The 288,358-nt window shown below is 31.0% G+C and overlaps 13 protein-coding genes across 17 annotated transcripts; 8 read left to right on the forward strand and 5 right to left on the reverse strand.

Annotated features, from left to right (window-relative positions):
• Positions 1-3,645: 3,645 nt before the first annotated feature.
• Positions 3,646-29,762, reverse strand: LOC125076240 (peptide transporter family 1). Of its 2 annotated transcripts, none has more exons than XM_047688311.1 (13): positions 29,518-29,762; positions 12,607-12,685; positions 10,564-10,705; positions 9,953-10,039; positions 9,600-9,874; positions 8,860-8,942; positions 8,514-8,678; positions 7,631-7,756; positions 7,356-7,478; positions 6,947-7,281; positions 4,793-5,012; positions 4,015-4,251; positions 3,646-3,893 (listed from the first exon to the last, which is right to left on the reverse strand). In XM_047688311.1, the coding sequence occupies exons 1-13, from the start codon at positions 29,581-29,583 to the stop codon at positions 3,735-3,737; spliced, it is 2,097 nt and encodes a 698-aa protein (XP_047544267.1). In that variant the 5' UTR covers positions 29,584-29,762; the 3' UTR covers positions 3,646-3,734. The 2 variants fall into 2 exon arrangements, with proteins under 2 accessions (XP_047544267.1, XP_047544268.1); XM_047688312.1 differs by lacking the exon at positions 29,518-29,762 and adding an exon at positions 25,413-25,559.
• Positions 29,763-33,388: 3,626 nt separating this feature from the next.
• On the forward strand, positions 33,389-39,657 carry LOC125076322. The gene is made up of 8 exons (XM_047688439.1): positions 33,389-33,450; positions 36,434-36,689; positions 36,770-36,877; positions 37,389-37,858; positions 38,323-38,425; positions 38,499-38,594; positions 39,155-39,310; positions 39,524-39,657. The coding sequence occupies exons 1-8, from the start codon at positions 33,389-33,391 to the stop codon at positions 39,587-39,589; spliced, it is 1,317 nt and encodes a 438-aa protein (XP_047544395.1). The 3' UTR covers positions 39,590-39,657.
• A 74-nt stretch (positions 39,658-39,731) lies between these two features.
• On the reverse strand, positions 39,732-43,495 carry LOC125076323 (inter-alpha-trypsin inhibitor-like). Its single transcript, XM_047688440.1, has 4 exons — positions 43,489-43,495; positions 42,714-42,905; positions 42,524-42,611; positions 39,732-39,913 (listed from the first exon to the last, which is right to left on the reverse strand). The coding sequence occupies exons 1-4, from the start codon at positions 43,493-43,495 to the stop codon at positions 39,751-39,753; spliced, it is 450 nt and encodes a 149-aa protein (XP_047544396.1). The 3' UTR covers positions 39,732-39,750.
• A 258-nt stretch (positions 43,496-43,753) lies between these two features.
• LOC125076248 (SPARC-related modular calcium-binding protein 1) lies at positions 43,754-69,194 on the forward strand. The gene is made up of 12 exons (XM_047688336.1): positions 43,754-44,124; positions 46,294-46,471; positions 46,734-46,952; positions 62,269-62,322; positions 63,176-63,378; positions 65,287-65,413; positions 65,672-65,740; positions 66,400-66,506; positions 67,081-67,273; positions 68,354-68,447; positions 68,698-68,954; positions 69,066-69,194. The coding sequence occupies exons 1-12, from the start codon at positions 44,044-44,046 to the stop codon at positions 69,143-69,145; spliced, it is 1,662 nt and encodes a 553-aa protein (XP_047544292.1). The 5' UTR covers positions 43,754-44,043; the 3' UTR covers positions 69,146-69,194.
• A 664-nt stretch (positions 69,195-69,858) lies between these two features.
• Positions 69,859-78,786, reverse strand: LOC125076233 (uncharacterized protein PF3D7_1120600-like). 2 transcript variants are annotated; one of them, XM_047688297.1, is made up of 9 exons: positions 78,506-78,786; positions 76,218-76,415; positions 76,033-76,149; positions 75,776-75,919; positions 74,047-75,281; positions 72,628-73,846; positions 72,414-72,526; positions 71,078-71,465; positions 69,859-70,077 (listed from the first exon to the last, which is right to left on the reverse strand). In XM_047688297.1, exons 1-9 carry the CDS (start codon positions 78,663-78,665, stop codon positions 69,875-69,877), a joined length of 3,777 nt encoding a protein of 1,258 aa, XP_047544253.1. In that variant the 5' UTR covers positions 78,666-78,786; the 3' UTR covers positions 69,859-69,874. The 2 variants fall into 2 exon arrangements, with proteins under 2 accessions (XP_047544253.1, XP_047544252.1); XM_047688296.1 differs by having other exon boundaries at positions 76,012-76,149.
• A 1,198-nt stretch (positions 78,787-79,984) lies between these two features.
• On the forward strand, positions 79,985-114,905 carry LOC125076239 (ubiquitin carboxyl-terminal hydrolase 35). 2 transcript variants are annotated; one of them, XM_047688309.1, is made up of 12 exons: positions 79,985-80,431; positions 82,222-82,385; positions 83,545-83,697; positions 91,177-91,400; positions 91,925-92,083; positions 93,382-93,552; positions 95,894-96,081; positions 101,992-102,171; positions 110,046-110,183; positions 111,699-111,766; positions 111,887-112,286; positions 112,375-114,904. In XM_047688309.1, exons 2-12 carry the CDS (start codon positions 82,229-82,231, stop codon positions 112,784-112,786), a joined length of 2,250 nt encoding a protein of 749 aa, XP_047544265.1. In that variant the 5' UTR covers positions 79,985-80,431; positions 82,222-82,228; the 3' UTR covers positions 112,787-114,904. The 2 variants fall into 2 exon arrangements, with proteins under 2 accessions (XP_047544265.1, XP_047544264.1); XM_047688308.1 differs by lacking the exon at positions 79,985-80,431 and adding an exon at positions 80,595-80,778 and having other exon boundaries at positions 112,375-114,905.
• A 1,344-nt stretch (positions 114,906-116,249) lies between these two features.
• Positions 116,250-119,932, reverse strand: LOC125076064. Its single transcript, XM_047688004.1, has 5 exons — positions 119,852-119,932; positions 117,575-117,830; positions 117,129-117,269; positions 116,913-117,044; positions 116,250-116,781 (listed from the first exon to the last, which is right to left on the reverse strand). Exons 2-5 carry the CDS (start codon positions 117,827-117,829, stop codon positions 116,698-116,700), a joined length of 612 nt encoding a protein of 203 aa, XP_047543960.1. The 5' UTR covers position 117,830; positions 119,852-119,932; the 3' UTR covers positions 116,250-116,697.
• LOC125076065 lies at positions 118,233-118,906 on the forward strand. Its single transcript, XM_047688005.1, has one exon. It carries the CDS (start codon positions 118,272-118,274, stop codon positions 118,773-118,775), a length of 504 nt encoding a protein of 167 aa, XP_047543961.1. The 5' UTR covers positions 118,233-118,271; the 3' UTR covers positions 118,776-118,906.
• A 1,153-nt stretch (positions 119,933-121,085) lies between the features above and the next one.
• On the forward strand, positions 121,086-122,016 carry LOC125076041 (ubiquinol-cytochrome c reductase iron-sulfur subunit-like). Its single transcript, XM_047687979.1, has one exon. It carries the CDS (start codon positions 121,090-121,092, stop codon positions 121,909-121,911), a length of 822 nt encoding a protein of 273 aa, XP_047543935.1. The 5' UTR covers positions 121,086-121,089; the 3' UTR covers positions 121,912-122,016.
• Positions 122,017-123,557: 1,541 nt separating this feature from the next.
• Positions 123,558-132,008, forward strand: LOC125076182 (polypeptide N-acetylgalactosaminyltransferase 35A). 2 transcript variants are annotated; one of them, XM_047688193.1, is made up of 11 exons: positions 123,558-123,847; positions 124,100-124,378; positions 125,131-125,266; positions 125,381-125,813; positions 126,150-126,390; positions 127,574-127,719; positions 128,420-128,572; positions 128,924-129,141; positions 129,752-129,881; positions 130,116-130,250; positions 131,159-132,008. In XM_047688193.1, exons 1-11 carry the CDS (start codon positions 123,751-123,753, stop codon positions 131,288-131,290), a joined length of 2,100 nt encoding a protein of 699 aa, XP_047544149.1. In that variant the 5' UTR covers positions 123,558-123,750; the 3' UTR covers positions 131,291-132,008. The 2 variants fall into 2 exon arrangements, with proteins under 2 accessions (XP_047544149.1, XP_047544150.1); XM_047688194.1 differs by having other exon boundaries at positions 124,199-124,378.
• A 9,508-nt stretch (positions 132,009-141,516) lies between these two features.
• On the reverse strand, positions 141,517-203,357 carry LOC125076324 (discoidin domain-containing receptor 2-like). The gene is made up of 17 exons (XM_047688441.1): positions 203,063-203,357; positions 188,067-188,178; positions 186,195-186,426; positions 185,254-185,401; positions 184,879-185,067; positions 184,675-184,808; positions 184,386-184,593; positions 180,456-180,768; positions 180,185-180,288; positions 175,980-176,074; positions 150,213-150,380; positions 143,073-143,191; positions 142,643-142,801; positions 142,399-142,491; positions 142,152-142,293; positions 141,951-142,055; positions 141,517-141,720 (listed from the first exon to the last, which is right to left on the reverse strand). Exons 1-17 carry the CDS (start codon positions 203,355-203,357, stop codon positions 141,517-141,519), a joined length of 2,820 nt encoding a protein of 939 aa, XP_047544397.1.
• LOC125075937 lies at positions 149,283-149,717 on the forward strand. The gene is made up of 2 exons (XM_047687805.1): positions 149,283-149,354; positions 149,447-149,717. Exons 1-2 carry the CDS (start codon positions 149,285-149,287, stop codon positions 149,698-149,700), a joined length of 324 nt encoding a protein of 107 aa, XP_047543761.1. The 5' UTR covers positions 149,283-149,284; the 3' UTR covers positions 149,701-149,717.
• Positions 203,358-208,004: 4,647 nt separating the features above from the next.
• On the forward strand, positions 208,005-208,995 carry LOC125076325 (succinate dehydrogenase [ubiquinone] iron-sulfur subunit-like). Its single transcript, XM_047688443.1, has one exon. It carries the CDS (start codon positions 208,005-208,007, stop codon positions 208,878-208,880), a length of 876 nt encoding a protein of 291 aa, XP_047544399.1. The 3' UTR covers positions 208,881-208,995.
• Positions 208,996-288,358: the final 79,363 nt, after the last annotated feature.

A 288,358-nucleotide genomic window follows, 5' to 3' on the forward strand; every position in this document is an offset into this window, starting at 1 on the left:
TTTTCCGAGACCGTGAAAATATGAGGATGCTGCTGGCAAACGTTGAATATTAACTCGTATTATCTCTAGTCATTAAAGTAATTTTCTCTAATTTTGATAATATTGAATTTCACAATTATTGTGCCATGTTTTAAGCTATTTTTGTTGTTTTGCTAATAAAAAAAGACCTTTTATTATTAAATTTTCTTATTATTCGTTTTATCGTGCAAGTAGATATATTTGATAAACATTTGAAATATATACGGAACATAATTAATTTATACTAATAAACATTACTTATATTAAGAACTTAAATAAACTATTTGTTAAACAAAATAAAAAAAATATAAACATCCATAAAATATATATTCTTGAAAGAGTTCCCATGGCGAGCGTTAACATTCGAATATATAAATTAGCATCCCTCGAGTACAAACAAGTAATTTTTACAACGACTATAATTTGGTGCTAATTCCCGTTCGGAAGTTGTGCCCTAGTCGACCCTGTAATTGATTTGTCGCGGCGAGGGTAGATGCTTTAGATCTGCTAGTGGCGCGACACGCGACCGCCATGCGACCCGACCACGCCCAGCGCAATCCGTTTCGTGAAACGTCGTGACCCTCCAGATTCTAGCTTCCATAACTTTTGTTATTAAGCTAACCGAAACATTAATTTTAACGGGATCATAAAATATACCGTCTACTTCGAGTTGATATTGTTTTCGCTATTAAGTTTAAATCAAATAATTTTAAACTAGAAGTAGGTACAAAATTTTTATTGTGCAGGCAGGCATACATACTTTATTAAATGTTCAATATCAGTGTTAATAAAATAGTGGCTATTTTACAAAGAAGAATGAAAGAATGTACCTGTGACATAATAAAAATCAAGTGTCATATTCTTGAGTGATTTGTTCTTATTACTTTTATTATGAGACATTGTGTTTAAATGTTAAGTGCTAAAAATGTACCTAATTTGTATGTAATAACTGTCTATATTCATATAGCAAAAGAAAAAATATGAATCAAAACAAAAAATATAAGGTGAGACTTTTTTACATAAGAGTTTTGTACTGCTTGTAGCGATTGTTTCCTTAATTGAACTGTACTGCAATAGCGGGTCAGTCAGTTTATTGTTCTGTTAGTAGGCTATTCTGTATTATGACGTAGGTTGGGTATACAAGTCGTATACCCAACCTACGTCATAATTATACAACTGCCTTGTGAGTGGGAGCTACCTCCACAGCTATATCCGGAGCTTAACCAAAATCTAATTTTCTCATGACTATTAATTTTAATCCAACGATTAAAAAGAAATGCGTCATGCGTCTTTGGATATCGGCTCCAGTTAATTTATTTATTTGGCTGCATATGCTTCGTGGAGATCATCCGGGGAGTGCGTGCACGTGGGTTAGCTGCGCTTTGTGCCTCGCCAAGCGCACGGGCGCGCGGGTCGTCGGCTCGTCAGGACACGCGACCTCACACGTGTCGCTCCAAGTGCTCGGAACATGTACTGACGCCTTCTTCCACAATGTTCCAAGCTCCACTTAATTAATCCGTGTCGAGTATTTCCACAACATGTTTGTGAATGTCATATTCAGCAATGTCGATAAATAGATGTATGTCGTGTGTTTGTGGTTATATATGTATATGTGTGCTTGGCGTGTAAGTTGCAACTGCAATTTATGGATTTTAGTTTTTAACTGCCATGATAAGAAAATACCGAGATTAAAACCGATTACAACTTTTATTAGATTGCTTGACGAAAATACCTACACACAATTTAATTTGGTAAATCGTTAGGCAATATTTTAAATCATTTCTGTAATCTTATCCTATTTCAAGAGTATGTCGATTTAAACACGAATAAAGTTATGGGCAATAGCTATTTAGATTAAAAATATATATTTCAGTAAAAGGTAAAAAGCATATAATAGTCGATCTGCATCGTTACATTTCCCTACGCAGGAGGGAGGGAATACTCCTTGAAAATTAAAAATATAAATTGGTAAATATATATAAATCTTTTTTATAAGCAATCACTGTAATGAAGAAGGATTCCACTTTTTGATGTTTTTGTCAGATTGCGGATCCCGATATGTTTAGTTCTTTAAAACCATTATTGTCAATAGCCCATAAACCAAATAGTCCCCTTTATTTAAACACCCCAACCCGTATTTGTCTGTCTGTTTGTTGTATTTAAGCATTTATTATACGCAATTATTAACAAGTCGTCTGCAGACTCGTGCTACGATGGCACTGGCCACTGCATCCCAAACTTTTCTTATTTTTTAAACACGCGCAAATACACATTATGTCTTATCAATTTAAATATACACTAGATCATGAAATTATGACCATAAAACAAATAAATAGTAAAATTAATTTTGTTTCATAATAAAACTGTTTACAAAAATATATGTAGATATACGTTTATTAATGAACAGAAACGATGTAAAAAATAATAATAATTTTAAATTTAAGAAAAACTTAATAAAACTAAAACAAAATTTAAAAAATATTTTGTAACGTTTGGCAAGCACTCGCGTCCAATTGAAAATAAAGCGGAACATGGAGGGTTAACCGACGTCACACGGCTCATCCCCACAGAGTTCCTACTACGCGATCCTATGGGAATAACACACAAATTATCCAAAACTAATTGTGTAATATGTTCACGCCATTTAACTAAACAGATTGGACATTATGGGTAATGACAGATTGTTTATTTAGTATCGTTTTAAGAGTTTATAATAATTGCATTTAACTTGATGAGTTTTAAAATAGATAAATTTGACCACGTTTTAAAGATACGATGCCTACTGAAACAACGAGCGCGTAACTTCCGGGAACGTCAATTCAAAATGTCAACTCTGCGATCCTAATAGCAAACTCATTACAATAGGTATATATAATGAGTAAATAGATATTAAGGAAACACGAAATTTCTTTTGACATTACGACTTTTGTATTATGTAATTTCAATTCATTTTCATTAAACTTAACTTTAAAATTCGAATTCTGATTAATCACATTATAAGTGAGATCTCTTTTAGATATAACATTGGCAGAAAATTTTGCTGTCAACTTGCGTAGATACGATATCAGATATACAATAAATATATATATTAAAGTATATTCCGTTAATACCCTCTGATTTATGAGTAACAGAAACCATACGAGCCATACTAAGATTATTACGATTGTTATTCTAATAAAACATAAAATGGATCAACTCTATGGTATTCGGCAAGTGCAATCTAAAGGTATTCGGCAAGTGAACAGACAAACCCAATCTAGCCCACTAAATATAAGCAAATGTAAAATTAAAACATTTATTAATTTAAGCAATAGTTTAAAGCTCTTCCGTGCTTATAAATTACATAATATTAAAGTCCGAAAATCCAATTTGTGTAAATTGAATGTATTTTTAATTAGAGTTCTGTTTATTCTTCCGTCGTTTTAATTATGTCTTAAGTGCCGCTCATATCAGTCTGACGAGTTTCCAGTAATTTATTTTTTCATTCTTGGAATTAATAAGCTACGCGTTTTATAATTTATAGCTAGGTAAATGTCGGTACGTAGTTAATAAATATAAAAAAAACATATTTAAATAAACAAAATTTTTTTCTACGTTTAAATAATTTAATCTAAATGTAAAAAGTAAATTTATCTATTTAAAAACATGGTTTGTTCATTTTATTATATTAATAAGTTACATAATTAAAAAAATGATCATTTAACAATATATTATATCTAGTTTTCTTTGATCATTTTGTCGGGTAGTTTTATTTCTTCGACGGCTAAATCCTCAGTACTTGACTTCAGTTCCACGTATTTGTATTTTAACGCCATTGTCATAAATATTAACATATCAAGCAACATGAGACCCGCAAATAAGAAAAATTCCTTCCACTGAAAAATAAACGTGATTAATTAAAACAATAGTTGTGTATGGAAATAATATCAATAAATGCAATTTACTTTTGTTCACAAACACATTAAAGTACCAAAGATTTATAAAATCGATGTATACCTGAGCGTTTAAAAAGTTTCCTTCCACGATGAGGACTACAATAAGATTACCGAAGGCAACCGTAAGTAGCCAGACAGATTGCAGCACAGACTTCATACTAGCTGGAGCTTGAGTGAAAGAGAACTGGAGCCCAGTTACTGAGAACATCACCTCGCCCATCGTCATAACCACGTATTGTGGAACTAGCCACAGAATGTGTACGCTATTCGGAGGAGTGATCGTTACCGCTTCGGCCATCTGTAAATAAGAATTAATTTAAATTACTTTTGTTTATTTATGTTTTAGCATATAAGTGGACATTAAAGCTATACATAGAATATATATTTTTTGTGTATACCTAAAGCCAAACTCAAAGACTAGCCAAAGATATTAGTTATACACTCTATTAATTATATAAATATAGAATTAGTGTACAAGTAAGTAGCGTAGTGGTTTAATGGCTCAACTCAATTTAAACTTTGGGAATGTTCACGTTAGTTGTTATTCGGTCATGAGGACTCTATGATTTATTTTTTATACAACTCATATTCTCCATTATATCCTATTTAATTTTTAGATATGTTATGGTTTCAAACTGCAATATTAACACAAAAACAATTGCTTGTAATTTTATAATATTCAAGCGGTCATTAAATTACTTTACACGTTTTTGAAGCTTCTAATAATGCCGTAGTAAAATTTAAGAGAGATAAAAAGATTCATAGCGTTTGTAAACATCGCAATATTTTATACTCAATAAAATTTAATCGAATCTTTATTCTATAATTTTAATACTTACATAAGAGCCATTTTTTGTTTGGTGAACAATAATCGTGAATACAGCTCCTGCTTTAAATTGGAAGTCTGGTAACACCGCAACTCCGTCTACTGTAATGTCGTAAGTTCCCTTCTCTATAGATTTTTGTGTTCTGTCTTCACTATTTATAAGTAATGATGTTCTATTCTTCTTATTATTTTGAACGTTAATAGTAACGGGCGTATTGACGTGAGACAAAAATCTGTAGAAAATAATTTGTGTTCCAATTAATCTTGTAGCGATAAATTCCCTGCTTGAACGAGGCATTTCATAAACAAAAAATGTACAGATTGCTTTTTATTATACTTAGTATACGATAAGATTTTTAATTAAAATTATTATTAAATAAAATGTTGACGGGATTCTTTTTTTTACTTTTATTATTAGAAATAAGAACTTTAAATGTAAAAGTAAATGTTAAACAAGGTACTTTAATAGGAAATAGAGAAATAACAGTTTTTGGTGAAAAGTTTTATTATGCGTTTTATGGTGTGCCTTACGCTCAAGCTCCAGTTGGAAAATTAAGATTTGTAGATCCAAAACCAGTTAAGAAATGGACAAAACCATTAGATGCGTCAACGGAATATCGCGGAGCTTGTGCACAAGCTCACATTGTACATAAACAAGGACAGTACGGATTTGAGAATTGCTTACATCTGAATATTTACACACCAAATCTGCCTAAATATAAAAAGGAACCTTTAAAGGCTGTAATCGTTTGGATTCATGGTTACGCGTTTACGTCTAGTTTCAGTCACCTACACGGACCAGATTTCTTGATTGATAATGACGTATTGTTCATTACTTTAACGCACAGAATAGGTGTATTTGGATTTTTAAAAATTAATGAAACAGATTCTAGTGCGAACATGGGGCTTAAAGATATTGTTATAGGACTTAAATGGATCAAGAGAAATGTTGAGCAATTTGGTGGCGATAATAAGAATATAACGGTAATGGGAAGTGGATCTGCGAGTACATTTCTGTCGTTATTGCTGACAACGAAACACAGGAACATATTTTCAAAAATGATTTTACAAAGTGGTTCAATATTCTCTCCTTCTTTATATCAAATTGATCATGTATTAGAGAGAAATAAATTAGAAAAAGAAATAAAGAAAGGTGGGTTTAAGAATTTAAAATCTGTTCCAACGAATAATATTATTCAAGCTTATAGAAAAATATATAGCAGTAATGATTTAATAAATTTTCAAAGACCTCTTATTCCCTTTTTGCCCACAATAGAAAAAGAATCAAATAGAGCATTACTAATTAAGAATGCTAATCAACTATACAAGACTATTGAAAATATAGACATAAAAATCCCAATTCTTATTGGATTTACGAGTCAGGAAAGTATAACAGAATTAATACCGTTCATTCATAACCCATATTATTTGAAATCATTCAAGTCGTTTTTTAAGTACATGGTCCCATTTTCAACTGGTTGCAAGTACGAATACTCAACAAAGACGTACCGAGCAATTTCTAACGAAATAAAAAATCAATACTTCAGGCGTGGCATTTCAGAACACTCTATCAAAGACTTTTTAAAGTTTTCCTCCGATCTCCACAAATATCCGATATATAAATTTATAAAATCAAGATTAAACTTCGGAAGTAAAATGTACGTATATAAATTCAACTATGTTGGAAAATTTAATCTCGCTAAGGCAACTGCGTTATCAGGTGCGAACATTAAAATAAAAGGTTCAGCGCAAGGAGATGAAATTTGTTACATCCTAAAGTGTGATCCACAATGGGAATCTTACGTGAAATTGAAGAATGACAGTTATGATAAAGATAGAGAATTTATAAAACAGATTTCTGAAATGTGGGCAAATTTTGCAAAAACAGGCGATCCAACGCCTTTAAAAATTTTTTCTAATTACACGTGGCTACCAATGTCCTTAAAAGACGATAATGTTTTTCTGTTTGACAAAGTGAGCAGATTAACAGATTCCAAGCCGGAACATAAAATGTATACATTTTGGAATGAACTTTTTGATAAATATTATGCGTCAGATAAATGTAAATCATTTGAAGATGAACTCTAATATTAATCTATTGCTTTATTGTAACTAAAATCGATTATAGTTATCTAAAATTATTTAATAATAATTTATTTTGTCTTACCTTACACTCACACCATCTATTGCTTTATTATTGTTATCAGTGAAATTGTATAAATCATCTGTTATAAAGAAGGAATTTGCTGTTTTCTCCTTCAAAGAAAATATTTGACTGTATGTTATATTTTCACATTCACTGTAGGGCATTCCTCGGAGGGTGTAGGGAAGTTGAATAATTTTATTGGCTTCAATGTCTAATTTTTCATATAATCCTAAAGGTCCAATTGTAGTATTGTACGATGTATTGTCATTAGTTATGTTTAATGCGAAGTCACAATTATATCCATTATAAATTCTTAGTTGTGCGAAACCTTCCGATACCGGCGTACCATAAGTAGGCTAAAAAAATTTTGCATGGAAATTTAATTGGGCACATTAATTGAACTTCATAAACAAATTATATGTGTACTCACCAGCAGGTTGAGCTCGACAACACCAGATATAATGAAAGCACAAGCAGCCAGAATTCCTCCCCAAATCATTTTGTGCAATGGTTTTCTCACTAATTTACACCACGTTAAAAAGGGATATATTGCCTAAAAATTTACACATACATACATTTATTAATTTTCTCGATTTGTATTATTAATAAATGATAAACATTTATTATAAAAATACAATAAATTATTGAGTGTTAAGATCTAATTATTACATGATATGTAGTTAAACAATAAAAGTGTATACTTACTACTTCGAAAAGCGGGATGAAGATTAAGATTAGCAGAGGATTAAGTACTTGCATTTGATCAGCCTTTAAAGTCCACCCGGCGATATCCTGTTCCATTCTGTCAGCCTGGAATGTCCATCTCGAACCCTAAGTTACACAAAATGTTGTTAAAAATTCTAAAGTCAAAAATATATTTTTGTGTGCCGTTCTTTTGTTAGCAGCTTGTGGGTGTCTACACCAAATGTTTTTTCAATGTGGCGTTAACAATTTCATTACAATTAAGAATTCTTCATCATCATATTTTTTTTTAATAATAAAAGAAATATATATTCTTTTTTATCATATGCATTATCCCCGCACCCCGTGTACTGTACGTGACTGTACTTTACAGTAATTTAGAGAGTGTCAAATGCAGTGTTTGTTATATTCGCAGATCTAAGCACGCGGTAATATAAAGTTCGGTGCTTTATTTCGACTACTTACATTGCACACACTATAGCATACAGTTCCAATCTGTACAGCATTCGTTGAATATAATTAAAACAAAGATAATTATTCAAACGTATTCGGTGAAAGCTAATTAAATCAATAACATGTCATTGATTTGATAGTCAAAACGTTTTATACGGTATAAAACGTAGACATATGTCTAATAAAGCGCTTAATTGTTTTCGATGCTTTTTGTAAAATGAATATACACGTCAAGCGCGGTTTATGGTAGCAACAACAGAAGCATGTTCCTGACAGCGCCACTTATTAACCCTGACATTGGGATAACCAATGAGACTGAAAAATAAAAAACTACATATTGCTTTAAATATACTTACGTACATATTTTGTATCACATACATTTATTTTATTTTATAGAACTTGTGTTTAGTTAGTTTAAAATTTTGAAGCTTACTTGTTGATCAAATAGCGCCCAAAATACTGGTAATGGTATAAATAACACGAGTACTCGGAGAAGAGATTTGATATCATCGATGAGGCTTGAATCATATTTGTCGTCGGCGTGGTCCAGCCAGTGTTCCCTCTTCTCTTTGCTCTTGTAGGACTTTACCACGGCATGCTATAGCAACAATATTATACTGATACACAAATGATCAAGCAAAACGAACATTAATTAATATTTAATTATATTGAGATGTTCAGATAATAAACAAATAATATGAAGACATTAGTCACTGAATATAACGCGACTAAGAGGTTTTAAATATAAATTATAGAAATGAAATTATCTAAATGATTACCCCGATGCAGGATGAAACCTTCGTGAACACGTTTCCGGTGGGAGTTTTCATGATGTACAATCTTTTACCAGCCACGAAAAATACTGAAAAAAATTATGAATATATCTATAGGTAAAAAAATATTGAAGTTTCATTGTTACCTACTTTAAAGTAGGTAACAATGAAACGTAAATTTTTTATATTAAATTTAAATTTAATAAAGAATTAATTGAATTACAGAAATCGATTATCGCTTTTGATTGAATCGTCATCTTCTAATCTAAATAATAGGGACTGCATCATATAATAACAGACAACAGAATATTAACAAATATAAGAAAATATATATTTTCTTTGTAAATTAGTTTATAAAATCAATTTATATATTATTAAATACAACTAATACTCTTGATTTATAATCACAAATGAGTTTTATTTGGCATTTTACCAATAAATAATATTTTTGCATAGGCTGCCAAAGGAATTTTTTCCTTATTATGTATCCGTTGCGATTCAAAGTGTATAAACGATAAACAGACGTCTTTCAGAATAAAACTTTGAATTAGCCGTTATCATTATATTTATAGTACTTCTTAACTGCTTCATTCTCTAATCTCTAGTCGTAATTTACTCTGTGATATACTTGCTCTTTATTCAAACTCCTACTCTTTTTACAATTAATATTATGTGAAGTAAGCTCCATTCTATTGCAATACTTATAATGACATGATTATTATTATTCTTAAAATATATACACTTACTTATAGATATGATCATGAGAATACCGGGAACACCAAACGCCAATGAATAACAATCGTTATCACCGAAGCAGTGTACATCTGCTCTTAGTATCGGTGTGAGGAAGGTGGATATCAAACTTCCCGCATTGATAGAAAAGTAGAATAACGAGAAGAAATATCCCAAGTATCTCTCTTGTTCCGGCAGTTTGAATTGGTCTCCGCCGAAGGCCGATACACAAGGCTTGATACCACCGGTGCCAAAGGCTATTAGTAAAAGAGCTACAATTGTAAATTCCCTAAAATTATTAAATTATTGTATTATAATTATTTTTTCTCATTTAGGATAGATCGAAAGTCAGTGTTGGAAAACTCACAATTGCGGCAAATTTACTGGTGGCATGGCTGCTACTGATATAAGGACGCTCCCCGTCGCGTATACCAGAGACAGATAAAGTATTGTCCTAAAATAAAATAATACTTATATTAAAGGTGTTATTTAATTTCTGTAAATGAATTCACAGTTAATCGAATCTGATATTAACCAATTAGTATTTTTAGAATGTCAAACATCAACCTAGTTAGGACAAGTTGGTTGGCAATTTAATAGGGCCTTGTAACAACACTATAACTGGCTATTAACATATTCAAGATAAACAAACTTTATACATATATATAAATATTTAAGACTGATAATAACAATAATAATGACGATTAACGAACCGAGTTTCTTTCTTAATAGCATCGTAATAAGTTTTCAATTTAAGGTTTCACTTATAAGGAAGTATGATTTTATTAAATATTATGCTGAAGATAAACATAAAAACTGTCATCTATTTTTGTCCACTAAAGGAGTGGAAGTTGTTTGATATTTGCTATCTTGTTTATTTAAGACTCCATTTGCCGTGATCATGATTTGTACAGTTGCTATTCTTGATAGCGTCAATAGGTACTTATTGAAACCCTCAAAGTATAATTAATGTCTTACCTGAATCTTCCTAACCAGCCATCAGCAATCATGGCGCCGATAAGAGGAAAAAAGTACGCAAACATCGTAAATACGTGGTATATGACCGTAGCACTGTCATCTCCATACCCCAGTTTGTCACGTAGGTATAAGGACAATATTGCTGCAAAAATAATATAGTATTATTGTGGGTTTCGTAAGAAATAAAAATCATAGTAATTTAAACGGATTTAAAAGATATATTCTAAACGTCGCAATGAGGTTGTTGCAGGTGTAAGGACAAAAAACTGAAAGCAAGCTGCTTTGTATTCTATTTCGAATTTGAGAATACAAATAAATGGCAAGACAGTTATCAGGTAACATATACGTGTAGGTATATTGTTACTCCACGTGTAGAACAAACGTATACACACATACGCATGAACCAATTTCACGTGGTATTTTAATAAGAATCAGTAGACCTATGCTGTAAGAATACACTCGATGTCGATACTCACCGCAGAACACGAGCATTATAAAATAAATATTAATAAAATGTATACGATACACGTATCAAAATGGGTTATCAAAGTGTGTAATGGGCTGTCAAAATTGCTCGAGTGAGCAGTGACTGTAGCTATTTTATTTTACTTCAAAAACATTTAGATATAAAATTAAATTATAGGTAATCAATTAAAAATGACATATTTTACCATCATTACTGTAATTTTGGTACGTACATTTGTATGTGGGTGTGTGGTTATATTATCTCAACGATTACCGAGTACCTACGTTATTTGACAAAAAAATGTGTTTATGTATGCTTCATATAGTTATCTTAAAAACCCGGAAAGTGTCAATTATTCACTACCTTAAAATTGCATTCATGGTTTGAATCGTCTTATGAACCTTGGAACATAAGTTTTTAAAACAGACTGAAATCAATAACAATCTGTTATTCAAATTTATTAATAAATAATTATAGATCATTAATTTTAGAACGCCGTATAGATAAAACAACTATTTTAACACTTAAAACTCTCAGATAGTGAGTTAACGTCATCGTTTTAATTTTCTTTGATGGTTGACGAAGTGTATAAGACGTAGTTAACCATGTGTCTTATTGAATGATTAGGTATTTCATTGTATTATTAAATATACTTGTACATTTATGTAAATATCACCTTTGTAATTATTACATTTCGTTAGAAAAACATATGTGTGTTCTGATTAAAATTAACAATTTTCAAAGCAAAGAATTTTAATTCTCTTATTAAAATCATTTTTACCATTGTTTTTCGTCTTTCGAATGTGCGATCATTACATTAGCGTCTACGTATATCTCTAAACAAACATTACGTGTCTTATAGATACACTTATGTATTGTTATTAATACTTTTTTTTTCTAACAAAATATTTTTCAATATTTTTTATTTAACGTAATAAAGGCTAACTTCTTGCGGTGTTTGTGCACGCATTGTGTAATATATTCAATTTGTCTAGCTTTATTTTTGTTAAATAATATATTGCTTTTATTGTCTGTGATTTGTTATATGTGCCATATATCATAATTAATTTAATTGAGATATTAATTATACTTTATATACCGCGTATTGAAAAGGGGATTTTCAAGTTATTTTTTTATTTCAATGTAAATTGAAATGAAAATAAATATATCTTTTTATACAGTCTACAATATAGATGGTAGCTGAATAGGTTAGCAAACATTGTTAAAGCTTTTGTGGAGACGATAACAATATAATTGTCTACTTACAAGTACTACCTTTGTATGAAAGTTATTTATACCGATAACAAACAAGTGTTATAAGACTTCTTACTTTTAAATTCGCAAAACATTCTCCATTAACTTGATCGTATTTATGAACAAACCTAATTCTTAGGAACACATCTTAAGTGGGAATAAAATTAATCTTTTCATATAAATTATAATGACAATTCGAAAGTATTTATAATTCTTTTATCAATCAAGAAATTAACTAGACTAAGAATTCTCTGTTTATAAGAAATATTTTCATTTCGCATAAATTGATACTTTTTTTTAAATAATATGTCAAAGTTTCATACTTCGCATTCCATAGTAAGAAAATCGCTCGCAAAACTCATTTGTGACGATGAACCCCACTGCCTTCGGATAGGGAAGTTTCTGAAAAAAAAAATACGTATATCACACAATGCAAAAAATTAGTAATGTATTTTACAGTGTTTTTAATTTACCTACTAAAATAAATATTATATTAACTAGGAATATTTGTATTCTTATAATAAGAATATGAAACAAAACGTATAATTTTTGCATGAATAAAATTCAAACATCTCTCTTCACTTCCTATCACTCTTTCGCGTCGCGACAAATAGCCGACAGATAGTTTTCCATTGCGTTTTGCCCATTACCGCATGTTTGACGATTAATCAATTCATCCATAGAATTTAAATGATAAATTATCACGTCGAGGAGAAATTAATCCTGGTCGTCTGGCATCGGCCATATCTTTGTCGATGTCGAAACTCTGAATACGATGCTTCTGATCAATTTAGTCGTATTAAGCAATCTATGGGCCCATAATTGATAAACTAAGCAAAGTCATTAAACGTATCGAGGAAAGTATAAACAATTATTTATCTAATTATATATTTATATATATTATAATTTTTAATTACATACTTTCAATAGATTTAAGGCAGAATTTCTTTATGCGAGTAACGTAATTCTATACAGCTTGTTGGTTCCACATCACGACAAAAATATTAAGCTGTTTGTATTAAACTAGACGTAGACGTAAACTGGATATGGGCACAGGTATATAAATTATGTAATTTTAAGAAAAAAGCTTTACTAGCGTTTTTGAACAATTTTGTTGACTTAAACGGAGATTCCGTCTCTTCGATGCAAGTATGTATGTGATAAAATAAACTTCTTATTCATGTAATGTTACCTATTCTGGCTCAGTTGTAGAAAATGGTTATTATAAATCCATTGTAAACATTAATTTGTAAATAATTTTAAATTCCATGTAACTCTTTAATTTGATTTTTTTAACGCTTATTAACAATTAAAAAAAGAGTTAATTAAAAAAAAAAATTGCATCTGCACTTAAAATAAAAACTGCACAATACTATTTAAAATAGGTATTAAGGGAATGGTCAATTTAGCAATGCTGAGTTTTCGTCTTTTGAATGTAATTTATGGCAGAAAGAGATAAATAAATGTTTAACTAAAAACCTGCTAAAAATTTTATTAGTAAGACCGGTATGGTATGGTCGATATCAAAGAAAAACAAAACTAATCTATTTATAAAAAAATAACGAATACAAATTTAATTGATTAGGTATTTTAAATGTGTTTATATTATGTGCCATAAAATACAACGATGATTTCAGTTTAAAATATAACAATGGAGTAATTTTATTTGTTTTTTATTTAAGCCGGACCTTTGCTTACTAATGTTTATTAGAAATACACTGTGTATGAACACTGTACAAAACATAAATCATACAAATATATATATGTATGTACCTACCAAATTATATTTAAGTGACAACTACGTTATTAAAATACTATTACGTTCAGACATAAAAATAATATAAATAGCATTTTACTGCTTACAATACGTAATGCGTCGCCTTATAAGTTATCATTGTATTTAACGAGAGTAGTATCTTTTAATCTAACAAGTCAAGAAAACAATCAAGGATATCTATGATAAGTCATTATGACAATGAAGATGAAGTCACCAGTAAAACAATTATTTAAATCGAGATTTAAGCTAACGTGCTAATTTTTTCTATAAATTTGAGTCATATAAAATTATTGAACGATAAAAACTTATTTTTAGAGATAAAATGGTATTTTTAAAAACACAATAAAAGCAATCAGTTAGTCGTATGGGGTATTCAACCTATTCGGGCATTTTTTATTTGGTGTTCGATCAAATAGCAATAATTTTCGGTCAAGTCACAAATACATGTATATCATCCTCATGTAAAATCCTATACTCTAAATTAATTGTTTTGTATTGTTTTCAGATTATTACAAAAAACTTGATAATTAAAATCGTAATATACTTAACAAAAAAATCTTTGATTACCTGGAGTAAAACAAAACTAACAAAATTAAAGTTACACTAAACGCACCGACAACGCATCTGTTGAGACTACAAAGACATTTTTAAAATTCACATGGCGTTAGGGCTGTGTCAGCCCAGCACGTCTGGGGAAATACCACCCACTCGTCATATATTGTACCGCCAAGTACCAATACTTAGTATTATTATGTTCTGGTTCGAAGGATGATTGAGCCAGTGTAACCAGCGGCACAGGGGTCATCACATGTCATAAGTTCCGAGGTTAGTTTGGTTTCAGCATTGTAAGGAATCAACAAGGAACAAAGGCACCTGTATTTATAGGAAGTGGTAACCACTTAACATCCGTCTACATATGCAATAAAATAAATTAATTAATAAAATAAAAATGAGTGAGATTTACATTAGTCGCATATGATGTGTATCAAATGACATCTTACGTTGGTAATCAGCAACAATAAGGGTCTCTTAGGAAATAGTTAGAATGCTTGAAATGTTATAAAGATTTTGAAAATAGCTTGAAAATAAATAACGTATCTAGTGTGTAATACGAATTAAACAAATAATGTATAAAATATTGAAATAAATATAAAAGTTCCATTGCTATGTTGTTATCAACAACAACGATTAACTAGTTCGGCCATCGTCAACAAGTCTTCGTAATCGATGAAAATTCAGATTAAAGCCAAATTATTCAATTTAACTTATCTTGAGAAAGGCTTGTCTATAAATTTCACTCAGAACTTTCTTTTATCGGGTACATTTTTCCAATGTCAATGTTCCAATCGTCCAAGATATGTTTATTTTTTAAATAAACGGCAAATATGTTACATGTTGACTTTTACCAATAAATTAATGCGCAAAAGGTTTTTTTAATATAAAATAATGTGTGACAGACGGATAACATGAAAACTGTAAGAGTTCCGTAATCGGCTAAGGAACCCTTAAAATTGTAGAGCCACAGTTAACGACAAAATAATAACGTTCAATTTAAAGTAAGTACTTCAATGATTGAGTTATATATAGGCCAAGTCTCAAATTCCTTAACTAATGCAAGCGACGTCTTTAACCGCTTCGAACTGGATCATAGTATATGTGCCATGTGCCATGTGCCATGTATTCAATATAAGTTATTTTTATCTCACTGTGATTAATCACCTCGATTTAGACCATATCAATTTTGTTCATTGCAAAATAAATTGATCATTACCTACCTACTTCTTTTGTATTTAATGACAAGTTATTAATAAAAAGTAAAAAAAAATAATAATATAAAAATTAAAAAATATGCTAGTAATGATGATGACCCACTGACTGATTTCGGCCATGACTGTCTATTTAATGAGACACGAGCACACATCTGTGCGCACACACAAATGCACTTTCATAACCCGATGGGACTCAAAATCAGAATTTGTCAATTATGTATACGACTAATTTGTTAATTCTGTCTACGACTATGGTTGAATAAAAATAAGAAAATAAACAATTTAACGAACTGAAAATAAACGAAACATTTCTTTATATAAATATAAGCAAAAGAAAATCACAAAATTCATCATCATTGGCATTAGTTTATGTAATGTCATGTCCCGGTATCTAGTAAATAACTTGTCCTACGTGACTTTAGAAAAAGACAAAGTAAATCTAAGTAAAATATACTTCAAATATGTTTATGCAAAAACCTTATCTCCTTAGTGTTGTAACCATATGAAATTTGAGATATTACCAAAAACATTATATAACATCAACAACAACAACTCGAATGAGGTACTCATACATTATTCATGTTCAAGTTGAACGATTCGATAATATTTATATATACAACGCGTTAAAACATTTAAAAGATCTTCAACTGAATTAGTACAGCTTAAAGTAATATCACTTATCGTTAGTAATTACGCAGAAAATTGAATGCATAATATTTATCTATATACAATAAGACATTCTGTTAACGTCAACCCTACATAATTTAATAGCGTTCGAATATAATTTAAGCATTATTGTGTATTGTGACGTTTTAAATGCAGTCATGCATGGTATTTGTGTGAAACTAAAAAAAATAAAACTAAATACTTAACTCATCGGAAAAAAGTGATAGCTATTGATACGATATCTACTTTTTTATAGTTAGTGTGGCAATACGTTGTTTTTGTATGTTCGACCCAGATACCTCGACTATTGCACAACTTATCCTTAAATGTTTTTACCAAAATATTACAAATTTTTAGTAATTGAATGACAGTTTCGTCATATTATCCTCTTGAATGTTGTCCATATTTGGCGCTGATACGTTTGTAAATTTCCATTTTTATTTCTATGTCGAAATATTTACCTTTTAACATCGTAATAAAACTAATGAGGCAAAAGTTATTCTGCAGTGATATTTCTAATTTTAACGATGTGTTCCTTTTTTATAAAAGATTATTTATTAACCATTATTTTAATTATGAATATTTTATTAAATCTTTATTCGGCAAATAATACGCGAGTAGTTTTTATTATATCTAATTTTAAGAAGAATAAATTATATCATTTTTTTAAAAAAAGTATATCATTAATTTTTAAATAAACTGAGATTCATCCCAACACCTAATAATTATTTGAGGATAAATATGATTTCTTAATTTATCCTTCATTAAAAATATTTATTTATTTATTAATCCTAGTGCTATTTTACATTATTTTATTAAAATAAACAGTACCCGCTTAATCGTTAATTTAATTTATTATTAATAATATTGCTATATTTTTAAATACCATCTCGTTTTACACTACTCGATATAGCGTCTATATAGTTTTTTTAAAAATAAATCTATCTTTTAACCTCGGCAAGTGTACATGAAGATCTGCTTTGCCTGTTAGAAGGAAAACAGTCATGACGTTCCATTCGATCAAGTCGTTTTCACTGTATCGACCGAGTAGGTATGTCAAGGCGAACTGTTTCGTACAAAATGAGATTCTATGAAGGTAATCACAGCAATGAGCGATCACTGTTAGACATACCGTTTACTATGCATGACAATCACTGTGTTAGTGTTGCATTATTTTAATGTTGCTGTATAAAATATTATCTATAAATTCAACACTTAATACAACACAAGTTGCGTTTTCAAACGTAAAAATGTATATATGTATATTATATATAATATATATACATTATGATAGAATTTTAATCTTATTCTTAGATAAAAATCACTGCAGTACAAAGCATCTTTGATAAAATTGTTGTTGTTTTTTTTTTTTATTCAATTCACAGTCACTTTAACATAACTCATAGCAATATTATATTTTGTACGATATTTTTGAATACTATGTTATAGAGTAAGTTTACTATTTTGGCGCTTTTCCGATGAGGGAATAAACATGTTAGTTATTATGAATAGTATTTTGTTAAATATGTATTGAAAACGTCTTAATAAATATTCGTCGAATATATTATCCACATGTTGAATGATCATATTGCAAAAATAATAATAACGATTTTCAAAATAAATATTACCTTTATCTATATTATAGACTTATTAGTTAAAAGTATTGTTAAAATTTAAAAGCTATACCTGTCCTTCAAAAAAACTTTTTTGGCGTTATCTATGTAGGTACATTTATAATTTGTAATGTGCTTACCTATATTAATTCAATAAATTATACAATATCATAGCTATGAACGTGTTTTAGTTTAGATTATACATTTAAAAAAATACCTCTTGTGTTTTTTTTTTTAATAAAATCCATTGTCTGAATTCCAATTTTTAGCGAACAATATTTTTTTTTTAAAACAAAAAGAAAGTTATACGTTTGATGCGTTTATATTGTTTGTACCTACGTCGATTAGTCATAAACGACCCCTCAAGTGATCCCATAGCGTTTTTTATTTTAAATATAGCGTTATAGTAAGGATAAATCATGTTTATTAGACTGTGATCAATGTAAGCTGTTCATTGATTTAGTTTTATTACTCGATATCGTGACAACCGATTTTAATGTGACGAGTTTTAGAGATTTGGGTCACGTTTTTATGGTAAAGTCGGTTCAGTAGTTTCTCAGTTATATGGAAATACAGCTTTCATTAACGCACACCTTTCGCCTGCTTAATTTTTTTACTATAATTAAAAATTTTAGAAACACAAAAAAAATAGCTTGGTAAGTGCTTCCTTTTAGCTTAGTATTTAAGCCGTAGGAATTTGAATCCTAGTGCTAAGAACAATAATATTACATTCAAAAAATAAGATTTAGTAGTGTGAAACGATATACCTTAAAATTTTACAAACACAAACAGTACTACTTCAAATCCAAATGGTACATCTGGATATGTCGTATGCGATATCGTACAATCTTATAAACTATAATAAAAGAAAGATAAGGAATAGAGTTCATTTATGCATCAAAAATACTATTTATTTAAAAAAAGGAATAATATTATATTTCCAAGTAAAATATTTTAAAATACATATCCATTTACTTTTATTGATATATTGTGAATGTTGAACACTCTCGAGATAATCATAGCAACTCGATTATTATCACCATCTTTCAAGAGCTGTCATTGTACCTTCGGCCTCGAGCCGAAGGATTTTTCGGGAACCTCTTGTAAAGTGATTGCCTTGAATTTCTATATTTTGTATAAATTAATTAAATTTTACAATCAATCAATTTAGAGCAATTACACGTAATTTAATTGTATTTACTTTAATAGGGTAAAACGATCATTGCTATTAATTATTATTCTCTTAGTATCGTATACTAAACAAGTAGAATGATGATATTATAAAAACCTATTTAAAGGCTTTTTTTAATTAAAATAAACTGATATTTTTGGGTTACATCAGGCAATCAAGAAATTTTAGAATGTCCCAAGATAAATTTAAATTTACAGCTACCAACAAAAGCTGTCAAGAAACTTAGTAATAAAAAACAAATTGTATGAAAATAGTTTCAATGATATTTAAAATTTTACTATATTTACTTTGTATTATATAACAAAACACCTAGCCTATATTATTTTAGCCGAAGAGATAATGTTGTACAGTGTTGTATAACACCACACACCGTAGATCACATTTACAGCTTTATAAACCTCTTCGAAAGATTATTAATATCTAAAAGCATTACAAATTCTCCGTATACTATAATAATAATAATTCAATGGCGGAATATCTTTAAATGTGCAAAATATATACTGGGCAAAGGAACAACAATAGGATTATCAATATACAAGATTTTTGTTTATCCAATCCAGGTAATTTGTATGGGCCGGCAACACATCTCCTTTATAGGTAGGTAGGTATATCCTGTTTGAAAATCAACGACTACTAACTCGAAGCTATTTTATAATTTTGAACGGAATAATACCTATAATTTATTTAATTATAGCATTAATTGGTATTCAGATACATTAAATACAGTAGTAAAGTCAGGTAACTATGTAATCGTACTGATTATGTATATATATATATATATATAAAAGGTCTCTAAAGTAATTTATTTTGTAATTATTTTTAATTAATTAGGTACGTCATATTGTATAAATGATTACACCCTACATTTTATTATTTTCCTCGCTTTGCCTTAAGGTTGCCTGGAGTCTTAGCGACAAGGCTGACTATTGTAAAATTTCCTTATTTGTATTTAATATTTAACTAGCTACCCGGCTTCGTATCAATAGAATAATAATGTATATATCATAATATACAACAATAACAATTACCATCATATTTCAGCCAATTTACACAAAATTTTAATAAATTATACACCTAAATAAACCTTATTCATGAATCACTCCGTCCATGAGTAAAAACCGTATAACAATACGTTTGATAGTTGTGTTATATGATTATTATAATCGTTTAGTACTTAGTATTTATTATATATGTATTGTACCGTAGAAAACAATAACAGTCAGTCAATGTTACTGGGTAAATGTCTTCCTCTTAATGTGCGTCTTGAGTGACGGTAAAGCGTCACGCGGAAATGTTTGGATCTGTCCGGACTGCGAGTAGCCGTGCACGCGACCAATTGGATCATGCTGGCGGTGGCGGATCCGCGTGCGCGGTGCGCCGTCACTAAGGACGCACACTTAGGGCGGACACACTTAAATGAATGATGGTAAATTTTTACGAACGTACTGTGGGGAGACTATTGCTATACGACCGTGAAGCTTGTAGGACGCACTGTCTTGTCTACTATGGAACGTAATAAAAAATATATATTGCTTTTATTTTTACTATAAAATAGCATATAATCACACAAGCATTGTCCATGTTTCTTGCTCAAAAATCACCCAAGTCACCAAGCGCCAGTCGTAATCATATCGGCTAACATATGCAGGATATTACTTCACGATACATGATGTTAAATTTTATATTGCTTATTATTCATTATTCATAATTTAAGAACTCCACTATTACCTACAATATTAATTCAATTAATAAGTACAATTCATTCACTTATAATATCTTTACAGAATATTGTGAGGATAACATGAGTATTCAATAGATTTATCATTTGCGGCGTTTAAAAGAGTCTATAATGTCATAAATATGATCAAATGCTTCTTTATTAATTCTTTAAATAATTTTACCTTAAACTCGAATGCAATCTGTGGCTAATTAATGGTACTATTCCAGAAACCTTAACTTAAGTTTCAAGTCAATCGGATGAACGACGCGTACCAGCACAGACTATGAACGCAGGCATTCATTTTTATATATAAGATCAACATGTCTATAACAACTATTCACAACAACGTCTTAGGAAATTACGTAGTTCGCAGTTTGTTATCAACTTCACTACAAAGACGGTTCTTGTACGAAGTTATAATCTAAGTTGTAGTATAATATATAGTCATATAACCATTAAGCATCGTCTACATTAATGACAATTAGTGAATACCATAATTTATTTCAGGGCTCTTGATAAGTACATCCTATTGTAATAAATCATTTCTGTCAAACCTGTATTTTTAAAGCGTTAGATACACTCAACTTTATTCTGATATGGAATGAAGTTTTGTTAACTTTATTATTATAATACATGACACATGACAGAGTATTTGACTGCTTGTGATTGTCATTATCTCAGATAAAGATATAAGAGTATTTTGTAATGCTTAGGAGTGAAAGATGTAGATATATGTAAGATAATATCTCTTATCATAGAATTTTTGACACGGTATCTTATTTTTTGGGATTTATGTATTTATATCTTCGTATCGTTTACTGAAATATACGTATTACTTAAAAAAGTTCTTAAATTTTAAGTAAAATTGCGTTATTTTAAATAATTTTTAATCGATAATTTAATACATATAAAACAAACACGAGTTCCAGAGTTATAGAGGACATTGTCTATGGTCAAATTTAAGTAACAATGCATTATTTAAATAGATATAGTACAGGCCAGTCAATTTTTGATTTTCGAGGGTTCGGTCGGGCAACGCTTGTTGTCTATGCCAATTTTGTATAGCAATTCGCTCATGATCGATACATATTTTTTGTTACATTAAACAATCCGATCGATTTGCCTCAACAACCACATCGAACATGACGATCGAGGTTGACCGACTAGGTGGAGAAACTTAATACAAAAAACTACAACTACAGTAAGCTAATACAACGACGACAATTCCAATGGCAGCTAGTAATTTGTTGCCCGGAGCCAAATGTTGATTCCCTTTTAAATTTTAAATTTAAGGCAAATTTAATTTTGGAAACGTCACGGTTATTTTCAACTACGGTTGGTACATATTTAAAAAATATATTATTTTATGTTATTTTTTCTTTTATCCTTCGAATCTTTAAAATATTAAATGTTGTAAGTGTTTTTCCTGGATAGCTCATTAAAGCTTTATGTAAAACAATCTGCCCGTTCCGACTTCGTATCTGTAAAATATATAATTTATCCCGCACTATTTTATATTTTATTTCAAAAGACTGTAACGTGGTCACATTTCATAAAACCTACACTATACAACAAATCCTAAATAATATGATCGCCCTAAAACTATAAACAAACAATAAAGAATATTAGGTATATATTTAAAAGAATATTATTATTTACTTTAAAAATGAATATACTTTTTTTTAAAATATCGAATGATTTATTTGTTATATATAACAAACATAATATATGCCTTCGCTAACTTTTCTGTCATTTTGGAGACACACAAATCTATCATATGAGATTTTTGTGTATATGTTATAGTTTACCGTTCGCTTCGAAAGTGCTTGGATCTTTTCGAGTTTCGAGGATGTCAGTCAGTCATTTTAAGTTATATCTCAAAAAATATGCAATGTATACATATTATATGGCCTAAATATTATATAATATGAAACTACACAATAAATTAATATAAAATTTAAATATCAATAAGGATTTGTAGTTTCAACGTAAATCAGAAAAAATAAATGAAGTATTTAACAAATGTATCAAATACATTTTACATTTTTAGATAAATAAATATATATATTTAGCATAAAGAGATGTGCATATTTTTATTCGAAATTATTTTATGAATATAATGAAGAAATGCAAACTTTTTATAAAAGGAAACTTGATTTTTGATGTTACCGTTACTTGCATCGCTGCTTTAAGTGCATCGCATTATTGCATATTCAGTCAGTTAATAAATTTCCTTAAATTTAACAGTTTTTATTTTGTTATTTCGATAACGAGTAATGTTTTTTGACAAAAGAGCTATTTATTAAAACGCTTCAAACTTAAGAGTGTTATGTATGCGTAATGTGTATATTGTAGATACTTAACTATGAAATGTTTTGGACTGTTTTTTTTTGTGTCTAACGATTTTTTTTTCGCTTCAAATGTTAAAATGTATATACAAAATAGTATATTGTTTTTCCAACCTATAACTTTTCGTTATCAGTTGGTCTTGTAACTTTTGTGTGATTTGCTAAGATTATCTACTATCATTTACGTCTTATGATCTCTGTCTGAAATATGATAAAATGTAAAGAAGAAAAAATAGATTGTGGTCAGATACGATTCTTACACTGTTATGTGTGTTTATACTGGGTATACTTTGAGATGTTTCGTTATGCCTGCATTAGTTTCATAGATATTTTGTGTTGCAATATCGCAAAATTTTTGTTGATTAATCGTTTATTTATAAATAATCAAAAAAGAAGATACATTTTCACGAAGTTAAGGTTGTGTGTTTTGTTGAGCATTATCTAAGAAATGTACTTTTGATATTTCTGAATGCTGAAGTGACGGTGAGAGAGAGCGCACTGATTGTGACATTCTCTTCAAATCTAGATCATGTTACGCAAGGAACACATAATATTATTTTTATATAAAGCTTAGCCGTAAAATATTATGTCAAATTATCTAATAAGTAAATTATATATGAAGTATATATTATAGGGATGACATGAAAAATGAACTCTACGATGGCTTTCTTGGCAAAATTCGAGTAATATTAATTACTTACAAACTATTTTATATTTTATTTATAGGGAGTCTGTAAATTTAAAAGTATTATTGAACGTTTTGTCTTAAAATAAATCAAAACTTAAGTTTAGAAATCGAAAAAAATTTACGAGAGCTATAAGCTTTTATAGAAGACAATAATAATCCTTAAAAAAATAAATAATTAAGGTATTTGATCTAAATGATTATAATTTTAGCCGTACAAACTTAAAAAAAAAACGATAATTAATACGTATCATTTGTATGTTTTGATCAAATGGTAGTTAATGAATGTATATTAGAAATATAGGTAAATTAATATTTATTAACTAGCTGTGCCCGCGACTTCGTGCGCGTTTGAATTTAATAAAAAAAGCGTGACTTTATTATTATTTTATTTTAAATATAATTCTAAAGTCCCGTCAAAATCGGTCCAGCCGTTCCAGAGATTAGCCGGAACACACAGACAGACAGACAGACAAAAATTGTAAAAAATGTTATTTAGATATATGTACCGTGTATACATACATATGCATTTAGTAAAACGCGATTATTTTAATATTACAAACAGACACTCCAATTTTATTATATGTATAGATTAGTATTATTCAATACGTGTGACAGTATTCGATTCTTATCGTCAATTGAAGCTTACGTATTTCGCAAATTGCTTAAACTTTTCGCAAAGCAATGAATTCTAAAGTAATTGACCTAGAAATATTTTCATGCACCAATAAAATCCAAAAAATAAGTAGAACGTACCATAGACAAATTAGTAGATATCAACTATATTTTATAAGAATTGTATGACAAATAATTAGCTTTTTCATTAAATTATATTCAAACACTTGCTATAGTTTTGTTTATTCATACCTAAGAGGTAAATGACATACGCAATATTAAATTCGTACAAGGACGTGATTAAAAAATACTTTCGCCTGAGCTTGGTTTATAAAATATCGTTAAATAAATGTTTAAGTTGTTTAACATTACAACGTGAGTTATATTAAAAATATATTATTATTATTTAACAAAATTATATGTATCTGTATATTTTTTTAAAATAATATATAGTCACACATTTTTATCAAATAAAACTTAAAATTGCCAGTGCATTTAAATAAAAGTACGTAGTAGTTTAAAATGTTGACTACCTTCTTAGTTCTTTTTTTTCCAATTTGACTTTTTCGAATATGAGAAATTGACAAAAATAACGTGACTTTAAGAACTCAACATAAACGAGTTTGCGATGCATAAAAATAATAAGTAAGTATACAAACATTCGAAAATGCATTAATGTTCTACTGCAACCGTAACATTACAATGGAGTATACAAAACGAAAGTTAATAAAATGATATACCAACCCCGGATGTTTTCTCAGCCATTATGTCTTATAATAAATTTCATAGGAATAAAAAACCTTTCACCGTTTAATTTTAATGTCGGTTTGTCAGGCGCGAAATATTATTTAAAGTAACGTCTGCGACTGCGCAGACGAGCGCGCGAATAGTAGTCGCGAACACAACTAACTGACAGGTTACCATAATCATTATCGCGTGTCAATCGCACTCCGCATTGAAGTTGGTCATTTGAAGATGGCTTACGTATTATGAATCATGAAGAATCATTCTTTAATAACGTTGGAAGATATATTTATATTTTGACCTAGGATTTTACATTCGAGCAATCCAAAGCTGGTCTTATTACATCACGATGCTGGGATTTCCCCAATTGGATGTTTAACCGCAATTACGTTTGTGTAAAAAAATAATCTTCATTTTTTACTTAAATATGAATTAATGATCCTATATGTCAGTTCGCTTGACTGATTTTGGCTACGATGGCATTCTCAAAGGAACTAACTGCGCAGAACATTGTGTAAGGAATAAGCATTTGCGCAGTACATAAATGCATTCTATACCTTTAGGCTCATAATTCGAAGAACCGACAATCCTACATTAGCGTAAACAGTTTAGGCACAGATCTAACACCTTCACTTGTTTAGTGAGTGAGTGAAAACACTACGTTACTACCTGTAATATGATGATGCGGATGATGATAATGATTTTATAACTAATTGATCAATCGTCAATTACGCACTCGCAAGCTGGCCTTACATGATCATTTTATTTTCATAATATAATTCACTTAATATATCATAATTATGATGTAATATAATCATGTATTAATGTATTAATTCTATAACGAATTTATTTATTTTCGTTTTATTAAGTACCGTCATATTATTTGGATTAAATTTTAGAGTTTTTTATTTTATTTATTGTAAATGGCACGAAAAGATTTTTTTTTGTAACCTTATTGATGAAAAGTGATAACTATTACCCTAAACTAATACCCAACTGATCATGCCTGTTTTTATTACTTGTAAATCTGACATAAGAACAATAATAATATTAAAGTAGGTTATATATATTTTTTTAAAACCCAGTATGTGAATACATACAGTATTACGATATATTTATAAAGTAAACGTATTATAAGTAAGTAATATTAATCAGCTAATGCGTTTTTCACATTAATTAATTAATTATCGACTGTTTATATGTAACTTATTATTTACATCCATCACCTCGTTTATGAAAATTTATTTTAACTATTTATGGTAACTTCTTAAATATATTTTACACACGGTGTTATAGTATATTTAAAACGTTACAACGCTAATATGCATGTACAGGTTGCAATGCTCTTCATTTTGCGAGAAAAGCTTGCATTGTAGATTGTAACGAAGTCAACACTTCTAAGCTACTGTTGACGCACAGGTGATAATTCATTTACTTCAACATCATTAACAAAATCAGCTCAATCAGTAATTACCAAACCCATTAACACATACGAAACATACATTACGTTATCTGTTTCGAGCGACTTGACTCTTAATTGGCAGCTTAGTAAGCAACTAAATCATCTAAAAAATCACGCTCATATTTTTTTCGTAACGCGCCTAAAGATGTACTTATTATTACAATAAAATGGTCGTGAAGATATAAATTATATGTATATAAATACAGAGAGTAATTTGGTTAATTGATATAAGAGTCATTATTGACATTTTAGCAAATGACGAAAAAATAATCGAATTTTCGTCAATTTCGTTTCGTTATATAACGTGAAAATTCGAAAACAAAAAAGAACGATTTGAAGACAACGTTATAATGTTATAATTATTGTATTGAGATCGTTAATTTTAACGTACATAAATGAAACGTAGGCTTACCATATCTATGGAATAGAATAAAATAGAATATATTGTGTAATAGGTACATTATATTGTTCAACAAAGGTGTAAAAGAAACGTATAGTTAGAAACATAAAAAAAATACCGTACGTGCAAAAGGCGCTATCGCTGAGAGTGGGAAAATCGCTTTCAGACAATCTTTAATATTAAGGGTGAGGTACCCTTAATACTGGTCTCTGTCCTGTCCATCTTGTTTATCTTATGATTTAATTAACTAAATCTGAAAATGGTTTTTTGATATAATGAATATTTATATTTGTAAATTAGTACTTTTAAAATATATTCAAAAAAGACATTTATAAATCGGCGTTCAGACTTCCTTTTCTAAATAATGATTAATCTAAAAGGTTTGTACAGAGGTTGATAGTTTATATATGTGTGCGTGCTAGACTCCCTCTTTATATACTTGCTCCATACTCCATTCTTTATAATAATGTACAAGGGAACTTTTCCTCTGTTATATAATAAATTGTAATTTTTAATAGACGGCAAAAAGAGGATAAGAGCAGAGAGTCTTACAAAAAAACTGTAGAATTAGTTTGTTTTAAATAATATAAATATTTTTAAGCCATTTGAATATAAATTAAGTGTTAACTAGTGACACCCCCTTCGCACGAGTGCAATTTATTAATACAGAAAATAAGTAAAGCGCTTATCAAGAAAACATTAAGTTAGCATATTTTTTTTATTATGTTTTTTTATTAGCCTTTTTTGTATGTCATAAATGAAAAATATGAATACCTAATATAAAAATTGTTTTGAGTCGTAATTTTAGTGTGAAATATACGTCAAAATTTGTCCACGGCTTATGGATTTCAATAAAATAAAAAATCAACGATAGTCTTTTTTTTCGTTGTATATAAGTAGGTAACGAATATATCTTCTAAAATATTAATTCGAATGTTATGTGTGAGTAAAAATATTTTTATCTGTATTAATTGCTCAAGTTAAGTAACATAATAAGAATAAGGATTAATAAGGAATTGATGAAAAAAATTCTCCCTAACAACTTCTAACTAAGTAATTTGTAATGCATTAAAATAGTCTTGACCATGTTGACTATGTTTTATCTACGTTACGATTTTTAGTACATTGTATTAATATATCTTCAAAGATTTAGCCTCCGTTAGCGATGTGAGCATACGAAAATATTTTTATGGTTACAACCGTGCTGTACAAACTAGTTACAAATGATATATTTAAACACCCTCGCTTATTGCTCTTTTTGTTTTTTTGTTTTATCAAAATTTATCGAGTGGCTTAGAAGAAGCAAACGGACGGAGACAGTAACAAAGACGACTATGTTTTAAGCCAATTATTGAAATAAATAAAGATACCTATATCTATAACGACTATAAATCTAAACATCTTCGTATACCTACTTAGATGTTTATATTTGGATTAAAGTTATTAAAACTATTTAAAGAGTTATGACAGGTTAATTTAATGTAAACAATTTTACAATGTTGATTAATAAATTTACTATTGATAAAATTACGATTAGGTGTTCAACTTGTAAGTAAATAGTTGACCTAATAGCGTACATGTGAATGAAAGTTTTGTTCGTTTGTATGTTCCAGTAGCACACAAACCGCTAATCAAATACACAAAGAACTTTCACAACACAAAATAGGGTTTCCGGAAGATAATACGCTCTTTACAGTTTGCATCGTGCTAAAGAGTTGCGATCTGCACCCGCGGCCCCGACCATGCTACTGGGAGAACTATAGTTATGTTTTAACGAGAAAATGAAAATCCCTACGGTACTTCTGAGATAAGCATGAATATACATACAGATGATGATGCCAAGTTAAAGATGTTTACTCCGAGATATCTATCGAGAAAATGCGATTGATTTAAGTTATTTCACTAAAATTATATTAAAAAAAGCAACTAAATGAAAACGCACAATTTGTGTTAAATATAATATAGCTAGTATATAAAAGTTATCGTTAAGTATAAAAAAAAAATCATTGTATCGTAAAATACCATACTCGTGAATATTTTACATTTATTTTATAAAAAATGGCGTTTAAGCGTTTGAGGTTATTATGACGTACTCGTGTTTATAATGCAAAACTTATCAGATTGATTATTATATCAATATGTATAACAGTTTCCATAAAATTCCTTAGTAAGAAAATAATTATTTCATAAGCACGTGTAAACAATAAAATGCAAATGTATAAAAAACATATTTATATACATACATTTTTTAATTTTCCTTGCTTCAGCAGACTGCACTCTGGTGATTGAAGGATATCATTACACTCCATATTAACTTTTAATGAAAAACACTCTTAAAATCAGGACATAGTAAGTGTTGTAATGAGTTAGCGTAAGGTTAGATAAAGACGTAATTTTAACGATAACTCTATTAGTATATCGCCTCTCGTGTACATAGCCTGGAACGTAATAATTCTTTCACGCAAAATGGCACGTAGGTAGGTATTCAGAGCTGCAACTAATAATAAATTATAAGTACCGTAGAGTGGAGCGTTGTTCACTTAAAGTCATTCAGTTTTCATTGCCACGCGAAGTTTGAATTGCGTCGTCTATCAATAAACTTGACCTGCAGCTATTTTATTAATTTCTAATTTGTGACGCGAACAAATTATTCCTTTGCAATTTCTCTCTAATTCGGACTGAAACGATTTAACGAATTGTACTATCTTCCATGTTCCATTTTGCTTATTAATCTTATCAGGGCGGAATAAAATTTCGAATAGCGTATTATACAATTTCACAGCTTGATGTTTACACTGATATTTAACGATTTATTGATTAGGTAAATCGGTATCTACCTGTGGGTTGAAAATCTAGTGTTATCGAGTCCTTTTACAGTAATATTAAATAATAATAATACTAGTAACAAAGGCTCCTAATTAGTTACTCCTAACTAGTCACAAAGGGTTAGTTTTATAGCAACACTATAACAGCAACAGCCTTTGTAACTAGTTAGGATTTTATCTAAATAAAACCAATATAATATAATTCATTATTTTTTTTATAAAGATAAATTATATAGGCACCTACATATTTTTTAAATGAATAAAACTCAGTACTCTTGGAATTACATGCATTTTATTTACAGCGCAATTATAAAATAAAATTAGCGGATGAGTTTGTAATAATATATTTCTATACACATATAATATGTGATAACAAAAATAAATTTTTGCTATAAAATGTTATTGAGTAAAAAATTTAAATGTTAAATATAATAAATTAAGATTTTTTATTTAAATACATTCTATGTACAAAAACGAATAAAATTTAGTACATTTAGATTGATTTGAGTATCAACAGAACCATATGTGTACAAATTTACAACTCAAAGTACTTAAAGTTGGGTAAAACTGACCTAAAATTCAGTTTCAACATGTTAACAATATACTAATAATAAATATTTGTAAAAAAAAAACTAACGAAATGCGTTCCATGTTTATTCAGTTACAATACTCCGATGTATGATCGAAAGATGTTTTCGAATCCTTATGAAGAATTATAAGAGTTGTTAAGTCCGAAAAGCCATAAGTTAAATATTCCGTTAAATACATAAGAGTTTGTAATAAAAAAATGTACAAATTTGAAGACATCTTGTGGCAAAACATTAATTTTATCGACGATCCTAAAACATTTCCTAAGGATCTGGCAAGCATTGTACTAAGTAAATGTACCAACGGTCTTGTTTTCCTCGATGGAGAATCTTCAGAGCGATTTTGCATGATATATCAAAACTGTTATTAAGAACAATAGTAACAACAGGCTCTTCTGGGTGCGGCCGGTATTAACTTTGTTGGATATGTCTGAGTATAAACAGTTTTCTTCGTAAACGGATTAATGGTCTCTGATATTGCTTGATGTTTTACTTCCATATTAATTCGAGCAAATCTGTCTCCCTTTTCTTCTTCTTTCCTAATAAGAATGTAATAAGGACGAAAGTCGTTTGAATACATGTTTGTGAGGATTATTTATAATTTTTTTAATTTTTTTCATTAATATATATTTGCAATTTTATTACCTGACATAAATGATGATAAATACCATGAGCTTACTTTTTTCTTTTTGAAACATATATTTTGAAAGAAAAGAGGTAGTATGTACCTACATCATAAAAGTCATTGAAACATTTTTAAGATATATTCTAATAGTAATAACTTAATATTGACAATTAAATCAATATTAATTTTACAAAAGATTATTATTTTGTAATAAGTTAGATTGTCTTAAAATGGCTTATAAATTATTTTGTTATTTTATTGAATACTTTATAATTACAAAATAACATATTGGAAGTTAAAGTACTAAACTAGACAAATGCAAAATGCATTCTGGCACATAAATATGAAATTAAATACTTAAGCTTCATTCATATAAAAGCATCATAAATATTCTTTTTAATTATTTAGCTTTTGTATACAAAACGGAACAATAAGAAAGTTATACAAATGAAAACTTTGTCACTAAGAAATTTGAGTGTTTTTTTTTTATAATTCATTGTACTAAGTCGTGTCACTTCTTTCTCCGTCTGATTCCAAAACAATGCCTCATTTTCATGTACTTTATTATATAACAGCATTTTTTTCATAATAATAAAGCGCACGAATGTTCAGTCCACGTGACGGAAGGGAAGCATTTTAGTTTCACTTAATCCGTACGCGTATATTTTTTTAGATACGTATTTTATAATTATCCAATAATATGGTTATCAGTTATAAAGGCAAATTTCTCTCAGTGGAGTGAAACCCACCATATATAACCCATAAGTAAATATATTGAGGTTGCACTCAAAAAGAATTTGATTTTGCCGTCATGGAAATCAGGAAATATCACTGATAATAAATTAAAGATTTTTTTATAGTTAATGTATAATTTACAGTCTCATGAATTAGTATTTATTTTTTCTGCAACGATGACAGCGGGCAGTAGACGAAGTGTGAAAGATCAGCTTCAATTGTTGTAAAATTGTTTCGCGGTAAGTCTCGTTATAAGTTGGACTGTCGTTGATTTGTTGGAAGATTTGTCGTATTTGAGGGGCCAATGACGTCTTTTGTCTATCTAATGTCTTTTGAACTCTTCCAGATAATTTATTTTGAGAAAACTTGCGATAAGCCTGTTGGATAAAAACTCAAAATGTCGCCCAATCAGTTAGAACATTTTATTAAAAAATAAATAATACATGGATTGAAATGTTTTTAATTTGTTAAGTAATATTAATAAGGGGACGTGCTATTCATCAGTCGAACGATATATTTCCTTCGAGGAATGGGAACTTTAACATATTTCGCTGAACCATCTTCTCCGATATCACGTGCATTGCATATATAACACTGTAAACAATTTTTTTATTCATAACATGGAGAATTAAAAGATTCTATATTTTAATGAAATACGCCATCACATAAGTTTCTACGACAGTTTTTGACTAAAGCTTTCCTGTTAAATGAATTTCATTTTCTTTCGTTTTGATTTTTAAAAATGTCAAGTGATTCTTTAAAAAGTTTCCTAAACTCATTCAATTCTTTTAAAATATTATGGTTTGGGTCTATCGTTTTCGAATGTTGACTTTTAAAACTCGAATTTTCCTTGCATGTAGTCTATGAAGAAAGAATGCTTATTATATTTAAAATCGTAAATATCTTTATAAATAGTTGAACACTTATTCATGATTAATACTTACAGCATTGGTGAAACAAAATATCAAAAAGATAAGAACCCAGTAATATATACCAAATATCTGCATTCTGGACTAAAAACTAAAACGAAAATAATTGTAACTTATATTGCACACGAAGTTTTCTACTTTATTTTATTGGTAATAAAATATAAAACAACTTGTTATACATTAGTAATAAAAGTGATTTTACGTCTTTCCACATTTATATAAAAAATACTATTGTTCAATTAGATTGAGCAATTGTTTAACTTTGTGATACGAATATCGTACTGGTTTCTTAATAAGGCTCGTATGAGGAAGAACGAAAAATTCAGATATCCCCTGTTATCAAGCGAACATTTGATGCTTATATCCCAGTATAAATAATGACAAGGATAGACAAGAAATCACTATAATTGAGAATGACTAGAAAGTATGCAAAAGAAGAAGTAGACTTTTTTCTTTTAGAGTATCCCTTCTTAAAGTAAAATCAATAGTCTATCAACGAATAGGATAAAGCTATTAGTAGGTCCTGTACTTAAAACCTGCCTTTTTGAGACCTGTTTCAGAAAGAAGCATTAATTCAAGTATTATGAATGAAACCGTTAATATTATAATGATTTATATTATATTCGTCATTCATATGAAAACAATAACTGTGTAACAATAAACATTACAAATTTTACATTTATACAGATAGATGTCAACGTCATATAGGCAACTATGCTACAAGCAGAGCCGTCTCAAGCTATGCTGAGACCCTTGGGCATCCATAAATTGGGGGCCCTATTGGTAGATATTTACTAGCATGTACAAATAATTTGCTCATAGTCAGGCCTTAAGTATAGTTTCAAATAAACGGTGGGAAAATTCGTAGGATTCGTAGGATTGGTTGTACAATCTTGTGGCTATAGTATATTTATTTGTATCTTCACGGTATGTGCACGTCTATAGGTTTCTACTTTTAATATTGACTATTGTCACTAGCCTTTTGATAAATATATTTGTTATTTCTTACAAATATGGCAATATAGAAAATATACATAACAGTCAATGTGAGCATAAACGTGTGAAAGAAATTGTTGGTTCTTCGGGGCCCTTAAAGGACCTGGGCATGTGACCCGTGTGGCCTATGGTAATGACGGTAATGGCTACAAGGAACGCTTATTTTATTGAGTAATTAAAAGGAGTTGAAAATAAAGCGTTACTACTGCAAGATTTAAATTATAAGTGTAGAATTATTAAAATGCCACAAATCCTTTAATACCGCACCTCTAAATTAAGAATCAAAAGTAGGTACTTATAATCCATGTTTCAAGCATCCGTGTTAAAGCTTAAGCCTTGTGATGATAGTCAGTCATTCAGAAATATATAACCTTTTTATATTAACCTACAGATACTATTGAAGTTTAATGAATAAAAATAATTTAAATAAATTAATTATAGTTACTCTCATGTTCAACCTTTCATCTGCTTATCTGTGTTTTTACAAGAAAAAAAAAATATTTATTTAAAAAAATATTGAACTGTTTCCACCTGTATATTAAAAACAGTTCCCATGATTAACATAGAATATGCAAAAATGTTTATACGTAAGGCATAATTGAATAACGTTTCCCTTTGTACTGCCAGGGCTATCGACAATTCTTAAGTTACGTAATTTATCAACGAAAATTAAATGATGTTATAATTTCATGAAATAATAAGTATATATTAATAAGTGTTTTAATAACAAGAAACATCGGAATTTATTTAAAAAAAATTACAAATGCCTTCAAGGTGCAGAAATTATTTAAAAACCAATATAATAATAAAAAAGATAATGTGAGATTAATTCTAGAGAAAAATAATTTTATTATAATATAGACAACATTTATTTTTGTTAATAAACTAAGAAGGATATATATTTTTTTCCAGTACATACTTATAAATGTTGTAGTAATAAAATTTAGATTGATGAAGTATTTTCCATCGAAGTTTAATATTCTATTTTTAAATTGAATATTAAAAATTATAAATTTAGTTTGCAAACGTATCTCTCAATCCTTAGGAAATACAACATAAAAGCTTAACGATAGTTAAGGGCACATAAAAGCAATTTAGTCGAAGTTAATTCACATGTCATAGAAATAACATACTTTCATCAATTTTCCGTTATAAGTCTATCAAAAGAATATAAACTAATTTCTAATCTAATAGAATAAATAAGTCTCTTATATTATATAATTATGTACCTTTACTGTAACGCTCTACTGACTTTCTTTATAAAATAAAAAAATATATAAGATAAATTATTTTTGTAAGTTTTTAAAGTCTCCATATGCTTAATGTATAGCCGTTCAGTTAAGATATATTTTATATAAAATATTTTTCTTTAACTGTACTATAACATTCTAATGCATTTATGAACAGACTTTTGTTTATAGTTACTTTCCCATATTTATTACGAAGGATTTAAATACAGGGATAAATAACTGTTGGGTCAAAAGCTGTCTAAGACCCGACTAGTGAACATTCTAAATCTAAAGAAGCAAACATCACAAGCGATAGATTTAGCAGTTATAAAATGGGTTTTTTTTTTAGCGATGGGAAAGATCTTATGTAAGTCCATAACTTCTAAAGTAGTTACTATGTAGTTATTATTAGTAAAAAAATAAGATTGTTTTTTTTTGTAATTTTAATATTCTCACTGTTAACTCATCGTAAAACACAGACACACACAGACAATACAATAGTTGTACAAATTGAAATGATTTTAACACATTTTTATTCAATTACGTATCAAGAAATACTTTGAGAGTGTGAGTCTTTTTCATAAAGTTATCAATAGAATAAAAAAGTATAACCGGTGGAATACTTATACGGATGACTAGAGTTCCGATTATTTGATAATTAATTTTAGTATTTCTCTTTTTATTAACAGGTCATTTGTTCATAATAATTGTACTTATTAATTTAAATAAAAGTTAAATAAAGATAGGTAAATCTTAATTTGGTTTAAAATTACCTTTAAGCTCAGAGTAAATTTAGAATTACTTACCTATATTTAATATATTTACAGACTATACAATTAAAATGTTAGTTATTCTTTATATTTATTTTTTATATTATATTTTTTTCCATATATTAATAAAAAAAATATATATAATGGTGCCTTTTCATCAACGTGGGTTATGTGTCTACGAAGGCAATTTTTTAAAATATTTTTGGATTTTCCATTCTCTCCGAAATTTTATTTCTTAGTTTTCTGTTCGAAATATATTCTAACAAATTTTATTTGCGTGCGACGTGTTCTATGTGCCTTAATTTTGATATACTATAGTATATACTGTATGTATATATAACTTACATAAATAAATTTAACAGCCACATTAAAAGTCAGTGGTTTCATTATAATACAGAGTACAAATCTTGAGTTCTATGAATTATAGTATTTATAATAAAAGGTATTAAAATCCATATTTCAGCGGAGTTCGAAATATCCTGGACATAAAGTACATCAAAATATTACGACGTTGTCTAAAAACTCTTAGTGCATGGCCTAGTAAAGAAGTGGGCGAAAAAGAATCTAAGTATGATTTCATTGGAAAAATTTATATATTTTTAATAAACCTAATTTGTTTACCTCCTGGCGTGCTTTATATAAAAAAATATTTTGGAGTAATCGACTTTCTTGAATTGGGCCATACTTACGTAACTGTTTTTATTAACATAACATCTTTGGTAAGTAATCTGCCATATTATTAATATAATAACTGTTGTTTCTTGCTACGTTGTAATTGCACGATATGGTTTTTTTTAAGATACGTCTTTTATTGATATTCATGAAAAGCTACAAAAATCTCGTGGGTGATTTCATAAATAAAATACACTTGTTTAACCACAAACACCATTCCGAGTACGCAATGTCGGTAAGTTTAGATTACGTGTTACAGGAACTATTTTTAAGTTTCATTTGTTTACCACTCAAGTTATCATTTTAAATAATTCATACTAACTGTGCCCGCTGATTTATTCGCCGTTATTTCAGTTATTCTCGTATTTAAGTACCTTAAAAATCCTTTTGCCATAATTACTTTAACTTAAATAATATTGGACTTTCATACAAACTATTATCCCCTGTTTTAATCCCCAATGGGGATAATTTCTATAGATACATTATAAGTACACCCCCACACCGTCTATAGAGCATATATTTTAAATTTCAAGACTCATACTTCAAAAATATAGGACTTTCATACAAAGTACCAACCCCTGTTTTACCCCTTTGTGTTTCGTAAAATCCGTTCTTAGCGGATGTTTATACCCTGAAAGAAACCTGTCAAATTTCAAGTTTGAAGGTGTCATAGCTTCTAAGATTTCGTGATTAATCAGTGAGTGGTATTTCGCTTTTATATTATATTGCTAACTTCTTTTTTTCAGACTTACATCAAAGTTCACAAGGTATCCCATTTTTTTACAATGTACCTTAATACCATGGTATTCATTGGAATTATCTTATTCAACGTTACACCGATTTATAAAAACATATCGTCTGGTGCATTTAGCAATTACAAAACAGAAAATGTGACATTCGAACACTCTGTCTACTTCGAGCTGCCCTTTGATTATAAGCATGATATTAAAGGTTACTTGGTTATTTTCCTTTTTGATTGGTATATGTCATTTGTTTGCTCCTCTTGTTTCTCGAACTTTGATCTTTTAATGTCATTAATGATTTTCCACGTGTGTGGACATTTGATGATACTAATTGACAAACTAAAAAAATTTCGGAGACCTTCGATAAAGTTATTAATTAACAATATAGAATATGAATGGTATTCTGATGCAGAAATGAAGCTCGTTTCCCGTGACCTGCGAAACATTATTTTACATCACAGTTTAATAGCAGAGTGAGTATGTGCCGTTAATGAAACGGTTATATATTTTAAGGTTATAAGCAATACTTTAATGCTATTTGTAAAAAAATAATTATGATGCGTCACTGATCTATTTCAACTTCCAACGAAATAATACTTATGAGATAATTTTTCATTTCCTCTCATAGTCCGATGTGACGGCAATCCGACACGGCCGGGACAGATCAAGCGCAGGACCTTCGTGCTTTTCGAAGGACGGGTCCAGCTTAACTAACTAACTAACTAACACTTCCTAGCTTAGAAGCTAGCTCCCTAGACCCTAGCTAAATTTAGCCTCTGATTTTACAGATATTTTATTGACGGAAAAGCTCAATATCTTTGTACCATCTCAGGATATTTTAGTCATGAACTCATAAAATAACTATTTTAAGCAACCATTGAATTTGTGAAAAATATATCTATAAATATGACTATATTAAAAATTGTTTTTTTTTTAGATTTGTAAAGAAAATGTCGCAAACTTTTGGGCCTATATTATACCTTTATTATATGTTTCATATTATAAATGGATGTGTATTACTATTGGAATGTTCTCAAATGGTAAGTAACGGAGTAGATAACCTACCACGCAACAAATAATAAAATTGTGATACGATACATAAATTATTTTCAGAGTGCGGAAGCGTTAGCTCGTTATGGTACACTAACTTTCGTAGTTTTTCAACAATTAATTCAAATTTCAATCGTATTTGAGCTACTAGGAATATCGGTAAGAATATTTTTCCAATATTTTCTTTACTTGGTAGGTACATTCTCAAAAAAAGTACCGTAATTTAACTAAATATTAAACATGACCATTTAGTCGTATCTTAGAAAATCTTCATACTTAAAATAATATAGGTACTTAACTAGAATATAGGTAGATGTAGTTTGCCAGACTATTTTACAATATTAAAAAATAAAATATAACACAGCAAAAGTTACTGCTTTATAAATACATTTTAAGACTAACAAGTAAATAATTGTTGATGATAATGACCTCTGAATCGATTTTGGTGACGGCGCGTGTAAAATTAATTGCAGCTGCGCAAACAATATACATAATTTTTATCGCAAATACAAGTTTATTCACCATTTTCTCACTGTCCTCATAAATCAGGCGCACGATAATTAGCCGAGAAGAGTAAACTCAGCCGATTTCTGAACTCTGCGCTCCTGCCAAGATTATATTAGCAAATAATCATAATACCTATTTTAGGTCCAAACCGGGATTACTTATCTAGAAACTTATTTTTTGAATATTGAAATCAAGACATTTCTTAATTTTAGAATGATAGGTTAATTGATGCTGTATACTCCGTGCCTTGGGAATGTATGGATAAATCAAATAGACAAAAAGTTTATATAATTCTTATGAGAACTCAAAGATCACTTGCAATTAAAGCGGTAGACATGGTGGACGTTGGAGTACAGACTATGGCGTTGGTGCGTAGTTTTATTAAATATGTATAATATTTATACTTTTCAAAGGATGAATGTTTTGCAAAAGCAATTAAAATTAATTCTTTATTTAGGTATAGCTTTAATATATTAAATAGCTCTTTTTTAGTTTAAATATACAATTCTTAAATGTTAAACTGTTTATGTCAAGTCAATTGTGTTGTTCCTGTATAATATAATTAAAAAGTATTTTCACAGATAATAAGAACATCGCTGTCTTATTTTATAATGTTACGCACATTTTCGGGAGAAGACACACCGTGAAGATCGCAATCTAAGCGTACCCAGTAATATTATCATACATTTTTAAACTCTTAACACACTTAACACTTGTTGCAAAAATATAACACAAATAAATATGATATAAAATAAAATTTTAAATCACTTTTATATTGTTTTATTACTAGAAACGTATATTGTATTGTTTAATGAAGTTCATCAATAACAATGGGAATACAAGTTGTAAAAATATGACTTCTTCCAAAGGTATTGTTAGGAGGATTTAAACATGTAGAAATACATTCAATTCGACTCTGGAAGTTGTTTTGGTTTCCTCCGCAACCTGAATACAGTCGTCTTCTACAGGTTCTGTAAAACAATGCAACGATTTTAATAAAGTCACTAACTCATGTTCTAACTAATATTATAAATGCGAAATAAATTGTTTTTGTTAACGTTTTAACTATTAAACCGATCATCATAAAAAAATACATACACAGTTTTAAGGGTACAGACCAAGGGTGGCATACCTAACATCTACCACAGGCTTTTCAACGGGACAAGTACAGAATAATTATAGATTTTATATAAAGGACGCATGAGAGAGGAGATATTATTGTGCACAAGTGTATGCGCGAAATCTAAGCTAAGTTTCCAATTTTCAGTCTGATAATTCGATGGGATTGCGATCCAACAAAATCGGAGAGTTTAGTCACAGGACCAAATACTACTTGCTTTCCAAATTACAAGAGCGTAAATAACTTAATAATGCCTAAGTAGAGCCAAAGCAGACATGGGACAGGGCTAAGCGTCAAGTTTTAAACACGTAATCAGACCGGTAGATCACATGGCAAACGCTTTCATCAAATATGTGGCTTTATTCCAAGCTACAAAAGCCACTAAATCTTTCAATGTAGCAACATTCTTAAATTTTATACTAACCAGCAAGAAGAGCTGCTAAAAGTAAGAAATGAACAACCAGACGACATCATCTACAATTAGGACACCAAAGAGGTTATAAATGGAAATAGACGATTCACCTTATGGCAGCGATGAGATACGGCGAAAAACGATGAGAAGGATGGATGCTTTCAGTGGTACTAAAGCCACTAGAAGCATCTATTTCAAAAATACTCCATCCTTGCTGACGAAAGACTGTGAAGATCGACTTGAAAAATAAGATCACCAGCAGGGTGGAAGCGGACGCGGCGAAGATGCGTATTATGATCGCTCCTCGCGAATGGCATCACAGTAAATCCATAAACAGTGTAAATGTCATATAGTCAACGAGGCACTCTTGAACAAACATGAACCACTTTGGAGCCATCGTGATAATATTACGTATCAAAGCCCGTGAGTTCTTACTCATGAGAGATGGTAATCAACATATACCATACATAATCAATATATGTACGTCCAAATTTCTTGTCCATCACCTCAGAAGAAAATTATGCCTAATAGATGTACCGTACTGCCTTAGTAAAGTCTACGAAGGAAGGAAGTAAAAAAATCCCAGCATCTAAACTCATGTAGTGCCGCTCTACCTGACATACACATAAGCAGCGAAAGCGTACCTTCAACTACAATGGAACAGCAATGAAGAATAACTCAATACCCTCAGAATACATGAGGTCTGTACCTCTAGACCAGAGTAGAGTAGTCTCTGTAGACTAGGTTACTAGTCCTCATCTTAGTCATCCTCATCAAATTTGCGAACACGAACACACGAAAAGATTCTTATTTTATACCGACGACAGCAAAGACGCGTTGGGAACACTAGTAAAGAATGAACAGACTGGTCGAATCCCACGAAAACAAATAATGCAACTATAAAGACACATTCTTAAATAATGAAGATGTTTGGACTCTACGACTTATAATTTAGAACTATATTGATATTGAAAAACATTTATTTTATTTTGCGTAATAATACCAAATGCTGGCTGGTAATAAAAACATGCAGGCACAATAAAATAAAATAAAAAATACAAATTGAAGATAAGATACACCAAGGCTACAAACAACATGTCCGTGAAGGTCAACTAAAATAATAATAAATATTTAAGAAACACCACTGAAAATGTTCAACCTCTGGTAGGTTGCTGCAAATTTCTTTGACAGAAAAACCCAAAAACTGTTTTGTTTCTATACAGCACTTTAACCCAGGATCTAGGGATACGCATTTTAAAGTTTTGTAAGCCAGCTGCCAAATAATATAATTGCAGATATATAGATAAATAGTATACAATACATAAGAATAACAATTAATTTTAGTATAGCTAATTTTACTAATTTAAAATTGTCTTTTACTGGCTGGCACTGACTTTAATGAGGCTGAGATTTAAATATTTCCAAAAATAAATAACAAGAGGATTGAATGGGATCAGAGGTAAATGATAAGTTAATTTATAAAATATTATAAATAAAAATTATCAGTTTATTTGTTGTCGATGGTTAAATTTTATCTCAAGTAATGGTAAAGCATCATGTTGTCAGAAGCCAAGGATACAGATATATGAAAACATTGTTTACAATTCTAGAAAGATAACAGTGCTAGTGTTTCAAAGCATAATAACAGCAGTCCTGCAAGGCACTGTCTAATATGCTAATTACGAAGTACAATCATTACATGAGAGAATGTAATTATATAGTTGATTCTGCTATGTTATGCAATCAGCATGTAATGTTTCTATGTGTGTAGTTCTCTGTTTATGCATTCTCAGAAATGTCAATCTTTAAAGATTGAAACGGTAATAAATCCAACTATTCGGATAGTCGCAACATATTTTTCAGTTATAACAATTAAATTACTATTAATTATCCACATGTGTGCATTAAATTCTAGTAAATATCTATGATAATATTTAGTTACAATTTAATTTAACCATACCTTCTTCAGATATTTTAGTATTTAGTAATATGAAAATATTAAGATGTAATATGTACTCTATACAATGTTCGGACAACAGCAAAACTTACTTAGTCAAGGGATCCCAAGACCATCGTTTAAAATATCCAAAACAGCTTCCGTAATCAAAGGAAAGTGAACAAAAGTGTGGAATTTCACCTAAAACATTAGAAAATACAAATAAAGTTATGATTTAAAATTTTCAATATATTAAAGGAAATTTATATTAACCTTACTTTACAAGTAAATAGACATACTTACTATGAGAGTTAGTTTTATTCAAATAGCAATAATTTTCACAATCTTGTTTAGAGTCAAATCTGTTACCGTTACCTTGACAGCCTCCCCAGAAGAAACGGTAACATTTTGTTTGACGTACATCATAATACCATTGAAGAATATCAGCTCTACAAGGCCCTGTATCAGGACGGAGAAAACATGTTTTGTGACGAGCTAGAAAACAATATATTTTAAGTTATGCCTTTTTATTTCTGCAGTAAAAATAAGAAATGTTATGACAACCTTTTATAGTTTGATCAATTTTTAAGCAAATTTTTTTTTCATTTGGGTGTTGTGTTGTAAGAAACTTATAACGTTTTGTTTTTTTATGACATTTAATGTATGTGATTAAAATTATATAAATAATTATTAATAAAAAGAATAACTTAAAATTTTCTCTATATTTCATGACTTAATATTATTCAAATTAAAAAAACTTAAGCCTTACAAGTATACCAATGCACTACATATTTTTATTGCAAACTATAAATATTTTATTAATATTAAAAATCTAGGTGGATATTTATATATTTAATATTTAGGTGTTTACGACTTTAAGTATCGAAAACTTTGCAACAGTAAGTTAAGTTAATTCCATTTGTCACTATAACTAACCTCTGTTTGATATTTAAGTAGTAAGTAAAAATCAAAAACATTCTGTACTCCTATGTATTAATTAATATTGAGATGATAGGTTAAGTAGACTAAAATATATATTGTATATAGAATTATAGATACTAGAAATAGATATTAGTACTAGGCATTTCATCAGTTTGACATTGACAGCCTGTCACTTTTTAACGTTTAGAATTATTGTTTTGACGTACATATCTAATTTAAAAGGTGAAATAAAAGTGTACAGTATTTTTGATAGACATTGTAAGATAATAGCAATATTTGATATCTGTAAAAATATTTATGTAAAAATATACTTTAAATATAATGTTAATATTTAAGTCGAAAGGATAATTTGTAAACGAAACTGTTCAGATATACGTTGGGTGGGGTGCGTGTGCGCTTTTTGCTCATGGTTAAGCGACCCGGCACCGGGATTTATCCTTATTGTACTTTATTCCGTTCGTAACTCTCTCTTTCACCTAACGCCTTTGCGATAGTTTTTTTCTTAAGCATTTGGTGCAAGAAATTTATAGTTTTAATAAAATACTATGCCAAAATGAGAATAAAAAGGATTTTAAGAGTTTATTTCATTACTGAAAGTTTAATATTGTTTAGTGAATGAGTGCTGTATATAAACATTAAAGCAAGACCATAACTTAAAACTATTTAATAATTTTATCACTAAATTGGCATTATGATTATCAATGATTTAGTTGTTCATATTATTTGTATTAATTATATTTATTATGTTACCGGCGCTGGCACGGAAGAGAAGGTAATATTTTTTTTATACATCATTTAAATAAAATAAAATTATAACTAGGTATAATCAAATATAATTATAATAAACTTAACACATGCAGTGTTTAACATAAACAATCAACGAACCATTATCTTTATTATTGTTAATTTAAACTTAACTGCTGGATCTTGCTCTACGTGCAATTGATTGATGTGACAGGTTGCTCTACAATTATTGTACCTACTTATTCGTAGGCATACGAATATGTTTAATCATTCATATTATTTTATTTGATAAAATATGAATGAGCTACCCATGTGAATCGTAAGTTCTATCTTTTATAAGAACTGTTACGTAAGAGGGCAAAACTGCCTCGAACTATTTCAAAAATAAAATGCTATGACTTTTTTAAATAAATTAGTACACTTCACATTATTAGACATTTTGTTCCTATTTGAGTTTCGCTGTTATTATGTAAAAGCTATTATAAGGCCCATTTATCGAACGTATTCATTTTCGTTATACAAAAATAATATTGTTATAGTTTTATATTAAATAATTTAAAATATAAATATATGATTAAAAATATAACTGAATTTATTCGTTCTTCAAAAAATTAGGAATTTAATTATTATATAAATCTAAAAGTGGCACTAGTAAAGGTCGGATCAGAAAACACATAGACCACATTAGGCACCACAAGAAAAGTTCTAGAAATTATAATTAAACACATCGCAAATGTTATGTGTAATTCTCTCCTTTATTACTCGAGTTATATTCCCTAGAGTTCGATTTCATAAACGTTTTAAAATGAAAGTAATAAATGTGTTACGAAACAAAATTATTAACAATTTTTTTTTAATATGATCTACTTCTGCTAAGAAACTGTAGAATTACTAAATTATAAGTGATGTATCTGTTACTAATTTTCGAGATATTTCATTGAATGTTCCATCGAAATCAATTTGGCTCAAAATGTTTTTGTGTCGAAAAAAAATGTCTTGCATTAAAACACCTATAAATAATTGAAAATCTGAAATACAAAATGAATACAGGCACTTAGGAAATATCTTACAATAAAACAAATGCTTGCTGAATTCCTAATGAAGAATCGAGGAATAAATACTGTATACTGGTTCAATACTTAATAGATACTTCTTGTTACACACACTTACCATTACAAATAGTGCCATTGCTTCTGCAATAACTTTTTATTTATAATAACGAAAAAATATACGATACGATAAGTGAAATTGAGTAGTGTTTGATAAATTACCTCGTAAGTATATGTATGTTAAACTTATAATATGTTCAATTTCTGAGATTTACTTTTATTTGCTTATTTCACTCATTATCATTAAAGGTTTTTTTTTAATTTAACATTTATTCTTTGTAACGTGGTAAAATATAATAACAAAAAAAAAAAAAATGATTCGAAATTGTGTAGGGAAGAAAATTTAGATATTGAATATTACATTTCCAATAAAAAAATATCCGATTAACGGCCAAAGCAAAATTGGCAGCTAGCAAATACATTCACTCAGGGGCTTTTGTTGCGAACTGAATATAAATGTTCATTTAATTCAACCGCTATTTATTTAAGAGGAAAAATAAATATTAACCTATTCAATAATCCTCCTATTAATAAGCTTCTTTATCGCTTAGACATAGATATTTCTTTTTGACGCAAGTACATATAGTGCTTTTATTTGAAACCGATTGAAGTCGAATTACATTCGTAAAATTGCCAATAAAATAGGCTAAATGCACAATGAATAATAAATAACCTAGCATTTTATAGACGTTTCATCGAAGTTTACGATTTACTTTCACGTTATAAGCCTGACTACCTAAATTTTAAAACCGAAACAAATGTTTCATTGCACAAACGTTCAAAGGCAAAACAAGACATAATTAAATCACTTACATCTTTAGAACGTTAACGTTACTTGTTTATTTTTACACTTATCGAATGTTCTATTTAGAGCAACACTTTCACGAGTATTGTTTTTATCTAACTCCCGCTTACCTGGTAACTGTAAACCACTTTGAACAATACCTGTCCGACGGCCTATTATTATAAAAACTTTTTGTAGCCAATGACTATAGGTTTCTGAATGACAATGATATGTGCTTCGTTTTTAATGTAATATTCGAATATGTACGTTATATAGGTTACGTAACGCAATCTGTATTTTATAGACAATTACCCAGAGCAGCGAAGCTTGTTATCACAGAGTTGCTGCATGTGAAGCGAACACCGGCAATAATCGGCCTGTCTGTGGAACGGACGGTCGAAATTACCCATCTAAATGTCACCTTATGAAAGCTCAATGTACTGGAGACACGGTAACAATAGCACATAGAGGACCTTGTTCAGGTAAGTGATAAATAACACCTTATTACGTATGTTCCAGAAATAAGATATCATTCTATCTACGCGACTTCATTATAAGTATTATGTTGTTTAAGTTTCGAAATCGCTACTGTTGTAGAAGTAAAAATAGTTGGGTATCATATTTAATAAATAAAATGAAATAAGTAAATAAAAAATTTCAATTTCGAAATTGTATGTAGTATATTTATTGTGTTATTCTAATATATAGTATTTATAATAATAATATATAGTATTTTCTTGCCAGAGGGACAATCTTCCTGCTTAACGGTGTTGCGGTACGCGTTAAACGCCCAAGGAGGACGTCGGGCGGCGTTCGTGCCGCGGTGCCGCGCCGACGGCACGTACGCGGCGGTGCAGTGCGCTGCCGCCGGCGCCGCTGCTGGCTGCTGGTGCGTCACTCCTGATGGCAAACCATTACCCGACACCTCCGTCAGAAATGGCAGGCCAGATTGCACCAGGACTGGTAAGTTAATTTCAAAATGTTTACAAAAACAGATAGCGTGAGAACTCCTCGCATTCCAGATAATATAGGAATTGTATTACGTAAATACAGGTATATACCATTGTATAGTCCAAGGAAATAAAGAAACGATATCTTTTTTAAAATTATTTCTTTTCGGCAAGAGCAAAACACCGTAATTTTAATTAAAATCGGAGAAGCGAATACGAATAGCAAATAGACAAAAACTATAAGTCTATAACTCTTTAACTTTCACCCAAACGGAATCGCTTATAAACGTTATATAAAATAGTTTCGGTTAACTGCCGTTCCAGCCATGTTAGAATAGTCTATGCTTATTAATATACACATAAACTTTCATGTTTAATCTCTTTAACAGTAAATCTGCCGACATTTGTAGTCGTTTATTCGTCATATATACCTATGTAACCTCATCCGCTGCAATCGTGATCGAGGGGTGATTGCTACTCGCGTGTACTTTAGAATAGACCCAGCCTGTTTGATACGATTAGGTGACTTAACTGATGACGATTGAATGCGAATAAAGATATCCGAATGATTCAATTGTTCGGTGTTCAGGAATAAGTATTGGAATATATTGATGTTGATTGTATTATGGTGATAAACTCCGACCGTTGCGAGAACCATGAGCTTAAATAAGTCTCCACTATACGTTGACAAATACAATAGATATTTGCATATGAAGTGTTTTTTATGTGCTCGGTTTACATTGATATATATATATATCGAGAAATTTGAGGAAAATGTCTCATGAACACAATAGTTCTCTCGGATAGACGCTCGTGATACTTATATGTTTTATCTTATTGCTAGTGACTTAATAAGCTGAAATTTGTTTTTTTAGGTTAAATCCTTGGTTGTAACCGCCTCTAAAATTAAACGGTACTGTATTGTATTACTTAAATACATGTACTTATATTTATATAACTTTGTATAGTCCAAGGATATAAAGAGACGATATCTTTTTTAAAATAACTTATTTTCGACAAGACCAAAACACCGTAATTTTAATCAAAATCGGAGAAGCGAATACGAATAGCAAATAAACAGAAACTATAAGTCTACATCAATATAATCTAAATCAATGTGGCTTCCTACTGTCTATACGATTTTTTAAACTACGCAACGATTTTAATGCGGTTTTCATCAATAAACAGACAGATTTAAAAAGAAGGTTTAATTGTATATGTGCCCATAACAGTGTAAAACGCTGAAAATTTCAACATTCCTCAGAAAAAAAACTGGATTTCTTTAATATCAAAGTTATATATAAATCCTCACTGTACCCGTGTGTAGCTAGTATGTAATATAGAGTATTATATATATTTCGTTATTTTGTATGTAAGTAAATGAAGGAAGTAGTTGAACGAGTAAGTAAAGGAAGATACAATCACCGGTCCATGCGCTTTTCTGGCTAATCCTTATCGAACTTTCTATAACAGATTGTAAAATAAATAATAGTAGAGGGAAAATTATAATAACGTATAACATATATAACAACCAATAATAATAGCATATAAGTAATAAGCATGAATTAAAGCTATCAAAGCTTTACTTCAATAAAAAAAGTTCCTGAAACTACACTATTTCATAGCAGTCAATATTTTATTGATATGATATACAATAAGGATATACAATAAGGCATCCCATTATATACAGATGATTAAAAAATAATATTCATCGATTATAAAATGTAAATGCCTACAATATGATTAATGAAAAAGATTAATTACTGAGTTTTTACCGATGCTTCTTAGTAGTGTCTACATTATCTTGAATTTACATTCTGTTTAAACAAGTAACATGAATAGTTATATTGATTTCTACGTCTAGCGTCTAGCCAACTGCGCAACGTTGTGCACAAGTGTGTTACACGCTTGTGCATCACACACACTCACCATTACTAACCTAACTTTTATATTGTACAATCAGTACGATATGATTACGTTCTTTTCAAAGCACCGGAATCTTACACCGTGAACTTCTTAACTTGGTTGTATTACTCTAGATCTGCCAAGTTAGAAAGCCTGAGATATAAACATAGTCTAGAAGAACGAGTCACTTTCAAAATCAAAACAATAAAGATAATCAATTACTATTGGTCAAAATAAAGCTTGTTTCCTACAATATAATAATATCCTTACTTGTTTTTGTAAAAATGTGAGAAATCAGTTCTATCCACGCAACTAAAATCTATCATGCCTCCCGAGTTTAAAAACATCTGTTCTTTTCAATACAAATTATAAATAATGTGCTCAAGATTGTTTATAAACATTTTTCCAGATGAAAGCCAATTGTTTATTTTATAAAGAACATTTCCTTTGAACGTCTAAAATCGAAAATGTTCAGTGCGTCTCTTATTAATTGTATGATATATTGAATTTTATACGCAACAATAAAGTTTTATAAAAAAATATTCATTTGTGCATTACATTATGTACGACGTTAACCCAATAAATAATCTATTGATGCGTTCGTTTGCTTCTAGTTTATTATTGAACATTCATAGACGAGAGCGCCAAATTTCTGCTTAGTATCTTTCCACTGAAAAGTATTACCTGTTTATCCTATTTGAAATGAAACAGATCGTATTTCTGATGTACATTATCTAGAAATAGCACGTTAATTCACAAATGCATTAATTCCATTTACTCGCAAAACATATTTGTTCACACATTTGTTAGTATATAATCTTGTTTATTATTGTTAAGTTGGTACAATTATATATTACTAGTGCGCACAAAAGTTAAAAACTAAGCTCATTTTTAAAAAAAAAAGTATATGCCACTATTTCGAAATATTATATTTGAATTACGAATACATTTTTTCTATTATTCTTAGTAAATTGTGCGTGATAATAAACAAAGGAGGAAAATGTAATTAAGTAACTGTTTCATCTTTTTTATCTGTGTTTAATAAATCAATTTATGTAACTCGACATCTCCGCTTCCTCTTTTTTGCCACATTTGAAAAACAACGAAATAAAATAAACAATAAATTATATATCATTAACCTGATTTATGTTAGAATATTACAATAAATATCTTCAGAATAAAGGACTAACATTATAAAAAAGAATATAGCACATGTAGAGCTCAAGAATAATACATATTTATAAACGCATATTTTCAAATTAATTACACCTAAAGCAGATGTGAATATCTAGCTTGATTAAAAATATTTAAAATTATTTATTTTGCTTTTATTATTGTTCTGATTAACATACATATGTACCGATACTTTCTTAAAAGAACGAATATATTCGGCGTGAATTTTATTATTTTCATACTACTTGGTGGTAGGACTTTGTGCAAGCCCGTCTGGGTAGGTACCACCCACTCATCAGGTATTCTACCGCCAAACAGTAGTACTTAGTATTGTTGTGTTCCGGTTTAAAGGGTGAGTGAGCCACTGTAACTACGGGCACAAGGGACATAACATCTTTGTTCCCGAGGTTGGTGGCGCATTCGTGATGTAAGGAATGGTTAATATTTCTTACAGCGCCATTTTCTATGGGCGGTAGTGACCACTTACCATCAGGTGACTTATTTGCTCGTCCGCCTACCGATATCATAAAAAAACGTAAGCAAATCGGCCACATGATGTTGATCCTTCGCTCATAGAGCTTGGCTCTGCAAGAATCACCTTCAACGACACTGGTTCTTCAAGGAATATAAGCCGCTCCTAACACAGTCGATGTGCAACCAACCATGGGATCTAAGATGTTTTACGAAGTGTCGGTAATTAAATGACTCCACTCACCCTTCAAACCGGAACGCAGCAATACAGAGGTCTTGTGTTTGGCGGTAGAATAATTGATGAGTGGGTGGCACCAACACGTGTACATTATGTATTAAAGTCAATTGCTATTATTTTAAACTATCTATCATCATTTATCAGAATTACTATCATACAACAGATAAATCATTGCATAATGGATTCATATGTTTTGATAGGAAACTTTGTGGTTTTAGCCAATATGAAAAAAACTGGGTATGTATTAATATCTGTCATTAAAACCAACTAATTATATTTACGCCCAGCTTGGGTTCGAAATTGTTTTGATATTTTTGCGAGATGTTCTAGAACGATATAACAACTATCGAGTTAGACGACGATGTCGCCTCATATCGAATGAATGCCTATTATTCAATCTTCTAGCTCACTTGTCAATGTTAATAAAATAAGAAAACTCTTGAATTAAGTACTTTGATAGTACCGGTTCCCTTTGAGTTCATAATAAATCTAAATAGAAAAGACTCGTGCATTGTTTTTATTTGTTCTGGGTTCCTATTTAAACAATGATATTCTTATAATTTTATCAATTCCGTCTTGTAATGTGTGTTGCTTCATCAGACGATGTATTGCTTATAAAAGATATATAATTTATAAATAGATAGGCGTAAAATATACAATGTCAATTAATTTATGCGTTATTATTTTTATCAATTTAGGTATCGATTTGGGACAATAAGATATAATTTAACATGGCAGGTAGATAATGTCATCGAGCTGGATTTTTTAGTTTTTTAATAATAAATAATGGGTAAAAAACCTTTAATAAATTAATACGTTAAATAAAAACTTAGGATAAAAAAATATTGTAATATTTTATCGATATTTGTTTAAAGTTTCGATTTGAAGATTCTGCTAACAGCTACGCACTTATTGCCGTATAAAGTTCAAACCACTAAAGGAATGAGTCTACTTCTAAATGGTCAATCTCAAATAATTCAGTAAACGATATTATTTATCGGTACAAAAAAAATAATCCTTAATCAAAATTCTCTGATAGAATTGAGTGCAAATTTAAATCGCCGCAGGTCTCAACTTATTGACCCACGCCAGTTTTTACCTGAGTTTATTTTTATAACAAACAATGTTTTTTTTTTTCATACTCTACGTTAAATAAAATGAGACTCGAATCACTTTATGCGAAGTTCCGACGATTTTTATCTTGAAATACGGAATGTTAGTTTGTGTTAAATAATAATTAAGCTTTTTGGATGTTCCATTAAAAAGATAACCACATATTTATATTGGCTTTTAAGCGGACATTTTAGTGTAGAATATCAAAAAGAATTCAGAGAATTTGCTATCTATTAAGAAGGAAACAATAACTTCGAACTATTTAATTTAAGTTGTGCGAATTGAACGAATCATAATAAAAGGTGCGGGTATAAGGAAGCTGGCGATTAGGACGGTGATCGGAAGACGACGCGACGCCCTGTGTAGGCCGTATCCTTAATATACTTATGTTGTGTAAGTACGTTACGTCCAAATAAGTGATCATTTTACTGCAACCTTTTGATAGGATAGAGTCATAAAAAACAGTGAATTATCTCATAAATTATCCGTCTTCTTGCAAAAACAAGAAACAACTTTTATTGTAAATTTTATATTTACAACTTGTCTTTGTATAAGTAAGCCTACTAGATTAATTCATGCATTTGAATGTTATATTCTTAAAAACAATATCTATAGATAGCTTGTATTACCTTTTTTACATTCCTCTTTTTATGACACAAACTGTAATGCCAAGTTTGGTTATAAAATAATTCTTTCTCTGTCCCCTGCTTATGCACGTAGTTTTTTTTGTATATGGAAAAATTACATTTTTCCTCTGTATGTTATAACGTTAACAACTTTAAAATAAATATACGTCTATATTATACTAACTCGTAATTAATAAAAACGATAAATAAACGCAATATTTGTTTCACTCGCCTTAAATGAGATTATAAGTTGCATAATTATTACCTTACTTAATTGCGACTTGTATTAGAAAACTTCTTATCTTCCCAATATAATGGAAAACTGTCTCCAAATGTAAAATTTTGAGGTTTTAACAATGGAAAAATGGTTCCAAAAAAAACCTCTTCTTTTTATTCATCCATCAAGTGACAAAATATTATTCGCGCAGATACACGCCTCTGAAATAAACATTAACATATAAATCTAATTTGCTTCACAATTAAAAACAAATTAAATGATTATTAATCAAATAATATTACAGTGCTGCACATTTAAAATTTCTTTTATTCCATATTAAATATAACTTACATGTGTAATAATAGTGATATTCCTATCAGTTCAATAAACCACGATATTATTACTCATATTCTTGACAAATTGTTTGAACTCACTCAAGAAATAACTAAATGGCATTATGTTGTTTGGCATTCTCGGCACGAGGGCGATGGTATCGAAGCGCATCCGTAATAAATAGCTTGACAGCGAGGAATATGAAACAACTTGATAAATAAATACTGCAAAGCATCGATAGATATCACGTATTATATATGTTTTCGATTTAGATGCAATTGCCTACAAGTAAACAAATACGTCTCAATAAGAGTAAACGATTATAAACGTAACAAGTAAGACGATTGTTTTTACTTTGTTATCTAAATGAGGTCAGACAGTTTTAAACAAAATTAATTTAATACCAAATGAAAAGTTAAGATGGAGATTATTATCTACATAAAAGCTTTGATAGAATTGATTTCACTGACTGACTATAATGACGCACAGCTGAAACAAAAAGATAGATTAGGAAATTGGAAGGAATCTATTTCTCGTAATGTAGATATCAAGGGTAGAAGCGTTCATACAAAATTGTTATTGCGATATTTTTTATTTTAACAATAATCTTCAACTTCGCCTAAGCCCTTCGATATGAAAATCCTTTAAACTCAACAGGTTTACGTAATATTGTCATTTACGATTTTTCAATAAAAGGGAGTATATGTACAAGTTTTAGATTGAAGAACAAAAAAAAAATTAGACAAAGTCGCTGTCCGCCATCTGTAAGCTTAGAACCATGCAACGGATTTGAAGACAGTTTTCATAAAAAAAATGATTTGGAAGATTTATATGTATGAAGGTTTATATGTGCATATTATTGGAAAGGAAAACCAAGTATTTTTCTTGTTATGTTTGTTCTTCAATCTAAACGCTATATGTAGACTCTTATTGCATCCATGTGAAGCCGGGACGGGTAGTTAGTTTTATATAAAAAAGAAGAGTAATGTATAAAACTTTTTTTTAAACTAAGTATATGCATATTACGAAAGGTGTTTTCGAATAAGGATAACGTTCCATATTGGCTTTTAGGTCAAGTAACCTGTTGTCCATCTGAACTACTTCGAACAGTAAATTGAAACTCGTTATCCCGATAACTCAACTCGTGTAACAAAACTCTATTTACTATGAACTACTACGTGAGATAGAACAATTTATCGTTTTGATAACGCGAGTACAGTCACTACTACTGTATGCTCCTACGCTTCAGGTTCAGGTTTTTATTTAATTAATATCTATTATATGTTTAATTTTCATAGACATTTTTCTAGTTCATGTATTTATTCGTTACTTATTTTATTACATACATATATTATTTATAATAATTCATTGAACACACGGGTTAACGTCCAACTCTGTTGATACTATAAATATTAGATTTATTTTAGTAAAATACAATGTTCCTTACATAAATACTTCATATAACATACATATGTAATAAAATTTAATAAATAAAAATATATTTAATATGATATGCTAACGACACACGTCAAGCTTTCTTCGCATAGAGTGAGGTCCTTAAAGATTTCGGCGCAGACGATCATTTTCAACTAATCCTAGCTAAAGTGAAACAAAGCTATACTTACTATTCGGTCTCGGAATCGTCATATAATTCGATCAAAGCAGTGCTTTCCTTAGAACTCTCTTCTTGTCTCACTCGTATTCTGAAATGTTGATTGTGGTTCCGGCATGACTGGTGAACAATTCAATATTGTTACAGGCGCAATGTAACAACAGTTTTATTTACAATTGATGATGTTGTTTGAATACTTTCTTGGTGGTTGTGCAAGCCCGTCTGCGTAGGTACCACCCACTCATCAGATATTCTACCGCCAAACAACAGTACTCAGTATTGTTGTGTTCTGGTTTGAAGTATGAGAGAGCCTGTGTAACTACAGGCACAAGGGGCATAACGTCTTAGTTCTTAAGGTTCGTGGCGCATTGGCGATGTAAGGAATGGTTAATATTTCTTACAGCGACATTGTCTATCGATGGTGGTGACCACTTACCATCAGATGGCCCATATGGACTTCTGCCAACCTTTATCATAAAAAAAGAATAATATTTTTTGGACGATCCGTCAGAGGAAGTATCCGCACTGTTTTACAATGTCGGACAAATTGTATCATTACAAATTGCGCACCGCAATGCTAAATTTTATGGAAAAAGTACTCGAATCTGAACTGTTGAAATACAGGCGAATGCATCTGATGAGGGACCGTACTTAAACACAAGAAAATAAGTTACAATGATGATTTGAACCCATGAAAATTTGGGACGAATAAATATACTATATTAGTATTTTTATTTCGTGAGATCCATATAAGGATATCTATTAGTAAAATATTCGATTGAAACGTTTAAAATTTATTATAATAAAACTAGTTCTTTTATATTTATGAAGTAATATAATACATCCAATTTGTATACAATTAATTTATACAGGAACTAATAAAATGTGATTAATTTACATAATGCAATGCGTGTAAATATAAACACTTTAGATATTTAACGATGCAAAACCGTTAAACGAAAATCGTACAAAAGAAATGTATTCAAATAAAGAATTTATTAAGACTTAAAAAAAAAACCGGTAGGTGCCAGTTTTGTTTTGATTAAATTAAGATGTTTGGATTTATTCTTATTGGATTGTAAGTACTATTTTTTAAACTCTTTTAACTTTCAATAGCGGGTTCTCCTCGTCTCAAAATTTGTAAAATCACCAAACCTGATTTTTTACAAAGACTTAACTATCCCGACATCACACGGGCTTAATAAACAGACTATCATTTTAATTAACGAATTAATTTCGAAACGATCGGTCGGATATCTACGTGTAGGTTACACTTTATTTTTGTAGGATTTTCCTAAAGATACTCTTTTTTGTCTATATAAGATAGACTTACGACGTATATTTTACTTTAGGAAATCTACAATTCTTACGTACGAAGTTTTCGTATATCTGTTATATATCTATATTGTCTATGACTGGCCTAAAACTATGTATAATCTTCTATGATGTAAAAGTTTTTTTTTTTATTTTATATTATATAGTATAATATATACTTACTGGCGGTCGCTCATTAGTCTAAATTTGACGGTCATTAATTTCTAACATAAATATAATACGAAAAATGAGGTTCAGCTGGACGATACTTTCTCAGTACTACGTTGAAAAACCTAAATGTCAAAAAGCGTTATCGAAATTTTTATTTTGGCATGACTAGTATTGTCATTGGCAGTATGAACGACACTGCGAATGTTTCATATGAAAAATGTAAATGTGTGTGTGTGTGTGTGTCAAACGCATGGTAGTAGTTTTATTTTTATACTAGCTGTGCCCGCGACATTGTGCGCGTTTGAATTTAACAAAAAGTTATCGTTGTAGCCTTAGTTACTCCTTATTACTATCAACTATCTACCAGTGAAAGTTCCTGTCAAAATCGGTTCCGCCGTTCCAGAGATAAGACGGAACAAACAGACAAACAAAAATTGTAAAGAATGCTAATTTGGTATATGTACCGTGTATACATACATATGGCTTTAGTAAAAAGCGGTTTTTTAATATTACAAACAGAGACTCCAATTTAATTATATGTATAGATATTCATTTAATTTTCCATGTAAACTTTAACTGTACATTTTATGCTTCTTAGTTCGCGTTAATTTCGTAAAAAGGTGTAGAAGGTTTTTGCTAGATCACGTAATGGTAGGTAGGCATTACCAATTTACTTGATGTCTGTCCATTTCAACACTCATAAATTTTATTTCTAATAAATAATCATTATATATGAATATAAAGTAGATATAAATTATTAATTTATTTATAATTGTATGTCGTATTTCGATATACAATTATATTTTACTTTTGAACCAGTTATATGTCGGCACGTTTGCCGCCCATTCTAATACCTACCAGTCGCATTAGAGCCAGACGCTTGTTCACATAAGCAATTACACGTTGATTAGCACTTATTCGACCGGAATGTGCAGATTCTGATTTTAGAAGTTTAGCCTTTCTATGAATAAAAGCATAATTCTATACGGCGATAAAGTGAATATTTATATCAGATTGTTATACTGACATTATACTGACATAGCAGTAAATTTTATATTTGCACAGTTACTTCCAGCAATATGAGATATTAAATATTATGTCTTTAAAAATAATATTGATAAATAAGTGTTATAGAAGATTTAAATAACATAGTTATGTGCATTTTTGAATGAAATGGTACATATACTTAAAAGCAGTTTATCGCACTTCTTGAGTAATTGATTAAAATAATGTAATAACTTTTTGAAAATACTAATCATAGATTAAAACTTAGATTTAACAAATTTGACTACCGTAGCCGTATGAAAAATTGTCAAAATACTCTTTGACAATTTTTCATAAAGATTTTTTTTCGAAATTTAAGCTTTTCTACATTATCGTTAAATTATTCTGCTTAAGCACTGCTGTGAAAACTGTCTTTACCGACACGCACATACCTGATTAAGTAATCAATATAACTTGAAGTATGATGTTCAGCTATTCTACCAATGCAAGTTCTAATTAAGCCAATAAGCTATATAGTACCTCCTATATATTCATATGTTCAACTTGTCTTCCGAGTTGTCCCAAATATGCGCTATCGGTTTAAGGTTTGGCGCGCTGGCCACTCCCAAATGTCGATTTCAAAATCTCTATATGCAGCTATTCCTAATCTATCGTTGCTGTTTGGGAGCATTATCGTGCATTTAAGGAAAGTTTTCCACGATTATAAGAAAAAGGCATCAAAATCTTATGCCTTATTTTTTTTTCCTTACGTACCGTTTTGCCTTTATCTAATTTCAACGATATTAAGATAGTTCCGTTATGCAAATGCCTCCCACACCATTACTGATCCTTAACCATGAGGATCCATTGCAATAATCTGGGCATATTTTTTCCGGGTCGTAATAGCATACTCTGACTCATTAGTTGTCAGTCTATTCCTTATCAATGGTTATTAAATTCGCAAACTCAAACTCAAACTCAAATTCCTTTATTCAATATAGACGTATTACACTTACTTATTGATAGTCATATTAAACACTACCATAAGCCTAGCTAGGATAACCAGTAACTGATATATATTTCGTTTGATGACTATGTTATTATACACTGAGATCTATATTGTCCTAGAACAATCATGTAATTGTTTATAAAGATATATTTTTATGGAAAAAATAAATATTATCTAATTCTTAGTATTTAGTAACAATGGGTGCGCACCATATTAGACCGACATTCTCAATGACCATCGGTTAATTACGGTAACCGCTCGTTTAATGTCGTGCTTCGTAAAATCAGTGTATATTACTTGTGATTGCAGTGTTCACAATAAATATTGCATCCTCCTCGTTTATTTTTTAGTGACCTTCTAAAAAATATCCTTCGAGTATCGTATACTATCCAGTCTGGCGGCATCATTTGATATCGAAAAAATTTTGGATTTGGAAGCTAAGAATATGATTGAAAATGTAACCATTTTCGTTATAAGTTTTAGCCCTACAGAGACCATTTGCTTCATTTGACGAGTGATGTTAACGCTACCAATATGTTTTAAAACTAATTTTGAAAAAAAAAACAGCTAAGATCAGCGATTCGTTGGGTTTATAAATAAAAAGCTTTATTTAAATTAATAAGTCGAAAAAAATAAAAATGGTCCAAAATCAACAAACTCTGAAATAAAAAACAATATCCAATCATTGTTTTTTTTATTTTTTAAATCAAATAATAGACGACTATATTATATATAGCCAGTTCGTTCGTTTATTATTCTAATTTGTTTTACTGTTCAGATTGAGTAGAAATTTATCATAATTTAAAAATGGAAGCATAAAATTTTCTAGAGACTTTAGTTAAAAAAAATACGTTTGGGATATGATACGATATTTTTGACAATCGTCCCTTAAATAATATATACCTATATTAAAAACAGATTTACGTACCCGCGGACCAGCCATTCTGAACCTAAGAAAATATTTAATAAATGGATGTATTGAGCAGAAATACAACAAACCTAATGACTTGTTAAGATTCAAACGGGAAAAACTATATCTATAAAATGTTATGAAACTAATGATAACAATACTACAAGGGTATTGACTTAAAAATTGGTATTTCTCTTTTAAATCCTAACAACTGTTATTTGTGGTGTGCCTTGTGTTGGTACTTTTTCTGCAAAATACGGTCCAACTTCTTCACTCAAATCAAGTCTCTATCAAAATAATATTGCCAGTGCATAAAATAATATTAATATTTCTCAAATAATTTAGAAGATCTGAGAATTTTGAATCGTTAGTTTTTTTATGGCTGTTATAAATTGAAATTAAGGTTTATACGATTCAATTAGATATTTTAAATGTACTTCACTGTTTTCCAGGAAAATATACATTATATATTGAAATAAATAAATGACATGTGAATGACAGTAAATGAATATTATATTCAATATAAAGATAGATTTAGTCTTTTTAGTCCTAACGTTGGTCCATACGTATTTTCTTACAGACTACTTCGTACAAAACTCATATTAATAGCATGTCCATTTTAAAATCCACACGAACCAATTAAAATGTAATCTCAAGTCAACGGAGTGAATAAAACTTTGCTTAATATCATAACCAGATAGGGATTCAAATTCTATTTGACACATACATTATACGTCCGTCTGTGTGAGAGCAGGTTTCTTAGAAACGATGGTTCGTGTCAGACAGCTCGACGCCGTATCACAATGGAGTCATGTTTTTTGCTCCCGTAAAGGCAAATTGTCTCTTCCATAAGGTTAAAGAAAAAACCTACCCAGACATGGTTTAATAGGTTTGTTCGGTCATCTTGCGCTTCTTTGATGTTTTATATTTAGCTAAGTCACCTACCTGCCGTTCGTTAACTAATTCAGATAGCGCATAACGTAGCTTGTGATAATAGATGTTTATAACTTTGTAACCACGGTGATAAATATGTTTTTAACACCCGCAAATGTAATACTACAAATAATATATACGATTTAATTGTATGTAATACATTTTATTTTATATTAAATTAATATACACCTGTTACATAGTAACGAACCAAAAGTATATATTTTTATAGTAGGACAACATTTTAGGAACCAAATGAGTATCGTTATTGAACGATATATTAATATATTTACGCAAGTAATCGATAATTATAAAATATTTGTAAAGAATGAATATTTTTTTCAAGCGGTTTTAAGCAAGCTCTCTTTGGTTTGTATTAAGGAATCCCGACGCCGCCGGGTTGTCTGGCCGTTAACTGAATTACACTATTCGGAGTTTTTACCTCACGGCTCACATTCAAACACAATCCCTTTTGTTGATTCAACAGATAAGTTAAAAAATATTTTGAATGATAGTAGAACGTTTAAAAAAAAAGACATAAGTCTATAACTTTTAAGCTGCGATTTGCTTTTAATCTTACTTTCCAATATGAACACATTTTATTATAATAGATAGATATTTTCATAAATACAGATATATTTAAATCATCATTTCGGTTGTTTAGATCGAATAAACATTTTGGGAAGGAGGATCGAAAATCAAACATATAAAATATTAGTTTTGTGTATATTTAAAAAGATAAAAAAATATTTAATGGACTGTATCAGAATGCAAAGAGATCAGATTTTTTTTTTTTCATCATTTTAATATAATAATAATTTGTACAAATAAACTATTGAACGACGAACAAACGAAATGTGTTAACTGTTTACATCTCAGGAAATAACGTACAATTTACAACCATGTTAAAAGTATTATCTAGTTTAACTATGTTAGAATATATGTATTTGTATACATATAAAACTAACGATAAGGATGATTAAACGTAAAAAAGAAAATATATCTCACAAAGAGTAGTTGTGACTTCAAAAATATTAATTATCTTTTATTCATTCAAAAATTACAGCAAGCACACACAAATAAAGCTATTTGGCCATCGTTCAATTAAAAATTTATGGAGACAGCATAGGCATTCGCAGGGAGCTCGTTCGTTACCGGTTTTCGTATTGACTAATGCTGTACATCACTGCCATTTGGACCGGTTGTGTAGACGGTGCTCCCCCGCCGCCCCTTGCAGGACACCGCACACTTGCGTCAAGTATCGGTACAGAGTCTATACCACACGCGAGCCACATGTTGCTAGATGCTGATGCACGCCACTTTCGGTCAGTCACGAAATCAAAGTTCCCACAACGAATGCCTTTTTTACAGCATCATCGATCATACCTATAACAATATCTTTTTAGTTTAAGATACTGATATTTAAAGTTTTTACATTCAAAACATGAAAATAATTACTCATGCCTAAACTTTGATTTTATTTTAATAAAGAATGTCTCCGATAAATTGAGTAACTAAAGTAGCAACTATTCAATTCCTGTTGCTACGACTCGCGCGGTCCAAGTCGGTTCAATTGCACCATAAGGATGGAATAATTTAAAATTTAAAAGGGCCACCCACTAACGAAGATTAATCTTGAGGCAATTTTAAGACAATTTTAGGTCACGTCGTGCGACATCCTTTTTAAAGTTTTGACGCTAATATTCTTACATTAATGAAAAACCTTTCTATGTATTTTTTTTGTTAATTTTTATATATTTACTAGTTCAAAATTCGACTACATGATTTTAATGGCATTAGCATATAAATATAAGTACATAGTTATTATATATAAATATCCTCTTATCTTTACTGGATTTAAAATTTTGGATTGTCAAGTTATTTTACGGCTACGTCGATGTATTGAATTAAATCAACGTAATCGCGAAACAATAGACAGAAGATTACTATAGATAATTCTAACTTTCTATTGGGAATAATGTAGAGTGGCAGAGATAATAGCGACGGCGACCACCTACTCAACAGTTATTCTACCGTTGAAGAGGGAGTAAAATTATAGGCACAAGGGAGATAATAATCACATGGTTGATAGCACATTAGCAATAATATAAAATCTGATTAATATTACAAATACGAAAGCAATTTTGTCCATCTATTTGTTACATCATCACGACTAAGAAACTAAACCGAGCATAATCAAAATAGGTAATTAATTACTATATTTGAACCAAACAGACATTAAAGCCTAATGTAAAGTCTGCGAATGTCGTCGTAAGTAAATGTCATAACCAGTAACTAGATATAAATATGTTTTTTCTTGCAGGAAAATCTCAAACAAAGCGAAGGTCATCAGTTCGGGGGCAACGTAACAAAAGAAGTAAGTTCATACGCGCTACCAACACACTTAGATAAATTTAGGGCGTAACAAGCAACAGTCTATTATAAGCACAATAGAATATGTGGCTTTGTCATTTCATATATATAAGGAAAATGTTTGCTCGCATTTTGTTAATCGTATTTATGTTTTAATAAATAATGTATAATTTAAAAAAGATAGTTTAATGTAACCGTGAATCTCTAAACATCAAAAAATTACGATCAATCTTGAAATGCAGAATTAGCATTTACTTTCATCGCATTTTTAGGAATCCCGCTATAAATGCACATATATTATAAATATCGATGGCACGATCAGCACGCGATGTACTTCTATTTGTCATGCTCCAGCGACGTCAGGACCGTGCTTGGTCTACATCACCTCCCTATTAAGATACTTATATATGTATTAAATAAAGTAACAATTGCACAATAGACATTGTATAGTGAGACGATGTCGTCTGTAGCCAAGAATGCGCAGGTGGTTATTTTATATGAAGATACCGTTAGTTCCGAAAACCTTAATTCACACCCAAAGAATTTTACTCATTTATTAGTTCTTAGTATTATTTTTATTTCCGGTCCTATTTTATCGAAGATAGAGGACTGATTGATAATTAATCTCTCTTTCTATTAAGCGTTTGAAAGATTATATTCACGTCCATTTGAGGTTAGACATCACATAAATTATAAAATTTGTAAGTATAATATTTTGGATTCATTTCTACAAGGTTCAATATTTTATATTTAAGAAAACTAAAATCTATCTAGATATATAATGATTCAACTATCTGATAGATTTTTCAAGTGTTCGTTTTTAATATGGTATTTTTATAAATTAAAACATATTTTAGGTTGCACCAGAATTGATCGTGCTCAGTTCAACGGGAATCTAATAAAAATATTCAGTGGAGAATATGATCGGGCGCGGTCTGATCAAGGGGCCGCCGCGGATCCCCGAACTGTTGCGGACTGGAAATTCAAGGAACTCGACAGGGATAGAGGTGGCACACTACAGAAGTCTGAATATCGGGGATTACGACGACTCATTAAAAAGGTAAATATGAACATAGACATTTATCAAATATGTTATATATCATATTATATAACGAACTTTTTGGCCATTTTTATGTGATTTATTTGAACTCTTAAGATACACATATAGAAAAACAATCATGAAACTTAGGTACCTACTTATAATTTTTAGGAAGGTATTTGTTGTAAAGAAAAATAGTTTTTAATTAGGTTTATTGATTTGCGGTCTACATATTTTGGATAAAACGAATAGAGACAACTTATAAGTCTGAGTGCATTAGCCTTGACATAATAAATATTTACCCAAATAGTCCGACGTCCAAAATCAACACGAAGGAAGTCAGTACGCACGTTCTTTAAATATGAAATAGATTTAAGTAATCTTCTAATTCGACAGTTCGCTTTACTTTTCAAGAATTTGCATATTACGATTATTTGATAACACTAAAATATATATTTTCGACTGTTATTAGGTAAATTTTACATACTACATAGATACCTAAATAATAAAAGCCAATAATGTACCATAAATTTCATCTAAAGAATTCATACTTAATCGCATGAAGGAGCACCAGTCCATTGATGGATGAAGTTAGCCTAAATATATTGAAATAACAGATGCTAATATGCATAATCACAAAGGCGTGTAAGCAATGATGATAACAAGGACCTCTATTGTTGGTTATTTCATAAAGAAAACTGTTTCTGTCTAGTAATTACGTTTTAAGTGCTCTACTGTCTTAACGATGCTTAAATAGAACACGCCACCGTATGAATGATTCGAGATAAAAACTCGTCGACGACAATATTGTATGCGCTGTTTATTTACACCTCTTATAATTAATTAGTTTAATTCTCGAAGATGCGCCCCTCTATTTTCTTAGAGGGGAAAGTGCAGGATGCGGGAAGTTGAGTGAACAGGATAGAGTTGATCTATTTTTTGTTTTATGCAATTATTTGTATTTCTTACTAATATTATTAAAGACTGTCAAACAAGTAGGAATAGAACTCATACTTTAACAAATCACTGCATACTTGCAGCGACAGAAATAGGGTGGGGCGCGTCATCTTGGTTTGAACTATCTATAATTTTTATAATGCAGAAACGAATATTATATCTACATATAACATAAATGATGCCGATTTTTATTAATTTGATAAAATACGTCGTTTTAGTGAAACCGTTTAATTTCAAGCTTTTAGGTATATATCTCAATAATTATTAAATATATTTATCTATATCATATATTTAGTAGAAGTTGAGATACACGATAATTTACTTCTCTATCAACTAGAACTAAAATATTACCATCATGACGAAATCAAATCGAATACTTATTTAAATATTGTAATGAATGTAGCCGCCGAGTGTTAAGTCTAATTAATATACCTACTACATTTAGAAATACCTTGCCAAATCCTTACAACGGTACAACTGAGAAAAATACTTAACCTATAGGTTTTTAAAGAGTCGAATAAGGATTTTTTTATGTTGATCGAGATCGCCTCTATTAAAGGCATCTGAATATTTAGTGATCCGACAACCCGTATAATAACGAAAAACAATGAATGTCAGGCAGATGCATCGAACCCAAACGTAATATGGAAAGCGAATAATAAACTCAGATACGAGATATACATATATATATATATATATATATATATATATATATATATATATAGCTAGGTCGATTTGTTTTGTTATTGTTTGTCCCTTTTGCACCAATTTACAAAATATTTGACACATTTCCTTCCGACGTTTTCTTCTAATAATCAACTATCTGTGTGGGTGTGCACAATAGTGAGTAGGTTTATATGAAATCCTGCTTCATGATTAAGGGTATGTATGTGAATATATTTTGGGAAGTATACAATATCTATTTCATGTCCTGATTTTATCTATTGTAATTAATTTATTTTCGATCTTAAGGTGGTTAAGCCGAAGAGATGCGCTCGTGCATGGACTCGCGGCTGTGACGCGGATGGTGACAGCGAGATAGCCCGCGCGGAATGGACCGCTTGCCTTCTGGCCAACCCCGAGCCACCCGCACCGGACTGTAAGTTCCTTTACACGAAACCATGAGCCGACAATGGACTGTTATAAGTTTATTTCAACCAGGAACAATAACTTCAAAGATAAACTTACTTTATTAATAAATACTAATTAAAAATGCTAGTAAGTAGTATTTTTGCAGGCTTTATCAATGTGCCCATTATTTTGAAAATGCCTTGTTAATATAAATATATGCGAATATGTGCGCAAACATAATAATAATATATAGTCTCTCTCCGTTTCTTCATGTCGTTGAATGCAGACGACGATAGCGGACCAGAGCCGGAGCCAGACTATAATGAAGAGGAGCCGCCGCCGGACCCCAGCTCTGGTAATTGTGACTTTTAACTGATAAAAACTTAAATTAGATTAAAATTAAACCGGCAGTGTAACCACCCATGTCGTAGGGGTCCACAAGGTTTGACGTCAGGCGGTTGGCAGTTCTAATTCGTTTTCGACCCCTACATATACAAATAAAGACCTAACGCAATATTTTTTTCTGAAAATTATTTTTTATATTTATGTAAGTATATTTTAAAACTTTGAGCTAATATATATGCGATAAGGAAATCCAATCAACATTTCATGAATAATTATTGATCTAAAATAAACACTTGAAAAGATGATTCGATGAGGTTGAGAACTGAATTTACAAAGCAATGATTAAAATTCTTAGACATATTACTCATAAATGGATTTCATTGGAATTATGAGTCAGGCCAACTAATAAAGCTTAAAGGATTTGCACAACACATATCTTAGAATAAAAATCGGTCACCGTTTCTTTTGTTTGCCAATTAATAAACTTCATACAATATGCGTTTTAACCACCACACTGCTACAGTGTGGGTTTGGTGATACACGTGCCAGAAAGATAAAAACAGCTCACTAAAATTCTGTACAGCTTGCTTGATCTCGTCTATGATGATGATGTTTAAATGGGCTTATAAGTGGAGCAATGCACGTAAAGATTTTCCGGTATGTCGACAGTGTTACCCGGCATTATGAGGAACTCGTTTGCACCGGACGGCTCCGCTGCCAGAGAGGACGAAGCGAACGACTGTCTCACAGACCGCCAGGCCGTGCTAGATGAGCAGGTAAGCACTCATCATTGGACGCGCTCTTTTATTACTTCAGTTTCAACAGGTCGTAACCTCAATATTGCAGATTCCGAGACACTCCCGCATATTTGCAGAACTATATTAATATTTACAATTTAATGCTAAGCGATAATTTATTGAAGCAATTGCGATTATAATTTTATGAGCCAAAGCGATGTTTAATCTGGCTTGTGCTGCTTATACTTTATGATTTTCTTAATATACATTTATAAGTCGGTCACATGTGTGGCCACGGCTTTTTATTAATATTGACATACGGATAATTGCATCGCCTTATAAATACATGTCATGATTCTATATTTTTTCCTAGCATGTTGTATTTAATTTAGTTCCATGTCATATTTAATTGAAACTGTCTCGAATGTACGTACATCTATTTTGATGATGCTCGGCTGATGTTTTATTATGATGCCAAAGAAAGTTATCTAAAAAATATATGAATGCGAATCTAAATTAAAATATCAAACTTTGGTGATAAATTATAACATATAATCGTGTTTTTTGTAGGTTAACTCTCAGACAGTTCATAGTTGGTGTTTATTTCGTATAGAAAGCGGGTAGTGCGGTGCTCTATGTACCAGAGTGCATGGGCGACGGACGGTATGCCAGGGCGCAATGTTACCGCTCTACCGGGTACTGCTGGTGCGTACATCAGGATACCGGAAAGCCTATACCGGGCTCCTCGGTTAAGGACAAGAAACCCGACTGCGATGCGGCTCCTCAACACGCCAGTCCTATGAGAGGTTGGCCATGATAAATTACTTAATTTTGTAACGACATAATATCGTCCAAACACGAAGGTTTTTTGACAACCTTAATTTCAGGTATGTAAAACCAAAAATAATAAGTGCTGCTGTTTTTTTGTGATAATAATATATATAATTGATGAGGATATTCACCAATATCCTCATCAAAAAACTCGAGTGGTGGTTAGGAACTAACCAGTAAAAATAGTCTTAGTTTGGCGATGTCCCTCAAAGCCTATATCCTATAGCCTAAATCTACCAGTATTTAGTGTAGGGAAAGAGGTGCTGATGAGTGAAATGAAACTAAGACTAAAGAAAAAAAAAAAACAATTTTTTTTATGAATTCCAATCAAAGATTAGCACTAATCTACAATATATTTAAAGCGATAACATTTTTTTTTTCCAAAACAATATCGGCCTTATTAAATGTCGATCAGGGGTGATAATAAAACAATGATGTCTTCTTTCAATTTTAAATCAATGATAAGAGATGAATGAAATCAATGTTTAACTGAAGACCCGCTAATTAACGTTTAAGACCGTCAATCTACGCTTATATAATAATTGATGGAAAAATTCGCGTACATTGAATTACAAAGGATTACATAGCGTGACAACTATTAACGTTTAAAATATTTTATCTAACATCAAAAGCTACTTAAACTATTACAATGAAAGGAATCTAGCTTATTATACTAATGAATAATAAATACTTCTAAATACAAAATGTACGATTTACTAAAGAAACAAATTACACTATAAAAAATGTACTATCTAGTAAATTGTATAAAATCAGACTTTTATTTATTGTATTTTCCTATTGAGAAGTAAAGTACTGAAATATGGCTGTTAAAGCAATGGAAACCTTAGAAAATGATCATCATTAACCTGTTTTAACTATCCCTTTGAAAGATTTGTTCATTCTGCTCGAAAAATACAGAACAATAAAAAGGAATTTCTTAAAACGTAACGATTAAACAAGTTACTAATTGCAATAATTTCTATAGCTACAAATAAACAACTGTTCACATTCAACATACAACAATTGTATATATTTTATTACATATGTCATTTTAGGTTGTCCTGAACCTATGAAAACCAATTTCCTGCGTGACTTGTTGGGTTTCTTCACGTCGAAAATGACGACTTCGATCAACGGCACCGGACCGGGGTGAGTTTCGTTCGAATATCCAATATGCAGTATGCAATACCGTCGCAAATAAAAAAAATACCAGTAATACATTTAACTACCTAGTATCTAAAACATTAAGTAAATATTGCACAACATCCAACATCATTTTCCAATACACAATATGCTATAAATGCTTGTTATATAATATTAATTTTAACAACAAAGTACATCATAATCCTACTGGATATATATTCAATAGTTTCAAATATTCATGCATGATTTTTAATAGAGATATGGTGAAATGGGGAGCTTCGAAAGAGGAACAGGCGGCGACGTGGACGTACGTCATGTTAGATAAGGATAAAAATAAGGCCCTGGAGAGACGAGAGTGGAAGGCGTTCCATCAGCTCATATCGAACGTGGAGCCTCTGAGGAGATGCGGCCGGAAACTACCACGATACTGCGATGTAAACCACGACTCAAAAATCAGTATTACCGAATGGATGGCTTGTTTGGAAGTTAATCAAGTATCGCACGGACATACGAGTAAGCAATTTAGTGATATATTTTACGAGTTTCACAAGTCACATTGAGACCAGAAGCTCTTATAATTATACACATTTAATATAGCACAACTTAGCTAATTTTTTGTTTCAGCCGAAGCCACGAAAGTACCTTCTAATCCGAGGAGAAAAGGACCAAATCCTTTAGAATCGATTCTCAAAGCGGACGACTAGATAGAAGAAATCTTATAAAAGAAATTCTCTTCGTTTCTTTCAGATTACGTTTTTCAGTTCACGAAACTGTTCAATTTAGGGTGTGTCCGTGTTAATCTTGACAAACCCAGTGAAGTGCATATAAAGTTTGTGCAGAAAATTAAGGAACCTGGTCAGTGACTGAACTTTAAAAAGAATATTAAATTAATTTATTATACAACTTTACGTTAGTCTCGTTTAGTCTTGCAACTCGTATTGTTCCAAGAAGTGATTATATTAATGTCGGCTCGAATGCTTTCACTGCAGTGATGTGCTTTTATAAATGTAACTAATTTATCGCACCCAATTTGGTTACACTTTGTTTTATTATTAACGTGTCTATTTTACATTTCGATATTGTGTGTTACGATCTTTCGATATATTTTTAATTCTAAATTTGGAAGATTCAACAACGAATATAATGTGGTCTTATATGTATTTAAATGTATGACTAACTTTAATATTAAATTCCTCGCAATGAGGAGCTGTATTAAGTTTAATATTTATAAAACATTTAGTCAGTATAAATTGTAAGAGCTATGTGATATTTTTTTCATTTCTATTACTATTGCTAAATAAATATTTAGTATTTGATGTGTCGTTTTATCGTCTGCTTAATGACTGCTGTTTCTGATATTTTTTTGTCTTATTATAAAAAGCGCAGCGATCGGTTAACAACCATATTTTACATGAATAAATTTACAATGTTTCTCAATTGGAATCCGCGTTGGCTATAATTATGTTTTTCTTGTATTCATCAATTGTTTCCGTGAGAATTCTCTGAAAGATGCTTTCAAACACCTGATTCTTGACGATCACTTCATCGTTGTGTAGAGACGTCCACTCGGGTTCACACCGTCGCCACTCCGCGAATAGTATATCATCGATATGATCCGAACGCCTTGCTCCTACACCTGTAAATAAAATAAAATAAACTTTACTTATATCATATAAAAGACGGTAATGCAGCTTACCGGTTATTATAGAATTATAAATGAAATACTTGCTGATGTCTGTCTGTACAAATTTAATTTTTATGTATGATACAATGAATAAAAACCCTATTTCTTCATGAAACAGTCTTATTTTATGGTAAATGAGAATGCACGAATCAGACTAATATATTAAAAACCTGAATATATTGAAACCTTTTATAATTAACTTTAAAAGTATTTGTCACAAGTAATTATAAAAAAAATACTAATACTACTGCATACATTTGATTTAATGAATACTATTTATTGTATAATATAAAATATTTCCTTGTAACCAAGCAAGCAGATTGTCGAACATTGGCCTTAGTCAAGCATTACATAGGTATATAAAGTAGTTCTAGTAACATTTAAAAGAAAAAGCTAGTTTTTAAAGGTTCAGACATAGTTTGTAATCTGTATACATAAAAAGGCAAAGACAAAACAGCTTAGCGTCTATTTGTTAAGCAATTTTCTTTAGCTTCATAGCAAAAAAATATCAAAAATTAAAATAAGAGTAAAAACAAAATAATGCTTATATTTATTTTCCTCGAATTTTGAAGAACGATTATGATTTAATTTTGGCCGCTCATTGAATATTTTTAGGTATAAAAAAAGGTATAAAATGATCTAAGATAACACTAGAGCTTTACAGGACAAGGTTTATTATGCCTATCCGGCATTGGCCAGCGTTACATAGCGTTTCATATTTATAATATCATTAAAATATCATAATTGAACACAACGTAAAAGTTTACTAAATTTTACATAACCAAAAATTATACTTTCAATCTCTGTTAAAATATTTCTTTGACATACTTAATTGTACAGAAACATATAAATAGGCATATCAGTTATTAAAGCAGCTGATACGAATTTCGATCGATTTAAGGAGATAGATTTAAGGATGCTATACTTCTACTATAATATACATAGTTATTACCTGATACAACAGTCGGTGCCACACTTGATAATACTTCTTTAAGATCCTGAGCTGTCTTTTGAGCCAATTTCTCCGAATCAGGCTGGGGTTTTGATGACAGGAAATTACTAGTGTCCCAATATTTTTCATTTTTTTCCAGTTTCTGTTGTTGTACAGACTCTTGACAGTAGTCTCTTAAGAATATTTCATATGGATCCGAATCGAACGTTGTGCTTTCAGTATTCGTTACGAGTTCTCTTACTTTTTGCTCAGTCTCTTCATCGAAAACAAACTTTCGTGGATGTTTCGGCGCACGGGGTTCGATAGGTGGCGTGTATGGGGGAGGAGGTTTATCGGGTATCTCGCGGACCGCGAGTAGCTGGCATTGTTGTTGTTCTAACGCCTTTATCTAAAAAAATATAAAAATAAATTTGTTATACAAATTTACAGATATAAAACCCCTTGAAAGTCAAATTGTGTAGTAGGATATGAAACCTTTTGAATGAGCTTAAATTAGATATAAAAGCAACGCCTGTAATTTTCGCACATCTATTCTAAGGCCTTCTGTTAGTTTGAAAGAAAGGAGGAAGCTTCTTTAACTACAATTTGCAATCATTAGGCATGTTCGGGTCACATTTATAAACGTATCAATATATTTCGATACGGCGAATATAAATTTACCATTCCTGTGTATATATTAAGTCTATATGAATATTATCCTTACTTAATATTTCATGTGAATTCACATATTAATAGATCTGTCTCGGTATTGATATCAGTTATATAAAAACTATTGTCAAGTCTCAATTATTAAGAAGTATTTTTAAAATAATTATCTCTTCATGGAAGTATGCGTAAAAAAAAATAGGATGCGGATTTTAAATACTTTAGAGTGCAAATGTATAAGTAAGCACCATACTTGGTGGCAAGACTTTGTGTAAGTTCGTCTGGCTAGGTACCACCCACTCGGCAGATATTCTGCCGCCAAACAAGCAAGTACTCAGTATTGTTGTATTCCGGTTTGAAGGGTGAGTGAACCAATGTAACTACAGATACAAGGAATGTTATATCTTAGTTCCCAAGGATGTAAGGAATGGTTAATATTTGTAACAAAACAACAAAAGTTTCTCTAAAGTTATATATGTGGCGTTACTTTTTACTTTTTAGTTACCTTTTTCGTAATAATGAGACTTTATGAAGGAACACTTCTTGATTTACCAAATAACTAACTTACTTAGATCACTGACAATGGTAAGGTAAAGGTATTATAAACTATGAGTATCCACGATACTTATCCTCGAGAAAATTGAGAGTGTCGCGTGCTATGTATATTATTTAAATAATTAATAAGTTTTACCTCTCTTTCAATAGCCAACTGTTGTCGACGTAATTCTTCGGCTTCATATAGAACGGGAGAATTGAGAGAAGAGATGGTCGGGCTCAAAGAGTGGCTGCTTAAACTGCTTTCATCTTTAAACGTAAAACGTAATATGTAGTATTCAAAAAGTATTTTAAAAAAATCAGACTCTATTTGATTATATACTCTACCGAGCATATCAAATGGTACATACCATTACAAATAGTAGCCGACATCGAGGACTTTTGTGATACCCAATTTGATACTTCAGGGGCTACGTCATCACTAACATCGGCGGCTCCAGCGGGCACGGGCAAGGGTCCTGAGACACTTACATTCGCTTCTTCGTCTCGTTCCTTTGGTGATTGTGTCCCCACAGACACCATAATCGGTTCACACGTGCACGACTCGTCCACCAACGAGATTTTACTCGATAGATCTAATACGACTTCATCACTTTGATAGTTGTTCGGTTTTTCATCAGATTCGCTTTCCTCCGTTTTTGATAAATTCGTCTCAATAACCGCATCTTTGTTCTCCTCAATCGCGCTAATGAAATTGCAATCCAAGCAGTTCTCTAGTGATCTATCGTCCTCTGCAAGATCTTTATATATCTGATCGAATTCCTCTACAAGACTCCGAGCCGTTGAAGGTGTATACGGCCTATCCAAATCGTGGTTTTTAATTTGCTCAATAAGATGACCCATTACGCTGTCGTCGTTTAAATTGAAATGAGGTATACTGTTGGTGTGTATTACATTCTTTAACGCTTCTTTATTAACTTCATACTGTTTGCCACTACTGAAGATTTGTGGGAGCAAATCACGGAAGAGAATGTTAAGATAGCTACCATCGACTATTACAAAATTTTCATCTGCCGCGTCAATCGACTGGTCGACTTGGAGCAGTGATGGTATAATATCTCCTGTTTGGACGCATTTTTCGACGCTCGTGGTGTTTGTTGCCATGTTCGATAATATCACTGGTGTATATGACTTCGTTCGAGAAGTTGTGCTGTCGTCACATCCACTGCTAGATAGTTCGAAACATTTCAATGGAGCTAGGTTACGATCGGCTGAGGTACTTCGTTTTAATTTTCTCTTGCCTAATATAATTTGTTCCACTTCGACACTGTTCCTCAATTTTAGTTTAATATTCTTTTTAGTCTTCATAAGTGCCAATTTGCGTTTCTCTGATAGTGTCAGCAGAGCTTTGCGCATGCGTTGCATTTCACCACACTCATGTTGTAACTTTAGTAGAGCACCACGTTGTTTCTTCTTCAACGTCGATATATCTATGTTATCGTGCTTCTTTTTATTTTCCAACCATATAATTTGAGATTTTGTAAAGTCTTTTAAAGCATCTTCTCGCTTCTTTAAAACAGATAAGAGATTTTTGGCTCGCCTTTGCTCATCCCGAATGAGTAAATTGAGCTGTAATATATAAATATTTTTATCAATTACGACGATGAAATGAAACAATTAGTTAATAGTTATTAAATTACACTACAACAGTTACTAACCAAGAACTAGAAACTGACTTGTCTCGAAAGTAAGACAATATTATTCTCATTAGCTGATAACAAATGATAGTCATTCCATAAATGTTTACAGATAAAAAGAGTAACACTTACCAAACAAAGACTCCTTGATGCCATTGTTTCGGTATCGTCAACGTCATTTTCAAATTCTGTTAGAAATGATCCATACTCTAAGTTTTTTAATTCATGGCTAGTGTTTATCCAATTTTCGACTTCCTTGTCGGTAAGGCATTTATCAGAGAGGGAACAACTCTCTAAATACTGTAAAGACTCAAAAAATGAGTCGATGAAATTGAGCTCCCGTTGGAACTGTTCACAAATAAAGTCACTTTGTAATAAACTGTCATTAACTTTTATTGTACTAATTAAGTCGGACGGTTTCACTAATTTATCGTTGTCAAAGATGTATGAACTATTAATTGAGGTCATATCGTTTGAATATTCTACGTCATCGTGAGATTTATTCTCTGTCCTGCTATGACCATGATTCTCATAATTATCGCTACGATCCTTACTTTTTATTTCATTCTTATATACCGACACGACATTCAGAGGAAATGGACTAGAAGTCAGGTGTGATTGTAATACTGAATTATTCCCAACAACATGAAAATCTATTTTCTGTCTTGTTGTACACGTTAAAGTTGCTCTACTAATAATATAAGAAGTACTTTTGTGAAAGCATGAATCTGTAACTTTTTGTTCACTTTTATGCGAATTCGTATTGATAAAGGATACCTCAGACGCATTTGTATTAATCATGTCGTATATTTCATTTTTGGGTATATCGTTTTTATTATAAGTTAAATTAACATTTGGTATGTCAAGACTATCAAATGTTTTATTTTCATCGAAACATTGGTTTAAATAATCTTCATATGTTTCAGTAACTTGGTCTATCTTTTTTGACACTAGATCAGTTCCGACGCTCATATCTTTGAATGTAGTATTGTTTATTGCTTGAATAGCACAATTTACATGATTCAATGTCTTTTCAGTATTAGTTAATGTATCTTGAGAAATTTCAGAGGCTACATCTCGCCTCATCATTGTTTCATCAAGTGGCACTTGAATTATTGTGACTGGCTTATTTTTTCCTTTTTTATCATTTAAAAGTGTAATCCGATTGTGATATAATTTAGTTGAGGATCTGCTTGATTTTGTTTTTTCTGAAATTGATTTTTTGGGCGGTACTTTGGGTACATTATCATCTCTATATTTGTTTTTCATAACTGAAACTTCTTTTTCGCTTTCGTGTGAGGTTACCATCTTTTTACTTAAACTTAATTTGGGTGATAAAATGGCATTTTTGTTATTTCGTGTTGATTCTGTAAAGATAAATATAATTTATGTGATACCTTATATACAACATGTAGTAAAGGAGCATTGATTCAAATATATATTTAAGATAAAAAAGTAATTGCAACATATTTTATGTAAACTATTTCTTAAAATTACGAAAGCAAGTTAAATAAGATACATAGATATCATGATGTGTACTATACGATATATTTATTTATTTAATTGAAACACCATCGGCATATTCACGAAACAATTCAATCAAAAGTACATGGACCAATGCAGTGTGATACACCACTACAGGTATTTACAGCACTATTGAATTACAATAAAAAGTAATACTCTTAAGTTAATATATATATATATATATATATATATGGCCTATACAATTATTTTAATATAATACTACAATAATCAAAAAATAATAATATGAGAAATAATATTAACATAGCTATCTCAAACGTGAACATATAATTTCAATTTGATATATAATTAATATGCATAAATATAATTCCAACTTTACCATTATAACTTTTATTCTTAACATAATCTTGTATCTCACTATCTCCTTTTGAGTATTTATATTTGTTTCCTAATTTAGAATCCACAGTTCCTTTTTTATTAATTACTATATTGTTTTTCATTGCAGATTTATTATCTTTAGGATCTGGAAGCAAGTTAAAGATGTAAAATACTTTTATTTTATCATTTTATTATTATTAGCTTTGAAAAAATATTGCAAATGCAATTTAGCAGCACCTAAAGTTAGTATTTTCATACTTTTAGTAGTAGGAGTTAATCTTGACACTTTTCTCTGAGACAGCTGTTTCTCTTCCTTAATATCCGTTTCAACGGCTCTATGTATATAGTTTTTAAAAGATTTTCTTATTTCTTGAGCTGCAAAAGTATCAGAATCATGAAATTACAGTTAAACATAAATACCAATTGTATTTTGAAATACATACAAAATTTAGGGTGAAGGCTATTTTCATCATCTTCTGCAATGGTGATTATTTTTCGTTTACACATATCAGATGTCATCGTCCTTGGCACTACTGCAACTTCTGATCTTAAAGATCTCCTTGTACCAACCCTTGGTTCCTCAATTGTAATAATACGTCGAAACCTCGGTTCCGAAGTGTAATGTGTAGGATAACATGATACTACAAATTTTAATAATTTGTTTATACTTTAGTAAACTTAGAAAAAACATTAAATACATAAAAAAACATTAAATATTTTGAGCAGTTGATAAAATACAACAGGTAAGACATACATAGCATTCGCTTTGCAACACGCTATAATCGTACACTAGCATCTCATACATAAAACCATTTAAAGAGTTATACACTCTGTTACACTTTACGTTAATATCTAGACAGTCAGTTTCCCAAAAAAACTATTACAAATGATTGATTTATTTTTGGTTTATTATCTGCAATTCAAGAATTCAACAGACTTATATTGTACACCAAATAAATCAAGTCCTGTTTTAAAAGTTCTCAGGCTATTTTCACTTATTATTCTCAGATAATATCTACATGAAATCTAACCTTATCTTTAACGCTACATAATTTGTATGGTATTATTCATAACAATACCTTGAACTCATTGATCTGACATGTTTGGTTTAGGTGCCTCATCCACTAAACAGATTCTAGACATAATTAATGTAACAAAATTACTAAAAAGATGTTTCTAATAGAAAATATTTTCTTTTAGTAACTTCAATTCTGAATAAAATTATAATACCTGCATGCTTTTAGCAGCAGGATTTTGGGCCAGTTTATTAATGATAACTAGTGTTGTCTCACTAAAAGAATACCAAAATTAGAATCATGTGCTGATCGTTTTGTGGCTAAGTGGCCCCGATATATTATAAATGTTTTTAATGTTATATAGTGGTCTCTTTAAGTGAAGTGGATTTATTGGTACAACATTACTACTGCAATGCTAATTACAGGTAAATGTAATTTTATTTATCCAATTCCTGTACAACAATGGACCTACTCTACTCACCTTGCCATGTTTTGATTCATTTTTGTCCCAAGGAGCATGTTTTAAATTATTGGAACAATAATTACGAAAATTTGTGTCCATCACTAAACTCTCATTAAGAATTTACATTTATTAGAATAAAACCCTTTTCCCTCAAAAACAAATTACCTTTATCTTTAATGTGGAATTGAATACCTATTTGTTGTATATTTTATTAAAATTATAATAAAGATTAAAACATTTGGTTCACGGTCTAAAGCATTTTGCAATAATACATTTATTATTAATATACATTGAACAAGCTATCTTTTAAGCTAGGGTAGGTTAAATAAGATCCAGCACTTTGAACTCTGAGATGTAAAACACAAAAAGAACCAAGCAATTATAGGTAGATTTAATACCAAATTTAAAGTTAAATGATAGTTATCTCTAGACCAAGGTAACTATTATGTAAAGTTGATGGGTTATTTTTGAATAAGCTAATCTCTGATTTTTTATTATAAGAATTGATAACATTAAGTGCTTAAATATATATACAAAAATGAATTAAAAATAGTTACTGTATAAAACTTGACCGTGTGGAATGGTGGCAAGAATGCTAGCAGCATTTCATTTAGTTATAAGCTAATCTCGGATTACATGAGACTGGAAAAAGAATATTTGTGTACGAGAGCCCACTTACCAAGAAAGTTTATAGACTACCTAACATCACACTATGAGTCAACATCACACAGTGGCAGAACAGTAATGTTTATGCACATGAAACCAGACAAAGCAGCCAGTAGCATATAAGTATTTAAAAACACTAAAATAAAGCGAATGATTATCTTGAAATCTTCTTTAAAGTAAACCTCACCAATATGCGGTTTCTTAATCATTTAACACTAATAATGAAGACAAATGAATGCTAGTAACTATACAATAATTAATTGTAATCATTATTTTACTGCAATAAGACATTTAAATTGCTATAAATAAAGCTTAAACAAATTAAAAATATATGTTACTTCCTTTGTTTTGAAATTAAGTCTATTTGTAAAAATTTCACTTCCTCTTATAAACATCAATATTCAATTGTTTTTGTTAGTTTCATTATTATATGTTATTTTGAAGAAAATAGACTTAATTTGTATTTAAAAAAGAATCACATGTTTAACGTCAAACGGGTGTTCCATTTCAATAAGCTGTCTTTAATATAAAACTGACTGGAGCTTTCTAATAGTACATAAACAATATTATTTACAAATAATCTTACCGTTAGTAGTTTTGGCGGCGTCTGGTAGTCGGGCGTACTTAATAACTGATTTTTTCTGATTATTGTGAGTTAAAGGAAATGCGAGACTTTCAATTTTTAAATAAAGATCAAACAATTTATCGACTTCGACATTACTTCTTTTGGATGCAGAATCATCCATTATCTATTAACTTGATATTTTTGAACTTCTTACCATGTTAATTTTTAGTTTAGATGGAATTAATTAACATTGGTAGGGTATTTAAAAAACTTTTAATTTTTTTTTAAATAAATTGTTTCGGTCCATACTACAATTTTTCAATTTTTTGCTGTCAGGTTTTTATTTTCTATTGCACTAATCTATATTGTCTACGTCTGCTGTCTTAATAAACATAGCTTAAAAAACACTATCATAGTGTATTATTTTCTTCTTTTGTTAAGCTATGGCAATATCTACGAAATAAAAGGTGTTTACATTACACATTATACAAAATGATAACTTCAATTCTTCGTTGAATCAGCATTTTGAGATTCGATCCTATAGAGCATTTCTGAGCATAGCCCTTTCCATAGTTTGCTAACAGACTTTAAAGTAATGGATCAAACGCAGTTTCCATTTATCGGCTCCGTAGGTCATAACGGGAGAAAATAATTCAACGAAAGGTCGTTGAATTATTTTGTCGTCAAACTTTATGATATTTGTAACGAAAAGATTTGACCAAGTGTCCTAAACGATGGCCAGCCTTCGTACTATGTGCCTCCTACTCGAAGTTGTTTCGACCTACAACAACTTCGACAGGAACTCCGTTAATAGTTATTAGTTTCGGGTTGACAATTATTTGCTTATTAAAAATTATCTTGCCCTATCAAATCTGCTCAACATTACAAGTCCTTCACGGTTTGTGCCAAGATGATGATATTATCTGCAAATCTTAAGTGTTAAAGGTACTAGCTGTTTATATTAATAGTCATTGTTATTTATATACAGTTTGATATTATCTCTACTTAGTCATTCATTGACTGTCGCAATTTTTATTATATATTTTTTTTAATTTCAAATGTATAATTGCCAAAGATATCCCCCATGCCTAATTTTCAAAATTTATATTAACAGCTACCAAAAACAATTTTAGTTTATCGGACAGGTTTTGGACGCAAATGTAACATTAATTATACAATTTTAAAATATATTTAAAAAAAATGGTGTAAATGGTAATTTATATAAATAATTAGAAAAAATAAAATTAACAATAAACCGCATTATTAACTTTTAATGTAGTCATGTAAAAATCAACGCAGAGTAAAAAATAAACATAAAATCTGAAGAGTTTGTGGTAAATCAACATTTTTAGTTTTATTAAAATTAATTACAGGTTCTGCTTACTTTTTTTCTCCCTTCTCAGAAGATAATGGCCTTTATACTTGACCATAGCCAATAAGGAATAAGTGTCAGAGACAACAAAAGAGTGAAGTGTAATTATGTGCGAAGTCAGACGAAGTTATGACACTTATTTCCAAGAAAGATTTTAAGACTTTCTTTAAACATACTTTTTTTGTTGAAATATATTTTATCTCGTGTGTTACATAGTTCGGAGTTAAAGTTGTTAATATTAACTATCTTATTTTCACATAATAGTCTTGATCTGTCTACTTAATCGCGTATAATATGTAACTAATCTACATTGTTATACATATAGTACAACGAAGTCATTAAGTGGTTAGTAGTCGGATCTTTTGTTGTCGAAATAAAAGGTTTTGTTTTTGTAAAAGTAACTTAATGGTTAATTAATGTCGGTTACTTTAAATCGCTGTAAAATGTTATCCTTGGGACATAGATATAAAAGATAGTGGTGAAAAAAGACAGTGAATTACTTTTTTACTATTTTGACTGGAATGTGATACGTGCGTAGTTGTATTATTTTTTCCTTGTGGAGTGTTCACTAAAATGTAAGTATTTACTAATATTTTGTAACATTTAATAGTTTTTATGATGTGTATGTACTGAGGTAGCCATTTTATGTCCTGTAATGGAATCTGGAATTATATACATAGTTATAAATAGTAACGACCTAGATGGCAAATGCGCATGTTATGAAGACCCGGTGCAGTCGCTACCTGTATGCGATCGCGTACACATTAATTTTCTGTTTCTCTGCAGAAGTGTTTGTATTTTGAATTATTTGTTTACTTATTTTAAATGAAAGTTTTTAAAATGAAGAAGGTATAAAAGTTTTGGTTGTTTAATAACATATATTAACAATAAAGTGCAAGATGGTGTGGGCAAAGCGCTCAAAGTAAGTTTTCAAATTGTTGAAAAGTTTTATTTAGCTCTGTCCATATTTTTAAGGAATTCTGTGTTCTTCAGTATTTTTTATTCAATTTTATTTGATGGAATTTTCACATTTAAAGAAATAAAAAGTACTATTTTCAATAAAAGAATAACTTATATTTTCCCATCTTTTCAGAAAAGAATAAGTACTATGATTTGTACTCTTTATGACAATATTTTTCAATTCTGAAGGTTTGCTTAATAATTTGTAGTAAAAATATTTTTTAAACTTTGCGCTTCTAGTTGCTGGTGAAGAATTTCATATTGATCTCGTAGAACTTAATTAATTGTCTTATGCTATTTATATCAATTCATTAGTAAAATTAGCGATTGAATGCCATTTTCATTTAAGAAAGTCCAGCTTAGTTTTTGTATAACTATTCTCATGAACTTATAAACTGTGATTTTTGTGAATGGAGTCTGATAATTAAATTTTCACTTGTCATATTAAAACGAAGAGTAATTATTTTTTACATTTAATAACATCGTATTATTTAAGCATTTTATATATAACATATATTTTTTTTTATATTAATTATTAGTCTTATTTTAAGTAATTATTTTGTTATTATATTATTACACTTTAAACTTTCACATATGTTCTTAATTTTACATATTTTATTTGTGATTTAGCTTAACATTAATTCTATTAGAAACTTAAAATAGCATTGTATTTATGATACTTGATAAGAAATTGAAGTAAAATATATAATGCTGTATTCATTTCTTGTTTTTTACCCTACAATAACTTAAACTAAAATCTAATTGCGATTATAATGAAGCTTATGTTGTAACTTACTAAAGGTTTTACTTAGTGAAGTTAACAAATGTGTTTTCTACAACACACATTTAATTTGAAATAAATTGAAATAGTTCACTTATTTTTTTCATTAAACAAGTGGAATTAGTATTTTTTTAAATAATATTTACGTAAAAAGTTCCATTATGCTTGTTTCTATGAGATCTGATTATGCATTATTAATAAGTTTTTTTAGGTTGAAATGTAAATATTATATCAACATATCATCAAATTTTTTACTTTAGTTGATTGCATTTTTTATATAAATAATTGTAATTAAAACTCGCATTTTTGAATTAGATTTCTTTTAAATTTATAATTTTTAAGGTCTATTTTTATAAACTTACTTATGACATTGCTTCAACCCAGTTTGGCAGTATTATGCAAAATATTGACTGTTAGAAGAAATATTAGTAATAAGATATATTTGATTTTTTTAAATATGTTCTTTATGGCTGCTTAGAAATGTTTTGTTTTTCATAAAAGTTATGGAATATGTAACATTTCGTAATACTTCATATATCAGAAGTGTAACTGTATATCCATATATTTTTTTTCATGTTTATGTAATAATTGCTTTCATAACATTGCTTAAATATTTCTGTACAGAAGAAAAATGGCAGTCAAAAAACATGAGTTGGTTGCTGACAACCGAAATCAACCAGACTTGGCTGCACTGGCGCAATACTTTCAAATGATGAATGATCAACCTAATTACTTGCCTCCACCACAAGAACTCGTAAAACATTGTCAAGATATTGTAAAATGTCTCTGTAAGTATTTCTCTTTTTATATTATAATAATAGATAATCTGATATGTAACAACAACTGATATGTTGCAACGATATGTATTTTGTTTAATTAATTTATTATTACAATTCTAGGGAACTTATAAAATATTTATTATATGTCAAAGTAATTGAAATTACTGCACATTAAATATGTTTTTTTCATTTAATTATTTTGGGAATATGAATGTAAGGACTTTTAAAACATATTTCTACTTTAATTTAACAGTATCAGAGCAGGGTGCAACTCTTAGGCACCTTATGTTCATTTCTGTAGCTCTAATAATCTACATGAATAATTTAATGATGAGCATTTGAGTAGTTAAACCATTAACGTAACCAGCAGACAAATAAATAAAGTCACATTTTCATTTGTTATAGTTAGAGTGATATAGAACTTTTTATGTTTTTTTTTGCGAATTGGTTAGTTTGAAGCAATTATATTATAGCTTAGAGTCATATCAACTACATTCAATTAGTCTTCTATAAAACAGCTCAGAATGGTCATTTTACAAATCGGACATGTCCGTTCATTGTGAAACCACAATCAAGTTATTATCTTTAATTGGTGTTTATGCTTATTACATTCAGCAATTCATCTGATGGCATATTGATGGTATATTTTAATTATGGTAAAATTTTGTAGTAGTGGTATTCAGTATGTATTTTTATAACTAAACAGTAACCAGATATACTGGGATGGCTGAAAGTCTATTAAAATTGATGATTAGATGCAAATTGTGACTGATTTTCCTTGGCTAAATAGTTTTTAACATAAATAACTGAATGTTTCTAACAATTAAAAATAGTAATAATTGTTAGTATTAGTACTGTAAAGCGAATTTATTTTTAGCACAAATAAAATTATTGATTTTCAATTATTTCGGCTTAAATGACAATGTTTTGTTTTACATTTTATTCAATAATGTACTTGGTCCCTTTTAGCACCAAGCCACAGAAATATAATTACTATTTACATACGAAGCAACCCTTAATTCACCTATGAATAAAACAGTTATGCATGGTATTATAGTTTACATAAGGCTGCATGAATACAGTTATTCTATGTAATAGCTGTTTTACAATTTGATTTGTAACGAGTTAAAACTATTGGTGATTAATGTATTATAATATTTCGAAACAGCGCGCACTACGGGTACTGTGGAACAACTGTGGCAAATGCTTCAGCCAGTAGAACAGTTCTTACTTCGCGTAGTGACGACAGTGCATGGTGATGTTCGTCATGAGATTTTCACCGCAATTCTTGACAAATTTTACTCCTACATTTCTGATCCACGTGAGTACTATTTTTTGTTTCATCCTTGGTAGCATTCTTCTTCTTTGACCACATTGAATCGATCGATGACTGGAGATTATGTACGAAATTTTAAAAAAGGAAGTACAGTGGATTTCTTTTATTACGACCTTGGTTGTAGCGCCCATTCGTCTATAGCGACGTTAAATCTAAGTCCCTTGAATTAAAGCATACTATACTATGTAAAAACATGTGGCTATAGCGACTTTCGATGTAACGTCGAGTTCGGACGTAGCGACTGTTTTTATTGAATAGTTTGTAATAAAATCAGATGTTGCGACCGGAGTCGGCCGCCAAAGACACAAAAGAGCTTTCTTATCTTTTGTTTACATCCACACAGATGATCAGCAATCTTTACTTTTAGTTTATAGATATTAGCTAGGTAATTAGGTAGGTAAGCGTGAACGTTTCCGAGTTAAAATGGTTCAGTGACATTTGAACCATTTTAACTCGGAATTGATATTCAGAGTAGCAACTGTGTATAATAAACTTTTGAATAAGTATGGCTCCTAGACGCACGTTCACTGTTAAAGAAAAGGCGGAAATCGTTTCAAAATTGAAAAATGGTGCAAACAATGCTGATTTGTGCAAATAATACAAAGTTTCGCATTCAACAATATCTACGATGGGGAAAAACCGTGATAAAATATTATATGTAATAGAGTGGTTTGAGTCCAAATACTTAAAAATCTGTTAAAAGTCTGTTTCTTTTTGCCTTTGCCTGTAACGACATCCGGATGTAACGACGAAATAACAGTGGTCCCTTCATCGTCGTTATACCCGAAATCCACTGTACTTATATTTATCTTTATAAATAAAAAAACGCTTATTATTTTTATGAATACGATGTGATTTAAATTACTGTCTACTAACAACCTATATATTGTTTTTATATCTATTTAAAAATATATATGTATAAATAATTTAACGTTTCAGCGCGAAAAATTTAGTAATTATTTGTACATCAAAAATACTTTCAAAAACCTTAATTTAAGTTTTATATATATTTGCTATTTTCCGCGCACACCGAAACTGTTGGTCTGTTGAGAAGTAACGATGTGAAAGAGAATAAACTAATAAACGAACTAACAATACATATTATATAATATTAGTAAATATTTTTTGACCTGTTTAAGTAGTGATGAGGTGATCTTGTTAAATAATTAATACATAATTTACTTTATTTTGAAACAATTTTTTGACAAAATACAATAGTATTTGGACGTATTATGTGTGATGGACAATTATGATTAAATATAACTCTAACGTTAAAATTTGTCTAAGCGAATGAATATTTTAAATTAAAGATACAATGATAAGCTAGCTCAAATCTCACCTCACTTCACACCTTATTCTTTATAAGTTATTTAATCTTTAATTTAGATACCACTTAGGCTGTACAACACTCGTGTCACTCAATATATACAGATTTAATGTATAAGTGTCTATTTTGTTGGTGATCAAAATAAATAAATAAGAATTAAGACCCGTGTCTCGGAAAGTGTACACACTCTAAACGCACGGTCCTGTGCCTGAACTCTTTCCAGTCGTATCGGATTTGCTGTCCCATCGGATTATGAGAGTGATGGAACAGAGAGTGCATCTGGTTTTGCACTGGTCACTCTTATGGGAAGAGTAGCCGCGGTGGTCATAATCGGCTGGACGACATTTTGTAAACAGATAGACTTTGTAAACAATTTGTAAACAGATTTCAATTGTTATTTATTTATCTTGCGTTGGGTTCTGTTTAGCTACAGAACAGTTCGATTTCGATCTCATTAGCATCGTAACACGTATTTCTACACTACTTGGCTATGCGTTTACACTAGGAACCTCGTTAAAATCATATAGAAGACATATATTATATCTGATAGAACTATTGTTTGGAAATTCTAAAACAACTTAAGCACCTATATACGCTTAAAGTAAATGGACTACCAAGGAATATTTATTTTCAAACCTAACCAAGGTTAGAACTACTTTACTTTACTTATACAATTGCTGAGTAAAAGACTAACTAAACTAGTCGGCTGCGTGATATATAATATATTCTGGCGTGGCAACAAGTAAAACTTGTTACTTTGATTTTTGGATTTGTGCAAGCCCGTCTGAGCAAACAGAAATAGTTCGTATTGTTGTGTTCCGTCTGAAGGGATTGAGCAAGTATAACTACAGGCACAAGGGATATAACATCTTAGTTCTCAAGGTAACCACCAACCTTGAGAACACAAACATTGATAACATGAGGAATGAATAATATTTACCAATGTCTATGGGTTTTGGTGACCACTTATCATCAGTTGGCCCATTTGCTAGTCAGCCAACAAAATGACATCAATCATACAAATTTCCATTCCAATTATTAATTACGAAATTTAAGAATATAAAATATAGCCTTGGACAATCTGGAAAAGTGATATTGATTCTAAAATAAATATTAACGATTAATTTATTTTTCACACACTATAATCCGTGCCTAAATAAGTTTGGTTTTCTGCAAATAGATATTGGTGTTTACACTTTGCAATTTTAAATTTTCATTTAGTGTTTTATTTTGTGAGCGAAACTAAATGACTCGCGAGATATCGTCATATATAAAAAAAAAATAGAATTGTCAATCAAGCCGTTTGCCTGTTTAATCTATTCCCAAACTATCACTCAGTTGACAGATAAGCAATATATCTTTTTCTGAAAGAATTAGGAACATGTTCTATATTCAATTATACTTTTATCCGTATCTTCTATTTTTGTTTTTAAATCAATTTATATAAGGAAGTAAATATGTTTATTGCTTCCTCGCCTGCGTCTTTCATTTGTAGTTAACAAAACGAGGAAGGATGCTCTAACACCTTAATGATGCATAATTTGTGGTAGGTCCAGCTCTACGAGCGGAAGCTTTGTCATGATCAAAACCAGACAATTGACGTTTTCTCATTAGATAATATGTATTGACGTGTAGATATATAAATATAAGCATATGTATGTGTGTATCACAAATTGTGACCGTTTTCTCTTAAACGCGTTCTTTACCCCGTCCCTACATTGGCGTCATACTTTGACTTTAGTATTTGGTAACATGGATGTTTTATACATATCTGGTTGAAGAATATCTCACATCATTAACAGCCTTTAAATTTCCCACTGCTGGGCTAAGTTCCCCTCTCCCTTTGAGGAGAAGGTTTTTTTGGAGAATATTACACCACGCTGCTCCAATGCTGGTGGTCGGTGGATACACACATGCAGGTTTGCTCACGATGTTTTCGTCCACCGCCGAGCACGAGATGAATAATAAACACAAATTAAGCATGAAAATTCAGTCCTGCTTGCCTGGGTTTGATGCAATCATCGGTTAAGATGCAAGCGTTCTGACTATTGGGCCATTTCGGCTCAAGTTGAAAAATATATTGATTTTGTTTTTTTAAATAAATTAATCATGTTTAGAATTGTGTGCCAAAAAAATGTGGATTCTCGAAACCAACTTTTATATTACATTTGTTTGATGTTATAAAATTATGGGTTTAATGAACTTCGAACTTATTTTCTCCTATTTAGAATATTTTCAAATAAAAGCTTATTTGAAAAATGTTATAATACAATAACAATAATTTGCCGTAATTACGTAGTGTGTTACCCAGTGTACAACTTTGTGTCATACATTCGTTATAATTTTGTTCAATGTACAGTCGGGGTAAGAAAAGGTTCGTCACCTTTAGATCTATTTTCGTGTGCATAGTTTGAGCGATAATCTGCTTTACCGATTGAGTATGACATATTGGGTTAGAAAAGGTTCGTCACCTTAAGATCTTTTTTCGTGTGCTCAGTATGAGCGATAATCTGCTTTACCGATTGAGTATGACATATTGCGTCGCAATGTCATAATAAGTCGCATCTAGCAAAGAGTAAAATAGCGTTTAAAAGCTATAACAATAAGATAGAGTAAAATAATATATACTCGCATCTAGTAAGCCTCTAATTGTTCCAGTTGGCTGTCGGTCGCCGTCAATTGGGATGATAATTACAAACCACTTTTCACGAAACCTCATAGCCCTTCGTGAATGCTCGTGTAACATTGGAGATTAGGACATTGTCTTGTCTCTTATAAAAGCGAGTGCATAGTAGTAATCCTACTTCCTACTGATATTATAAACGCGAAAGCGAAAGTTTGTGTGTATGGATCTGGCTGATTTTTCTAGGATGTATGTTTGTTACTCTTTCACGTAAAAAATACTGAACGGATTTGGATAAAATTTAGCACACAGATAGAATATGTACTGGAATAACATATAGGACAATTTTTATCCCAGGAAAACATAAAATCTCTCGGGAACCCGGGTGAAACCACAGGACGGAAGTAGTAAATATAATAGTAAAAATAAATAGTAATTATGGTAAAATTTATCCATTTAAACAAATCTTATTTATTTTATTAAAAACGAGGGTATCCGCCATTCGTAACAATCACAGCTTGTAGTCGCTGTCGCATTGATCCAACAAGGCGGGAGTATATTTCGATTCCTCTGAAGCCCTTCCAGACACTTCAGGAATGTTCTCCGACAGCTGCTTTGGTTCTATCGTTATTATTTATCCACCGCACCATTAAACCCCATTGATTTTCGATAGGGTATATCTGCCGCTTTTGCAGGCCAAGGAATCACCACCACTTCCCGGTGCCGATGGAACCACTCATCACAGGTCACGTCATTACATTAACCGTCACTTAAAATAACGACCGAATAATATTACAAGAGTTTTTATTCTAAGATTGCAAGATATTGCAAGAAAATATATGACAATGACAGACTTTGACAATTCAGTAGAAGATATTATATTTAATTTAAATCTTGTAATGACAAATTAGGCCACAAAAAAGTTTTTATGTTAATATGACACTAGACGTAGTCCAAAGATGTTACACTATTTTGAACCTAGTTATCATACTATGTCAATTTAATTTTATATGCAGTTGTCTGTTTAGTGCTTTAGATTCAAACGGTACTAAGAGTTTACGATTTGATAAAGGAATTAATTTGAAAACTGACGAAGGTTTTCTTACTCTGACTGCACCTAGAGGAATTACTCTTATTATAAGAATCTCGTTCTTATTTCACACGACCTACGTTTCCAGACAGTAAATTTCAGTATGACATTACTACGCTCGTATTCAAAGGAGAAAGCTGGGGATCTGTAGTTCACGAACGGATTGGTGCTTGGGGATCAAATTAATGTAGATAACGTTTATTTCAAGCATTTGCACCTTATTTGAACTTATAGTGGCGAAAGGTGAACTTCAAATAGTATCACATAAAATCGGTATTTCAATTAATACCGACTGCTGTAATTTAAAAAACTAGTTATCGGTTATAATTTCACAAATGGGAAAATAAACAATGAATAAATAAATTTAAACTACATTTTATGATTAATTATATATCGAGCAAAGCTATCTATCTACCTTTAGTACACAAAAAATATTATCGTATGTATAACATTCTCCTTTATTCAACAATGAAACTACCCCTAAGAGTGGAATAAGGTTATAAATATAATAGATGTGTTATTCGTCTTTAGTTTATTAAACATGTTTTGCATTTGGCTCCATATATGTAAATTCATTTTTGTCATTTTTTTTTATGTATATAACACAATATCAGGGCTGATTGTATATTTATTTGGATGTTCTATTTATTAAATATCTTATGAAGGTCGATCCATATAATTAAAAAGAAAAACTGCATCTACTAAGATTCATAACTGGTTCCTCTAACCATCGTTGTCTCATTGAAAAGGCGCGCTTAGAATATTTTAATATAATAACTATACCTACACTTGGTTTAATAATGCAAGAAAGAGTAAATGTAATTTTATAAAAAAAAACTGAATTCAATACATTATTGTATAATAAGTTATCTGCATCTAATGGTTTTAAGCGAGATGTTATTTTCGTAGGTATTATACATTAAAAAAAAAAAAAACAATTAAATTTGCAAATTTTAATTCGGATATAATAACATCCCAAAATTCGATCTCTATGTCGATATATCTACATTAGATAATTCATACGCCACGATATCTTTAAAACAAATTACCTTATTAGCCGTTACCTAGTTATTTTGTCGTCTAAGGAAAAGTTTAATAAATTTAGTAGAATAAATAAATAATTGACAGTTCATGTTTTTCTCTCGTTAGTTATTAGAGTCGACTCAGTAAATCTGTACGTTAAATTAGATTACTTAAAATAAGGTAAACAACCGAACACTCTACTTAATTTTCATTTATAAGTTTACATTAAAGTCGTCGCATATAATACTATTAAATACATATTTATTACTATTACATATATTTATAAGAGTATGCACAGTCGTCTGAAATAACTAAAAAATCTCTCGATGGCGCTCGGTACTCGCAAGCTGTAATGCATTGCTGAAATTCCACACAGGATAGTTCAACAATACGTTCCATAGCGAGAACCTTCTTCATCTTTTAGATATTTAAAAACTACTATATATTTTTGTACTAATATTAAAGAGTCACCATGGATAGCATATCCTCTTACGAATAATGTACTTGATATTTTAAAATTTTGTATAGTGAATATGTAAAAACTTTTAATCCAGTGCTCTGCGAAATAAAATGCGTGAATTTTATAATATTCCGAAAATAATTCTATTTCATGTTCTATGGAACCTATTCCTTGTTTATTTTGATAAAAAAAAATATTATTCAAATAAAAGATATTGTCTTTTTTTAAGTTAGCATTACTAATACTTGTAACAGTGATCATATAAATTTATTACAATTTTAATCTTTGTTAATATTTTATAAAAAATAATTATTAATATTATGATTAGGTTATTAATTTGTTTTCCCAATTTTATCGGTAGGTAGGTTTAATCGATAGTATTCTCAGTCAACTTAAATCTTTAAATGAATTTAATATTGTCTGCGTGTAAACTTAAACTAAAACTGTTTATCTATAACTCATGACTAATACCTGCTCGGCTAACTTAGATCGCGCATAACGTAAAAAAGTATCTTTGTTTGCGTTCTAACCTAAAATTCAAATGTATTACAATATTTCAAACTTTACAATAGAAACGAATGTGAAATGGTGTAGGTTTGTTGAATATTTAATCGCTTACCATCACATGGAATATTCTGTTATCCGTAAAAGGCTTAGTTCTTATAAAAATCGAAAATTTGTACAAACCGAAAACAATTTTTACACAAAAATATTTTAAAAGCAATTTTCCATTTTATAACGACACAACAAATCGGATTTCAAAATGTATATATTTTCAAACTGATTTATCGTGCATGCATGTATAAAAATGTATTATTGTTATTAATCCTATTAAAGTATTAAAAAAATACTTTAATAGGATACAAAATACAGCCTAGTGGTTTATTGTTAAGTATGTGTCCTGCTGCAACATTATAATATCTACGATGTTTTTCTCCTAGAATCGGACGCTTGCCCAGCCACTGCAGCTGTTCTGATTGTTATTGATGAGTCTGATGAAGAATCAGCTCTGTCTGCCGCTCGTTGGTTGGTTCAGCAACGTGAGAATGGTCCAGCCGGAGCAGGTCTCCGGGCCGCATTATCTTGCCTATATCGTTGGCTGTATGAATGGCATGGAACCCCCGCTCTGGGAAACTGGTTGATCGCTTACATCAAGGCGTTAGAGGTATGTGTTTATATAATCGATTCACAATAAAAATTTAAATTTATAATTATAATTTAATATACAGTACAGGGAGAGGAATGAATATCCATATGTTATTGAATTAGCCTAGCTAGGAAAGTAATTGATCTATATTTCGTTTGATGGGTGTTTTGTACTGATACAGAGTCTAAAATTTTATTAAAGTCTATAATATTGTACTAAATATATTTTTTCCTTTACAAAATGATAAATATGTAGTAGGTATTAGTTTGCTACGCTATAACGATGTGTTTTTTCTCCTTGTTTCTTTCGCTCCCTCTCCTAGAAAGTGCTTCAACTATTCCATGACATTGAAATTGTTCAATTATTATTTTTCCTTTGTACATCACTCGAGATTCTTATACCGAGTATTTTAATAATGTAAACTTCAAAAATTAATTAAAAAAGCCATTGTTAATTATTTTAGATGCTGTTGAGTTTAAGATGTGCACTTCATTGATATTTCAAACGGAACTAATGTTATCATATTTTTCCTTCCTATTTAGGAGAATGAACGATTCGACGTTCTCATAGAGACGAGCGTAGATAATGTCGCTAAACTGTTTTCATCTATGGCAAACCCTGCACCACTACAGCAGAAGGCGGCAGACGCTATTTTTCACGTCCTCGCTTCATTACGCGAATCAACGGAGGCTTTTGATAGAGTAAGTCTTAATTAAGTCGCATCACTACACGTTACATAAATAACAAGCAGACATTTTACATTTAAGGTCATTGAAACTCACAGGATGGATTCCTTTGTATAATATGTATAGTATTAAAGAAATTATTGAAGCAAACGCACATAGAGATCATTTTACTTTGGTTTGCAGCTTTTAGTTTTTTCAATGTATTCGACGATAGATCTCAGTATTTTATAAGAACCCTATAAGTCGTGTAACTGTTTGATTTTAATAAATATGTTGACTGTCTGTTTGTCCCTTTTTTGAATTATTTAAAGAGCCGTAAATGTGCAGAAAATTAAAGAGGATTCTTGACGGCATTGTATATTGTATCGGTTCTAATCATAATAAATTATTTAATAGCTATTCAAAGCTATTGCATACTGCGTACTACCAAAGCTTGAGATTGGGTTGAGGGTGTGACATATCTCAGAATTTCTACCAATATGTTTATTTGCTCATGTGTTCCTCTTGGACAAGAGTAAAGGAAGGTGTCTTGTATAGCCATATAAGAAAGGCTATCTTAGATCTGTCGAGTAGTGTATAGAATAGTAAATCTTAAACAAAGTTCGGTCAAATCCGAGCGATAGCTCTGAGCTTGTCATGTGATACATTCGTGCCTACCTTACCTTATACCTTCGACATGATGGATGATGAGTGAACTATTTTAAATTCATTATATATGAAAAAAAAAATCTTTTCATTTCGTGAACATGAATCTATGCTATTTAAAAGAATACATTTACCTTTGAAATTCGAATTTAAAATAAATATGAACTGAAATTCTGAAACTCTTGTATTTATTGAAATACAAGAATAATTAATGTCAAAGCTGTTATGGGCAGCTGTTTGGTAACACGCATTGAAAGGAAAAAGATTTAAACGATTACGGCATAATACTGCGGTTCCGTTCTCAATCTGTGTAAACTACAGGCACGGAGAGCTTTAGAAAAGATATCTGTCTGCGATATAAATACATTTCATATGTCTTAGGTCTTAAACGGAACAACCGATAAAGGGAACTCGAAGAGTAAAAGAGGACAGGGAAATGGCCGACCTTATGCTAAGCGACGACCTCCTATAGACATTGCCATTGTAACATATGAACTATTCCTCACAGCGCTATTAAAACGATCGTCAATACAAAGTATTGATGCTTGGATTTGGAATAACAGATGAGTGGGCGTTTAACCACCCAGTGTCTTGCTTGTAGACCGACCCACCTATTGCGTATAGATTATTTTTATCATTAATATTTTTTATAACATTTTACTCAATAGATTTCATCACATGTCGGTGATGTTCTTGTTAACCTCGCTGCGGACAGTGGTCAATGGAGTCGACAGCTCCTTCAAAACTTGGTCGACATTCTAACTGCTATGGTCGACGGTATTTTGGAATCTCTCAAGGGTGACGCACAAGATTTGTTTCGCGACAAGTACGCCGATGTGGTAAGTTTGTTTGTGTTGTATTTTGTTCCAAATTTATAATATTTAAGTTACCCGTACCGACACTGTAAGCGCAAAAAAAAAACAAATATTTTCCCGTGCTATATCATAACCAAATAGATATATTGGTACGTCAAACGCAGTGCGATTCAGTTAAAATTCACTTCATATCTCACTCATGTCGACGTACGTGAACTTAGAAAGAGTAGAGTAGTTTTTTCTTACAGAATACCTGTACCGGTCTATTCGCCTGTACGATGCTAATACACCGTACAACATGCTCCGAGTTTACTTAATTATATTGTAATATTTTTTAAACTAATGGTTCGAAATTCAAAATTGAAACGATCAATATTATAATACAAAGCAAGATATTAATTATTCATATAAAACTGTTTTGTAAATTATTTATATTGTATAAAGTGTTTGTTGGTTTTTCACTATTTTGAACATAAAAATGATAACTGACATCGTCTTACAGTTTTCATAATTAGGTCATAGTATGAGCAGTATTCGCTTCGAAAGCTGAACGATAAGACCGACAATTTTCTCTCCGACTACGACGCCATAATGAAATGACTCAAAAGTTAACGACACATACACTGCAAAGTCCATGACAGTTTTCTAACCTTAAAAAAGCTCTGTATTCGTATGTATCTAAAAGAAATTAATAGTACCTACACGATCAAAAGACTTTTACTCCTTGTCTTGCGAGATGAAAAATATGTTTTGTCAAATATTATCTTTAAAAAAAAAACTATTAATCTGACTGACTGTATTGTGACTGTATTCCCTATTAAAATAGGTTGATGGCTATATTTAATTTAAAAAATCCTAAAATTTAAAAACTCTCGTTTACCTTGAATTTAATAGAAATCATAATTATATAGGAACATGCAATGGTTGTATTGCCTATTTTTGTGTTCCCTATTGTCGGCCTAGTAGGTATATACACTATGAATCTATTCATTCACGAATACGCCCCATCTATGTTAATTTACCATCGTAGTGCAAAGTGACGTAGATTTTCGAAGTAATTGCATCGATCGACTTTCGAATTGAATTATGAAAAAAAAATATATAAGTCTTTATTATGTTACACTTTTTTTTTCATTTTTATTTCAACGTAGGAAAGAAAATCTTCAGTGAACGCGCTTTGTATGAGAAAGACAATAAAACTTTTTGGAGACCATGAAGTAAATTGCTATTCAAATTTTTTAATGAAAAGTTTTTTTTCAATAGGAATAAAATAAGCAAATGTTTTTTTTAAAAATGGCGTGTCCGGTAATGTTTATTTAGCACTCGGTAGGATGGCTGGGCATGGGTCAAGTGATCATCATCAGTGACCTTTATATCTGTTACTTGTCAAATGAAATATTTGATTAAAATAATACCTTGAGTTAAACCTGAATACCCGAGCGCTATCGACACGGGCAACTAGTGAATTAATAATAATATGTACTTAGTATGGTTAAGTCGTATTATAAAAATATTATTTTCAAGCTGGAGGTTTGGAAATTAGGTCAATCCTAAGAGGATTTTCGTCATGAATAGCTTCGTTATTATCCTCATAAAAATTGATTCACGATGAAAATATAATTTAATAAAATTTTGTATGTTACATATATTATAAAAATAATGTGTGTTGTCTTTTAGAAATTTCCAATACGGTAATAATAAAATACTTTTGGAAATATCGCGAACTACCTGCCCGTTGCAATCCCGTAAGCCCGTTGAAATCGTTAATGAACTCGTTGCGTTGTTGTAAATGTTATTGACAGATATTCCTCCGTTACGCATCATTCGGGTGCAATACACACAACATTGAAACGACTAATATAATTAAATGATGCCATTGTCACTGTTAGTTATCTACGATTCGGTCCGGTTCGGTTCGTTTTGTACATGAGAGTAGACGGAGAGTTTATTAAACGGGGAGTAATTACTCTCACAGCGGATGACATTTTAGTGCTTCTATTGTCACTCATGCTGAATATTACCTGTTCCCAATGTCTACATTTATTGCGCTTTCCAATGAAATTTTACATCGAACTATATATTTAGAAGATAAAATTAATTTAATCTGCCATGAACGTTAATCGTTCTTTTGGATATGAAGATGATTATCTAATTATCAAGTGAGAATAAACCGCCACAGTGACAATCTTCATTAAAATCCCATTGAGTGATTTCCGTGCTGTATCCGTGGCATCTGGACGAATTGATAATTCTGTACTTTGTTTTGTGTCGACGATGCCGATCGGATCTACGCTATCAGTCTACGGTGGAATAATTTTATTTATTAAAACTGGTTCCGCCGTATTAACAGGTTGGTTTTCCGTAGATTCTATGCTTGGAACGTCATATGGCGTCTCGAGCGAGCAGCTTTTTGCAACTACCGCCTTGGCGCACTCGTAACGTGTGTCTCCCGGCTGTAAATCCTCATGTACCGATGAGGAAGGTGGGTCTCCTCAACCTTGGCAACACATGCTACATGAACAGCGTGATGCAAGCTCTACTTGTTGCTAGGCAGTAAGTAATATATTTTAAATTATTTTTCTGCTTTTTTGTTACCTTAAAATGTTATTTATAGTGTTGTTCAAGCTTCCGTGCAGTGTCTGCGTTTTTAGTTGCGTGGATGGCCTAACATGAAATAGCCTTATATATGTATTATAATATTGAATATAATGGTAACAATTGATGCAAATTTAATATAATAATTATGTAAATTCCATGATAATTTTATAACGAGATTTATTTGTGCTCTTTTAATCATAATATCATTTGTTTAAATATGTTAATTATGTCACAATGTGTTACTTCGGAAATTACAGAAGTACTACACACCGATCTATTTCTTTTTGTTTTCAAAATATTCTATGAAATCTATACTAATATTACAAATGCGATAGTAACTCTGTCTTTTACCTCGTCACGCTTAAACGGCTGAACCGATTTAGATTCAACTTGCTGTGGAGATAGTTTGAGTCCCGCGGTAGGTCATAGGCTGCTTTTTTAGTTCACGTCTGCATGGATTTAAATTGGGATTCTATAGGTAAAGTTTTATACATTTCCCACTGGCAACGCCATTTTGTCGATTAAGTTGCCAAATAACAATAATTAATACTTAAATTAATTGATATATGGTGTATTTATATAGAATTAAGTTTAAGTTATAATAGAAATTCAAATTCAAACTTATTCATGATCGTGAACCTAGAGTGCATCGGAGATGCGAATTCTTTGCGAGTAAGATTGCATGCGAGCGGCTGCCTTAGATAAAATCTTTGCTCTATAAACACAGGTTCAGGTAGGTGTTCTTAACATAGTCATTAACATTTTGTTCTTCATAGAAATCATTCGACTAATTTAAATATCTTTGCGTAATTTGTGTATGGGTATGATATTCTTTAAATAGCCGTTTTTACCTTTAAAAACGTAAGTGTATTTGTATTGTTGAAAATAAATATTAATACATAAAATTTCACAACAAAATAATTTTCCATAATATTTGTTAACTGTAAGCCACGTCTGATTTTCCTCCACTCCTTCGTTAGTAATATTTTTTATTATATAAAAATATCTTGGAATTGCCGGATACATTAAATTGATGACAATTTAAATCTACGCCGGGTTAAAGCCGTTTAAAAATAACGCAACATAATTTTATATTGTTACATTATAAAATAATGTTCGCTTAAAACTACGGTAATTATTATCTAAGTTATTAAAAGCCCGTCAGAAACTTAACCGCAGCCACGATTCAGTAGGTATTGAACTTTTTTTTTTACATTCTTATTTTCTTTCTCTCTCTGATATTTGTTAAAGGGGGATAATGTTATTTGATTTTATGGTTGCGTCTTTGTCAAAACGAAAGTATTAAGCGATTTTAATAACTTGACGTGCTAGGGGTGCAGGCGGATTTAGCGAATACATAATTTTAATCGCTTTAGTGATCAATTTAATCAATGCTTCGAATGTTTTCGACGTAAATGCCTGAGGCTCGGCTGTGTTCATTTGTTAATTCGCGTATAAAATAAATGTTTCGTTTATACGAATGAAATTGCAATTGCCCTTTGTGATATATCAATACAGCGTGTTTCTACTAACAACTCATACTTAGAGTATGAAAATTGGTTCCATTATATTAAGGATTATCCTCAATAACTGCCTCGGGTGAATGTATTCCATATATTGTCATATTCGTATCATGTGATTTAATTGATTGGATTGATACTTGCAGTCTTCGGACAAAATAGAAGCAAATAGTATGCATACGAGCTTTTGTTCATCGATAGATACTTATAAAATAACATGTCCTGACTGACTGATTCATCATCGCCGAGCGTAGACTATTAAACTTAGGGCCATGACATTTGGTGAGTAGGATCGTTTTATTGAGTAGACACACACTAAGGAAATAATTTTGGAGATTCTACCCCTAAGGGGGTGAAATAGTTTAGGTTTATAGGTTTGAAAGTTTGTATGGAAGTCCGTCGATGTTAAGTAAGAAACATGTAAATTTTTCGGGATACTGATTAAAACTGAATTGATACGTATTTAAGCGTTTCTGGATATTTAACCCTAAGGGGTGAAATTCACAGCAACATGCTATACAAAGAGGTCTTAAATTAACGTAAAATTTTAAGTTAATCAGTAAATATGTTCAACTTCCACACGAGCAGAGCCGCGGGCAACAGCTAGTTATCTATATATTAATACGTGAAGCGAAAACGTTGTTACATCTATTTTTACGTCAATTACGGAGATGATGAAATTTTACACATTTTAAGTTTATATAGAGAAGTGTTGCATGTATTTTTTTTATTTTATCATAAGAAATACATATATGTATTAAATTAATGAAAGCAAAATATTACACACACTACTATGCGTTTCACACATACACTCATATAATTGTATAATTTTATACAAATGTTCAATGTGAACGTTCATTCTATCAATAACAACAGACGTCATGGGTAGCAAAAAATACTGACGTATTTTTTAAATGTGTTTTTTTTTTTTAATTGTAATAATGACTTTTTTGTTAGCAACGGATGGCGGTCTTATTTTGACCACTTTTGAAATTGAGTTTATTAGGTTTGATAAAGATAATTCAAAATATTGGTACAATTGAAAAAAAATAATGTAACTCTTAAAATTAAAATATTAATCTAAAGAAAAATGTTTATATTTAAAAAGTATATAGGCAATAGTATAGTATAGTTTATATTAAATGATAAAATTAAAATATATAAAACATTTAAAAAGACTAGTTAGTCGATCTAGTTTCTCGGAAATTCGCTGCGTAACTTATTGAACTTCAAAGCTTCAATATTATACTGGCAGATTGTTTGATCATAGACTGTGTCTTAGGAAACCTATTAACTTCTTACGACGGATGTTCTCTTTAAAGGTAACATATTATATCGTTTATTCGTCGACGATTCTCGAATTGTACATATACGGTTATGACATATATGATACATTTTGTATTATAACTGATAAGAAATGATGAAAAGTGCAGCGACTTTGCGGTTACCAGTTTAATAAAATGTCCTAGAGATTGCTTGGCAAGACTTTATGAGAGATTTCTAATATACATACTTTCAGAGATAGTTTTGTAACTCACTGGCGCCTTGAGAACTTGAAAAATGATTAATATTTGCCAATGTCAATATGCAGCGCTGACCACTTAATATCAGATTTCCAATTTGTCAGTCGGTCTACCAATACATGTTCATTAAATTCATAAACAGTGAATTGACACATTCGTTATGCGTATTGGCATAATATGTTCCATAATCTCGTATCTTTCATCCTTGTCGCACTACCGATATCATATATTACCGATAGACCGCTCCATATGGTATCAAATATGATTAACTAAAATGTCCATATCGACATATTACAGTATGTATTCATTGATCGGAACCGAGGTGAACCACGATGTAGTCGATATACACCGAAATATTCAATTAAATGTCACCATTTCCTGATGTCATCAATGCTACGCCATTCCAACCACAAGAGGACAAAGGCAAATTAACAACATTTGAACCGAATTGACGCGATATCATTGGTCGTGGGCTAATCTATGATATTTATTATGAATTTGAGAAAAAAATGTGTTTTATTATAAATAATAACATATTAACCAAAAACTGTTAGTAGTTTACAATATAGCTGATCTATTAAAGGTTGCATTGAATACGTAAATCTAAGGTTTGTTTAAAATTGTATCTTTATTCTTTCTTCGGTTAGAATGGTCTATAGATGGAGTTTTCATTTTTATATAATTAATATTCAGTTAGTAAATTGATGAAAATCAATGGATTTGAACGAGAATGAAAATTGCAGAAAAAAACAAACAGCTCTATGAAATTGAAATTAGGAAGACAGGATTATATTAAATTTATCGATAAAATTTTGGCACACTCCATTACGTAGCATTAATCGCCCGCCACTAATAGTTTTAAAAAACAAATGCCTCATTACTGAAGGCATATTTCCCGATATTCTTTGATTGAAGTGAAACGTTCGAGAATCTTGTTTTCTTTTGCCACGATATGTATACATATAAATGGCGATCGTAAATATTGTATGAATATTTATTATTAAAAAAATACATAATAACTCATTTCCTTCCGCGGCTTCGCATAGATTCATAGATTCTCGTTAGCCTTTGTCCTTACTTGGGGGTCAAGATTGTTTATTACAAAGTTTAATCAAATTCGATGCAGTTGTTTAACCGTGTAAACGTGACTTTCGCATTAAAGTAATTAGTATAGATAAAAAACGTTGAATTTTCGTAATTATTATAACGAAACGCAAGCAAATAATAATTATTTTTTACTCAGAAATGATATTGCATGTATATAATTGGAGCAAAGCGTCTATAGTCTTAATAATAAATACATTGTTACATATATCGACCGATGGATCGATACTAGTGCAGTCATAATAAGCGAAATTGTTGCCCTGTTACTGAAATTGTTGTGCATACAAAAGCGAAATGTTATTTAATTTGCGATCTCATTAGTGAATTCATATATTTTATTCTATGATCTAGATACTACTTTTGTAACGTTGCTCGAATGATTTTCAATAAATAGTTTCAACTAATTTTTGCAATTAAAATGACTTGTAGTGAAAATAGAATCGCTATCATTTGGCCGAAACCGTACACTCGTATTACGGTCCACAAACTTCACACAAAGCTGTAATCCATTCAAATGCTCTTTTAAATTTTGATCCCAACAGCACTCGATTTTATTATATCCCGAAGCCATTCAAAGGATCGCCGAGTAGAACTCGGATGCTTCCTGATAAATGAATTGCTAAAGTTGCTTTGCGACTTGTTCTATGGACTATTGCATCCGTGAAATTAAAAATGACACTGACATTTTTTTTTTTTTAAGTTTTTCTGCATGCGATTTTTTTTATGCCAATCATTTGTTCTAAGCTGCTTCGCGATGTTATAACGCTATGAGTGTACTTTGCGCTGCGATTTTCATTTATTGATTTAAGATTTGCTTGAAAGTAGCGAATTTTTATTTTATGTGTTATTTGAATTAGAAATTAAGTGACAAAAAAAATAACATCAATAATTATTTTAACATTTCTGAAGAGACAGTCCGAAATAAATATTTCATTGGGCAAAGACACCTGTCATGAAATAGTCGGGGTTTATACACTACGTCGCTTCACTGCGTATTGGCAGATTTTATATATCTTAGAATTACTTGCGAAGTAGTTTCCTCTCAATATTAGGTATTTCGCAGATCGCGCGAGCGCTAGATTAATCGTAAAATAAAATGCTTGGGACTTAATCTTGAATCTTACAGATCACTTAACACGTTCGTTTTCTCTCAAAATTGCTGTTTAAAATGATTTATTTTTTATTTCTATCGTTTTATAATACAAGCGAAAACTATTTTAGAATTTGAATAATATTATTTCTTAATAAGAACGTGCGATAGATATTATAAATGTTCATAGTTCAAAGTAATATTGGGTGCATTTGTCATAAAAGTCTTACAGTCATCCCAGCTGTTTAGCAGTGAGTGGCGTAGTGGGCGTCGAACACGTAAACATTGACTGCCTTCGACTCTGTAACAAAAGTATTTTAAGTAAATAACGCGAGGAATAGCGGAAGTGGGCTGAATGTAAACTTGTATACCGCTTCGCGATCGAAAAACAAGATTGTAATTGTGTTTCGTCTTTTATCTTCGCCATTTACTTTGAATTTAATTTAAATATATTTTTAGTGCGAATGAAAATTTTCTATTGAATTGTGTTCGTTGTCATATTTGTAAAGCTTGAAATAAATGCATTATTGCACCGTGAAATGTGTTTCAGTATTATGGAATAATTTAAGAACCTTCAGATACCTAAACAAATTAAACTCAACTTTAATTTAATGCATTTTCCAATCAGGTTTAGTACACACGTTGTGCTAAAGATGACCGCGGTGCCGTATTGGGCGAAAATGAGCGTTCTCTTTGCTGAGATGATGCACTCCATATCGACTAAGCTGAATCCGTCTGAATTCTTCAGTGTCGTGAAACCACCTTTCTTCACAAGAGACAATCAACACGACAGCTCGGAGTTCTTAGGGTAAGTGTCTCTATTAATGGTATTGCTTTAATTTTTGAGGCTAACTACTAAATTATATCTCGGAGCGTTAATTTATTATATTAAGTTATTATTATATTTATTATTTTTTAGTATTTTTTTGGAAACTAGGCGTTTTAGTTGGTGACGACTGAAAGGATAACGTCTGGTTTCATGAATAGTAGAATGAACCATCCTACTTTTATTTAAAATATTGTTAGAGCTGACTAAGGCAATTTTTGTATACAAAACAACCGACAACAATAATATTTAGATCTTTAAAAGCCAGTATTGTGGTGGAAAGCAGTGGCTTCGGGCAGGTGGCCTGTCCACAAATACTCCATATATTGTTTTTCTTGAAACATTATACTGACGATCACAATCAAATGGAAAGTGACCGCGGAGTGAGTTGAAGTGTAAATGATGAAAGATGCCGAAAAGGCTAAATTTAAAATTCAATGTTTTTATATTGATAAACATTACAAAAAAATATGGTAAATAACAAAATCACGGATAAGATTTGTATTCATTATTAATAAATAATTGTAGTATAGAAGACACGAATTTGAATGTATGCTATGTTATCATCACATCATAACTTTAAATGCGCACCCGTAAGAGCAGGGGTGACAAGCAGGAGAAAAGTTTTTAGACCGTTATCTGTAGATGGAAGACACAAATATCTAATAAAATACAATTTAAAAATATATTTAATTTGTTAAAATACATATAATTTAAAAAAAAATCCTAAACTCACTTAATAGCATGTTTGCATTTGTATATCATTTCAAAATTTAGTATAATTTAGCATTAAATCAAATTTTACTCGAGTTGACAACCCTGCTATAAAGAAATGGAGAACATGACTGAGAATAAGAAATGCATGGACCAATTAGAAGGGTAAAGCTATTCATCTTCAAGTATACAGAGTACAGAAATACCATGAATAAACGTGTTCGTCTTTTTGCTTATTAGTTCCGTTGCCTTATTTTCCGATGATATGCAGCAGACATGCTTCTCAATAATCCTTAAAAGATTTTTCCCTTTGTTCATGTCGTTATCCTTATTTCTCATAGTTGATGCCTGTGTCGTATTACGAGAGAATGGAAGGCGAACGACCAACGACAACGCTCGTTTTTCACTAGGTATAAAATGAAGGGAATAATAGAAATGCTTACTAACATAAACACATTTTAACACATTCAGATCAGACATACGCTATGCTTTTGTGTGAATAATAATCACATAAAAGCATTCAATTTATTTTTGACAAAATTCATGACATAAAACGTAACAAAAACTAATTTGAGAAAATATTGTTTCGAGTGAATATAATTTTTTATAAATAACTTATTTTTCATAATAAGCAGATTAATTATTTCACATTTTCAATAATTGATCGTGAATAATAAAGAACGCGGAGAGCATGTTAATTTATCAATCGTGTCGTGTCGTATACATAAGTATATCTTTATCAAATCGTTTTTATGACAATACGCCCGATATAGATGTTTTTACGTTAACAATATTTTCTGCACATAGTATAAAACAAGTCGCTTTTTTTAAACCAAGCAAAGTATTTTACTGCGATTTTCATCAATAAACAGTGTGATTCAAGAAGAAGGTTTCTATGGATATAGCAGAGAAAAAGCCAAAAATTCAACCGAATAGGAAGCTGGAAAAAATACCTAGAATTTTCTACGTTCTTCAATCTAAGAGTTTTATATGAACCCTTTTTTGTATCCGCGTTAAGCCGGGACATGTTTCTTGTAAAATATAAATAAGACTTATATTGACTGTGAAATTTTTCTCTAAAAATAAATAAGCTAATTAAGAAACAATATATCAATGCAAATAATGCATTGTTTTGATAAAAGCGACTGTTATTTAAATCAAACCATGACGATAAGACGAGAAGTGACGCTCTGCCGGAAGTTTTGAGTGGCCTCAGTTTTACAACTAATTTAAACTCCTTCGAAAGACAGATATAAAAAAAAAACAACGTATTTATATCAGTCGGTCAGATACTAGTTAAGTTAACTTAATATGAACATATTTTATGAAAATTTATGTTGAAAGATTCGATCTTTCAAAACAAAACGAACTGTGACCAAACATTCACTTTAAAACTGACAAACATGTAATGCAAACAAAAATAACTATACATTTAACCGAGAGATTGCAGTAAATGAGTGTAAGTAAAGACTGCAATCACTCGGCTCCATAGGTGTTTACCATCACATATTATTAACTACGTAATTAAACAATGGACTTGCATCAAATACCCACACAATTTTAAAATTATATAACGATATTTATATTTAAAAAAATCTTCTTATTTTAAACGTCGAATAATTATTCATATTCGAAGTCCGAGATATCAGATTTTCATATTATTAACTACGTAATTAAACAGAGGATTTGCATCGAATACCCACACAGTTTTAAAATTATATAACCACATTTCTTTTTTAAAAAAATCCTCTTATTTTAAACGTCGAATAATTATTCGTATTCGAAGTCCGTGATATCAGATTTTCATTTTTAAAAATGACAGATGCTGAAAGTTTCCATTTCAATACAATGTCTACCCACGGATTTAAATCAAAATGTAAAAGCATACATGCCGTAACAACTGATCGATGTTGTCGAAAATGTTATTGCTACCTGTTATATTGTATCCGACACGAAATACTATTCAATTTAAACAGCTTATTATTTGCTGTTTGAAAGGAGTGATATAAATGGTCGCTTTATAATAATATTATCATGTTTGCATTTAGTAGATAAAATTGTTCCTGCAGGTAAAAGTTTCCCTACAGCAGAGCTTCCTTCTTTTACTTGAAAATTGCCAGCATTCTTTTTATAGTAGGGCATACTTTTTATTTAGTTATCAATAAAACTTTGAAGCATGAACTTCCATTCTTCTACCGACGCAATATTAAGATCTCTAATATCGCTGGTATTATATTTCTTTGTTTAACTTGATTTCCGAGTATACCAGATGAGGTCTAAAAGTTTGCGGACTAGAAGGACTTCGAATTGTAATACTTGATTCGATATATGTGATATATGATATTAATTCGATATTGTAATACGTATTTGCTTTCATCATAATTGTGCACTCATTATAAATTAAAAGTCCCGTCAATATCATATGTAATCATTTTCAAGTAAGCATTTAGTAAAGATGTCGAGTCGACAAATTGTAAAAGCAATAATGGCGAAATATGATCATAACGATAAACATAATGAGTGAAATATAAGTCCTTTATGAATGTCTTTTTCCTAGAGTAAGCAAACTGCTTTACAAATAGCATAGTTCAAACAATGTCGAGAATTGATGAGACCCCCGCCACGGGCGTGTGGTAAGTGACGCGCTGTACTATAAATGATCAGGCCGTATCTAAAGAAACAGCGAATTTAAACACTCTTTTAAGCGGTCGGGTAAAAATACTACGCTGATTTTGCAGTGTGGCGCTAACTGGGGGTGAACCATACTTTCATAGATCCATCGTATTGAGATTAACTCGATGCAAGAGACAATGTGCTTAGAATTAGCTGCGACGATAATGGACATAGATATTTAAGATAGTGAGAAAGAATTAATGTCATTTTAAAATATGCCCTGACTACTCTCTACCTTTTCTATATAAGCGAAGGTGAGAACCCCTCAATACGTTTTGCTTTTGCAAGACAACGCTCACGTTAACAAGTATACAGTTACGGTGAACAACAATCCTATTGTATTTTCTCCTGTAGTATTTGTTTACCAGTACATCCAGCTGCATTATATTTTTATTTTGTTTCTTATTGTCACTTTTCGAATTTCTTGAAGCAGACTTCCTAAGTAAGTAAGAACTTCTGAGAAAAGAAAGAAAGAAAAGTACGATTTCTGAGACCAGCACCCATGATAAATCTGTCGTCGTTCGCCGATGTTGCATGCCCTCTTTGCCCTTTAGGTGTTGTAAATTATCTATTCTAATGGTATCTCTTAAATTTTAATACGACGTACTTCCATAATTCTGATCAATTTTAAATTGAACTAAAAAAGCGCGTAAGACATGAGATTCGCAGATAGCCGGGATTATCACTTAAATGTATCAATTGATGTCGAGATTGGAAATCTCTCAAAATTCAAATCTTCCACAACTTGACACTGTTCTATTTTCAAATATAAAACTTTAAAATATTAGTATCATGTAATTATTTATGTCTAGAATGCATTGCACAGACTCTTTAATTTCTTTTTGTTATTACCGCGAAGGCGGGTGCTCCACCTGTTGATCTAGAAAACCTTCACGCAAGTATCAACAACAATTGTACAAAGATTCAACTCAATCGGAAGAATGATAAAGGACGTGACAATGAAACCATTCATTTTAGTATTAAAGTTAGTATTGCTTTATATATTGAATATATTTTTCTTGGTGGTTTTTCACACGTTACGTTCCTAAAAACGTTTTCAGGCTGTTATATTAAGTGTTAATTATATAAATGTTACCAGTTTACAAAGCATTAAAATGATATATTTTTGTAATTCGCGAAATAGTATATGCGAATAATGCGAAATAATATTGTGCAGAAATACACCTAGACATCTTATTATATCTGTTCAAATATATCATGACGAGAAAGTCGTTCATGTGTAAAAACTGTGCGCCGTGTTCGTCTTCAGCTTCAGTTTGTAATGTCAATGCTAGTTAAATGTACCGAGTAGAGGTGTTGGCTAGAGAGAGGCAGATAGAGAAAGCTAATTTGATAAATTGGACAGGCGATTTAAAAAAAAAATGCACGTATTATCTAATTTTTAAATTTATATTGTCGTTAATTTGATAATTTATTGACAGCCATTTCGATTTGAGATGTAAAACTTAAACTGAGGAGCGGTAAATAACCTTTCTATACCCGCGTCAAATAATTTATCGCATACGACCGCGCAAGGTCTGTGAGACCGAAAGTGATACCTCTATTTTGATATATTAATTAAAATATCAAAGTAAAATTAATATTATATAGGAATATGTTAAATTGTAAAACACAATATTTACAGCAAGTATTTACATTTAGTAGAGGCTTTCATTACAACCATTGTAATAGACTAAAAGTAGCATTTTGATTGATATGTTTTGTAAAAATCATATCGGAGTGAAATCGATTCATCACCTGTTTTTTTTTTAATTTCCCAATTTTTCTTACTGCATCGACAGCTCATTCATGGAAAATATTTGTTCTGGCCATCTTTGCCTAGATAGTAATCACTTTAAGTTGCTGGGAACTCCTTTTTGCTCTCAGAATGCTCTCTATCACTTCTTTGTTGCTGCTCTTCAATATCAATAATACTCAATGTCACTGTCGTTTTCATCACATATATAATTATATTATATATACACATAGTATAATTTGGAGTCTTTTAACAGAGCTTCTAACAGCTTCCTTTTTCACTCTCGTCCAATTTATGGCTTATAAAATATGACCATAAATTAAGTATATTTCGTAAATTTAATAATAATTAGAATAATACATAATCACGTATTAACTAAATTATTGTTTATTTAAAACTGCAAGCTATACCCGCTTCGGTCTGATGGACCGATAGGTTTTGTGTATGGCAAAATGTGGTGTATGCATAAATGCTACTACCATGGCGATTTAAAGTTAGCCATAGCCACTAATCATAAAGTTAAAGAGCGGGAAACGCTACTTTTTAAAGAAAACATATTTCATCGTTTCAATACGCGGATTATAGGAAGTTTAATTTTAACACTTAAATTTCATAAGACTGGCAAAATTAAAATTATCTACTGAAATTAAAAATTACACAAGTTTTTATATCTGTATATATTTTAAAATACTATTTGTATAAATTTCTTAACAATTAATAAAATAAAAAAAAAGAGATTAAAGTTTTTTTCTTCGATCAAGCTGTTCTTCTATTACGCGAATGAGTTACGAAGGTTAATCGATCATGCTACTAATAGTCCGTTAGCGCTTGCATGGTCGCGTATTGACGACTAATTTTCGTACTTTAAAATACCCTCTAATTGCGTTATGCCCTTTCATTTAATGAATGTTTTATTAGTAAATGATAGACTTCAAAACAATAAGGCAATACTCGATCGATAATGCATAATTGCATCATAGCACATGCGCGGGTGTCGAGCCCGGGTAGAGCTAGGCTTTTCTTTGAATAGTCTAAACATATTTTTGTAATTTTTTTACGTAAGACGAACAAAACTACGTTTAATTACAACACGTTTCACTTAAAAAGCTTTGAGTTGTCAGTTGAAAACAAACTCCGTTATCGTATATTCATCGTATACCGTTCATCGTATATTCTACCGCTAAGCAGCAATACTCAGTATTATTGTGTTCCGGTTTGAAGGATAAGTGAGCCAGTGTGATTACAGGCACAAGGGACAAACCACTTAGTTCCCAAGGTTAGGTTAACTTAGGTTAGAGCAAAATAAAATTTCCTACCGCGCCAATGTCTATTGGCCGTGGTTATCACTTACTATCAGATGGCCCATTTGCCTGTCCAACTATAAAATTTATAAAAGATATATCAATTTTGATCTGCAATTACAATTACTAATTTAAAGGATTAATTAATATCGTAAAGGAAGTTCGTTGTAAAGTTCTGCCTTCTTAAGCCATATATCGGCTTAATGTGCTTCCATAATAACTTAAAACTCACTCGCTGAGGTCACTAGGTTTATTAATTCTCATTAATATTCTATATTGTTCTCACAAACTTTTTAGAAGGAAAGCGATCAACCAAATAGGCACTGTATCTTTATTTACCACTCATATACTATTGTACACAGATACAGCAATATAAAGGCAAATAAACGGTTCTAACTTTATATTAAAAGTATATAATTTAAATATTACGCGAATTGGTATTGAAACTAGTGAGAATAAAAAAATTCGAAGGTGCGTTGCGTCTTTTATTCGGCAAATATTAAACAGATTACTTGTAAGAATTTCAAAATTAATCACATTAATTTCATTTGCTTTGAATGCCTTATTCAACAGGCCATTCTTTACAATTTTAATTGTTTTTTTTTTTTAGGTTTTCATTGCAAAACTTTTTGTTTCGCAAAACCTTATTACACAAAACATTTTTTAAAAGACATTTTTATACTTTATTTTTAACTCTTTTTCAGGCATTGTTTGTTTAATTTAATGATTGGTCTAATAAAGTACGAATATCTAATTCTATAATTCGCTAAATACTACATTAACACATATCTAAATGATAATTCATAAGTTAGTGCACTGTTTAAGCAGATTTATGGCTAATACTCCACAGGTCTGGCGATAAAAAAAAAAAATTAGGTTTTTCTGTCGAAAAATTCTCAGTGACAGGCTGGAGACTCGATGCTGGATGTGTGTACAATCCCATGTCTCCAAAATCACGTAAAATTGTTGATCTTTCCGGTCAGGTCGGATCGCATTATGAAAGTGAGAGTATAATAGAGCGCGCCTGTGTTTGCGCACATACTTATATGTACTTTAATACGTACTGTGTAGTTGACTCGTCTTCCTTCAAGTTTTAAATATTAAGGTGTGGTGGTTCTTTTCGCCGGATAAAAGTGTTGTGGACTCGATGTGAATGTCCAATGATGCGCTTATATCCATATAGTCTCCTCAATCACTAACTGTTTTGGCTGCATTACCGTAAGTTAACTGCCACTATATCGAGATTCGGAATACATATCAGATATTAATGCGCGGCGAAATTAACACTCACTTTTAATGTCAATGTTTTATTGTCCGTATTCGGAATTTTAGGATACAAAGAAGAAAACTAAACTTTTAAAGGCTACAGTATAAAAATACATATATAAAAATTAGATTTCTCTTCGTTACAGATATCTGTTCGAGTTGCTGCAGTCCTACGAGCATTGTTCGGATCGAAATTTCGATTACACCAGGCCGCCTGTGCTCAACGGTGCCAGCCGCCTGCGCATGATTCATCCTCATGTTCAGCAACAATCCCCACACGCTGGGTAAATATTATATTAAAAATATATTTTAGATAATTACGATCGTATGATGTACTCCGAAAGTTTCTGTAATCGTATTAAAAAGAAAAAACAAATCACAATAAAATATTTTAATATAGAATGAAGAAACATAATCTTGAGAATACGCCTTCCACAATGGTCCAGTGCGGCCCTCACCCACCTACTAAACCTACCCTGGTGTGAAATCATATTAGTGTAAACTTTACTCTTGTATTTTGTAAAAAACAATACGTCTTTGGAAAAATTTATAACCTACATGAATTTGAAACTTTAGAATTTCAGTAAACTAATTTTAACTTAAGTTTTAAAAATATAGTTTTAGCCGGCAAAGGAAAATTTACAGAAAAATATTGCCTTTCATTTATTAACAATATTTTGTCCGTAACATTTTTCGATGGTTGTTAAACTTTAATAAATAGTATTTATCCTTCGACCTCGCCGTCCATTTTATTTTGATGAATATAATGAAGAAATATTAAAGCGCCGTGAATATTCAATGAAGTGTTTAATGTATTTTATTTTAATCAAATAGAAATAAAATTTATAATTAGAAACTTTGCCATTCAACGTCTGAGAAAACATTGTTTAGTTCAATACATTGAATATTGTATGTCTGTTTCCTGAATAAAAATGAAATAAATGTAACTTAATATTGGTGCAATCTATACTAAAATTACATTCCCAGTAGTAGTAGTATGAAAGGTAGTGGAAGGTTATACGGTGTTACTGTAGTTTCTCAAGATAGAAATGTAACCAAAACAATAATAACAAAATCTTAGGGTTTTTGGTTGAAATAATAAACATTTATGTACATTACAAAGTTACTGGAACGCACCCCAATGGGTAAAATGAAACAATAAAAGGAGTACTTATTCTTATTATTTAAAGAAAAAATGTGTATTATTTTGACGTAAGTAGACGTTAGTAACTTTTCATAGTAATTTTTTACCAGGTTCACTACAATATAGTCAATCATATATCAAAAATCAAATCAATATATCAAAAATATCTAAATAATAATAAAAATATCGGGACCTGTCCATTGCGTGTTTCCAGAGAAGTTTCGTTTCTTAAATCCTTTTTGGACTTTTATGTCGAGGCTGGAGCTTACTTGTCCATCACAATGGCCCAGTGAAACCCGCACAATTATATAGCTCGTTTATTGTTTACAAATTTAAGAAAAGAAAATCTGTATTAAGGCTTCAGGGAATAATGAAGTCACGCAATTCATTACGGTCGATTTTGAATACTAAGTTTGAATTTTTTTAAGGGTTTTTTAATGGTAATATTCCGATTTGTTAAGTGTATCGAAGTTGGTAGTAATTATTATTAAAAAAAAAAGAAATGATGCAAATTTTATCTCATTTACAATCTTAAGTTTAACGAACATTTATACCATCTGTATCTGTTCATAAATATTCGCCGAGGTAAATATATAGTAACTGTGAGTTATAGTAAAACTGAGTACTGAATTAAAGGTCACTTTATTAATTTCAGCGATGATCATGCTGAATCGAGCCATAGTCGTCGTTCTGTTTCGCCGAGGCCCGGCAGTAGCGCTGCTGGTATGTTCAAATGTATTTGAAGAAATATTTTTTCCGTTTAATAAGTTTACCAATGCAATGATGTTTCAATTTAGACGAGAAAATAGTAAATTTGGATACAGTGATGAATTTTGTTCTCAGGATCTAGTTCAAGTGGCCACAAACGCAGCTCTGCCGAGCAAGAGACGCTGGTTCCACCAAAGAAACGTTTTCGAATGAGCGATGCCACGTTTCTACGTCGTGACTCCTTCATTGATAGCATGTTTGGAGGCGTCTTGCTGACTCGTGTTGAATGCACCGTGTGTCACGCATCATCACTGTCACGCGACGTGTTTCGAGACCTCCAGCTGGCTTTTCCCGAAAAACCAGAAGGCTGGCAACACAGCGTCCAAAGTCTTCTGGAGTATTATTGCTCCAAGGAAAGTCTCTCCGGTGAAAACAAATACGAATGTCGCGATTGCGGTGGCCTTCAAGATGCGGAGAGGAGCGTGCTCATCGAGACCACGCCAAAATATCTCATTCTGGTTCTTAAGAACTTCAAGTAAGTTATATCTTAATAGTTGAAGGTAATGCTCATGCGTGACGTTATTCAATCACAACTCCAGCATTATATATTTATAAATCCACAGGTTCGATTCAAAGCTGCAAGTGCAGACGAAACTGATGCATTCGATGTATCACAACCATTCGGTGACACTGCCGACGGTCCGTTCGCAGGCGGTACATTCCGTATACAACTTATTCGCCGCCGTGATTCACGCAGGAACCACCCTGGACTCTGGTCATTACTACACTCTCGCCAAGGATAGCGATCAGTGGCACAAGTACAACGATGACGAAGTTACATTCGCTGATGAGGGCCAATTGAACGGCCTTAACCGGTCGAGCACGCCGTACATACTATTTTACAGGCGCACTGATATCGAGGAAGGTACGGCACCTTCACTGGAAGAGTTGCCGCCGAAACTTCAGGAATTGGTAATGGCACACAATAAGCATTACGTTGATACTGTGCGCAAAATCCGTCTAACGCGTCCATGACGGTTAAGATCCGACAAATTCATCGATTTTTCGGTGTTGGACTATGTAGAATCTGAATAAAGACTAGACAAGGTCTTTAGAAGTACTAGACGTATTATTTTGCATAAAATATCAAAGTTACGGTATATAGTTTAGTTAAAATATATTTACTGTTATTATTTTTTTTGTTATTTATATCAACAAGCTTAGTATTTAGCTTGCACGTTATTTACAAAGCTGGTACTATAACTGTAAAAAGGTCTTACGAATCATTCAAGATTTATAATATTTTATAGTTGACTTCGATTCTGGAAATAACTACGATAGAGTATTTATTAAACGATGCAATGAATTACATTATAGAATGACAATGAATTTGGTCGATATACACTTACTGATCTTCAAATTGTGCTCGTTTTCTTCTCAGAAGAGATAACTCTTCAGATCTCCCAGTATGAGCAGCGGCTTAGTAGATTACGTATTTAATTATCGGTTATTATGACACGAGGTAAAAAAGATATTTCAACAATAAGTATGAATATTCACGTTTGTAAATTAACTTAATGTTTATTCATGTGTCATAATTATTCACTATTACATATTATGTAATATTTTAACAATGTTGACTATCCTGTTTTCGACTATTGCATCGAAATCTTTTAAATGTATTAAAGTACGTGACGTTTCTAAGGTTCGATTCGCAAGCAAGACTTTTTTTATTTCATAGACGTGGAATAAGGTTCATCAACTAAATGTGTTGTGTTGAATTATTTAATTATTCCCTATAATATTTTATCTACCTTATTCCTATTAATGGTTACATACCTCAAAATGTAAATGTATTGTCGAAAATTAAAAAAAATACTACAATAAGTAGCCATCTTGAAAAACCATAGATATATATTATTTAAAAATTTGAATTTTGACTGTGAAATGTTTTATCTACAGAAAGGGTTATTCTATTTTGATATGTATTCATCGATGAGATGAGGGTTGTAAATATGTAAATATTTATTATAATACACAACTTAATAAAATTACAGACAAGTTCTGTATATTTATATATGATTATATATACACTGTTATTTACCCATGAACTGTGTGCAGTTTAATTTTTCAATATATAATAATCACTGTATAAATTATTTATACTTTGTATATTCAAAATAAAAGGTTTTGGATTGTCTTATTAATTTATAGCTTTAATTTAAAAAAAAAAAAATGATAATATGGATATCATTATAAGGATGTTAATGTGATTGGAGTAGCGCGAAAAAAAACACTTCTTAAATTAGATCAGATCTTATAACAGACTTATATGTCTGCCTCTTATACATATAATCATTTTAAATTATTGATTTAAATAATCAAAATTAAATGTAATCATCTATTCTTCGGCAACATTTCATGTTATTATATAAGGTATGTATCCTTAGAATAGAAGCTAATGAAATAGTACATGGAGAATTTTAATTGACTTAGAATGTTTAATCCTTATCATTAATTAAAATGTGTGATGTGTTACTGTTTTAAATCTAATGGATTATCGTTTATGTTTAAGTCGTAAATAAATGTCAGCTGATTTATAATTTACCAATAATATAATATATTTTCGACAATATTGAAATTGACAAATTTGAATATCGGATTTTTATCATTATCTTCATATAAAATGTATAAGTAGGTATAAACAACGATAGTATAAGTTTATTCTATATGTTATTACAGCTTATAGAAAGTTAAGTACATATTTAATGTATATAACACGTAACTTCAAGTTTTAAAGTAAACTTATGATTAATGTGCATTTTAATCACTGTTATTTTAAACTAATTTATTATAATATATATACTGTATATGTATTCAATTATTATTATTAATATAATGTATGTTTTTCACATACATGAAAGGAGTCATCTTGACATCGATAAGGCGTTTTAAAATAAAATGTGGTGCAAATTTACATTGTTTATTACTAAGATAATTTCATAGTCTTGTGAATTCTGTTTATAATAATTTAATTGAGCGCCTTCAAATAATGACTATAAAGTTACTACTAGTTTCATACACATATTTATATATACGTATATAATATATATAAAATGATATAAGCGGTCAAATGATAATATGTATATATATATATATATATTGGCAGCTTAAAATGATATAATGTTAAAATATATTTTGTCATCATCCTTTAAATAGGTGTGTATTTTGTTTTGTATATATTATAACATATTTTGATATATTAAAAATACTATACATTCTACCAGTACTCACTCGAGTTAGTTATGCTATATTTGATTAATTTGGAGAATGATTAATGTACACACAGTTTGTGTACCCATTGATGTTTATGTAAAAAGATAAAAGTATCATTTTTTATTCACCTTTATTTTTTTCATTGCCGTATCTACTAACTTTAAAATTCTTTAATCTACAGACAAAATACGGGTAAGTACAAACTCTGTATTGATAATTGAAAAATGTTCAAAGCTTTTAATTTTCATGAACCAGATAACTTTTATTTTTTTGTATAAATTTATAAAATATTTATAAATATATATATAATAACAACGATTTCATTTCCTTATGTTTAATGTAAATCTACGTATTTAATATAATTAATTCTAGTATAAAAAGGGTTACGATATTATTTAGAGTTAAATTTAATTAGATAATAAATCTCTGTGTTACTCTTAATGTTACTAAAATATGTTTTATCGTGAATAAATAAAATTATCCCTGAAAGCATACATATTAGTAAATATTTTTGTTTTACCTCCTTGTTCCTTTTGAACGTTGCGTCTCATTATTAATCAGCGGGATTGGATAAATGCATTAGGTTCGAATCGAAGCGGTACAAGTAAGCAGAGTCCTTTTACGGTCCAAAGTACATATTTTATACACATATTGAAAACATAAAAATGTATTTAGCCTCGCACTTTCGGTGGTTACAAAATACTAGTTTTCGCCAGCAGATTCGCTCGCGATTTAAGGATTGGTTGTGAGGTGTCAGGCATAAAAAGAAGCCTATGTCCTTTCTTTGAGTTCAAGCTTGCTTCATACAAAATTTCATCACATCCGGTTTTGTGGTTTGGCCGTGAAAGAGACGTAGTTACTTTCGTATTTATAATTTTAGTATAAATCATTACAAATATGCATACTCACATACACTGTTTTAAAATATGCAAAACAAAACTTAAAAAGATTTTTGCACGTAACTTATGGAATAATGAATGAATGGTCCCGGTAAGACCAAACAGGATACCTCTCGTGAAGATAAAACAGAAAGAAGATTCGAGAACGCATATGGTATTATAGTATATATCATTCGTGAAAGCGCGCTCCTCCACGTTAAGTTGTTATTGTGACGCTCGTGCTTTTAAGATATCTTAGTGAGCGTGAGAGGATAAGATTATTTTATTAAATATTATTCTTATTTTCAATAATTTTAGGTAGGTGCAGAAAAAAAAATGGTAACTATTATAAAAAATAACATTTTATTAAATTAAAATATACATTTTTATGACAAATCGCAGAAAGTAATGCTTCAGGTCCCTTACGTAAATATTCCTTTATTGCCCTTGTACGAGTAGTATAAGACAACTTATGCTCATTAATTGCTCATCATTTTCGGCAACAAAATGAAATTTATTTGCCAAAAAATATAGGTAGGTAGGTTTCGGTATTTATTGGATATTTAAAATAATGGTTACATCATTACTAAAATGCTAGTTAAATAAATACCAGAACTTCAACGATAAAACGGATCGACGACATACGCCGATGTTTGGGGAAATGTATATATTTCGTTACTTTTGTCGTACTTTACATATATACTCTATTGCTAACATATTGGGAATTATAATAGGCATGTAAAAAAACGAGGTGGATTTTGTACCCTTTACTCTAAAATTAAAAAAAAAATTCTATAAACCTATCAATTTACCACCTATATTGTTTAACTTCTCTGAAGCAGCTCGTGTGATGCTTTTTATTATATTACCAGGAACCTGCAGACAAAGATAACGCGAAATTAATTTGATGTATTTGTTATTTCAAGCTTTTGTTTCAAAATAGTTTAAATTGTAAAACAAGCATATCTAATTGTACTTTTAATGTTATTTTATACACTGAAACTTACCTCCAGAATAGAATTGATGAAATTCGAAATGCCTTCAGCACCTCCAACAATTGCTCTACCAGCATTGCGAAATTTATCACCATCGTTCCCGTACTTGTCTTCTTCCCTGATCGTATCCACTATGGGTTTAGGCTGTAAAAAATATAAATTCGATAGGTAGATATTTTAGAGTGCTATTATAATAACACACACTCTTACATTATTTGTTAAACAAACCTGTAGAATGCCAGCTACAATATTCTGAGCATTTTCTTTAATCGATAATGTCTTGCTACCATAACCTTCCGTTTCTAACAAAGCGCCTTCCAGCTTTGTATAAGGAGGAGAGAATATACCGCCGTCATTTACAGCGCCAGCCTGAAATGATAAATTTAAATTTATTAATAATTTGGTTATTGTTTTTAAACATGATTTATTTTTAAATATATGTATTTAGTAAGTAGTGTTTTCTGCAGCTTAAAACAAAACGATGCAAGAATAAAAATAATTATATTGAGTAGATGGATTAAGAAAAAATTCTTAAAAGAAAATTTTGAAAAGAAAGGTTTACTTTTTATTACGAAAAAGTTATAGTATATATTGCAACTCCAACTAAATTAAGATTTTGCGTATCATTCACTCTCTGAGTAAAGGAGTTATAATTTCGGTCAACAAATACTTACGGCAGGATACTCTGGGCTAATTTTGTTACCCAAAATGTTAAACACCGACCCTTTCGTTATAAAATTTCCAGCGGATGATTTGTCATTATTTGTATTGGAAACAGGATGGTTTTCTGGTTCCAAAGGTTCTGCTAATGGAATATTTGAAGCTGACTGTGGTTGATCGTAAACTGGTAAGTCGATTCGAATTGGTCCATCTACAGGAATCGACATAACCCCTGCTAGGCCGAGTAATAAAAACAGACTTCTCGTCATTCTAAAATTAAAGCAACATGATTAAATTATTAACATTTGATTGTAACTTTATAAAAAATAATTTTAAATTAGTATATTGTTTATTCTGAAACAAAGTTCTTAATAACATGTACCTACCCTTAGGATCAATTATTTACAATGAATTGATCTGATTATATTTTAGGCTTATCGCCTATATTAATAATTTAACTATCGGCTGATAGCCGTAATAACAATATTATTAGATAAATTAGGACATTGTTATAATTTGATATATTTAAAAATTTCAGGTGTGCATGGATAAAATTTTGGTAATAACCAAACAGTTAATATATGTAGGAATAATATCTATTATTAAAAAGACTGTTTAGTCTTTTAATTATCTGTCTGTCAAAAATATACTGAACAAAACGTAGACCTGAAATTATTTTTTAATCATTTTTTTAATAATAATCAAAAGAACATGGATATGCCCGAAGTTACTAGATGTTTTGGTACTTTTCCTCCAAAACACGCGACTTATTTGATAGCTATATTTGGCCTAGGATCTGGAGGGGTCGGGTTGGCAGGAATAATACTCTACGGTATAATCGAAAATGCGTTATTAGTGTATGTACTAGGACGCCGTGGAACAAACGTGGATGAAAGTTTAAAAAAAGCTGTATTATTAACCATCGGCTTGTCATCTTTACTATTGACGGTAGGGAACGCACTTTTATTTTTGGGTGCTACTACACAATCCCGAGGTGCTTTATCTGTGGGCGTCTACACTTTATTAGCGATGTGTTTAATTCTTTTATTTGGGGCCATAAGCGCTCCTGTGTCATGTTTCTTCTTTAAAACCGCATGTCTAATAAAGAAAATATCAACTGCTACGATGGTTCTAACTTCTATTGTTTTGACTATATTTATCGAGGTATGGCTTTACTTTTTGGTTGTCGCCCATAACTATTTAATACAATTATGAAGTGCTTTAAAATGAGAATTTTATGCAGTGACCTCTTAAATGTACATTATATAATGCAAAATTAAAGGATTGTCTATACGTAACACATACATAGAAATGTATTTATAATAAAATATATTTATTTAAATAAGTATTTTGTATTCATTTTATAGATGATTGATTAACAATAATAACCTGTAGATTTGATTATTATCATAAAAACTACGACAAACCATACGGAGCCCTATTATCTTTCATCCCCTATTATTATTACTATTATGAATGTAATAATAACAAAAATCCCTAATAATCTTAATATTTTGTAACTTTTAACCACTCTTGAGAATTAAAATAAGGAAGCCTGTTTTCTTCCTTGGATTTCCAACTTATGTACTCCGTAATAAATTTCATCAAAATTGGTCCAGAGGTTGAGTCATGAAAGCATAACAGAAAGAAAAACAGATTTTACTAATATGAGTTGTGCTAAACATGAGTTGTGTTAAATAAATCTTATTATTTTTATAAAGAATAGGTACCTATGCATAATTTAAATCTCAGCTGATCATTTCGAAAGTATAAGATTGTGAAATTTCAAAATCAAAATTGCAGCACGGATAAATAAATACCGAGCATTTTTATTTTAAAATATAGGTATTTTTATATAATAGTCCAGAGCGATATTAATAATGATTATTCTAATTTAGATAACAACTAAAATTTTCCTACGCAGCAGTAAGGTCAGAATTAAATTTGAATTATTAATATTTTGTTAATTACGTTATAAATATTATAAAAAAATATTTAATTTGAAACAATTATAGAATAGACACGAAATATTCGATAATAAACTTGGGTATTTAAACTGACATATTTGTAAATATTTCCTACATTTACATTGAGAAAGAAAATAAGTTTATTGTGCTACCTTTTGAAATATTAGTAGGTAATACAATATTTTAATTAAAATTTATATACTGTAAATCAATTACACGTCATATACACAATTTTATAAAATAAATAACATAGTTGAGAAAAGTAAGAAAATAAATACAAAACAAATCGCACGTGCAATTATTAAATAATAGCTCAGCACTCACTTGCTTGCCGCGGCTTGTTGGACACTTACTACAAACACGTCGAGCTCCGTTAAGACATCTACTTTCACGAGTTACGTCAGAGAGCCTTGGCACCGCCGAATGCAGTATGTGTCTACGGGTCGCACATAGGCTTAAACTTAGTTACGAAACTATTTTGTTAAAAATTCATTCACATGTCTTATTGTTAAACATAATCCTTAACATAATTATTTACCATGCGTTCAGAGTAAGTTTTAATTTTTTTTAAGCTGATAAATTTATTTTTGTTAATTGAAATACGAGAACGTGCACACAATCTTAGAATGGTTTTATTTATTTTTTCTATCAAATCAAATATTAAAGTATATACTTGTAAATATTACTTGAGTTGTAAGTTTTTTCTAAATTACGTTAATTGTAAATTTAAATTTCAAGATGTGTCCTTGGTAACTTTGTATGAATTTTAGCTGTACGAAGTCAGGAGGGGCATCTGGATATATTTATTTATTATGTATATAGGTTTAAATCACAGTTGACTTGAGCCCCTGTGATTCGAACCCAGTACGGCATGATCATCGGCCTTATAAGCTAGACAATAGACCAACGACGCAGATATAATCTAAATTGAGTTAAGTCTCTCTTACTAGTTTTAAGTAGCCTTTATTTTAAAATATATATTTTATTTAAATAATATTATTTGAATTATTTTAATTGCATCAAACATAAAAATCTTCCCTGCGAGTGTGTCACTGTACTTCTCTTAAACGACTTTGCCGATTTTGATGATTTTATTGTGAATGTAAGAGTGGATGACAGAATGGATTACATTGAGTCTGTTAACTGGCGCTGCAATAAAAATAAAAATCTTATTCCACTACGTAAGTCGGAACGGAAGCTTGTACCTATATTATAAATTACGGCTGTTAGATCAAATTTCGATTTAAATATTTATTTGACGGTATTATAAATGAATGATAAGTATTTATAAATTAATTATAAATCTCAGTTAGGTACACTTTAATAGTATATAAAAAGCTTATTAAAAAGAATAGGATCACTATGTAAGTGAAACTTATTATAATTATATAATAATATTGACAATTTGGAAAAAAATTGACATTAATGAAATAATGAATGATGATAAGAATTGTTTTATTATGACTCTTTAGTTCTGCAGTTCAATAAATTATTACACGCTACAAAAATATAGAAAAGAAAAGGAATAACATTTTAAAGAAAAAATGAACTTTCTGAACAGTATGCTGCACATAACAAAAACTAGAAGAGTTTCGTGGAAACATTCGCGAAATGGTGATTCTCAATCCAAACATTTATATTTCTTGAATAATATTGCTTATAAAAAGCAAGGATCTTTAAAATACTCATCTGCGATTGTACAGAGGGTAGATTTTCAGGTACATTTGTTGAATCTTCCTACTAGTTTAATGTTTTGGAATCAAATTCGATTTCAAAAAGATTGCCCCAAACTACATCGTGATATTCAGTATCCTAGTTTCGATGCATATAGAAAAGAGCAGTTTAAGGATCTGAAACATACAAAATGGCATTCTGGGGATGAAAAACATGGATACACCTACGTTGCTGGTTTTTTTGGATTACTTTGTGGAATGTATGGTCTAAAGTCGGAATTAGTACACTTTTTAGTAAGCATGTCGGCACCAGCCGATGTCTTGGCTATGGCCACAATAGAATTAGACATTAAAAATATCGCTCCGGGTATGTGTTCTTCCTACAAATGGCGCGGGAAACCTCTTTTTGTTAAACATAGGACGGAGGGTGAAATATCAGCAGAAGCGAATACACCTTTTTCAGCCTTAAAAGATCCAGAGACTCCTGAACAACGTACCATCAAGCCTGAATGGTTAATAGTTATCGGAATTTGTACACATTTGGGTTGCGTTCCCGTACCTAACTCGGGTGATTGGGCTGGTGGATTTTATTGCCCTTGTCATGGAAGCCATTACGATAACGTTGGAAGAGCGCGAAAAGGACCCGCTCCTCTTAATTTAGAAGTGCCACCTTATAAATTTCTTTCTGAAACTGTTGTGTTGGTAGGTTAGTTATTATTTTAACAATAATAACAATGTAAGCTTTTGTATCAAACAGCGTGTATCGCTTTAGTTGCTTAACCTAAGTATGATAAAATATATAAAATGCTTATATTCCAGGGTTAGAAATTGTATTTACAATAATTTATATGACTATTATTATCATACAAAAATAAATCATTTTCTTATTTTAGAATTACAATTTTTTATAGTAACAATAAGCTACATATTAAAAAAAATGACCAATTTCTTCGCAAAATTGTTCCTACCGAGTTCTATGGCTTGAGGTATTACCGGGATTAAAAATATCATCTGCAAATGTGTCTAACATTTGCCGACGATTTTGATATTAATCAGCACTAAAGGCGTGGACCCATGTCTACGGTGCGGCGCCACACCGTAGACATGGGTCCACGCCCTAACACTACCAGCGACTGCAAAGTTAACGATATCATTTGCTAATCGAAGATGCGGGTTGAGTACAACTCACATCTAGCGGTGAGTACAGCACTTACATTGACTCCAAATCCATTCAAATACAACCTTTTGAATAGATCTTTTCAGGCATTTGTGAACAACTTCGGGGATATAACATTGTTCTGTCTCACTCCTATTCATCTCCTCCTCACTCCTTGGATCGCCTTCACAGCCCTGAACTTGGATTTGATTTGCCTAGGATTTGATCGAATCAAAGCCTCTTTGATATTTTAATTAGGCGTAATTTCACGCTAAATATGTACAATTACATTTTATTACGTATTTGTATAGACTCGTATTGTATGGTAAAGTCAACTTCATATATGAAGTAACTGTTCAGATTACCAAAAATATTATACATACATATTGTAATATTCATACATACATATTGAAAACATCCATTATGTATTGCATTCAAATCATCATAAAAACGGGAAAAATATGAAACATGTTATTAAAACCGTGTCTAGTCTATTGGTAGTTTTACCTGAAAAAGTCTTCCGGGATTTTGAAAACTAGTAATTTTATAGATTTTACAAAAAAAGGATACTACATAAATTAATTTCCTATAATTTATTTAGTTTAATTTATTACATGACTATTTTTATCGTAAAATAAGTCTAAACGGAATTATTCTTAAAAGACTGAGTTTGAGCGCCATTTTTACAATATGGTGGCGCGATCGGCGGAGCAAAGATGAAAATTCGAAAAGAATGTCGAAATTTATAAAATACCAATTTTCAACACTCCTTGAAAACTTTCCAGGTGAGCACCAAAAGTCTGTTCTGTATAGATGTTTCTGTTTTTCGTAATCTTAGCTGTTACTTTAAATATTATGACGCTGACTGTACCTACTACCTACATAATTGATCATAAGTGAACAATAAGGCGTATAAATTGTCAACCATTCGATTCACTCATATAACACAAATTGCGACTTTACGTACCTCACGTACGTGAGATATCTATCAAGTAAATATTTAATAATATTATTTGTATTGATTTGTCATTAATTTAATTTAAAGAATTATGACTATAATTTAAAACTATTGATAGTGTGGATAAAATAGATTATAAATTTGACAAAGTTATAACGTCATCTGTCATTGAGTCGACTCAAACATCAAATTGTCATAAATATCAAAAGAGGCAAAACGGCTTGCCAACAACCAAACTACTACAAGAAACACTTGTTGGTTGTTTTTAGTAATTAAAGTAATAATGTAATGTAGAACATGTCCATAACAAATTAGAAAAATAAACATGATTTATTCCCTTAAATGTAATATTGTATAGATATAAACCTTTTTTTTGTATTGAGTTTTATATAAAACATAATTTATCATTTATACAAGAAAAATAAATCGGCAAAATATGGGTAAATTGAACAATTCGTTTTTGTGGGGCATTATTTTTGCATCCGCAACATGGAGCGTATCCTTATATTTATATTGGTTGCTTAATTTGAGTGGTAAGTAAATTTGTTTTAAATTACGCTGCATTTTAAATCTTATGAGACCAGTAAATAACGTATTAAATTTTCTAACAAATAATTTATAAATTTATACACCAAATGAAAATAAAATCTTATAAAAAATAGGCCTATTATCTAATAATATATATTACTAAATAAAATAATATTTTACCTCACTTTACATAAAATTTGATATAAACAACTCACAATTTGAGATTAAGTAATCTCTACTATCCCTAATGGTTTTAGGTGAAAATGTTGTTAATCTTAAAAAGGACAGGTTTCATTACCAACTCGTAAACAGAGAAGAGAAGGACCGTATAAAAAACAATGATAAATCTATTGCAGCTTTAGAGGGCAAGAATCTATTATATGACAGTCCTAAAGAAAATATTGCTAATTATATGGACAAAAAGTGGAAAAATCAGAAGGGAATGTCTGATTACTATAAAAGGAAGGTAATGTTGAGAGATAAGTTTACAAAACAACTTGGAATAAAAAATATGGCATTACCAGATAAAAGCTTAGGTAAGCTATTATATAATATGCATTTTTGTAAAGTATGTGTATATTTTTAATACAAAATACACACCTGTAATTATTTCATTCCTGGGCAAAGGTATAATTTTGGGTATAGACTTATTCCACAATACTGCTCCAAAGGAGGTCGATTCATTTTTGAACCTGAGACTATATGATCATAGCATGGCTAATTCAATACAGTATGTATTTAGCTGTTATATTAGTAAAAGGTATTAATAATCTTAAGTTATATTGACTTAATTGAAGCTTGATAATATAGTGATGTGAAATGTAATCATTTGCAAAGGTAAATCTTAAATATAAAATATATATATCTAAAACAGTAGCCTAGGTCCTCTCTCGGGGTTCATGCTTACTTCATACCAAATTTTATCAAAATCAGTTCAGAAAACAAAGGCTATGGATAAGAATTACTTTTGCATTTATTATGTTGGTATAGTTTTTTGTAGCTGTGTTCTAAATGTTTATGTATTGTCTCCCAGATCCTTTGGAACTTGTTACAATGTCTCTGGCATAATCTAACACAGTCTAGCCCTGTGAAAGCCCTATTGGATGGATGTCTCAAATTTCTAACAAGGCATTAAGGCACATTAGCTATTGTTTGATAAAGGCTTGGCCTCTTTTCTTGTAACTTTTGTCGTAAAAATACACAACTATTATATAGATTAATGTAGATGACTTAATGTTGTGATGCATCAATACAACAAACAGTTGAACAATATTGTTTTTTGTTTTAGAAAATCAAGTTGGTTTGATTCATAATGCAGAGGATGTTAAAATTCGAGATCAAGGATACAATTTGCATGCATTCAACACTCTAGTCTCTCAAAGAATTGGAAATCACAGGGGATTGCCAGATACAAGAAATAAATTGTAAGATTTTATTGATAACTATATTTTTTTTTTCTCTAATGAATATTGCTAGCAGAATATTTTTTTGTACTTTATTTATATGAGCTGTTCCTCATGCCGTATTTATTCTTTTAGATGCAGACTACAAAAATTTCCACCAAAATTACCTAAAGCATCTATAATTATATGCTTTCATAATGAACATTTTGAAACACTTTTAAGATCAGTCCATTCCATCTTAGATCGCACTGATCAAAAGCTTCTCAAGGAAATAATATTAGTTAATGATTATAGTAATATAACTGGTCTGCATGAGGAGGTAAAAAAAGCAGTTGATGAATTAAATAGTAAGGTAAAGAAAGAGGAGGAAATGTTGGACACAAATAACATTGATGGAGACAACATTATGGATTATATCAATGATGACAATAATAATATTTTGGATTTGAAAAAAACTACAGACTCAAATAAAAAGTTGAAAGGTTTGAATATAAGATTGCTAAAAACAAGTAAAAGAGAAGGTCTTATCCGAGCTCGACTATATGGAGCTGATAATAGCATTGGGGATGTAAGTATTTATAGATATATTTTACTGAATTAATAGAAAGGTGACTGATACATTTAATATTGTATTTATATTGAAATTGTACTCCAATAAGTTGATGATTTGATTTTGAATTTCTTATTGTAATAGATAAGACATATATTTTAAATTACTTGTGTGTCAAGTGAGTTAGTATTTAGATATAATGTTAATAGTCGTAAACTTGAATAGCTAATAAAAATGTAGTAATCTTTATTAAACTTTTATTGTTTTTTCTAATAAATATTAATGAAGTTAAGTGTCAAATCAGAGAGAATATTATGTTTTAGGTGCATCATTAATGTATTTATCTGTTTGTAGGTTTTAGTATTCTTGGATTCACATATTGAAGTGAATGTCGACTGGTTACCTCCTCTTCTAACGAGATTATCGGAAGGTGTCGATGGTGTTAATGTCAGGTACTCACCACGGGCTGTTACTCCAGTCATTGATATTATAAATGCTGAAACGTTTGAATACACCTCAAGTCCTTTAGTCCGAGGAGGTTTCAATTGGGGACTACATTTCAAATGGGATAACTTACCTAAAGGAACCTTAAAAAGTAAGTATTATATTCAAATATATTATTTTTATTTATCAAGTGCTTAATCAATTATTAAGATAGTAATGATAGCAATGTTTTTTATCTTAATAACTTTTACGTTAAAGGTAATGTAAATTATGGGTTCATTATTTAATTGAATTATGAACAAGCTGATGTACTTAACAATGTAGGATTGATAAATCCCTTTGAGCTATCAGAAGTTCTACACCTTGATGTTATGTTGTAATAAGACCCCCATATAAACATATTGTCGAGTAGACTAAGCTTTATGACATTTGTTAAATAGAATAAAACTATTTACTGATGTTGATATGGCTAGCTTAATGGATTTCAGTTACTCTCACAGTATAATATTATGGTATGGTTATATAAGTACATTGGGACAGTCGGTATCCATTCAATATTTGAGCTGCAGAGAGGCATTTCGCGCAAAACCTACTAGCTAAAGAATCATAAAATACATATAAAGAAACTGTCAAAAAAACTGTTGAGTTTTATTCACTGGTTTTATTCATTTTCTTCTCTGGTCTGAGTGTGCTCTTTTCCGAATCGGTATATTTTTTTATTTGAATAGTAAAAAGTAAGTGTATTGTTTCTTGAACCTTGAATTGAAATGTATAAATGATATGATTTGAAACTCATGATATTAAGTAGACTATGCAACACGTTATTAACATATTTAATAATGCTTGTAAATAAAAAAGAAATTCAGTATGGTAAGTGCATACGAACACGACACCAAAGTCAATATAATAATAGTAAGCATTTATTTACCAGATGTTTATAGATTAATCTACTTTCTGGCTATTAAAAAAAACCAAACATATTGTTGGTATCTTATTATATAAGTAGTTTGTGTAATAAGATTACAACAATATGTTTGGTATCAAGGTATTATTTGTAATGATATAGCAATTAAGATATAGACAATTACTAATTACTGATTACTTTTAATAACTCAATATAATTATGCATAAAAAATATAGTAAATTAATTAAAGTCGGTAAAAAGTTAGTTGTTATTAAATAGCATTACTAATATGATAATTTATATAATTACATTTTATATATGCATATAAATATTATGTATATGTAAACAAGTATATCAAGAGCATGAGTATGTTTTTATAATTTTGCAAGTTTACATCACATTCTTATAAATATTAACTACTTTTTTTCAGATGAAGATGACTTTTTAAAGCCAATACGATCTCCAACAATGGCAGGAGGTCTGTTCGCAATATACAGGGAGTATTTCAATAACATTGGCAAATATGACCCTGGGATGAATATTTGGGGAGGCGAAAACTTAGAAATATCTTTTCGTGTAAGTATATATATTAATTCTATTATATAGTCGTAAATATATTGAAAAAGTAGAAGTCTTGTAATTTATATACAAACATTATTGAAAACAAGAAATATAATTATATGGAACAGATTCTATTTTCAAACGATATGGTCGCTGAGAAATTTACGTAGTTACGTATTAAGGGTTTATTTTATTATTTAGATACAAACTCTTAGCTAACAACATAGGGGTCAGTAGTGGCTGATTGCTTAAGAGGTCGCAATTTGTAGTCACTTTGATATTGTGATTGTAGTCTTAAACGATTTTACATGTAAGTCCTTGTGTTGTTAAACTAGACACTCATTTAATCAATCTTCGTACATCGAGACGTTTCATTACAAATAATCTCTACTAATATTATAAATGAAAAAGTAACTTTGTACGTCTGTCTGTTTGTTACGCTATCTCGGCTAAACAGAACATTGAATCGTATTTGATAAAATTTAGAATGAAGCAAGATTGAACTCCAAGTGAGGACATAGGCTTTTTATACCTAAAACCTACGACCAGATCTAAACCTAACTCGAGGGTGAAACCGCTGATCGAAACTAGTGTTTTATATAACCCGCCTAATATTATAGATTCATAAGCTTTTTAAATATTTTATCTTATTTTGACTAAAACAAAACATATCATGATTATTATTTTCATTGAATTGAATCTAATTTGATTTCAGATATGGATGTGCGGTGGTCTCTTAGAACTAATACCGTGTAGTCGAGTCGGCCACGTGTTCCGCAAACGGAGACCTTACAGCTACAGTGAAAAAGAAGACTTCATGTTGTATAACTCGATGCGTATGGCTCGAGTTTGGATGGATGACTATGTGGTAAGTATTGAATAATTTCCTGTGGGGTCGATTAGCCGTCCAATCAGATAATGGGAGTGGGGGTATAGAGCGTGCACTTGCGTTTGCGCACGTACTTGTGCACGATATGTCCTGGGTAGTACGAGGGACTGCGTAGTGTGTAGGCTGGTGTCCCTTGTGATTGTCCGCCGTGTCCGAACTAAAAGTACACGTCGGTGCTGTTTATCGCCTTGCGCAACGCCTGATCATCCATATTATACAAAATATGATTATGATTATCTGGTACAAATTATATATTACGCAGTATACAAAATAATCATGTTATCGCTATCCCCATAGTACCCAACTAATAAATACTACTTTACTTTTCAGAATAAAGTAATTGAGCAGAATTCTCTAGCCGCCCATGTGTCTGTTGGCGATATATCTGAACGAGTTGCACTACGTAAGAAACTCGGCTGCAAATCCTTCAAATGGTATCTCGATAACGTGTACCCGGAACTCGAGATCGGCGAAAATTCTGCCTCTAGAAAGAAAATAGCCGCGTTGAATGATCCAGAGAAGAATAAATTCCAACCCTGGCATTCTAGGTAAATATTAGAACATATTTACCTAGTTATATATAATTACAAACTTAGTAGATTGTGTTTTATATAAGACTTTACTTTAATATTTTATTTTATTTGATATCAATTATTAAATTACAAATAATAATTAATATTACTTGTAAACAAAATGATTTTATGCTAGAGTTAGTATAAACAGATAAATAGTACTAGTATAGTATATATAGTAGTATTTCAGAAAGTATAGACTACATATTACATTAACGACTATATAGTGCATGTATACATTTAGTAGTCAATAACAAAGGAGGTGGTCTTAGCTCAATAGAGCGATATCGAGAGGCTGTTACTTTACTTTTTACTTTAATAATAAGCACAATTTACTAAAAAGGTTGAATTATTCTACATAAAATATCAATTTAAAGGACATTATTATACAAGTTTATTTATAAAGTAAATTTATTCAGATTGTTGTATTAATAATTTATTGATATTATTGATATTGATGTTAGCAACAATACCAATTCACACACAAGTAGTAATAAATTTTAAAATAAGATAATCAACAAAATCGTGAATCATGAATTGTTGCTTGATTGTTAAATTATATTTGGTATTTGCTTTTAAATTTCAGAAAACGTAATTACACAGACTCGTTTCAAATTCGTTTAAAGAACACTTCTCTATGCATACAGAGCTCTAAGGACATCAAAAGCCGAGGCAGCGGATTATTACTTGCCAAATGTATAAGGACTCTTAACCAGGTTATAATTTAATATTCAAAGATAGTACCAACATATATTTTTTTAACATAATTATTTTTGTTTCCATATCGCTACTATTAGTTAAAAAAAAATTTCAATCTTTGAATTTTATCTGACAAATATAATTAAGAGGAAATATTCATTTTTATGTAGAAATTTTAGCAAAATAAATGAAATGAACGCAGGGTGACCCTAATAATTATAATTTCATATTACATTTATGCGTGCTTACAGATTTGGTTCGAGACAGACCGCAGTGAGTTGATTCTCGGACGGATTTTGTGTCTTGACGCAGTTAGCAATGTTTCGCCCGTTATCGGTAAATGTCACGAACTTGGGGGTTCACAAGAGTGGAAACATAAGGGAACGGTAAGCGATGTAACATAAAAATAATATGTTTATTGCGTTTGAAATAGTATTTCTTTTTAAAATTGATAATAATCTGATCTTTTTATAGAAAAATATAATTAATATCGTAAAATCATACAAAAACGCTTTATACAATTTGTTTAGACTTGCCTCATCTACACATAACTTAGGCGTTTCCGGTAGAAGACTCCCATTGTTGTCGGAGTTCTCCATGTGTAACATACATACATCATTAAATGTAACGTTGGGCCCTCTAAAACGCATACTACTGATGTAGTCTCAGAAACTCAGTGCGCTTAATGTAACCGTGATATGCTTCAGGGATACTTCAGGCATACTTCTACCTTATTTTGGAAAACCTGGTGTTAGTCTAAAACATATTTTAATACATTCACAGGCATATCTCAGAGCCTCCTTGGACCACTAATGTTTAATTTATAAAAACGATACTATATTTCATCATGGTTTTGATTTAATATGACATCATGGCATAAATATATTTAGTCACATTTAACATCTCTCTGATTTATATAATCAATTGATTCTACTTTAATCTAAAACATGACTATAAATGTGAAAAGGGATTCCTAATTCAAGTATGGATGGGCGGGATATACTAAAAGGCATGATCTCTCCGGTCCTTGTGTTTGCGCGCATGCTTATAAAATTCTAGCTATTCTCCGTAGGGTTATTTCAGTGTTAAACATTTACATTATTTCCAAACTGAATAGAATGGTTAATATTTCTTACAGCACCAATGCCGAGGGACGGTGGCGACCACTCACCATCAAGTAGTCACCTGATAGTGATTGTTCGTTTGCTCGTCCCCTTACCTATATTATAAAATATACTATAAATTTAATTGTAAATTTTACTATTTTCTTTAAATGTTATGTTATTATTTACAGGCTGGTAGTCCTATTTACAATACAGCAGCTGGAATGTGTCTTGGCGTGGAACGTCCGTATCGCAATGAACCCATTCTATTGGTGATCTGCGACAACCAACCAACAAATCAATGGGACTTCGTCAGATCATAAACAGAAGGTCAATAAAAAACATATCATCGACTAGATTCGAAACACTTCTAATTGCTTTACTTACAGGACTTGAAGAAATAGAAATTATTGTTACAATATCAGACCATTCTATGAGTTTTCCATTTCGATAAGAACACATTCCCTTCTAAGTTTCAAATATTTTCTGTGTCTTTGTAAATTTTCTTCAAAAGAAGAGGTTAAGGATTTAGAATTTACTCGGTGATTTTAAATATGATTGATATTGAATAACAACTGTAAGTGACAAGTACAAAAGATGTTCACCTCTACAACCTAGGGAATATGGCTTGTTTTGCTGATGTATAATTTAAGGTGTAATATTAATTAAATTTACATACAAATCTCGTAGTAAAACGTTGTACGGCGGTCGTTAGTTACAGTTTAAAATGCAACGCCTTAGTGATATATAAACTGGTTTTTAAAGTTTATTAGTTAGGTTTTAAAGGTAAGGTAAAAGCCAGTTATGGTAGATGTCCGATACAGAATATTTAAATAAGACTAAAAACGTGGGATAGATTAAAAATCTTCTGGTCACGATTTTTATACAATTTAGTGTAAGGGTTTTATGTACTATTTGTTATATTTGTTTATTATATTTCTAATGAGTTTTAAAATCGCAACTGACTCTAATGTCTAAGGTTATCTCTCATCTTATTATAATATAAATCTTAAAGAAATCTCATTCACTAAATAGGTAATGTTTAAATAATATCATAAGTAATAGTACTGCTTTAAGATAAAATTTTTGGAGGTTCTTATAGTTAAAGTAAGTATTTTTAGAAATTGTTTGGTCATTAATTTTATTTAGTATTTACTAAGTTTACAGCGCCTAAGTTTTTTCAGTTGAATTGCAGCTATATGAAAAAGTAATTGTTTTTGTTACGAGTACTCAAATAATTTAAAGAGTAATGAGCTGCCAGATTAGGAACTGCAGCTATTTAAAATTATATTTTTTAGTTTTTTTACGGCATATATTGTTATTATTATTAAGTATCATGTAATACAAATTATAATGCTTTACGGGAATCAAGATGCTCTTGTTTCCCAATTGAGATATTAGGATCGTATCTAGATTAGTCTTGATAGTTATATTTAAATAAAATATACATACGTGTGACTTGTAATCTTCCTACATAAGTTTATAGTTTTCAAATCATATGTACAGTATACAATATACCTTCGATATCGTTACATATTGAATACGCATTAATTGCAAAAACATATTTGAAAAGAAAAGACAAAGAGAAGACCTCGTTCCACATGTTTATTTTATTATGACTATTTCAATGATTTACCTCATAGTATGGCATCTAAAAGACATTTTTAAAAGTAAATATAGTTCCTTGTTCTAATTTTAAAATGTTTTACTAGCATTTTTATTGCTAAGTGTTGAAAACCGTCCTCTCGATTTAATCTCTCGTCCCAGTCGCGGCATCGTTATTTTTATATTTAAATTATTTACAATAAAAAACGACTAAAGCAACGTAACTTAAGTTTCTAAATACATGATACTAGATTCCCATGCTTCGCTGATTTTTTAAAACTATTTAAATTCTAAAAGAATTAAAAGTGATAATCGCGTGACGACAAATGAATTTAACATTATGCAACACTATCTCGAACTTGCGGTTCTTTTTGTAACGTACATCAGTTTTAATTTACACAAAAGTATATTTAACTAAGGGAAAGAATACAACTATATATTAATGTACTCGCAATGTTTAGTTATATTTTTCGTTATATTATTAGAAAGAAAAAATAACTATATCTTTTTGCATCAGCTTTAATTTTTACCGAAATTCGAGATAGTGCAAACAACGTAAGGATATAAAACCTTTCTTATAAAAATAATAAAAAAAAAAACCCTAATAAAAATGCAAAGAGGTTTTAGCTATGTTTCAAATACAATTTTTTAAACTTTAAACCTCATTACTTCGTAAAAATAATTTAACCTTCGTCTTTATATTTTGGTGTACGTATGAATTATAAGAAACATTTTATAATATGTTTTTATCGTGTCAGCAACACAGTGCCATATTTGACATACGAATGAATTCGTTTCGTAATGTTATCTCTCATTAAAACGTAGAATGTTATGTCTCAAGTATTTAAGGCGCACGTTTAGGGCCCCGAGCGAAGTCGTCTGTCACTAGAAATAATGAGGGCTCTTTAATTTGTACTGAAATCATTTCTGTTCCGACTTATGTTTACTTTTTTTTATACTAAATATATTATTATATTTTAATATCCTTCTTACAAGTAAAACTTTATCGTGATGATTAAATTCAAGCAGCAATTTTTTTTTTTATTCGATATTTTTAAATATATTTATATAATTTGTATTTAATGGAAAGGACATTATTTTTGTAACGAGTTTCTCAATAAAACACATTTTTTTGATTACATTAAGTAAATTAGTAATTAGGTAAAGAATTTTTTTATATAGATTATTTTACTATAGAATTTTTATTTTATTAAGCACTTTTTGTCCAATAGATATTTAAGGGATGAAAAGATGATATAAAACTTGAATATTTTCTATTTGTTTGATTGATTGTACTGTATGATTTGCAAAGCTAGTATGTCACCTTGGTTGGTTAAATAGCGGATAAGAACCCGAGGTCGAAGTCTTCGATTCAACCGGGATCAAGCTAAAAGTAGCTGAGCTAAGTTGACATTGCCTGCCTATTTCCGTCCTTTCTGGTTTTGAAAGGGAGCGAAAAGAGAGTGCATCTGTGTTTGCGCGTACTATCGAGCATTATAGAAATAGTAGCTATCCTCCGTTAACCGAATTTGGTCAGGAGGACATCAATTATAATGCTAGTATAAAAACGAAGATGATTTTCTTATTCCTATTGTAATAATTGGCTAGTTATATTTAATTGCATAAAAGCAATATATTAGTATTATCTGCGAAGAATATTTTAGAACATTTCGATTTTAATTATGTTTTTTTTTTTTTAATGAAATATTATTTTTTGATCATTTATTTTATAATGTTATTTTTTTAATATGTTTTTATGATATTTTGATTTATCTTCACTACTTTACAAAAATAATAAATATTTTCGCTGTAGTCTTTTTATGTTTTTTTTTTTATTGAAAACCTTTTGGTAGTTGCTGTTATTGTTCTTTATTAAGATAGTGTAATGAGTAGTTTCAATGACAGACTTGGGAACTATTTAATCTATTATATATCTTGAATAAAAAAAAAAACTAATATAATTGCTGGCTGTAATGAAATTGAAACGTTTCAAGCGGAGAGGTAGGATTATAAATTGTATAAAATTACGCAGCTATTTTATGTTATACAATTTTACATACCTGCTTCCTTATACAAATGAGAACGATTTAATTCGTCAGAGTAGTTGACGTGGAGTAGTATAAGTTATTTAATACTTTAATATCAATTAAAAAAAATAATAATACAATTCGATTAACGGAGATGAAGTATATTCGCACATTCGGGTATCATCCATAATCGTCACCTCGGGGTTTATTTTTGTGATGTTAGTTGTCTCAGTTGTCTGAGGAACAATTTTAGTTGTAATATTTTAAATATAGAATCAAAAATAAAATGTTGTATGTTGTTTATTGATGTACTTTTAAATGTTTTTTTTTTTCATTCTTTCGGATCATTTTAAATTATAGATAAAATGATATAATACCGAATTTTTATTGTTTTGAGTATTATTTTATCTGTAATTTTTAAGCATCTTTGAAAATAAGTAATGAAAATATTATAAAGTTAAATAGTCCTTAATTTCATTTCTTTATAAGTATGTGTATCATGTCGAAATTAAGAAAAAGGGATAATTTTATTTGACTATCATATTTTAGTGATAGCAACACATATTGTAAATCGTTTTTATTCTCTATGCTACAAGTTTTGTATTTTTGAAAATTGCTTTAATATCCGTCCGCGTAGCAAGGGTCAATTTATTAATTGTCTAATATTTCGTATTACGACTCAGTTTTAAAAGGGGTCTGTCTTTATAGATTTGATAACATTTTAACACGTTTTCATAATAACTGATAAAATAAAATACTGTGATGATGTTGTGGAGTGGTCCTCGTTGATCATGTCTTTATACGCACAAAATACGCACAAAATGCGCACAAAATACGCACAAAATAAGAACATTAAATTAAATGTACGAATTTGATTATAATTATGGTTAATTAATTATACACTATGTTACTTGTTAGTATAATGATTGTATTTAATAAAGATTTAGTCAATTATGTTTTTTTATTTTCCCTCCAAAAAGTTAGCTGATGATAAAAATATTACAAATAATAATACGGAAATAAATAGTAAAACAATATTTTGATATGTTATTCAACATTTATTTAACATTTAAAATTACATAAAAAGAAGGCATTCTGCCTAAAAGTCTTTGATTAATTATGATGTACCTACAGAATTGATTTCATTTATAGAGTGACAATATGTAAACAATGAAATGATGATTTATATTCTTTTAGTGTTAAAATCAATTTCGAATATAATATTTATTTTAATTGTACAATAAATATGTATGTTTTTCTTAAAATAAATATGCTCTAAATGTACAATTTTGTTAAGAATTAAAATTAAAAGATAGTTTCACAAGCAGTATTTTTGTCTCGTCTCATTTTGTCGTGCTATATCATCCGTAGTAGGTAATGGATATCATTAATTCTAAACCAAATTTTAATATGCTTCTATATGGAAAACCAAGTTTATTTTCAATTTTGACATGGCATTTGCCAAAAGCATGGTATTTTCAATTGTGCCACCATTTGCAATTGTATTCATTCCGATTTTAAAGAATACTAATTGTAGAAACGCACAACACTAACATCGGCAACACTTTACCAGAAACATAGTAAAATATTAGATATCAAGCGCTGGTATGTTGAGCTCTATAGCAATTCGCAACTCACTCGTTTATAGTGATTTTGAATTTCATAAACTATTATCTTTTGAAGTGACGGTATCGCACTGTTGTAAAAATATCTTTACACATTAGAAAATTATTTTAAATAAGATTATAATAGATAAGTCGATATGTATTAAAGGTATGGATATCATGATTTTAATCATGTTCTAAAATTATCATAATTACATGCAAAATAGACAACAATATATATACCTACATACTTATATATACCATGATTAAAAGAAAAAGTAATTTTTAATAAAGATTAATTTCACCGACCGTAAGATGAATATATCTTTAACTCGAAACAAGAATACAGTGTAAAGTATTTATTCAGGCCCGCCGCAAGCGCACGTGTGTCAATACCCCGCACAGGCGGCTCCGGGGGCGGAAAATATAACGATTGAGATATCCAATTCAGTCGTTAAACATTTTAATTCCAACGTGACAGGAGCACTTTCTGCTTATTATAATTTCACGGTCCGGTTGCATAATCAATAACAAATATCCTATTGAACACGCGCACATTTAGATTGAGCTGGGCGGGCCGGAGCCTGGTCCGCGGCCTGGACTTTTGTTTCTAATTTATGAATTATTGAATTTGTTTCATGTTCAATTTTAATAAATTTAATTTAATATAAAACGCGTAATGCTGGCTACATTTCAGATGATATCCGACTCTATTTAAAGCGTTTTATGTTAACTGAGCAAATTGGGCGATTATATTATCCGTGTATGCGAATTGGTCCCGTCGCTGTAAAGAAGTCATCGCATATGCTCTGGTCCGTCTCATGCTGCATTAAACACATGACCGTCTATTTATGATATTACATACTTTCTTTTTGAAAAACTCCTCTACATTTACACACCGAAATTTCATAATTTTATATCTTGAACAAATCTTTATATAAACTGGTGAGAAAAAGTGACGAATCGTAAGTTATTTTGTTATGACAATAAAGTAATTTTATTATCAATTCATTATATCGATGTTAATTATTCAGAGGTCTTATTTAAATTGCGAATGGTCTTTTAATATATAATTACGTTCGTGGGATGACTAGGAAACACAGAATATCAATATTTGTAGTACAAATAGTTTCAGTAACTACGGCTGAAGAAATATTCAGTAATATTAAAATTTAAATTGAATTAAATTTAACACATTTATTGTGCCAATAGTTAGGTACAATTGATTATTTATAATTATAAGAAAATGAACATCGAACATTTACATAGAATATAATATACGTTCAAAAACTGGACAGTTGTTAAATATAAGCATTTACAGCTATGAGTACAACACAGACATAAGTATATATGATTGGATGAAAACTAGAGAATACGACATCCAAATCCAGTTTCTAAGCGGTCAGTAACCGAATAATTGATTAAATTATTAAAATTTGTTAACATTCGTTGTTGACAACCCACGTAACTCCGATCCGACACATCTGATCAAATACGATAGATAAACATTAATCTATTATAATTTTAACTCTATCAAATGAAATACATTTTTGCAGGACGCTCTTACACTAAAGATTCCTTAGCTTACCTGTTTTCTTTTATTATAAACATGGTAAGATATTAATTGGAGGATGGAGCCAGCACTGACCAAGAGGTGAGTATATACGTCCTAACAGGATATACAATGAGCAGGGTTACGAACGAACACCACGGCTACTAAGTACGACACTGAATATCATGAAATTCATTAATTCCCTTAAAATGATAATAATTTCACACAAATATAATAACACATATAATTATATCTGTTTTAAAATATTCTAGTAATTATTAGCTATCGTTTATTTCATATAATCTTTTATTTACCTAAAATAATAAATTAGACATCAATCATAATTATATAATATGAAGTATATTTCTGGTAAATATAAATCATGCAATAAATATTTGCATTTATTTATTATCCTAGTAATTTCGTATACGCAATAATTTCTTAACATTCTTCGTAACCTAAACCTTAAATAATTATTTTTTAAATGTAGTTTTGCAGTGCATATCGTGTCTATCTAGATTTATAATATCTATGTTTTTATAGCGAGGATGCCATTTTAAAAGGACTAAAGATTGGCTGTCATCTGTGTGAACTGATTTGAGGTTAAGTAACCCACAATACTTAGATAATTATTTAAATATTTATTATTATTTTATGATAAAGAACAAATATCCTAATAGTGAATATTTATTAAGTTTTTTTTTTTTAATAAAAATATTGTAATGTTACCTTGGACAATATTTTTATTATGCTTAATACATATAAAAAAGTAGTTATCATATTTTTTTTATATTGCAATATAGTAACATCGGATAAACACACTAGCGTGGTTTTGATTTCGCTGTAGATGCTTTCCGATGCTACTAATTTGCTGGTATTTTCTTAGCTAAGTAAAATCTATGAATGACTAACTAAATTAATTGGACATTTAACGCAATAAGTGTCTAACCATAATAAATCTAAATGTAACTTAACTAATGGGAAGAATTAAGGTGATAGGCAGCTATCATTCGTGATGCTGATCTCAGCCTATTCACATTAACCTTCCATCTTCATACTTATAATAATTTTATAGCTAGGTAATACGAATACTCGTGGGCATCCCTATTAATTCATGGTATTCTAATAAGTCATGAATCTCAGACCTAACTTTTTTGATATATCAACCAATTGAAAAGTTTTAGTAGCACATTTTTAATTTGCTTTATCAATCTCTAATATCTCTCTATTGATAGAAAATTCGGAGTGCCCACATTGGAAAGATCACCTTTGCGTTAAATATCCCTATTCTCTAGGCAAACCAAACAACGAACACAGTAATATAAAATTTTGAATTGCAGGATTTCCTCAACTGCAATCATATTTACAAATTTCCAATGATAATGTCTTTAATATTATGCAGTCTCGAATTACACGAAAGAAAATATTAACGAAATTATGAAAAAATAATATTTATTATAGTCGTGAAAGTTCAACGTAAATATAAATAAAAAAAAAAACTAAGTAAATACTCTTTCACCGAAGAAACTCATTCTCTCAATTTTTACGGACATTCCTATTACCTATGATGTCATTACTTTAAGATTTTATATCTATATAATATTATATTTAAGATTGTATATCTATTATTTTAAATTTTATTATATCTAACTAACTATATTAAGACTAGAGCACACAAACCGTCATTCTAAATATAAAAATATTACTACGGAAAACAGATGAAATAATAATAATAAAAAAAAACAATAGTAGAGACTGCAACATATCAATGACTTATATTACTGTATTAATTGCTTAAGTTTAAAACTTACTTGTATTGTACAGCTAATCTGGATATTGCTTGCTAGGAGAATCTCACGTAATCGTCCTTTACTATCCGTCGTCATGGTAACGGATATAGAGATATATATATATATATATATATATAAATATATGTATAATGAAACCTAATTCAACTAATGAGCACATTTAAAGCTTTAAAATATGTATATCCTGAGTTACTGGGATCAGTTGTATAAATTTTTGAGATGTTCTTAATACCATTTTGGTATAATTTATAGTTCAATTAGTATCAGCGCTGATCCCTTCCGATAATAATTACGCGCATACACCTCTTGTCACGTGACTGGCTCTTCGTGATCAAAGGGATACATTATTATTATAAACTTTATTTGTTAATTTAAACAGTAACCACCCCGTTTCATAATGCCTTTATTTAATAAGAATAATTTTGAACGCATTGATTTTTAAACGACAGACATAAAGAGTAATTTACGCCGTATAGTTTGATCAATGCTCGTAAGACCGATGTAGGTTCTTGATGAATCGAGGTTAATGACTTATAATTACTGACGACATTCAATTTATGTATTAGTAATGTATCCTTAAAACTATGACACATGTATTATTTATTTAATTAGACCAGGACTGGTTTTAATTAATTCGGTTTGCATCAATATCATAATAAATCGATCACAAAGACTCCGCTTATATGGACAAGTATAAAATCCCATCAATAATCACGGAGTTTGGGAATAGAATCATTGATGCCTGGTCGAAGAAAACAAGAAGCAGAGGAGCCTCCAGGGCATATATTGCCCCTGAAGCTGTGTAGCCTCACGAAGTATACAACCTTAACATATAAAACAGATTAAAAAAATAGGAGTTAGATTTGGATATAGATACTATAGAGCATAGACCGATTTTATATTGGATTTATGTTGTTCACGCGGAATATTTTTTAAATATATCTAGAAAATATTCCGAAAAAACATGAGGTAAACTGATGTTCGAAAATTTGACGACATAAATCCTTATATAACCAGTTTACGAACTAGACAGAACACTTTTGAAATGTACGCTAATGAAAAAAGTCACTCATTTAAAAGCTTGAGGAAAGGTAAATAGCTTAGCGTGCATTACAATAGTGTTCCTAATTAAAGGGTTGCCATAAAGGCGGTGATAGTGGAAGATCGTGGGAGCGCTAGGCAAAGGGCGCTGGGGATAGCTTGAAATCGAACGCCATTCCGATGTTCTGACAACACGTATATCGTGTACTTAAAGTATCTTTTGAAGATATTGTCAACAACATCGTAACCTAACATGATGTGGTGTCCCGAGCTTTAATCTCTTAATTACTATTCTATCTACGCCGTATGCCAGCATTGCATACTATCACTCAATATATCTATTTTATACAATTGTCTTAGAAAACCACAACATGTTTTAAAATGTCGATACACCGGTAAATATACGGGGCGCATCGATATTTTATTTGATCGATCACAATCTATCCCAAGAGAATATACTTAATAGTAAATATGTCTTTTAACTTGCTAATGCTACGCAATGTAAGAAAGGTGGGATGACTAGATATGTAGCATAGGCAAGTCGACATTGTAAATTTATGCTAAAGCGGTTTCACACCTGATTATGCACTTTATATGTTACATTAAGTTACTTATGATATAAATACTGTTATTAATACTGCCCGATTCCTATCACATAATTTACGCAGTCTGTTATCAATTTCTCGGATTTGACGATCCCTCGGGCTCTAAACTAAGTTACTTACACTGTAAGATTTTAAATCTAAACACCTTATAAATAGAGAAATTTTCAAAGCTCGTACGAAACTGTTTTCGTTTTGTCCATCAAACTTCACAATATAACTAATTAATTAAGTTTAATAAGTTCCTTTAATGCCTGCGATATACCGTCAAAATTCCGCATTCCGTTTTTGTGTAACAGTTATAGAAGAGTTAACGATGTGTAGGAGGTTTGTAGCCATGAGTCATACGATCGAGGAATCTGTGCAGGTCGTGGAAGCGTGGCCGTTGAATCGGCTCACGTCGCCAGCATTCGTGCATCAGATCGTAGAGCTCGCGGCGGCAGCGTGGTAACGGCGCTGCCGGCACGCGAGCGCCACGGGCTCCATAGCGCCAATCACTAGCGTTAGTCACCACCTAGGTATATATGTATTTCATTAGAAGTAATTCATACTATTATTATACTCGCTTCAATGAACAGGAGAATAGAAATATTACTATGTAGTTACTGAAAAGCTGGTATCAGTTATTAAAAGAAAAAGTAAATTAGTTACTGTTTACAACTACATAATGATGCACTAAGCATCCCGCAAAAACGAGGGATGAAAGTACAGCTACTAGGCTATGTATTATTTCTGAGTAAAAACCTGATCGTCGTTCATTTCCTCGAACGGTTTTGCTAAGCAGTAAGTAAGCACCTCCCATACTGTTACCCCAAATGACCAAACATCACTAGCTGGTGAGTAGATGCCCTAAAAGGAATTTATATTTTAGTTATCTAGCAATACACAAATTAAAAAAGCAATAATAGAAAATAAATTTAAAATATTAAATTAAACATAAGTTACCATCAGTAAACTTTCCCAAGCCATCCAACGTAACGGTATGCGCGATCCATCAGCCATTATGTGGTAGTCGCCAATAAATTCTTCGCAGAACATGGCGTAGTCTGCCACTTTAATGCGGAGACCGTCGCTTACTGTTACGTTTCTAGAAGAATAAATACTTTTTAGTCTTTTTTCGCTCAGTTACTATTAATATTTTTTGTAACATACAAAAAATATTAATAGTAATAGTAGGTTAATTATTTACTACCTTGCTGCGAGGTCTCGGTGTACCAACTCGAACGATTCCAGGTACTTCATGCCGCTTGCAATCTGGCAGCATACGCGGATTAAACTCGCATAGCTGTCGGCAAATAAATTAAAATATTATACCAGAAATAAATAATATATATTTTTTAAAGGAAATATTTTTATATTCTGACAAACACAAATAATGTGTAGGAGTTCTATTATTCCATATATTTTCGTTTCATGTGTTTGTTATGTAGGCTCACCTCAATCTGCGTTCCATCTTCAGAATCGTCGGTAATGGTATAGCGTCCCCGCGGTCGAGTGCCGCGCATGGAGGTTCTAGCAGGCTCAATCCAAGCACGCGTGCGAGTTGTGGATGCTTCAGGCCAGCCCCCCATGTGGCTTCGCGGGCAAACGCCGCCCTGAAGCGAAAATAGGTACTGTTGGTAATGTTTTGGAATTTTTTGTGAATATTTTTTTAATAAATAATATTACTTTAAAAATATTACGACATACTGATATTTCACGATTCAATTCAACGAATAGTTTGAAGATTGTTTTTTGCAGAATAACTCCGATAACACTATTATTTTAATAACACATTTATGATTATCTTTTGCATATAAAATGTCATAGCAATATTTATTTTTGAGTTGTGAATGATGCATTAAGGATTATTTTCTTTATTCGTACTTGACATCGCTATGGCACCCGCGCCACAAAGTCTTCACCACAACAAGACGGCGGCGATTGCCAGTGGGCAATTCCTCGTCGCTCAGTTCGTCGATACCATCCGTCTCGCAAATCTGGAGCTATATAATTAAGGAAGATTAAAGACACCCGTATAGTTTCTTCAATTTGACCACATTCAGACAACATCGATACATCGAAAGCACATTATATTACTTATAGAAAGTAGGATATTACAGTACTTTATAATCAAAACCAAAAAAACGAAAAACATTTATTAAACATTTAGGTTATCTAAACACCAAATAAACAACACTTTCCCGTCGTTTAAGTCAAATTACTGAAAGAAACATAAAACATCCACGTAAAATTAAAAAGAAAGGATTAAAAATTTACATTCTTATTCCACGGCACGAGGGGAGTTCTCAAGGAAATAGTTCTTAAGCACGTAAATAGTGAGGGGAGCTAGAGAATTTCCTGTATATTTCACAAAAGCCTACTTTGGCCCAGTTTCTAAGTTTACCGAGCGTGGAAAATGGCTTTGCGTCTAACGGATTTGCAAATCTTGAGAAAAAGCTCGCTTAAAATAAAGGTGCATGGCCTTCGATAGGGTTGCACATGAACTGGTGGTTTACTCGCCTCATCATTTACTTACTACTTAGTAGTTAATGACTAAGCGTACAACATTTCATTCAGGAAACGGTTTTAGGGGATGAATAGATTATAAAAAACATTTAATCGGTTTTGAAATTTCTTTTAAAATCAGATAAATAATTATTTATTGAAGTAGGCATTTACAAACACATTAGAATTGTCATTTTGCAAGATAAAGTAAATAACTACCATTTACGGTTCGAAGAGTTATAACTCTACTGTGACGAATTACCAGTGAAAGTATAAAATTAAGGGTTACAACGCGATATCCCAATGCTAGGGAAAGAATTCCTCTAATCTTAAAGACAATATTTTAAGTTTATTGCACCAAGCTGCGCCACTGTTAGTCGATGGACAAATATGTGTGAATCGCCATAAAGATTTCTACGTTAAGTCAAAGATTTTTTTATCGTCGGGCAAAAGATTAATTATAAAAGCAAATACACGAAAAAATGGGTCATTTTTTCGCTTTAAAATCTGCAATCAAAGGTTAGATACCTTTACGTTATTATATACCGCGTTATTACACTGTACACTGCGTTATTTCGGCTCTAGTGAACCTTAGTCAGTAGTCATTTCTCTAAAACTGCCTGTCTTTTTTAGTCTGTAATGTCTGTTTAGTCATTTTAGTTGTGTAAAGTATGTCATCTATACAATTAAATTTAAATATCCTGCATGAAAATCAAGCAATACGAAGTCCACGCTTTTATATCAATGTTATATATATATAATCTTGTATAGAATAATGTTATAAATTATTTGTTTTTTTCTTTTTTTTTTTAAATAATTTGTTAATCAGTATTTGTAAAAGTACCTGCGGGATTTTATTATTTTATATATTTTCTATTCATCCCCCCTAAAACACAATAAAGCATGGAACATCTTTTCATGCAGGCATTTTTTTGAGCAACTTAATTGTAATGATGAAAAAGGCACTCACATAGGGGAGTGTTGCGAGTGTGATTATGTGATTCGTTAGCTAGCCTAAAACTTCTCTTAAAACTTTGTAGTTGCTGCTGACTTGAGTTGTTAATCTATAAATGATAGAAAAATCAATTCGTTAAAAATTTTAACTTTTGATTATAACATACCTAGTGAAGTAATACAATTAAATAATATTTTTTTAAAGTAAAATAATCACATTTTCAGATAACCTACGTACACACAGACATGATAAGAATCAAAGTACTCTCAACACCCTTTGATTCTTTTTTTATATTGTATGATTATTTAGTTTTTCATTTCAAATAATGAAAAACACTCTTATTTTAATTGTGAATAAATTAGCCTAACTATATTGTTTTAAATATAACACGGTTTATTTGCATGAAAATAGTTATATACATTTTGTTATCGGTAAACAATTACAAAATGTGGACGCTAATAAAATGCTGCCAGCTTAATTAGTCAAAATGATATGTGATGTGGTTCACATACACAATACTTTCGTTTGATGTGTTTACACTTATACGTTATTCGCGTAGTGTACGAGTATATGTGGGTTTTAGTTCGGTATTAGTGATTCTTGTACGTATTCCACAAAGACAGGCATAAAAACATAATCAAAAATTATACATTTTATTGTATAAGTCAACATTTGTATAGCATTTTATAAATAATTATTATTTGAATTAATATTCGTAATAACAAAATTGAATTGAATTTTGATTTCGTGACGATTTCGAACAGTTTACTATACTGTAAGCCGCGTAAAAGAACTTATTTCCAAAAATATATTATGCGTTGTTGTTTTTTCTTTTAATATACTGATTATTTCTACTATGGCTAGCATAATAAGACTGACGCAATCTTTAATTAGTTATCTGTGTGGCGAACAAATATAAGATACATCATAAATAATATGGTAAAAGTATAAAATAACCGTCCATGGCTATTAAGGCGAGGGGGAATCGGGCGGTCGGCGGCGGGCGCCCGAGTGTGAGCAGATTGCATTTTCTTGCTACGGCCAGTAATCAATTTTTATGAGCATTTTTGTAGCCCCGTGCTCTCCGTTCCCCTTCCAGCGAGGCTGATGTGCAAACTTTCCCCTCGCAACACGCCACGGGCGTAAACTAACTCGCCTTCACAATTATTACCTCGCCGGAATTTAATCTAGTGAAATTTAATTTAGTTTGCAGAAGTTTCGACGGAATCCCACTTTACAAGTATTGTTTTAAGCCTCGACTATCATACAGGATGACAAATATCTATGGGACACATAAATACGCGGTACCCCTAAGTTTGTAAGAACTTTGAAGCAGTGTTTCTGAGTTTAATTAATTTTGCTCTAGCCGGAGATCTCTTGGCCGAACGGTACCTGTGATAGTTTCAAAACAGGATTTTGGATTTAATTTATTAAATGCATTTTGCTGTTATTTTATAATGAGATAACTTTAGACACTGTTAAATTTAAAATAGACGTTGTAATTGTTAGCAGTTACAATGTCTTCCATTAAGTAATTATAATTAGACAACTATGTACAATAAGTTTTAAATATTCAATAGGTTTAATTTAGCGATTTAATTTTTACAACATTCAACGGTTTAGAGGTAGGATTTTAAAAAACATTACAATTTTCAAGTATGTAGTAGTATGTAAAGACTCAGCGTTCAGCAGATATGGTACAACGAGAACATTGCACATTGAGCAGAGCTGGCAAAGATTTTTATCCGGAACTGCGACTATATTTAAAGACTACTTTAACGTTTTACAAATTAGCAAAGATGAAGGAAAAACTTGTTAAGAAATCTAGTTTATAAATCGCACTTGATTCAATAATATTATTTAGTGACATTATTCGTTGTCCACAAATTCTATCTCCGTCACACATAGTGTGTGCTATGTATATTTGTCGTAGATTAATATATTATTACAATAAGCAGGATTGGCGCGTGCTACCTGTTCGTATTGGAGATAACGTTTTGTATTAATACTCTCAATTAATCGCGGACACGGGCTGCACGATAGATATGATCCCATCTCGCCGTTCATCGATAATATTGTACAGCTTACAACATAAATTGCATTATAGTCTTCATATCAAGTAGTGTGATTACGAAACGCCCTGCGTTATCGCGTATACGAGAGCTTAAAACCATGGAAGAGGTATATTGAAAATATTATCCAAGTACTGCTTGCGGTTTACTTGTGTGATCGCAATAGAGGCGATATCAATCGACTGTTATTTCACAGTCCATAATAGAATCGTTTTACTTTTATCTCATTTTTTTTGTAATCACAAGGTATCTGTGTAATGTATTTCTTATAATTTGAACATATCGTAAACAATCTGCTCTTCGCGACTCTATTCGCGGTAAATTAATTTTTCAAACAAATTGCCCTCGGCTGCCTGTATGTTACATTTAATTAAGAAACAGAAAAAGTAATTTTCGCATTTGAGATATTGTTAAAAATCGTTCCTGATTAGAGAACATTATAAAAAAATTAGGATAATAGAAAAATCTATTCAGGAGACGGCTTGAGAACTTACAGTGGAAACACTATGCTGTTTCAATACTGTTTGGTGGCTATACATACGTCAAAAAATGTTATTATATTACTAGATATTTACAAACTTAAATGACATGAATACACAGTGGTACTTGCCCGGGTATTAATTTGTTATCTTCGTTTTCAAGATCCAAATGTTCTACCCTCTGGGCTATTGTTACTCATTTCAAAATTTAGTAACATTTCGTGGGAACAAATACTAATATTTCTAAGTAGCAATGGCTTAAGCATGTAAATTTTTAAAAACAGTGGTGTATATTTGGATTTAGTTATGGGAAATAATTACTTCGCAAGTGCAAGATATTTAAAAATTTACTCATTGAGACACTACAAAAACTAATTTATACGAATGGCTGAAAATTTGGTTAAAAATAAATATTTAATAAATATAATTTAAAACCGTCAGGGAACCCTGAATAGGATGTTTTTAAGTGTTTTTTTTTTTTAATGTATAATGTAATAATATATAATGTATAAGGTTATATAACCTAAGTATAACGGAATGACTATAAATTAATCACTATTTCGAAGCGATAATATTGATTTTATTTCAACCAGACTTAATAATAATGCAAGAAAATATTGGAAGTACTTTTTTCATATATTTTCAATAAATAAAAGTATTGTCTCGTTAAATGGGTGAACGTTTAGTTATAAACAAATAATTGAAAAATATTGAGATAATTTGTAATGAAAAATTAATCAGCTTCTCGACAATAATAAGAAACAAAGGTAGAATTATTAATGTTGCGGTTTTTATTGAACTTTCGATTCTTATACAGGCGAATAGTCCACTGATATCCATTATTTGCTAATTTGTTACATATATACCTACTATATATGTATATTCAAATATACTTCTTCCAGTTATGTTTATTGAAATTATAATATGTATATTAATTATTATATAATGCCGCACATGAAATAATTCACAAATATAAAATTTATTAATAATTGAAATTCTTGAGATAAATTGAAAAATTATTACGTTTTTATTCCACCGAATAAACTAAGTATACTCAACAAGTTTAACATTTAACAAATTATTTTACATTCTAATTTTTAACAGTTCGGAAAGGGAAATATTATATTTATAATTGAATTAATAAAAAAATTCCGTGTCCGTGCTTTGTGAAAATGATTATATAACGCTATACATTTTTTAACCATCACCTTTATACAATAAATATAATAAGTAAAGATAATAAAAAAAAAAATATTGATAAATTTTAATGTTTTCGTATGCTTAGAGACCGATCAAGTGTTTTATGAGTGCTATGTGTACGAGTTTTTGTGTGTACTTATTTTCGTGAATGTTGCTTTCGCCTCGCATATAAAAGAACATATCACATTTTCTGATATTATATAATATTCACATATTATATATAACTAATGCATTATTGATTTCAATTGCATTTCTTGCAACTGCAACCGTAAAATGTAGAGCTAGCTAGTATCGGCGAACCACATCGCAAATGGACTAATTCATTTTAATTTTGTAATTATTTAAATTGATTACATAAGAAATCATTTAAAGAGGCATGTCATTCAATACCACAAGTTATATTTAACCTTAACAAAATTATACAAAATTAATCGTTTCTTTAAATAGTATTTATTGTCACATATATCTGTTGTTAATGTGTTTGTGTAATTATAACTTATTATGTAAGAATTTAAAATGATTTTCGTTTTTTTTTTTTTGTAGATTAAGCTACACTAATATTTTATTAGGATTGAATATAATGATGTCACAAGTTTTCCTATAAATGAATTTAATAATAACTAAACTGCTAAGCATAGTACTCTTAATACGTATATATACCTCCAATATAAATGTTACTGTTAATTTAATTCGATAATAAACAAATATTTTTTTATGTGTTTGCTTTGTTTATATCATAATAAAAACTTTTTAGTAGATATGTCAAAAAACAAGAAGATTAACTGCTAGGTAAGCAACGAAATTACAAAAATGTTGATGTCAATTTTAACACTACACATGTAAATTTAATATTATTTAAAAAATTACTGTAAAAATATTACAAGAATGGAAGATTTTTTTAAAAATCTAAAAAGTAAATTGTCGATCGAAAACGTCATCGAGCTCGTCGAGGACGGTACGTTTGTTATTGTTTATTATTAATTGTATCACATTTGTTTGGGTGATCTTGACAAGAAATACTTATTTCCTTCCTTATAATTTTACTAGGCAAAGTTATTGATGAAGATCACTTAAAAGAAAACATAAAATGTGATGTTGAACATGTTGATCCCAATAATTTTAAAGTTACAACAAAATTAAGCGATATTAGACTCGAAGCTCAGCAAGAGGCGACTTCTTCAGATAACAGCAAAATCAAAGAATCTGATTCCACCAAATCCACTTTAAAGGCAGAAAACTCTAATCAGATTCAACAAGATAATCAAAAACGCCGCAACACGGACCTTAATTTCTTTTTTTAGTAATTATTAAATCTCGACTTAGGAGTCTTTGTTTTAAAAAAATAAATAATGATTTTATAAATCTTTATAAATAAAGAATAAATTATTTCATCAGCCTCTGAATTAAATGATTTCTTAGACATTTACCTATAGATATTTATTTACGACATTGCGTTAAAACATTTTGTAAATCATTACCACTTGTAACCATAGCTGTTGTCTGTCCGACCTGTAACACTAACTACTCATAAATTTGCAATTATTTACATTACACACAGTATGTTATGAGTGAAAATAATAAATACTTAAAACTATCGCCAACGCAACAATGAGATAATAAGACCAAAGCTAACCAATGTCTATTCTGCATGTATCGATGGTTGCTTTTTGCTTTTCATAGCAAATATATATTAAATTTCTGAATAAGTTTTCATTACTGTAAACTGTGACATTATTATTACACCCTAATATAAACACCAGCGTAAAACATTTTTTATAAAGTATTCTTATTAATAAATAATAGAGATACTTACAGTGCCATGGGGACCTTCACCAAGAAAGGTTACAGGTCTCATACGACCTCGTGGAAAATCTAACAAGGGTGCGACTCCATTCGGGGGCTCTGCTTCTGGTAGCTTAATCGAGGTGAACAGTCCAGGGGGTGGTCGTTCACGCCTGTATGTTCGTTCATCGGGATACGTCTGCGAACAAAGGTTATGGTAAATATATGCGATACAGAGGGAACCCAGAAAAAGTATTTTATCTGATGTCTAGTAGTGTTAGTTGGAGCATGTGGGCATTTGTCGTGTAGCGTTTTCGGTTGAAATTTATTTCTCGGTTATGAGAAATCGTAATGATTACTTTCTTTTGCCAAACTTGCTAAGTACCTATTTGCAAACAAAAACATCATTGTATACCCATATACCCTAAGTAATCTTATATAAATAAGAGAGTAAGAAACAGAAATCATACAATTTGTTGAGATTGACGTCATTGCCAAACTATAAGATTTGATTGTTTTTAAAACTTAATTCTGTACTTGATGGTTTAGCGACTTTACAGCTCATGAATCGAAAATGTTTGATAAATTTCTTAAAAGAAATACAGCAGATTTATGAATCTTATGTTAAAAACAATGATTATTTCCTATAAAGTTAGGAAAATGTGTAATACTTTATTTATTTTTAATATGGATTTCCGAGCTTTTCAGCCTGTTTCTTGGCGCAATTAATGTTATGACAATATAGATTATTATGTATATTGTTACGATAATTGACACGTATAATCTGGTAATTTGAAGCGGTTGAGCTTTTTCGCTCCGCGTTCTTATTACGATCCATACCAATCAATGTGTGACTTAAAGAACATACTATTTAAAAACATTTGAGTACAGGAAAAGTAAACTGTAAAATTTATAATAAAAAAAAAATTAAAAAAAGATAATTGAATTTTTATTTTTTTTGCTGACTTTACTTTTATTTTAATCGTCTCACGCACACTAAGGCCTGTAAGCACGAGCGTCACTCATACTAATGCACGCCGTTAATTTAACGAGGAGGGGCGCGCCTTCGTGAGGGAATATATCTTTATATTGGTGGTGGCAAAATGTTATATTGTATCTTATACTATATTTACTAAATGTTTTTAATTGATAAGTATAATTTTAATAATCCTTTAATAAGTGATGACAATAGTCATTGTTATTAATCAAACTTGCACAAAACTTTAAATAATATAATACATGTTTACGATTTTAATAATTTATCAATTACCCTAAAACTTGTTTACACCGTTGTTCAATGATAATGGCCGACTGCTAAGCCTTTCAAAGCTATAGTAAAACATTAACAAAACACGGTACGTAGTACCGTAGGTAAGTCGCTCAACTAATGCCGTCCTTAGCCATTTATCATTTTGCAAACAACCGTATAATATCCCTAATGAGTAAAATCCAAGCATACCTTGGGCAATACCATTAATATTACAAACCCCAGCCTTTCCCCTTTATAGATGCTTGCCTTAGCAACGTTGAATGTGTGCTATGCCGAGTTTGGGAGTTATTAATTTTGCGGTTATGCCTTTTTAAAATTTCTTTTTAATTCTAATTTTAATATTGTTAATGTAAAGCTGCAATATAAAGTTGTATCACATCGAATAAACAGATTTATACCGGCTCAATATATTTTGAAATATTATAGAGATGAAAAAAATATTATAAGATATTCAGAGCTTTGATCTTTTTGCGGGTTCTAACTTATACTAGTTCTGTGTATATAACTAGTATAATTGAACTTAATGTATTTATGTATACATTATATCCATATAAACTTCAATAGCTCAACGGTTTATATTACTACTTGATCGCCGAGCAATGTGAATGTCAGAAGATCGACACGACAATGAAAGAGGAGATGTGCTCCTCTTTCATTGTCGTGTCCACTAGGGATATTAGTAATTCCTTAAAATAGGTATTACTGGGATTATTATTATATTATTAAACATAAATAAAGTCTCTCGAATATCTTTACGCTTGGCGATTATCTATTCGACTTTTATATATTTAATTTTTAGCCAAATCTATATATATGAAAGCGAAGTACCACTCTTTTAAAGAACGGATTTTACGAATCTCCCCCTAAGGGGGTACAACGGGGTTTGGAACTTTGTGTTACATAAACTTCGCGTGGGTAAAGCCGCAGGTTTAGCTAGTATATTATATATCCTTAGAATATTTTTAAGGGTTATGTTTAATCTACTGTAATATTGTGTGACATTTTTGTGTCAATTGAATGGGTAATATTTACACGAATCACTAAATTATGCAATAAAAACAGCCTCATTCGAAAATTAGTACGACTAGTAATGATATGCGCAAATTAATAGGCAATTTTACACCGATTCATTGTTTAATTCAACATCGTCACACCCCTAGCCGAGGGGAGTGGGGGCGAGTAAGGGGTTGTTTCGGAACATGTGACATATTCACGTGCCACTCGGGTGTACTTACAGTAGGTAGTACTGCGGCTACGCGGTACCGTATGTTACATGTAATGGAGTGCCGGCGTGAAGATTCTATAAGCGGTAAAATAATACATTCTAATAAGGTTTTATATTTAGTTTAGTAATAATTTTTTTAATACTACTAGTACATGAATCTAAATATCAGATTTAATTTTTATACTTTTATATTTCAGTTTAAGAAACTATTGCATCACTTAGCAACATTCTTTTGCGTGAAATTGTTAATGCTTAAGCATGTTAAAAACGATTTTCCCTTATTCAACCCTAACTCTAACTCGATTAGAGAAGAAACAAGTGCAAAATAGAGACTAAACTCTCACACAAAAGTATTAAAATAAGCACACGGCTATTTAATTAGGAAAGGTGTGTAATTAGATTTAAGAGAAAAAGTAGGAAGTAAAAATAAAAATATAAAGGTTGGTGGTTAAATCATTTGTTTAAGTATGAGTTAATATATATGTATTTGTTTTGATATAAGCAATTGAGGTTAAAATTATTTCGGTACATTGACTGCTTTAGCGGGTTTCATTTAGTGCATTTGTATTTATGTGACTAACAATGATTACGAAAGTATTTCATTTTGAGACTCGTCGGGGTCGCTTACTGGAGAAAGTAAACGCAATAACGTCGGTGAAGGAGTACTTTGTTTTAATATAGTTTAGCACATTTAACAGTACAAATGAAACCGAGGTTAACGAGTTAATACGATACCGACTGACTGTAAAACAAGGAGCTCTCGATTATTTATATTTTATTATACAACACAAAGTCTTAATAACATATAATTAATATCAAGCTGCATTCATTACTTTCTGACACATTTTATCAGATATCATTTCAGAGTGAAATAGTTTTTTATACGTATATACGATGGGTCACTTGTATCAAAGCAATACAAGGAGGAAAACACTGCAATCCTTTACATACGCGTACGTAACGATCGAACCGTTAAAGATGGCGGTAGTCTAGCAATATAATATTCTACTAAAGTACAAACTAAATACTTGCACTGTTGTAACTACAGCCACATGGACTATATCATATATAACGTACTTATTTTAAAACTTGTTAATAAACGTGCTGTAATATCGAACTAGGATAACCATGTCCTGTAATGATACGTATATAATTTAGTATCATAAATCAATAAATATTTTCTTCAGATATATCTTATATCTCATAATGAGTATAATTCTAGACTATAGTATATGAGATTGTAATTATATAACAATATTTACAGTTTACGAATACTATTGACACAAATAAACATAGCTGTTTGTTTTGTAACCAAGATGGCATATCAATGGCTTTGTTACTCAAGCTTATTGGGGTGCAAGTTACCTCCTAGTAGTGTACTCTAGGCAGGTACTGGTCAGACTGATTCTATGGCTGTCTATTTTCGGAAAAAAGGTGGTGAGGACTTGAATTGTGCCTGTCGACGTTTTGAACAAATCGGCAGGCTGTGATTTGTAGAAGGGAAGGATGAGATGTTTTCTTGTCTCGGTTTGGGTGAGCAGCAGATTGGGAGGACTGGATGTTTGGGTTAAGTTTCAAAATTCGCCTAAAGCATCTGGATAAACGAAGGGTCCCGGATTCGTGATGCCAAAACGGATTAGAAAGGAATTTATTATTCCTAGTAGTAATATATAATAATAATGTATTTTAAATTGCTAGAAGTTAAATAGTGAAATTTGTCTTCGAACATTGTGACTACGGTAGCTGCAACTTTATAAAACTAGAGTAATTAAACAAAGTGTTGCACCTCAGCGAATACCTCGGCGATGCTAAAAAACAAGTTCTAACAAATCTACGGCACTTAGTTATTCCGTTAGCATACAATTTGAATTGGATCTCGGAACATATTACATTTAACTTACAATGCAAAACATGTATAATGTACATTATGCAAGATTATTTTTATATAAATTGCCACTTCCGTCACACTGCTGAAGCATGGCCGCGTTGGTTGCTGCATTAACTAGCAACTAGGTCATCTTCGTGCCTTTTATTTATGACGATATTATTGAAATAATAATCAAATATTTATTCGAGTTAAATATGTGTGAGAAATATAAAACATTAGGTAATATACAAAAGTACGTCCCCTGAGAAACGACGAGAAAAGTTTCCATAAAATAGTTTATAATAATATCTCCGCCTCCGCCCTCGTGAATATTTTATAGGTGGGATGAAAGAGACGGCCATATAACCCATTACTACGATATAGCTTTACCAAGTTGATGTATTGCAGCTTTCTAGAAGTTTATATCGGCATGTTTCATTTCAAATATTATAAGAAAATTATTGAACTTTAAGAATGCGTGAATAGCCTTATATGAGTTGTAATATTTGTTGGCTGCAATATACGAACTGATATTTATAATTCAAGGAGGTTATAGTGAATGTTATTTTCGATAATGTCGAAAAAGACAAGAAGATATCTGTAAATCGCTGCAGGGGTAACAATATGATTTTATCCTCGAATATGTTGTCAAATATTTTTTTTTAATTACACATCATAAGTAATAAAAAAATAGGTTTAAAAAATGAAGCAGGCAATCGTTTCGCTTTAATACATAAACGTTAACCGCCAAGTCGAGTACACATGTGCTAGTGCTTAAACCGCGTACTCCACTACAGCGTAATTAAAAATTAAGTACTACCGAGTCCCAGGTGTTCTTCAGCAAAATGCATTAATTAAGATCGCCGGGAAAAACCTTAAACAAACTCTCTAGTGGTATACTAATTACGTTAGTTATGCTTTACTGGCCGCGTACTGTTGTAGCGAGGTATTCCTGTTATAAAGCCTACAGTTCAAGGTCGAGTGGAAGGAAAGTAACCTGGACTGCGTTAATTAAGTATAGAGGTTTGACCTTTTTATACCTAATCTATTGACTTAAGACGTTTCATAATTAGTGTTTTCTAGAGCTTTGTAAATGTTTTTGTTACCCATATCACGAAATAAATTGAGAATATAAATTAAAGGTTATAATGTTGTTAAATAGTTTAAGATAGATAAAATTGCAACAAGTGGATCACGTAATTGTAAAACAATGGAAAATTAGTAAAGTGAAATAAAAATCGTTGAAGTAATATCTAGACAATATAGATATATCGAAAGGCGTTATTTATATTACGCTGTATTAAAAAAAAAGTGTATGAAAACCTTATAAGAGAATATCAAGCTCAAGGAATTATTTTACTATATAAGACACCGACGACAAGGACATCACTACATTAAGTATCGCTGCTTTTATAACAAATGTTTTCATATGTGTAATATCTTCATATCATCGTATTCGATGTGAGTACATTAACTGCATGGGTAAATTAGTTTACCAGATGAACAAGAGTACCAGTGGTATACAAGATGGAGGACACTGAACACGATACATGCAATTACCTGACGTGCTCTCAAAACAACCTCGAGGGACTTAACGTCGTAAATCAATTTCATGACAAAGGCCCCATTATGTCAAAAGAAGTCTAATTACGATTAATTATTGTTAATTTTGTATTTGTATATGCATTAATGATAATGATAATTATATACACGTATAAGCACATGAACATTTACGTACTTTACCCGGATTCGAACCCGCAATCTACGCTCAAGATTTACCACTAGACTATTCTGCTTTGTATGTAGGTATGTCTGGTAATGAAGACTTGTTTTTTAAACACTCTGTTAAGAAGAACTTTGAACTAAAGTACGTGCAACAAAGAAACATTTCACGAAACGGAAAGTAGAGATAAAGATTAAGATTGCGTGTTAAATAAAAAAAATCAAACAAAAGAAAAGGCGAACCGAAGCAAAATCCTTGAACGGACAGCCAACATATGTAGTTTGTACAAATTCCCAGTGTCATTATAAAATACGAGAAATGGCGGGTGGGCTCGCGAACACCTGGTACCCAGAATCATAGAGCTGCGAACTCCTTCACCGTTTCCATTGCTCGTTTTTGAAAGTTTGAAGTCACTAGAATAAATTTATCACACTCCCCGAAGTGAATAGGACACTTTTTTAAAACAGTTACCTCGTGAAATGGCTGGTTTTAACATATATTACAGGATATTCGGTAAAATGGATAGGACTTTTAGAATATTTATGGGGTCAACTTTTTTAAGATATCAGATTTCAAATAAACTATTCATGAATCTTGAAAAAGACATTGAGACAATCGAAATGTACAAGTAACAGCCTGTGCGTGTCGCACCGGTTTTTCCTCTCTGGAATATGTAATAGCTAATTCCACCACACCATTTTAGCACCAACGCTGACGAAATTTTACCACATTTTTTTAGTATTTATTACAATAGTAGGCACATAAAACGAAAAGAAAAGAACATGTTAGATCTGTAAATATACGAAAACATGGTCAAATTGGCGCGGATGTAGTACTAGTATGAATTCATCTTAATATTTAGCAATATATGTAAACAAGCACGATGTAATTTTATGTGTAAATTTTCTTTTTTTTAATACAAATATATACTTTTTAGTTGCATTAAAATATTTATACATATTATTTATAAAGTTCTTGTGTTAAGAGTCATTAATGACATCAATGTATTAATTATAATCTGTAATATATCTCAATGTTAAAAAACTTAACCTTTATGAGGCAGTAAATTCGATTTATAAAATGGAATTAGAATTTTTAATTAACTTCGGTACAGTATGAAAAGGCAAAGAAAAGTTTTTTTTTTTTTAGATATTAATTTGAAAACAAGTGGTGGAATGTTTTTATGATGTACATGTTACGTCAAACATGTACATTTTTGAGATAAAACTTACGTTAAACGGTAACAACACTTACGTTAGAACTTTGGGGGGCTAAGTACGGCAAATACTTAAAGCATAATTTACCTATTTTTTGTAGATAAATTCGTTTCATGCCTATATATCTACTTAAGTGGAATCGTGATGAATCGTTATTTTGCGAATTAAATGGTTGGTTTTTAAACCTCTACCTAACTTATGTTGGTTATTATATCGTAAATAAAATAAAACATTTTTGGTATCCAGTATAGATAGGCATTATAACATTAGTATTCAAGTACTTGTATTAACAAAAAAAAAACACTTAGAAATAAACATTGTATTCTTTAACAAAGTACTTCGAACAAAAATGTATTTTGTTCTGAGGAAGCTCAAAGCTTTGAGCCTTTTACGTGTACCCTTTTAATCATCTTGTTATCACGTTAGCGCACCTGGCTTAGAAATAGCGTATGAAATTAATTTATATTCAAAATTGTGTTTTAAGTAGTGCACCGTAAATCATAAAGCCCCTTGTATAGTGAAATTCACTACTTTACAATTAATTTTCGGCGGCCCTTACACGCCTCACACGCTGCATACTGATTTAATTTGCATCAAAATATATGAAAACAATTACTAAGTACTGTGGTCCCTAACGTTAAATTTGTATGTTATTAATTTGACGTCCATTTCATAAAATGCAATCGCTGTTTACGGGATATCGTCATTTTAATTAAATTTTGGCTGAATGTTAATCAACGCGACGACGTCTAAATTTATAATGTTGATATGAGAATCTTTCGTGTTCGCAATTTGAAAATTACTTTAAATCATAACTGCTTTTTTGTAGACCTTACGGTTATATACATGCAGAATGCATTAAAATCACGATCGTTGATTTACAAGTGGTTTCCACACTTGGTAAGGCTTCATATAGATAAGTCTCGACCGATATTATGGATGTTTATGAAAAACCTTGCATATCTATAAATGTAGTGTAAAAGATATTTTAAGGTGATGTAACAACAAATAAAGCATGAGCTATACACATTTTTAAATGGGCATATTGCCAAGTTTATTTGATATGCCGCCATACCTGTTTTTTTTTTTTCGTTTCGTATGACCTCGCATTTTATATAGGCTGTATTTTAAATACGTAAGCAGTTAAGTGACGATACTTTTTAGAGTTTTATTTATTCCGAAAGATATATCAAAGTAAAAAATACACGTATTTAACTGCCTTGCTGGTTTAGTGGTTAGCTTATAAGTTTGCAAACCCTGAGGTTCAAATATCAAGTCAGGTATAAGAGACATAGCATAAGAATAATCGTTTTAAAACAGGTAATTGGCTCAGGACTGAGGGCTTAACGTTGACTGTAAAAACATGAAGCAAAAAACAAGACAACTCGACTCTCATCTCAGACAACTAGACTAAAACAAACCCCTCCAAGCATTGACCCTCACGCTATTCTGCGATCTCAAAATGTTGGAAACTAGGGCAAAACACTGAAGCCAGGATAGTATTATTTTTAAATGTCATAGGATAGTGATAGTTCAAAAACAACCAAATAATCTTGATAGTAATTAAGTTGTCCAAGTGGTCAATTTTTGTGATTTACTTACCTTGTTTGATGCTACAACAGTAGAATATAAATGAGAGGTAAAAGACGAAAGTCTTTCCACGATCGTCACACATTACTGCTAGAATATACATCAAAATTTAAAACAATTCATCCTACTGTGCGATAATATTTTGGAACACTAGTTTAATCGGGAATATGTAATGAGCAATTGTAATTAAGAGAATCTATTAATGTTTTTTTGTAATTGTAAATGACAAAACATTAAAATAAACATAAATCTCAGTGGAGGCAGCCTCAGTTGTCAACGAGGTGGCTTGAGGCTTATTTCTCTGAGCTGCTGTATACGAAGTTGATGAATGTATGTTTGGTAGAATTTGATGCGACATATATAAATTTATTTGCCATGTTTAGCTTGCCCAGATTCGCATCGGGACTTACGGATGAAATCCAATTATACAATCCACTGAGCTATCTCGGCTGCTATAAATTTGACGTTTATTACACAGCACAGTTACATGACAGTTACATGACATGATCTGCTTGATGTTACTAAAATTGGTGTAAAAGACAGAATAGCATTCAGCCTGACTTTTTAATAACAGTTATATTTGTTCAAAGAAAAATATTGTCCGTCCACCTTTACTTTGAATAATAATAATCGATTAAAATCAATAAAAATGTAAAACAAAAAAAGATCACGGATCTGAGCTGAGAGATCAATTGACATGACGCTGTCTGTATTAAAATATACTAATCCCATTGATGTGACTTTCATATTGAAATATGATAGGTTATATTTTAACATCGGACAAAGGCATCGAATAAAAACTTTTTTTTTTAGATAAAACTTATTATGGCAATGGAATTATATTAAAATACTTTATAGTACACATAACAATAAAAAATATGCATAATATAATATAATTAAAGAGCTAAAGGAATGGACGAGTAGGTGGTCAATAATGTTTAGATTGTGATAACATACCTGCTTACGGCAAAAACCATTTCGTTTTATATATGACTAAACATGTACCTAATAGGATAGTTCATCGGAACATTGTTGCATTGATCTTTTACTCATAAACAACAGACTTTCGAAAATGACGAATTTCTATAAAAAGTTTCATCCTCAATTTAGCTCACTTAAGCGATAAATTTTGAAAATTCCTTACATTACCTTTCCTAGAGAATCCCTGTGCGAAATTTCATCCTATTGAACTCACCTGTTTAGGCTATGCATTGTTTGCCACTATTAATAACCAGTCACTTATAGGATATTCTACCAAACAGTAATTCTTACTAGTGTTGTGTTCTGGAACGGAGGGTAAGTGAGCCAAATTAACTACACATAACATCATAGATCGCCCAAGATAGGTGGCGCATTGGCGATGTAAGGAATGGTTGATACTTCTTAGTAGCGTCAGTACCTATGGGCGGTAGTGACTACTTACCATTAGGGGGAGGTTAGATGAGTAGATATAAAAAAAAATAGTCAATCATATTCAAATTTTATCAAGTGAATACAATAACGTGAAATCACACTTATAACAAGTCAATAGTTAAAACTACAAAGCGCGGTTATTCATATAATTATATTACGTACTAAATACTTTTCCGAAACTCGCTGGAACTTTTGGTATAAGTTCTCTGTATACCGGTTACGAAGTTTTATCAATCAGGCATTATTATTATTAAAACGTCTCCCCGTTTATTAGTAAAGATAATGTGTTAATCAGTCTGGAGACCGTTACTGCCAGTCAATGTATGATTTTGAGAAGGCAGATCGTGTTTCGTTACGAATGAAATTTATTTCGAAACCGAAACTCGCCAATTCGTAATGAGTTTCAAAACTTTAATTAATATTTTATTTGCATATTTTTATGGTCGCTCACGGCTTACATTGTTAGCTCACTTTTGAAGCAAACTTTATTAAAATAATATATTAGATAAAAGAATTCGAATAAAGTTTTATATATAGATGAAATAATTGTTTTACATTCAATAATCATATAAGCAACGCGTCTAATGAAATATAAATAATATTAATAATTACAGGTTTGTTGTATTGAACAATAAGGTTTTAAAATTATAATTTAATGAATCAATAGGAAGCCTTGTTATTAATATTAAGCATTGTTGAATTAATCCCTTAAAAGGTCCTCGCCGTTGGCAATGATTCGTATTTCATCCCTTTGTATTGAGAGGTAGGGGAGCGTTATATGTTTCGATTATCATCTCTCTGGTTTCGTTTGAATTTAAAAATATTTCCGGTTTCACTACTGTTTTTCTGGTCCACTAGATTTTTTGTTGAGCAATAAATCTCGTTTTCGAACATGTAATGTATTTTACGTTTTGAAGTTTTTTTTATCCTATAAAGTGATGGATTTCGTATGAAAATAGTATTATAACTAATATAGAAAATAATTTTTTGGTCAACCGTCTAACATAACGCCGATAATATGTATATAAAAACGGGACTTTCGACGGATAACGAACATAGTGAACGAAGTTGATGGTCGTTAAAATAATTTATATTTAAAGAAAACCAATAAATTAATATTGAACAAATTAAATAAACACAGAGCGTTTTTTATTAATTTAAACAAATATTCCTTATTATTATAATATGTCACATCAATAAGATAAAAAAATAGAGATTGTTGTCTTGACCAGGCGTGCAATTATTATTCGATTTTTGTAAATTTTTTTTTTTTTATCTTGCCATTATAGAATACGTGTATTATTCAAAATTAGTTTTATAATAGTATTCGTATCTATTTTTAATTAAAAAACTTCCGTCTATAAAGGTAGACTTATCTCTGAACAAGAAGTGTGTGCTTTTGCTTTTCTGTAGTAATTTCGGAAACCTTAGATCTTACACACGAAGTTTGCGTATACGCCATAGTTTTGGTAATGTTCGTTCGAAAACGCCTTGAATTTCACCAAAAACTTTCTGCCTGAATACGTTCTTTAAACTATGGCTCCAAATTTATAATTACTCGTAGAATATAAATACTGTGAATAATTTTTTTATAATGTAGGTAGGCGGACGAGCAAATAAGCTAGCTATGGTAAGTGGTCACCACTGCCTAACTGACTGGCGCTGTAAGAAATATTAACCATCGCTGATATCGCCAATGTACCACCAACTTTGGGAACTAAATTCGTTGTTATATCCCTTGTGCCTGTTGTTACATTGACTCCCTCACTCTTTAAAAAGGAACACAACAACACTGAGAACTGCTGTTTGCCGTAAAAATATCTGATGAGTGGTACCTACCCAGACAAATAATATTTTGATTTGATTCGATAAATATACAATAGCCTACATCCGTCATGGAACATGTGGCAGGATTTTCCCGCGGTATCATGCAGGCTTTTTACCGAGATTTTCCTTCACCGGCGAACAAGACATGAATTCAGTACATGAAAACTCAGTGATGCTAATTCGGATTCGCTACTTTTTTATTTAACTGGCTTATGTAGGATTTCTATCTAATAAAACTACTGCGTTGAGGAGAGGCTACAGGATCGTTTCGATATAATTCTCCTCTCAGATTGCACCTTCCCTTACCTAGCTTGGTAGTATTGCTCTTGCTCGGTAGTATTATTGTGGTATGAAGGGTGAGCCAGTGTAACTATAGATATAAGAGACGTAACATCTTAGCTCCCAATGTTGGTCTAAGGGCGGTGGTGATCACTTGCTATCAGATGGCCCCTTTACCTACTCGCCTACTATTATTACAAAGAAATGTCGCATGAAGAATTAGAATGGTTTTCATAAATTTTCTATTTCGAATTATACTTACATAATATATGTGGACTATAAAATGAATACAATAATAGAATACCTTCTATAGTCCTTTGGAATGTCAATTTCGAAGTAAATTCGAAATACTCTATTCCATTTATAAAATTCCTGAATTCTGGCTGAAACTTACGCATACCTGCGACGTCAATAGCTCGTAACCTAAGCCTTTAACGTTTTCTTTTAATAATGTTTCCAACATTAAATTTATCAAATGTTTACTTATTGAATAAATTCCATACATCGATATCGGTAATCGATATTATTTATATTAAAAAAAAAAAACAATTTATATATAAATTATAGTCAAGAATCAATTCAATTATTATAAAAAGAAATAAGCTTCTTTCCATCTTGTTTAATGTAGGTATGCCTTAAAATGTTTTTTATTGAATTTAACAATAAAATGGTTTATCGATTTATCTCTCTCTGGGAATTTTATTCGCGTAATATACGTGTTTGAGGTATATTCGTAAATCATCGATTTTGATTCGGCTGTTCAACGGTCATATTATCTATTTAAAAAAAGAAACAGGTACGTGAGGTACATATTATACGATGTTTGTGGTAAGATAAACACGACGGTTAAAAAACGTACAAGTTGACAAAGTCGTAATCCACTCGTTTAAAGTGTCACTTTTTCCAGCTCTTCAGTTTTGGAGAACAAACGTAAGAGGCGCATTATACCTTTGTCATGCGAAAAAACTTCCGAAGCAAGTTAAAAAAAAACTTGCTACTGTTTATGCAATGGTCCAAGACTACGATTGACTGCGTACGTGCAGTCAATACGTATACATGTGTCTATAATAATCACACATGTATAAGCAGGATTTGTTTAGACTTTAGATCCCTATCAAAGTTTGTTTTTTTAATCCCTATCAAAGTTTTAAATAAGAAATTAAATAAACTACTTTTTTCAATTAATTATCTTGGACGAGGATAATTAAGTTTTTTATTCGGCATGGTTGTATGCGAAAGCAATCCCGTGGCGTCCGACGACGAGAGGGCGAGGGTATCGCTGGTTTTTTAGTGGGTATTTCAGTGTACAAGGGTACACTAGGCGTCCTGTGAACCGGCAAGCCCCACATATCCCCCTTCACGTGGTGGTGTTTCCAACAATAAAAAAGGATAGTTAAGCTAATTAAGATAACATAGATAGATACATGAATCAGATATGGTATCGATTTACTCAAAATTTATTTTTGAATAATGGACGAGAAAATGGGCCACCTGGTGGTAAGTGGGCACCAATGCCCATACAATACAAATGCACCACCAACCTTGGGAACTAAGATGTAATGTCCCATGTGCCTGTAGTTGCACTGGCGCACTCACTTTTTAAACCGAAACACAACAATACTGAGTACTACTGTTTGGCGATAGAATATCAGATGTATGGGTGGTATCTATCCAGACGATCTTGCACAAAACCCTACCATCAAGTAAAGAGTTCCGTTTTTTGTTATAGAGAGAATCGTTTGATGATCTCATTGCAGAGGCAATTGCCAGGGGGCAATGATAGGAAACACGGCAAGATACAATTTGATCAATAATTACTATTTATTAAATTGAATTAAGGAAACATTTAATTAGAAACATTTACTAAGAAATCTTATGAATAGATCTTTATCCATTTAAAAACAACATAACATGACTGTAGATAAGAGTGATCAGTTGGTTGCGTACATTCAATGAATTATATTTACTTAAATAACACGTAGCCGCAAGACACGATGTTTTAGCCAAATTCTATTAATTCTGTACGCTAACAACGTACCCGGCTTGGGTAACTTAATTAGCTGATTTTCTTCTATGCAAAGTTATGTAATGCGTAGAATATTAATAAATTCCATTTTCTTCAATTTAAATCGTAAGATAATAATTATAACAGTAATGTCTACATTATATTAATTAACTATTTAAGCTGCGTTCTTTGTTCTATACATAATAGTTATGTACATAAACGCATTAATAAATAATGCGTACAAATATATTTGAAACCGTAGCGGATTTCTTCTCTCTGTCAGAACAGAGAACTACTCGAGAGAGTATGAACGTAGATTTCAAGACCTGCCTCGATACTGTCAGAGCTGCCGGAGACCGTTAAGTCATAGACCATACCCACTGCGGCATAGAAGGAAGGCAGACCTCGATGCCTCTTATTCGCGCCACAGAAGGATGCATTTTACTCCCATACAAGAACAGATTAACTCAATAACTAGACAGTTCACCCATATTGCAATTCTGTGGGAAGTTTTCTTTATTTGGCTCTTGCGGAAAACATAGAAATGTTACGCAAATAATGCCCTCATCACGACAACGATTCTACGTGATTTCTAGAAGGATGCTAAAAAAGCTACGCTTATTATAATCTATGAAGGTGTATCATTATGAAAAGTATATGTTTATTCTGGAATTAATATGGGAAAATACGTAGTTTATAGAAAGTAGAAAGTTATTTACAATAATTTTATAATTTCTGCTACATGAATGGTCACGGTACAAATTATGATACAACATCGATATTTCGTTTAGGAATAACACAAACAATATTTTTTATCCAGAAAAAACACATTCATCCATATTACAAGGCCGTTAGAGGTATGGTTAAAAAGTACAGGATGTTTGACCTGAGATTTTCGTATGAATAACTCTTTAAAATGTACGCCATAATGACAACAATATATTTTACGCCCAATAAAACAATTATTTGAGTCTGAATATTTATTATTTTCTATTGTCGAATTTGTCTTTTATCTTTTCGGTTAAAAGAGCTCTGTAAAATTATTATTCGAAAGTGCTTGTAAAAGCCTAATTGAATAAAATATATATTTATTTTTATTACCTCTTTCTTTCCTCTTAAATTTTAGTATTGACACCAATAGACCACTTTCACAATTAGTGTAAAAAATATGAAAAAACGTATCTAATTCGGTACATGACGTTTCTCCAAACGTACATATTTAATAAATGACAGAAACATTTCTACACACATTCCATACCATATTACAGCAGAGTATACAGTCGGTTGGTTATATTAAAATCACTTTTACGTAATATACAGAATATTGCCGGAAATAATAATAAACAAAATACTCGATTATTTTAAATTAAATGTTTTAATAACGTTGCTTCTCTCGATATAATAACGGTTAAAAGAATTATGTGCAGTTATTAAATTTTTCATTAATTAAATTTTCGTTAAATTAACGTTTTTGTTGTTCAAATTATTAAAACGAACTAAAGTTATTTTATATTAAAAAGTGCATACAAAATTTAACAATAACATTATGTAGATGCTAACATTTCTGATTTGAATCTAGTGGAGTGAGACTAAGTAGCTTGGTATTGTGACCTCAGAGCGAAGGGCTGCCACAGGCAAGTACACTTCAATTCTTTTCAAAGCCAATACAGATTCAATAGAAATACGAGAAATAGAAAACTAGAAATTAGAAATATTCTAAGATACTTTTTAAGTTACCAAAATGTTAATAAAATTCTTAAAATTGAATAATTTTATTGATATTAATTGTTAATTTATTATGCACGTAACAATGACATTGTTACTAAATGTATTGTAATTCAAAATGTAGTCGTTTACGTGCCGCTCATTTCGCTCTTGTTTCAGAGCGTTCAGACAAACAAATACTTTAGTTTATAATATCAGTACAGATATTATGTACGTTATAACTCAACTACCGTACCGTGAGTTGAATTAAAAGACCCGTGATATATTTTTAAATAATGAGATAAAAATATTTTAACTACAATCAGTATCGCACGGCACGATTTATTCGCCCGTATTTTGCTAATACGTCTTAATTCACGCACGAAGTATTTTATATTCAAGCGTTTAAATTCCAATATTTTTTATATCTCCGAAAGTGCTGGCTTAAATTACAAAAAAAATAAATAAACGATAATTTTTATTCGTAGAAACCGCTTAATATTTTCATGTTATTTATTTTGATACAGATTTCTAAAAGCAAGCTTTGATACAATTAAATCACGATCCAAAGTTATTATATTTTTTCATCCTTTATCAATTATTATAAAAAATGTTTCTGTGTCTTATGGATGAATTATAAATGTTGATATACATAATGAATATTGTCTATAAAATCATTAAAAATATAAAACATACTATTACATACGTATTACATACATCGTTTTCTCCGCTAAAATTGAAAAACTATCATAAAAATTTTTATATTCTAGTCCAGCCTAAGTAGACCTTATTTTATTTTATTTTCTATTTTAATTAACCTTCATACACGTACATGCCAGATTATCTAAGATTTACTGTATATACATCGTCGGAAATAAGCGTGTATATTATTATTTTCGATTTTTTAAATTATGTTGACTCAGCAATAGCAGTTCTAAGACAAAAAAATATCTGAACAATCTTTACGAATAATTTTATGATCTACAATTTTTGTATAATGAATCTTTATAATAATATTCAAAGTGAACGAGAACATTGGCAAAAATCTATCCTTTCTATACGTAGGATCGGTGGGAATTTTTGATATTTCATTTTGTAGCAGTAGGTTTACCGAAAAATATCTACCAATATACTCTAAACTAAGTATATTGTAAACTTGTTTTGGCCTATTTCGGCAAAAAGAAAACAAATACTATCTCTTTATTACAAAAGCACCGACGCTTTTTATGCTATATGTATATACGAACGAACAAATGGGCGACTTGATGGTAAGTCGTCATCACTGCCCATTGGGGATGTAATAAATATTAACCATTCCTTATATCGCAAATGCGCTACCACTTTGGGAACTAACATGTTATGTTGCGGGTTTGAACGGTGAGTGAGTCTGTACTCATTGATGAGTGAGTCAAACTGAAACACAACAATAAAAAAAATGTTGTTGATTGGCAGTAAAATATCTGATGAGTGGGTGGTATCTACTCACACTTGCTCAAAACAAATAGTAAATACAATATTATAGAATTCATAAAGTTCTCTATTATTTCATTAGCCTATATTTAAATAATGTTGGTAAAGACAAATTAATACACTAAAGTGCATTTAATTTAAACATCTTTCTTCATTCCATTTAATTATGCAATTTTAGCATTCTCATTCATTCATTCAAGTATAATTTACATTATTGTTGTTATAGTATTGTTTTGATTATTATTGTAGTTCCGAATCAAATAGCGAAACAATTAAAGGCCAGGTGACAACCCTAATAACGAGGCTTTATGCTTTAGACGGCCATTGTCTTTGACGGCGCGATTGCAAACGGTACAAAGTAAGTCATTAGATTGAATGGTCAGATTGCTATGATAAATTAATAATACAATTAGTGCTGTGGCAATGGAGAAGATAGATTGAAAGTAGGTATTTTTGATAACATATTTATTTGTTTGGTCACGAAATAAGTTTCACTTAGACATTTATGAATTAATGAATAAAATAAAAATAATAACGTTATTTAATACGTTAATTAGAATATCGTATCAATTAACTTCTTAAACTGCCATAAAACGTCTTATATTTATATTACAATATATTGTTGTGTCCTAGAGCCGAGATGGCCCAGTGGTTAGAACGCGTGCATCTTAACCGATGATTTCGGGTTCAAAACCAGGTAAGCACCACTGAATTTGTATAGTGTTTATAATTCATCTCGTGCTCGGCGGTGAAGGATAACATCGTGAGGAAACCTGCATTTGTTTAATTTCAACGAAATTCTGCCACATATGTATTCCACCAACCCGAATTGGAGCAGCGTGGTGATGTATGCTCACAAACCTTCTCCCCAAAGGGAGAGGAGGCCTTAGCCCAGCAGTGGGAAATTTACAGGCTATTAATGTATGTAATGTTAATGTTGTGTCCTTTTATATTGTTGTTCGTGTTGACAATATTGTGATCACACACGATGCACAGCAACGGAATACAAAACAGATTCCCAACATGGGCAATTGCTCTGTGTGTCTCTATAATTATAGAACGCATGTGAAGCGCATCCGACATTGGTGGCCGGTGTGAAATAATCAATTAGTTTCGAAGCCCAAGGGGACAATGTTTGTGCAGTACTATTCAATTACTTGTCCTGCGCGACCATTGTGATCTCACGCATTCAAACAATGTGACTATATCAGACAAAATATCAACAGAAACAAACGTTTGTTGGGTACACGGATTCAGTCGTAAAGTGCTATTACTGGCTTTAGACTTGACAATCTCCTCATGCCATGTTGCTTTGTCCTCAAAGACTCTATAAATTGACTAAAAAATTTAATAATAGCTGTAAATAATTCAAAAATATAATATTTTTTTTCATAATTATTATGAATGTTTCTTAGATGAAAATAAATAAATTATATATCGATTTTATTGTGCAATAATTTAAAATAAATAAATTTTGAAAATACTAGCGCATAAAATTACGGGTTTTAGTTAATTATGACTATTGTTTTTTTTTTTTAAATACAGTAATTAATTAAATAATGAATATAAGCTGAAATAATTATTCATAAACATTTTCGAAAAACTTTTGGATAGATAGTACTGTATTTCATATATACATAATTAATATTATTATCGGGTTCATTTGTCTAAAAAATCTCAGTAACAGCGTGGAGTTCAAAATTGGAAGCGTGGACTCTCCACGTCCAAGCACGTTAATCCGTTGATCCTAAGCGCTTTCGTGTCAGATTCGCCATCTCATTTGATAATGATAGTAAGGGAGTAGAACAAGTGTAGTGTTTACACTCACACCTGTCACCATAACCATCATCATCTTGAATTAACTATAGGTACAATCTAGCACGCCGTGAACGTTCCTGAACAATAAACACCTCGGGCATAGTGTCTGTTGTCCGAATCTAGCATGACGATCTCTCTGTGATCCCTATTTTCCTTATAATATCCCTACAAATACTATTCAGAACCTTTGATGTTGTGGTGTTGGTAGTTAATGAATCCATTCATAGTTGCAGTTGAGCTCAAAGCTCGTCGGGGGTTTATTATTACAGGTACATCGTATTGTTAAACACGAGTAGGTGTTTCGAGTATGATAAAATAATTAAATATGTTCTATGAAGTTTTGTAAATAAAACTATCACGACGTCGCTGGATAAAATAAGTAAGTGAGTCAATGTCGAGATGCAAATAAACGTATTTCTAAAAACACATTTTCATACTCTGTTGGTCAAAATTTTAAATTTTTTAAATGTAACCTATACACTTAAACGAGAGAAAGAGAGAGAGAGAGAGTATAATTTATTTGGAACATTTTGAATGAAAAAAATACGTGTCTGTTAACGTTATTCGATAGTATACACTATTTACACTTTATGGAAATAAAAAAAAAAAAAACATAAGCTATAAAAGTCTGTTGTATATTATTAATCTTAACCTTTTTTGTATTTTTGTGTAAAGAATGAGTATTCTATTTTATTTCCTATTTCAGTAAATATACTTCTGTAATTAAAAACTGAACGTTTGGATTTACAGGTGAAAAGTGTTCGACTGTGATGTCTCGCTATGTAAATTTAAAGTGCGAGCAACGTTTGAGCGAATTTGATTTAAACTTGTTCATGCAATAGGTTTGGCCGCTAAAACCCTTTGAATAATGACGCTTGAATTTGAACTACATGAAACATTGGATGTGTTTGTATCCTCGTCGGTGTGATTCGTTCAATTAAACCGTCGAAACGGTACTTTTCGAATATAGTCTTTATTTTCTAGGCGATAAGATTTTTTGATTAGTTTTCACCATCATCAGCCCCGAGGTACTACGTAATATACAACGTTGTTGCAATTTGGGATTGTGATGTGGTTTTACTAATCTGTTTAGTTACTTCGGTTAGGCACACTGTAGCGATCGGAATATGTTTTCAGACAATTAAATTAGGGCAAACGCTTTAGGCACTTTGTAACATGAAAATAGTTTTACAGCTGAAAGGCTTTATGTACAAAAAAGGTGAATGGAAATAATATTTTTATAACAACATTATTCTTGTTTTTGGATAGCTCAACAAAGATATTGATAAAAAAATGTATTTACGCTATAAAGATGAAACCACAGCTTTTTTGTTTTATAAAATATTAGATCAGTGTTTACAGATCAACAATAAAAAAACTTCGAAATAAAAAATCCGTTTATGTTTATGCGGCAAACAATGGCGTTCATTATAAATTAACGATCAATTGGTATGTTTGGTGCGCAGTGGGCGGCGAATCCTGCGGGAAATCAGGGTACCAGCACGAAAGTACATTAGAATACAATACTTTACGTGCTCTATAACGATTGCGATTGTTTTTTGAATAGTTAAATCTATTTTAACATTGAAATTCCGAGATTTTTTCGTCATCAATTAAACATAAAGTTGTTTATTGGTTTTATTATTATACTAACGTTACTTTTGCTCAATATCTAGCCTTGTTTAATAAATGTTCTACCTAACAAAAAAAACTTTTTGTAATTGGCTCTACCGATCTCACAATTAGAGCGTTCAAACAATCAAACAAACTCTTCAGCTTTATATATTAGTATAGATTAAGTCAATTTACCTCCGTAAGCATGAGGTAAGGGTTCATTTTGTTGTGTGGTCGGTTCATTCGATTACCAAAGGGGCTTTAATATGGTGTGGTTTTAGCTGACGTGTCACAGTGTAATTACGTAGCTTTACCTATGCTTTGCTATAGAGTATATAGCTACTATAGATTATTATATATTATTAGACTATTATATAGTTGACTTACAAGGATTCAAATCTCTGAATCAAACGAACAAAAGTCACTATCTGCGCAAAGTACTTCGTACAAAACTAATGTCATATACAAACATACTGACACCCCAAAAGTCATCATAAACCTTCACGGGATATGATATTTGATACTAAAATATATTCTCAAAGATTAATTTGACTATTTCAATTGATAAATTGAAATCTTATCATATAAAAAACCAATAAATAAACCGTAAAGTCGTAAACTTAGATTTAGTATTCGTTACATTCCATGGAAAAACATATTTTTTTTTTACTGTAAATAATTAAGCACGTTTGATAGCTCAAAGTAAGTTATTCCAAAGAGAGTCATTTGACGTGTAAAAGATATACTATAGAAAGTTGAAGAATGCGAAGAAATTCTCGAAAATAGTTTGTCAAAAGAAACGAGTCAACGCTCGAGGGAATTCCTAAGGAATTTAAAACTGTTCTTTTAGATACGGGAGAATAAAAACATTGAAAAATAAATAGTTTAGCTTACTAAAAACATGATGATTCTCGCGAAGGCGAATTGTAACTTGAGATATTTGAAGAATTCAGAGATAAGATCGTATTGGCGTAGACTAAATAAAAAATGTGTATAAATAATAATGTGTGAGCTCCATGGGATAAGCTGATTTCTTCTAGGTGATGTCCAGATAGTAGTTATCAGCATAATAAGGATAAGTAAAAGGATCTATTTAATCAGGTAATTTTATTGTGAATGGGAAGAATATTACGTCTACAAAGCGATGCACCTGATGAAGAAAATATCTTATGACTTAATTCACAAGCCCGTAGACCCTACTATGACGGTAAATTATAATATAAACGCTTTTAAAATCATTACTAAAAGGTTAATAAGGTCTTAATAAATATAACAGATGGTAACTAAGATTAATTTGCCCGCGTATTTAAGAAATATTTGGAATAAAGAATAATAAAAAATATTCCAAAAGATTCACTCCAATTTTCTATAGCTAAGAAACAGCCCGTGATAACTCAGTTAAAGTACAATGAGAGTATATAGATTTAAGAATAACAGACGCATGTTATATAAAAAGAAAATATTAGAGGATACAATTACTGGGACACCAGCATCATTACAACCGATTTGATTAGGAGTCCTCATAGGCAATCGTGAAACTACTTACTACATTAAAATATATAAGAGAATATAAGATAGCAGATAATAAGTTAATGTTGAAAATATTAACAGCGATACTAAAATCGAGCAAAGTCAACACTCGTAACCTTCTGTCCATATTTGAACGTATATTTCCAGTTATTTTGGTCAATGCGGTAGCACTATGACCAGGACGGGAACCGGAGCAGAATAAAATCAGCGTACATACTAATCGTTGGAAAGACACATATAGAAATGACGGCATCCAAAATATTTATGTAGGAAAAAAATTGACCAGACAAACTACAAACATTTTTTTTTTTTAGTACGTTATGATTGAGTTCGTATACTGTTGCCATTATAACAAGCATTGCCGATGACAACAGAGGAAAACAAACTGCCGTTTCTTTCCGGTTCTTCTCAGTGGAATCTACAATAGTAACAGCTAGTAACATTCAATTAGGTTAATCCCGTACAATGGCTAATTAAAACGAGTTAAATAGTGTTTAAATATAGAATATTTTGATTTTCATTTTCAAAATGTGCAACCCTGCAAGCATTTGAGTGACGGGGATTATAATTTGATTCTAAATTGGAAACTTGATTAGATGTGGTTCTAATTATTACAGCGAGTGACTACAGAATTAGTGTTGATCATCGCTGTGTATACAATTATATTGCACCATTGGATATTATGAAACCTTATTCTGTCTGAAACATGGATGTATAAGTCGGATAGAATTATACGTATTGTTTTTTTTTATAATACATTTGAAATACTGCGTTTTAACAAGCTTCTGAGCCGAGATTGCCCAGTGGTTAGAACGCGTGCATCTTAACCGATGATTTCGGGCTCAAACCCAGGCAAGCACCACTGAATTTCATGTGCTAAATTTGTGTTTATAATTTATCTCGTGCTCGGTGGTGAAGGAAAACATCGTGAGGAAACCTGCATGTGTCTAATTTCAACGAAAGGAAACCTGCATGTGTCTAATTTCAACGAAATTCTGCCACATGTGTATTCCACCAACCCGCATTGGAGCAGTGTGGTAGATTATGCTCCAAACTTCAAAGGGAGGGGAGGCCTTAGCCCAGCAGTGGGAAATTTACAGGCTGCTAATGTAAAAAAATAAATAATAAACTTCTTATTTTCACTTAGATAATCACTAATCGTACAATAAAAAGTTATAATTAGTAAACGTCTTTTTATTGAGTTTCTTGCTTCTTTTTGCCGACTTTAAAATAGGGGAGATTATAAATTGAGCTGGTTTTTGTGCGATGTCTCAACTTTTTGTGAACCATCTTTTTATCGATAAGAATACACAAAGAGCGTCCTATTCAAATAAGATCAAAAATTTTATATCATAGAGTAAGAATCTTAAGAATCTTCCTTTACAATAATATTATATTCTTCCCATAGTTATTATGTAGGTAAATAGGACGTCTCTGTATGTTGTACTTATTTCTAAATATATTATTATTATTAATGATTTGCTTTGACAGGCAAACGCGTTCAGATTTAATGATGAGGTTTTGTTAATACTTAATTAGCTTTTAATGTGAAATTAAAAGTAATAATAATTTAAATAAATGCACGAAAGGTGAAGCCGGTTTTTATAGAAAATAATTTATTTTAATAATTTACATAATCAATATCTTCGCCTCGCGTTGCAAACACCCCTCTTATCCAGTAAATCTGCTAAGTGCATCTTGTCGCACGCCCCAAGGGTTTTTTTATGTGTTACATTAAACATGATTTATTTCCTCTGTAACTACTATTGATAGTTTTATATTTATAAGGTCGAAATCGAGCCCAATTATTAAAAATATTTGAAAAATATTCGGAAAACATGACATGATGACAAATTAACAAACAGGGAATAAAATGGTACGGAACTATTTGGCCTTTTTATATATAGACATGAAACAATTCTTAGGCTTTGCTTTCAATGGAATTTTTAAGATTTTTTTTTAGCTTGTACAATATTTTTGTACACGCACATATATATATCACCACCAAATTTATTTTCCTGTAAAATTTTACATGAAGATGTTTTAGTGGGATTGGATTAGATAGAAGCATTCATTTCATATTTTTTTTAAATTATTTATAATAGAGTCCAAATTGATACAAAGAATTTTTAGACCTCTAGCGTCAAAATCCAATCGGGGGTTTGAACCCAACGAGACGGTCTAGAGTTGAAACATTATTACGTTGTCGTGGGCACTTGAATAAAGGTTTCTAGCATACCTTAGTACCTTCAACGGTCGGTCGCACGCCACTCGTACCGGATAATCAATTTATTTCTTAACAAACATGGCAGCGTATGCCGTCGAAACGGAATTACGTCGGTGTTACGGAATATACATACATATAAAATACAAATAATAATATAATAATACATACTGATAATGTTCTCTGGTAGTTGTTGATGTTTTTATATTTATGACTATTCGTTCTTGTTAATCGTAGTCTAAAATTACTAAGTATTAATTACCGTTTGTTTAGCGACGTAATATTACAACTTATAAGTAAATTGCTTTTTAAGGAGACCGGTTGTAGACTATTCCATAAAGATGCTCGAAGGTTGAGTAATAGTTTTACACATTTGGCATAATTTCGTTCGACACATTATGATAGTATTATCTCGATATTATACTCCAACACCAACGAGATGATGATTAATTATTATTATTATAAAGAAAGTTATACAAAGTTAAATATATAAAAAAAAACAACTTGTATAATCCCCGCGTATTGTCAGCGAGTTAATAGCATTAGCAGCCTGTAAATTTTCCCACTATTGGGCTAAAGGCCTCCTCTCCCTTTGAGGAGAAGGTTTGGTGCATGTTCCACCACGCTGCTCCAATGCGAGTTGGCGGAATACACATGTGGCAGAATTTTGTTGAAATTAGACACATGCAGGTTTCCTCACGATGTTTTCCTTCACCGCCGAGCACGAGATGAATTATAAACACAAATTAAGCTCATGAAAATTCAGTGGTGCCTGCCTGGGTTTGATCCCGAAATCATCGGTTAAGATGCACGTGTTCTAACCACTGGGCCATCTCGGCTCTAATCGTCATCGGCGAGTTAATAAACGAAATACAATAAAATAAAATTTCTGTGGCGTTGAAATAAAAGCGTAAAGTTTTGTTTTCTCCTATGATAATTATTGCGATGTTACTTCTATTGTATCGGACAATTTTACGCAACAAATATATAGAGTTTTTTTTTTAAATATAAATAGTACTTACATGATGGATTATATCCGTAGCCGCGTAGAAGCTTTCGTGAGGGTCCGGTCGTTTCATCATGTAGGGCCGCGGGAATTCCGGGTCTTCGCAAATCTCTGTTAACAATGAAAACGTTCAATACAGTGTTACTAACAACATAGTATGATAATAAAACAGTTTGTTATTAGTTAGTGAGGAGTGGTTAAAGTCCGACACGTGTTCTACCTGAAGATATAATTGTATACTTTAATTATAAACTATACCGTACGGAACTTAACAAAACACTAACTTTGACCGACCTCCGTGGTCGAGTAGTGTGTACACCGGTTTTCATGGGTACGCTACTCTGAGGTCCCGGGTTCGGCCGGGTCGATGTAAAAAAAGTCCATTAATTTTATATGTTGTCTTGGGTCTGGGTATTTGTGGTACCGTCGTTACTTCTGATTTTCCATAATACAAGTGCTTTAGCTACTTACATTGGGATCAGAGTAATGTATGAGATGTTGTCCAATATTTATAAAAAAAAATATTGTATTGCTGTACTCTTGCTTAAAGAAATAAAGCTACAAGAGCAGTAACGTTTGAAATTTTTGGTTTTCATTATTAAAGACAAAAGCAAAACAATATAAAAATGGTAAATATTGGCAATTTCTGGAATACGGCCACATACTTAACGAACACCACTGACTTATCTGCCTTGCTATATTAAAAGAATATACTAGAAGAACATCACTTGTTGATTTATTGTAGATAATCTTTTTTCAATTAAAGTTCAAAGTAACGCGTCAAAAATGCAAAAATAACATGAATCGTGCTGTAAATTAAATGTAAATAATGTTTCAATTTGTTTTTAATGGTGTTCAGGCATGAGACTGAGACTGTACCCTATTATCGTTTACTAAAGGCGCATCATCTTTTCAATACGGCGTCTGAACAATATCTGTCTTTCAGAGCGGATGTCCGGACGCTGTAACGAGCGCAACCTGAAATATCTTTGTGTCTAATATAAGTGGGATTATGTTGCATTTGTGGTGAAAAGGGGAGGTAGCTTCATCCTTTCGTTATGATATGAAAAGGCACAACAAAAAACCCCATTGTACCTTCTATTTTACAATATTGCTTATGATATTATCAGATATTATTGATTGTTATATCATCCGACTGAGTAAAGGTAAACGTTCTCAAAATTATTTCTTTTTTTAAATATGTTCTCTACAAATGTAACGAATTGAGGCGAGCGTGCAAACGAGGCATCGTTATTTTTACTGGTGATGCAATTTAACTATACAAATATATTTCTTAGAGTAAACTTAATTTTGTATATAATCAATTCTCAAGAGGTGTTAAATATTAAGTTAAATAGTACATCCATTAAGACCTTATATCAATTTAACGCAGACGCAATAGTTTTGTTGTAAAATTTGTAAGTCGTATAATATATTTATCTTCTATTAATATAATATAGTATTTGAAATCATTCAAAAGAAATATTTAAAAAGAAAACATATCTCTATATTGTAAGCTATAGGACTCTTTGAGGTATTTTCCATATTTTAGCAAATGCCCGATTAAACGGGACTTTTTCGTTAGTGAGAGTTATCAAGAAATCTCAATGTAAAATTTCCGTATAAATTAGGAAGAGAAAATTATACGATTCATGGAATTAAAGTACAAGTTGCAAGTAGAAAATGAAACAAACCAGTGTCAAGGGCTTTTGAAATGGTAACGAGTGCAGTGGAGAGTCGAATGGAGTGTTGTGGGTGAGCTAACTAGAGCCGGGGGAATACTTAGGACGAAGACAATACGTGGATAGAAAAAATAAAATTATGCTAATTGGAAAATTTACATTATTATCATCATTTACTGAAACGATTGTTTCCAACCTATATGTCGGTAGCCTTTTATCTAGACTTTTAAGCAACGTTTTTGAACGTTATTTGTTGAAGTATTTTTATAAATGTAAAAATATTTCTGCCTGTCTTTGTTCACTCATTACGATTAAGCTACCGAACCGAATGTAACGAAGATTGACGTACTGGTAACAATATTTATGAATGAATTAATAAGGCAACCTGTGATCACTCAAAGCTGGCCTGAGCCCTTGAACAACGATTCCTTGTGCGGTTTGGAGCCTATTCCCGACCTTACTCCAGTTCGGGTTGACTAGAGTTGATATGTGTGTGGTAGATTTTCATCCGAAGTATGCAATTTGATTTTTCCCATATTGGCCGATATGTCAAATTTGTTAGAACATATTAATATTAACCGCATATTGTACGTTACAATGGGAATTTACAAGCTGTTATTTTACTTGTACGAGTACCCACTAAATTAGTACAGACCTAGTTTGTCGTAGTCCGATGGGGCGGCAGCTGACATTGAGAGAGTCGACAGTACATAAAAAGGCTATTAATCATTATATTAAACACTAGCTATGTCATGCCGTTTTACCCACATCTTTGTATTACACATTTATCTTATCATAAAAATATGAAAACTTTGTCACATTTTTATGGATGTATCGCATTATAATGCTATTTCGCAGTGCTTCCGTTTGATCTGAATATCGTCCTCAGTGCCATTACTACTTATATGACAAAAATATCGGCAGCTATAGTATTTTGGAATACAGCGTGTATTTCCTTTTGAAGAATTAATAACCATTCGTTACATCGAAAATGCTCCATCAATCTTGGAAACTAGCCTGTAGTTGAACACTGACTCACTAAGCCTTCAAATCTGAACACAACAATACTGAATACTGCAGTTTGGTGGTAGAATATCTATTAGGTTAAGTATTTTATGATAATCTAATTAATTACATATTTTATATAAACATGTTTTGTAGATTACCAGCTAACAAAAATACAGACGAACATTATTTGTTTTTATTTTATTGCTGAGTTATCGTTATATATAAACTGATTTATTATACAAGTATATATTATAAATTTAATTAAAAAAATTGTAGGCTAGCATGGAAATTAACCTGTGTGTAATGTCTGGTTTCAAAATTTCTGCACCGGACATCAAAGGGGACGCTACCCTTAGTAATAAAGAGAAAAAATCCATATTATGAACAGATCCCCGCGAACTGTGTTTGTTTTGAAATAAAACTCAGATATAAGATTAATTGCCAAATATTTTCGTAGTAGATACTTACTTCCCTTTGAAAACAAATCATATGTTTTTTTTTACGAATAATCTGTTTTTGTACTACATTCTGTGTACAATGAAGTATTTTATTAATGGTATGTAGGATGGTAAGTAGGTAGAATTTTAGTTTCGTGGAACATTTTTAGGAACTCTATCCATTGAGGTAGTACGTGCAAGCTCTCAGCAAGCACTTTTTTTCTAACTCAACCAACAAATATTTTCATAACAAGAACTAATTTGTTCAATTGATTATTCACTTAAATCTTCCTCGTGACGTATTTCGTATATGTGTATCGAACGAAAATTTGTCACATTTGTATATGATAACACGGATTAGATCAGCTAGATAGATGATCAAATCTCTGTTAGAGAGTCATTAGCCCAGCAGAGGGCAATTTGCAGGCTTAATAGATAAACCCTGAATACCATTTTTAATCTCAAATACAAACAGTTGTATTTGTTTGCTTCGAACTAATATTGGCAATAGATCAAAATTGGTTTAAATATTTTAATTGGAGTTATATTGTAAATGTCGATTTAACGGAATAAAAATACGTTTCTGAGATGTTTAAAGTGTCGTTGATGGGTTTTTAGATTGGATTACTAGAAAACGGTTGAAATGCGTAATGCGATCGTGAACGTATATATCTTGCTTAGGGTTTGTGCTCATATTTAAATAATGATATAACGTTTTATGAGTTACCTAGTTTTACCCGCGGGTTCGTCGGCGTATTGATAATTAGTAGCAAGTAAATACGGCCTTTATGTATAAAAGCATATTTTTTACTACTAAATAAAATAATACCTCTCTAAGTTTTTTCTAATACGGATAATTATTTTATTAACTAACTAACAACTAACCCAAATTAATGTAACAAAATATACAATAAAGCTCAGAAGAGATTTATTGTTATTATAGAACTAACAATTCATAAAATACGTTCCATTTCTATACTTTTTGAAAACGTTTTTACTGCGTCTCCTTGCACTTAAGTACATAAGAATATGCTTACAAAGTATTACAAATACAAGACGTGTGAAGATAATGCGCTTACAATAGTTAAACCTACCATTGTACTCGTTTTGATCATGCATGTTGAGTTTCTCACGACGACCGAGAGTCTCCCTCCATATGTTGTAGGGCTCCCTGTAATCTTCATCGACGACCGCCGGACTGTATACAAATATATGTAAATTTTATTAGTTAGAATAAATATTTCGCACGTTCAGATTTAAATATACATGACATCAAGCAGTCTGTGTCTGGTTATTTATATAGGGCATCATATTGCTATAATTGTGTATCGTAAATATAAGTACAAGTACAAAAAAAATATATACCGTAGCATGTGTATGGGAGGACAGTTCGCGAGAGCTAAAGCGAGCCTCGGCGCCCTTCGGTTGTTCCTTGCATTAGAGTTTCTTATCGTCGGACAGAAAGGTTTTTTCAACAAATTAACTAGCATCCGCCTAGTTCTCTTCGTTAGTAGAACAGCTATAATCGCTATCAACAAGCCCCCACCGACCACCGCACCGCACGTCCAACCCACAGAAATTGTGAACGACGAGTTTCTTTTCTTCCGTGATGAAGGTGAATTGTCAGAACGGTAGTACTCTTCCAGAAATTCAACAGAGGAATTCACAACTGTCGGAACTGTAAAAACGATACATTATTTAACGAAAAGTTTATATATTTTATAATGATACTAAGTGTTATATTATCATATAAATTCTTTGTTTTTTTGTGTTCCGGTTTGAAGGGTCAGTTAGCCAGTGGAACTACAGGTAATGGTTAATATTTCTTACAACATCAATGTCAATGGGCGGTGGTGACCACTTACCATCGGGTGCCCCATTTGCCTGTCCGTCTACCTATATTACTAAAAAAAGGGTTTTGAATTCCGATGTCTTCGTTAGTCGCAAATTGTCCGACGGCGGAAATAGTTAAAGTTGTATTGAAATAGGTAGCTTGCCTGTAGCGTATAAGCTAGGCAATATAAATTGCGCTGCAGTTATTAACGACGCAATACGAAACAATAGATAACGAGCTTACTATATAATTAAAATATTCATTGAATGTGAAACGTCGTGATCTTTGAAATAACTCAAGAAATTAATTCATTTTCAGTCTTTAAGTAAAGGATCAAAGGTAGCTTAAATAGATGTTTTAAGATTACCGGCAAAAGACTTATAACTCAGCCTATTGAATGTAGGCAAACAATCCTGCCTTAGGCTAAGACAAAGCCGGGAAATGAATAGGTGTCGAGCGCAGAGCTAATTGTTGTTTCACAAAGGAGTAGGAGCTAAGTTGGGTGCGGTAAGGTTTTGTGCTCAGCCGGTCGCCGGGACGACGTCTGATTATGTGAATTATGTAGTTCACGGTTCCATGGAATTCGCAATCATTTCAAAGTTACAACGCGCCATTTTTATTTAATAACTTAATAGAAGTACTCGTATTGATGGAATACTAATTATATCTTTCTCACGTGATAATCGGTGGTAGATTATTTTTTGTCAATTCAAAGGTTATTTCATTTCAATTTACAGTAGTTATTATAACTAATTATTAAATCTGATTTCGTATTGTATAGTAAGAACATACACGAGCATACTAATTGATATAAATTTGCTAACAGCTCAAACGTGGTGGAGGAAGTAAGGCAAGCTCGCTAGTTAGTGTGTCAAACTAATATAACTAGGGCTAAGCCTAAAGAGAGGTGAGGGGTATGGCGGAGTGCCAGTTTTGTTCTGACTGGATGCCAAGAGTCACTTGATACTCTTCTAATTTCTAATTGTACACAGACTCCGTATGTCAGTAGGTCAATGTATATAGTGTAACTAATAGTCAGTTATTCGCTAATTTCTGTTTTAAAAAAAATATTTACATAAACACGAGTACTACGAGTAATACGAAAAGTATAGTAACAGATCGTAGAAGTCCCACAGAAGGGGAAGATTTCCTTCATCTTAGAGACAATATTTCCAGCTTATTCACCACGCTGCTAAAGTGTTGTTAGGTCACATTTGAACCGATAGTTTTCGACTAATATCCAAGCAAATTTTATATTATATAAAATCATTATAACAATTAATTACCAGGACGCCATATTATTTTCGGAACGATCGATGGAAAGCCAAAAATTTATATATTAACCACAACACTAACGTACCGTCATCGTGGCTGACCGCAGAACTCTTTTTATAATTTCCAATATAACGTTATAATTTAATATAGTCGTTTATTTATTTATGAAATGATGGCTATTTAACAGTTAATCTCATAGCTTTTATAGAATTAACTTTAATAAATAACACGACTGTATTTTATAATTATATAGTTTTTTAATATATTGGATGAAAAATATGATATAAAAATGTATAGAGTTTTCAATAAAAGTGTATAAGAGAAAGAACGAAAAATAAAAGATTATTGTGCAAATAAATCACATACTATATTTAGCTGTCCGTAATTAAAGCCATTGTGACTCTAAATTAGTGAAGATTACTGGGATGCCGAGTCGGGTCGAAGGTTAAACTACACTAGCAATTTTAGGCTGTTAGTTCAAGTTTTAATAGGAAAATCTTTAAATACATTATAAATATTTAAGGTAGACCCTATGTAGTACCTGGAATTTTGTTAATCTATTTAATTCAAAAATTTAATTAATTCTCAGAAACACATCGTAATTTAGCATTAATCAACTCCTTGATTATATCGAACTTTTAAAACATAATCTGCACTGAAATTCCGTATAAAATTTATTATTAATAATTGCTTAAAATGTTGCTGATATACTGATGTAAGAATCTTACCAGAACACTGTATAATATTGTTATTATCAAGTTAAAATGAATACGTTACTTTCATACTCATTTGGGTTTAATAGTTTTCGATTTAACATCGTCAATCCGTGATCGGTAGTTTAAAACAGAAATAAAATCTTGTTTGGGTGTATTTATCTCTGGATTCATTAAAAGTGATGAACATGAAAGTGATGTGAATCGCTCTGATTCGAAATTGAACTTTTGCAATTCAAAATCAATTACGGACAACCCGACCTCGATACGAACATTTAATAAAAAAATACCTAAAATTTTTCAGGCATCGCACATAAACAATGAAACATTTTTCGAAGTCGTTTTGCGTGAACGACATAAAAAATATTTTCATAAGTAATACCTCGCACAGATTTGACCATTGCAATGGATTAATAACCAAACACTATCTTAAAGAGAATAAGAGGCATTAAGAAATCGGACTTTAGTCCGATTTGTATTTATACAAAACGCTTATTTCATTTCTGCGTGACTCGATAAAAACTTAACTCAGTCTATTCATAATATTTAAAATTCATGAATATAAAATAATTTATTAAATAATATAACTTGTCTCCTTGATACAAATATTGCCTGAGTCGTAACTAATCTAAATTTGATCAACGTTTTATAAACTATAGCCGACGATAACTGATTGATCTGCTTTAAAATATGTTTTCGATCTAACCTGAAATGATTTGAGTAATAAGCAGACCTCGGCGAATGTAAGAAAAATATAACAGAGAAGATACGAAGGTAGGCGCACCGAAGATATCACTTAATTACAATTTACTTATTAAGTGGTGAGATTTATCACTTAAATGGCGATTTCCTGAACGGAGCTGCAGATTAATTAGAGCAAGATAATAATTTGTGATTTACTTGATAGCACTCGGACCAGATAAGAATTATAGTATGAAATACGATGTATTTTTGTACTCATAGAATAGATAATAAGATTTTATAAACCTAGTTTAAATACATAGAAGTATTTGCAAGTAAATATTTACTTCAATTCGAACTCGCAGCTGAAATCAGATTAAAAACTCAAGCGCTTACGACTCGGGCAAATTTGTATAAAGGGGACGAAATTATATTTAATTAACTATTTTGCTTTTTATGAATTCTAAATGTTATGAATATACTGAGTTAAGTATTTATACATACAGAAGTGTGTTAAACCTTTGATTTTGTATATAAATTTTTACTTGTTTGTTATATTCGCTGCTTATGAAGATTTTTTTTATTTAAAATCTATAATAACAAATCAGGAAACGTTTTATAATGTATAACTAAAAAAAACTTAATCAATTTAAATATAACTTTTATAAAAAGGTAAAACGTGTTCGGAGATAATTTTATATAATTTAATCGTACGAGAAGTTACACGTCGCAGTTTCATAATTTTTTTTAATTAATTAGAAGAATAAATTTAATTTAACATAAGAAACGTACCTGAAGTGAAGGTAACCTCACTGAGTAGTATCCATTCGTGTTGAAACTTCAGCTTGAACATAATGTGTTTTGCTGTGCGGTTCTCCAGGTCAATGTGAATTATCCGAGCGTGTTCTGAGACTCTATCTTGCTTCGGTTCGTTCGAAATATAGTCCTCTTGCCAACGTTCTCCTTCGAGGGAGAAATATACTTCGGCTTCTTTGAACAGCTGTTAATAAAAATATATCATCGATATTTGGTCTAAAACATTGAATCTGTTTAAAAATACATAACTAAAATAGTCTTCTACCTGTACGTCTTTCGTAAACATGTTATTTGTATGAATATCCACATAATGGAATAATCTAGTATCGCTGAAGTTAAATGTTATTTTCACTTCATCGTCCACCATCATAGTTTTATTCCAACCAACCCATCGAGTGCCTGAGAACATATTGTTTGTTAATCGATTATTGCATTTCATTTACGAATATATGAATGTATATTTGAATACCTTGTGTATCCAGTGGATCGGGTAATTCAAAATCGTTGGGTCCGCTAAATGAGTCGGTCAATTGGCCTAGGCCATCTATCATTCGGCCATTACGTATAACACCATCATAAGAGAGATCTTCGAAACGTGCACCGCCTGTCATCGACTGCATATCTCCACCTTTCGGTGCGGAGTACGCAATAAGAGCCTCTGTAGAAATAACATTTCAATGAATAAGCCGCCAAAAGGCGGAATCGATCGCTATGCTCTTACCTAAGTTACAAAATTTAATTCATAGCATAGCAGCTTAAAGATATCTGTCGCAAAGCGAAAGTCGCAGTGCATCAGGTCCCAGGACATCGCCAGCAATTTAAATCTTACGCTTGTTGTACCTACGTTTCCAGCGGCAGCCGTAAATCTCGACTCTCATGCAGGCAGTCCTAGGGTGTGAAGCGTATGGGTAAAATCGAACTTTAGATGCAACAAACGGAGCTTCTAAAGCAGTTTTCCGTGGCGTGTAAGTATTGACATTTCCAGGTAATTGCTGCGAAAAGAATAGTTGGTTAAATATAGAATATAAAGTTTTAAGATTACATTTATTTGAATGAGTCCATAATAAAAAAAAAAAACGTTAGATATAAGTTTGAAAACACATGAATCTGCACAATGTCGATGACAGTCGATTGTTTAAAGAATGCCAATAATTAATATTAGTATTTACAATTTGATAAATAAATACAGTATTATTATTATTTTAACTAACCCATTTATTGAGAAAGGTAAAACATACGACTTCATAAGATAATCCTACGACTAAGTTTGAAAAGAGTAAAACCGCGCGGAGATAGTAAATGTATTATGTATAATGAAATGTAAACAATTCAATAATAATTAATTCAATAAAAAACATTTATGGAAAGCAATCTAATTTGAGTTATCAAATTGTATATTTCTCGTTAAATTAACAAACTTTAAAGCACCTCATTGTTTAGCAATATAGCATCTTTTGGCATAACTTAACAAAGTTTGTTTCCTTGATCCTTAAGTCGGACAAGTTTGTACTTCCCGTTCACACAGATCCGACTAACAGATTGCAGAATGCTTTAACTTCTACGTTAAAGTATATACACGTTACATTTATTTATGTCTATTTACCAAAAATCTCAAACGCGACAACAATTTGAACGAAATGATAAACTTTGATTTAATAATATAAAAAAAAAAAACGATACCAACCATATGAATACTTAAATATTCACTTTTATCAAAAAAGTTTCATTTTAATAAAAGTAAAGTAATATCAAAGAAAAATAGAGCAAGGAGGAAGAAAAACTTACTCGGTTGCCGTTGAAATCCTTATATTTTACCCAGCGCTTTAGGGCGTCGCGCCAGTACTCCACGGCGTAACTCTCTACAAACTCCACTCCTATAGAGTTGGCGAATCTACCTTGAGACTCGGTAGCCGTGATCATGTATTCAGCATGGAGGTCTAATTCCAGAAACTGACGACTGCGGGTCGATATAAGCCCATTAGGGCACCACGCACCACCTCGTATTTCGGTTCTTATCCTGTTTTGAATAAATATTTTAATTTTATTATTTATCACGGAAGATTACATATAAACTACCGTGTTCACCTTTCGCGATGTTTGTTGTACTGAATACAAGGACTATTATGTCTTGCAAGGAAATATTATTGTCTGTAAGCGTTGAAACGAAGTTCGTATGTTTTAATTTAGTACCAAATACTTTGCGGGATTTCATTTTATATGCGAATATAGGATACTTAGACCTGGTAATGCTGTTTCTGCTCATACAAGGTTTCCTAATAAAATATTAATTTTGTTCGCTCTGCGTTACTATTTTTTTTTTAACTACTGTATAAAGTATTGAAATTTATTGGTGATATTTTATTTATGTTAAAATGTCATATGCACTCCTAAACTTTATTTATTTGTTAATCATGAATTCTCGTAAGATGATGTGCAATGATACAAGTAAATGAAAATAGTACTACAATAATAATATAATAGTGTGCCGGCGTTTAGTATTTGGCATGTCAACAGAATGAGATTCGAGATTGGCGACTACAGACGTTTAATTTGAATATCTATACTGCAATCTCATTAAAGGTACAACAGGAACAAAGCGAGGCGAAGGTTAAATTAAAATGGCGTTTACTGAATGCCTTTTGCCCCTTTTGGAACTGACTCCATTGAGCGTACTTTGGAGTATAAACTCCTTATACTATGTTATCTTTGAAGACTCAAGACCCAAAACGATATAGGATAACAGTCACTACGAATTCATATGAAAATTTAATTTTCAGTTACCGAATCTCTCTAACGAGCGCTGAGTTTTCGTTCTATTGTCTCGCACCGAGCTTATGCGGGCTTACAGGCCGAATGTGAAACCCTCTGTTAATTGTTTGAGCTAAGTATGAACGTTTTGTGGTCGCCGGATTCACAATTATTGTAACAACTCCGCTGTATCATAGCGCTTTGTTGCTGTCAGACAATGACCATTTAAATACAGCTATCGATTCCGTGGCAATTTGTTTGGCGCATATATGTATATTACAACTTCGATTTACGTTGAACAAATTATAGTTGAAGATTTTCTCGAATATATTTTTTTGTCATTCATTCAGAAGCAGTGATTCATTTTCATTACAATATATATTTACGCTTTCAACGTCGCTTAATAAAGTAAAGATATCACTCATTTGAAACATACCTCACACAATATAAAGAAGCATTTAGCATGAACGTCGACGTCAATAAAGAAAACCTCTACAGACTTAGTTGACTCTCATTAAATTAAGGTGCAATATTATGCAACCACTATTTATCAAGCGATCTTATAAATATCATGGTATATCCATATAAGTCTTGCGTAGTTTGCTGGTTTCATGACATGACGACATGTATATCGTGGTATAACAGCTGATTGTGACTTTGTCAATTAAATCGTGGTCACTGAAACTAGTTTCTGAGTCCTCGGCTTCAATAACTTATGCTTTGTATAGACTATAAAAACTATAATCATGAACTAAATGTTCGTGCTTGCGTTAGTAAATACGCAGGGTAACCATTTGAAAGACATCATCTATTCATTTATATTAATTTTTATTTGTGTTGTAACCAATAATATTCGGTAAGAAATATTTATTAACATTAAAACTTTGCTTGTTAAAACCGTAATTTTACCTCGAGCTTAGTGGAGATACGCTTTGATCGTAGCTTGAACTGGCAGCGAGGGACTCATTTGATATCATGCCATTTTCCATGCCCAGGGGTACTTCGCAGCTGCCCATTTCAGCTGAAAAAAAAGTCTTGTATTAATATAATTTTTTTTTTTAAAATAATTATACTAAAACTGATAAATGAGTTTAAAAACTTATAATTATACATAAATATGTTTTTTTTATTAATATAAGTTTAATCCTTGTACGATAATATTGTATCAGGAAGATATAGATTTTCCTTTTTTCTTTAACATTTTTATAAATAAAACATGCGATCCTTAAAGAAAATATTATGATAAAGATAAAATAAATATCACTGTAACCTTAACATCGTGTCATTGCTGAGGCATGATCGTGTATAGAGGAGGAAACGAGAGGCCAAACAAATTCTTGTTTATTTTCTTCCTTTTAATAAAACGAAAATACAATACACGATATCGGTGAGGCACAAAGGCAAACATTCTAATTTGGTTTTGCGGACGGCGTTATTTTACCATACGGATGCTTATATTTCGTTACTTATATCTCTTAACGATAAAACACATTACGGTGTTTCAATTATCAATGCTTTAATGCTAATCCATTAAAGAAATATTTTTCCATGTAACCTTAATTAATCATAATAACTCATGATAAGTTGGTTTTCCTTTATTTCATATATCCATTCACTATTCATTCGATTGAGATCAAACTCTGGTGAGTTGTTCTGTGTTCGGGCTCTAAAGTTACTGGCCCAAAAGAAAAGGTTTATTCTTCAAATGTACGTCCTTCAGTAAAAACTTTTTATATACGTACTCAATTATTCTACTTACGCCAATGCAAGACGGTTAGCTAGGTACATATTATGACTAACTAATCAGAACCACTGCTACGCGTACATTAGTTGATTGCACTTCAAAATGTTCTACAACGATCACGCTCAATTTCGTAGTTCTTTGTTATAAGAGGATTACACATATGACAGGAGGCTTGCCTTAATCATACATACAGACAGACAGACACCCTGAGCGATGCGCGTCTAATCCACATCCTAGCGACAAGTGATATATCACATGAACAAATTACGCGAAACGGGTGTAACCGGAGAAAAACAATTTATTACAAAGACAAATGAGCCGCGAGACCGCTGTCAAGGTGATTTTAATTATAATGTAATTCAGCTACGCTCGCATTTTATATTATACATTAATCAAAATTATACAACTTTAATTTATCACCATCGTAACACGTGTAGAAATATATTATTAAACTAGTTACCGCCAATGCTTTACACTCATTTGGTACTCTATGTTCTTTCCTGTGTCCCTGATAGTGTATAAGCAAAAATTCGTGATAATTTCTCGATTAGTAAACACACAAAAGCATATTAAACGTACCGTTCAATGTAAGAAATGGGAATTAAATATAAATAGAGGGGAAGGTACAACAACATTAGCCAATTACAATCCACTGCTGGATGCCTCTCGCAAATCGCGTCAAAGCTCCCGGTCCTTTGCTTTCCGCATCTAGTCGGGTACCGTAAGTAACTTTTATATTTACTATTCCGCGTCCATAACTGATAATAAGTCTAAAGCTAAAAAAAAATTCAATTGAGTTCCGTCACATTATATTAAATTTATATTTTGTTATTTTATTTTATTTTCTATATTTATTTGATCCGTAGATTTACGGAGCACACTGACAGAGTTGTAATCTAAAATCAAAAGAAATAAAAGTCAAAGTCGGATATAATTTCTAATGACGTTGGAAATGAAAGCCACGGAAAATGTAAAATATATATTTGTTTGTTGGGATCCTGGTCTTATCAAGTCACTTTAATGATGAATCACATTTTTCTTCATATCAGCTCGAATCCAAGCTTAAGCGTATTTGATTTTGTTTATCTTTCTTCTTCATAAACGGAAATAACATCGTCATTACGCGTATCGTATAACATTTTTTTTATTTTATTATAAAATGTATGTACCTAAATTAAACGTAATCTCGTTCACTGTGGTTAAAAAATTTGGCGAACTATTTTAAATTTAAAATATTATAAACGAACCAAGTTACCTCATTGTCGCTTATCGATAATTATACTTCCCAAATAAAATAATCGTGGGAAAATCTAACAGAGAATTAAGTCTAATTTGCAGCGCTCCCTGAGGCGAGCTAAAACTTGCTACCTCATTACATTAATTGCTTGTCGCAAAAGAGAATAACTATTAAAAATTCAATGTTTTAGACTCCACCAAGTTCGCTTGGATAGCATTGTTAATATTTAATTCAGCTGAGACGCCGAGCCTAATACTCTAATTTAAAATTCTTGGGAAACTTAATATTTAAGAGGGGCTGCCCCCCTAAGGGTTGAATATCTACTAACGATACTTCATAAGCTGTGAGTATGCGCAGCTATTCGCTTTAGAAAGGTGCGTGACTACGACGGTGTTACGGAGGTATGGAAATCTGTCGGCAGTGGAGCGCTAGCAACAGGAATAAAGCGAACTAGTATGAATTTATTTGAAGGTTCTGGGTAGAGGCTAGCCTTGCACGCCCAGTGGTACATAAATTTTCCGCTGGTACCGCATCGGAACCGCAGTAGCTACAACGATCGCCGTGTCTCGTACGTGCTACGATGCCAAATAAAATGTTTAAAGGATAGCACATTTAATATATAACTTTCTCGTGTAAGAAGATGTAAAGCTAAATATACGTATGTATATAATTTAATAAATTATTTTTTATATAAATGACTTATTATATATAAAATGAAATATTCCTCTTGCTATTTAAAGAAAGATAATAATTCGAATAAAGTTAGCTATTATCATTTAATTTATATAACATGTGTCATTGTTTGTCTTTATAAAAACTTCCCTCGTTTAACTACAGAGTTTAATAAATTATCTTCTATTAAGTTCTAAGAAGGAAATATTTGTTTATTATTTGTTAGCTCGCAGCTGCTTAACAATTGTGAAGATTGATCTGCATTAATTCCTATTGGGAATAATGTGCATAATAAGTTTAACTCTTAACGAGCGGATTCAGCTACTCTCAGCGATTGCCGTTCGTTATATTATCTAGTTATTGGTTTAATTTTAATCCCACTTTAAACAGCGGCAATAATAAATAAATTTAATTTATATTTTTGTTTAAGTAAACAACATTCGAACAGAACAAATAAATATTTTATATTGGAATCTAGTTATGAAATATCAAATTAGTTATTATGAAATTATTATTAACGTTGTTATGAAAAATATTATAATAATTACGAAATAGCTATCAATTGTAATTACATTTAGGCAATATTTAAGTTTTATGAATTAACATTCGTATGTGTGTACATATATTAATATATTCCTATAGTAAACGCGAATTAGATGTTGTTAGATATTAGTATGTTATGCGTTGTAATTTCTTTTTTGTAATCAATTTTATTGTTTTTGACACAATTCGATTAGCGTTTCGCCTCGTGTGTTTTGAAACAATATAAAAAAATCTTGACGCGAGTGTCCACAACGGTAGTACAAAAATTGCATCTTAATCGGATTAATATTTAACGTTTTTTTTTTAAATATATTATTTCGTATAATATGTAACTAATACTAGTTAGAAAAAAAATTATTCATCTTTTTTAAATCTTCTTTTAACGTAGGTAGCCACAATAATGCTGAGATCAGACTAGTGCTTTTGCCACGTAAGACAAGCTGGAAATATAAGCGCTTTATAAATTTTAAACAGAATTTTTCTTTTCTCACCTTTGTTACTACTTTACTTTATTTTAGTTATTGTTTGTTTTATAAATATTTTTATTAAACACTGAGTAGTATTTCCAGTGAGTTATAAAAATGTTAAACCATTTCCTTTGGTTAGGGTGAATATACCATTGTAAATTATTATAATATATTTGCTGGTTTTAATAAATTATTTTAATTAATCATGCAAAATGGTTATTACTTTAATAATTAATAGAGTGTATATATGATGTGATATTGCGTTACACTGCCTCGTTGGTACATTTGAATCTCGAGGTCCTGGAACACGTTCCGGGTCGGGACTTTTGGCCGAATTCTTAGCTGAAAAAATCACATACATTTGGTCGTGAGCCTGGAATCTCTGGGGATTAGACGCCTAATTATTTATATGTATAGGATAGAGAATGCACCTGTATTTGTTTCCACTCTTGTGTATTGCACGTGTCTTGCACGGTTGACTAGTCTTCCTTGAGAATAGATGTCGAGACCAAAATGAACTAAGGGGACATCATTATTGACATATTCTACGAGTACACTGGTATAAGATACGTCTGTCTAGAAATTTGCAATTTAAATAATATTCAGTAATATTCTAAGAAAATATCGTTTCACGCAATAGTTTCAAATTAACTACATATAATACAAAATACAAATTAATATATACTCAAATATATTGGAAGTATTTTATGAAAGTCATGTAAAATGATTAGACAAAATTACATAATGAACTAGCGTTTGCTATTAAGCGGTGTAACAAAAGTTACAAAAGACACAAGTAGTTGAAACTGAAACATACGGCTATTTATCTTTGTTCAGACAAGAGTTAGTGATTTGGATTATTAACAGTATCTATTTAACTCCATTCCGTGGAGTTACGTTTAATGTGCTATCTACACAGCTCATAATTTTACACTACAGATGATGCAGCTTGTAAAATATAATTTGATATAGTTTTTTTTTTATAAAATACAAAGAAGTGTAAGTGATATGTTATGTTGAAGTTTATAAATCTTTCGTGGTATTTATTTAATATATTCAAAATCTGTAAAGTTGTTGTTAACGATTCAATAATTTGTATTAAGAATTTATAAATAATTTGTATAAAATTCTGGAATTTAAATGTCAATTACATCGGTACGTATTGTAATTTAATATTTCGATTCAATAAAAAAAATCGGTTCTGTTTCAATATTAGCGTAATATATGCAACAACAAATAATTATACATCCAGAGACTTTACGGCAGTGCTTGTGAACACAGAATGGTGTTCGTAACGTAGCTCCGCTCGTTTTAGACATTAGGAAGAAATTAATGATGTAGCACGAGTATCTCGCCACTCAGACAGATGTGTAGAAGGCTCATTACATTTCTCCAATACGAGTCTTCTGCAAATGCTCTCCAAAGAAAATGATTGTTTACTCCACGGAAATATATGCATCGTTAATCGTTAATCATTAAGAAGACCGTATTTTATTAGTCTCCTGGGTTGCCAGATATCGATTTGTATTCTAGATTTTTTTATTGTAGTGAACTATACTAGTCTTCATAGTCTCTATAGTCTAATATTGTAAATGTGATGATGAAATTTCGTATTGATATAGTTTGAGCGCCGGGGAAGGACATAGGCTACTTTTTTAATTCACCCCTCGAGGGGGTAAACTTGGGGGTGACGGTTTGTGTGCCGTGTGTGCTGTTAAAGCCGTAGTAAAGCAAGCAAACAGCGGATAAAGGTTCGGCTAGTTGTAATATAAAATTACGTTTTAATCAATCATTGATATGATTTTTCTTTCAGATTTCCGTATAAAATTCTCTTGTCATTGACTTATTTTTTTTACAATAGTTTTGAAGCCTTTTTGTAGTATGTTGATATGATGTACGTTTTGTGTCAAATAGATAAGTATAACACTCGCAAAACTACAATAGGCAATTCAACCTTTTATTTTACACCAACCCTTCCATTTTAATATATTAAAAAGCATTGATTTAATACAAATGGATATTTAATATAACAAAAAATGTTTTTTTCATAATTCGATTATGTGGCTCGAAGTTATATCACTAAACTTGAAGTGAGTCCAAAATGATTACAAGTAATTATGTGAATACACCCTTAAATAGCAACTCCTCAGTGATTTATTATAAGACACATAACTTCAAGACAGAAGGTTGAAACTTTTGAAGGGTATCCGTAACTACCCTCCCTAGAACTGTAATTGTTTTGTTTACGGTTGCCGTCCGCATTGTTTGCCTTCAAGATGAGAATTAAACCTAACTGTAATTGTTTATGGTAACATCTATTGCCGTCGGGCTAATATCCTTTATGACTTTACGTATAAATTGAATTCCGTACTGGGTACGTGTTTTAATTTATCCGACTAAAATGTTTTTTTAAGTCGCTTCAGTTTCAACCTACCATTTATTCTATCGGTTCCCGTGTTTCGATTTAAAGGAATATTATTACAGGAAGAATGGTTATAACATTTAGATTCTGTAGTTAGTGATACATTCACAGTCTCGTGAACAAGACATTCGTAGATAATGTCGAAATATCAAGCTCCAACAAATAAAAATAAAAAAAACATGGTAAATATCCCGTTTTAAATACTGTTAGTGATACATTGACAGAGTAAGAAGTGTTTTATGTTATACTTTTTACGATGTCGCTGTCTGTGGCTGACGGTGATATTACTTACGTATAATATATAAAAGTGAAATATCACACTCACTGATTAATCACGAAACTTCAGAAACTGTAACACCTACATGCTTAAAATTTGGCAGATAGGTTTCTTATTGGGTGTAAACATCCGCTAAGAACGGATTTTACAAACTACACCCTTAAGGGGGTAAACTGGGTTTGAAAGTTTATATGAAAGCCTATGTTTTTGAAATAAGAGACTTGAAATTTAAAATGTATGCTTTGTAGATAGTGTGGAGGTGGTGTGAAGGAGGTTTTATTATAACAATAAAAGTATTTTAGCGTGGATCGTGCGGACCGAGTCGTACATAATAATATTATGAATAAAGTTATTTTTGTTTGCAATAAATGAAATCTGAATCTGTTGAACCGATTATCCAGAAATAACATTTTATTTTATTTCAGTAACAATAAGACTTACAGTTACGAGCTGAAATAACTGTGGATAAATCCTCGGGCACAGCTAGTATATTTATATAATGTCATTATTTCATCACTATTCGAAGTTAAGTTCACTGCGGTGCTCTATTTCTGATAGAATAGATACTACTTTCAAGTTTTCACACGTATATGATTCTTGAAAAATTATCTCATATGCAGTGGCTTGAGATAATTTTTAACGCAAATTTATTGCTTTAAGTTTCAAAGTCCGCATTCAAACTCACGAGCGTCTCTTATTTCTAAAATATCTTACTTGTAGGTCATCTTAATTTTTGATATTAAAACTTTTTTTTAAAGTTTTTTTGTGTTAGTTATCAATTTTTAGTTCAATATTCACATTTCATATCCACTTTGCTTATAACAAAAAGAATGTCAAATGTGTTCACGCTGAATCCGGATATTTTCATCACTTTCGCAATTTGTTTTTTTAAGCAGTTGTTATCGAAAAAACAGTGCACCAAAATATGGTAAACATTCTTTTGTGTGCCGGTTTGTTGACCAAATACGAGTAGATTTCAGCTTAGCTTCCGTAGTTCAATGTGACAGCAGGTAGCGTTTGGAATTTATTTGATATTTTGAAAGTGTTTCGTCGCAAAAAAGGTTATTGAATAAAAATATTTCCGGGAACACAAAAAAAAAAAAACACATGAGCTGTATGTGAGTTATTTGTAGGTGTGATTGGAAACATTCTATATATTTTTTTTTCATTTTAAAATATGAACAAAATAGCTATACCGTCAACGCTTTTAATAATTTGAATTTAAATATCGAACTATGAAGTTCTGCAATGTATGTGTACTTATTAATTTATTTTTAAGACGTCTTAGTTTGCTGGGACATCTTATGATTATTTATAAGAGAAAGAATTATTACTTCTTTCATTAGAACAATTAAAGTAAATACTAATTAAAAATCCTAATAACCATCCTTGTTAAATAAATCTTATCATAGAAACGTTTATAATTTCTTCTTGAGCTGGTGTATAACATTTTGATATATAACAAATAATTTAGTTATATCTCTAAAAGACAAAATATTCTAAGAAAATTCAATATGAAAAGGATCACCTCGGGGAGTAGGAAATTTTATCAAATGTTTTATAAATATTTAAGCGGGTGAATTCATCGTTACTTTCATATAAATACGTACACAAAAATGTCGTCAGAGGTTCAAAGCCATTGATATTTAAATTGGCTTATATATCGAATGCAGATTATACATTTGGTCGGCGATGCCTAATTATTCTGTCTATTAGATATCTATCTATCCAGAACACTTAATTGTTTGCGCGATTGGCCAGTTAATTATATCATCAGACGTACTAAGTTTACACAATATACCAATCAATGAATATTTGCTTTTAACAAACTCCAAATTAGTTGGTTTACTAATCCAACTATCTTATTCTATTATTATTATTATAAATTCAATATTGTATATTCCACCAAACAACATATTTATATCTTCATGATGTGTCTTATAATGCCATTTTCGTAAAAGAAATACTACGAAATTACAAACAGCTATTACACCTAAATTTTAGACCACATGTTTTGGTCGGTATTTAACATTACCCGAATCAATCCAAAAGGTTACAGTATACTAATTTCTATAACAATTCTTAGTATTTTTATGTATTTAGCATAATTTATAAATGTTGATTAAATACTCCTTTCTAGCAAAATCCAGAGGATGTTTATTACGCTCTGAAATAAAAAAAACAGTTTTACTTGAACCATAGTTAAGTGCTTTCGTGGTTTAATATTGATCACTTTCAAGTACTTCGTTGTAATACCTCCACCATCATTTCAATAACGACGGGTGGGAACGGGTCTGGTTATAACCATCTCTTTAGAAAGCTTGGTGTGCGATTTAATTTTAAGATTAAACTGTTTAATGTTGTTTTATGGAAGTTATACAACTTTTTTCATTAAATATTCTTATTAATATCGTAAATGCGAGTTTGTTCCATCGTGTCTCGAACTAATTGATATAATTCTAATATAATTGTCTATATAAGTCGTTTGTGTCGTGAAATATTAAATATTTATTATAATAAAGACATATTTCTTAGTGATTTCCTTCATTCCAAACTAAATGAAGGTTAAGATAAAGCAGGTAAAAGACTATTTGATATAAATCAATTGAAATTCATAACTGTAATATTTTTGGAAAGCTGAATCCAACATGTTTCCGAAGCGTGTTGTAATGTCGTTATTTGCAGCGTTGCGTTGATTATTTATTCACAAAAGTTAAGGCTATTTGCTTTTATGTTTATTATATATTTAATTGAATCGGAATAACTGAATTGTATTAATAACAGAGTAACGCTTTCGTCCCGCGCCCGCTGTAAATTATTCCGTTTAATAAAATTTAGTTTCGCACGAATAAAGCTCGCTTTAAGGAAATATACTTATTTTATGAAGTACGCATTCATTATTTTTTACTGCCTCTTAGGTCTAGTGGCTAAGATCATAAGGCTCTAGATCTTGTAGTCCAAGAGTCAAATTGTGGTTTTGATCAATAAATTTATTAGATTTTTAAATCGAAAAAAAATTCATAAGCAAACCAGATTTTGTAAATTGCAAATTGAAAGTATTAACATTCACGAGCCTCGGGAAGAACGTAAAATCGTTGGTACTACGCGTGAGCTTCTCTCCTTTCGTTTCGGATTTTCGTAAATTAGATTATGAGAAAGAATAGAGCATACATTTGTTTGCACACACAATCGAGAGCTAAAGTATATCCAGGGTCAGTGGCGGTTTCCTGTTGACCAAAACAGCCACGAGTTTAGATGGTAAGATATTTTAATCCGTACTATATTTTTATTACAAATTTAAAAAGTAATTTTATTTAAGTTAATGTAAATTAAGTAATCACTGTAATATTCCAATATTAATGGATATGATTGGTTTTAAAATATTCATAGAATTACAAAGTTAATTATTATTGATTATATTTTCACATACTCTTCTTGATTTAATATGCGAGTTAACGAATATTGGGTTAAATTCTTGTAGTTGATTATGAAGTAGGTATGTCTGAATATATCTATATATATTGAAATCTGAATAACTTATTAAATAGTTCGAAAACTTGCTTCGTTACGGTTTGTTAAAGTGACTTGGCGGGTTTACTTGGCATCTGTTCAAGCACATTGCAGAGAGGCGAATAAGTTGAATTCAGTTATTTTAAAAAAACAATGTGATTCAAACTTTTCTCTTTTTAATTAAATAGTAGTTTCCTTTATTTTCCATGGAAACCATTTATAAGATTTTTTTAGAGAGTGACGTTTAAATAATAATGTAACTCGCAGTTGTTTGAATATAATCCATAGTAAACATTTTACAAATCATTATAGAACGTTTGTTTTGTTTAAATATCTTGTAAAATATGACGCGAATGTTTCAAGGTGTAAAATTTTATAGCGTGCAAGAGTTTTATCATATTAATAACTTGGCTTCGATGTAGGGATAACTTCGTTAAGCCAGTAACAATTACTGGAGTAGGTACACCGGTTTAATCTCATATGTGAGCCAGCTCCCCGAAATAAAAATAATGCAAGGTAGCCGTATGTTAGAGTGAGCTCGAATACCTTGCTCTTGCGGGCACAATTTGTCACTGTCTTCGCCAATTTCCTGTTGTAACTAGTTTTTTCTGTGCGAAGCGTAAATTTAATTTCACCGCTTTGTTGAAGCAGTTTGAAGCGGTACATGGTGTTGCCAGTTCTTGAAACGTATGCGTGATTTCATTGTCGCTGCAGAAAATAGGATTTCATGTTTTCCGTGAAATTTCTAGAAAAACTTGTGTTTTTTGTGAAACGACCTATTTTGAAATAAAAATGTTTATAGTTAAATTTTTTGAACTTTATCCATCGAAATAATAAGGTTATCTTATTGATTAATTCGTTTCTGTGATTAATAAATATTGTTAAAGCTGAGAAAATAATAGTTGCCAACCGTTGGCCCCTAAGTACACGAACAGATGTGTCAACTAAAGCTGTCCCGCACACCAAGATATAAATCTGGCTCTTTTGTTTTATTTCTTTTGTAGTGACACTAGATCTAAATACATAAATAGCTCAAGATTAATATTATGAAGCTGAATAGTTTATTCGAAAGCGTTAATCTTTCAAAAGAAAGAAGATCTTTTGCGTTAGATGTTCCATTTACAAAGGATTTTTATATACAGCATCTCGCTATAATCATGGAGAGGAGGTAACTAAGGAAAAACGCGCAAAACAGCTAGTACTTCTAGCTGATAGTAACTATGCACCTAAGAAATAAACGTTTAGGACGCTCTGTCTATGTAATTTATGTACTGGATCTTAATCGATTCTGTCTGTTGCTTGTGTAAATCTTTTAAATACTGAGTATTTATAATAATAAATTAAAAAAAAAAAAACATTATCTAGAATCAGAAAGTTAAACCATGTAAAATTTGTAACGAAAATAACGTATGGACTGAAATGTTATGAGGGGCGTGATCTTGTTATTTCATAGAGGCTCCGTTCTCTTGTTTTACAGACCTCATCATTGCTGCATGAGCAGCTAACCCTTAAATTCAAAGAAACGGCCATATGTTATTATAGAGACGGTAAGCCTTTTCTTTCTTGTATGAAGTATTTTTTTACTACATATTCGTTTTTAAAGAACTACTTCAAATTATTGACTATTAATAATATCAGACAGAGCATAATATATACACGATTGTAATGTAATAATAATTTGTACTAGTTAAATTATTTTATATAACAGAAATAGTCCAGTGGCTGGAACACGTGACTCTTATCCAAAGAATGCGGGTTCAAACACGGCTAAGTATCACCAAGTTTTTTGTGATTCATTTATATTTATAATTCATGTTGTGTTTGACTATGAAAAAACATGAACATCGGATGAAATTCTGCCAAGTATATATTAATGTGGTAGAACAGAAAAGTACTATTGGCCGAGCATTGTTCTATTTTTTGTAATAAAGTCGCGTATAATAACACAAATTGTATAAAATGTAGCAAACGGATTAAAGATTGCACTTTACAAAGTACTATCTACATAAAAAAGCTTTTAGCTATTTGGATGGATTTGACTGAATGATATTTATCATATGTAAATTGGATTTGTTTATTCCGCAACGCGTTAAAATCAAGATGATTTTTACGTTTATAGAAATAAATAAATTATTATATGACGTGGAAGGCGTTGTTGATTGGTTGAATGATGAGAAATTGATGTGCTGCAGTGCCATCCAGTGGCGAGACGAAGTGGATAGTAAAAACTTCTCCGTAAAAAAGTCTCCAAAAAGTTACTTGCCAAATTTATATCCAAGTCGAAATCTCAAATATAATAATTTTTTTATGTATAATAAAGCATAACTGCGAAAAGACTTTGTCTGCCACGTATTATATTATTTAATATACTTTAGCCTTTTTCGAAATGTGCTGCATCTTCTGGTACAAGTTTGTTGTGTATTGGCTTAGCAGTTTTTTCATGGAGATAAACAAGAAAATGTCCTCATTTATTAATAACGATCATAAAAAAATATCAATTTTTGTTTCATGACGCTTGATTCAAGTGTATTTAAGTCTTTTCGTATTTGCGCCGAGTGTTATATTTCAAGTGCCATTATCAACATGCCTGTCACGTACAGCGGTTGATTTGAGTGGTCATAAAAATTATTTTCACTTTAACCACGACAATTTAAATTCTCCTTCTCTTTTATCCCTCGCGATAGAACACTTTGTAATTCAGAATGGATACTATTATTTTATTTATTGTAGCATTTGAAGTATAATTTTATAATTAATCGAGCACGTTCTATATTATAAGCCTATGTAAGACAAAACAATTTTCAACAGTTTTCAAGCTAAAACTTTCTTCAACGTTCTCAAATTTTGTATTTGCAATAATGGATATTATACGGTTAGTCTTCGTATGTATCGCGGTCGGTCCGGTTCACGTAATACGGAAAAGTTGAGGAAAATTGGAAATAGGTGCGCTGCTCTCTAAGCATTTTGAATGCTGCGGTTATGTTCCTGCAATACAAAATATGTGAACTTTTTCCAAGGCATACGCTATCGAATTTCGTTGCGAAATTGAACATCAAATTATGGCAAATATTATTGTGAATTCATTGTTTTACTTTGAAAATATATCACTTGGATGTAGTTTCGTTTGTTATAAGACTACATCGGTTAATCTTCTTATGTCGAAAATATGTGATTTCAAAGAATTAATTATTATTATCACGTATAGTTTTATACGATATTTATACTAAAGTAATAAATTCCGTGTAGTATAAATGGTTTAAATTGTGTACAATTTTGTATAACATTACTATTACTACATTTTTTCTGCAAAAGATATTCTGTCACCGACTCAAATATGACAATTACCACCTTAATACTATTTGGAGAGACGGATAAATAAGGAAGTGATAATAAAAAATCGCTTTTTACATTGGCCCATCTATCTAATAAACCTAATATTGGTTCGATACGCGCTCAAGAGGCGTGAAATGACGACCCGCTCCCCGTCTCCATAAAGGGGACTCCCCTCTCACCGTCTCAACTTGACCTTTGCAATTTTTCAGTTTCAGAAAACATTAAAAAATGAGACATTGTTAAACGAGATGAATGGTTGTATTATGCGGATATGTACCGTATGTTGGTATGTCTTTATACGTAAATTTATTTATTTTACAATTGGCTCTAAAGTGGAAGGTTCCTGAAATTAAAATACTTGAAAGGCAAATATGTCGATTGCTTTAACTCAGCGCATTCCCTCGATGACCGGGGAGTTACACTCTCGAATTACTTTCGTACTTTGTCGGCTACAACAATTTGGATGTTTTCACGTTTTGGGCCATTCCTTAAGATGTACCCCTTGGAAAGTATGCGCTTAACGGATACGATGCGATGTTTCCTATTCAAGACGCGCTCGACGTTTGAAGAGTACTACCGAATTTTCCGACGTAGCTTGCTACGTTACATCTGCATTTTTGTCTCACAAAAGAAATAATTTATACTAAAAATAGAATGACAGAAATTTTGTTGAAATATCTTTTCTGTCTATAGACATGCTTCAGAATAGACGGATTATGCAGACTTAATTCTATCTCCGACTCGCAGTAGAAAGTTTTCCTCTAGTAGTTAAAAGATATTCCCTCTTTTGTTCATTGCTCTTTACTAATTGAATATTATCGTTACTGAAGATATATTATATCACCCGTCTATTCTAAACTTATTCTATATAGCTGTGTTCTAGATCTCGTGAAGGTCCCACTGCTTGATTTCTGTGTGGATCAGTTTCAAGTACTATTAGAAATGCAGAGAGGTCATTAATAGTTCTTAGTTCTCCAGTTCTTGGCGAAATTAAGGTTACCTCTTCAAGTAGATTAGAATAGAAATTGTAATCTCTTTTAGGACGTTTAGTAATGATAGATAAAAAAGAGAAGGTATTCTTTTAATGATAAGTACATATTTTTCCGGTTCGAATTGTAATATCAATTTGTTTAACTTCGGTTGGAGCCATAATACTTTTACATACTATATAAAAATTTCATGAAAGATTTTTAGGTTATATAGATCTTCAAAATTTATATTTATCTTTTAAGCAAAAATCAATTAAACTAATCCCATGTTCGAAAAAGTGAATTAACCGTTCATTTTAGTTTAATGTATTTGATACGGCATAAACCCTCTGGGTGAACTTTCGAAATGCGGAAACGGAATTACGTCATGAAATTAGACACAAGTATTCCATTGGACGATGTAATTGTTTAGGGTTGTGGCGTATTTATTTATATCTTACATATAAAACAAACCGTGTGGTAGAACCGCTTGCCTATGCCTTATCGAACGCGTTATACAACTATAAACATGCATTTTAAAATTATAAAAGGTTTTGGTCTGGAAAGAATATGCTATCGCGATAAATCACGGTAGACTTCCTGCAATTCAAGTATGTTGATATTGAAAATATTATTCATTTATTAATTGTAATAAAATTTAATTAGTTATTTTCTAAATTCTCATTTATATTAAGCCAAAGGTACATGGTCTTAGTGAATAAATTTACTTACTATGATCGAAGGAGCGCGGGTCGACAGTGGTAGTAATGACGGGGGTGGTGTGCTCATCGTCGTCATCATACATTTCAGTAGTAGTAGTTGTAGTAGTTTTAGTTGTAGTTCGGCGTCGATTGCGTCGGCGTTCTTTCCTTTGACTGGCTGCCGTGTTCCTTATTGGCATAACGGTTGTACGCCTCGGCGTTTTCACCGTAGCCAAGGCACGACTACCAGAACCGCCATCGGCGAGAGCAAGCGCCACCAGTGAGACGGCAGCCAACCGAATCACCAGTGGCGCTAACGGCCACATTTTATCTGAAACAATAATTTAATTTTAATACAATTTAATTATAATAAATTTATAATTAATATTTCGTTTACCGCTAATATGCTCATGTTTAAACGAACATGTCTGATATCGAATAACAAATTGGAAATTAATGTCTCATTTTAAATTGACATTTCTATAATAACGGTTATTATAAATTAAATATTAAAATAGCTATCAAAAGCCAACACGAAAATAAAATAACATTCACGTAGTACCATTGCATTATATATTCGTAAACATTCGTGTATATTGTAACAAGGCACTATAAGGTTGTCGAATGTATCTACGGTATAATAGAAAAGTGTCTTCGTAAAAGGAGCCGCGTCGCGATGAACCTTATTGTAGCACGTCTTGTTGTTCCTTCTGGATTTTATGGCATAGCGCTATAAAGCTGGTTGTTCCTTATTGTTTTTCTTACGTGTAGAATAAACTTTATTTAAAGTAGAATACTCGAGAAAGAGAAACGAAGAGCAGGTTTTGTTTTTTTTTTCTTTCTTCTAATTACGAAGAATGTAACTCTATATTCAGCCTAGGTTTAACTTGTATGTGTTATTTACTTTGTATAAGTTAACGTCTTCTATAATCTCGGCTATCTAGATTTACATGTTCTAATTTGTTTAACCTAAGTCCAGTCACCATGACACCTTTCAGAATTTACTTATAACATAATTCAAGAGTGTATATTTAGGTACGAAAATTTGTATTATAAATCGTAGTGTTTAACCCTCGAATACAGACACACACACACACACACATGCATATATATATGCTGACCATTGGAATATGATTTTTATTCAAAAAATCTATGTAGAAAAATAAAAGTTTCATGGCAGAAGTGTGTTAGAAATGAATTTATTTTGTAGCAATCAATGTCAAGTTTTTCATTGCTTTTTTAGGACAGTGAGCGTATTTAGCCGACGTTTTTCATATCGTTCGTGTATGAACAAAATGTGATAACTGAAGCTGTAGGTATCGATCGTTCTGACAGGTAATTACAAGGTTTATTGTTATTATTCTGTTATATATTTTAGCGAACGAGATAATAGGCCACCTGATGGTAAGTGGCTCCACGCTCATAGAAATTGTAAAAAATATTAACTTTACATCGCCAATGTGACAATGTGTTCAGAAACTAAGATTTTATGTCATTTTGCCAGTGGTTGCACTGGCACACCCTTCAAATCGGAACACAACAATACTAAGTTTTGCTGTTTGGCGGTAGCATATCTATATGAGCCATTAGTAACGGTGTCTATTTTCTATCCAATCTAATATACTCCCTGTGGTCGTAATTAAACTTTTCGTTCATCATTCAATCCGAATCACAGCAATAAAAACTATTGTGGTATTGCGTATAATTGACAGTGCGCCTGCGCAAAGTCGTACCTTTTCTATAATATTTCCGTATTTTATCATTCAAAAATAATTTATTAATATTTAAATGGTAATAACGTTCCTTTTGATGTGAAATAATTTGAAAGTTTAATAACGGGAGATTTTATTGTCAATTCATTAACAATGTATTTACTTTTTTCGTATCATTATATTCATTTAAATATTATTTTTATCGACTGTTATTGGGCTTCATAATATACTATCTGCTCTTACAAAAATGGAACAGCTAGTAAATAATAGGCTTGGAGATAAATTCATTCATCATTCTGTCCTAAAGCGGCTTGGTGGTTGTCCCCCTACATGTGTAAATGTAGCAGAATAAAAAAGTAGTCGCGAAGGCTTTTTGTTGAAATTATTTACGAATGCAAATTTATTTATTAAATTAATACGGTAAATAAAACTACAAAGAACGATATTGATTGATCATAATAATTGTGACTGTTCAATCCGTGAAAGATTGTTTGTTGACGTCCTCGTCAACAAACATTCGTATTACAAAGCTTAAAATACAAAACCTATGATATATTTAAACATCCGTTATATTTTCGACGTTTAATTTAAAAATATTTCATATTTCCTATAGGAGTTGAATTTCAGAAAATGAAAGGACATATCGTGTTACGAAATGAAAATTATTTGTGTGATATTTATTCCAAGGCTTAAACAAATAAGTCGTTTAATGTTTACATTATCAGGGGTATCTATTATTCAAATTTCACGCTTCTAACTTCAGAGGCCGTGGCATTTAATGTTGACAAATATAAAATAAATATTATAAATTTGGTTTTTATACTTATATAAATTATAGTATAATTTATGTGTGTATATAAAAAAAAAACTAGCTAATACTTTTGTTGTTTGTTTAAATTAAAAGCGTATCTACCATAACATCAAAATCAACCCAATTGTGTACGAATAACATGTTCAGTAGTTTTGACATGATTCACGGACGAAGAAAAAAAGATCATTATATACTAATTTGATAAACATAGAGCCGAGATGGCCCAGTGGTTAGAACGCGTGCATCTTAACCGATGTTTTCGGGTTCAAACCCAGGCAGGCACCACTGAATTTGCATGTGCTTAATTTGTGTTTATAATTCATCTCGTGCTCGGCGGTGAAGGAAAACATCGTCAGGAAACCTGCATGTGTCTAATTTCAACATTTATACTCCGCCATAAACATATATCATAACATATGCTATCAAAGGGAGAGGAGGCCTTTAGCCCAGCAGTGGGAAATTTTGATAAACATAAGGGTGTTTATATACAGTTAAATTAGTGAATCGTACAGAAACACAGATACAACATTGATTCTAAATAATTCACTCAATTATTTGGTACAGATATTATTATGTCAGAAACCGTCATGATAAATATTATCAAACGGCGCACGAGTCGTATCGAATTATTATTTATAGAATTTATGTAATAGATATTACAACAATTTTATAGGCATTGTTTAATTTTAATCATTAAACAAAGATGGTTTTCTTTGTATCTTTAAAGACATAATTTAATATACATTAAAAAACATACACACAAACCAACATATCAGTGAGAATATTATACCGGTAAACCGAGCGGGTAATAATAACTTTGACAGTTATAACCTCGCAGAATGCTTACTTTGCTAGTCTAACTCGCCGTTTAACAAAGTTTGACACTTTCGATCTTCTAACTATAGCTTGCCGCGAAACTTTAAATACCGACGATAAATTTTGTTACTTATTAATTGGTAACAAATACAGTTCTGATATATTGATGCATAAATTGAACTACAATCACGGCGTTCTGTTGAAGTTAACCAATATTACGCACTGAAGCTTTAATATAACATATAACTTTACTGATATACCACGCATCATCATATTTCAACAAAGCGATTTTGCATAAAATTATTGTTATTTTATGCCTTGATGTAAATTTTACTATTTAACACGAGCTTCAAACGGATAATTCATATTCATAATGGACACGTACGTATAAACTGTCATTATAATAGATATTAAAACTGCTCTAAATGTCTAATACCATAGGCGTATTATTTTCAATCGAAGAACAATTGTGTGTTCTAGAGCCTTTATTACATTAGTTATATGTGCTACGAGAACTTTGTTCGCTAACTAAGCGCAGCTGCTGAGCTGAGCCTCTATGGGAATGTTTTTTATCATGTAGTATGAACATAATTAAAATATACATAATACAAAACTTTGCTACTAAATACGAGATGAATAACAGTATAAAATGCAGTTTGCATTTTATACTGTTATTCAGAATAAAACGAAAGACAAATATATATTATTTATAATATATTACTGCTGTAATTTGTTTAGTTTAGTTAGTATTCATAAAATTAAACGTGAAAAACAAATTCAGTAATAAGGTTACCCTCATATTAATTAAAATAATAAAAAAAATATTAAGTTTGCTGTCATTGTAGACACATTTTTTTTTAATTTATTTAAGCTCATTTCACATTGTAGACTGTTTCATTATTAAAGGTTATCTAACTTCACCCTCTGAGTTAAGTATCTCTATTAGGCGCTGTACAGTATCGCTTTTCTAGAGACAGTTATTATGATTTGATATATTTCAACTGAAAAAAAATATGTATCCAAATTATGATATCAAATTTGAAATAAAAATGTTAATACTTGAAACAGCTTAGTGTATAATTGAAATATAAATGGAAAGCATAAAATATTGTTTTAAAAGCAAACTTGAATTATTTTCTCCATTAAAATTCATATAAAACTTATATTTACGCTACAAACCTAAGCCTCAACTACGCTAGCTTCTTGTACTTGCTCACATTTAACAATAATCTCTCTGAGGAATCTATTTCACAATCTAAAGAAATGTATGCGTTATTTACCTTTTGTATAAAGCATCTTTTATGTTAATATGAATGACTGCTCTTTAATAAATTTTACATTTAAACACCAATTATTTCTAACAGTAACTTTTTTTTCGTAGGTATATATCCTCCTTTTTAAAAACCTTATTAATTTATCATCATGTTCCATGTAATATGTAACCTATCGGAATATTGTGACAAGGAAATATATTAAAAATAATAATGTCAAACTGTCAATAATATTTTTGATTAATGATTGTATTAACAAGTTTTAAATACAATAACAATTATACACGCCAGAAAAGAGTAACAATAATAATAAAAAAATACAAAAGCTTTTAGAGTAATCAAAATATATCATTAAATTAAAAAATGAAAAGTTTCCGAAAATTATTATGGGACAAGAATTCGCTATGCATATCATTAATAAAATTTTATTCGACAGAAAAAAAAGTAGTACCTACTAAACCTAGACAACCTGTTGATCCAAGAAGAATTTTTAAAGTGTACCGGTTCGGAGGTATTCTCAGCAAAGAGAAGCCTAAATTGGTAAATTACGACCTGGATGTTAGCAAATGTGGACGGATGATCTTAGATGCTCTTATTAAAATTAAGGACATGGATCCGACACTCGTATTTCGAAGATCCTGCCGAGAAGGCATTTGCGGTTCATGTGCTGTTAACCTTCAAGGAACGAACTGTCTTGCTTGCATTACACCTATTCCACCAGATAAAGTTATAACCATACATCCGATACCTCATATGTATGTTATTAGAGACCTAGTGGTTGATATGACTCATTTTTTTGACGCGTACAACAGTATTCGCCCTTATCTTGTACGATTGAATAAAGGACCTTTAGGTAAATACCAATATGCTCAAAGCATTAATGACAATGCGAAGTTAGTTGGGTTATATGAGTGTGTTCTTTGTTCGTGCTGCTCTACCGCCTGTCCCAGCTATTGGTGGAACGGACGGAGGTTTATGGGCCCTGCTACGTTACTCCACGCCTATAGGTGGATTATTGATTCTCGTGACGAAGACACGGAACAAAGATTGCATGAACTGAGAGATGACTTCAAAGCTTTTCGTTGTCACACCATCTTGAATTGCACTCTTGCTTGTCCTAAAGGACTGCATCCTGGTTTGGCTATTGCTAAATTGAAAAGATTAATTTCAGGACTTGACAAGAAGCCGCTGTCGGAAATCAATGCTATGATACATTCAGAACCTGCGGCTAAGTGTTGAAATTTATGCTAATTTCTTAGTTTCAAGGTATATTGTTTTGGCTATTTATAAAAATCACTGTTTTGTAGAAACTTAAATGTACATACAAATAACTGCTGAGATATTTTTGCAGCTGATTTGATTTTTAATAGTAAAAACATTATTTAGAAAAAAAAATATTTCATTCATTTTATGGTCATTTGAAAATCTTGAATAAACATGAAAATCTAAATAAAAATATGTGTCAACAGTGTGCCCAGCTAAGTTTAAGCCAAGAAAAAGACTCTCTCCTCCTTAAGTATTCAAAATCTATTATTTTTTATAACCTAGTTTTTTTACTGACTGACTGACTTATATGTAGATCAAAAACCTAATAACATTTTCTAAATTTTAAGCTTTACAGCTGTGAGTGTATAAAATAAATAATAAGAAAACAGGGTAATTTTAAGATTTGAAATAATTTGTCAGCAATCGATTTCTTTCAACACCTTTTTGAAGTTATAATAGCAACAAAAACAATATCATACGTAGTAGAATAGAATTCTTATCTCATTAAAAGACATCTATTTGAAAATGGGAGCCAAATTCAATATTAAGAATATGTGTGGTTGTCGAATTCACTGGCACAAGAAGGGATTTTTCAAAACGCATCTCTTAAAAGGGTTCATTTAACCCTCTTTAGAGTGCGGGGACAAAGTTTGTACGGAAGATCGTCATTTATGTTGTAAAGAAATATGGAAATCAGTGTTTAGGCTTCTGTTCATGAGTAAAAGACAGCTGTTACATCATCTTATTGAAATGTTCACATTTTCTGCTTATATTTATAATATTTCCGATGAATATACCATCGGGTACACGGCTGGTCTTTATAATTTTTATACTTAATAGTATCAATTTAAAAAGTAATTTTCGACTGTTATTCTTTACCAAAAAAGATCGTAACTTCTCGATAAAATTCCCATCCAAAGTCATCGTCTAGCGATCAAAAGAATTTATAAAAGTCAATTTGAATAAAATTATTTATTCGATAAAAATATTAGGTATGTTTCTGCTATAATGAGTTTACTGAATGCTCACTCACCATCGTATGTAGGATATTTTGCGTCAACGCTTATATCGTTTTTCAAACGAGAAAACAAAACACAAATATTAAACTAAGTATTCATAGAGAACTAAGACTCAAGACTTTGTATAAGCTAACTTTTTCAGTGCCTGCCGTGCCAGGATACCCCTTTCTCGATTTATGACCTTACCGTGCATTTGAATAACTTTACCATAAAAATAGGCGTTCTGCGGCCAGGAACTTTAGCAATAAAATGCAAATGGTGACATTGATGGCGCCTCCACGTTACCGATGTTTGGTTTACTTAGTGTTTGTATGGATACAACGAGTATATACTTACTACGGTGAATCTTCAGAGACATATGCATGAATGTAGTATATTTAAATTTATTCCATATTTTTTAAATTTATAATAGATTGTTATCTAACAACTAGCGAACCGCCCCGGCTTCGGACGTATGCAATGCTGATATTAAATATACTACAGAATGTCTTACAATGTTCACAGCTTTTTTGTCATAAGACAATACAAACCGCTGTTTCTGTATTTTAAATATGTAATATTTTCGAAAATATTCTTTTAAATTACAAGCTGTAAAATACCATATTGATCTATATTAAACGCACAATGTATTTAATGTACTTAATTGGATTCAGAATAATGCTGTATTGCTTTAAATCGCTTCGAAAATTAGCCTTTCTTGTAAAAAAGTTACGAATAAAAAAATGGTTTTTGTGGGCTCTCCCTCAGAGATAACATGTACTATCGTAGAATTTATTGTAGATTTTTTTAAGATGTACAATACTGTAGTACATTATTTTGATCTATCTTGTAGGGTTCAGCCAGCGTTTGCAATGTAAGCGCAAAAAATGTGCTTACTAACGACATCACTTTAGAAATCTCTAAAATTATCAGTGTTTCTCGACTATATTGTGCATGTATTATACGTATTATCTCGAATCAATCTATCTATTAAAAAAACCGCATCAAAATCCGTTGAGTAATTTTAAAGATAGGGATAGACAGCGGTAAGCGACTTTGTTTTATACTATGTAATGAAATGAAACTGTTATACACGATTTGTGTACCAAAAAATAGCATCGGTACACACAACCTATGTCAATTTCGAATTACTTATATATTACATAAGAAATCAAGTTAATAACATTACAAAAATATTTATTGAAATAAAAAAAGCTTGTTGAAATTTATGAATTAAAAAAAAAATGTCTCAGTTCTGTAATTTAGCGTAAAATTAAACTGAAATTTATACTACGTCGTAAAAATGAAGAATTTTAATTTAGCGAGAGACGTAAAGCGTTTTAATGAAAGTTAAAACTCTAACCGTGGAATCTTTGATATCTCACCGTTATATTATATAAAGGTTTTCTCCTAATATTTAGTTTAAACTTTAAATACGAGATGAGCGCTTTAATATAATCTAGTAATACTTTGTTTATAAGTTTAATTATTACGACTAGTAGTTAGAAATGTGTGGATCTAGAGAGAAAAAGCATTGAATTTACCCTCATTGTTGTATGTCGCTATTGTTCGAGTTGAAGCCTACAAAGAACCAGAAAAAATACCAACCACGCATAGGTCAATGTTAATTAAAATATTCTTTTATTTTATTAATCTTACTAGTTAAAATGTGTTAGTTGCTAATTAGACAAGGTTATATACAAATTTGTATTCTGGTGGTTGATTTTAATTTTAATATTTCGTATTTATTTACTTGGGCAATGGAATACAAAATCATGCCAAAATAGGTCTTTAGAATTTTTCTTTATATTCTATATTACTAGCAGAAGCTGCGCCTTTATAAAATTTTACTTATAACACACTCCGTCACGCTATATTTTATTTTATGTGAATTAAAAAAAAGTAGCGTATATCTCTCCCGGGACTCAAATGATCTCCATACCAAAATTTCATCTAAATCGGTCCAGCGGCAGCGTGAAGTGGTCACAGGGTTACTCTCTCGTATAATACATATATATCATCTATATACTAATATTATAAATGCGAAAGTAATTTAAATTAACGGCTAAAATGAATATAGCTAATCTTGTTAGTTGTTGTAGAAACTGCATTCACAACCATTCAATTCAACCAACAGTTGGTGGTAGGTGGCATTTGTGGCTTATATTATGTATTCTCAAGTGGACTGGAAGAAGAGGTGATGATCGAAGTAACTGGCGTGTAAAGTAGGAGGCCGATGTCCTGCAATGGCAATCCGTATCAGTATACGGACTGATGATTATGATTTTTTCTCCCCCTTTGTGACTTGTGTAACTTGAAACTTTAAAAATAATGCAATTTTTTAATACAAATCCATATAGAACGAGCGCAATGCGTTTTTTTTTTAATACATTTTTCGCAGGGTACTTTAAATAGTATACATTTTAGATGATATTTAAAAAAGGTCTGTACCCATTTTTATGTTATCATTTAGACAGGATGAATGAAATTAAAGGTGTGTTACAAGATGAAAAAGTTAATTAACTAAAAGCCAGAGGAAAAAAGTAAGAAAAAATCCTCTATAGGAACAAAGAAGAGTCTTAAATATAATAGAATATTCATTATTAAAGTATGTTAATTGGAGTTATTTTTTTTTTTTTTGTAAAAAAATAAACGAATATATTATTGTATTAATTAATTTATCGTTATTGAATTTTATAATTGGCAACCTTATTTTAGTAAACTATCATTATATCGTAAGGTTCATGTAGTGTATAAAGTATTCTTTATTATATGTTATGTGTTTTAATATATATGATTGCTATATATATGATTTTAATTTAGGTTAAATTTGTTTGTTATATAATCATTAATCATAATATAAAGAGGTAAAATTTACTTGTATTTTTACAGCTGGTAATCTCCAGAACTAACGGTCAATTTCTCTTTTTTTTAATTTGTAGATAATTACATTATTAATGAGAACTAAATTTATTCAACGCTTGTAAAGTTTACTTGAATAAAATTGATTTGATTTGATTAATAGGCCGAGTTAAAAATAACCGTGTAATCCTATTTAAGATAATACGAAACGGATACCATTTTTTAGGAAGGATGTATTTATTTTGCGAATTCAGAAATTATTAATAAGTTTAACTTTACTCTTTGTGTCTTTATAATAATTGTCACTGTTTTTTTTTAAAAATATCTGTATTATATTGGCTAAAGCCGTGAACCAAAAATTGATATCAGGCGTAAAATCAAATGTGATTTGGAGTACTGGTGTCATTATTAGATAGAAATATATAGAAAATTGCTTATTAAACCACTTGATACACCATATTTAAAAGTTATTTTAACTTTATGATGTAAACAAAAGCTTAATTTTTATTATTTTAATTCGTACCATTATAAAACAAGTTATTTTTAAGAAAACTTTAAAGGAATGTATAGGACTTGTTGGGATATAAATTATAAGTATTTAATACGGGCGAGATAAACTGTCTGTCTGTTGCGATAACGATTTTATAATTATATTTGATAAAATAACTACAAAACCAAAAAAAAGAATAGGACGTAAAACATCAAAGTCGGAATTTGTTTGGGATAATTTTAGCCCACTATTAAAAACGATGTATTGTCTAATTAACCGCTTCTTAAATATTGAAAGGATTAATAATAAACTTAAAAAAAAAATCTTCAAATGTTATTACTGGAAGCTTAAACAGAAAAAATACAATTGGTTTATTAAGTTGTTGGAACAATCATATCGAATCATTTAGCCATTTCATAGCGAACCTTCCAATTTCCCAAAGAATTCAAAACAGTAAAGCAAGTTACATGACACTGTGAACTCAATTTGAGTTTGAGTTTTCGGGGCACTCAGTGAATGGTCGATTTCATTTAAATACAGCCGAAAACCTTTATGTAAACCGAGTTACACTTTCGAAGTTTTGTAATTACCGTTTTAAATATTGCCCGAAAATAAGAGCGATGTACAGCAAACTTCGGTTTTGGTTAGGCACATTTCCTGTTAGCGGTTTAAACTTTTTGATGGTCTTTGTCAAGGCTGCGTCGAAAAAGGCCCGGCCGTGTATGTAATTAAGGTCCATTGTGACAACTTTTCTGTGATGTGGTTTTAAAAGCAATCTGCAATACCTACCAAAGCCTCTCCGGGTAACAAATTAAGCCGGAGGAAGTAGAGTTACCGATCCTGCTGTATAATGAATTTCAAAATCCAAGTTGGTGCTCATTTAAAGTGTATTTGTATATTATATATTTGTGTATTGATTTATATTACTAGATAAATATTAATATAAGTATATTTTAAATAAAATGTTTTATAGAAAAATACACATTCATTACTTTTTCTCTTTAGTGTATTTTTCTAATATCATTGATATTTTCTACAGAATGAAAACACTCAATGTAAATATTTACATTGGGAGGGTTGAGAATAAAAAATGATATCAAGACAGTCTATAAATATCGAAGTTATACTAACAACTATTCTTCGAAATAATATCTGTATTCTTAGCTAAATAATATAACCATATTTGTTTTGGTTTGTATTTTGTATTAATTTAATCATTCCTTCGTTTACTACAAAACTCTAATTTAGAATGTAGACCGATCTTCCGTTTAAACTTCAAGATTTAGAAGTTCCTCAAATAGAGAAATGCGATGTACGTCGATTTCTCAAGAAAGATCCTCGAAATTGGATCGAGATTTCGGAATTTTAGATCGGACTCAGCCAGAGCGTGGTAACCTAATTTTATGGTTCGCCTTCGGAATGGCATCGTCTCGACGTGTCGTGATGCTCCGCGAAAGCGATTAGATTCGTTCGGATATAGAAAATTAGGTAATACGACAGCCAACAATCTGGCGTGCCAAACATCTAATAAAACATCTTACGTGAATATTGCCTTAACGTTATAAAACGAATGAGGTGTTTTCAAAATTTATTTATATTAAAGTATATTTTTGTTAATATCTGAACTAAAAAAAAATCATGGATAGGTTTTTTGGTATAACCAACAGTTTATTATATATTAAAAGTTTTCATAAAAAATAACTGCGTTAAGAAAAATCAATTTAGCATTTTCTGTTTACTGACACAGGTTTTACAGACAAATCACGCGTTTATCTTTAAACCCCTACCGGTATTACGTCCGCATGACCGAGCACGAAAGATTGACATTGCGCTTAAAACGCACTCGTTGAGTTTTATTTAACACATTGAAGTGCAATGTAGCGCGAATACTCAAGCCTAGAGGCGTTTGAACGTGTGGTAGGAACAGGGTTTTAAAATTGGGAGGTATGATAGAGACAGCTAGCTCCCTGAACACGGAGCGAATGTATTCGAGTAACACAAAAGCGGTCGGTTTTCCTTATTTTCCTAGAGTCTCCCCATTTTTCGCAGGGTGACGTTCACATGGGATGTGAACGCTACATGGTTTTTAACTTATCCAACATTTCTCTCTTCCAGGTGTTTCAGCGCTTTAATGCAATTCTCGAGTTCAAAAATAACTGAATTAGTTTTGGTTTTTACGTTTTTATTTCCCTTTCACTAAATTAGAATCCTCATTCCGCTCTTGGATTGAGAAAAAAAAACAACGGGCTGTTTTCTCTATTTACAAATCTCAATTGTTTGTGCAGGAATAAGAATTTAAAAAGTAGGAATCCGTGCTTTTGTGGACGAATTATAGATACATGTATAAATTTTAGTTAATAATTTAATTCTATAAAAAAATATTATTTTTTACAATAACAATTTATATAAATTATTTTATTATATGATTATATGTATTTCATTTTAATATTTGTAATGAAATTAAGTTATTTAGTAAAATTAAAAAATCCCTGGGTATCAAGAGAGAGACCCCACCTGGGTAACGAGCCCCTATAGCAAGCCCTACCAACCAAGTAGGTACACATACACTTATACAGCAAAAGTAATAGTAACTATTAATTAAACATTAATTTTCAAATTACATATCAATTAAATAAACACCGTAACATTAAATCGAATATCTGCAATATATTACATAAGAATAAAATAGACAAAAATAAAAGACTATCTCACGTATCGTTCCTAATTGCGAGAGTTCATAGCATTGAATAAAAAATACCAGAGTGTTCCAGGAAACAAACAAAAGTTACTTAACTCTTCTACAATTAACAACAAATGCGACTCGAAACTCCATCTGTACTAAATGATTTCCACTTTACACCCATTCTATTTTATTACTTAATTTTATGAATGTTTTTCCCTTTAATCATACACCTAAACTTATATAACCCAGTGGATTGCACATAATACTCTTTACATACGATTGCGGGTTCAATCCTCGACGAATACTAACAATTTTCATTTACTTAATTTGTGCCCTGTGGTGTGTAACAAAAATCCACCAACTCACATTGGAATAGTGTAGTGGATTATTTCCAACCTTCTCTACGGGAGAACGGACTTATTTTATTTTGTTCTTATCAATCATCTAAATAAATATAAATAAAATAGAATAGTGTATTTCTTACACTTTTTATTTAATTGAAATAAATCAAATTAGTGCTTTAAATGTGAAGTCTAACGATTCTGTATTCGTCCTAAGTGCAACTTTATTTCATCAATTTTAATTACTGCAACGTCGGGAGGAAGGCCTCTATAATTTGATTAAACAATTTCAAGTTGGAAATTTCACTCCGTCCTATGGATACTTTCGCATAAGTGGCGTAGGAATGCGTTTTACTCACATAATATTTTCTTGATCTAAAAAACAACATGGAACAACTTTTTTGAGAGTTATTTCTAGCGACACGAACTATCCATTTCGATATTAATATTATATACAGTATAAAATTGTATTAGTTTCTGTGAAGTAATTGTATTCGAACTCGGAATGAAGGATACAAATAATGGTTTTTAAGACAAATTGAAGGCTTCCGTTTAAACTACGCGAAGACATAGTGCGTGTTGTATACAAGTTGTAGATAACAGAGCGAAACTTATTGTTTTTAGTTCGTGACTTTTCAAAATGCGAAGAATCCGTCTTCCAGAAAGATGAAAACATCTGTAATGAACCTTAAAGAGTAGGGAGCTGCTTGAGAAATATTTAAATATTCAACTTTTAAAATTTAGGTAGTATTTTTTATGTTACAAAATTTATTTATGTCAGTTTCGATTGCTTCTACCTAGAATTTATTTTAACTATATAGTAACGGTCAGAAGTAGTATATTGTATGATAGTTTATAATAAAACTCAATATTGTTTACACAAACAGAATGAGAAATAAAATTAAATATTTGGTATAATTGTAATCATTACCTGTTTGTAAATAAAAAAGGGATATACATAAGTACCAGACCCTCACATCAATTTCATTAATTCACTGAATGAGCTAAATTCATAATCAGTTTTTTCTTTTCGCTTGTCAATATCATTGTATGTAGGCGTAAATTTGGAACACTGCTCTTGTTTTTTTTTTATTTATCTTCCATTGGAGCGATTTTCAAGTTAAATTCACGTTTAAACTCTGTTCATTAACGTAGCTTCCAATTAGTATCTTTAGCAGCTTACGCTAAAATATTAGCTTATAATATTTGCGATTTGATTTTATAAAGTATTGCAGAATATTACAGAATAAATTAAATAGCAGAATAATTTAATATTATATTTAATATATTCGAATATATACTTAAAATATTCTTAAAAATAATAATAAAACGTTTCAATCAATTAAGATCTAAGTAGAATAAAATGATTATTAAAAATAATAACCTAATAGCATTTATGACATATTGCAAAAGTGAATTGAACGATTCCACTCGGAGTTTAGATCGCGTCTTATTGAATTATAGCTCGGTGGGACGTGACTGAGCTCCGCCCGTGATCGGGCCATCGGCGCTCGATGTTTGCTCGACTCCTGTACATGTGCTGACTTTAATCGATTCTCGAGCGATTCTTGTCGCGTGCTAGCCGCGCGCCCGTGCGTGCTTTCGTTCTGAATTTATTATTTTATTTAACAAACAAAAAACTTTCTCGCACTTAACCGAGAAATTACACGGCGAGATTTTACCGCCCCGATTAATAGGTTGAAAATAACTAGGCGGTGAAAAGATACGGTGTATAAAGAGAAAGGTAAAATGAATAATCTACGAAATTTAATTTTACGATGGCCCTTCACCTATTCAGAAATGAGACACAATGAGCGAAAGGGTTTCTTTTCAGACACCTCGACTCTAAAAAATTGAGGTAATGGAACGCGAATAACAATTCGGCCCTCTGGGGGGCATGATTCGGAAGGTGGGCGGGGAGATAGATTGATGGTACCCGTTTGTAGCATCTGTCGTTTAAGTGAACATCGATTATAGATACACCTTCTTGTTTCTTTGTTTGGGAAGGTACGTTTGACTTGTGCCATAATTTTTGCCGGCTTGAGGGATTAATTCTGTGATATTTAACAAATAGCGGGCTTAAATATTCCTCCGGCCGGTTGTATTTGCGATGAGAAGGCACAGGTTCCGGTTTGAGATGGATGTTCTTGTCTCTTTGGATGGTTCTAACAGATGTGTTCTGAATACTGATATAATTTTGTATTACATTCTTGAAACAAATAACGATTTTGGCACTATTTAATTGTTTGCTTATAAAACAAAGACTCATATATCAATGCGATACAAATTTTTATTTAAATTTGCATTTAAATTAGTAAGTGGTCCTTAAATGTACATTATTTTATAAAACAGTCGCTTCTAGCAGTTAAATTATTTTAATATAATTAGGAGCGCTATTAAATTGTATTTATAAAAAGATATTTTATTAGGATTTTTATTCAATAAAATTAAATATAATTAAATAACAACTTTTTTTATTGTTTATAATCACGTATAAAATGATATTTCATACATGTTTTGTAGTAAATATAAAGATAATAAATATCTCTATCATAGTATGAATTTTAGCCGGAATATAAAGGCATATATTTTTTTAAATAAAATATAGTGAGAGAATTTTCGTGTTAATATGCTCCTCACAGTAAATGTAAGAATGAAACCATTTTATATATATAAATAAAAATAAAAATTAAATGTATGTATACATAATATATAAAGACAGTACCTAATACATTGTGTCACTTGAGCCTGTAATTAGTGATTCACTCAACCTTTTCATTGAAACACAACAACACAAGGTTTTCTTATGAATGCGTGATATTTAGACTATTTTGCACGAAGTCAGTTACATTTACTTTTTACCAAAGGTGAGGGGATAAACAAAGACCTACATCCACATAAAACGTCTCCACAAATGAAATTGTGACCCAAGATAAGTAAAATGTCGCAGAGATTTTCACAAAACATCTGACTTTCTTGAACTTTTATTTTAATTCGTAACATCTTTTGAAAATAAAAATACGTATGATAATGAACGGCCTTCATATATTCGATATTTGAAATGAGAAGAGACAGAATTGTTTAACTAATCACCCCTTAACGACATTTATATGTAAGGCCGTAAATATTTCAAGTGGCGCAACATTTAATATCATATTATTTATTGAGTTTTACTTCTAAGCTTATGACATCGTTGGTCAAATTTCATACTTATAGTGTTACAATATATTGTCGTGTTAAAAGAAATACACCTTTGTTCCGTTTTGTATGTATGGTCGTTTTAACGGAAAATGGAGATACAATATTTTATTATTATTTTATTTCTATGCTGTGCATTAAAGCTGGAAATGTCATGTAACGTGCACTTATATTTTCCACTTTACAATCCAATGCAGTGCACGAGTGTTTTATAGATCGCTGCATTCCGTATTGCAGTTAGTTACATCACTCCTTTAACTTTAACAATATTTCATTGTCAATTTATTGTTTTTCAACTTTATATCGAAGACTTAAGAGATTTTTGATGTATTGTTCACTATTGTTATTTTCAAATGACATTTAATTACAATGTTTATGTGAAATGTGACTATTAATTATCTTTGTATAATAAACGTGTTAAAGTTTGCTTGTCCGGTTCAACGCGAGAGTGCGGTTAAGCACAGTCTAATGTGTTTTATCTGTAAGTACATTTACCTTCTGGTACGCCGAGCTGAATTAATTTTAACGATAAATTAAAAAAAATATTTAATGCTCCTAACTTTCTTCACTTTAGCCCAACGGTGGGATATTCACTGTTACTTTACTTTATACTTTTATATAAAAAGCTTGCGTGTTTTGCCTAGAGTCTATAATGTTCATTTTTGAAATACAATTTCGCCGGTTTCGTATATTTATTTAACATAACGTATTTGTTTAACAATAATATCCTTATAATTTTATTTGTGTTGCTCATTATTTTATATAGCTGTATAGTATACTGTATTTACGCCCATTGCTCTATATTGGAGGTCAGTGAACTTAGCATCATTTTATATGAATCGTATTTTATATGAAATGTGCTTGAATATAGGCTATGAACATGCTATGTCTGATCTCTCTTAGGTAACGCCGGATTGTCATCCCGCCGGAGAGGGGGAATAGATATGGTACTTTTTTATTTTAGCATTAGCAGCCCGTAAATGTCCCACTGCTGGGATAAAGGCCTCCTCTCCCTTTGAGGAGAAGGTTTGGAGCATATTCCACCACGCTGCTCCAATGCGGGTTGGCGGAATACACATGTGGCAGAATTTCGTTGAAATTAGACACATGCAGGTTTCCTCACGATGTTTTCCTTCACCGCTGAGCACGAGATGAATTATAAACACAAATTAAGCACATGAAGTTTCAGTGGTGCCTGCCTGGGTTTGAACCCGAAATCATCGGGTAAGATGCGCGCGTTCTAACCACTGGGCCATCTCGGCTCAATATGGATAGATATGGTACTACTATAACTAATAAAATTAATGAAAACTTGATCGTATAGTATAAGCATACAATATACTTTCGTGTTATTTCCTAGTCAATATTATGAAGTAATGTATTAGCAGAAGCCTTTCTTTAACTTTATGATTGAAATATGGAAATTCGTCAAAATTAGGACTATAAGATGTATTGATATTATGTGAATTTAGCTTTATATCTTATTTTAAACAAATATATCTTTTTAACTGAGTTCTTACTTTTTTCGAGTCATATTTGACTTGATATATATTTTTCCGCAACAATTAAATTTTTATTGAGTTATATAGATTTTTATACTGTAAGATTAAAGTCTCGGAGCCTATAGACAACGGTTAACACTTAACATTTAGAGACAAGATTATACGTTGGCCTTCCAAAAAAAACAAAAGAAGATTGATAACAAAACGTGTTATGTTTCATAATCATTCCTGTTGCATCAATCGCACAGCTAGATAGTTATTATTGCATCTTTCTTTCTATTTTTAAGTATCGGGAAATCAGTCAATATTTTTTTTATAGATTTTTCAACTCAATTTCCTCGGTCGCTTCTTGGACTATTACATCGAGCTCTTAAAGCTTTATTGAAGCAAAGATATAAACATTCTAGAGATGAACATTTCTGTCTTTATTTTTTAAGTAAAAGACTGTTTTGATAGTATCGTTCATCCAGTGGCTAGATTATAAAGCCGCAGATCCTGAGATTCTGGGCTTAAACAGTGGGTCGAGCAAATGAAAGGTTATTGGATTTTTTTGCCGAGCAGCTCGACCCGAGCCACAAAAATACATTAAGCTATTGATTTTGCACCTGAACTCTTTTCGGATGTGTTGGAATTACAGTCCTTTCTAATTTTGGAGCGAGGGAGAAGAGAGTGCACTTGTGTTGACATACACTTGTGAAATATAATCGTACTTGGTTAGTCTCCATTTAGAATGGCCAAACTCCGTCATGAAGGCGTCACTACTATTTTTCTTACAGATATTGTCTGTCGAATAATCGAACCATTTTGACAGTTACAATCATATTGATACTAGTAGAGTAATTTACTGCTTATAATATAAATTTATATAATTCTGGAAAGTAATAATATGAAATTTGAAAAAAATAATTGCAGGGCATCAGAGGAATGAGTTATGTATGAAGCGAATTATGATTTTATAAATTAACATTATTTGTATTTTATAATATTTAAGTTTTAAATAATAGAATAACGTAACTAAAATAGGAGAATCCAGTTTCAAGGAGTTTTGACAAGATTTAACTCAAAAGTCGGTACCACGCGTCCTGGTAGTAAATAAGGATCATGGGATTATTGGAACCGAGTTATTCACTTCGCGAGGAGGGAGAACCGTGAAAATTTGTTATACTTAGTTGTATTTATATTTTATATATTTCGAAATAGAGTTTTAAATTGATAAGTTATTATGATATTGTAACCGAAATTAAATGTTCAGTGACTTAATATAACGTAAATTGAAAATTTTTTATGAGTTCTTATTGCCTATTGATTAATGGCGTTGATGGTATAATAACTGACGAAAGTGGCTTCCGATCTAGAGGTTCTGGGTTCAATCTCCAAGTTGAGCCAATAAAAGTTTTTGATTTTTATAGTCAAGCAATTAAAGCCCAAAGGACGTAAAGACGTTCGTCCTGCACCTGAACCGAGATGGTTGTGTTGGATTGCCATTAGACTGCCGTAATTAATAGTGGACATGTGTTTTCACACATACATATGATCTATTAAAATCTCAAATGTATGGGTGCAAACAAGGATACTGTTTTTGAGAATGGACCATTATACGTATATAATGGTAATCAGGAGTAAGCTACCTTTTAGAATTTCGCCTTTTCAAGGTTATACAAGTTACGGGTAATTATAATTTTCAGAAGAAGTTAATTCTACAGCATGCTTACAATACTTTCCGCGATGTCGCGATCCATAATACGATTTATGATTCAATATAAATTATCATTACTTTACATTTTACAAAGGCTAATTCACGTCTATTTCTGTCATTCGTTAATTTAATTTTTAGACTGAGTACGTTGGGTGTTTTTAAAAATACTCATATTAAAAATAAATACTTATGTCATTTATATGTTTTACTTTTATTTTTACTCAATGGTGGAAGGCCTGCCCATGTAGGTACCACCTGCTCATAGATTAGTTTAACGCTAAACGTTTAAATTAAAGTGAGCAGTTACATGTTCTTGTTTAAAATTTTAATTTACCAATATAGTAAAGATAAAATTTTAATTGCTATCGGTCGGCGACATTCTTTCCTACACTGAATATATCTCGTCCATTCCATATATGTTTATAATATAAGAACTATGTAGGTAAGAAGAAGACTTTTATTTAATTGAATTTTAAGAATATTTATTACTATATATCCATACTTTGAAGAAAGTTTTAATTTTAGATATGTAAATTAAAAATAATTTACAATCTAAAATAATCTATTTTGTCAACTTAGCTAAAATAAAAGCTAAAATGATTATCATGTGGATCACAAATTATAAAAAAAATAACACCGTCGCATACTACTTTCCAACTTTCACAATTGCGTTCTGCGGTTTTATTCTGTGTATGGTCTTCCGGCGGACAGGTCGCTATTGTTATCATTTAAAACTAGTTATTATTATTTATCTATACGAACTGCAAAATATTGTTACCACGAAGAAATTAATATTCATAAGAGCACAACGCTGTCAACAGTAAAACAATGCAGTGCTGTTATTGAAGTTAAACGCAGCGGTTTCCATTAATAAGATGATTTAATTTCTCCTCTTTAATATAATCCGAGACAGGCGAACTTGCAGAAATAAGTTTCGAAGATTTGTTCCAGGGACTCTCCTGTTTAAGTAAAGTATGAAACTGGTACAATTATTTGTTCAGTTAAAGCGCCTTGAGACAGTTATTGAGCCAATTAGAGTATTTAAGCAGCTAAGTTTTTAACTTACTCGTTTTTTTATGATTGAGTATTATTTGAATTTTTTGTTAAATATCGTAATTTGGTTCTCCTCATTTTGAACCGCAACTATTGTGTCTTTCTCTTATTTTAGTTTTATTTGGTAATAAGAGATGGGAGGCGAGCCGACAGCCGAGATGGCCCAGTGGTTAGAAAGCGTACATCATAACCGATGATTTCGGGATAAAACCCAGCCAAGCACCACTAAATTTTCATGTGATTAATTTGTGTTTATAATTCATCTGGAAACCTGCATGTGTCTAATTTCAACATGTGTATTCCACTAACCCGCATTGGAGCATCGTGGTGGAGTATGCTCCAAACCTTCTCCTCAAAAAGGAGAGGAGGCCTTAGCCCAGCAGTGGGAAATTTACAGGCTGTGAATGTAAATTTAAAAAAATAAAAAATGGTTTATTATGATGAATTATCAAAAACGAACGGAATTTAAAAAAAAGCATGCGAATGGCAGGTCATATAAAAATACCAAATACTTTTTGATGCAGTAAAGATGCATGAAAAAATATATGTGTATAAATATTTTTAAAAACTTATTCTAAATAATTACTCGTAAATAAAAGTTCATAGTAAAAACTAAAATAAATAAACATTTGTCTACATAAAAAAGAAAAGGCGATTCCACTCCGTTGAACTCATTTCTATTAGAGCGCACAATCAATTGAACGGAGAAGTTTCGAGGGCCGTGAGGTTACGTTGAAACTTCGTGAATTATTACTCCAAAATTGTCGCTAAATTTTAATTTCAAAAAACGTTGGAATTTTATGTACGTGACTTCATAAATTTGAAAGTAAAAAGTAAAATTAAAACTGTACGTTAAATTTATTACCAACATGCAATCATCATGGTTGTAATTTCACTAAATCGTTGCGCCTAATATAGCATAGCATAGCTTTGTAAAATAGCTGTAAATTATCGAATAATAATATGATAGAGGTATTCTGTAAGAATAGACTCGAAACTCAACGCAGAACGCAAGCGTGAAGTGTCAGAATACGATATGCGACATTGACTATATTACTAACTAGCTGAGCCCGCGACTTCGTGCGCATTCAATTTAACAAAAAAAAATATTATTATTGTAGCCTAAATTACTACTTATTACATCAGCTATCTGCCAGTAAAAATCCCGTCAAAATCGGTCCAGCCGTTCCAGAGATTAGCCGGAACAAATGGACAGACAGACCGAATAAACTGAAAAAAAAAACATCAGTATATGTACCGTGAATATATATACCATACAAATGCATATAGTACAAGCGGTTATTTTAATATTACAAACAGACAGTCCAGTTTTATTATATGTATAGACAAAATTTATAGGATACACCTCTATAAGTCGCTACTTCTATAAATGGCGTATCACCGTAAGTCAGTTGTCAACATTTCACGAGTGAGATGTAAAGGAAATTCTTATTGAATCGCTTATATATTTCTAAATATTTTTATACATTTTTTTATAAAACATATTATACTAGTACTTATATTTACCTAAACTATATTAAAACATGAATAATTGTATTTATTGAAAGTAATTTCTAGCAATAATATTTGTTTATATATTTTTAAATCGTGGACTAAACCATAATTATATATGCGAAATACATTCAAAGCTTAAAAGCTCATTTGTAACATTTTATAAATGTAAAATTTGAATCTAGAATGCGAAATCAAAAGTTCAAGGCGTTCTGAAAATTCATATATATTACGCAAAAAAGGAAATTTTGTGGCACTTAAGCACTTGAGCAGCTTTAGCGTCTGCACCGGCTTTATGAGACGTGATCTAAATATGAGATTCTCATAGTATATTTGCACCGGTTCATTTCTCATAAGAAAACATTAGATCGACTACATCAGCTTAGGTTTTTTGCTATCATTCCTTACAGTTGGTGGTAGGACTGTGTGATCGTCTGGGTAGGTACCACTCGTAACGTGTTCTTGTGCCAGTGCTAGTGTTCCCAAGGTTGGTCGCACTTTAGCTGTAAGAAATGGTTAAAATGTCTTACGATCAGGTGGCCCATTTGTTCTCTTCGAGAAAATTCTCGCTGTCCGTTTCATTTAGTACCTCAAGGAGATGGGGCCAGGTTCCAAATAAGCTCAGTACGGGTTTAGGGCGTGTGTCGAATATCGAGCCCTAAACGTCCTGAAGGTACGAAAGCGGAAGTCCGAGGGGACGAGCTCCTGGTGGTATCGTTAGATGTCGCAAACGCCTTCAACAGTATTTTTATCGAGGCTCTAGGGAAGGCATTCCGATAGCATGGAGTGCCTTCCTATCTCAGGAGGCTGTTGTGGGCATGCCTCCAGTACCAGGTGTCTTGTGTGAGGTCGTGGAGTGCGACGGTCTAATTGTCCGGCATCGAGTAGGATGCGGCGTTCCATAGGGGTCGGTTCTCGGTCCAATCCTGTAGAACGGCTCACCTAATTCCTTATACAAGTATGATATTAAAAATATATGCGTAGTATATTTATTTATACTTTGAAATCATATTATAATATTTACCGGCCAACTGAATATTTTCTATGGCTTGACCTGGACTTTGAATCCGGACTCTCGGGATCTGTAGCCAAAGCTACTAGACCAACGCAGCGTTAGGCAGTAAGTAGTCCATAATTACTTTTCATATGTATTAGTTTTTAATTTTTTGTAATCAGTCGCAGTTATATATATTATTTTGTATTCACGTTCTGCTTTTCTGGTAATACATTTAAAAATAAAATCCAATATAACTGATATTTGGATGCAAATAAAACGAAATCAGTGAATTGGATTAAATATTTTTTATTAAGCTAATAAATGCACAGACAGACTTTTTAATAATTATAAGTTAAAAATATATCATATTTTTATGGTACATATCCATTTATCATTGATTTATATGAAATATACCTAGTTGTTGTTTGCGGTTTCGTTCGTGTTATAGGCATTCGTCAGATGTAAGCGATAAAAACTAGTTTGGAGATCATGTTTGTTTAGTACTGAATTTAATCAAATCGGTCTGCGAAAGAGCAACAGACAGATAGAATGTCAGACAGAGTTACTTTAGAGTTTATAATATTACTTAATAGGCTAGTATTTTGTATATTCTAGCAGAAATAAATGCTTTAAAGTAGGAGTTAATTGATGCGCTGCAAATCCCTTTTACCAAATATATCTTGAATGAAAAGATAGACAATTGGTTTGAATTAATTAAACTTAGACAACTTTTGAATTGGTATCTTTAGATCTTTAGAAGGATCAATTTTAAAGGGAGGTCGTTTATCAGATTTCGGCAGATATACGATAGTAAAGCATTCAAATTTAAAACGAGAACGGCAATATTTAATACTGTTATTATTGTTGATTTTTCGTAAATCTATATATTTGATTGAATGTTCTCGTATATTCTGTTTAAACTATTACTATTAAGAGCTCTAATGTACGCGCTCACAAGTCACCGCGGCACACGACCATGAAACGTCAGAAAGTGACATGCGACATGAATAGAATTATTATAACATTTAAACGCGTCAAAATGTCGGTTATTCGATTTCACAAGATGTAAGAACTTCTTACAGAATAACATTGAAAGTCATAAACCTGACATCTATCTACTTCATAATGCTATAAAGATCCTTACTCTAAACTTTCCAACAGGATGTATGGTCGAATACGTTCTTAGTGACTATCAGTTTGATCTGTATAATATTTTTGTTTGAGATAGTCCCTATGGACGGATGTATATAATAGGCTGTATAAATTCACGCTACGATATTAAGGAGCGGAGCAGTAACCATAAACGTCAACCAATCTGTGCAAACTGTAGGCAACTACTAATCATGTATATTTCAGAGACTTGTATAGCTCAACGCGTGAGAAAACGCGAGCCAAGCCTTTATTATATTACTTATACACACATTTACTAGATTTTTATAATTATATATAATTTAAATTATGTAGGTATTATTAAATATTCTACTATACCATTAATTTGATTTATTGTGGTCATTTTTGTGAGTTAGCCTGTGTTTAATACACAGGCTAACTCACAAATACAACCTATGGGCGGTGCCACTTACCATCAAGTGGACCATTTCCAGCCTGTCTACCTACCTTATAATTAAAAACAATCAATCCTACTAATGTTACAAATTAGAAAGTTCAGAAGTTGGAATGTTTGTACTTAATCACGCAAAAACGGCTGGACGGATATCGTTGAAATTTGGAATTGAGATAGCTCAAGCCCCGACTTAAATAGCTACGTATAGCTACTTAACGCCAAAGTCTAAACACGCGAGTGAAGTTACGGTATTTTCATTACTAAAAATCATTTCGATGATTTTATTAAAAGATAAATCGTTTTTTTTTTAATTTTTAAACGATTATATGATTTGGGAGGGTAAATGTTACAATCTTTACTGCTTGATTACGTAGGTAATCTAGTTTTAAGGGTTTTATATAGCTTCAAAAGCGCAATGGCTTGAATCTAGAGACAGAGGCTGTTTCGATATGATCCTCTCCTAATATAGCATGTGCGCTATGCTGACAGAAAATATTTATTCTCTGAACGTAGGTATTGTTGGTTGGTAGGTTGCTTGTATTCTTTATTGAAAAAAAGTACATGAAAATAAATACTGTTTTAATTTTAATTAGCATTGGGTAAGTGGTTTGATAAATGGACTACCTGATGGTAAGACGTCACCAACGCCTGACATAAACAATGGCACTCTAAGAAATATTAACAATACATTATATTGCCAATGCGCCAACAACCTTGGGAACTAAGATGTTATGTCTCTTGTGCCTGTAGTTAGTATATTATAAACTCATGTTTGGCGGTAGAATGTATGATAAAACACACACACACACACACACACACAAAACCTTACCACTATAACTAAAAACCTTTCTAAATAAGTGTTTCTCGTTTCATAACTTTCTACTCCAAATTTAAGTAGAATCCGAACAACTGTTCAAGTTTTATTGAGTAACAGACATTTAAAAGCACCAAGTTTATGATATTAGAAAAACTATCATACATATTATGTTGAAGGATTAAATTTTCATTCCTAAAGTTTGTAATTTTTTTCACTTGTTTTGTTTTAAGTCATTGTATTTAAAGTACTAATTAACCTTTGACGATGATGAATCAACTGTCATTCTCAAAAGTCACTGTGCAGTAACTATTACGCACACAGAAACTAGTAAGCATGCGTGCAAACACAGGCTCGCTCCCTATTCCCTTACTCTCATAACGTGACGGCATTGCCTTTAGGTGCAGCACTAATGCATTTACTTGCCTTCCAAGCCAAGCCATGGCCAAGCCAACTATAAAAACTCCCTATTTTAGAACTTCCGTTTAGAACTGTTTATTCATCGAACCTGAGACACGTTGGGGTCTGACAAGTTCGCCAAACCAGACCAGACCAAACCAACAGTTACACTATATTATATTGTTGGTAATATGTCATTACAATTATTTCTATACGAATATTATTTAATTGGTGGTAGGGCTCTGTGCTAGCAATATCATAAATCATAAAAAAAAAGATATGACTTATATCTGTAGGTTCGTTTTACTGTTAATTTTAAATTGACAATTTAATCGCGTGCTTTGCCAATTTACGGCCAATTTGTAATTTAGTTCCAGATGTGACTATGTACGAAATTAGAATAACTCGGTTCGAGTAATATAAATTATACCGGCTAATATTAATCTATTCTAATATTATAAATGCGAAAGTGACCCTGTCTGTTACGCTTTGGTCATGTTAGTGAACCGTATTTGATGAAATTTGTATCAAACAAAGCTTAACTCCGAGGAAGCACAAAGCCACGAGCGACAACTAGCGATTATGCAATCATGATGATATAGGAATTGATTTGTTTCTGTTGTAGTGATAATGTCTATATTGGCTAAGAACTACTAAAAATATAATTTTGTAATAAGGTTGTTTTTCTAGTATAATATATTAGAATAATTAGATTTATATTATGATATGATCCTTAACGTTATACTATTTAGGAGATAGAACGAAAAACAACATAAAATATTATTAAATATTAAATAGGTGTAGGCATACATATATATTTCGTTTCACGGTGATCGGGCCGGAGTATTTAATAAAACCGACTCAAACGTCAATATATACGTACGTGATGTACTAATAATATTATGAAATAAATTACGATTTAGAAATATTCATTGGTTGTAGGGCTTTGTGCAAGTCTGGGTAAGTGCGAATCATTCATCACTTATCCTAACGCTAAACAGCACTACTCTGTGTCGTTGTTCTGCCATTTGAGAAGTGACTGAGGTAGGTGATTAGACTGACTTTAATTTTATATACAAGGACATAACTTCTTATCTCCCAAGGTAGCACATTGGCGAAGTATGAAATAGTAAATATTATGTCTCACAGAGCTTATGTCTCAGGGTGGAAGTGACCATGTTTTTTACCTTTGACACATCTTCAGTGCGTGTGCCATGTTATAAATAAATTATTAGAGAGATACTGTTTATTATCATCCTCCTGCCCTTATCCCAATTTTACTTGGGTTCGGCGCAACATGTCTACCTCTTCCATACTTCTCTGTCGGACGTCATCTCACAAGTAACATTCTTTCTAACCATATATTCTTTCACACAATCCATCCATCGTTTCTTTGTTCGAAGAGTACTGTTGAATACATTAATTAATATATGATCTCTGAATATTAAAGCAACTACATTAATAATTACATTAAATACAAAATTCTGTCGTATTATTTCATTACAGCAAAAAAAAAATACTGGCATTAAAGTTTGATATCTGTGCTTTACTGTGTCGAAGTTTTATGCGGCAACATGTAATATAAAACGGGCTTTCCTGGCTGCTCCAGAAATAAAAGCCTGAATAAAACCGGGGCAAATGATGTAGTTACATATACGAGTGAAATCGAATGAGTTCTCCATTGAAACCTACGGTTGGAAAAAGGTTGAAAGGATCTTTGTGACAAAATGCTGAAAGAATGTATTGTAAAAATATCGTTGAAAGGAGTTTTAGTACGATTAAAAATATACTTTAACAACCGTATTAATATCTGAGACATCATGTTATAGTTTACAAATAACCGGTTAAATTGTAATATCACAATTGTTTGATTCTGAGATTTTACTGTTTTCGCAAAGAAAATCACAAAGGTGTTAGTCTGAACTCCCACACATAACACAGTATACGTCTTTCCCCCTGTACATTCCACGGCTCCCCAACTCTACTATTAGTCAGTATTATTTCAGACAAAACCGGTAATAAAATGGAAAAAAGGACGAGCAGAATGGAGATAATTAAACATTTTTACACAGCAAGCTTAAATAAACCCTGCAGGTGGGGGATATAAAATGAGAGGGAGTAAAACCAGGCGTAACACCCATTCGTGCCAATTTCACGATATTCGAATCCAATTCTAAAGTCAAGCCGGCTCTATCGTACTATTCTTTCGGATACTTATATGTCTGAGAACAAACTGTGAAATTAAGTTATTAATATACGAAACATTTTTTTTATCGATAATAATTAATTTTTAGAAATTAATTGGAGTGGATGGTTTGGAAATTGAATATTAATTGCTTTCGGCCTTCCTCATGAAAGCCGTTTAGCAGGTGTTTAATTGAACACTGATTTCTCTCTTTCTGTCATTAGTGATTTTTCCAGCAGTTCGACATTACCAGCTGTTATTTTTAGAAGTAGATTTTTCTCGTAACATAGGTAACGGTAGTGTTTTAAAGTTTGGTCGGTTCAGATTTCGTATCGTAGTTTCTTATAAAATATAGATATATTCTTTAAACTAATTACATTTCACCTGTTCGAAGCGATAGTTTTCATAAAGACATAGTTCGCAATTAATTTGACTTAGAATTTGTTCATTAAAATTCAACGTCAATTTATATATTTTCATATTTTATAATTAATTTTCCAATTACATTGGAAGACACATTTTACATTGTACATTAGCAGCCTGTAAATTTCCCACTGCTGGGCTAGGGCCTCCTCTACCTTTGAAGAGAAGGTTTTGGAGCATATTCCACCACGCTACTCCAATGCGGGTTGGTGGAATATACATGTGGCCGAATTTCGTTGAAATTAAACACATACAGGTTTTCTCACGATGTTTTCCTTCACCGCCGAGCACGAGATGAATTATAAACATAAATTAGGCACATGAAAATTCAGTTGTGCCTGCCTGGGTTTGAACCCGAAATCATCGGTTAAGATGCACGCGTTCTAGCCACTGGGCCATCTCGCTTGGAACACACGCTTAGTGTTAAGTAAAAAGGTACTTACATAAAGTCGAATGTGAAGATAATATCTGTTGTCTTGTAGGTTTCAATAAAATTTGTTTCTAATTTATCACAAGAATATTTTCTTGCTATGAATATAGTTTTTGAGTAACAATGACAGATAAATGTAATAATTTAAGAAGATTGTATGAAAGAAACCATAGAACATTCAATGATTTATTAATTCGAATAAAAAATATAAGAAGTGAAATGAAATGAAAATCGGAACAGGACAAAAAACCAATTACAAAAATTGGTCCACGTTTAGAGGCAAAGGTGAATTCAAGCGGATAGGATTCCATTACTAAAATGAGGTGCTTATATCTAGTACCGACTTAAAATCTTATTAATGTTTATTTAACCCAGTTGTTACTCTGCCATATATATGTACTTATTTATTTTATAAAGGAATACCTTTTGTTTACTACGGTCTGTCATTTATCGTTGAACTAATGCATTTGAAATATTTTAAAGAACGCAAATGTTAAACGTATTTGTACATTTTCTGCGTATTATGTTTTAATTTGTAAATCTTTTATAAAAAAACGGAATTAAGATAAAATTTATATGGTGTGAGCCACTCAGCTAGTAAGCTTGATTTATAAAATTACGATTATCTTACAGCGCTGAATGGTAAGAGCAGGGCTTCCATATTCGCGAACTCCTTTTAAGGTAAAAGGTAACTCAGATTCCATTTTGTACACCGGGTTGTAAAACTTCTTACTTGAGCGTGATAAAGATAATATTACTTTCCTCGAAACTTAATGTGTTCATTCAATTTGCAGATGTAAAAAGGACGAGTTTAAATAAGAAATTTGAATATACTGAGTGATTAAAATTAGTTCTACGTAAAATACGAATACTCCTTAGGGTCTTGTTTTTTTTTTTCTTTTATATTCATAATTGGAACGAGCAAATGCAAATAAGAATTGGGTCTCTCAGAAATATTTACTATTCCTTACATCGTCAATTCGCCGTCAACAATGGGAACAGTGATGCATAGTCTATTGTGTGTCTAACTCCACTGGCTCAGTTCTCACTGCCTTCAAGCCGAAACAAACTCCAAAATTTAATAATATATAAGCATGTAAGGTAATTTCATTATTAAAATGATATACTGGTTTTACACTGAATATAGTGAGATGGAAACATGTTAAGCTTGTTCTAGAATTATTTTACGTCCGCTTTGGGTACAATTCGTTTTGCCAAAAGGCAAATGTGTAAAGTCACGTCGAAACGAAATACCAGGGAGAACTGAGTTTGAAAAGCTAAAAACATTTAATGTTATATAATACGGGGTAAAAACATACACGAATAGAACGCATATACAAGCGAGCATCAAAAAGTTATTGTAATACGTAATTAAAAGTTATATTACCAAGACATTTCAAGTTTGCCGCTGGCTACACACAGGGACGAAGACGCATTATTTAATATTAATGCAATGTTCAAAGGGTAACATTGAGGTGGATATTTTCTTAAAAGACTTATTGTCTGCTGTTCCAGACAAGCCATTGTTCTTATTTCAAAATTAGTTTGAAGCACTAAAATTGTAGTTTCGAATGATGCTATTAGTTTCATTAACTATAATATGAAGTGGGGATAATGTCAAGATGTCGTCCAGACCGGTTTCAGTCAAGACAGTCGATCTCAAGAGGGATCAGATAATTCTTCAGAACATATCTGTGCCCAAGTATATGCAGACACAGTTCCACTGTCTATTCCCTCACCATCAGAATCCGATGGGACGATAAATCCGACATAACCGGAAATATGTTCAGGCGCAGGAACAACGACTTTACGAACTTTACGAGGCACAGGATTGTACACACTTTCAACTTATTATATAGCTTTCGTTAGCTTTATATAGCTTATTCCTTAAAGGCCGGTAACGCACCTGCAAGATGTCCAAGAGCGTTGGTAATCACTTTCCATCAGATGAGCCACTCGCTCGTTTGCCGCAAATACCATAAAAAAAAAAAACTTATAGACTCTGAGCTGTTACTGAGAATTTCTCGATGGAAAACACCAATAACTTTTTACCGGCCCAAGCTGGCGTTTGAGACCAGGACCAGGACCTCAGGGTATATTGTATTGTTTTTTTAAAAACATGTTCAAACTGTAACGTAAACCTTGTAAGTAATGAAAGTATATTTCGTCGATTTTTTGTGATAGTTCAAAACTAAATAATTACAATATTCATTAAAATTGATCAAATCACGTCAAGTATAGTAAATCTTATCTTTGCCGATTTATAATTACAAATGTATATATAGCCCGTGATGAAGTCGCGAGTTTAAGTACTAGCCTGCACCACTAAGTTATTCGCGCGCAAAGTGTTTATAATTCATCACGCGTTCCCAGTGAAGGAAAACATCGGGAAATCTGCATATAATATCGGGCTATATTAAAACCACTATTCTTGGTGAAATGAAACCAACTGTTTCTTTATCTAGATATATAGATACCGACGCCTTATTCTATTTTAGACAGCATTAGGTTGGTACACTTATACACAGTTATAACAGACATTTTTTTATGGCATATGTTGGCAGACTAGCTATATGGGCCACCTGATGCTAAGTGGTTACCACTACCACTAGAAAATGTCGCTGTAAGAAATATTAACCATTCCTTGCGTTGTCAATGCGCCACTAACCTTGGGAACTAAGATGTTATGTCCCTTGTGCATGTTACACTGGCTCACTCACCTTCAAACCGGAACACAACAATAATTAGTACTGTTGTTTGGTGGTAGAATATCTGATGAGTGGGTGGTACCGACCCAGACGGGCTTGTACAAAGCCCTACCACCTAGTGAAACATACATTATAAATCTTATTTATAACTGTAGTATTATAGATGTAGAATTGTTTGTTTGTATATAGAGGGTAATCTTGGAATTAATAATCCAATTCTAAATTTTTGGTACTGGTAGATACTTAAATTATCCTACTGTAAGTACTGAGTGATATAGAGTACAAATTTTATATTTTCGTTATTATTAAATTGCACCGCGCGAAGTCCGGTCGGGTCGCTAGTTAATATTTAATTATAAGTATTTTATAATTCTGTATATTATGTTAAAACCTCATTGATATTTTTTATAAAGATTTTCTTTTTATAATTAACTGAATGTTTTCATCCAAGGACCCACCGAATTATGTATAAATTATAAGATTACTCTGCTTTCTTTTTGTACTCGTATATGCTTTAGGCGAAATATTAATTAATTTTTTTTTTTGTTATAATTAATAATATATTATAGAAATGTAAGAAAGAATGTTTCTTATTGTAAATAAAAATATTTTGTAACACTAGTAATTTTCGACATGATTAATAAAATAATTATTTGATTTAGGAACAAAAATGAAAGTAGATTATAACCTAGACAAAATACTTTATTCAAGTTCGATCATAATATTTAAAGGCTGAGTAGAGATCGGAGAATATCCAAGCAATGTGCCTGTTTAGTAGTACTTTGCCCAGCCGTGAGACAGTAAGAAACTGTTACTTTACAACATTATAAATAAGCGGTAACTAAAATAATTTTATAAATCGAACGACTTCAAATTATATTTTTAGAGTGACAATAAATTATTCCATCCCTCGAGACGTGCTATTATTATACTGAATCAATTATTCTCTTTTAATACGAGAAACAAGTGTTGTCCCCGTAATGGTATTGTTCGATAATTTATTAGGCAATAGCTAATGTAGCCGTGACACAGATGTTTCGAAAGTAGATGATTGGAAAGGGAATATTTTATTCTATGATTTAAGAGCATTCGCTAAGATTAAAATATCTCGGTAAGATTAAACAATTTCAACATTCGTGCCAGATTTAGATATTAATTTTAAGCTCATTCCCGTGAAGGCACTGTAAGCGCTACGTCGAGCGTTTTCAAGTAATAGCCTTATAATTTTTATTTCCATTTTTTTCAAATAATATCTCAGTAATATGAAATATTGCTTCGGCAGTTTATCAGACATGAAATTTTAAATTAAAAACGTTTCATATAGACTTGGGTATATGTTTGTGAACGCAAGCCGTATTGAATTCAATTTAATTAAAAAAAACATCTTAAAGCGCTTAAAATTTAAACGTGTCGTAACGGTTATAAGTCAGTAGAAAATATTTTAGGTCAGGTAATAAATTTAAATTAAACATATTGTTATGTAGCACCAATTACCGCGTATTACTTTTGTTATTTGTTATGGATTTATATTTAAATTATCTGTATAGTTTGTATATTATGAATGCATCTCAGGATAATTTAAGCATATAAAATATCCAGAACAATATTGCAGGCCAGGCATCTAATAAAGCTCGAGGGTTAACCTTATAACCTTTATTTACATTAAACGAAGTATCGTTAATCCATAGATAGTATATCCTATATAAACTCAATGCAATTTAAAAGCCACAAAGGTTCGCAATAACGTAATGTTACCGGTTAACAAATCATTTCAGTAGATCTCCCCGTCTCAAGAAGCTGGGGCATGTTAGTCGATCCGTGAAAAGCAATTCTTCTCATACGGTTTGCTCTCTTGACTGTACATTAAATGTGGTTTCGTGTTATAATTTATTAGTGACAGAGTTCAATATTATACCAAATGCAATTTGCGGTAGTTTTTTAACAAGCCTTTGCTTAATTTACAATGTTTATGAGTTCGTTTTGATTAGATCTCGCAAGTTAAATTTCTGTTACTATAATTATAAATTTCTCAATTGATGCTTTTAAGCCTAGGTTCAGCTCTAGATGAAGAATATTCTCAACAGTCAATGTCATAGAAATTTTGTGTATGGAAGCTATTTTTAATAATGCTGTATTAGTATAAAAATTGAAAAAAAAATCACAAAAATACAAAAAGTCTTTGCAAGTTGGCATAACTAGAGCGAACGAAAAAATTAATATCATTATCGTAGGCTCAAAAGAATTTCATCGGGTAACATGAAGGAAGAGCTGGATATGTAAATAGAATAACAACACTTTGAATGTGAAAGATGCGTGTTACGTTCCCCTTTTTACTTGTTATGCTTGGCAAGATAAATATACAGAGAGAACTCGCTGCGGGACTGTTTCAAATAAAAGTAAATTTACCGATGAATATAATTTTCGAGTGATTTATTTTACAAATCTTTTTACATCTATCATTTTGATTTTTTGCTTAATTTACATATGAGGCTATTGAGATTTAAGTACGTCATATGCTTAAAACTGCCGTTATGTAATAAACTCGTTGGTCTAGTGGCTAGATATATGGTCGCAGATTCCGACGACCTAGGTCAAAACCCCAGGCCGATAAAAAGTTACTGGGTTTTTCTCCCGAAAAATTCTCAGTAACAGCCCGGGGCCTGTAAGATGGAAGGGTTAACTCCTGTTCTTTGGAAAGCACGTAGAGCCGGTGATCCTGTGCTTGAACTTATTCGTGTCGGATTTGCCGTCAAATTGGATAATGAGAGTGAGTTAATAAAGAGTGCATCTGTTTTCGCACACGATAGAAATTAATTTACAGTGAACAAGTAAATATATACATATGCTTTATTGGTATCCTGCATAGCCTTTTCTTATTATTGCTTATTTAAACTTATATGTATATTATATTATTTTTTTACAGGCCCGACCCGATGATGTACTTATTACTTCAGAATCTTCGGAATGTGCTAATTTATATATATAATAGATATTAATCAATTTTGTGCGCACCATACGATACATGGTTAGTTAAATATGTATGTTTTAAATAAAATTCCACCACCCGGGTATTCCAACGACGCGAATTCGAGCAGCGTGGTGGAATAAACTCCAACCTTTCTCCAAAGCGTTATTTACACAATAGCAAGAATCTTTAATTTAATTTTAAATATAGTTTGCAAATAGAATTTAATTTATCTTACAAAACGTTGTAAAGGTCCGATCGCTTTGTATAAGCAAGTAGTTTATTAAAAAGCGATTAGAATAACAAGCAACTCTTGGCGAAATGCCGGCTAAATGCATGGTTGAGAAAAGACCAAGTCCGCGAGGAATTGATTATCTTTCAGCAGTCTGCATATACACTATAATCATTGATTTTGTATAAAGTAACTTTAGTTAACTACTTAACTACAGCTTTAATTAAATTATCCGCTCGTCTTTAATAAACACTTTTTACAAGAATTTTTACAAGTGTTCGATAATATAATTTAATTATAAATAGGTATGTAAGTAGGTAATATACAATCAAATTGACTATTATTTATGACAATTTTATACCATGTGATAAGAATTGACAGATATCGTATTTTAAACGGATGCTGTTAATGAATTCTTTTTATTGAACTGGTTTTTATATTAACGTACAACGAGTAGATTTTTCTTTCAATGAAATGTAGAGCTCGTTGTTGAGCTAGGGCTATGCCCTAGTGGGGAAGGGGGTCTGTTGTAGTGGGGATGACAATAGCATTGTGGGCTTTCGTCGTGATCTGTGGGTCAGAATGAAATACAACGGTATATTCATATTGCCAGCCTCACCGTTGATTTATTCAGACTTGGCAATTTGTTTGTGAGTATAATTTATGAAATAATACTTTATTAGTAGTATGGATCACCAAGCAAGTGTAATTAGATGTACTTATATACATCTAATTACACTACGAGATAGCAAGGAATTATTGAACCATCACCGGGCGGATAATTTGCTTGTCTGCTTTTTTAAAATGAAAGGAGCTGAGAGCTGTAGAGGAAAATTGTTCAAGCAAAATAGTAATAAAACATATTATAAACTTACATAAAATTTTCTAATTAAGGTCTAGTGTTGCTAGGTGTAATAAATAATTATTAGCATACAAAGGTTAATGTGCTGTAAATTGTGACTACGGCCACATCACATACTAAACAAATAAATATATAATAAATATTATTCATAAGCTCGTTTTAAGCAAATAAAATGTTTTTACTGGTTTTTAAGAAACTAATTATTTTTTATTTGAAAGGATGCACGTTCCAAACTTAAAAACTTCTTCTCTTGTATTATAAATTCTACCCTTAAGTAGTTCTGCTAAGTAATATACTTCTCGGTATAATACGGGATATAGAGAACAACATAAATGTAACTGTTTGTTTGTATGTTATTTTAATTATACGTCAAAAACATTTTAAGAATCACCAGCAATTTTTAATTTGTCATAAACGTTACTGTAAAATTGTAAATACCGTTAGATAAGAACCTATTGTAAATATTCGAAAGATTGCAAACCGTAACATACTGCTTACAAATCAACGCATCATTTTTGGATAGATTATAATCTATCGATATGAATTTTAGTTAATTTATAAAAATTCTAAACTATCCAAATCTAATACTATTTATTTTAAGATCAATCATCGTTCGCAATCTCTCAATAGTTTACAAACTCGCGAGATAGATTATAATCTAACGGTATTTACAATTTTCCTGTGATATATATTCAATAAACTAGTTCTCTTGAGAATATAACGCAACATAATAAAATAAAAGCAGACAAACTAACGGAAAAAAGTATTTTTTGAATATATAATTGTTTTATAGTTTTTCTTCGTTAAGATACTCAAGGGAAACAAGTTGCGAGCTGAATCAGTAATGCGTCTATTCCCTGAAGAATTCTAACGCACGAGAAACTTTACCTGAGCACTAAATTAACAATATTATTTATTTGTAAAAATAATGTAACAATGTTATTTCTGATTTATAAACGGGTAATATTTATTTAACAGTTTTATACGGCTATTAATCCGTCCGTCTCCGTCGTTATTTTACGGGGATGAAAAAGAGTTATTGTTATGTTTTTTATGATGGTATGTGGTCAACACCGTTCGTAGTCCATCGTCATTGCGCCACAAACCTCGGAATTAAGATGTTATCTTCCTTGATCGTATAGATACACTAGTTCGCTCACTCTTTAAACCGGGACACAATTATACTACGCATTGTTGTTTGGCGGTAGAATATTATGTATATATGTTAATATCTATGTTGGCTAATGTAATTGAAAATAAAAAATAAATATAAATATGCAATCGGTATAGAGCTAAGCTAACCGTCAGTATTGTAGAACGAGTGTCATACAGATCACCCTACATTTTCTCTCAGAACACTTTAACATAAAAAGCTCTACCTCAAAAATAACATATTTTTTTTTTTATTTATTTAATAAGTACACTAACATATACATATTAATTGATGGTTTACATAACATATTGTACACATATAATACATAGCGCCTTCGTAAGCTAAATGCCATTAGAATGAAAAGGCGGCACATATCCGATGATAGGGCTTTGTGCAAGTGCGTCTGCATAGGCACCACCCACTCATCAGATATTTTTCCACCAAAAGCAATACTCTGTGTTGAGTGTTGTTCTGTTCCAGTTTGAAGCGTGAGGGAGTTAGTATCATTATAGGCATAAGATACATATCATCCCGAGTATGGAGGCAACGTAATGGTTAATATTTTATACAGCGCCAATGTCTGAGGGCGCTGGTGATAAAGTACCATCAGGTGGCAAATTTGCCAGTTCACTCAAGTACATCATTAAAAAAATGTGATAATTTTGCCGAGTTCATTCAATGAATTTGCAGATAGATTGATAAAATCTAAGTTAATATTAGTACCAGCAATTGAGGTGTCAGTATAAATAAATTTATTAATAAGCACGTCTATTGTAAATAAAAAAAGAAAACTTCGATGTGTTGTATGGTTTTAGCATTGTGACCGAACATAAAAATAGAGTGACTTGCTGGAAAAGTGGAAAAAAGTGGCCTCATTTATTTTCCTTTTAGCGATAAGGGCGGCGTACCATTGTAGTCAGATTCCCTTCACCTGTCAGATTTCACGACGTTATACACTGACGGAAACCATCTCTATGGAAGTCTTAACATAAAATTGATTTATATTTTTTGGAAAGAAAATAACTTACACCGAATCAAGTAAAGGAGTATTTATTTACTGGTGATAGGTTTTAGCTTAAATTTTAATATAAGTATTTTAAAAATTTTCATTTTATATACTTTGATTATCTGCTAATTACTAGTTCTTATTAGGTTCACTCCATGTTTTAATGTAACAATGGAAGGTTTGTTGTCTTATGTGGGACTTAGTTTGTATCAAGTGTTTGTGTATTCTACTATGCTGTGTATATGTTTGCCGGAAAAAAAGAAGAAAATAAATTTAAAAAAATTGAATAAAGAACTCCATTTTCGTAAAAAAAAATGTATCATTTAAATATAGAGATGGACTGATTCTGTCTGCATGAGGGAATAAACATTAGTACGTTATAATAGTCGCTATTTTCAGTGACATACAAACATTATACACACGGGTGGGTAGGTATAATATAATGTAGCATAGTAAGTCGTAAACCTGAAGCAGACAGTGAAATTAGTACTAATGGACACTAAAGCAATACGCCATCGCGTGACTACCGCCCCACTCTCGGCAGATAGGGGGAAGGACAGGTAAAATATTTTTATTGCCGTATCCAATGGTTGATAGCAACCATTAGGCAGTTCATTGTTTCGTGTATATTTGTCAGTGGCAAATTATATATAAATAAAACAAGCGCCGAAATCTGAATACATTATAATAATATTTCTCATATATTAGTGTTATTCATCAATCATTGAATAATTTGGAGGCTATTGAGTGTGCCCGTAATATGAATGATGGTCTTTTTCACACAATATAACTTCTTATATTTTTAGATAACGATGTTTTTATTATGAAAGATTTATAATTAAAACTTTTTGGCTAAGAAAATATCTCGGACTTACCAACAAATTTAATCATAAATTTAATCATGATCGTACATTAAGCGTGTTTTTAATAAATTAAAAACGTAAATTTTATTAGAATCCTACAAGAATAATTGTTTCGAGCACGGTTTTTATGTTAACTGTATTGTTAGTAAAAATAATCCTAAAATTTATGCGCCAGGTGATGGCTTAAGAAAATCGATGTTCGTTTTTAATCAAAACCGATCGAGCGTTCGCATAATTGGATTTATTAAAATTGGAAGTCCAATTTGACGCCATTTATCCACACTGTTTTTGTTGCATTAATACCCTGAAAGAATTTTAACCTGTTTAGATTACATCGCAATTAAGATTGCAAACAATTTTTTGTATGTAAAAAATAAATTGAATTTGAAGTACTGACAGCATAAATATTTTTATTATAATATGCTTTACAGGACAGAGGACCTAATTATTACTTTTAGTTTTTTTTTTAATCTTTAGTTTCGTTAATGTTTTTTTTTCGTTTCAATCTCTTTCACACTACGGATTGCAGGTTACAGGTTGTTTCAGTAACGGTGACAATGCATTTTTATGTTAAGAATAAACTGATTCTATGCCTAGACGAAGGGGCTCCTCGACGGCGAACGTTCTGTATAATATTACATTTTATAGTATAAAAAATATCTTGTATATTATAAATTATATTACAATTAATAAATTATTTATTACAATTTAATAGTTGCTTAGTTATTATAGAGTTATCGTTATAATTTAGTTACCGTGTGAATGAATCCTATGGAACAGCGCTGATGTCTGAAATACATACGTTGTTAGATAATATTTTATATTGTTATTGTTTACTTTTTAATATTGATATAGAAAAAAACACATGCATAAAATATAAACTAGAGCCTGTCTGGATTTGAACCGTATCAATTCGTTTAAGTACAACGCGTTTAATCCACCAAACCATTGCGGCTATTATTTATTATACATGCACTTAATGACGTGTAGATAAGAGTAATGTAACTTAAACAAAGAATGGGTCGAAATAATGAAATACAACAATCCCTCTTAATTCTTATCGTTTTCACCAGAACAGGCCTGGTAGGCGGGTAATGAATCTTACAAACATTGTTGGCTTAGGAATATGAAGTTAACAGATTACATGTATATTTAATTCAAGCCCGCCGTACGTACAGAACGTTCCTTAGACGTTTTAAATCCATCATAAGTTATTTTGCGGTCGTTACGGAAAAAATAAAAATTCTTTAAACATTATTACTTGTACAGTAATAATGAAGTGTGGGCCGATATGACCCGGAGGTTAGCACATTTGAATTTCATATCGATGAATGAACATTCATCGATTTTTGAAGAAAATTTCGTAAGGAAACCCGCTTGTTACGAATGAAAGCCTGCCTTCGAGCTATTTGGTGGAATATGTTCCAAAAAGGTGAAGTGCTTAGACTAGTGATACTTTTACGGGCCACTTAATACCAATTAAGTTTTTTTTTTTTATATTAAAGTTCGGTCGTATTATGTTTTGGTTAATCAATTAATATATATGTCCTTTATTTATTTTTTCCCTATAATACGTTAGTCCGCATTCATGTACTCATTCAATAGGACATAAACGTTTATCCTATGACAATAGGAGTTGGAAGATTTGCGCTCATATTATCCATTCAATTATTATTGCTATGGTTTTGGCTTTGACCGATTTAATTATAAATGGAATCTAATATAGGATTATTATTAGATGTTTTTGTTAAATCATTATTGGTTAAATTTTTGATTATCTTTCCTACGATACAAATAAAAAATGAACGAATAAAAGTATAAATGTATAAGTAAGTATAAATGCCTTAAGATTATCTGAAGCGGACGTCCCTAGACATTGAGGGTAGGTTTCATTGACGTCATCATGTGGCATAATGTTGTTAATGAATGAAGACTTAGTTCTCATAGATACAATCAACGCACTAATGGACCAAACTGATAGTGTTACCAGTTAAGATATAGTGAGATCCTAGTGAGTGTTGACATTGAAAATTTAAAAATATATTCTGCATTGCCTTATAACAGATTAGTAAATAGGAGCAACATGGTGGTATGGATATGTTAATCTTATTTATAAATTCGAGACATACGGACTTATCATGTGATTAGTTCGTGTTTTTCTCGAGCTTCGCGATGTAGGAAAACATCACGAAAAAAACCTGCGTGTAAAACCCAAACGCATTGAAGCATCGAGGTGACTAAGCTCTGAACCCTTATCTCAAGTAGAGGTGGTCTTAGCTGAATAGAGGAACGTATTCGTTTCTTAACTTTTTTACGCTAATTATTCTTTCCAATCCCTATTCAAAGAATAGAAAATGTTGCCTATGTATGTTAAAAGTATATATATATATATATAAAAGAAACTGAGAAATTTACACTATCTATATTAACAAAATAAGCGTTGCACTAAATTTTATGCCACATTCAAAGACGTCAACAGCAGCAATCTTTTGAATAAAATATGTCGATATGAGACGGTGTCAATAATTTACACGAAACCGTCGTGACACGTATTAGGTGGAAATCTATGTTGTAGGTGCCGTATTAGGGTCCTTATACTCGTATCCTGCATTCATACATAGTAATATGTATAATATATAATTGGTTATGTTTATTATTTCAGAGGATAAAACCAGTTACCTTAAATAAACTTCTATACGAAAGAAAGAAAAAAGAAAATCAAAATTGAAACTGAAAATAGCATAACTCGAACTGATCTTGCTCTCGCCGCATTCATATACATTCATATCGTTGTAATTATAGACAACTTTTGTGGTCTAGCTAGTTTATTAGGTTGCAGACTTCGAGGTCAAGAGTTCAAACCCAGGGAGAGCTAATGAGGTTATTGGGTTTATCGAAGAATTCTCAGTAACAGTATTGGGAAGTTGAGTGTTTACACTTCCGGGCCTCGATAAACATTGTAAAGCTGTTGGTCCATTGCCTAAAATATCTCCGGTTGTCTCAGTTTACCATTCCATTATATTATTATAGTGAGGAAATGGAAGTGCACATGTGCTTGCACACACAGTTGTGAACATACCTATTTCGAAGCTGGATAAGTGGCCCTAAATCAGTCTGACTTATGTAATTATGATATTATATTAAAATACATACCTTTATCCTCTGTAAATAAGTCGTATACATAATTTTTTTTCTAAAAACATTTGCGTTTATTATACCCCGTAGAAAACAATAAGTATATATTTTTTTTAATACTCCAATCATTGTAAACGATTAAAATATTTTACTTTTGAAAAAGCAAATCACTTTTATTCTTATAACAATATTCAAGCATTTTTTTATTTATATTAACATGATGGACGTTATCATTTTAATAGATACTCGTTTAATAATATTCTGAATATATCAATACAAGTCCGTTGTAGTCAGAAGCAATAATCAATCTCTCGAGATTGAATCGTCTCGACGAATAAGTTTGTCTTGATCAATTACTTGTATAATATTACTGTTTATATACCTGTACATAATGAAACATGGACGTTATAATGATCTTCATAGCAGCAAAATAAACTGAAAACGTGAATTGACGTGCGGACGAGCCCAAGATAAGGCGGGCCGGGATGATTAATGTGTAGGTTACCCTTGTCCTGGCTCATCACATAGCTCCTGAGTTTTTAAGATAATTAACATCGAGATTAATTAAAAGTATAACTTGATAAATAACATTTTAGAGCACATTTTAAAAACGCTCAGCTATATTTAAACTGTATACGGAAAAGACCTTCTTGTTCCGGAAAGGAAAAAAGGGTTCAATAGATTCAATGAACATTTTATAATTATTGCAATTAATATCAATGTGTGCTACTTCTTCAACGAATAGTTATAGTTATAATATTATTTTTTTGTATTCTTAGTTATCTATAAAAAGTAAAATAAAAGTGTGAGGTCAAAGTTGCCAACAGCAATCTAAATATGCAAATAGACTGTAATTTTAATTTTTATTTAACGTAAACTTCAAAAAGTATATTTCTAGTTAAGTTCAGTTATTAATATTAATAATTTTAATATTTAGCTATTAATGATCTTGCCGAATTATTTAGAGATACGTAAGCATTTAATGATTTGACGATAATAAAATAATAAAAATATACAAGCGTTATAAATTTATTAACCTTTTTATCATGTAAATATTCATTGTATACCATGCAACAAAATAATTAATTAAGTTTTAAGAATAAAACAAGAATTCTATACTGATTATTCATATTGCATATATATTGAATAACAATGGGGTGCAATTTAAAAACAAAAATCAAGCTTGGGAAATCCTTTGAATGCAAATTAGGCAATAGGCTTTCACAGTTTTGGAGCTAAAACATTTTTCGATGAATGCATTGACGTAGTACGTTCGGTGCGTGGTCTCCATGTTTTATGAGAAGAGTGTTTTCTCTCGTAGTTTCTATTAGGCGTAAATATCTCTCGCTGCAACTCTCCATAGATATTCTATTGGAGAAATTTAAAAATAGATATGTCAGATTGCGGCAAAATATGAATTTTCATTGAGAACACTCGGAAATGTCAGACAATAGACATGCAAATACAATTCGAAATCGAATTTCACCTACGTTCGTTGAAAAAACAGTATCCTCAAAACGTTTCTATCTCGATTTCATAACTTCTGTGCTAAAAATTCACACTGAATAAATTTAAAGCGAAAGATTGAATATTTTATTTACGAGTACAGTTCGGACGTGAGATGTGTACATTGTAAAAATGCAAAGTTAAACTAAGTAAAGACACAAAATTATTTAAAGTGGTCCATTTTTTAACAGTCCATAAACTTCCTATGAGGTAAAGCCTTTCCTCCCCTTTAAGAATGAAGTTTAGAGCTTATTCTTTCTACTTTAATGTAGATTAGTGGCAGAACTCCACCAGACATGTGCCCCTCATCTTAATGTTTTCCTTGACCTCCCAGTACCAGAAAAAATATACTCATTAAACTCGAATGGTGCTTCTGGATTCAAAGGCGCGATCTTCGATCAAGGGATTTGATATAAGACCCACTGGTGCTATTTCGTCTTTATTTTCAGTAGGATTGTAGAGTATTCATAATATATTTGCTCCATATGTAACAAAGTCCGGATTAGTCAAGAGGGAAGTTTAATTGGTCTCATTTTACTTGATTATAATTAATTTGTTTTCACAGCAGCGCTTTACAAATACCAAACACGTTATACAGAGGGTGTCTATCGCATCATGGGGTGGTCCTTCGTTCCGTGATCGGAATAACCGAGTCTCAAAGAATACATAGGATTAGTAACGTGCTCTTTGTTCACACCCAATCAGAGTGTTGACACATACTAGTGTTTACTGTATACAAACATCGCTTCTGAACGATGCTTGAATGCTAACATACGGTGTTAAAGTTATACTAAGGGAACTAATTATAATAACAATAAAACAAATAGCTACGTATACACCAATAAATTCATATCGTGTATATGATTAAATTTATAAAATTATTTTATACAAACATACATAGCGTTTAGCGATGATCTTATGGCTTTGTTTTTATTTCTACATTTATAAAAGTGTTCTTCAATCAATTTTCTGAAAGGTGCTTTTAGAAAACTCATTAGCATGCCGACCAATTAGACGCCTTCCATTAGTCAGATCATTATGGCCTTTAAAAAAATGTTTATACATTTTGTGTGTATAACAACTACTCACTAATTTGGCGCTCGGCATTGCACTCTTAAACTCAGGTTATATTTCTATGTGTGCAGTGCATAAAAATACTCGGTATGAAGTATCAATTTTGTGGGTAAAAATTTTCTTATCTATAAATATAGATAATATCTTGAAGTAATTACATAAGCTGGTATATGCAAACTAGTGTTCAACTTTGCGTACTATAATTGTGTAGCAACAATTTCCTGCTATAACGGAGATGCTACGCTTACGATGTTTGTCTCTGACACAAATTGCGTTATCGAGATGGAACGAGAACTCTATAAAATAACTTTATTGTAGCTATACAATGCAATAAAAGAAAAGTTTCAAAGGTAAAATATAATTTGTTAAACAAGAATGATTTTTATTTACGATATCTTAGAGAACTGTCAGTAGTTTTCTCGAAAAATGTCAAGTGTTCCTCGAATTTGAATAGTTATAAAATGATATTTCATTTAGTACTTTTCAACATACCAAAACACAATTCGAAGGTATAAAATCTACGAATATACACAGTCACTTAAGGTATAATGAAAACTTTAGTGGACACCCAGAATAATTGAACTGTATATACGTATATTTTGACGGTATCGTTAGTCTAGTATTTTATCTTGTAAGGTCAAAACCCGGAGTAAAAACTCCAGGTTGACTCATCGTTCAGTTTTCAATAGAATTTTTTTGTCATGGAAAGCATGTACAGCCGTTAGTCCTGCGCTTGAGCTCTTTCTAGACTTGTCAGATTTTCCACCCCATCGAATTTGAAAAGTGAGGGAATACACACACCTAAGTTTGCGCTTGCGACTCGAACATGGCAACCATTCATAAATCGATCAGGAGTACAACACACCCCATCATATAAATTTAATTCTCTTGATGTAAACGACGTCCGCATAAAATTAAACATACAATGATGCATCGATCATTCTCTTTAAAATTTAATCTATTCCATAAAGCGTCAAGGATAACCGTGTTACGTTAAATTTTGTAATTACGTTAAAGCAATGGAACTGCGAAATGCTTGCAAATTGCTACGCGGTGTCGCCCTGTCGCGTAAATACCTGCTAACCCGTTTGCATTCGCTCAATACTATCTTGTTTAATTTAAATAATCGTTTCCATTGTCATGAGCTAATGTCGCTGAATATACAAACAAGCATCAAGATCATCGTTATAGTGTAACTGAATACGTTATTTGACTTTGTTATGTACATTAAAATTATATATTCAAAATGAAAGTTATTATTGATATCATTCAAATTAATTATTACTAATTGCAATTCTACATATATAGGCTAGGCTACCATCACTTCAGAAAGTTGATTCTATCTAAAAACAGTACCTATTTAAAAAACCTATTATTCTATGTATCTGAAATAATTGAGCCCATTCACACATGATTAACACTTATCCTTTTCAAGTTTATTATCATCAAATAACATTCAAGGATTAGTTGTCTCTAAATTAATGCGGTTCGAGAGAGATTCCCTTGCTATATTACGCGTGTTCAGATAAACAGAGCAAAGTATGTAATGTCTAATGATTTTCCCGTGTAATTTACAACAGATATGTTTTCTCATGAAGAAATATGCAACAATGATAAGTTTAGCATCACTGAATATATATTGAAGGGCCTATCCTGAGAGATTTCAATTTATACATCCCGAGAGACATGTGCCCTATTGTGTCCCCCTCCGCCGTGTGTGTGAATGAAATAGACAAATACAGAATTGCTACGCGGAAATAAGATAGGAACATAGCAAGTTCAAGATCAAACAGATCGCTCTCACTATTACCTCTTTAAAGTTCACTTTGTCGTTTTCATATATTTATACCGATTATTTCAAAAATATCATTTATGGGGAAGCCTATTGTTTTGAATTCAAAATAATTTACTAATAAGTGAAAAGATACTTATTGTGTAGCTTATAATATATTGTTTTGTTTGAAATAGAGTGAAAGACGGAGGGAGGGAGGGAAAGAGAGGGCTAAGTATCCCACCTGACAAGGGGCTTTTAGCTTGTCCCCTCAGAATGTGGAGTATAAAGGAAATGGGATTAAATAAATTTTGAATAGTTAGTATTTGTTACTTCATACTAACGTTTGAATAAACGACATCCGTAGTAATTTACATTATTATATCTGACTAATCTACTCATCATGGATTCGCATGGGTAGAATTATATAAAATTCTACATAACATGTTTAAGTTATATAGTTATATAACTAGTATTTTTCGGCTAAAAACCTTTATAACTATGCAAAAAATATATTTAATATACATACATTTATTACTAGCTATTGCCCGCGGCTTTGCGTTAATTTAAGACATCTTTGTAAAACACATTGGTGTATATTTCACCCCTTAGGGTAGAATATCCAGAAACGGTTAAAATTCGTATGTACTCATTTTTAATCAGTAACCGAAAGTAAATTTTCATGTTTCTAACTTAAAAAATTACGGATTTCCATACAAACTTTCAAACCCTATTTCACCCCTATGGGGTATAATTCCCAAAATTCCTTCCTTAGTGGATTTCTATTCAAAAAAACGATCCTACTCACCAAATTTAATTATCCTAACTGTAATAGTTTACGCTCGGCGATGATGAATCAGTCAGGACATGTTATTTTATAAGTATAATAAATAATAATATATGTATGTCAAAGTTTCGAATATAAAAATTCGAAATTTAAAATAATTATTTCAAATAGTTTTTTCACTCCTATATAAATAGAGTCAGATAAGATAAATTCGTAACAATATTATGATTCTGGCGCGTATTTAAATTGGAACTGAGTTTATACTCATAAAGTCATAACGTACTAAGTACCTCTTCACATCCACAAGGGTATATAACTGAGGAACGTTTAATCCGTATGCCTCTTCTAATTCATGTATTTCAACTGTTACCACCCAGGGAATTAAAGTAAATAATAAATTAGGAGTTAATTCGTCTAGCGGAAGGAGGAAAATACCTATTGTACTGCAATCCCCAGGGATTATGTTCGCACATTTACTTCTTAGTATATATTAGAGCTTATTAATTACGAAACGTGCCCGTAACTGCGTTCATATGGATGGAAGTTTATATCGATTGGGATAAAATACATTGAAATCAGACTGTTGCCAAAAGTCTTATTTCTTGCTAAGAAGAAATTAAAAGAGGGGTTGATGGATTCACATGAGGTAGAATTTATCTGGATTAAAAGATTCGAAGAGCTATCTCATTATTTTTTTATTAAACAACGGACGAACTGACGGTCAAATAGGCCACCAGATGGTGAGTAGTCACTGCACATAGATATTAATGCCTGTAGACGGACACATAGTACGTTCAAGTTTGGTAAATTTCTCTCTGGGCACAGTAGGGGCAAACAGATCAGGTGGCGAATGTTTATTTAATTGGTTCAAAAAATAGCAGGGGATAGGTTACGCGTATGAAGTTTTGAGAAAAGAAGGAAAATTTAAATCATCTGCGTAATTTTGAAATCAGATTATAATACTAAAATAATTAATATTTAAAGATTATACAGAGATGTCTTAATATGCGTGAGACGATTAACAAAAGATTAAAAACGGCAAAAAAATACAAAAGGATATATTTTTTTAATTAAAGTTATTAAAATGCGGGGATTATAGGGAATTTCACGTAGAGGTTTACGCCTTTGTGAGTGAATTATTTGAAATCAATTATTATTAATTAATTATCGAAATGAAAATATGAACAGATATTCGAACAATAGAAATACTCCCGATAGTTTAATCCATTCGTTTAAATAGAAAGCAATGTGAACACTGCTACGAGTTTCACTTGCACTTTGATAAATAAATGCTCCATATTTGTTTGTATTATTCATTTCACATTTACGCTTTGCCTTTATTTCATATTGTATTGGCTCTGCAGAGCTTTATTTGCTAACTTAACTGCACATCTTAATATGGCAAAATATATTTTATTTGCGATTTTTATAGCCTCTGTTCAATGTGTACAATTAAGTTTTGTATCAAGTTTTAACTTTTTTATATGAAATGTTTTGACGGACGAGCAAATGCCCTTATGGTAAGTGGTCACCGCCGCCAATATATATCGGAGATATAAGTTCCTTATGTCGATAACGCACCACCAATCTTGGGAACTATGTCCTTTGTGCTGTTATGTCCTTTGTGCCGTTGTAACACCAGCTCACTCACCCTTCAAACATTTTTATACTTTTTACTTTATTAAACCATCACACTTTCTGATCGATTGTTATAAATGTACTAGCGCTGTAGAAATAAGCACTCGGAAATGAGAAGAACACACCGTAATAACGCTTCTTTTCGTTTTTAAGATAAAAAAAAAAATCATCAAACGGTGATGATTCATTTTTTCCATTTTATTTGTATTAAAAATAGCCACGATGCGATCGTTGCATACTCAAGGCGTGCTCTCGTAAAATATTAAATTTTTCTTATTGACAATTAGTTAAAATTCTTCTTTTACTTGCCCTTATCCAAAACTATTTTTATAAATATTGGGATCGCAGCGTTTCTTTTCCTTCCATTCTTCTCTAGTATTTGTCATCTGATCGTTAACATCCATCTCTCATATAAAATAAAAATATTGATGCTCTAACTAATGGGTAGTTAGAAAATCAATATTTTTTGTTATTTGCATTTTAAATTTAAAGTTTATCATTAAATATAACAAAACAAATTATAGTTATTAAAGCATCAAATCTACGAAATGTTTTATCTGTGAAGATTTTGACTACATTTTTATAGTCGAATGGAATTTGGATCGGCTAGTGTTGTAAAATTTGCAAGTTCAATCAAGACCTGTTTAATTGGCCCAAGCTATATCTAGAGGGCTAAATAGATATGAAAAGAAAAATAGCTACCTACCCTAGAAAACAGGCATTTATTTATAATATTTTGGGTTTAACTGTTATCGTTTTTATTTACAAGTTAAATAATATTTAATGTAATCATTTTAATATATAAATACATTATAATTATCCGAATGGATTTGTGTTTCCTTTGCTTGTGAGAAAACCTCATACGCAAAGTATAATATATCGATTCGTTTCTTAATAAAACAAAAAAAAAAACAAATAAAGAAACGTATTTGGACGTAGAGACTAAAGGTATTCTATAGAAAAATCACGTTAAATGTCACACTTGCATGATTCATTGGTTTTTCCAAGTTACCGAAAAAGTCGGAAATCGGTAATTAGTATTGGGGTAGCCGAGCTAAGCTGGCTTTTGTTACGACGAAATGAAATGAAATAAGTGGTGGCTGTGTGTGGGGGATGGAGTGGAACGGTGCCGTAGAACTGTGGACAATATTGCAATACAAACGAGTCTACGAAACATGCGGGCCGGCTCATAAATCACAGAACTTGCGATTCTTGTTTCGGAATTAATAAAGTGAAATAGTTCTACTTGGTTGTATTCGAATTTCGTGAAGTTGTTTTTAAAATAAAAATCTTCGTTTATGACAAGACTGAAAGACGTTATTTCTTCTCTATTTCAGAACTTTTATTAGTGAACTTTAAGAGTTAATTAATCCACGGAATTAAAATTTTCGAGTAGGTACGTCATCTTGACTTCTTTTTAAGATCTAGTTTTTATTTAATTCCCTTAATTCTACTGAAGAAATGTGAAAGGGACAGTTACTTATTCTCAGAATTTAATTTATTTCAGAAGGAATAGTTTATTTTGCGATGTTTCTCTTTTGTGCTCTTACGACGGAGATATTTAATGTAATTCCTTAGACGATTCAAGTTAAGCAAAATTATAACGTCAAAAACAAATCCCTCCATATACTATCATGACTTTATTGTACTCAATCCGTAAATCTATTAAATAACAGAATATGTTTTATTTGTAAAATAAGCGTTTTCAATTTATAGCATACAGTGTTTCAAAGAATAAGCTCGTGAGAAAAGTTTTCAATCGACATTATATTTACCAATAAACCTGACAGTGTTAGTCGAATGCCTAGAGCTGCGATATTCCGAACTTCGACAATGTTAGCTGATTGTTCATACAAACAGAAAGTTTGATCATAAAACTTCCCGTAGCCGCTGTACTATACACGTCGCTTATATTTTTAAATTGATAAAGTATCCTCCCAGTAGTTTTCTAGAATTATTTCGGATGTAAGTCTTTAAATTATATAATATTTTTAATTTTATTTTATTTCAAAATATGTATACTTCTAGTTAAACAACAGCTTTAATATAGTTGCTATACATATATTTATCGTTACAATTTTCATTTTTAATTTAGCCAGTGTGGTTTTTTGTCAAAAATAAAACTAATAACGCTTCATATTTCTAAGTTGCCGGTTCAGAGTCTAGGTTAGGTGTGGGTAGATCAATAAAAAGTCATTGGGTTTTTCCATCTAGTAATTTTCAGTGGTCTGGATTTAGATAAGTGGCTTTTGGCATTTATCACTGATTAGCCTGTTTGTTAATTTAGTTACTTTATTTTAATATTTTAATTTTTATAATTTCCTCTCTTCGATAGTTTTCGCTGTAGCAGATATTCGATCATACATTTTTATTTGATTACAATATCACTTACTAACCAGTTTCACTTTGCTCCTTTGTAAACTTAATCCGATAAAAAATAAGTCATCGTATTTATGAAAATATTTTTCAGTGAAAATAAAATGAAGGAGGATTCGGTACACCACAAACAGGGGCTATTGATGTAAAAGCACTCCACGTCAAATCTGCGACGAGTGCTTCGAATTGCCTTCTCTGTTCCGGGTGCCGTTATGATAAACGAGAAAAATTGATATCACATTACGTTTTTCATTCTACTGGCATTCTACAGCTGGGTATGAATATATGTATGAATGTTTTGTTCAAATACAGTTGTAGTATGAATATTTTATTGTATACAAATTGGGTTTTGTTTTTGTACTTAAGGATAATAGTCCTTGTAAGTAAATAACTACTCGGATTAGGCTTCTCTTTAGATTAGTTTTGGAGGATTTTCCGCGACGCTGCTATATTAGCTAGCGTAATTTTATTTTTTAATGTTATCACCACCGAGAACGAGATGAATTATATACATAAATTAAACTCCTGAAAACTTGATTTCTGTAGGGACTTGAACCCGAGACATTCAGTTTGATCCATATGTATTAAGCTCTACCTCATTATTCGTAAACATAATTTTAATATTTAAGGTCATATTCTCATTTTACATATTATATTATGATGTTTTTTTTTATATTATGTTTATTTACCTTGAGAGCACTTGCGTGTATTTTAAATATTTTTTATCAATAAGTATATTTGTTATACACGATTATGTCCCAGTACAAACGACAAACATTAACAAAGTTGTAAAGTTTTAGTACCATAATATAAAATAGCATTAAAATCAACACATTTAGAGTCGATATTCGTTTGAATGTATACCGATTAGGATGCGAGTCCCTGTCGAACCTTTGTCATTTTAATCATACTTCCGATCTTTCAAAGTAATGGAATTGAAATATGTTCAATTTCCTACGTTCAGTAGGAATTTGTAATTCTCTGTATATTGTTGAATATCATATACGTGAGAAGATTATAAGTGTGCTATGTTAAAAACACAAGATACGTTTATGGGATTTTTTTTTTAAATCTGGAATACCTTTCACAAAGAATTCGTATAATAAAAACAGAAAAATCCATTGAAAGAAACGATAATAATGAAACATTCTTATTTCAAAAGTATTTGTGATTTCTCAACCGTGGCGCCATTAGACGGCATTAAAGATCTTAAACTTGGTTTCGTAATCATTAAGTACCAATTAGTTTAAGGCGTTGTATCCTGTAACTAGAACATTTTTAAATGCTTTATTTTAGACATAAAATAATTCTTCTTAACAATTTTAATATTTAAAATGAAACATATTTTTGAATACAGAACTTTATTATGAATATCGTTTGTTTTTAAAATAAATGTTAACGTTAAATACCTTTATCTTTTTAATATGAAAATATAAAATAAAAGGCATATTTACATAGTAGCTAATAATTAAAATAATTTCACCATAATTTCAATAACGTATATTATTCGAAACGTTCACAGCGGAAGGCAATAAAAATACCTCACGTCAAATCCCGGCCGCAATTATTCATTCAAAATGCCATCCAGCTTGCTGTACCCCCTCTACCCCCCCAACTACCCTTCTACAACGTATATATACAAACAATTATTTATACAATTACAAATGTAAAATGTCGGAAAACCATGTTGTATTAAAAAAAAGGACATAATTAAAGTTTACTTTTAATATTTTTAGTACGATTAAGTCAATATCAAAAGCACAAATTTATTTTGTAATAATGTAATGTACAGTTTGAATTTTGAATAAACATACACTTCTCGGCAAAGCGACTTCGACAGTATATTCCTAACGACATTATAGATGGCGTTTCAAATGTTATTTCGTTGAAACTTCGTCACGTACACTAATATTATTAAACTATGTCCAAAGTTGGAACACTTAACGGACGTCATATTTATATAGCCTTCTGCTTCATCGTATCTTAGCATACTTAAAATGATTAAATTCCAAAATTCCCTTTAAAATATACATCTATGTATATATAGATGGGTCGTATGTGTAAAAGAACTTACTTTACTTACTTGGTGGTATGGCTTTGTGCAAGTCCGCCTGTGTAGGTACCACCCACTCATCAGATATTATACCGCCAAATAGAAGTACTCAGTATTGTTGTGTTCCGGTTTGAATGGTGAGTGAGCCAGTGTAACTACAGGCACAAGGGACGTAACATCTTAGTTCCCAAGGTTGGAGCATTGGTGATGTAAGGAATGGTTAATATTTGGCGGTGGTGACCGCTTAAAATAAGGTGGCCCATTTGCTCGTCCGTCTACCGATATAACTGTAAGCTTTTTACTATTTCTTTGATTGAATAAACATACTAAAAATTAACGAATGTCTGCATTGATTAATACACAAAAATATAGATATATGTATGTGACAAAGGTGTGATGCATAGTTGTATATATAAACTTCAGTTGTAATGTGTAAAAATATACCAAATTTCCCCTGTTATACATAGGACCCATTGATATTAATAAACAAACTCATATAATATTTATATTTACACTTAATGGTACCCGAGATCCTATAGAGCCGAGAGAAAATGGTTTTGCAGGAATTATAACCCAACCGTTACAATGCTATAAATAGTGTTAGAGGTAAACCTCTCACCATGGGATCTAGTCTTATGCCTCTAGTACATATTATTACATTGGCTCACTCCCTGTATAAGCCAAAACAATGTAATACTAATTACAAAGTATTGATCTATCAGCATCATTGATAATTGATAATCGCTAGCAGTTTTAGAATATCGTAACACCAAGCTGTAATATTAACAAACAATTGATCTTCTCTTTTTTTTTGGTTTATTTTCCCTTAACAAGTATGTTTTTACGTAATTCCAGATTACGTAAAGGTAAAGTAGGTTGTAGGCTTTTCATAAAAACGAAGGCTCCACGGTCTACGTCGCACCCCCCTCGAAGAGCATTTATACCGTTTATTCGTAGCATATACTGTTCAAAACGGTGATTAGAGTGCCGGCCCAGGTAAGATCTAGCTTTAACCTGGACGAAAGATGGAGTATTTTGTCCCGCCCAGCCCAAGGTTTAACAATACCGCGGCATATTCGGGTACTTCATACCCAACGTGGTATGTCCGAAAACACTGAGCCAGCATTTGTAAATCAGTATAGTGTGTTCCTGGAAATGTACGATGCTCTTATTTGGGTGGATATTCTTACCTCTCGCAACAGGGCTCGCACTTTTTTGTTGTTGCTTTTTTATTGCGCGCGATGGGCATCGGACCGACACAACGCCTAGCGATATGAGCATCCGATGGATTTCACCAACTCTAACGATCTCAGGCGACAAACAGGGGTATCGTCCATGTTTTTGGTCTTTAGCTCAGCCAAGCTATCCCCACGCTGAGGTCCTTAAGGAATTACGTATGCGTGAGACTTTATTGATACTTTGCTTTTAGTTTTGTATCGAAATAAAAAAGGACTGTTAGTTTAATCCATGTTATTACTTATTAATTAATTAGTTAAGTTACACAAGGTGTATTACAATATTTACATATGTAATAGAATGATGTATGTATACATCATTATAAATCAGTTAAGACCTTATTTATTATATAAAACCAATTTATTGATCAATTTAATTAAAGTTCCATAGTAGTGAATAAATAGGTACTCTTTCAATTCCTTAGTTAAGTCGTTGATTAAGTGTGCGTACTGTATAGCGTGATATCCAAAATTATACTATTTACAACTGGAAATATCTTATCATCAACTTGCATGGTGGAGCCGTACAGCACGCAGCCAGGAGACCCAGGAGTAATGACTTAAACAGGGAACTTCTAGCTTGTGACTTGTTTTAAATATATAGTCATGTTATTTATTTAATAAACAAAAAATATTTTCAATTTTTTAATATTTATTTCTTTTTGATTTGAATTTCAGCGTCTCTTGTAATTGTTTCAATTGATAATGACAATTTAAATTAATTTAAGTCTAATATTACGTTCATTTTAGACTTAGTCTCGACTTTAAGTAATCAAAGATTGATTTCTATCTAAGCCGATGCGGTGACATTATTACAAAGCTGTGCGTGAAATTTAAAAAATATTTGGATTCAGAATTGCCTAGAATGAAATCTTTTTCTACGAATATTTGTCAAAAAATATAGTCCACATTATTTTTAAATTAAAAATATCACTGTTAACTAAAACCATAAGAGTTTTATAAAGGATTAGTTAGAAAGTTGACTGAAAAATAGACTCTATCATTAGTATTGGCCTTGTAAATTATAAAACCCCATCATCCCATTAAAGATGATGATCCCTTGTACACCTAAACATAATCACTTATTTTCGTCTTAATAAATAAATATAAATGTTTATGTTTTTTGATATCATTACAATAAAAAAAAGTACTACTTAATGTAGTAATGTAGCTAAATTAAAACATATTTATTTCTGTCAACTGAATCGAATAAAATTGATAGCAATTATAATATCTATTATAAATTGAATTGATATAACGATTTCACAGACGGTTCCCGTTTTGAGCGCTAAAATAGTTCTGTTGAAGCTCTTGTCACGAGACAAATAGTGACACGTGAAATGCAAAATGGATTTGGATTGCGTGTAATTCAGACATTGACTTCGATTTTCGCTCAACCGCAACCATCATGTCGTGTCAAAATGTCATTTCTCCGAATGTGATATGATTGGGTATGATATCGTAACCATACATGAAAAGCATAATTGGCTTGGTTTGTTATATGTTGATCTCAATTTTTGTCTAAGGATAAATTATTATTATTATACTTTGTTTTCTCAGATAAACAAATAAATATTATTATTTTTAATTATTATAATAATTGAAAAAATGAAAAATAAAGACGTGTCGTGGGGCACCCACCCGATTGGTACGGTTTCGCTTTTTGTATATTAAATAACAGACAACAAATTAACGTTTGGGAATGACAAAAATAAGTTTTTAGTTGTATGCAATAGAAACAGATACATAGATATGGAAAGAGAGGGAATAATGCTTTATCCTTACGTCACGTTTTCTGCCAGTTCAATCTACTGTAAGCCGTACAAACACTTCAATAAAAGTTTTTGAATATTACTTTACGCCCAAATTTTTAATGAATGGGTATAATGATCATGGAAATTTTGTGCAGTTATGATTTTTTTACTTATACTTATTTTAAGATACAGTATTAAATGTTATATTATTTGTTCATATAATTTTCGATGTAGCATTATATGCAAACGTAAAATTTATCGAAACACGAATAAAGTCATAAGTTACAATGTCTTTTTGTGTTGCGAATATCAACTCAATATAATATAATATCATAGATTATAATGAGATATATCTATGTAAATGACATTCCCGCGCAAATTCTCTCCGCCTGTATCGGCCATAACGCGGTGATTAATGCAAATGACCACATCACGACACTTCGAAACGAATGTGATTATAATTCCGCTTTAATTAATGTTTAGATGAATGACGACACGGAATTATATTTTATTTTAAATATTGTTATCGAAATTTAATTCCTTACTAAGGTGTGCCAATCCGGCAGATGACTACTAAGTTTTTATGTACTGAACTTGTATTTATTTTTTTGAAATAACATTGTAAAGAAACTTGCATGTAAATAAAACAATAGGACATTAATTATTTTACTTTTATTTAACAAATTGTGTTGTTAAATAATACAAGTAGCTAAAACAAATCATTTATTTGACGGCGCAATTAATAGAAAATAAGTACGAGGAACTCGCCAAATTTAATAATAAATGTACTATAAATTTCATGTACAAATGTTGGATTTTGTGTCCGTTGCGGGTTAACGCTACCAATTGGAGTTCAATATCTTCTAGGTGGTCGTTTTAGATCTAATCTAGCGAGAGAGCTGGCCGGCCAAGATTCACTTAATTTTCTGAGCTAATAAATACAAAATCTAGTTTGAGAATTCTTGCGCTCGTTCTCTCTAATAGTTAAGCCGGAAATAGTAAATGAATTCTATGATAAATTTTTCGAATCAAACTAAATATATTTTTCTATAATCATAATCATTTTAAAATGATAAACACCTACTTGAATATGAAATCACACAAATCTTTAATTTACCGGTTTATTTCGGCTTCTTTTAAAATATGTGTTCCTTCGTTTGCATCTACCGGAAATTACGCCGTGAGACATTGTCTCTGCGGAACTGGTCTCAGTTCAGTACATAATTTCCTTTGAACCTAAGCAGCCGGTCATAATTTGGAAATTGTTAAAAATATTCCTTGGCTCACACTTATTAGTGTTTTATTACAATAAATATTTATAACTAAGTTTGATAGCCGACACGTCCCTTACGATACTATCAGTGTTAATTTTTTTTCTTTCGCTTTAAACGTATATGTTCGCGTTCGCGTTATGAGTAAGTAAAACCCATTTAATTGCTAATCTAGTTGTGTAATAAACGACTTTACTTTTAATCTAACTTTATTTTCATGTACGTCGAATATGAAGATAAATTTATGCCTTCTAAGAGCTTTTTTTATTATTGCATAGTATAAAGGCGGACCGGCAAATGCGCCACCTGATGCTTAGTTGTCATCTTTGTCCATAGACATTGGTGTTGTAAGATGTACCTACATATACATAGTATAAAAAATGCTATGAAGTATAATTACGCGCTGTCTCTAATGATACTGACATAATCATTGCTCGAATGGTATATCAATATTTATTTTTTATGGCCCATTAAAGTATTACACTTCTTATTAATGGTCGAAGTTACCTTGCACTTGTTTACTTATAGTCAAAGTAAAAACTATCACCATTTCGAAAAAGTAAATATTCAAACTTGAGACGAACTGGAAAAATGAACTCAGTCGTTTTTGCTTTAAATTTTAGAAAGAAATAGTCGTTTCTATTGCCAGGTGTGCTATATTTGAACTCACTAATAGTGTAATAACTTATTACACGCAAACTTTATTTTTATTAGTTATTTTAGCAACATTTTCAGTGAAGTTTTTAGTTATTTTTGAGCAAACTGTTAACAGTTTACCATAAAAGAATTACTGACTATGCAATCGAGTGACTGAGTGAGTTAGTGAGTAAGTTTAATGAACACAACGACACAATATATTGCTGTATTACGATGAAGTAACTTATGAGTTCCTAATACCTACCCCGATGATTCGACATTAACAACGAAAGCATATTTTTTTTTATTAAAGGATTTTTTTATATGTTAATAATACTTTTAAATAAAACTTATGTAAACTTAAAACTTTAAGATTATCTTCTATATAATTTTCTCATAATCCATCAGAGGCCAACTCACACTATTTTTTTAACAGTGTTTTTGTTAATGGAGAGGATAATACACCATTATTGTTCTGTTCTATGTTTGTAGTACAGCTAACAAAGGTTCTTCACACGTAGCACCCGTTTTGGGAGGATTTATAAATGGCACAGCAAGAACTTGGCTCAGGATTAGAGTGTCTTAGCTGGTTACATACAAACATATGTGATAAAGTTGCTGCTAATGTGGGGGGAAAGAACGAGCCATTTTAAATTAGGTACTAGTGCTTTTACTTACGGTCAATTAGCTTCTACAAGCGCTTTAGTGCATTAATTTAAATCTTGTTTAGAACTGGCCTAAAATTTTATTTAAAAATGTTCGACTAAACAGTTAAGAATAGCCACTATCAAAAATTTTTAAGGGAATTATTTATCTATGAGGCATGAGGCAGTCCAGCAATTTTCATCGCGTGATTACTTTCCATAGGCCAACTATAATAATTATGAGTATTTATCGAAAATAATATCAGCTATTAACATAACGAATGGTTGTGCATTTAGTCACGATAACATTGTAAATACCTAACGTTGTCTCATGATATTATCTACTCTGTCTAAAGATAATATTTCAGAAATATAACCAAGTTTAAGATATATCTGAAAAAAATAGCAAAAAGTGTATTTAATGTTATATAAATAATTTCATTCTACATAACATGTACAGTTAAAACAATTAAATAACATAATCAACGTAAGAGAAATAGCCGGGTAATGGCATTTTCCACCCGAAACCTTCTTCATAATTACGAGAGTTTTTAAAATGAAAAATAAAAACATGGGCGTATAAAGTAGGACGAAGGACTTAAGACCTTTAAAAAATGAGACAACATTATTTATTCGTGAGGCCTCTTTCGGTTTTAATTCGGATTTATGTTTGTGCATTATAAAAGAGGCTTATGGTATTTGAGGATATGATGCAAAACATCTTGCCTGTCAAAAGCTTTGAGAAATTACAATCGTCATTCGATACTATGGCTGACCACTTATTAGATATAGGGTTAGTGATTTCGAGTACTAAAACTATAGTTTGCATTTTTAAGAGGCGGCGTAAAAAATGTACAGTAAAGTTACAATTGAATTACAAAATCATAGAAGAGGTTAACGCTTTTAAGTATTTAGGACAATATATTCGTTGAGATGGTCCAAACACTTAAATAATTAAGAGTAAAAATTTTATATCTTTTAATTACCAATAAGATTATAAGAGAACCAGGCTGGGGAGTACAAACGCAGTAGTACAGTATTCACTTAAGGCGGTTGTACTTTGGGTTCATTCATAGCAGAATTATACCAGCCTCGTATATGACGATAGTTGTAAAACAAATTTGAAAAAAGTCGATGTATTACAAAATCAAAGTCTCAGATTGATGTGGCTTTGTTAAGACTATACCGATCCATATAATGAAAATGAGTTTTGCGTACCGCTATTGTTGATCAGAAGATATTATTTGGGAGTTATGTTGCTATAATTGCAATGATTACAATGCATCGGTATCCACCAAAGCAATAAGCTATAAATGTTTAGTCTAGACACGTGGGTAAGCAATGTGGATTTATCCTCTCACATTAAATATTCTTTAGCCTCAATTGAGAAAAATAAAAGTAAGTATAGTAATGCAGCTTTAAAATTATTATTTGCAGAATATTACAGAAATAGTATATTTATCATTTCATAAATTGTTTACAGATTGATCAAAAGATAGCTCTAATATTGGTGTTTCTTTTTATGACCCTCAAACTTATGCTAGTTGTCAACTGAGAGTAGATACTAAGATAATATCTGTGATGCGTACAAAGCTATTAGGCATTTTGTAGGCTTTACATCAGTTCTATAGATTGTGACAGATTTGTCATTTTGTCAGATTCTAAAATTGCTCTCCAACATGTGGCTGGGTTTCCTCAACTTCGACCTTTCGAGGAACTCTAAGAATAAAAAAGTGATGTTGCAGTCCACTGCAGGAATCCATTCCTGCTCATATTGGACTTGAAGATAGTAAAAAAAGTTGATGTTCTAGCAAAACATGCAGCATGAAATAGTATTTACTACAACTGCCTATAATATCGTTCGGAATTATTATATCTAGCTAAACATAGATTTTACAACTTGTGGAGAGATTATTTTGATCAGCAATCGCTTGCTAAGGGGATCTGGTACAGAACAATGCAGCCCGGACTACGGAAAAATCTTTGGTTGGATGGTGCTAATATGAGCAGGTCTTCAATTGTCACAGCTCCGACTCCATCCCAGTCTCTTTCCATTAAATAACTTTGGTTTCTTTCCCTTTCTTGTTCTCAGTATCTCAAGAATTTTATTCAAATGTTGGTTCAAATTTTACTGATTTAAATCCGATTTGAGAGGTTAAGGATTAATCAACTTTTTACATGGAGCCCAATAATGCTCAGTAATTATTATAACGAAACCAAATCTTTAGATATTGTACATCAGATTAGGAAATTTGGAGTCATCCAATTATTTTTATTAATAACCCAATATATTTCCGACGGAATTATGAATAATGATCTTTATTCATTCACGAATTGGGTACTTAGAGCGTTACGTACGAAATGCGTGTAAAGACCTTTCAACGAACAATTTTTAATGTACTACTCTTCGACCATACTGCAGCTGAAGCAATATTCACTGGAACGATCCAACCCGCGATGAAATTCGGAGCGATGTGGAACGGTTTGTGATACTCCTTATTGGGCCCGATACAATGTCGGCACGATCTGCTCCACTCTATGACGTCTGTTCCTTCAATTTGTAATAAAGTTTTGCGCATCGGTTTCAATCCGTTGATATATCACGTCAAGATATTATTGCTTTTGTTCTGGTAGAATAGTGTACTGTAATAATATTGCCTTGTGAAACTGGTATCCATTATGATAATCTTTATTACATACATCGTTTAAAATATTCAGTATGTAAAAGTATGTCAATTAATTTATATATAGGGAATTCTGAAATTATGTGCGATAATTTTGAAATTTGTTCGATAATAATTAGAATCAAGGAACTAAATCCCAAATTCGTGCGAACGTTTTATATGTGGACCCAAACATTTTTCAATCAATTCACCCTAAATGGTATCTCGGGGCGAAATCATGCAGATAAGGAAATTCGGGGGACTCGGTCCCCGTTAAGCGATGCCTGCGTACTTAAAATAGCACGTATAATTTAAGAGGCGAGGTGGATACAATGATTTACATTTGAATATTAAAGAAATTATGTAAGTAAAAATATCGACACAGAATTTTCTTTATGAGAAAAATATGTAAAATATATATATAGGAGTGTATTTAATTAAAAGTTCCTTTATTTAAGATAATCAATGGAAATGTTACTTTACCAAATTGTAAAGCAGGAATCCTGTTAAGTATGTATATTTAAATACTGTAATATATCTTGGATAATTTAGAATTCTCTCTATTCCGTTGTGTTCGAAGTGTCATCAAATATTAAAGTGTAGTTGCTACCTGGTCGTTCGTTAAAACGGAATAGATGTCGCAGGGGACCAAAGATCAAAGCATTTGTGAAATTCTCCTAGCGAGATATATAACTCGAGACAATTTAATTTTTTATTGAATTTCCTAAAGAAAAAAAAATGTTTTTCAAGAGTTTAATTATTAAACCAGCCCTTTAATATAATTATTTTGTTAATTGAGTAGTAACTTTATTTGGAGGCTTTTCGATACTGTTTCAATTACTTTCAAGTATGTATATAATTTAATTTATCATATTATATTATGCGTTACTAGCCGAGGGGCAGCCGCTTAAATATTAATCGAAAACTGTAGTTTCAAATCTGAGCAGCATACATTTTTTATGGGTTTATACTCTATCCTTTGTTCTGCATTTAAGTAAAATATCCTGAAAAACCTACATAAGCGTCCTCTTACATCGTATAAAATTTGTATCCACTAACCCGCATACGAACAGCGCCGTGGAATAAGTTCTGTCTATTTTCAAAAGGGGACTTTTATTGTCTTGTTAATTTAGTCGCTAGCATATAGGTCTGCGGCTTCTGAGGTCTTGAGTACAAACCTCGACTCCATTAAAAAGTTATAGAGTTTTTCTGTCCGTGAATTTTATCTTATGTCTCGTAATCTTTGTGATCGTGCATATCACTATACCATCGGATTATGGGAGTACAGAATTAGCGAGTGCATCTGTGCATGTGCACAAACTCGAGTACTAAAATGCCTTCTGTGTAGGTGGTTATTCGCTACTTAAAATGGCCGCCGCTATCGAAATACATAAGAAGGGCATCATGATCATATTTCAGTTACTGCTGTATTTTGTAGATTAACAATAAACTTTAAAGCTATCTAGTTTGAGTTATGATATACAAGCTAGGAGTTTGAGTTGTGATATACAAGAATATTTCAAACATGTTCTGATACCTGTTTGATAAGTCTTAAAAGTTCGCAAGTATTCAGCAGATAGTAACTTGGACGTGTAACATTATTTGAAAACGTATTTCAAAATATTAAAGAATAAAATATACGTAAAGTTCTAAGAAAAACTGCAAAAGTTTTATCATCGCTATTAAGCGTGTATTTTTTTTAATATTATTGTTTTTAATTAAAATAATAATAATAATAATAAACAATAGTATTCTCGTTTTTAAAGCTTTCGCATATAGTTTTATAGTTTTTTTAATACCTTTGTTATGTAAATATTTTAAAACAAAATTTTGAAAATATTGAACGTTATTTCTAAGTTCGTCATTTGCCAACCGCCTGCCTATAAGCTTGGTAACTTAAACGGCCATCTCCTGTAATATAAAAGTAATATCATTTGCATTATCGCCATTTCGGTTCAGGCGCGATATTTCCAGATGCATTATCATAATGCGACGGTCGGGTTCCTTTGTCTGGCCCGCATGCCCCCGAATCGATGCACACTGTACCTAGTTTATTCAGCCAATGCACTGGCCGGTAAGGTAATATAAAAATTTCAGGTACATGTTAGAAATTCCAGCTAGGAGCGCTACCGACACGTTACGTAATATTAAATGTAAACGATAATATAACATCTATTAAGGAACCGTGTCAGAAATAAAATAGGTATTTCAATTCAATATTTAAATATTGACTTTTAGTAACTATCGAGCACTTTTTTATATATTAAGTTTGATTGAATTTTACCCTTTATAAAATTTAAAATGAGACCTTGGACGTTATAAATTATCTTTATATGAAAGTTCATAAATATTGAAACTAAAATATTGATTAAAATGTGAAATTCCTTAGATTCATTTCGTTATTTATTATTATATCAACCAGATATTGCTAATAGGAAGGTCTTGTGTTGGGGTTTTCTGCAAAATAAAATTCTGAGTACGCTTTCAATGTCGGAGATTGCCAAAGAGGTTACGATAAGGCGGGTGCGGCGCGTGCGTCTGCATAATATTTTTTCCTCAATGTTTTCAATTCAAGCCGTATTATCTTAATTCGGCGTTTGTTATCAAACAATTTTTCTAGTCAGTGTCAGTGTTTGTTTTTAAATATCCAAAATATCCTCCCTAACATATTACTTTAAGGGAAATCTAATTCTTGATTGTTTGATAGGAAACATTTATTTCTTATACATCAAAACGAATCAGCGTTACCTTAAATGAGAATGTTGTGAGACTGTTTGGTTTTTTTCGAAAATTTCACTAGTATTCTTGGATACGGCTCTTTATAAATAATACGTATATATATTTCCAGTGTCTGTAAGCGTCACAGTCAGAGAAAGGAACAACGTTATCGCATGGACTTCAGATTTAATTGTTTTTACGTAAATGCTTTAAAATGGACGAAAACAAAATTAATTAAATTGAAAAGCGATTTATAAAGCGAGAATACGGTTTACAAACAGCGTAAACATTTGTCCGGTCAGAGAATATCGTTCGGTAGTTTATTACTGATGCAGCGATTACGCGAGCAATGAAACTGAATAATAAATGTCGGTGAAAGCAAGGCTCCCGGCGGAAGATTTACATTTAAAATTGACTCCGCAATCCCTCACGTTTGACGGTGCACCACTTTTATCCTACCCTCAAAATGCATTCCCATTACTTCAAACGTTTTTGGCCATTTTCCGGCGATGAAATTCTTACACTTAATTTTTTTCCGTGCGAGTGGTATATTTCATTTATACTCATATCGGCGATGCTTCGGAAAATTATTGTTGTCATTTTACGTGTATTAACAAAGTCCGCCGTGAGACAGTAAAACCGTTTTCACTTTAGTGCAGTCGAATCAAAGGTTTTTAAAAATAATCCTGTGTGAATTTTTGGTATTGAAAATATTTTTAATGTTTATACAATAGTGAACTGAAAATTATATTACTTTATTTTTATATTAACGTGAAAATATTTATTACTGGTAAAAAAAGTGTCATTGCTGATCTAAATGATGATTGATTTTCTGCCAAAAAATGATCTCAGAGATCAGAAGTTTCAGAAGCAGAAGAGCTCTCCAGTGCCTTGGAAAGTGCCTAAAGTCATTGGGTGTCAATCTTGTCGGATTAATCCTTCAGATTATCAATGTGGGAACAGAGAGTGCAACTGTGTTCACGCATACACTACTACGAGTATCATCTGCGCTTTTGGCTAGTTCTTGATATGGTCGCCTTTACCCAAATCCGATAAAGGGGACTTCTTTATTAAAAAAATAACCTATATCAATATTTTTATTATACTTTCTTTAAAAAATATGTATAATATATATTTAATGACTTCTGATATAAACCTTCGCAGACTTAGCAGATAGGAAATGAACATCGGTCATTTTAGAGCCCTTAGTGTACATTGAGTGTGATTACTGTGGAGTTCAAACGCCATGTCACGATTTGGAACACGAATTTAAATTGCAATATTTGCTTATATTTTAAGGTGAATCACCGGCTATATACGGTTATACACGATTTATAGCCTCTTTAACTATTAAAATAATTAATTCAATTTAAACTTTGTAACTAACATACAATTTAATCCGAAAGCTGTTATATTCCTTATTGAAATTTATATTGACGTAAATAATCCTTCATTTAAGTCTTGAACAGAAATAAATATAATATATTTTTTTGTGGTTTTAATCAACCACGCTATTCTGTTTGGGAACCAAAAGTGAGCACATTACTAACATATTCGTCCTCACGTTTCGCGTTATCAGACCCTCACACAGCTCGCTACATCGTAACAATTGTTTATTTCTGTGGATAATCTTTATAAATGCCTCCTAAATAAAATGTGTTTATAAAATAGCGGATAATAAATCAATGAAATCAAACAACCATTATTTCATTTTTTATAAGTTATATCCAGCTGACTCACGATGAAAAAAAACATAATGTACGAGTATTGTTCGGGGATTATTTTGCTCAAATGTATATGAAAACGATGTTATATTTTCTCGGTTATAATGATGTTCATCCGGCTTATTTTAACGTTGTTGTTAAATTGTAAGTCGTTAGCGTGAATATTTAAAATATATAAATATATTTTTTGTGAAATAAATTATTGTAAATTCGGTAAGAAAATTTTACGTCGCATCTTCGGCACCATACTGTTACTACCACAGAATAGAATCACGTCATAGCGTGGTTAATAACATTTTGCTGCTTGAAAAAAATTTTTTGATTTAAAACATCTATTGGCGGACAGGTGTACGTCTGTTACTGTACGGATAACGGTTTGATGCTCTGTTTTGCCGTCATATTGCCAACGCTCTCTTCTTCCGTGTAAGCGTGTTGCGTATAAAATATTTATTTTAAAAACAAAACTCATTTAGTTCACTAAATATATTTCTATTGGTTTCCTTTAATTATAAATTATTAAAGTAACCATCAATTCCGAAGTTTCACGTTTACCGTCACGCGACAGCCACAATTTTTCATTTCACGACTATTTTGTATGATTATGATTTACGATTATGTAATTTTAAAGAGACAATAGTGAAATTATATTTAGCCACATAACTATATTTTTCTTCCGTATGTATTTATAGGCCGATAAAGATATTACAGTTGAAATATCTAGTGTAAAACTCTTTATACAAGATCTAATCTTTCTCTACATAGTCGGCACCTTACATATACAGCTTTAATAAAGGTTACACGTATATATAATGTCTACGGTTAGACGAAATATTAATTACTTGAAAGATTTTTTTCTGTTACCGAGGCGGCTATTTTCATTTTCAAAATGCGGTCACTTCGTCCATTGAATCCTTTGTATTCATAAAGAACCTTTGTTGGTATCCGCTAACAATTTTCCACCGCCCGTTAATGTCACCCCAAACGCTATAGCAATTTTTTTCATAGCGTCCCTTAAAAGCAGTCTCAAACGTTGCTTACACACATATTTAAGCGTAATAACCTTAAATTTTGACTTTATACGAACATCGTTATGTAAAGTAGGGCCTAAAACAACTCTTGGTGCACATTAAATGCTATCAGTTGGGTCCGCTTTTAAAGGACTTTTGTATTTAAATAATTGTTTATTCAGCTAGTTGCTTTATGACCATGAACGAAAGAAAAAAAGTAAATTAACAGACTATAAACGTCTTACTTCTGGGCAGAAGCCTGACTTTGAGGAGAAGATAAAACTTATTTAACCGCGCTGCTCAACTGTGGTTTGGTGGACAAAGCACGTCGCAGAATTTAATCCAAGACATGGCGGTTTCGTCACAATGTTTTCGCTGTCCACTCGCATGGAAAAACAAATTAAGCCGACGAAAACTTCATGCTGCCGAATTTAAACCTGTTAACTTCGGTTAAGATTTGCTATCCTATCCACTGGGCCACCTCAGTTTAATATACGCAAGCAATAAGAATGTTTCATTGCTATAAAACATATTTTTAACGTCTTTCCTATTTAATTATTAGGTTAATTTGCCATTAAAATTTTACTCAGATTATGTAGAATGTAGATGACTCATTTGGTGGTATCGTGTGCCTTATTGGCCAATAAAACAATATTTAAATATAGCACGTATATAAATAGTTTTGTGTATGAAAAATTAATTAATTAATAATCCTATAACATATTATTATATACCTAATTATATTGTATTGAAAAAAAAAAAAATTACTAAAATAATATAAATGTGCTTGAAATGAGGTATTTATCAAATAAATGCTTTCCGTCATTCCTTTTGTTAATATTAAACCCTAAAATTATAGATCTTTTTTCCAATGAAACAGGAATCCTTCTACTAATTACCGAAAAAGGGTAATAATTAATACAGCTAACGAAAATAGTAATTAAATTCAATCCTTGGTTGCGATTTAATCACTGATTCTATTAAGGGTCTTGAGTTTTGCTTCATCAAACGTACCTTTATTTATGTACCTTATCAAAGTAGAAATTTAAGAAATAAATAAGTTTGAATCATTATATATTTTACAATAGTATAAATAGAATGACGGGAATTATATAATTATTTTTTAAGTAATATAATAATTTTATGAAACATAATATATGATGTATCGATATGCATAACTACGTAAAATGTAATATTAATTATCACCACGTTAAGCTAATATTACAAAAACAATTGATGAGATTAATATTAGATTGTTTTCAAAAATCCTTATCAACAAAAGCTAGTTTCAGCTATAATTGTTTTAAATGTTAATTATTATTATATTAAATGCCTGACAAACGTAAAATAAGTGTTAAAGTTTTCCTTATACGTTCAACTAACACATTTAAACACGTATGTGACAATTTTAAAAAAAATAATACTCTCTTAGTGGTATACTTTCCGAGAAAGTAACTAAGGTATCACGTTACGACGTAGCAGTCGAGGGCGTAGCATTGTTCTACGAGAAAGGATTCGCCAGCTTTTCTTCTCACTGCGCCATTTTATCTTTATTTTAAGCCTATTTAAAATATTCTTCCTTTAAATATACAAAATCAACATACTGCACTAGAAGGATATATAATTTATCAGTTTCAAATAAGATTTGTTAATATAAAATATTTTAGAAATGATAATTAATACAAATGACGTGTACATGAATATTGCACAAAAAAACATCATGGCGACACAAGGCAGCGGTGAGATATGGGCAATATCGCACTATAACCATGATGAACGTTGGTCGGGCGTTACGCGGTCAATATTGATACGCTTTTATATCCCATTTACCTTTTCGGCCGACGCTGTTATGTTGCCGACGGAATTCCGTTCCTACACTTTAAACTGACGTCGCTTTTATTTTATCTCATTCCAAAATTATAATTTTGTATTAGATTTAAAGTAAATAAGTAGTTATTTAGCGTATATATTATTGTTCGTATATTGCTTTACAGTATACTTGAAATACAGTTCCGAAGACTGCAAATGGGATATAGGACTTATGTAATATGTATAACCATTTTAAAAGGTGCGACGTTGACTCGAATTTTTATACCCATCTGCTTTGTTACATTCAAATAATCGAAACTTTTCTATCTCTTAGCTAGTAACATCGGATGCAATAGCAGCTGTGAACATTGAGAGTATCATCATTCTTCCTAGTTGCGAGCTTTTCGACAGGTATTTTAAAGGCATTCACTTTTAAAATCTAAAAGGACTTTTAAAACTGGCACTATATCCATCACAATAATGAAATAAAAGCTTTTCGAGCTAAGAAGGTATAGATTATAAATGGAAATTGTATTTACAAGCTGATTAGATGTAAAAAAATAACTTGAAATGTATGTAATTATTTTTTTAACAGTTACTTATTTCCCTGTTGACATACAAGCGTCTCAGCAATTGAAATTTTCAGGTGTTCTCGATCATGAAATTGACGAAAGCTTGCGCTAAGTACAATCCTATACAATAGGTGTCGACTCATAAAATAAATTGAAATGCTCCGTCGATCAAGATTCGCAGCGGGACGCGGCGGTCGCTCGCAGCTCCAACGATAAATCAACTCGCCGCTTTTATATATAAAAAGAAAAACCCGAGAAAGTCGTTTATTTGTTTTCAAACTACATTCGACTATTTTTCGAGTCTCATTGCTTTTATTAAAAATGTAATTGAAAATTTTACATTTAATTGCTCATGGTGCATTCAACTTTTTCTTTATGTTTACAGAAGTCTCGAGAGATTTCAGGCCATTCACATCAACCCTGTGAACTTTTTTGCAGCTGACTGACGTAAAATATAATTTTATTTAATGCCACATTGGTGTTATTTTTCGTATTATATGTTAAACTTACTTAAACCATACTAACTTTGTAATACTATTAGTATTAATATATATACTAATTCCGATATCGATTCATATTATTAGTGTAGCATTGACATTAACTAACATTAAATATATTTTTTGACGAATGTCTAAGCTTGTTTAGTATTGTTACGTTATTGTATTAGGTTTCCCAAACTAAGTTTATAAATAAGAGTAAAAAAGAAATAATTTATAGTCTCACTTTTCATAGTTTCCATAGTGATTGATCGAATCCCAATGCTACGAAATAGAAAGAGTAACATTAGAAGTTATAAAGATAAACGATTATCAAAAAACTTTTTCTATCCAGTTCTCACTAGATCTTATTCGCAAGTTTTTTCTTTTTATTTTATTTCTACAAACGATCAAGATTGAATACTGACAAAATTCACATATTTTTTTTATCCTTCTAAATATCAAAAACATTTTCCAATATTCAATTCAAATTTAGAACTCCTAACCTATCTTCTTTACTTTTATTTAAAAATGAACAATATTTTAGAATAATGTTTTCAAACACTGCTTATTCCACCTGAAATCCGTTGAATGCAACGATTTATGTAATGTGAATTATATTGCTTCGGCATTTTCAATTTTCTCTAAACTAATGCACGGTGCTATTGTGTGCTTGCAATAGACTATGTTGCTAAACGAGTGTGGTCTTTGCTGCAGCAAGTTCTATTCGTGATTTTGTGTACGGTTTTTCACGTATTTGAGATGTTGAATAGTTCTTAATTTAAATACTCAAGATTGAGATAAAATTGTTCACTATTCTTAAAGCTTATTGTACCTTCGAATACGTACGATGGTTTTGCAACATGAATTTAAAGAAATAAATTTATAAATATATTTTTTACACTAAAATATGTTATATAAACTTACTACTATAGAATATTATGTTTATTGTATGAGATTATTGATAATAGACAAATTGAGTGGCAATTACTGTCCTTTAATACCTTTTGGATTAGCCAGTCAGCACTGACAATCGAGTGTAGATCACTTCGTGTTAGATATTACGTCCCTTGTGCCTGTAGTTAAACTGGTTTCCTCAATCTTGACACAGAATCACAGTATAACATAGAAGTCATGATTTGCGGAGTAGCTTGATATAGATAGAACTTGTCTTGATAAGCGAATCCCCTAATCAAGAATCTGGTAGTATTCTATGTTTATAATAGAGCTATGAGGTTTTATCTACATAAAAAGTTAACGCTTACAATTAATATGGTGAAGATTATTTTATGAATTGATACGATCGATGGAATATTTTTGAGCGACTATATTAGCAGTAAGTTGGTGTTAAGTAATGATTTGTGATTATTTTATTTTATTTAAAAAATACTATGAGCGCAAGATTTAGAGTTTTCCCTTTTATAGCAAATACGATTAATGTGTAAAAGCATCACGAGTTATTATAAAAATGTGTTGTTATATATTTAAAAATTCGTCTAATAGTTTTTTTTTTATAAAATTATATATGAAAAGCATATGTAAGAATGAGAAGTGGAAACTTTTCACATATAACAATAATATTTGGCTATTTATTCACAAAATCAGTTTCGATCTTTGAATAAGCTGGCAGCATTGCTTGTTTGCAGATATATTTTATCATGTAACGTGGTATTTTCATGGTAATCTAAGACTCCTAACCGTGCAAAGATGCGATTTTTCAATTCAATGTGCTCTACGTGAATCGACTTACAGTCGAGTTGCCAAGAGATCAAAAGATTACAAAAATTGCGTTCTATTTTTTAATTCCAAGCATGTAGAACAACTAACGTGTCCTAGTTCAGAGACAAAACAAGCTAGTTGCATTTTTTTACAAATGTTTATTTATTCATTAGAAACTCAGATAAAAATGATGAGGAAAAAAACAATTAAACGCTATATTTTAGAAATATTACATTCTAAATACCCTTTTTTTTAATACAAAAATGAATGTTGGAAATTTGATTCACTTTCTTGTAAGGATCAATACAAGATAGTATGTATTTTGAAACCAATGTCACGCCATGATAGTCTTGCAGCCTTGAAGTTAAGCCCGATTGTCTGGTAGTTTTTTGATACGTCATATACTCTAAATTAATCCCACAATTAAAACAGATTTAACGTCATCTTGCTTATTGAATCCATCGATAAAATTTGTTTAAAGATTACGTCAAAACAACAACGTATAAACATACTTTTTTTACAAAAGTAATATTTTTTGTATAAGTATTATATTCGTTCTTCTTGACCTTCTTCTTTCTTAGTGACCTTCTTCTTCCATTTTTTAGTCAGGGATTAGTTTAGTTGCCATAACTATTTTAGTCACAGTTTAATAAACCCAATAGATTAAAAACATAACTCTTGCTATTTCAGCTTCATTAGCCAAAGGCCTTTCGGACAATTAGGGATGTGAAAGACGCAGGTTCTGTCCTGAACCCTCGGTTCATTGTCGTATACATTTGTTTCTCATGCTATCTCTGTTTTTAAATTTAATTTCATCCGACGTCTCTCAGGTACAAATATAAACTGTTTTCCAAAGTTATATGTAACGCTCTCAAACGTCTTTCGTTCACGTTATTCCATTCTTTCATACTATGTACTCGTATGGGCTTTGTTTCCTCTAGAATTTTGCAATGTAGGTACTTACGTCTTCTTACAACGATTTTCTTCAACTTCTAGCGGCTGCTTATCTGATTTAGTGTTTTTTTATAGTTTTTATACTGGGCACAGCATTTGTAAGCTTCTTCCATACTTAGCTTTCAAACAGTATCCATTTTCACTAGTTGGATATCCAGTCGTGTCAAAGTCAAAGTTAAAAATCCTTCCAACGATATAAATATCGTGCCTTTGTAATCTTCGTCCTCCTTGTTTAATATTTATCTTTGATATAGAGAAATAAGAATAATAGTCGTTTTGAATATAAAGCAAAGTAGTCCTTGTACTCGTTTGTTTTTGATACAAAGAAGAATTACTTTTGGTCCTTAGAGTGTTTAGCGCCTTGTTGGATTTTTGCTTTGGAATCCTGTAAACAGCTACTGTGAATATCGTTTTCTTTTTTTTTCCAGATTCTTTGTACATTTAAGATTCTCTTCTTCTCATCATATTATTACTATCTCTTAATTTCTCAAGAAATTTCCTTTCCGATATATTCTTCCGATATATTTAGTTATGGTACCGTGAATCGATCTATTAGATACTTTTGATCCTAATAATATACTGGACTGAAGATCATTCAGAATGTTTTGTATAAAGATTAACTTTTAATTACACAAATTTAAGTTACGACTTTTTTAGAATATCTATAATGTGAAATATATTTAAATTTCATGGTCGTTCCATATAGGTTGTGTAGTTGTAGCAGCTTTAAGATGCACTTTTTTTTAAATTGTTTTACTTGTCGATAGTCCTTTGTGCAAACCCATCACTCATTATATATCTCTGAATAGCAATACCTAGTATTGTTGTATCTCATTTCAAAGGTTGAGTTAGCCGATGTAAAATGCTAGTGATAGGTATAAGGGATATTTTAGTTCCCAATAGGTTAGTGGCGCATCAACGATGATGATATTTCGTACTACACTAGTACTATGGCTATGAAGGATCGTTCAAAAATCGTGAATTACTTTTATGTGTTGATATTTTATTGCTACGTCACACAAAATACTTTTCTTCTGTCACAAATATGTGACAAGGATTTTTTTTATATATTTATAAACTTCACTAGCTTTTCCTCGCGGCTTTCGTTCATTCGTTCGCCATATTGATTGACATTTATGGTTACCGCTGCGGTAGCGGGAAGTGATATCCGTTCTCGATGAACGGACTATCGAACGAAAAACGATTCAAATTGAACTGGTAGTTCCTGAGATTACAGCGTTCAACGATACAGACTCTCCAGCAATATAGATTGAAAAATATTGTTTTTATTTTTTCGCATTTAAATTTGTATTTAATTTATCGAGCAAAATATTTAAGCTTTACGTTACTTTTTGCAACGGATAAAACATTAATTATAAAAGTATTTAAGCACGCGAAACGCGTACAATGTAAACTCGTAGATCAGTTTATCATTGTTCTGCACGCGATATATTTATTAAAGTAATGGTTTAAATTGATATTAGCAACGACAAAATAAAATTTTAGAACTCTAATTAATTCGTATCAATAGAAATTGTGCTTATAATTAATAAATGGATTAAATATTTAATGAAAATAAAATATTTGAATATTCGAAACTGAATTTAAGGGCGATATTAATATATCAGTTATTTTTATATAAGATAAATCAAATAAATTGATTAAATTAAGTATAATTTTAAACTTTGAAATCTTCGATCACATTGAGATGAAACAAAGAATCGTTTTCACTTCTAATTATTGATATTTAAAAACTTCCAAATTCGGCGATACTTCAAATTGACCGGAAATTGTTTTACGAGTTAGAATATAAAGGTTACTTAGGTTACTTACTTTGTTTATTCTTTAGCCTTTACGAACTAGACTACTACCAGATTGGAGTTTTCTTTTGGAAATATCTTATTTAAAATTGTTATAAAAAGCCGTATTAAAGAAGCAAAAGTAAACCAACTACATATTATAAAATATTTACAATGCTTGTGAAAATTTATCGAACAATAATTAATACCATCGTTTAGTAGACCGTTATTGTTATTGTATATTATCGATGGTATGATTGTTATCCGTGATGCTTGATTACATACTAATTGTTGGTTTCAGTAAGCTGCTCTCTTCAATTAATACATTAAAATTGAATGGAAATCTGACAAGTGTAATTGTTTTGCTATACTAATGACGATATTAATGGCGCTACTAAAAATGTGATGCGGTTGTTTTATTTTATATTTTTTAGCTTATGGTACGGAGTTCGAAACGATTTACGAATAAGGACTTTCGCTGTTCAGTTAAGATTGTAATCAAACTTCCTATTGTAATCCCTATAAGAATAAGCCATTAATTTGTAAATGTAAAAGAAACAAACTTCTTTTTTTTAAATGTTGTTAAGTATTGACAAATCATATTATAAACAAAACAAAAGGTAATCAGAACTTAGTAAACGCATTAATAATTTTTATTCAGTCAAAAATCTCTGTTACCCTAAAAATGTATTCAATAATCCCACCAATTTGCTTTGTAAACCCATTCAACTATGATATGTATCTAATATACTCAACCATCGCTAATATCAAGAACGTCTAAAGACATATGTGGCATACATCTATCTTTTTTTCGAATTTATCTATTTAGACCAACGTCTAGAATTAATCTTTGTAACTGTCTATATTTTCAATGATTATTATTGATTTGTACATCCGTTTCGTAACAGTTAGTAAAAATTAAGCCGAAGCTCTTACTTCTGTAAGATTTTTTTTATAAGAAAATTAACTCTTTTTTTTTTGTCTACCCGATTATCAAACCACCTGTTTACATACTCATCTCTCCGAATGTTCACCTATCCACCTGACTACCTGACTACCAATACACTTATCCAATTTTATCTCGATCCATCTTATCTACCTATTCACCTAGGTGCCTATGTATCCTTATCTTAATCGTGGATTCAGTTCACCCAACTATTCGTTAATTTATTTATCAAATTTTCCAAGTCTGATCAGTAGAAATGTGTAAGATAACGAACTTTCACCACGCCGGTAATATTATGTCGTAATATTTAAATTAATGTTTTTGGTAAGTTCATTTTGTTCTTCATTATTCTTCTTGTATGTTGTTGTACATTGTTGTGTTTGTGTATTTATGTAAAAGTATTAGTTAATCTTAATACTAGAAACATTCCGACGGAGCTTATACCTCCAATGCGGGTTGCATTTGCTAAAAAGCCCCTGCTAGAATAATTGCTTCTCAATTTATGCAATAATTTCATATTTAAATAATTTTTGATAGGATATGGTTTATATAATATTTGTGTAATTATTATGGAATATTATATCTAGATCACGTGTATGCGCAAAAACAGTGGCAAATAGAGTAATTTCTTAACTATGAATAAGAATTAATCTCAAGAGCACATTCGATGTATCAGTAGGATCATATATTACAAGATTGAGTTAAGAAAATGAAACTCGATTTATTCCCATGGCGGATATTGCAAGACTCTAATGAGGTTTCCGCGAAATATATTAAAAATTAAACGCAGTAAAATTTTCATACAGATTAAGTCGAACATCCTTCTAATTTACGTTTGGATAAATTTGGTGCACGAAGGAATACGTAATCTACTTTAATCTATATTAAGTACACAGATGAGTAGTTTGTTGGTTTTTTTAACGTTTTAATATTCGTGTACCGTGTATCCGTGTCCTTGTCGTTTGTGCAAGTTAACATATTTATTAAGAAAGGTCATCCACTACACAACTTCACGCTGCAACCCACGACGGCGGAAAAAATTACGTTTGCCGTGGACGAAACCATTGCCGTGTTGGAGTAAGCTCCATACCTTCTTCTCAAAAGAGAGAAGATGCTTTTGCCATCAACAGGCTTTTCAATGTTATTTAATGTGGATTTACACGAATAATTTAAGTTTATTTCAAAAATATGACGAGTCCAAAACTTGGTTACACGTTAACCGCTCTCAATTATACCAAATAGAACGATTTGTTGCGAAGTTGCTAAGGGCCACCATTACGACAGCTTCCGACGGTCAATTTGCAAAAGTGCAAAGTGATTAGCAATTTAGCCCGAATGAATAATTTCGTATTTTCATTTTCAATGATCCCACGTTGTAGCGGCTTTGTCTCGGCGATGACCTGTATTTATGTCGACATCAAATACGAATCTAGTTAATGATTTAAAAAAATATGTTTAAACTTTGATGTCGACATAAAATAAATTTTGCCACCGCACTCAAATTTGCACAAGGTTCATTGTATGTAGCCTTTGTTGTATTTTAGCGAAATTTATATTTTTTGCATAAATATACTTTTTTAGTAAGTTTTTTTATTTTTTCGATGTTACCTATTCAAAATAGGCGTAATGATTTTAAAATACGAGTTTAATGGATTATGATAGTAACATGATAATAATTTACGAATAAAAAATAAGCAAAAAACCTTAAAAATATTTGTTTCTTTAAAATTTAGCCAAAAATATTTTTAAATAAGTATATAAGCTTAAAAAGAAATCAGTGAACAATTTATCCGAATTAGATCTTTATTTCACAAATTAAGCCTTGTGAGAATCTGCTGCGGAGGCAAATTTCTAAAAATAACTAACTTATTTAAAACTTACCTTTTTTCATTTTAAAATATTTCACGCAAGATGTCACTCACAATATAATTGTCACTTATAATCATTGTTATTAGAAAGCACTGCACCAAGTCTAAATTTTAATCATTGTCCCAGGTAAGGTGAACATTGCTACGTCACTTACTACAACGCGGGTTGCTTCTTGATTCCGAGGGACTCCTCTTCGGTCGGAGTCAGGCGTGGATTTGAGACCCACACGGTCCTGCCGGGCCTTTTAAAGGAGGCAGGGTGGTACGCGCAGGCGTCCAACACCCTGTTGCTTCATAGGTGTGTAAACGTAATGATTTTATCGATATAGAACATCGATAACAATTTTTTTTAATAATTTTAGTGGCGGTTTTTAATTACCGAAAAATACATAAAAATGTGTCGTAAAGGCTTCATAAATTGATGAATGATCTGTTATTGTTATTTTTATAATCGGGTACAGTAAAAATGAAACCTAAATATAATTTTTCACCCATTTTTCATTAATTTATTCACGACTTTTTTGATTGATTTTATAATAACTTATTAAAAAATGTTATCGATTTTATTTACGTCAAATTTTTGAGTTATATCTAGAATATAATTAGAAACTAAGCTTGTTTAAGAGAAAAAAGATAAATAATAACTTACAAAAAATGTTTAACATGAAATCAAATAATACCGGAACTTTAAAATAATGTATATCATCTTAAATGTACCAGAGAAATTTGATACAACTCATTGCAAAAGTTCTTTGTTTTAAAAAATATTATCGATAAATTATAATAACATCGATAATAAAGTTGCGTCCCATCCCTCTGCCCTCACACCCTAGCAACCTGTAACACCCACATCCCCCTATCGTTTAAATACTGACTTATCAAAAAACTTATTGTTAAGTTAGATGTTGTTACGAGTTTTACCACCGTCAAAAAATACAGGGTGGGATTATTAAATTATTGTTTAATCTAGTTTTGAGCCTTTTTTCTGTATTTTTATGATTTTTATTATTTTACACTATTCATACGGCAAAGTCAAAAATTGAAAAAAATGTGTAATAATTGCGCTACGAAAAACATTTTCAATGTTTTTCGTAATCTATATTTATTCTTTTTATATTCATTTACGTATTTTATTATTTTATGTTATTCATACAGAAAACTATGAAGTAATGTGTAATAATTAATAATAATTGTGCTATAAATAAATTTAATGATTGCGCTACGAAAACATTTCTATTGCTCATTGTTAACTTATTTGATGTATTTTCTATTTTATTTAACGATTTTCGTAATTTTGTGCTAGCTATGTATGTATATGAATATATGTATACGTATGAAATTCACTATCAAATCCCAGGGGTTGTATGGATTACACTAAAACATACTTGTAAAAATGAATAAAATATAACGATCTATTATATACATGAGAAGCGAGAGCGAGAGATATACTAGCAAAATCTTTCTATAATTATCTTACTAAAATACCTCGGCCTAACGAGAACTGCTGAAGTTCTATGTTAAACAAATATCTAAAGCTGAGCTAACAGGTTCCTATCAAATTTGGATAGGCAGGGGGGTCTACGAAAGCAGTGAAGGTGCGCGTTGATGCATGGTGCAAATGGGGCCTTTAAACCTACATCCGGGTCGCAAGTTTCGGGAACTGCTCGCATTTATTCTCTTTGCTACACGATGGACCTAGAATTGGCATGATGATTCCATGGAATGTAAAAAGTTCGTCTCACACAGCAAAGTCAAAATTAATTAAAAATTTAAAGCTAAAAGTAAAATGTACGATTGTATTCTGTATATACGACGTTGTTGGAACGCTTCATGATTTTAAAGAGTTAATACACGTTTTTTATGATCTCCAAATTTACCTGTTTTATTTCGTCAAGCCAGTTAGTCTTATACAGAGATATTCTGTTACGAACATATTTTATTAGTCTTATATCATAATTATTGATATAATGATATTAATTTAGATTGATATCATAATTATTTTTGTATGAAAACTGCATAGCGGCAATAGAAATACATTTGAACCTGTTGCATTCGAAAACATACTCTATTCAACCGATAATGTCGCTAAAACGGATCGTTGTCTGGTAATAAATAATATACGGTAAACTAAGGGAAAGTACTCATTATACACAACACAGTAATATTTTCACATTTTCACTTTATTATTATATAATATAATTATTAATCGACACGATGCTTAGTTTTCAACACATGTCTGGACTTTGCGATTATACCTACTCGCATTCAGCGTAACATTATCATATTGAAATTTTACGGCTACCAGAAAAGATCTTTAAAAGCTTCTAGTTTAATCCACAACGATAGGTGGTCGAAAATGGCCTAAACTGCTTCGAGAAAAGGCCGTGCCGCGTTTTTTGCTCGACTTGGCGGGGGATTAGCCGTGCCTCCAGATCAAAATTATAACGTTTAAGTTTTCGTTTCTGCTAAAATGAAAGTCCAGATTGTTTGTAATTAATAGGTCTTTAGTAACAAAATTGCCGTTTTGCAGTACTGGTCATTTCGAATCAAGATATAAGAATTAAGAATTGCTTGACTAAGAATTCTAATTACAAATTACTTTATAATTAATTTTAAAAAAGTCGTTTTTTTATTTATTATTAAATGATTGGTTGGCGTGATATTTCTATCAAATCGTAGTCTTTTTCATCATCATGGGAACGTTAAAAATTCGAGTAATTAAGGAATATGGTTCCATCAAAGCAGTGCTTCTACAGCAACGCGTCAAAAGTGGCACGCGACATATTAACAACACTACAAATAAATGCAACGCCTTTTATTGGTTTACCCGCTTCTTTTCTTGAAATGTCAACCTCAATAACGAACGAACGAACCCCGTGGTCGTCTACTGTTCGATAACTTTGGTCGACGATGAAAAATTAAAGGCGATTGTGGAAGCTGATAATACACAATATCGGATGCGATAGCAGCAGCTTTCGAAGTGAGCATAAAAAATATTGGTATATTTGCATCAAATTGGCAAGATAAAGTTTGACAAATGGATGGCCCGTGAACTCAATGATCGCCAGCGCGAAGGACGTGACAAGAGGTGCCTGCTCACAAATGAAGGAATTTTGAACGGCATTCTTACTTGCGACAAAAATTGCATCCTGCTTAACAATTGCACGTGCACAGCAAGTTGGTTGGATCCTAGCAATGTCCTAAACGAAAACTTATACCCATAGAAAATGATAGTCACTGTTTGCACTGATGTGATTCATTACAGCATCACACCAAATAGTCGAAGTATTACTGCAGATGTGTACTTAACACAATGTTGGGGAAGCAGTCTCCAACCAGCTTTGGTCTTCGCTGCTCCTGCATGAAATCGCTTGATCTCTTACTGCACAGTAGACAGTCTCTAAGTTACAAGAGCTGGAATTAAAAACCCGTTGTTATCCGCCCTACACACCATACCTTGCGCCTACAGATTTCTATTTTTTCCAGAATTAGGATAACTTCTTGGAGAGAAAAATTCAAAAGCCGAAAGGCAGTAGAAACTGCCTTTGAAGAATTAGTTGCCTGTCCAGCAGACTTCCTTTAGAAAGACATCACCAAACTGCCACTGCGTTGATGAAAATACAATTCCATGGATCTTTACTTTGATTAATAGAGATAAAAAAATAGAAATAAAATTACGTTTACTTTTTTCACAAAAATTAGCAATTTAAAATGAAATAAATAAAAATAATATATGAATAATTTATATTACATATTTATCAGATTATTAAACACATCGAATAGATAACTTTGTATAACCAAGCTATTTTAATATTTACTGATTCTCATTAAACGTACATTTTTATTGTCTCATGATAAAGTCCTTAATCTCAATAATTATTATGTAAATTAATATTTTCTTGCTAATGTAATTATTAGATATTCAAATATCTTTAACCTTAAATTAGATTCAAAGTCGTTTTAAAAATATTACGTATTATAAATATAACAGAGAGTGATTATCCGTATAAAAAAAAGTTTCAATTAAAAAATTTGTTTTTTTTTTTTGTTATATGACCTTTAAATAATACAACATGACTTTGCTTTGTTTGATTTTTAGTTTTTACTTTGCAGATTTTGGTAATTATATTATAAATATTTTCATAAATACTAAGACGCTCAGCTATTTAATATGTTTTTATGACACTGTCAAATCGTATTGTTATTTATTTCAAAAATATCCTTTCTTTGTTTTATTACTAAACGTGGTTTAAATTGAAGTCATTCCTTCCAAATTTTAGAATGGAGTATAATAATTGAATGCTTGTACATTTGATCTATTGTAAGGAGCTAAATCTATACTTATCGTTTATTTTTTAGTTATTTCCTATAATACGATTACAGTGTCATTTACCGAATCCAATCTAGACCGCCAAGGGACAACTTCTGCTGGCTTTAAAATTTCATCCAGAGTGGTCCAGCCGCTTAGTTGCAGCTTAGTAAGATACATACATATTAGAATGAGATGAATGCATAGAATAGGTATATGAAAAAAGAATGAGATAACATTAAAAATATTTTTAAAATAAACATTTTTTCCAAATGATCCATGATAACTTTATCATAAAAAATATTTTGAATTTTAGGTTACCCTGTGCCGAATGTCATACTCATTGTGGCGCATTAATGTGTGCTTAACCTTTATTCGATAAGAGTAAGCACTACAGTTGCAATGAAGATGTCATGTTAAAGAAATACAATTTTTCTAAAATAAATCTTGTAACAATTACCGATAAAATTGAATCAACGTAACTCAAATATTGCGATATGATATACGATACAAAGCATTGGTGTATAATGACTTATGTTGCTTCAATAATAATTGTTATTAAGTTTAAAATAAATAAAGATATGACTTGTCAACTTTATGTTGCAAATACTTATGAACTGTCGGTGAAGCATGTACTTACTGCTTGTCCGTATAGCGGTCGAAATTATAGCGATTCGTCTAAACTGTGTCAACTGTGTCTGTATTGGCAGACTTTAGTTCGTGTAACGCTCGTCCTAAAAACTTATTCAAATATAATTATCAGTAAAGACCATAAGATATATAATTTTAGTACGATCGTTCTAAATCTAGGTGACGATGTATATGTGTTTTAAGATTATGGTTGTTAAAAATTTTTAAAATAATTTTAATTTTATTTAGTAAAATTTCGTTACATTTTGCGAGAGCTGTACTGGTTATACTCAGGCTGTTACTTGATGCTGATGATTGATCTATGATCCGGATTGGAACCCGAGGCTATGTCTATGGCTTGATCTCGGTATCTGCAAGTGTACTTCGTGACAATGTTATCTTGAATTTGCTTAAGTGATGCATTTGCAGGGCTTGAGGTTACTATATAACGTCTTTGGCGAAATGGTAGTATCCTTCCTTCTGTTACCAATGAGTCTGCCTACGTCAGATAATTTTTTAGCTTAACTGTGTAACGTCTTTGGCGATAGGCTAATGTTCCTCACTCTTTCAGGGTTGCTGGAGTAGTATATGTAATAAATAATATGTGGTACCAAGCTAAGGTTAGTTAACTTATGTCATCGTTACCAATGTCTCTCATTAATCAGTAGTATTAAAATCACGATCGCATGTTGTAGGGCGTTGCGGAATCTGCAATAATGCTAAAGTGATACGTTCATAAATCACGAATCAATAATAAATATTAAAATATAAAATAAAAGAAGTACCTACCTTGTTTATATTTTAGGCATAATCCTTAATTAATTAATTACAAACGTAAGTGTCCAAACATTATTAAGAAAACATAAAACATCCAAACTCTAAATACGACATTATATTAAAATATACTAATTATTATGTTTGAGAAGAAACACTTTTTAAAAGTTATTCAAAACAGCTTACACGAGATTCCATAAAGTCGGAGAACTCGAGTAAAACTCCTATAACTGCGTGAATTCCAATAATTCTTTTAAAATATTCTTTTGTAATTTCGGTACTGCGTAACCTATCAGAATACCTTAGAGTTTTACCTCTGAATAACATACTTTTTTTAATGTTGAGGAACAAAAGTTTCAATTGCGATAAATTTTTAATTTGGCCAATTTTAATTTTAATATTTTTCTGTCCCAATGATTCATATGTTTTCAATTACGTAATTTATTTTAAAAATAATTCGATTTTTGTAATGATATTTATCGTTATTCATTTCATGCAATGTGGTGTATAAAACGTGTCACCTTATATTGATACTGATGTAGTCATGCATACGCTCTAACAACACTTTAAGGTTCTTACCGGTTTATATTGCAAACTTTACTTCCATCAATATGATATTGAATCTGCTTTACATTTGTTTATAGCATTCTTGTAATAATTTTATTGTAAAATTCATATGCAGACAAAGAATGAAATAAAGTGCAATTTCAATATTCTGTTACGCCAACTTCAATTGATAGAAAATATTATCTGATCAGAATTGATGTATGAATTTAAGGTATATTTTAATGTATCTAATATTTAGTAAAGTAAATCGAAATATTTTTGTTTGAATGCTAATTTTATTTGATTTCGACTTTTATTATACATCAAATCTTTCAATAGAATTTTTAAAGCAGTCTACACAACTAATTGACCTGAAAATTTATTTGCGACTTCTGTGCCAAAGATAATTTGTATGTAGTATCTACAAGTTAGATTTCATCGTATAAAAAAATTATGTCAAAAGGTTTATAATTCAAAATATAAAACTAATAAACTACTTTAGGATCTAAATCAAGACAATGAAAAACATTCTTATATATATTTACCTATTCCACAGATTTAGCTATAATATAACTCGCTAGAGAAATCAAACGATATAAATATTATATCAGTTCATAAATTGGCTATTGTATGCAACTGCCTTCTGTAGTAATTAATTTCTTCCACCATTATGATTGCACAACGGATATTTATTTTTATGGCTTATTTCAATGTAAGTAATGATATTATACAAATATTACTGATGGTGTATTTAAGGTGACGATTATTTATTATGTGTTATCCCTTTAAATAAAAAGAGACTAACTTACAATTGAAAAAATTAAAATCTTATTATAGATCTATTGACTCAAAGAGCGGTTGTTGGCGTTCTAAAAAAATAAACTAATTTTTTGCTGTCTTTACTCTTAGTCGTCTCACGCACCTGGGACGTCTTGTAAAAACGTGTAACTACAAATTTTTACGTGGATCGTCTCCGTGAGTGAATAGATTATAGATCTATTTGGAAAATACACACATTCTAAAATAAACTCCCTCCACAGCGTCTGCCTCTCAGACTGTGTATTTTAATGAAGTGAACTGAAAAACTAACGAACGTATTGTCATACGGTTTTCATCAAAGGACGGAGTGACTTATAACAAAGATTTTATGACAATTTTCTAAAATTTTGCAACGAATGTTGGTGTTTGTTTACTGACGTACGACGACTGAATATTAATCGAGTTATATGTATTACAAATAACATTATGTATACACAGAGTAATAATATAAGTTTTTATTAAATAGTTGCACAAAGTCGTACAGAATTCATCATTCAATTAATCAGTTATTCTCATTACCGTTGCACACTTTATTCGTCTAGAAAGCTGACTTTACTTTCAGTTCTCAGAATATGTATTTTGCTTTTAAGCAGCCCTACACTATCTTAGAAATTAACTTTCAATCAATAAATACTCTTTGAACATGATTCGTTTATTTTTCAGTCTGACAAGTACTTTTAGTAATTAAATTAGTTGACTGAATTATACTATTGGTACGGATTTGATGTTAACTAAGATAAAATAAGCAAAATCAGCAGATGTGATCCTGTAAGATGTTTTATTTTTTTATAATCTTATAGTAATATTTTATTAAATTCTTAATTGAACATCGCATGAAATATACAAAGTCGAACTTTTATGGGTTTGTTTTTAGTTCTACCTCTGTATAGAAATCATTGATATATTCTCTCATCTCGTCCGATACAAAACCCATTCGCTGTACTGTTTTTTTCGGCTTATCTTGCAAAATTGATCTTTATGAAAAAATCTTTTTACGATAGTTACGATAGTGCAATAAAGTAACTTTTTTTATGAAAACATCTTAAAATAATGTCTTGTTGAATTTTACAGGTAATATAAGGCATAGCTCTTTATATATTTGATTTTTCAAGCATGAATGCAGTTCAAATTTAAAAATAATGTATATATAGTCCGTGAAATATATAACATATTCGAGCGTTGTGTTTGTTCATAACAATAAAAGATAAAATATTTTTGATAGAAAAATGTCACGAAATGGCCTCCATTATCTTTATTATTTTTTTAATTTATACTCATAGCCTTATTTTTTGTAACGAAATA

This window comes from Vanessa atalanta, chromosome Z (genome assembly GCF_905147765.1).
Source record: "Vanessa atalanta chromosome Z, ilVanAtal1.2, whole genome shotgun sequence".
In the NCBI taxonomy this organism is placed as follows: Eukaryota; Metazoa; Arthropoda; class Insecta; order Lepidoptera; family Nymphalidae; genus Vanessa; species Vanessa atalanta.

Coding starts and splice junctions, on each gene's coding strand:
- LOC125076064 (XM_047688004.1), bottom strand. CDS start 117,829: ATGACGAGAAGTCTGTTTTTATTACTCGGCCTAGCAGGGGTTATGTCG. Junction 117,270..117,574: donor TTAGCCCAGAGTATCCTGCC/GTAAGTATTTGT, acceptor TTATCATTTCAG/GCTGGCGCTGTAAATGACGG. Junction 117,045..117,128: donor TTGTAGCTGGCATTCTACAG/GTTTGTTTAACA, acceptor TATTTTTTACAG/CCTAAACCCATAGTGGATAC.
- LOC125075937 (XM_047687805.1), top strand. CDS start 149,285: ATGGAAGATTTTTTTAAAAATCTAAAAAGTAAATTGTCGATCGAAAAC. Junction 149,355..149,446: donor CATCGAGCTCGTCGAGGACG/GTACGTTTGTTA, acceptor TAATTTTACTAG/GCAAAGTTATTGATGAAGAT.
- LOC125076182 (XM_047688193.1), top strand. CDS start 123,751: ATGGGTAAATTGAACAATTCGTTTTTGTGGGGCATTATTTTTGCATCC. Junction 125,814..126,149: donor CTGATAATAGCATTGGGGAT/GTAAGTATTTAT, acceptor ATCTGTTTGTAG/GTTTTAGTATTCTTGGATTC. Junction 129,882..130,115: donor GTATAAGGACTCTTAACCAG/GTTATAATTTAA, acceptor GCGTGCTTACAG/ATTTGGTTCGAGACAGACCG.
- LOC125076325 (XM_047688443.1), top strand. CDS start 208,005: ATGAAAAGTTTCCGAAAATTATTATGGGACAAGAATTCGCTATGCATA.
- LOC125076323 (XM_047688440.1), bottom strand. Junction 42,612..42,713: donor GAATAAAACTAACTCTCATA/GTAAGTATGTCT, acceptor CTAATGTTTTAG/GTGAAATTCCACACTTTTGT. Junction 39,914..42,523: donor TCTTGGGATCCCTTGACTAA/GTAAGTTTTGCT, acceptor ATTGTTTTACAG/AACCTGTAGAAGACGACTGT.
- LOC125076240 (XM_047688311.1), bottom strand. CDS start 29,583: ATGGAGTGTAATGATATCCTTCAATCACCAGAGTGCAGTCTGCTGAAG. Junction 8,679..8,859: donor AGGTTTCATCCTGCATCGGG/GTAATCATTTAG, acceptor TTGTTGCTATAG/CATGCCGTGGTAAAGTCCTA. Junction 4,252..4,792: donor AAACAAAAAATGGCTCTTAT/GTAAGTATTAAA, acceptor TCTTATTTACAG/ATGGCCGAAGCGGTAACGAT.
- LOC125076041 (XM_047687979.1), top strand. CDS start 121,090: ATGCTGCACATAACAAAAACTAGAAGAGTTTCGTGGAAACATTCGCGA.
- LOC125076324 (XM_047688441.1), bottom strand. CDS start 203,357: ATGTGGCCGTTAGCGCCACTGGTGATTCGGTTGGCTGCCGTCTCACTG. Junction 185,402..186,194: donor AGGATTTCAACGGCAACCGA/GTAAGTTTTTCT, acceptor TTCTTTTCGCAG/CAATTACCTGGAAATGTCAA. Junction 142,492..142,642: donor AAGATGGAACGCAGATTGAG/GTGAGCCTACAT, acceptor ATTTGCCGACAG/CTATGCGAGTTTAATCCGCG.
- LOC125076322 (XM_047688439.1), top strand. CDS start 33,389: ATGACTAGAAAGTATGCAAAAGAAGAAGTAGACTTTTTTCTTTTAGAG. Junction 37,859..38,322: donor CATCACAGTTTAATAGCAGA/GTGAGTATGTGC, acceptor TTTTTTTTTTAG/ATTTGTAAAGAAAATGTCGC. Junction 38,595..39,154: donor TTGAGCTACTAGGAATATCG/GTAAGAATATTT, acceptor TCTTAATTTTAG/AATGATAGGTTAATTGATGC.
- LOC125076248 (XM_047688336.1), top strand. CDS start 44,044: ATGATTATCAATGATTTAGTTGTTCATATTATTTGTATTAATTATATT. Junction 63,379..65,286: donor TACGACGACTCATTAAAAAG/GTAAATATGAAC, acceptor TTCGATCTTAAG/GTGGTTAAGCCGAAGAGATG. Junction 65,741..66,399: donor GCCGCCGGACCCCAGCTCTG/GTAATTGTGACT, acceptor GTATGTCGACAG/TGTTACCCGGCATTATGAGG.
- LOC125076239 (XM_047688308.1), top strand. CDS start 80,756: ATGGTGTGGGCAAAGCGCTCAAA. Junction 80,779..82,221: donor GTGTGGGCAAAGCGCTCAAA/GTAAGTTTTCAA, acceptor ATTTCTGTACAG/AAGAAAAATGGCAGTCAAAA. Junction 82,386..83,544: donor AGATATTGTAAAATGTCTCT/GTAAGTATTTCT, acceptor ATTTCGAAACAG/CGCGCACTACGGGTACTGTG.
- LOC125076065 (XM_047688005.1), top strand. CDS start 118,272: ATGGATATGCCCGAAGTTACTAGATGTTTTGGTACTTTTCCTCCAAAA.
- LOC125076233 (XM_047688296.1), bottom strand. CDS start 78,665: ATGGATGATTCTGCATCCAAAAGAAGTAATGTCGAAGTCGATAAATTG. Junction 73,847..74,046: donor CATCAAGGAGTCTTTGTTTG/GTAAGTGTTACT, acceptor TATATATTACAG/CTCAATTTACTCATTCGGGA. Junction 72,527..72,627: donor GTCGGCTACTATTTGTAATG/GTATGTACCATT, acceptor TTACGTTTAAAG/ATGAAAGCAGTTTAAGCAGC.